This window comes from Schistocerca serialis, chromosome 5 (assembly GCF_023864345.2).
Source record: "Schistocerca serialis cubense isolate TAMUIC-IGC-003099 chromosome 5, iqSchSeri2.2, whole genome shotgun sequence".
NCBI classification, from domain to species: domain Eukaryota; kingdom Metazoa; phylum Arthropoda; class Insecta; order Orthoptera; family Acrididae; genus Schistocerca; species Schistocerca serialis.
The window spans coordinates 680544170-680795972 of NC_064642.1; the positions used below are offsets into that span (position 1 = coordinate 680544170).

At 44.3% G+C, this 251803-nt stretch overlaps 1 protein-coding gene and 1 non-coding gene across 2 annotated transcripts; one reads left to right on the top strand and one right to left on the bottom strand.

Annotated features, from left to right (window-relative positions):
* Positions 1–58435: 58435 nt before the first annotated feature.
* LOC126482175 (uncharacterized) lies at positions 58436–221843 on the bottom strand. The gene is made up of 7 exons (XM_050106154.1): positions 221605–221843; positions 193961–194188; positions 148150–148355; positions 144814–145011; positions 88287–88437; positions 71367–71645; positions 58436–58679 (listed from the first exon to the last, which is right to left on the bottom strand). Exons 1-7 carry the CDS (start codon positions 221841–221843, stop codon positions 58436–58438), a joined length of 1545 nt encoding a protein of 514 aa, XP_049962111.1.
* On the top strand, positions 122073–122147 carry Trnas-cga (transfer RNA serine (anticodon CGA)). The gene has a single exon. It is a non-coding gene; the product is annotated as a tRNA-Ser (tRNA).
* Positions 221844–251803: the final 29960 nt, after the last annotated feature.

A 251803-nucleotide genomic window follows, 5' to 3' on the forward strand; every position in this document is an offset into this window, starting at 1 on the left:
AGATGGTACGTTGGACTGATTATGAACTGATTGAAACAAGCACTGTAGCAGTGATAAACTATTATTGTTGTCTGTTGGCATTCACCACGAAACAAATCTTAATATTCTGTGGTTGGACTGCTGGAGACCCTGCGCATTCTACTGAACTTCACTTGAGATTGAAGCTTTCCGTTTACTACCATTACACAGGTAGCCACAGTAGTGATGTCCTGTGGTCATTACTATTATTGCCATTGCACAAGTGGTGGCGGCATGTAACTATGTCCTGTGGTCATTACTTTTACCAACATATCTGTAGAGATACGTGTAGTGGTGTCCTGTAGCCATAATTCTTACTACAAAATGAAATGTAATGTAATTGCTTTGTTAGTGTTTTGACAGAGATGCAGTTTTATCTATTTCAAACAATAAAACTAGTTAGAAAATGGAACTGCTTAAAATTAACCACTTATATACAAGAAAAATAGGGAAACAGAAAGACAGGAAAGGCGCTATGTTTGTAGATTACCATCGCTGATGCTGTTCCTCAGAAAGACATTTGGCCTTTAGCTCCTTGGGAGTAACCACCTAGTTTACTATTCCTGGCTACCTGACTGCAAAGACTTCAGCCAAACTTTTGAATTTTACACACTCAGAAGGTGTGGGCCTGCATCTGGGGTAGGTTCTGTTTATCCTCTACTTTACGGGGCAGTATGTTGCGTACCTTGTTTTTACATTTACCTCACACTCTAATCTTAATATGTGATGACTCTCCAGTGACAGTAAGCAATATTACTCTATTATAATCATACCAGCCTTTTACCCACAGCTTCAGATGTGTGAGCATATATTGCTCACATAACCTCCTCCCACTGGGTCTGTCTGCCTCCATCTCCTACCCCCTCTATTTCCCTCTCCTTCTCCCTGATCTCTCTTCTCAACCAAGCTCGCCCACTCATATAACCCTTGGAATGTATTCCAATACCACCTGCACAACAAATTTGTCATGCAGGGCAGCCTAGTTGTCAGCAATTGCCATCCGCTCTGATTTCCACTCCCACACTTAAGGGAGCTGTCCCCACAGTACTTCTCCCCAGACAATAAGTAGTGAGCGTACCAAATTTTGTTGGGATCGATCCTGTGGTTGAGGAAGAGATACTGCAAGCAGTGTTCCTACCATATTTGGTTGAAATAGATCCAGTAGTTTAGGAGAAGGTGTGGAACACACGCACACACAGACACAAGTATAGCTTTTGATTTATGAATATAATTTGCTCTTTACTATTGTTTGTTTGTTACACTCAAACCATGTATGTGTGTATGGGAATTTTGTGTCCTGTACGATGTAGTCAGTATTGTTTAATCCCTAGGACATAAGATTCAACATGGTTAGCAGTTAGTAACTCTAGTGTATCACTTAGCTTGCTTTAGTACTTTAAATTTAGTCCTTACTCTACACTGGTCTTTCTCTGCCTGTAACATTGTAGTCTCCTTTGCTACAATTACTTGTGCTGTCTGTCTCATTAGTATCGTTTCTGAATACGTTCGTCATGTATACTCGTTGTCGCCTGTATACTCGTCGGCATAAGTAATTCTTACGTATTCCGTTTGCACAGTCGCTTAAATCGGATCACGACGTTTTCTAAGTGATTGCGTTTTGCCGGCGTGTGTGGAAGTCGTCTTTCTTCAACCACCTATCATAGTGTAGGACTACCTCTCTTTTTATAGGTACATCGGGGGGTGCTGCCAAAATATTTTTCTCTAACGTTTTTGCAATGAAATCTATTATTATTTTTAACCTCGTGTCAGAAACAAACAGGTACATTTACATAAATTTTACACAGTTATGATTAAATTACTTTTGACTAAAACTTGACCAATTCCAGTTCATATTCTGTTGCTTGCTGAAGATCATCTTCTGTGCAGGAGACTAGACATCGAAGTATGTGCCGAACTGTCTGTTCTTCTCCACAGTCACACCGAATGTCATTTGGATCGGTGTCTCCCGTCTTGCGAAGTTAACTTTTCATCTTCCAATTCCGGATCTCAGTCTATTCAGGGATTTCCAAGCTGTCCATTCCCTGTCATGGCCTGGAGGTAAAGCTTCAACAACTATTTTCCAGCCAGGGGGAAGGCAGGTCGTATCCCTCCATAGTTGTAACCTAGCTGTTTCAGCAGTGGTTCTAAGTTCCTCTGGCGTCCTAAGGAAACTCTTCCTGACTTCAGTCGTTGCGGATGCGGTTCATGCCCATACAGAGGATTGGTAGTTTCCTGTTCCACCTCGTTTCTTTCCTTGTTCGCAGCTGTCTCTCTTCGAACCGTTAGTGGTGCTATTCCTGCGAAGTGATGAAGCCATTCGACTGGAGTGGATTTCAAGCAACCTGTAATAATTCGTTATAATTCCATATTCGTTATAATTCCATCCACCTGTTTGGCATGAGTTGAATTATACCAAACAGGGCGGGCATACTCTGCCGCAGAATAGCATAGAGCCACTGCAAATGTTCTGATTGTTTCAGGTTGACTACCCCGCTGTGATCCGGCCATTTTCCGTAGGAGATTGTTCCTGGTGGAAACTTTCGACTTGCATTTTATGCAGTGCCTTTTGAAAGTGAGAGATCTGTCAAGTGTCACTCCTAGGTATTTTGGATTCTCGTAGTGTTCCAGTTTGACGACCAACCACACTATTTTCAACTTACGAGTGGCTTGCTTGTTTCCCAAATGAAAAAGCACACACTTGGGTTTCTGAAGGGTGTGATTGTAGCTGGTTTGCGCTGTCATATCTGGATAGATCTGCAAGGGCATTTGAGAGGTTGTTCTCCACTGATTCAAAATCTGTGCTCTGGGCGACTAGAGTGAGTTCGTCAGCATGTAAGAAGCTCCTGGTATTTGGGACAATAAGTTGGCCGTTCGTGTATATATTAAACAGAATTGGAGCCAAAACACTTCCTTGCGGGAGGCCATTCTTCTGTAGTCTCCATCGACTTCGTTGCCCTTGAAAGTCGATGAAGAACTATCAATTCTGCAGAATGGAGGCGATAAGTCTGGTTAGACATAAATCTTTGGTCAGATTGTAGACCTTGTCTAGTAGTAGCTGGTGATTGACTGTATCATACGCTGTTGATAAGTCGACAAATGCCACTCCTGTCACCTTCCGATCTTCAAAGCCATCCTCTATAAACTGTGTGATATTCAACAATTGTCCAACGCAGTTTTTACCTGGACGAAATCTAGATTGCTGAGGTATAAGTGAGGGATCAATTCCAGGTGCTAGGCGATTTAAAATAGGTCTTTCCAGCAATATGTAAAGATGACAAAGTAGTGCAACTGCGAATGCGATGATCTGTGATCGGGGTGATAAAAGCAATCGGGCTTACCCTGGGCAACGTCAGAATGTGATTCAAAATAATAATTTGACGGCTGATCCTTTCACACCACCCTTTTCAGGTCCACAGTTAACGATCACCTCTAGTAACACTGAGGGCATAACATCAGCTAAGGAAGAAGTGCTACGAGAACTATGCAACGGCCACAAGTGCCCGACACCTACAACGTGCTGACACGAGGAAAGTTTCCAACCGATTTCTCATACACAAACAGCAGTTGACCAGCGTTCCCTGGTGAAACGTTGTTGTGATGCCTCGTGTAAGGAGGAGAAATGCGTACCATCATGTGTCCGACTTTGATAAAGGTCGGATGGTAGCCTATTGCGATTGCGGTTTACCGTATCGCGACATTGCTGCTCGCGTTGGTCGAGATCCAATGACTCTTAGCAGAATATCGAATCGGTGGTTTCAGGAGGGTAATACGAAACGCCATGCTGGATCCCAACGGCCTCGTGTCACTAGCAGTCGAGATGACAGCCATCTTATCCGCATGGCTGTAACGGATCGTGCAGCCACGTCACGATCCCTGAGTCAACAGATGGGGACGTTTGTAAGACAACAACCATCTGCACGAACAGTTCGACGACGTTTGCAGCAGCATGGACTATCAGCTCGGAGACCATGGCTGCGGTTACCCTCGACACTGCATCACAAACAGGAGCGCCTGCGATGGTGTACTCAACGACGAACCTGGGTGCACGAATAGTAAAACGTCATTTTTTCGGATGAATCCAGGTTCTGTTTACAGCATCATGATCGTCGCATCCGTGTTTGGCGACATCGCGGTGTATTCGTCATCGCCATACTAGTGTATCACCCGGCGTGATGGTATGGGGTGCCATTGGTTACACGTCTCGGTCACCTCTTGTTCGCATTGACGGCACTTTGAATAGTGGACGTTACATTTCAGATGTGTTACGACTCGTGGCTCTACCCTTCATTCGATCCCTGCAAAACCCTACATTTCAGCAGGATAATGCACGACCGCATGTTGCAGGTCCTGTACGGGCTGAAAATGTTCCACTATTGCCCTGGCCAGCACATTCTCCAGATCTCTCACCAATTGAAAACGTCTGGTCAATGGTGGCCGAGCAACTGGCTCGTCACAGTACGCCAGTCAATACTGTTCATGAACTGGGGTTCGTGTTGAAGCTGCATGGGCAGCTGTACCTGTACAAGCCATCCAAGCTCTGTTTGACTCAGCCGGCCGGAGGGGCCGTGCGGTTCTAGGCGCTACAGTCTGGAACCGAGTAACCGCTACGGTCGCAGGATCGAATCCTGCCTCGGGCATGGATGTGTGTGCTGTCCTTAGTTAGATTTAATTAGTTCTAAGTTCTAGGGGACTGATGACCTCAGAAGATAAGTAGCATAGTGCTCAGAGCCATTTGAACCGTTCTGTTTGGCTCAATGCCCAGGCGTATTAAGGCATTTATTACAGCGAGAGGTGGTTGTTCTGTTTACTGATTTCTCAGGATCTATGCACCCAAATTGCAGGAAAATGTAATGACATGTCAGTTCTAGTATAAGAGATTTGTCCAATGAATACCCGTTTATCATCTGCATTTCTTGTTGGTGTAGCAATTTTAATGGTTAGTTGTGTACTAAGCATACAGGAGACACATAGAAATGAAATCTATTTGGCAGTAAGACGGAACCCCCAGCCTTTTTTAGCGGCGAGAGCTAGTGTAGCGGCCTCCGCAGTGCGGCCCCACTTTGTGATTAGAGCGAAGCCGTTCGTCATTCGCGGCACGGCCCGTGCCCGGCCCCTGCCTTTGTTCTCCCTTCCCACCCTATTCTGCCCCGCCTCCCTTCCCGACGGCGGTGGCTCCTGGTGCTCAGCCCTGCTGCGTTCCGATCGCTGGCAGCAGGAGCGGCCGGGCCCCGCCTGCTCTCTGCATACTGACGAAGGCTTGGCCTCGCGTTTGTTATTAGCCCGCCCGCAAATCCGGCCCGCGCACTTTGCTCGGCTCAGCACGCCGCTAGCGTACACGACTCCTCCTTCCCGGACCACATCTCGCGGCAGAGTAGTCTCTGCTCTATGACCACAATACTTGACATCTCCCACTTCCCCTCCCCTACCTCACCTCCACCCCCAAGGGAAATATTGAAAGTAACACGTGGGGCAATACTGACCTTACGCCTTATCTTACAAGGGAACCTCCCCATCGCACCCCCCTCTGATTTAGTTATAAGTTGGCACAGTGGATAGGCCTTGAAAAACTGAACACAGATCAATCGAGAAAACAGGAAGAAGTTGTGTGGAACTATGAAAAAAATAAGCAAAATATACAAACTGAGTAGTCCATACGCAAGAAAGGCAACATCAAGGAGAGTGCGAGCTCAGGAGCTCCGTGGCCCCGTGGTTAGCGTGAGCAGCTGTGAAACGAGAGCTCCTTGGTTCAAGTCTTCCCTCGACTGAAAAGTTTACCTTCTTTATTTTCGCAATGTTATGATCTGTCCGTTCGTTCATTGACGTCTCTGTTCACTGTAATAAGTTCAGTGTGTGTGTTTTGCGACCACACCGCAAAACAGTGCGATTAGTAGACGAAAGGACGTGCTTCACCAATGGGAACCGAAAACAATTGATCGCAAGGTCATAGGTCAACCGATTCCTCCACAGGAAAACACGTCTGATATATACTATACGACACTGGTGACGGCATGTGCGTCACATGACAGGAATATGTTTCAACGTTTGTTTAGATGTAGCGTCCCCATACTACGGACCAGTTACCTCGCATCGGACGGACTGGCGGACAGATGATAATAGTCTGAAAATAAAAAATTGAACTTTTCACTCGAGGGAAGACTTGAACCAAGGACCTCTCGTTCCGCAGCTGCTCACGCTCACCACGGGACCACGGCGCTCCTCAGCTCACATCCTCCTTGATGTTGCCTATCTTGCGTATGGACTACTCAGTTTGTATATTTTGCTTATTTTTTTCATAGTTCCACACACCTTCTTCCTGTTATATCGATTGATCTGTGTTCAGTTTTTCAAGGCCTATCCACTGTGCCAACTTATAACTAAATCTAAGGGGGAGTGCGATGGGGAGGTTCCCCTGTTAGAAGAAAGATTAAGGAAAGGCAAACCTTTGTTTCTAGCATTTGTAGACTTAGAGAAAGCTTTCGACAATGTTGACAGGAATACTCTCTTTCAAATTCTAAAGGTAGCAGGGGTAAAATAAAGGGAGCGAAAGGCTATTTACAATTTGTACACAAACGAGATGGCAGATATGAGAGTCGAGGGGCATGAAAGGGAAGCAGTGGTTGGGAAGGAAGTGAGATAAGGTTGTAGCCTCTCCCAGATGTTATTCAATCTGTATATTGAGAAAGCAGTAAAGGAAACGAAAGAAAAATTCGGAGTAGGAATTAAAATCCATGGAGAAGAAATAAAAACTTCGAGGTTCGCCGATGACATTGTAATTCTGTCAGAGACAGCAAAGGACTTGGAAGAGCAGTTGAACGGAATGGACAGCGTCTTGAAAGGAGGATATAAGATGAACATCAACAAAAGCAAAACGAGGATCATGGAATGTAGTCGAATTAAGTCGGGCGATGCTGATGGAATTAGATTAGGAATTGAGGCACTTAAAGTAGTAAAGGAGTTTTGCTATTTGGGGAGCAAAATAACTGATGATGGTCGAAGTAGAGAGGATATAAAATGTAGACTGGCAATGGCAAGGAAAGCGTTTCTGAAGAAGAGAAATTTGTTATCATCGAGTATAGATATAAGCGTCAGGAAGTTGTTTCTGAAAGAATTTGTATGGAGTGTAGCCATGTACGGAAGTGAAACGTGGACGATAAATAGTTTAGACAAGAAGAGAATAGAAGCTTTTGAAATGTGGTGCTACAGAAGAATGCTGAAGATTAGATGGGTAGATCACATAACTAACGAGGAGGTATTGAATAGAATAGGGGAGAAGCGTAGTTTGTGGTACAACCTGACAAGAAGAAGGGACCGGTTGGTATGGCATGTTCTGAGGCATCAAGGGATCACAAATTTAGCATTGGAGGGCAGCGTGGAGGGTAAAAATCGTAGAGGGAGACCAAGAGATGAATACACTAAGCAGATTCAGAACGATGTAGGTTGCAGTAAGTACTGGGAGATGAATAAGCTTGCACAGGATAGGGTAGCATGGAGAGCTGCATCAAACCAGTCTCAGGACTGAAGACCATAACAACCACCACCCCACCTCTACCCCCGCCGGGAAATATTGAAAGTAACGCTTGGAAAAATTACGTGAAAAGGCGGGGTCGAAGGAACGGTGTTGAAAGACGAGCTCTTCACACAGTGTAATCATCACACCTGAAGGCAACGCCTTGTTGATGTATTCTTCACTGCCTACCCCTCTCAGTCTGTATCATTCATTTGTAGGTGCTGCAAATTATTCGACTGATAACATTGCGTAACATGGATATTCTGTACCTGCCCCTCGAACTTTTCCTGGATTTTTCCCAAGATGTTCTTTATGAAGCTCTTGGGTCGAATTAGGTGGAAAAAAAGGAAGACAGGGGTGGCGGATATGAACCGAGAGAGGAGGAGAAGGAGATTGATAGGGAGGGAGTAGGAGAGGACGAGTGTGGAAGAAAGCAGAGGTAGAGATGATCGGAGGAGATAATAAGAGTCACTCCAAAATAAATACACTATTTTTGTAAAAATACAGTTTTCATTCTGCGTGTGCGAAAGTTTTGCAATGTGTAGATACATCCTTCCCGCTTGTTTTCAAACTTAGTTCAACCTGTTCCCGTGAGTGGCGCCGTCACAGCATGTCTTCAAGATGGCTGCTACACTTGACGTTCGTCAGAAGCAACGTGCTGTTATAGAATTCCTGTGCTGTGAAAACGAGACAGCGGGAAACATCCAAGGTGTATGGAGATGCTGCTGTAGATCGTAGTACAGTTAGTCGGTGGGCAAGCAGGTTACGTGATGAAAGCGGGCACGGAAATGCTGAGGATTGTCCTCGCAGCGGCAGGCCTCGTACTACACACACTCCAGACAATGTGCATAGAGTTAACGAATTGGTGACTGCTGAGAGACGCATCACAGTAAACGATTTGTCACGCGACGTTGGGATAGGGGAAGGAAGTGTTTGCAGAATACTGAAAGTGTTGGCGTTAAAAAAGGTTTGTGCCAGTTGGATTCCCAGGATGTTGACAGTAGCTCACAATGAAATATGGCTCCATCATTTACAATAGCGACGAAGAGGCAATCAGTGGAATGGGATCCGTAAATTCACCCAAGAAAAACAAATTCAAAACCACACCTTCTGCTGGAAAAGTAATGGCTATTGTTGACATCATGCCAAGTGGAACCACCATAAATTCTGATGTATATGTGACTACACTGAAGAAACTTCAAGTTCGACTGAGTCGTGTTCGACCACATCGCAAAAGTAGGATGTTTTGCTGTTGCACGACAATGCACGGCCACGTGTCAGTCAAAAAACCATGGAAGCGATCACAAAACGAGGATGGACAACACTGAAACACCCGTGTTACAGTCCTGACCTGGCTCCATGTGACTATCATCTCTTTGGGAAACTGAAAGACTCTCTTCGTGGAACAAGGTTTGAAGATGATGACTCCCTTCTGCACGCTGCCAAACAGGTTGGTCCAGAATTTTACCGTGCGAGTATACAGGCGCTGGTTCCAAGATGGCGTAAGGCAGTTGAGAGGGATGGAAATTATATGGAGAAATGAAAATATTGTTCCTAAAGGATGTATCTACACACTGCAAAACGTTCAAACATGTAGAATAAAAGATGGATTAAAAAAAAATAGTGTCCATTTCTTTTGGAGTGACCCTCGTAGATAGGATGGTTGGTAGAACGAGATGAAATACTGTCCAATTAATGTAGTTCTTCTCCTCTGTGTCGTGTTAATCAATGCCTTTTTTTCTATAATTTCTTTTACTACTGTTTAATCCCCAGGACAAAGTTTCAACAGGGTTAACAGTTTTTAATTATAGTGTATGACTTGGCATGCTTTAATACATTAGCCGGCCGAAGTGGCCGTGCGGTTAAAGGCGCTGCAGTCTGGAACCGCAAGACCGCTACGGTCGCAGGTTCGAATCCTGCCTCGGGCATGAATGTTTGTGATGTCCTTAGGTTAGTTAGGTTTAACTAGTTCTAAGTTCTAGGGGACTAATGACCTCAGCTGTTGAGTCCCATAGTGCTCAGAGCCATTTGAACCATTTGAACCTTTAATACATTACATTTAGTCCGTACTCTACACTCGTTTGTGTCATCCTGTAACAATGTAGTCTGTTCTACTACAGTGATTACTGTTGTCTATCTCGCTAGTATTGTTTGTGAATACGTTCATCCCGTGAGCTCATTGTCGCTTGTACCCTCGTCGACGTAAGTTCTCCCTTCCACCCATCCCTTCCATCTTTTAGTATTTATTCGTTAGATTTTCTTTCAGTCTTCGATATTTATGTGGTTCTTCTCCATATCCTTATCTCTTTCGTTTCTAATATATTTTTTAAAAAATTTTGTGTCATCAGAGCCCACCCTTCACAGCCATAGCTCAAATGCTCCTAAGACACGTCTTGACTTTGTGTTTTGATTCTGTATTAAGGTGGTTGTTTGTTGATAAGCTTCTCATATTTCTGAAAGATTGTTCAGTCATTACAACTCTTCTTATAATAGTCAACAGGATTTTGTTGTCATTGTTTATTGTACTTCAAAAGCTGCAAAATGCATTTTCTTCCATTAGTATTTTATCCTATTTTAATGTTTTCTCTTACTTCGCTGCTCGATTTGTCTCTCAAGATTGCTTTAGTCTTGTTTGTGTTTATTTTTACTTTCTGGCTATCAAAGGCATCACAGTTTTTAAATAGTACATGTCCTTTTTCAGACTCTGTTGAGACTACCATATCAACGGCACATTGTATGCAATATATTTGATTACCATTACTTTTGATCCTTTTGTTTTATATTTCACTCTCTAAAAATAAATTAAATAAATGTGGGGAAAAAAGATACCCTTGTCGGAAACCTCTTCTTATCCTGGTAGAAAAATTTAACATTATTAAGCCACAGCAGTTAAGTGCAGGACGAAATCTCATTCATTGAAAAGGTGTCTTTCCATTGTAAATATTGGCAAAAAATTTAGATAGTAGTTCTTAAATATGTGTGACGAAAGAACAGGAGTAATAAGTAGGCAACTAGAAGTTGGGTACACACATTGTAATTCAAATGTCAGTCGTCTTAACAAAGGCCTAACAATTATATTTATGTATAACCATATATACAGCTGTGCATAGGGAAGTAAAGTACACTTCAGGACCGGATTAAAGTTGCAAAATATGATACGAGCCTTTATGCATACTCACAATCTTCTTTCATACAACTTTTCGCCAGCTTTACGGCCATTCGGTATGTAATAAAGGACACTCTGATAAACATACGATAATCATAACAACAGTGTGTCACTTTCAGAAGATATGAAGACATTGTATACACTGCGCTTGCAGTTTCTTTATATCTAGAATGACAGTTGTTTGATAAGAAGGGTATTAATTCAAATTTCGTCGACAGTCTGAGGCTATTTTTATAACTGGGAACAATAAATAAAAGAAATGTTAGAGTAAAATGAAATGCAACATATTTAAAACATTCTACATTCAACATACTTCAGCGGAAATTCGTGCAGAAATAAAACTATTAATGATCGACAAACTTGATGACATAAGTCAATTTCATTCTTACCCACAATCATCGTTTCAAACTTCACTGAAATTATACATTACAATAGGATTAGGCCAGATGGTCAAAATTACTTAGGTAGTAGGGCAGTGGTCTGATTGACAGGCTCAGGAGAGCGCAGGGGAATTGGCAGATATATTATACATGGGGCATAAAAGTAAAAACGACAGTAAAATGTACAAGATAATTGCTTGATTGCTCAAGTCCAAGAAATTAACGTCCAGTTATGGACCTACACGTTAAGATACTTTCAGTGGGTAGGTAAAGAATAAAAATATTTACACATTTTTATCCAAAAGAGCAATCAAATTTGCCAACAGAGAAAACATAATTCCATCACAGAGCAAATATTTGGACCGAGGGAGTTGGTACTGTTGAGGCAGGCTGGTTGGCAGGCTCGAACGACAAATGAATGTGCTCTCAGTAGAATTGGATGGCACATAAACAAAATGAAACATTCTGAGAACAGGCGAGTAAAGCGGGATCGACCAGACGACACGTATGCCTGGTCCATCGCATACACTCGTCGCGTCTGCTCTGCGCAATCGATACGCAGTGCTACAAGTGGAGCGACAGGCAGTAAAGCACATAGAATGTGACGTGTCCGAGTGATGTGTGCGCAAAACACCGATATCGCTTCGCGATGCGGGCAGATATCGTAGCGAAGCGCTGGCGTATTAAAATGTAAGAAGACCGTGCTGCAGTTCGCAGTGGGAGTTCATCATCTCATATTCTTCAGGAAACACTATTGCTTCAACTGATGAGGCTGCACCGATGCAGAATAAATATTTCAAGATTACAGGTCGCTACTAGTTTATTTTTACCCCTGTATTATCATCTTTGTTAACTAAACATGCAATATTATACAACGTATTTAGGGATCAAGGTAAAATAGGCTACGTGGCGTGTCGTGGTGAGAAGTCAAGGCAGGGCCCCTCATTTCGACCTTTGTATCTAGATGATCCTGCACCTTTATCAGAACTGCCAAACTGTGCCCCTGCCCTCCATTTATAATTTGTAAGCTAAGTTTAATAAAAATGAAACGTTACTGAAAACTACTTAATACACAAAATGAGATTTATCATTGTAATAAATAAATTATAAATTGTGTCACATCTCCAAAAATACGTAAAGTAAAACAAAATCTACCTTGTTGTTTATAGCAACAATTGTATTTTAGTATGATGTACAATAAGAACATATTTTATTTCGTCCTCATAAACTATTAGTACGCCCAAATTATCAATTCGAAATAAAAGTGTTGTAATTAAGTAACGAGAACACATTCCTTTCCAAGAATTGAGGTGATAGTATAATTTTTCTTTCCATTGAATTTGAACGATAGGAACTCATTGGTTATGCCATTAAAGTAAAAATTACCAACTGTGTCGTATTCTGTTGATAAGGCAATTGAACTGGATAGTCTGCTTCATCTAGTTTATTTTCCCCTGGGCAGCAGGTCAGGTATTGAAGTTTCTATGCATGGAGGCAAAAAAAAAAAAAATGGTTCAAATGGCTCTAAGCACTATGCGACTTAATTTCTGAGGTCATCAGTCGCCTAGAACTTAGAAGTCATTAAACCTAACTAACCTAAGGATATCACACACATCCATGGCCGAGGCAGGACTCGAACCTGCGACCGTAGCGGTCGCTCGGCTCCAGACTACAGCACCCAGAACCGCACGGCCACTCCGGCCGGCCGCATGGAGGCAAAATCATAGACTATACTGATGGGCGTAGTCGACTTGCGGTACAGTTTTGACTGTGCGATTGGTTATTGGCGTGAAGACTTTAAACACAGAGCGAGGACAACTTACACATTGAAGCTGGTACATGTTATAGTGCAGGGCCGGCCAAACGCTGCACAGTGTGCAGACGTGCGGAAGCGCTGCACACGTGCGCACGTGTGCGACAGCAAGCGACAGCGACATCTGTTATTAAACACGCGTCCTAAATGAACGGCGGAGGCTCCACTTCCCTGTTTATGTGGTAGAAACAACAGCGCAACATATCCAGTCTAGTTTATCCATGGTAATCGTAACCTTAACAGAGAAGTACTGAGAAATGGCAGGTACTGTGAAAAAGCAAAGGACGGGAGATCTATGTTCTCAGTATTTAAAAATGACTGGGAACTGCATTTCTTTTTTGTAGCCGTTTGTGAAAACTCAGTGTTTGCTGTGCCGCCGAATAATAGGCGGCCAGCGTAAGTTTTCAATTGAAAGACACTACAATACATGTCACAAAGACGAGTGTAGTGTACTCAACAGTGAAGAACGGCAAGCAAAATTAAATGTCCTTAAGAAAATGGATGAGACACATCAACTCGATTTTACTGTACGTCAAAGTAACTGACACTTCTTGAACTCTATTAGTTTCTTGTGTTACATTTATGTCTATTTTACTGTACGGTGTGCAATGTACTGTTTTCAATTTTCCAGAATGACAACCACACCAAATCTTCTTAATGTTATTTGAAATCATGAATAAGGTTCGTTGGAAGTCGCTAAGTGCTCTCTTTCTCAAATACTACTGTTGTGTGTAGACAAGACAGCCTAGACACAATGAGAGGAAGCCGAAAGGCACGCGCAAAGCTAAAGCGGGATGGCGTGAGGTCTGAAACAGGATACGTAATGAATGCTATAAAGAAAAGTACGTAGCTTCTGGAATACTTATCTTTAATCCATCCTTTTGGTACATCTGGAGATTGTGGCGATACAAGTGAGACTCTTTAGATACATGCAATGTTACTAATGGCGCCTTGCTAGGTCGTAGCCATGGACTTAGCTGAAGGCTATTCTATCTGCTCGGCAAAGGAGCGAGGCTTCGTCAGTATAATCGCTAGCTACGTCGTCCGTACAACTGGGGCGAGTGCTAGTCCGTATCTCGAGACCTGCCTTGTGGTGGCGCTCGGTCTGCGATCACACAGTGGCGACACGCGGGTCCGACATGTACTAATGGACCGCGGCCGATTTAAAGCTACCACCTAGCAAGTGTGGTGTCTGGCGGTGACACCACAACTACATCAAAAACATTACGCGTATTTAGTGCTGTCAGTCAAGCTGCCTTAATAAAAACCCATGGTTGTTAACTGTAGTACTTGTCTTACTGGGTTAAACTGCTAACATAAAAATAGATGAAACTTTCTGGCAGATTAAAACTGTGTGCCCGACCGAGACTCGAAATCGGGACCTTTGCCTTTCGCGGGCAAGTGCTCTACCATCTGAGCTACCGAAGCACGACTCACGCCCGGTACTCACAGCTTTACTTCTGCCAGTACCTCGTCTCTATAAAAGTAGAAGTCTCAATGAGTAGACTGTGACAGTATTTTAAAGGTTTAATACGTGAAATACCTTCCCATGGTTGGCTTGCAAGCTGTGGAAAGAGCACTAGAATGCGCCGGTACAGAGTATGCCAGCAAGTGGATAAAGCGACATCTGTGCGTAGAAAGATGCACTACATGAACGCTGGCGGCTGCGGCGTGCACGCTGTGACCCGGAAGTTGCACATGTGCAGGAGCACCGCACGCGTGCAGAATTTCTGGCCGGCCCTGTTATAGTGTAGGGATCACGATGTCTGCATCTATACCCGTAACACCCTGTATGTTAAATATGTGACATGTGCATATGCACGGAAAGCTGCAGGTAACAAGTTGCTACTAAATCCCTGAATCGATTTCAACCAAACTTTGTTTACATTTTACTTACTAGCTGGAAAGAAATACTGTTGGAGTAAGAGAACAGAGTTGGTGTGGGGGGTGATAACATAGAGAGAGAGAGAGAGAGAGTGGGGAGAAACAGATAAACAGAGAATAGACAGAGTAGGAGATGGACAGAGAGAGGGGGAGAAAAAGGTGGACAGAGAGTGGGAGATTTAGAAGGTAGACAGAAAACACGTGACAGAAGGAGACGGTCAGAAAGGAGGAAGGAGGAGATATACTGATGAAATTAGACTAAATTCTTACCCAGGCAACGTCAAGTACTCAGACAGTAGTGCAGGGAGGTCCCGTTGCCCCTACCACTGGGTTTTATACAACCTTCAATGCCTTAAACGTGGGGTTTCAATAGTCTCTTGTTCGCTACACACAAGCTGTTAACCCTACAGAAAAAATACAGGACCTTCTGGAGGAAATTTCAGGTAGTTAAATTCTGTAATGGGATGTGTTTTTGACACAGGCTGCAGTCCCCGAATTATTCAAGAAAATCGTACCAAACTGACCTTCAGACGCGATTTTCCTCAACAACTCTAAAAACTGTGGCATCCAGCGAAAAGTTATCCCAGTACAAAATTTAATTATATTAAATTTCCTACACAAAGGTCCAGTTCATTTTTTTTCCTACATGACTAATAGTTTGCATTTAGTGAGTGAGAGAGTGGCAACGGCCTTGCCGCAGTGGATACACCGGTTCCCGTGAGATCATCGAAGTGCTGTCGGGCGTGGTCGGCACTTGGATGGGTGACCATCCAGGCCGCCATGCGCTGTTCCCATTTCTCGGGGTGCACTCAGCCTCTTGATGCCAACTGAGGAGCTACTCGACCGAATATTAGCGGTTTCGGTCAAAGAAAACCATCATAATGACCGGGAGAGCGGTGTTCTGACCACAAGCCCCTCTATTCTCATCCTCAGCTGACGATGATACGGCGGCTCGATGGTCCCGGTGGGCCACTTGTGGCCTGAAGAGCGAGTGCTTTTTTTTTTCAGGATTAGCCCTTACAGCCATCTCAAGAGCGGAATGTTAATAATGAGTTTACGAGCATAAGAACAGCACAACGCCCAGTCCGTAAGTGGAGAAAGTCTTAAACCCGGGCAGTAATCAAACCTGGGCCCCTTCAGTTAGCAATCCGCTCAGCTACCGAAGCAGATGTTGTATCAAAATCTTGTGCTTCGTACTCGAAGGCGTTATAGGCTGCATGAAACCCAGCGGTAGGGCGTGCTGAATAAACGTGTGCTTATAAAGGAACTAACGCACGATTGAACTAATTGATGAGTCATTAAGTGCTTACTGAGAGCATATTGAAGTGGGAAATCGAGAAGGCAGGGCGTATTTGCACTCCTGAGGGACAGAAACTGCCTGTTCAACGGGGGCGCTGGACAGCGGGGGCAGTACAAGCTCTCTTTGGGTCCTGCGCGGCGCTAAAATTTTTACGCCGGCCATGAAATAAGGATGAAATACAAATGTGGGCCGCATTAGCGCACCTGTCTCGGCATTCCCTTTATCACGCGCCGGCCGCCGGCCGCCGTATGAATATTAAAGTTGGTGGCGCTCGTCAGGCGCGTAATAACGCCGTGCCCGTCCCAGCCGCCATCACGCCCGCCTAAAGTGCGCAGCGCGCGCATTCCGCAAGACGCGCCATCTTCTGCGAGGACGCTTCTTCTCCGGACCGCTGCGCTGCAAATCGAGGCTCTTCCCTTCATTACGAGACAAACAAAAAATACCTGTTTATTTACGCCGCAGAAAAAATTCCTTTCAGCCTCACTGCATCATCAGTTTCCAAACGGGGAAAGAAAAGATTTCGTCAGCTTTTAACTAAAGCATTTTGCTCTGGTTGGATGTAACCAACGTCCTCCTCTCCTCCCCTTAACTCAGGTTCCTTACAGAACTCCCATGTATAAAAGAGCTACATATTATGCTTAAAGTGTGTTGGTAGTCACTAATTGCTTACATTCTCAAACACTAGATGAGTATAGTCTGGCAATTTGCGCCGGTTTTTACGAAAAGCTAGTTCTTCCTGAAGCCAGCCGGAGTGGCCGAGCGGTTCTAGGCGCTACAGCCTCGAACCGCGTGACCGCTACGGTCGCAGGTTCGAATCCTGCATCGGGCATGGATGTGTGTGATGTCCTTAGGTTAGTTAGGTTTAAGTAGTTCAAAGTTCTAGGGGACTGATGACCTCAGATGTGAAGTCCCATAGTGCTCAGAGCCATTTGAACCATTTTTTTCCTCCCGCATCTCAAAGACTGAGACGCCACTGATGGCTACAATATCTGTGTTTACACAATGTCTGTTTATTCACATTGCACTCAGACGCTCTTCTGACCATCATAGCTGTGGCAGATATTGCGGAATGGATTTGAAAAATCCAGATTGACATCAGCTGTTTCTTGGCACACAAATGTTTACCCGACTGAGACTCAAACTCCGACTCCCCGCTTATCGCGAGCGGTCGCCTTTATCACATTTTTTCGTCTTGATCGCTCATTTTTCTTCCTTTTTACATGTTTACCATTTTATTTATTTATTCATTTTCAACAAGATGGCAAGTTAAGCAAGACATCATTATTCGTACAGCAGTAAAGTAACTAAACGACAAAACAAAATTAACGCATAGATACAACGTAAAGGTCGCAAAGTAAAGGCCACCTTTCTGGCGGAACCAACATTAGACACCTGGCACGACTTGACAATGAAAGGGTCCGTACGGTTCTGTCACCTTCTCCAGTCAGCAAAATGGTTAAATTCTCATACATGGCACACCCAACTGCGGGAAGGATACAATAAACCGCGCGACTGCTGCGGTCGCAGGTTCGAATCCTGCCTCGGGCATGGATGTGTGTGATATCCTTAGGTTAAGTTAGGTTAAGTAGTTCTACGTTCTAGGGGACTGATGACCTCAGATGTTGAGTCCCATAGTGCTCAGAGCCATTTGAACCATTTGATACAAGAAACAGATAACTACTTCGGCTGTCACAGCACGCGCTCCGGATAGATCCGAACTTCCTTATGTCACAGAGTTCACAACTCTTACATTCGCAAATTTCGTCATTCCGCCACAAGGGGAGACAAATATCTTATCAACATTTTATCCCGTCGAGGCGCGAATACATCACTGATGCTTGTAACGTGTGTTTTTATACAGCGCCTACAATTTTACATTGCAATACCACACACGCGTGCCCGTAACAATATTTACCGTCCTCTTGTCTACGAATTCGATGGCACAGCCAGCTGTTAACTTTATTTCTATTCCATGCCATTTTGTCACGTTAGAGCCTTGGGGCCTTGTCTAAGGTCGTGCCATACAGTTTATAGCGTATTCCAGGCGAAGATAAGCTTACTAGTATCAAACATAGACTTTAACTTGAGGAAAAATGTTCTGAGAATGTACGTTTTTAGCAGAGCTTTGTACGTTAGTGCAACATTGTATGTGGGGAAACCTTAACAGAAGTGAATAGAAGCATTTGAGATGTAGTGCTACAGAAGAATGTTGAAAATTGTATGGACTGATCAGGTAAAGAACGAGCAGATTCTCTGCAGAATCAGCTAGGAAAGTAATATATGGAAACCACTAACAAGAGAAAGGGACAGGGTGATATGACATCTGTTAAGACATTAAGGAATAACTTCCTTGGTTCTAAAGGCAACCGTAGAGTGTGCAATCTGTAGGGCAAGGGAGACATATTCAGCAAATAACTGACTACGTAGATTGCAAGTGATACTCTGAAATGAAAGTTTGGCATAGGAGAGGAATTCGTAGCGTGCCGCGTCAAACCAATTAGAAGGCTCATCACACAAAACGAATGTCTTTTACGCAAAGATGAAGAAACTTGCACAGGATAAATTATCGGGGAGAACTGCATCCGAATAGTCTTGGAACTGAAGGCCTTAACAACAACATATAGTTTTAGTTTACAGTTAACGTCAATGTACAAGACCGTGCCGCTGTTTCATAAGAGGCAGTCAAATGAATACGGGACAGGTGGAAGAAAAAAAGTGTGGTAAACTGCTTACTATTTCAGTAATCATCATAACTATTAACACATTTATCCCACTATCAGACAAAGCGGGCAGTGCCATCATTGAAACACGGTTGTGATTGCCTATGGAACCACGATTCGTCCTAAGAAAACAAACAGCTACGAATGCCTTTCTCCGGGGGTCTTCAAAAACATGGAAAACGTATGGACTGAGATGGGACTGTATGGAGTATACAAAAGGGCTTGCCAGCTCCTCGGACGAAGAGGTACCGCCTGGATACTATCATAGTTCCGCAGGAAAACGCAAACTTTTTTCCAAGGTGGGATTGACCATCTTGTCTGACAGTGGGGTACATGTATTTCCATTTGTCTCGTTATCATTTGAAAGCCTCGGCGATTCAGCTGCCGCTACCTTTAGATTTTATGCAACCCACAACACCCTCAAATATCACATCCAAGGTTTTCATATCCTCTTGCTCGCTACGTGCAGACTGCTAGTCCAAACGCGAAATGAACGGCAGCCTTGTGTAGGAAATGTAATGCAGTTCATTTTTGTTTTTACTGCCATACTTTTTCGATGCAGGTCGTAGTTTTCTAACTATTCAAGAAGACATACAAAACTGACCTTCAAACTCGTTTTCCTTGAATATCTCGAAAGCCGTCGTTTCCATCGCAAACGTATACTAGCACAAAATTTAACCACATTACATTTCCTACGAAGATTTTCTGTTAACTTTTATGTAGAACTAATACTGCGTACATAGTGAGTGACAGAGTATGAAAACGTAGCACGTGGTTTTTGAGAGTGTTTCAGGTTGCTTAGGAACCCGAGGTAGGGGCAGCTCTGTCACCCTGTATCTGATGATTATAAAGCAAAAAGGCAACAAGGGAAAACAATTAAGTCAGGCACAGCTCCAGGTAATAAGAAAGAGGAGGAAGAGAGAAAAAAAATGCATGAGTTTTTTGGTTTGTCCATCAAGGTTGATACAAAACATTTCTTGTCATCAAGACTTTTCTCAAAAACGTTGTACCTGACCTGTCGCACTTTAATCCGATGGACATAGGAAATATTGGTGTACACTGAAATTCAGTGGCCTTGAGTGGTATTGGTAATGATATTCTGTCGCATTTCAATACCGTATAAAATGTCGTTGTATAAAGGGAGTAGGCTGGGGCTTGCTGAAGAGACGTAAAGATAATGTAGTATTTCAGGATGTGCATTAGATGTTGGTTGGTTGGTTTGTTGATTTGGGGGAGGGGACCAAACAGAGAGGTCATCCGTCCCATTGGATCATGGAAGGATGGTGAAGGAAGTCGTCAGTGCTCCTTTAAAGGAACCATCCCGGCATTTGCCTGAAGCGGTGTAGAGTAATCACAGAAAACCTATTTCAGGATGGCCGGACGCGGGTCTGAACCGTAGTCCTCCCGAATGCGAAGCCAATGTGCTATCCACCTTGCGCCACCTCGCTCGGTATTTGATGTTGCAAAGCTGTTCTTACGGTGACACGTTGACACGTTTCAGGTTGTGATTACTATTGAGTTAATGTGTAAAACGTAGGTTGAGGTGTTTTGTCTGAAATACTGATATGGTGGGTGCCTCATGATAAGCAAAGTTTTTCCTCTACCATAGTCGTCACACATTCACCACTGCACTTGTAACTTACGCAACTGTTACGATATCTGTGTCATCTTACAGGTAAGTACCTGAGGAATTGCATTCGCACCGGAACTTCGTTATAATATAAGTAGAAATGGGTGTGCTCTTATGGCGGCCTCTGTTGAATCTACTTTATTCTTGACTTTTAGCTTCATCCTTTACTCCTTCCCCGTCCTCCTGTTAGCTCTATGGCCAGAAGCTATTGTCCCAGGCCGTAAAGAGCTTAGACTGAGGCTAGAACTCAAACGAGTCAAAAAGAAAGCAACAAGGGAAAAAAAGCGACAAACACGTCGACATTTTTTTTTCCTTTTACAGTGTTGCGATCCGCCCGTACGCCACGCCGGTCTTATTTCATGTGACGTCGACGGCGGAACTGCCGTCATAAAATGAGCCGAACTGTGGCGGCGACGGCAATAAATCTTTGTTTACAGTTGGCGGAGAATTTCGATACGGGCAGATATGTGTGGACGGCCGTATATCGCGGCAGCGCGGCGCGCAATTGCGGATGCAGCGCGATCCGTGGCCGTCCTCGTGGTCGCGGACAATGGCCACACGCGTTCGCACACCGGTCGCAACTAGGTGAGTGCTAGACCGTGCCCGGAAGTTCAGCAACACAGCTGCCGCGAGCGGTGCGCCGAAGATGTCAGAGCAACAGTCTACGAGGTCCAAGAGAAAGACACGCCGTGAACCTTACGTCACAGCGCGAGACACTGCGTGTCTTAAGACTACCAACAGCGGGGAGCGAATAGCTACATTGAAGCGCCAAAGAAACTGGTATAGGCACGCGCATTCAAATACAAAGATATGTAAACAGGCAGAATACGGCGCTGCCCTCGACAACGCCTGTATAAGACAACAAGCGTCTGGTGCACTTATTAGATCGGTTACTGCTGCTACAATGGCGCGTTATCAAGATTTGAGTGAGTTTTAACGTGGTGCTATAGTCGGCGCACGAGCGATGGGACACGGCGTTACCGAGGTAGCGATGAAGTGGGGATTTTCCCGCACGACCACTTCACTAGAGTAACGTGAATATCAGGAATCCGGTAAAACATCGAATCTCCGACATCGTAGCGGCCGGGAAAAGTTCCTGCAAGAACGGGACCAACAATAATGAAGAGAATCGTTCAACGCGACAGAAGTGCAACCCTTCCGCAAACTGCTGCTGTGATTTCAGTGCTGGGCCATAAACAAGTGTCAGCGGGCGAACCATTCAACGAAAATCATCGTTATAGGCTCTCGGAACCGAAAGCCCGATCGTGTACCCTTGATGACTGGGCGACACAAAGCTTTATGCCTCTCCTGGGCGCTTCAAAACCGACATTGGACTGCTGATGACTGGAGACATGTCGCCTGGTCGGACGAGTCGCGTTTCAAATTGTATCGAGCGGATGGACGTTTACGGGTATGGGGACAACCTCATGAATCCAGGTATCCTGCATGCCAGCAGTAGACTGTTCAAGCTGGTCCAGGCTCTGTAATGATGTGGGGCGTGTGCAGTTGGAGTGATATTGGACCCCTTATACGACTAGATACACCTCTGACAGGTGACACGTACGTAAGCATCCTGTCTGATCACCCGCATCCATTCATGTCTGTTGTGTATTCCGATGGACTTGGGCAATTACAGCAAGACAATGTGACACCCCTCACGTCCAGAATTGCTACAGAGTGGCTGCAGGAGCACACTTCTGAGTTTAAACACTTCCGCTGGCCACCAAATTCCCCAGACATGAACATTATTGAGCATATATGGGATGCCTTGGAACGTGTTCTTCAGAACAGATCTCCAGCCCCTCATACTCCTACGGATTTAGGGACAGCTCTGCAGGATTGATGATGTCAGTTTCCTCCAGCACTACTTCAGACATTAGTCGTGTCCGTTCCACGTCGAGTTGCTGCACTTCTGCGTGCTCGCGGGGGGCCTACACGATATTAGGCAGATGTACCAGTTTCTTTGGCTCTTCAGAGAATTTCAGACTTCTTTAATAGATATAAACTGCTCGTTTAAATGCATCTAAGTTCTTGATAGCACGACAAAATGCAGACCTATAGCGGGTATCTTTTCAATTTAATTTTTATATCCCGTTGACCGTGCACGGAGCCGAGTGTTCGCGAAGTGTGACGTACAAGTCTACTAATGTGACGTCACAAGTTCGTTGCCGGGTCCGTATATCTCGTTGACCCCGAACAGTCCGCTTCTCCTCGTAGTTAACAGCGCCGCTTCACGGAAATGCGTTCGTCGGGCGACAAATGTGATCCTGCTGCTGACGTAATTTCGACCAATAGAGTTTATTCATTAGCACCTGCGGGACTTCAGAAGACGACTGCGCTAATACTGATATACCTATGGAAGACACTTCACTGAACGGAGCCCCTCTCCAAGTTTTTATCCTTCATTACAAGTCCTCCATGTGGCACCTTTTGCATAATATCAAACGTCAATACATCTGTTAATCCTTTTGTGGTCGATGAGATACTATGTCCCACTATAGCGAAACGCAGTTTTGAGCGTTGGGCCGTCTATATCTCGTATCAGTCTGGTGTTACGATGCGGAACTTGGAGGAAAATACTACGGGTAACTGGATGGATATATAGAAGGTTGTGAGCGATCAACTGGGGCGGCGTGTGTTTGTAGGTGGCACAGAGCGTCTGTTTCACGAAAATCGGATCTAATCACCATCTTCTCCATTTCAACAATTCTTGAAGTAATTAATTGTGTTTTATTATACTAGATGTTTCACAATTCATGTTACACTCTTCTAGAGGCTATAGAGGGGACTTAGTAGATTAAGTTTTACGAAGGAACACATGTCATCCAACGACGCTACAGAGCTTCAGGTTTATGGTCGCCGGCGCCTGTAGATGTATGTATATACAGGGGGATTCCGTGATGATGTTACAAACTTTCTAGGATGATGTACAAAGAATAAATGTATAAATGTGATGTAAGGGTTCCTGTACCAGAAACGAACGAGTCAAGAGTTATAAGGAAAAATCGTCCTGGTACCTCTGTCAATGTGATACAGGTACTGGACTGTTGTTGCTAAGATTGTAAGGTAGAAAGCTTTCAGAGGTGCTAGTCAGCTAAAACATGGAAAAATGTCCAGTAGCCCGCATCTCGTGGTCGTGCGGTAGCGTTCTCGCTTCCCACGCTCGGGTTCCCGGGTTCGATTCCCGGCGGGGTCAGGGATTTTCTCTACCTCGTGATGGCTGGGTGTTGTGTGCTGTCCTTAGGTTAGTTAGGTTTAAGTACTTCTAACTTCTAGGGGACTGATGACCATAGATGTTAAGTCCCATAATGCTCAGAGCCAATGTCCAGTAAATATGTGCTGTAAAATGAATACCTGAGGAGCTACGAGCAATCTTTCATCCTAGCTAAAGTGAAACACATCTCCTCCGCTGAATAACTGCTCTTAGCTCATATGTACTTGACGTTTTTTCGTGATTTGGTCTTCTGAAAGTTGTCAACCCTATAATCTTAGCAACAACAGTACCAGTACTTGTATTCCTCTGTAAGAGGTATCAGAACCGCTTTCGCTTGTAACTTTTCACTCGTTAAGCACGTTTACACAGTTATATAGGGGTACGTTTTGGTTTTCGACCAATCAGGGGCCAGGAATAGGAATGGTATCAATTAAGGCCACGATCGACATTGAAACCTGAGGACTCTGTCCCCACGTGCACAGGCACGCCTTAGCTGGCGGCCAGGGCGTAATGCGCCATGCAGTAGAACGGTTTAAAACGTATAACGGCTCGCACAAGGCCATTAGCTGTTACTTACACAAACGCAGTTGAGCGAGATACGCGAAGAAAAGTCAGCAATGTCGGAATCTAGCTTGAACGAGGCCGTAATGAGTAAGAGACTCAGGGAGAAATCTGGCGACAGCGCACATTTGTTTGAACCCGCCCAAAATGAGCGATACACTCAGGATAAACGGCAAAATCGCAGTCTAGTGCGAGCCGGCTGCTGTGGTCGAGCGGTTCTAGGCGCTTCATTCCGAACCGAGCTGCTGCTACGGTCGCAGGTTCGAATCCTACCTTGGGCATGGATGTGTGTGATGTCCTTAGGTTAGTTAGGTTTAAATAGTTCTAAGTCTAGGAGACTGATGAGCTCAGATGTTAAGTCCCACAGTGCTCATAGACATTTGAACCATTTTAGTCTAGATGAACAACTAAGAGAGAAAATTGGCAACACTGAATTGCGTAATTTTTCTCTTTACAGACCTCGCCATGCACTGGCCGTAAAACGTGCCCACTGCAATGACGAAAAATATGATTATATATGCCATGAATGATTGTCAAAGCACTCCTATAACGAAGCTGTTTTTCCGCTGCGAGACGTATGCGAACCGCACGAGCAGCAATTTTCCAGAAGCACATGTAGGTTGGTCGACTCCCCCACACACATCTGCCTGGACTTCAGTGGTGGCGGAAGCGCCAGCTTGGTCCAATGATGGATTCGCGGGGAGACGGCAGCACCACCTCTAAATTCAACTGCGCCTCCCCCGGCGCGCCATGCTCTATTGAATTAACGTCGATTGTGAGAGCCAAGCAGCGGACAGGTGGGCACCTGCGCGCCAAGTTGGCGCAACTCGGCCGTCCGCTGCCCGGGACACTACCTGCCACGCAGGGCTGCCAACTGCCGCGCTCAGCGAGCTCTGCAGCAGGTCACCCGTCGGAAGCTAGTGCGTGGCTGCGGTGGAGGGTAAGGGGGTAGGCAGGCTACCCCAGTGACTCTCTGCAGTAGTAACTGAAACGAGAGCTAACTGTAGCATACAGCACTAAGCAACAACGTTTCACCTTTATATCGATGCTAGGCCTGGTGGCCTAGCCGTTGGCGACACGTTAGCTCTGCGTGTTCGGTCAGAGTGTTGAGTGTCCTCTGTATTACAAAAACTGAGTAAAACATTCAAAGCTCAACTTGAGCATATGTCATGTGACGTCCGCCCAGACCAAATGCTGAGAACAATTACGATCAAAATGTAGGGAAAAAATGGTAAAGCGCTTGATTGGAAACCAAGATTTCGCGGGCTGGAATCCTGGTCGGATCCTGCACGTTACACTCTGTGTTTTAACATAGCTTCACCGCTCAACATTGTGAGGGGTCGCCAGAAGACACGTGGTTCGGATACCACGTTAAAGTGTAGGTCCCCTTTCCTCGATTGGATAACCTGGGTAGCTTAGGGACACACAAGTCGCCGAAGTGGCATCCAATTCTGGATTGCACTAGGCTAGTGAGCCACACGAAATTTATTATTATTATTATCATTATTATTATTATTACCTTTTAACAGCTCGAACTGCTATACGGGGCCGGCCGGAGTGGCCGAGCGGTTCTAGGCGCTACAGTCTGGAACCGCGCGACCGCTACGGTCGCAGGTTCGAATCCTGCCTCGGGCATGGATGTGTGTGATGTCCTTAGGTTAGTCAGGTTTAAGTAGTTCCAAGCTCTAGGGGACTAATGACCTCAGAAGTTAAGTCCCACTGTGCTCAGAGCCATTTTGAGCCATTTTTGCTGTAGGGGTGTGACGTCCGCCACTTAGCTACAAACATTTGCCTCGAAGATGAGGCAGGAACGAAGAGAGAGACAGAGAGAGAGACGGAATGGCCCTTAAAAATAAGAGCAGAGCTGGAAAAAGTTAATAACTTGTTACATATGCAGTCACACCACTCGACTTGTTTCAACGACTATGTACCATTCTTCATCTTCTGTTTGTACCTTCGTCCCTCATCGGCGAAGGTTCAGCGTTACTATTTTTACGGATTTGGCGTAAGGGGTGGTCAGAAGGTTTTCCTGTCGCCATTGCATTACCACCTGGAACAAAATATGTGTATGCCAGCTGTGTGTAGTTTTATTCAAGTGATAGTGAGCGAAAGTTTTTTGAGTATACGCTAATCGTGTAACTTGGGAACCAGCGCGGTTTTCATATAGTGGGCGGTGGGTAACCACCTAAAAACCACATCCGGGTTGGCAGCCACACTAGCCCCGTCGTTAATCTGCCAGGCGTATTCGGTCCGGAGCCAACGCGTCTCCCCGTCCCAGAAGCGGAGTTCTAACACGTACGGCTGTCTATGTGGGTAACGAGTCTGTACCACTGTTTTTAAGGTTAACATTCTGATTAAGCCGGGCATTCCACTAACAGGAGCCTAGCATTATGGTGGCCATCAACAATGATGCGGGTATTTGCCGGCTATGAACTTTAATTTGGAATAAAATGATGTGGATGAAACTATAGAATATGCTGTGCACCAGTGGAAACCTTTAAGATTTTCTGAACTTGCAGCTTAACATTACGTCGTGGAAGTAGAAAATTTAAGTCATTCAATGACTTGAACTTCCAGGTTTACGCGAGCAGTTGCTTTTACAAATCAACCTAGCTGGTTGGAGTTACCTACCTGACCTGACTCACGCTTTTACTTTGTACTAATTAACCCTGACGGCATGTTCAGGAAGTGTAATGATAAAGGAGGCAGCTCACATTGATAATAAGTAAACGACATCGGCCGAATACCAATACTTCGGTGTCAATACAAAATTCGGTAACAGTCTAATGATGAATAGCTGTACTCGAAAGTAGTCATGTTCGAAAGCTACATCAAAGCTTTTGACCCATTTCCCAGTAAGTCGCAAGTACAGCCGGGGTTTATAGAGATTAGTGAAAATACCTTCGCAGCTGCTCCGTTAATTATAGTTAAACTGAGTATTAATGAGACATGAAAATTTGTATTGGACGGGGACATGAATCTCGGTATCCTGGTTATAGCGAGTATTCGCTTTAACCATTTCGGCTACCCATTCACGCCTCCTGGACCAACACAGACTTCCACATTTTACAAAGATTATTTCAGTCAATACTCAAATAAATCGTATAATAACTACCTTGCTTTCGAACAATTATTCACTGTCAACAGTCCAATTCGCCGATATTTATCGGCTGCTGATAATAACTAGTCACATGAAACCGGTGAAGCCGGTGAGCAATTTATGTGAGCACTACCTGAAATTAACGTTATACTTAAGAGTAAATGTATTCGCGGCTGCTGTCTGCCATTAAGATGACAAATATGGACAGTACTGGTGTTCTAAGAATAGAATTAGAAGAGCTTCGTTACTGTTTCTTGTGATGAAGATTGTGACAGCATGGTCGGCCGCAGTGGCCGTGCGGTTCTAGGCGCTGCAGTCTGGAGCCGAGCGACCGCTACGGTCGCAGGTTCGAATCCTGCCTCGGGCATGGATGTGTGTGGTGTCCTTAGTTTAGTTAGCTTTAACTAGTTCTAAGTTCCAGGGTACTGATGCCCACAGATGTTAAGTCCCATAGTGCTCAAAGCCATTTGAACCATTTTTTTTTTCTACAGGTTTACTACAATTCCCCCATATCATGGAAGTTATTCTTTGATATTTTACCACATCCTCTATCGCTCTGTCGCTGTTTAATGTCAATGTTTTCCACATGTTCTTCTCTTCTCCTATTCGCTGCGAACACATTGTTACACAGTGAAGATGTCACTCGAGAAACAACCACATGCAAATGGCATGTTACCGATATTATATTACTTTTATTTCAATTCCAATTCATTAGCAAAGTGGAAATACTACCTAATAATATTCTAAATTAAAGAACCTGCATTGTTTTTCTGTCTGTGCGTTATGGCTAATCTCACTATCTAATATTGGGATTTTTATACGTTTTTCATTAATAGACACCTTGATTCATTTGTGTATATACTCGTAATTTATTGCTTGTAGCAACGATAGTGTAATATATATACGTTTACTTGTTCTAGATGTAATTGGCTTCTGAAGTGACATCTCGTGGAAGTGATGGGAACAACTAGGTGGTCAGGTAGAGAGAGATGGCGATGTCTGGCGGGAAAAGCAGAAAGCAGCTGCCACCGCAACTCTGGAGAGCAGTGAAGCTTGATCAGAATCAGTATGTGTTAGAAATTAAAGTCCTCCCCTCGCGTTTTTCTGTGTGTGAGTGAAGCTTAATGTAGGAAATAATGCACGGGTTTTCATACGGGTTTGCTGACACACTGAGCCACGAGGAAGATTTGTGTATAGAGGGTGTTACAAAAAGGTACGGCCAAACTTTCAGGAAACATTCCTCACACACAAATAAAGAAAAGATTTTATGTGGACATGTGTCCGGAAACGCTTAGTTTCCATGTTAGAGCTCATTTTAGTTTCGTCAGTATGTACTGTACTTCCTCGATTCACCGCCAGTTGGCCCAATTGAAGGAAGGTAATGTTGTAACTGTGCAATCACGTCATCAACACGGATTTTCTTTGAACGTTTGGGCAGGCATTGTTGGTGATGTCTTAATTGGGCCCCATGTTCTTCCACCTACTCTCAGTGGAGCACGTAATCATGATTTCATACGGGATACTCTACCTGTGCTGCTAGAACATGTGCCTTTACAAGTACGACACAACATGTGGTTCATGCACGATGGAGCTCCTGCACATTTCAGTCGAAAGTGTTCATACGCTTCTCAACAACAGATTCGGTGACCGATGGATTGGTAGAGGCGGACCAATGCCATGGCCTCCACGCACTCCTGACCTCAACCCCCTTCACTTTCGTTTATGGGGGCATTTGAAAGCTCTTGTCTACGCAACCCCGGTACCAAATGTAGAGACTCTTCGTGCCCGCATTGTGGACGGCTGTGATACAATACGCCATTCTCCAGGGCTGCATCAGCGCATCAGGGATTCCATGCGACGGAGGGTGGATGCATGTATCCTCGCTAACGGAGGACATTTTGAACATTTCCTGTAACAAAGTGTTTGAAGTCACGCTGGTACGTTCTGTTGCTGTGTGTTTCCATTCCATGATTAAAGGATTTGAAGAGAAGTAATAAAATGAGCTCTAACATGGAAAGTAAGCGCTTCCGGACACATGTCCACATAACATATTTTCTTTCTTTGTGTGTGTAGAATGTTTCCTTAAAGCTTGGCCGTACCTTTTTGTAACAGCCTGTATAACTTCATATTACAAATAAGTTGTCCACCCATGCTACCCATGTGAAATGGTGGCAGCTCTCTAGGTTTCTTTTTAAAAAAATAGCACCTTTGTAACTGTAGGTGGTGTGAAAATGAACATTTCTACATTTTAATAAATATGGAACTAAAAAAAAATAATAACCAGTTGTAAAAACTAGATTCAAACCAGCAACTTGAGGGCTACAGGACTTTCACACTACGTACTCAGCTACGTCATGTTAAAAAGAAAAACTGTTTTGCAGTTGACAGAGTTTGGAACTTCTTAGTACTGCTTTCGGATACTGATTAGTAGGCAGTGAGCTTCAAGTGGTGTAAGTATGATGGCAATCGAAGACTGTCACCTTTTAACGTCCCCCTTATAAGAGTAAATGAATCCTCTGAAACAGGGGTAAGCATAAGCGTTGACTTAGAAGCGGCTGTGGGGGGGTGGGGGGTGGGGGTGGGAGGTGGAGGGGCTACTTGTGGATCAAAATACGACGCACTGCAGGCTGTGCATGACGTAACCCTGTGGTTCTTTTGTGAAGGAGCTTTTTCTCTCTCTGGTTGTCGGCTTCCGTCGCTGTGACCGTATTCAGGGCACGATCGACGCCGCCTCCTATGCCGATGCCGCCCCCGACGCCGCCCCCGAGGCCGACGACGTCCTGTGCATCACACCCCCGCGCCGCGCCGGGCTATTCCGCTTGTTAGGCGCCCGGCTCGCTGCGAGCAGGCTGCTTACTTTCGGCACAAGGACCTTTATTGGATTTTGGACGCAAGGACTTTGCCATAGATACAGCGCCCTTTTTTAAACCAATAATGTTCCATTATGTAGCAATCAAGCGGGATCCGCCGCCCCATGTTGATTGCGAGTTACTGGGGCGGCGCCAGACGTGCGGATCAGCCCAGCACGGCGCGGCCGGACGCCGGGGTCGTTCCCAAGCCCGACACTGGCGGCGCCACCTCCGCGCATTGCTGACGTGTCCCGTACAGCTGTGAGTACGTCGGAATCTCGCAGGAGCTCTATTATCTCTTAAAGGAAAAATACCACGGGTCAATTTTCTTATCAGGCATTGATAATAGTCTGAAATATGGCATTAATGCGGAGCCACGATTACTGTTACCTCTACATGGTTACTTTGCAAATTGTAGATAAGTGGCCGGCCGGTGTGGCCGAGCGGTTCTAAGCGCTACAGCCTGGAACCGCGCGACCGCTACCGTCGCAGGTTCGAATCCTGCCTCGGGCATGGATGTGTGTGATGTCCTTAGGCTAGTTAGGTTTAAGTAGTTCTAAGTTCTAGGGGACTGGTGACCTCAGATGTTAAGCCCCATAGTGCTCAGAGCCATTTTTGAACAGATAAGTGTTTGGGCAGAGGGTTCATAGAATCATTCTCAGACTCTTCCACAATAACTGTCCCTCAATAGTTCAGCTCTCAGGTAGCATGTGGGGCTGTTAAACGTTTAAATCTGTTATGCGTCTTAAAACACGAGGAAACAAATTTACACTTATCACTACTAAAGCCAATCTTAAATCAATTAAAAATATTGTGTACATTTTAAAGTTCACTCCTTGAGTGAATTTAATACATTAACACTATGTATTGGTTTACAGAGTTAAGAATGTGTAGCTGCAACTACAGTTAAACTCCACTGATCGATTGAAAATCATTACAGCTTTTCTTGTATTTACACCTGCTTAACTGCAACCTGGAGTGGCCGTGCGGTTCTAGGCGCTACAGTCTGGAATCGAGCGACCGCTACGGTCGCAGGTTCGAATCCTGCTTCGGGCATGGATGTGTGTGATATTCTTAGGTTAGTTGGGTTTAATTAGTTTTAAGTTCAAGGCGAGTGAGGACCTCAGAAGTTAAGTCGCATAGTGCTCAGAGCCATTTTCTGCTTAACTACTCCGCAGTACACACTTAAGTGTCTAGCAGAGATTCATCGAACAACTTTAACACTATTTCTCTATCGTTCCACTCTCGAAAAGCACGCGAGAAAAACGAACACTTAAATTATTCCGTGTGATGTCTGATTTCTATTATTTCATTACGGTTCCCATTTCTCCGTACGCAGCCGGCCGCGGTGGGCGAGCGGTTCTAGGCGCCTCAGTCCGGAACCGCGTGACTACTACGGTCGCAGGTTCGAATCCTGCCTCTGGCATGGATGTGTGTGATGTCCTTAGGTTAGTTAGGTTTAAGTAGTTCTAAGTTCTAGGGGACTGATGACGTCAGATGTTAAGTCCCATAGCGGTCAAGAACCATTTTTCCGTACGCAGATTGGAGTCAACAAACATGTTTTGGACTTCTGAGGGGAAAATTAGTGACAGACGTAACGAATTGCCAGTTTTCCTTAACGTCTGCCCCCTTGAGTCGCTATCATATCCGGGGCACACCCTCCCCTAGTTCGCGATATGAACAGTACTGTGTGGTAAGGATCCAATAGTGCGCAGCTATTTTGGAAAAGAGGACAGGCTGGCAGACTCTTAAGTAGATTTGTTCCACCTTCTGAGCGCTCTGGTAATGAAACGCAGTCTTTGGTTACACTTCCCACAACACTTATGTGTGATTTTTCTAATTTAAGTTGCTTCTAATAAATTTAATGGAAATTTTTTGCTACTCCTGCGCAGGTTTCAACGCTTCACAGTTTAGGGCCACTTTTCGAATCAGCCACATATCTCGTTTAAATGATATTATAATCCTTCCTGGTTGTCTCATCACTTTACATGACGGTAAACGAAATTGTCCCTGCAATCAATTTAACAGGGCCGCTCAGATTGTCCAGTAAATTATTATACAGGTTAAGACCAACACAGTGCCTATAATACTTCCTTTTGGAACCCTAGATGTCACTAGTTGTTTCCCCCTCCCAAAACTGATACGAAATGCGACCTTCTGACGGAAAATCGATGAACCCACTCGCACAGCTGAGACGTATTCGCAAAGTAAGGACCGTTTCCTTATAAGGTCATAGGACGATAAGACAGTCACCAAAAGGTAACATCAAGCTGATACCGTATACATTGCTTCCAGCTTTGACACTGCACTCCATTCGGTGCGGAAATGAATCAACAACCTTCTTCAGCAATGTAATATCTAGATGAAGTGACTCGTTTGTGATTAGTTCGTACAGAGCTACCTTAGTGCAGAGAAATTTCACCCCCTATTCCAAGTAGTCCCACACATTCTCAATGTTCGTCAGAACCGGGATCGTATGGGTGCAATCGTCTGAACAACGTTGTTGTGACATTGTAAGACGAGACTCTCCACAGCATACTCATCATGCACATGTCGAGGAAAGAGTAGCACTTGTTGCAGATAATGCTGGAGTAATAATCCGGGTTCATGTTTATGGTGACGTGACAATTGTGCTCAACCCCAAAACTCTCAGAACCAGCTACAGCCCTATTATAACTTACTCTCTCTTTACTATGCTTTGTATGCAGTTTCAGCATCAGTTGAAAACAGACAAAATCGTACCGCACTACAAACCTCCAACCAACTGCTGTCCACTTTCTTCGTCGTTTGCCCCCCTGAAATCATGCAGCCTTATGTGCTGTTGAGGACAATGACCTTTTATGAAGTATCCGATTCGAAATGTGCGTCACGGGTTGCTTCATTCATTATGTTTTCTCGGCGACTGTCTGAACTGTTCTGCATTCACTGACAGCAGCAAGTCCTATCGGGTTTGAAACCTTTTGTCATTGAAAAAGAGTGAGACTCATCTCCCGCAACCATCGGCTAGGATATTTTTACGACCACTGTTCATACACTGTGCGCCATGGCTGCAAGGGATACGCCGAGCCTTGTAAAAACCTCCCACGCTGATAAACCACAAATCGGCCAACTTCATTCACAGTATGGCCATGGAGTACGCTATCACAGCAGACAGGGGAATTAATGTTCTACATGTCGTTTGCCACAATATGTACACGGGAACGCACAGTGATGCTGCGTGTGATTTACACATGAAAGTCTAATGCCTCCAGTGGTGATCACACATCGTATTCGGAACCGTTTCTCGCCATTTGAGATGTCCAGGGGACCACCATAAATCGTGCTGACTTGATAGTAATTATTGCCTTTGAATAAAAGTGTCGGAAGTATTCGTTTAATAATTTCCTTCAGTTACCTTCTGTGTCGTATTGTACGGCACTATAGTATAGCAGCCGATTCTATGCATGGTCCAAGTTTCGTCGAGCGATGTAACTTCGCACTAACACATCGCGCGTAAGTTACTTTCCTCCTTAGGGTTTGCACACCAGCGTAGAAATAGGCTCACACCAGTGAGCAAGCACAAATGAAAGGTCAAGTCCGTACAAATGAAGCAGCGATCGAGACAAATTCTCAACCGCTCGCACATTGATTCTACGCGACCATTAGAAAATATCGATCAGTGAGACATTTATGTTTCAAGAGGACATTGTGCTGATAGATGGGTAAATTTAAGGACGCGACAGTGTCGGAAAAAGGGAGTAATCGTGTCTGGAAATTCCCATGACAATATGATGTGTGATGTTGCAAGATTTGTTGGTGTTTCGTGGCGAACGGGTCATCGTGTTGAGAAGCAGAAGTGTAACACATCTGGCCACGAAACACGACGTCACAATTGTGGGCGGAAAAAGATCCCGACTAAGGAGGGCGCACTTTACAGCTTGTAAGTCAAAATCGCTTCCAAACTCGACAGAAACTGTTGCACGCTGTGAATGAAGGTCCATTGGCATCAGTTAGCGAGACAACTTTGGGATGGGAACTGCTTGTAATGAATATCTGCAAATATGGCAAGAAGCCATTGCTCACACAGGCACATAAACCTGCACGTCTTCAGTCGAATAGAAATCATCGAACGTGGACAGCAGCTCACTGGTGGAACGTAATGCGCTCTTAGGAATCACGTCTTTGTATTCAAATGACGTACGTTGCCGTGTGCACGGAATGCCAAAGGAAGCATTTCATTCGGAATGTATGGAAGGTCTTTGATATTTTTGGGTTTTTTTCTTATCATAAATTTAGCCCGCTCAGTGAGGTGACTAATACCATGAACGTGCACGTTTATTGAATCGTTCTGAATGATCGGGTATTACCTTTCAGTTAACGTCTGCATGATGAGTTAGCCGTTGATAGCCCTGTTTTTCAAGACGACAGCAGCAGAGTTCATCGGGCTGGAAGAATATGGGACGTGTTTTAGGAACGCTTCCCGACCCTATGACATCTCGATTGACCTGAAAAATCATTTCACTTGAACCGCATAGAAAATCTGGGGAGACGTTGGAAACAGCTGGTAAAACGCCGTCATCAGTACTCGCGCAATTTGGTGGACTTGCGCGATCAAATCCTCAGCGAGTAGGTTAACCTGGATGCGACGTACCGGGTGGTTATACGAGTAACTAAAGTGCACATATTCATAGAGATCCAGTATGGGCTGAAATTATCGTATGGCAGCGAAACATGACAGGTATTCTAATATGTTAACGCGGAACCGATTGTCGCTGGGAAAAGTTTGTTCCAGTTTTGGCCACCAGTTGCAAATCTGGCGCTCTGAATGAAAGATGGACGCACAAAAATGTTTCCACATGTAATGAATTAGGAATTGAACGTAGGCAGAAAATGTCAAACAAGCGAGAAGTGTATGATGTTGATTTTATTATTAACCGCCGTTTACACAATTCGTGCAATGTGGCGCTGGAGACGTAGATGACATCTACATCCATAAAAGGACGTGATCAATAGTTTCTCGCAGCGGCTCCGATGTAATATGAACAACGTGTTCTTGTACACTGCCCTTGAGATAAAGTAGAGACCGAACGTGTCCCTGGCAAACGCGTCGTTTTAGATGGCCCCGGAGCCAACAATCACATTGATTCAGGTAAGATGATCTTGCTGGCCATCCATCTGGAAAATATCTGGAGATAACATGTTCGTGGAAGGCTGCATTAAGCAGATTTTTCGCGGAAAGAGTGACATGAGTTGTTGCCCCATCGTGCATCAAAACAGTGTTCTTCACACAGCTGCGCTCTTCCAAAGCAGAAGCCAAATGCTGTACAATGAAGGCTCGATAACGTGCTAACATCACGGTACATCTCACAGGACCTCTAGGTGTATTATCGTCGCAGGTTCGAATCCTGCCTCGGGCATGGATGTGTGTGATGTCCTTAGGTTAGTTAGGTTTAATTAGTTCTAAGTTCTAGGGGACTAATGACCACAGATGTTAAGTCCCATAGTGCTCAGAGCCATCACGTTTCCGACTCTGATAAAGGTCGGATTGTAGCCTATCGCGATTGCGATTTATCGTATCGCGACATTGCGGCTCGCGTTGGTCGAGACCCAATGACTGTTAGCAGAATATGGAGTCGGTGGCTTCAGGAGGGTAATACGGAACGCCGTGCTGGATCCCAACGGCCTCGTATCACTAGCAGTCGAGATGACAGGCATCTTATCCGCATGGCTGTAACGGATCGTGCAGCCATGTCTCGATCCCTGAGTCAACAGATGGGGACGTTTGCAAGACAACAACCATCTGCACGAAAAGTTCGACGACGTTTGCCGCAGCATGAACTATCAACTCGGAGACCATGGCTGCGGTTACCCTTGATGCTGCATCACTGACAGGAGCGCCTGCGATGGTGTACTCAACGACGAACCTGGGTGCACGAATGGCAAAACGTTATTTTTTCGGATGAATCCAGGTTCTGTTTACAGCATCATGATGATCGCATCCGTGTTTGGCGACATCGCGGTGAACGCACATGGGAAGCGTGTATTTGTCATCGCCATACTGGCGTATAACCCGGCGTGATGGTATGGAGTGCCATTGGTTACACGTCTCGGTCACCTCTTGTTCGCATTGACAGCACTTTGAACAGTGGACATTACGGTTCAGATGTGTTACGACAGGTGGCTCTACCATTCAAGCCAGCCGCGGTGGCCGTGCGGTTCTAGGTACTTCAAAAAAAATGGTTCAAATGGCTCTGAGCACTATGGGACTCAACTGCTGAGGTCATTAGTCCCCTAGAACTTAGAACTAGTTAAACCTAACTAACCTAAGGACATCACAAACATCCATGCCCGAGGCAGGATTCGAACCTGCGACCGTAGCGGTCTTGCGGTTCCAGACTGCAGCGCCTTTAACCGCACGGCCACTTCGGCCGGCTAGGTACTTCACTCTGGAACCGCGTGACTGCTACGGTCGCAGGTTCGAAACCTGCCTCGGGCGTGGATGTGTGTGATGTCGTTATGTTAGTTAGGTTTAAGTAGTTCTAAGTTCTAGGGGACTGATGACCTCAGATGTTGAGTCCCATAGTACTGAGAGCCATTCCACCATTCATTCGATCCCCACGAAACCCTACATTTCAGCAGGATAATGCACGACCGCATGTTACAGGTCCTGTACGGGCCTTTCTAGATGCAGAAAATGTTCGACTGCTGCCCTGGCCAGCACATTCTCCAGATCTCTCACCAAATGAAAACGTCTGGTCAATGGTGGCCTAGCAACTGGCTCGTCACAATACGCCAGTCACTACTCTTGATGAACTGTGGTATCGTGTTGAAGCTGCATGGTTGCTGTACCTGTACACGCCATCCAAGCTCTGTTTGACTCAATGCCCAGGCGTATCAAGGCTGATATTACGTCGAGAGATGGTACTGATTTCTCAGGATCTATGCACCCAAATTGCGTGAAAATGTAATCAGATGTCAGTTCAAGTATAATATATTTGTCCAATGAATACCCGTTTATCATCTGCATTTCTTCTGGTTCAGCAATTTTAATGGCCAATAGTGTAATTATGCTTGCAATGATTTCTCTAGAGGTGACTAACAAGCACAGAGTGCACTGCCGTGCGAAGATACCAGCAGGTCAGTAAGGCAGTCGCAGCACGGAGCGATACCTCAGGCCGTAGCGACGCGCCGCTCTAGCCCTCGCATCTTGGGCGCACACAGCTGACGACCCCCAGAGCACAGTCGGCCACGAGAGGAGACGGGCGCGCCGTGTCGCAGCGAGGCGGACGGCTGCGTCATTGTATTAGCATCATCCCTAACCGGCCCTGCCGCCGCCGCCGCCGCTTCCACAGCCGCTGCCAACCCCAACCCCTCTATCGGACCCGCTAATGGCATTGCCGGAGGGGAAGCCGAGTATAACTCTTTTAAAAATAAATCGATTACATCGGAACTTCGTCAAAGGCCTCTGCTGGCAGTGCCTGCAGTTAACACTGTCCCCGCGCCCGCGCGCCTAACAGGATTTCGCAGCGCCACCTACGAGGGTCCTTCGCGATGCGGACAGCCGCCAAAATATTGCCGAATTATTTTCCGCCGCTGCCGCTGCCGCTGCCGCTGCCTCGCACCAGCACGCCCTGCTAGAGTCTGCCTGTTTTCTTTGGTCAGTTTCAGTCCTTTGTTCCGGCGGACGGAAGCGCGAGTGCTGTTCGTCCCGCCTTTCAAACGGAGTTTTGCAGGCCGCCGTGTGCAGCCGTCTGAGCGAGTCCGTTCTCTGATAACACAGGAACACGCTCGCCTCTCATAATTTGAACCGCGGTCGCTTGCTGAAATCATTTCATCACATTACCCGTACTGCATTTCACTGAACGTGCGAACAAAGGAAAGCTTTACACTTTTCTAGTAAAGTCTTTTCTTCTCTACAGGCTTTGTCCCGTTTTCTACAACTGCACTTAATGAAGAACTTCCATACTCGATCTGACTACTGGAAATATCCTGTGACAGGTTGTCACCACATCTTCATGTAAATGGATCGGTTTCATCTACATCTACATATATACTTCGCAAGCCACCCAACGGTGTATGGCGGAGGGCACTTTATGTGCCACTGCCATTACCTTCCTTTCCTGTTCCAGTCGCGTATGGTTCGCGGGAAGAACGACTGCCGGAAAGCCTCCGTGCGCTCTCGAATCTCTCTAATTTTACATTCGTGATCTCCTCGGGCAGTATAAGTAGGGGGAAGCAATATATTCGATACCTCATCCTGAAATGCATACTCTCGAAACCTGGAGAGCAAGCTACACCGCGATGCAGAGCGCCTCTCTTGCAGAGTCTGCCACTTCAGTTTGCTAAACATCTCCGTAACGCTATCACGGTTACCAAATAACACTGTGACGAAACGCGCCGCTCTTCTCTATCTCCTCCGTCAACCCGACCTGGTACGGATCTCACACTGATGAGCAATACTCAAGTATAGTTCGAACGAGTGTTTTGTAAGCCACCTCCTTTGTTGATGGACTACATTTTCTAAGGACTCTCCCAATAAATCCCAACCTGGCACCCGTCAAACCAACAATTAACTTGATATGATCTTTCCCCTTCAAATCGTTCCGTACCCATACTCCCCGATATTTCCCAAATGTAACTGCTACCAGTGCTTGTTCCGCTATCATATAATCATACAATAAAGGATCCATCTTTCTTTGTATTCGCAATACATTACATTTGTCTATGTTAAGGGTCAGTTGCCACTCCCTGTATCAAGTGCCTATTCGCTGCAGATCGTCCTGCTTTTCGCTGCAATTTTCTAATGCTGCAACTTCTCTGTATACTACAGCATCATCCGAGAATAGCCACATGGAACTTCCGACACTATCTAAAACGCCTTTCCTCATTTTATTTAGGACAAGCGTACTATTGTGATTTTTAGGTTCTCCAGGGATTGTTAAGTATCACTAATGTTCTCAGGCCGCTCTCCGGCATTTGGTGTTGACGCAGGAAGGTAATAATAACTTCATTAGACCGTGACCACGAAACCACCTCTGCGACACGACACTAATGTTTTCATACACACTCCCCCTCTCTTGCTCTGCCTGTTTCGCTTTCTATCCAGAGAGGATGGCCCATTAAAAGTAGCCGGAAGGATTTCACCCAGTAACCCCATATTTTCAGAACGAGAGCGGGAAAAGCTCCCTTTTATAACTGAATGTGACTGCTTCGACAGTATCCTGCTAATCAGGCACAGCAGGAGGTCCTGAAGAAGATCCCAGGAGAGGAGTCGAAACGTCGATCGTGTAGATGAAACCGAAGAGGAGCACGACGCTCCTTAACAACTTTGCATGTGTAACCTTCAGTCACGAAAACGAGTCTGCAGACGTATATAATTGAGAAGGGGCAGTTCAGCAGGGAAGCGTCGTCCTTTATCGTTCCGGAAACTACAAATTTACAGTCCGCTTGGTGATCATGGAAAAAGTATAGATTTTAACAGGTGGCAGCTTAATTTCTACGAGAACTGTGGACTCTCCATTGAATCTCGAAGGAGTCGGTGACTGGTATAACCCAGCCTTGCAAGTCATTCGGGATTCTGATATGATTAAACAAAAGCCTCTTGTGTCGGCGACTATCTTTGATTTCACTGTATCACTTTAAAAGCATGCTTTCGATTTGGGATTGCCTGTGATAAAGCGTGTTACCCTTCCTCAGACACCAGTGAAGAATACAAGTGTTCTAATCAAACACACTGAAAAAAGAAGACATAAAGAAGTTTTGAAAATATGTACCTTAAAAGGATGTACAGAATTAGAAATGCACTGAGAGTCCCAACAGAAGAAGATTAGTATTATAGTCTAAAATCTATTAGAAGAACATACAAGGTCCACTTACATAACATTACACAGGATTCTAGAGGCACTGGTACCGATACTGTGATCATTGGTACCTCAATATGTACCCACTTGAGGGTGTTATCTCTGTATCTAACGGGGTTTCCACAGACATGTCACATAATTCTCTTCCTGATGTTTTCTGCTCAGTCGTAACTGCACAGCTGCGTGGACTACGCATGTCAATACAGACTATCCGTGTTGTGTTCACGCATCCAAGCTTCAATACCTGACTTGCTGCCAAGGGTAAAACAAACATCAGTGATTTGCGTACTTTGAGGTTACAACCAACCTAAAAACATACTGCACGTAATAGTCACAATTATTAGCCTAGAAATGAAGTAAATACTGATATAATGTTGTTCAGTTCATTGCAATCAGTCAAAAAAAATGGCTCTGAGCACTATGGGACTTAACATCTATGGTCATCAGTCCCCTAGAACTTAGAACTACTTAAACCTAACTAACCTAAGGACATCACACAACACCCAGTCATCACGAGGCAGAGAAAGTAATCAGTCATCAATAAAAATGTCTGCACCTACATCCCCAACATATGCTGATCGTATAGCTATTACACAGTAAATACGTCATAATATTCCTCTAAAACACTATTACCGGTAGCTGAATTTGTATAAACATGCGTATACAGTCGTACAAAAGCGTGTTACTTACAGTGCCGCTGAAATTTGCACGGCGTCCCTCAGCTGCAGATTGCTGTCTGTCACCAACGACCTAGTTGCCGACAGGACATTAAAATATTATTTTCCTTTTTCCTTCTAAGACTTAAGTTGAATGTTGTTGAAGGTTGTTTGAATACCATAGTCGATTTCTCTATTTAAATTTGGTACGCAGCAGATAACAAATAATTTTGTTCATTAAATTGCAGCTGTATATTATTGCATATCGAACTCCATTCTCCGAACATAGTATTTTGTCGTCTGGGATATGGTGGTTCTGTATTAGATACATGGAACTATTTTGCAATATAGTCAACAAGTCTCTGTAAAGAATGGTCGGAGTGTTCTAGCAGTCGTGAAATCCTCGACTATGAATTCGCGTCTTGGACACGGGCCCATTCAAGAGACGCTGTGTAAACGCCCACACGTGAAGGCAGAGAAATTGTATCAGTTAATATGTATAAGTACGTACATAGTTAGCAGTGCACATGTGACAACATACGCAAGCACTATTAGCCTGATTCGCACCGAAAAATGTAGCTGACTTTTCTTTTATTAGTTGCTGCTTCATGTGTTGTTCAGCCGAGTTACCATTTGCAGAAGAACTCTTTGCTGGATTAGCTGACAGTTGCTTGGGAAACAAATAATCAATAAATGTGAATGCGGATCTATATGAAATGAATAATACAAATCTTTCAAGTTTCTATCACAAGTCTGTCGATTCTAATTCTATCGAAGTACAATGTTTGCTTGTGCAATGATAATGAAGCCTTTGTCTTACCTGAATGTTCTTCTGTGTGCCTCTCTGTTGACCTCGACATGCTTCCAAAATTTTTTTAAAAATATGCGTAAAGTAGGAATCGGACAAATTCTCAAATGACTCTGAAGATAGCAAACACGTGCAGGGTGCAGTTGCACTGTCTTTTGCGTCGTAAGAATTGTAGATTATATTGCAGTTCGTGCTTTAAGTTCGTAGAATTTCTTTAATCTTGAAATTGATAGACGTTCGATGCAGACTTCAGGAACTTTTACAAAGGAACGATCCTTACTAATGGTTCAAATGTCTCTGAGCACTACGGGACTTAACGTCTAGGTCATCAGTCCCCTAGAACTTAGAACTACTTAAACCTAACTAACCTAAGGACATCACACACATCCATGCCCGAGGCAGGATACGAACCTGCGACCGTAGCGGTCACGCTGTTCCAGACTGAAGCGCCTAGAACCGCTCGGCCACACCGGCCGACGATCCTTACTAACTCGGACGCAATCAGCATAGGTTTTGTAAAGAAAAAGTCTTAAACACATACCTTTTGCAAAATTCTGTATTGTCCCCTGATGATACTGATGTCTGTCAGTCACTTTCAGCATTAATCTCGTCCTTATGTGAACAGAGAACAAATATTTAGCGTCTATACTCAAAATGGCTGACACACAATAACAGTTCCTTTAGAAATATCTCCATAAGTTCCTCTCGCATTAAAGTCTATAGCCCAAAAAGCTAAAAAAATTATTTTCTTTCATAGTTCGTCCCGATATAATCGAGAATAAATGTTTGGTTTTGCATAAATCGCCAAGCGCTCGCAGACATCTTACCACACAGCATCTACATTCACTGTTACTTTCCCTAATAGCTGTAGGCGTATAATTAGCTTGTGCTTTAAACAGAGTTTGGAATTCATGCTGTAGATGATTTTTTTCTCTCCCATGTCCATGCAGCCACGGTCAAGTTGATGGTACCATTTCTCTCCGGTTGCACGGTGCACACAGCTCTGTCCATTGTCCATGTAGCACCAGAATTTTGCGGTTAAGCAACCATAACTGGTCCTATCAAGCTCATGTAGGGCGGCGTGTCAATAGAATACATAGACAAATAACACGTCGATGTGCTTTTCGTGCCGCTGCTGCTTGTGCGTATGCTGCAGCGTACCCTCAAAGACGCTATCGCCATAAGAATCTTTTCCGTTGCCTGGAGCAAAGCCTTCGGGAAATCGGTAATCTTCGCCTCCACAGGTAATGGACTCAGGTCTTCCAAGGGCTACACGTACTCCACAAACAGAGGACATGAGTCTTGAAACCGTTTATCTGTCAACTCGACGTAGTAGCTCAGGTAGAGCACGTTAATTCCTGATATTTGAAAGACTGGTTATTGGATTGTCCCACTGTCCATATATCACCAGAATTTTACAGCGAATCTGTGTTAGCGTTTTAAAGTCAAGTAAAGGGTAAAGAATAGCACACGTTCTAGATGTTCTTTTTTCTCTCCCACGTCTGTGCAGCCATGGTCTATTTGATGATACCATTCCTCTCCAGCCGCACGGTGCACGCAGCGCTGCCTATTGTCCATTCACTGCCATAATTTTACGGAGAATCTGTGTGCAATTGAGATACTTCTTCCACGCACTCCAATAGTAGAGTATGTTCTCTTTTCCGCACCATTTGAATCACTCGTTACGATGCACTTGTTATCCGGAACAGCAAAACTCTGTCTATAAGAAACCTGTAACATGTACTCCCTTCCAAAGGTATGCCACCATCTTCCCGCCATAGTGAGGGATGACGTGCGTACCTTACCCTGTGAAGTCAGAACGTACTGGGTGATCAAAAAGTCACCATAAATTTGAAAACTGAATAAATCACAGAATAATGTAGATAGAGAGGTGCAAATTGACACACATGCTTGGAATGACATGGGGTTTTATTAGAACTAAAAAAATACCAAATTTCAAAAATATGTCCGACAGATGGTGCTTCATCTGATCAGAATAGCAATAATTAGCATAACAAAGTAAGACCAAGCAAAGATGATGTTCCTTACAGGAAATGCTCAATACGTCCACCATCATTCCTCAACAACAGCTGTAGTCGAGGAATAATATTATGAGCAGCACTGTAAAGCATGTCCGTAGTTATGGCGAGGCATTGGCGTCGGATGTTGTCTTTCAGCATCCCTAGGGATGTCGGTTGATCACGATACACTTGCGACTTCAGGTAGCCCCAAAGCCAATAATCGCACGGACTGAGGTCTGGGGATCTGGGAGGCCAAGCATGACGAAAGTGGCGGCTGAACACACGATCATCACCAAACGACGCGCACAAGAGATCTTTCACGCGTCTAGCAATAAGGGGTGGAGCGCCATCCTGCATAAACATCGTACGTTCCAGCAGGTGTTTAGCAGCCAGGCTGGGGATGATGCGATTCTGTAACATATCGGCGTACCTCTCCCCCGTCACGGTAGCAGTTACAAAACCAGAATCACGCATTTCCTCGAAGAAAAAAAGCCTGATAACGGTAGATGAGGTAAATCCAACCCATACCGTGACTTCCTCGTCGTGCAATGAAGTTTCCACGACAGTTCTAGGATTTTCGGTAGCCCAAATTCTGCAGCTGGGGGCGTTGGCAGACCCTCGGAGCGTGAAATCAGCTTCGTCGGTCCACAACACGTTACTCAACCAATCGTCATCTTCCGGCATCTTTTGAAACGCCCACACCGCAAATGCCCTCCGCTTCACTAAATCGGCAGGTGACAGTTCATGATGCCGATGGATTTTGTACGGATAGCATCGGAGGGTACGCCTAAGTGCCAACAAAACAGTAGTGTATATAATGCCGGTGCGACGTGCGACTGCACGAGCGCTGACTTCCCCATGCATAGATGAACCCGCTACAGTCTCCATTTCTTCCTGAACTGTCTCAGCAGCATTACGCCTTGTGCTCGGTCGGCCACTACGGGGTCTATCGTCTAAACAACCCGTGTCTTCGAACTTCGAAATCATTCTTGCCACAGCTGCATTTGTGAACGGACCTTTACTCGTTCGAATCCCCTTCCTATGGCGATAGGATCGTAACGCTGAACTAGCACATTCCCCATTCTGATAATACAGCTTCACTGAAAGCGCCTTTTCAGGTAACGTCAACATGCTCCGACTGCTGGCGCATCTGATTCTCTCTCTCATTACAGCTCCTTTTATACACGATTGTCATGCGCAGTCACTGACGTTTTGCTGTCAAGCGCCATCTGTCGGGACATTTTGTGAACTTTTTTTTTGTTCTAGTAAAACCCCCATGTCATTCCAAGCATGTGTGTCAATTTTTACCTCTCTATCTACATTATTCCGTGTTTTATTAAGTTTTCAAATTTACACTGACTTTTTGATCACCCGGTACTTCTAATAACCCCTCACCTGAGAATGGAAACTGGCACTACATTCTTCTAACATCAGTCCGTAAGAGGTACCATTTCTAATGTCTGAGACTCAAAGGCACACGGCAGAACGACCTTGTTCTATAAACAGCAGCTCGGCTCGCGAGCTACTCCCTGCCGGGGTTAGCGCAGCGACCATTTCAGAAAGCTGCGTCCGCCTCTCTGGCACAGAGCGGGGGCGTCCATGTTTTGCGCGGGCTGGCGGCGCTGCCAGACGTCAGCAGGGGCTGCGAGCTGGGGGCTGGGAGGCGGCCGCGGCGGGGGCGGAGGCGCGCCACACATACGGTATTCAAATAGCGTTTCAGCCAGCGCCACGCCTGCCAACCTTTGCGCCGGGCGTCGGCGTCGGCGTCGGCGGCGCGGGCTTGGAGGTGTGCCCCACCGGATTTGGCGACTGCACGGGACCTGGTATTGATTCCCGCCCAGTGCACGGGCCGCCGGGCCGGCAATTTGGCAACAATCGCCGCTTCCGTTCCGGGGGATCCCCTTCTCGGTGGTTCTCCCTGCCAGCCCCAGCTTCCCTGCCCCAGTCCTTCCCCTCTCCACCCCCCCCCCCCCCCCCCCGGGCACGACCGTCTCTTCTCGCATCCGAATCCTCTCTTTTCCTTTGAGTTACACCCGTCGCGCCGCCCACGTAACGTCCGCGTCCTGCCAACCCATGTTTGTCGTCGTTCGCGTTTATGTGGATGTCCGCAGATGCGAGCCACAGTGGGTCATCAGGTATAGGGGTCTCGTAAAGCGTATACTGGCCGTGTACGGGCATCTTGAGCCAGTAGAGAACTGAAGGCAGAGCCTCCTAGTCGTTTCCTCCCATCGCGGTTGGCAACACCCTCCTCCCCTCTCCCATTCCCCCACACCTCTCCAACTCCCCCTCCCCCCCTCTACTCGCTCTACACCCTATCCACCGTCAGACCCCTGCGGTGACCGGAAGTAATTCTGAGGAGATGAAAAGTGAGTTAGAGCGAGCGGACAGCGCTCATAAAAAAGGGACTGAGGAAGGATTGGGGGGTGTGGGTGAGTGGGAGAAGGGGAGACAGAGAGAGAGGGACAGAGAGACGCGAGAAAGTGACGCGATGCGGCCACGCGAGGGTGTGCCACATATTGGGTCGCCGGCGAACTCTCTAGAGACTTGTGTTTGTTCTACGACGCTCACAAAACAGGGAGGGGGAGGCGGAAGAGTTTTTCTGCGGAGGTTTCCGCTGGTCAGGCGAGGCCTTCACGGTGGAACGCCTGCAAGTTATCCTGGCCTCATCCCAGCGCAAAGATACCATTATGAGCAGCTCGTGAACCTCCAAATTAGCTTCTGACCGTCCTACCAAACAAGCGCCTTTTTTTCTTGAAGTAAGTACTTTTCTTTCGTGTAGCGGGATGTGTCGAATTTAATTTACTGGCTTTCGCTACGTGCCCATGTAGCCATATCAACACTGGAAGTATGATTCTACAGTTTGTTTTGACGATGCGTAGTGTACACGAGTTAAAGTGGTACCCTGGTAAGAAGATGTGTTGATTGACAAACGTACAACCGGCATCCGGGTTGTATCACACATACAGAGGTTGTGCTCCTACCTGTTCTTGTTGTGCTGGTTTCTTATTAGCGATACAGCGATACCATTGCATGTTGTTCTTTCCACGTTACTGTTTGAACCGTGAAACGCCGTAAGCATAATATAGTATTCGTTTGCTGTCACTTGATAATGCTAAGAGGATGAAACTAACTAGGCGCTAAGCAATTAAGTGTTCGCTTCAAACAAAAACTGTCTTTATTACTTATATGTCACATAAATTCACAGCATCTTACACATGTTTGCGTGAAAGACCAGATCTGTCGATTGAATGGAAATAAAGTTCTTCTGAAGACAAGACAAATAAGTTCTTTTTCGTTCACGGCGACCGGTTTCAAAAATGGTTCAAATGGCTCTGAGCACTATGGGACTTAACATCTGTGGTCATCAGTCCCCTAGAACTTAGAACTACTTAAACCTAACCAACCTAAGGACATCACCCACACCCATGCCCGAGGCAGGATTCGAACCTGCGACCGTAGCGGTCACGCGGTTCCAGACTGAAGCGCCTAGAACCGCACGGCCACACCGGCCGGCCGACCGGTTTCGACAGAAGCTTGCTGTCATCTACTGATCTTCAAAAATTTAAGGTGCAAACGTATGAACCACAGAGAAGGATCACATTCCACTCATGGAAATGAATGGAAATGAGCGTTTGGCGTCATTGGCCGGGAGGCCCCTCGCGGGGCAGGTCCGGCCGCCATATCGCAGGTCTTATTACAGTCGGCGCCACATTGGGCGACCTGCACGCCGGATGGGGATGAAATGATGATGAACACAACACAACACCCAGTCCCTGAGCGGAGAAAATCTCCGACCCAGCCGGGAATCGAACCCGGGCCCAGAGGACGGCAATCCGTCACGCTGACCACTCAGCTACTGGGGCGGACATTCCACTCATAATACAGCGTAAGCTTATTGGTTTCCCCGTACGAAGAAGATGAAAGTATAAAATACACATATCGCCAGTGTATTCGCTGAAGTGACATAGATTACCACGTTGCTGTTGCCAGATTACGACGTGATATATTACACCTACATCAGTTCAGCGAATGCATTGGTGCTATGTGTAATTACATTTTCATCTTCTTATCATTGATAAACCAATGCGCTTACGCTGTGTTATGAGCGGAATATGTTCCCTCTACGTGATTCATACGTATGCACTTAAGCTTATGTCGGAACAGATCATCATGAAATAAATAATATTTAACGATCTTGGCTACGGAAGAAATTTCTTTCCATTAAAATGAAGTCATTTCCCATTACGGCGCTGGCCGCTGTGGCCGAGCGGTTCTAGGCGCTTCAGTCCTGGAACCAGGTGGCTGCTACGGTCGCAGGTTCGGATCCTGCCTCGGGCATGGATGTATGTTATGTCCTTAGATTAGTTAGGTTTATTTAGTTCTAAGTGTGGGGGACTGATGACCTCAGACGTGAAGTCCCATAATGCTTAGAGCCATTTGAATCATTTTTGAACCTATTATGGCGGCTTAAGCTCCACTGGTGCTCTTTCACTGCTGTATGTGAATGTCTGTGGAGTAGTGACAGCCCATTTTCCCTCAAGAGTCGTAACCACAGCAGGTGGTGATGATGTACACTAGAGTCTGGCGCGGAGTCGACGTTCTAGCTCATTCCAAAAGTTTTCCATTGGATTTACGTCAGGAGTCCGTCCAGCCAAATCCATTTCAGGAATGGTATTGTCCACAGATCATTACCTGACACATGCTGCTGTATGACATGGTACATTGTCATGTTGATACGAAAAACCATAGTCTCTGAACTGTTCTTCTACTGCGCGCAGTATACAATGCCTCAGAATGAGTTCATATCCTTCCGTATTTAACGTTCTGTTAAACACAAATAAGGGACCATCCAACTACCACGAAAAACATCCCTAATCCGTAATACCACTCCGTTCGCACTTCACTGCCGGCACTAACCATGATGGCAGACAAGTTCTCCAGGGATTTGCAAAGCCCAAATATTGCCATCAGATATAGCGTGATTCAGCACCCCAAATCACTCTTTTCCAGTCATTCACTGTCCAGTGTCGTCGTCTTTACACCACTTCAAGCGTCACTTAGAGCTGACTAAAGAAATTTGGGGCTTATGAGAACGTGCTCGGTTAATGTACATCACTCTTTTTAACATTTCGAATAGTCATTGTGCCAGCTGACCTATAGGTAGCACTTTTGAACTCATAACTGACTCTTTCCACTGATTTCGCGCTGTGTTTTACAACCGCCCTCTGCAGTACTTGACTGTACCTCTCCGTTAGTACATGAGGTCTACCTACTCTTGGTTTAGCTTTGCTCGTTCCTGCGCCTTCCCATTTCACAGTCACATCGCCAACAGTCGATTGGAGCAGCCTTGGAGGGGCTCAAAAGTCCCTCATTGATTTATTACTCAAATGGAATTCGTGACTGCTCCACGTTCCAAGTCTCTGGCCTCTCCTGACAGATCCACTGATTGCTTACTGACAACAAAATACTCCCCACCTCCTCTTAAACTGTCATACAAGAATGCGACGATCGGCAAGAATTAATTCTTCCATATGCACCCTTGTCTCCTCAGGTCATCCTTCCCTTCGCTCGTTTTGCCTTTTTTCATACCTTTATCAAATCCCTGGCACCAATACCACAATTGTTGGCTTGACATTATAGTCACACCGTATAGCTCCACTATTTGATAATGAATTGTAGCTGATGATATCTTTTTCTTAACGCTAAAACGCTTAATGTCACTCCGCAGCAACAATCGCCAATTTGTACCCGTCAAAACCTAGATTTTGAAAATATAATTTGAGGCGCAACAGCACAGTTACCTCCATCTACTAGCGGCGTTTGAAAGCTTTCATCGTCTCTTCTGACATGGAATTTAGTGCCAAACGAGGTGTTTATACACTTGTAAGAGCTCTTGACACACTACTTACAGAACAACTCTCGTAAATACAACAACATGGGAGCCATATAAATTCTATTTCCCATATTTACTTTCGAGGTCACCGTAAATGAAGGAAGGAAGATTGGTGCTGCCAAAACGATCGGTGTTCTACATGGACCATCAGTTTTCTGTGGTGGACGTGTCGATTTCGTGCTGACTGACGTCGCTGTCGAAGTTGGTCAAGCTTGGCTGACTGTCGCTATTGTTCGCTCTCTGGCAACGAGTTTGGAGAACTTCCCACCCCATGACGTAATAACCTACCGCACCTTTATCATGTACGACTCCTGGGCTGCTACTAGGACTGACCAATCTACGAATTTCTTTATTGACAAACCTGTGTGTGGTCGTACTATATGTATGTGTAAATCGTCAAAAGATGACTCTGTATCAATATTTATATGTGGTATTCAAATAAAACTCATATTTATTGGTGATTCTACCGTGTGTATAGAATGCTAGAGCCAGCCCAGTCCCCTGACCGTTCATAGATGATGATGATGTTTGGTTTGTGGAGCGCTGAATGCGCGGTTAATAGCGTCAGTACAATTTCCCAACCTTCGCTCAGTCCAATATCGCCACTTTCATGAATGATGAGGACAACACCAACACCTAGTCATCTCGAGGCATATGAAAAAAATCCCTAACCCCTCCGGGAATCAAACCCGCGACCCCGTGCTCGGGAAGCGAGAACGCGACCGCGAGACCACGAGCTGCGGAGTACAGAATCAGGCGCTCAAGGATACAAGAGTTTCGTCAGTAATTACATTCAACCCCCGTAAAAGTATTTTACTGTCTAGTCTTATCATCACCCAGTAACCCAATGATTGACCTCGTCGTGAGTAAACATATGTTACCTAATCAATCTTCCCGTCGACATCGAGGCCATTAGAGACGGAACACAAGCTCGGATTGTGTAAAGTATGAGGAATGATATCGGCCCTGCCCTTTCAAAGAAATCGTCCCGGTATTTGACTGGAGCGATTTAGGAAAATCACGGAAAACCTAAATTTGGATGGGTGAACACGTGTTTGTACCGTCATCCTCCCGAGAGCAAGTCTTGTGTTGAAAGGTGGCTACACTGAGCCACAGCGCCAGAGATTGCGCCAAAGAGTATTATTCAGCCGCCTCCACTGGCAGTGCTGGTCGAGAACTCGTAGTAGTGCTTGCTGAGATGTCGTAGTGAAGAGTTCTTGTCGAGAAGTCGTGGTGGAGAGTGCTTGTTGAGATGTGGTAGTAGTGAGTCGGTGTTGAGATGTTGTAGTAGGGAGTGCTTGTTCCATGTTTTATGCAGTTGTTTGATGGGATAGACAGTAGATGTTGTTCTAATGGAGATACTGTAATGATTAGAGTGCTTTTCGTCAATATATACGAAGGTAAAATATTCCCTGTTTTTTTCAGTATTTCAGTGTCTTAAATAATGCGTCATTACAGGTTCAGTCAACAAAGCATCTGGCTCGTGTTCTTGTATTAGAGTGTAATTCTGGTTTCCGTAAGCAATTATAGTATTTATATTTTTTTGATTACTTCAGTATAAATGGTATTTAAAATTTCTTGTCTTATTGAAGAAGAACCGTGCCAGATGTGTACGTTGAATCACACTTCCACACACAGAACAGTTACACTTGTGCTTTGTTTTTGCGTTGGTTTTATAGCTGCTGGGGACTTAACTAATTAATTGTGTTAACGAAAAATTTCATTCCATTCTTTGTTGTTATTCTATGCAGTCAGATTACGTACTAAAACTAGTCAGGGCCAACCGTTTACGAGACTTCGTAATCGGACATTCAGCTACTAAAAATTTAAAAATTATTTTCATTATATAAATAAGCCCCCATGCACGTGGCGACCGCTGCTTCGGATCGTCCCTTGGAATTTTTCTGATTGTAAAAATAGTAGACAGTAGTATTGTTGTAGTAATTTGTAGTTTAGTAATTGTAGACTATTTTTCATGTGTAGATTTGGTAATTGGCATTCTTCTAATGGTATTTTGCAAAATTTATTTTTTGTTGTCTTGTCTACGGGTTTGATAATTTAGTGCAATTATTTCAATTGTTCGTTAATCGTGTTTGAGGGAAGCATTTCGTGTGAATGGTATTGTTGGAGATAAGGAGTCATTGTGTGTATTTCTCGTACAGTGACGAGTTTTTTATGTTTTGTAAATGATTACGCGATCGATGAAAAAGGCAAAAATGATGAATAGTCAGAATAACGAAATTGTTAACATGGCGAACTCGCCAACACAGAAGAACAGTGTTATGAATAATGAAGTGGAAAACAATTTAATAAGTCGGGAAAATAGTCCCGAACCGATTCAAAATTTTTCACAATCAAAAAATTTTCAGAATACGAGATTAACGACAGAAGATATGGAGCAGTTGATGGGTGCTATATTAAATTTGGGATCACGAATGGAAACACGGTTAGACTCACTGGGATCACAGTTAAGATCTGAATTAAAAACAGGGAAGATTTTACCTTCATATATATTGACGAAAAGCACTCTGATCATTACAGTATCTCCATTAGAACAACATCTACTGTCTATCCCATCAAACAACTGCATAAAACATGGAACAAGCACTCCCTACTACAACATCTCAACACCGACTCACTACTACCACATCTCAACAAGCACTCTCCACCACGACTTCTCGACAAGAACTCTTCACTACGACATCTCAGCAAGCACTACTACGAGTTCTCGACCAGCACTGCCAGTGGAGGCGGCTGAATAATACTCTTTGGCGCAATCTCTGGCGCTGTGGCTCAGTGTAGCCACCTTTCAGTGTGCTAACCACTGCGCCACCTCGCTCGATGACCGGAAATAGGGCCAGGAACAAAGGTAACGGTAAGTTTTGTAGCAACGTGTAGTGTGACGGCACGAAAAGTAATTTTAGACTCGCTTTATTGGCGCCAGAAGCACAGCGCAGCGAATGTGCTTAAGAATAAGCTCCACAGGCGAGCAGTTCTGTGTACGCTAGTCGCGGAGAGGAGCGTTGGAGGGGGCCAATTCAAATTTCACGCGTGAATGCCGTTCGTAATTGCAATACCGCCGCCAGATAAGTCTGTCGCGGACAACAAAGCAGTAATTGCGTTCTTTGTGCTGCCCATATTTAAAACTTCATTTTCGTGTCCATTTGCCGTTAGTAGTCCCATTTATAAACAATGATTGTTTTCGGTCTAAATAAAGCGATCCGAAATTATATTGAGTAGCGATAAATGTTGGAGTCGAAGGAAATCTGCGGGCATTGAGCTCGCGCCCGGATCAATATTTAAAGGAGATGATTCACGCGACGAGATGAGCGTCATGTTTACAACGCCGATACTTCCCCACTCAGTCTCGAGCGCCAGCGCACGCCTTGCGGACCACACACACGTCTGTACTCAGTTAGTGTACTTCGCACCCGATCCTGTGTAGACTAAGGGGCTCCGGAACGCCCTATACTTGCAATGTTAAAATAACGCTTATAAATTACATCTTTCCTCACAAAGTATTTGAGGTAGGAAGTTGAACTTTTTACAGATTATTTATTGGAATATGGGCTACAACTTAACACAGGGATTTTACAAAATTTTAGTTCAGTTATTAAAGATGATTTTTTTCAATTGTAATGAAAATTCACAACATTTTTTTGCAATTTTTTATTTATATATTCAAAAATATACAGTTTTTTGGAAAAAGGCTCTGTTAAATTATGCAGAAGGTACTGAGTAACATTTACTGAAAGTTTGAAACAAATATGTTTGGAAGATCCTTAGAAAACATGTAATTAGTATGAGAAAATAAAAGTTTTGGGAATCGAGCGACAAAGATTGGATTAACTTTTTAGTGCATTCCAGGTCCATAGGATGGATTATCTTCATCCTCTGCAAACTCCTCCTCCAGCTTCCTCTTGTTACTCCTCCTGTTTACTCTTGCTTGTATTTCTAGACTCTTTACAGCCCTGTCTGCAGCCCGAAGGCGTTCCTTGTCTAAAGCAAGCATCGCTCGTTGTTGTGTTCGTAGATTTGCTACCATTTTCTTCAGTTGCAGTTACTGCAACACTGTTCCAAAAGGTGGTCATGTATGAACACTTATCACATTTCAGTTGTATTTTACTAGCAAGTCCTACGTGCTTTATTATGGAAAGTTCCAGACCAACTTCACTACAATGAATACATCTTACACAGTTTGAAAAAATTCCTTTGAGAACCTACGTATCAAATATTTCATTCACATCCGATTCGCCCATAAAACATTCATAGTTTTCACTCATTGAACCAAGCTTCTTCTGTGAAGTATTTTCTTTCCCACTTTGACTGCTATGGGCAGGTGTACTTGAGAGGTTAGGTTCACTCACTTGGTTATCGTCTTTATTGTTTACAGTAATAACACATACCTTTGGCTTTCCAACATTTCTCCTTTTCTTAAAAGCCTTCAGAGGATTTCTAATAACTTTACTTTTACTCATTATTATACTTCAACAAAACAGAGACTCAAGAAACAGAATTAATTACGAATATTTTCGAGATAACGACAGTGTAAATAAACATGAAACAATCGACAATCGCATCAGCGATATATATTGAACCATCACAGGTTAGCCACAACACATACTTTATCTCACATCACTAAAATGTACCTGATGAACACGGACGTTAATAATAACACCATTTGACAGCAGTTTAACAGCGCCACAGTGGGTCACGCCCATGTAGAACGCATTTCAAAAAAAATTTAAAAATAGTTGTAGTCTTCGGAATTGAATAAATTATATATCATTTAAAAGGTAATAGTCTGCAGATTCAGAAAACGCAAAAAAGTAAAAATTGAACTTTTCATGATTTTGAGCCTTTCCGGAGCGGTTGGCAGCGGCGTTTAACGTCTGCCTGTGAAAGCGTACTGATCTATTTCATTTACGGAGACTATTAGAAGACATAATTACAAGTGTGGTACTGTACTACGTAACACTAATCACTTTTGTAACTATTATGGAAATATAGTTCGTGCTGGCTAAAAAGTAAGAGGAGAGGTGTAAACAACGTATTTGTACCGCGAACACATCACGTCTGTGATAATTAACAACCGAAATTAATTACGCCCTCGCTACGTGAAACCGTCTTTCACTACTGCGTACGACTAAAATTTCGCAGTGAATATTTAAAGTTTTAATACAACGCAGACAAAATGCTGGTTATCAGTCACAAGTCCTGCCTATATACTGAATATGTATTTACCTCAGACAAGCAAGTGGAGATACGCCTATCCTATTTCCAGCTGTGCAGATGTTAAACTGAAGGTGGCGTTATAATATTCAGATACATAACAAATTTTTATACTGATTTAGAGGCTTTGTCTGTGGACAGTATATAAATGCCGTTCATGTTCTCATAAGCGTTTCGCTTTAGTTTCGTTAAGGCATCGCTGAAGGTGTAAAATTTATACAGATATTCATTTACATGTAACAATTTTCACATTGATGCTCTGACACTGTACTCACAGGCTATACATAATGCTAGACCAGGCAATTTTTCCCTCACTATGTATAATTTCTTTCTCCTACTGTGGAGTGGCTGAGCGGTTCTAGGCGCTACAGTCTGGAACTGCGCGACCGCTACGGTCGTAGGTTCGAATCCTGGATGTGTGTGATGTCCTTAGGTTAGTTAGGTTTAAGTAGTTCTAAGTTCTAGGGGACTGATGATCTCAGAAGTTAAGTCCCATAGTACTCAGAGCCATTTGAACCATCTCTCCTAGTGTATGTTGATGCAGAGCTCTAAAAATAGCATAGCCACCACCACACAAGTATATAAAAATCACAAAAATATCTCAACCCAATTATGGACAACTATTGCATCCCAAAAAAACATAGCAGAGGCCAAACTATTGATAAACGCCAAGTGGAAAATCGCCTGGCCAATGACCTGAAATACGTATAAGACGACTGAGCATGGCCTACACAGATATACAGTCTCTACATGGCAGCACTACAAAAAACATAATAACATTATGTGAAAGCGTGTATGCAGTTTGGGTACTGTGCAGAAAAGTGTTTTTATTGCTGGAGTCAAAACAACATTGTGTCCATCAAGTACTGGACCTTCCAAATACGATCAAGAACTGTTTATGACTCATAAGTACAGATCCAGAATTAATCATTTAAGAGCGTTGAACTATCTGAACAAGTGGATATATATTTCCGGTCATTGAAGATGTTTCAAATAAATTAAAACGAATCGCTTATTGCAAATCAGACGTTGCGCTTACTGATACGCACACATACATAAGCGGAAAATCATTATAGTTTTACTAGCAACTGAGGATTGACAGGCAGGTAACATCACAGATGTTACAACAAACTATTTCATGTCAGTTATTTGGAGATAAGTTAAAAACTGCGCCAGTAGTTATGCGGGTGCGCTTAACATCAAGTACAGCAACTGACAAGAACATAACGCTACTAAAACACTTACAGCTACATCTTTACGTAAAAATCAATTCCTCCCAAGAAATATGCTCTGCAGTGGTACTATATTTTTACCCTCCCATGTCCAGTTGTATATTGCGGACTTCTGGCAGCAGACTTAATTACAAGGGATTTTTCAAGTTTTAAAGTAAGAGTTTACTCTGAGCTATAACGTATCCTAAATTGCATGTCAGTGTAGAATATCTTCTATCTGAGCCGTTAGAGCATTTGAAACCGAAATTAAGACTTAGTTTCTGTGGTAAAGTTCTGGGCGATGAATTAATTGTAAATAATTCCTTTTTTGCAAATTTAATCTTTGCTTTGACATATTATAAACTGAGTGATAGTATGGCTATCTGACGCGTCAGAGTACTGAAATCCGCACGTATTAACTGGGTTGTGTGGGCGAAGTTCGGGCAGCAAAATTTCAAGTACAGCGTATAGTACAAAGTACACTTTTGTTTTTAACTGTGAAAAAAATTTGTTACTATTCACGATGTAAGACTGTTTCTACCTGAAACGGATATTTTTTTTCTATTTCTGTTCCCAATAGATTGCTACTGCATGACAGCCGAAAGATGTTATAGGCGCCAATTTATTTTGAAAATACGTACTATGTTGCTGTTTAATTGCGATGGGGAACAGGGTAGTGGAGGCTTGGCGGGTAAGGGGGGGGGGGTGGAGGGGAATGCGCTCTGTCATCATCTAAATTATTCCAAAAGTCTCCTCAAATCTACGATAGTGATTGAAGCAGAAGAAACGAGTTACAATTTGTGCTGCGGCCGGGCCTCGAAACCTGGGTAGTTCGTGCAGCTATGTTATCATCCATAGTGTTGTGATGATGTAATGGTTAGCATTTCTACCTATCAAATAGAACCCCTGGGTTCGAGTCCCGGCCACAACACAAATTTTAATTTGTCTCTTCTGCTTCAATCATTATCGTAGATAAAGGAGAGACTTCAATGTCTCAGGGAAAATTATTGTAAGATCTTCTCAAATCGCTTCTAGTAGCATGCTCTCTCTGTTTATTCTTATTTTCTTCTTGTTTTGTTCCAGCTTTAATAGTGTTCCAATCTGTTCATATGATTAATTATTCTACCGAAAGTAAGCATCCTTGGACCTCCCTCAGAAATCTCTTTAGTTAAAAAAAAAATGGTTCAAATGGCTCTGAGCACTATGGGACTCAACTGCTGAGGTCATTAGTCCCCTAGAACTTAGAACTAGTTAAACCTAACTAACCTAAGGACATCACAAACATCCATGCCCGAGGCAGGAGTCGAACCTGCGACCGTAGCGGTCTTGCGGTTCCAGACTGCAGCGCCTTTAACCGCACGGCCACTTCGGCCGGCCTCTTTAGTTAAAGTTTCCCTATAAAGCCACCAACATCTCAGATCGGCATGTAACAGTTAGAGCCGCTACTTTCTTGTGAAATTTTTTATTCTTGTATGTTTCCGAGCCACTCAGTTCAGCGTTCTGCTGATTGTCTCACTTAAACGCTCAAAGGGCCGTGCCTTTGTCTCTGTATCTCAGTTCCTGTTGTAACTTACGCCAACCCCAAAGTAGCAGTAATGTGAATTTCACACAGATAGATGAAGTTTCATTACTATTGATCACGCTGTTGGTGATACATCACTGGAAACAGTAACAAGAATAAAATACCTTGGAGGAACCGACTGGAGCAGTTTAAAAGTATAAAGACGATATACAGTTACTTGTAGAAAAAAACAGACACCTGGCTGAGTTTGCATACAGGATATTTATGGTAACTGAAGCTGAAATTAACTCTCTTGCGTATATTTTAAGAAAACGTGATTCATTCACAAAAGAAGTAGATTACGAAACACTCTTTCAACAGATTTTTCAGTATTGCTAGTCAGATTGGGACAGTTAGCTAGTAGGATTAATAGCAAAGAAATAGAAGCTCCAACAAAAAGAGCGGCTTCTTTCGTCATGGGTTTCTTTAGTAAACTAAGGAGTGTTATGGAGATACTCAACAAACTACAGTCGCAAAAGCTACAAGGTGGGAGTTGTGCATCTCTGAGACATTTGCCTCTAAAATTCCGAGAACATACGTTCGACTAATACGTTCGACCAAGAGTCGAGCTATAATTGTATAATTATTACGTCGTCCTTCATATGTCTCCCTTAACCATTATGAGGAATTATGTATCCGACAGTGCCTCGAATATCCGGCATGCCTGAGTATCGATATGGAGGAAAGGTCAAAGATACTCGGCCCCATACTACAGCCGCAATTTACTTCCGCGTAGGTAGCCGTGCGCATCTCACATGGTGTTCATTGGCACGTTACTGTCTGCTCATACCTGGGCCCAGCATTTGTATGGCAGTTATTGCTATTCTGTGAAGTCTCGGATATGCGCCCTGGATAGAGAAGCGATTGCGGACCTTCCTGGTATTAACGTGTATCGATTCGGATAGCTCATTGTACTGCGCATTCTTACGACGACTTCCACTGTGTTGAGCAATTTACTTCTGGATAGCTGTCAACTTCTTGAATTCTGTTGTCATCGGCCGCAGTAACAGCTTATTTGTTCCAACGGTCTCTGCGTCATTGACAGTGCGATCGATCGTAAACTGCGTTTCACCTACGTGGAGTAGGACGGAAAAAAATTTGCAAATTCTGCTTGCGTCCTGGTGCGGCAGCGCCCATAAGCAGGCTTGTGATTCACTGCCAGCCCCGCCAGGTTGGCAGGCCTGCCGGCAGAAGCTCGTGGCGGCCGGTATGCCGCCAGTGCTGCCACCCTCAGGTAGATGACAGGTGCGTTAGGGTTCCGTATGGCGTCTCTGCCAGCAGAGCTGTCGCAGTGCGGCAGGGTCCTACGTCCGGGTCTGGCCGTGATACGCACACTGACATGAAGCGGGTAAGGCAATCACTCTGGTATAACGGGACATTCGCCAAAACTGGCACAAATTTCTATTGTTGTTCTAATACACAACCGAAGGCGGTTCATATTAGTAGCTGCGAATGCATCTTCTATGTACACCACTGGCCTATAAAATTGCTAAACCAAGAAGAAATGCAGATGATAAACGGGTATCATTGGACAAATATATTATACTAGAACTGACATGTGATTACATTTTCACGCAGTTTGGGTGCATAGATCCTGAGAAATCAGTACCCAGAATGACCACCTCTGGCCGTAATAACGGCCTTGATACGCCTGGGCATTGGGTCAAACAGAGGTTGGATGACGTGTACAGCTGCCCATGCAGCTTCAACACGATACCACATTTTATCAAGAGTAGTGACTGGCGTTTTATGACGAGCCAGTTGCTCTGCCACCATTGACCAGACGTTTTCAATTGATGAGAGATCTGGAGAAAGTGCTGGCCATTTTCTGTATCCAGAAAGGCCCGTACAGGACCTGCAACATGCGGTCGTGCGTTATCCTGCTGAAATGTAGGGTTTCGCAAGGATCGAATGAAAGGTAGAGCCACGGGTCGTAACACATCTGAAATGTAACGTCCACTGTTCAAAGTGCCGTCAATGCGAACAAGAGGTGACCGAGACTTGTAACTAATGGCACCCCACACCATCACGCCGGGTGATACGCCAGTATGGCGATGAGGAATACACGCTTCCAATGTGCGTTCCCCACGATGCCGTCAAACACGGATGCGAACACCATGATGCTATAAACAGAACCTGGATACATCCGAAAAAATGACGTTTTGCCATTCGTGCACCTAGGTTCGTCGTTGAGTACACCATCGCAGGCGCTTCCGTCTCTTATGCAGCCAGCGTCAAGGGTAACTGCAGCCATGGTCTCCGAGCTGATATTTCATGCTGCTGCAAACGTCGTCGAACTGTTAGTGCAAATGATTGTTGTCTTGCAAACGTCCCCATCTGTTGACTCAAGGATCGAGACGTGGCTGCACGATCCGTTACAGCCATGCGGATAAGACGCCTGTCATCTCGACTGCTAGTGATACGAGGCTGTTGGGATCCAGCACGGCGTTCCGTATTACCCTCCTGAACCCACCGAGTCCATATTCTGCTAACAGTCATTGGATCTCGACCAACGCGAGCAGCAATGCCGCCTTACGATAAACCGCAATCGCGATAGGCTACAATCCGACCTTTATCAAAGTCGGAAACGTGATGGTACGCATTTCTCCTCCTTACACGAGGTATCAGAACAACGTTTTACCAGGCAACGTCGGTCAGCTGCTGTTTGTGTATGAGAAATCGGTTGGAAACTCATGTCAACACGTTTTAGGTGTCGCCACCGGAGCCAACCTTGTGTGAATGCTCTGAAAAGCTAATCATTTGCGTATCACTGCATCTTCTTCCCGTCGGCTAAATTTCGCGTCTGTAGCACGTCATCTTCGTGGTGTAGCAATTTTAATGGCCAGTAGTGTCTATGATGGGGTGCGATGTTTGCTTTGAACCTCGGTTTCATGTCTCGTGGAAAATTAGACCAAGTCTTTGGCACGTACGAACGATTACTCGGAGAAATCTCGAACCACTGTTCTACATCACAACTTTTTAAGTGGTAGAGATAGGGATGCAGTTCGCGACCAGCGGTCTCCACTGCGGAAGCGGACAGGGCTCAGTCAGGTGCCCGGGACGCCCAGTGGCTGGGGCGGGGGGGCGGAGGATGCGCTTTGTGCGGCAGCTTCCCGCCGCCCCCGCCGCCCCCGCCGCCCCCGCCGCCCCCGCCGCCCCCGCCGTCTCCTCTGGGGAGAAATATCGCCGCGCGGCAGGGCCGGCAGCCAGCGCCGCCAAGGTCGGCGTCCAGTAAATCACGGCAGCGAGCCGCGGCGCGCCGCCTCGCCCCAGTATCGCGGCCACACATCTACACGGTGCTCAGCCGCCCTGATGGCTTCTGCGCCCCACTTTGTGGCTTACTTGTAGAAATACGCAGACCAGCCACGCAGCGGGCAGTGCCCGGAACTGACGAGTGAAAGCAATCGATCCGGCCGGTTGTTGGAAAACAGTCGACTCACTCAGTACTAATTACTCACTTCCAGCGTGCTGGGCGGCAATAGGCAGCACCTTACAATGATTCACTGACATTACAAAACCGTCAAACTTGCGCAGAAGTTTATTTTTATTTAAATGGCTGCCGGTTTCCAATCTTAGTCTACTTCTTTCTTTCTTTCTTTCGCTGACGCCATAGTCCCCTCAGCGATCGCAGAGTCGGCGTGGTTACAACGGATTTGGCAATGTTAGTTATAGGATGTCCGGATGCCCTTCCTGCCGCCAACACATACCCTCCCCCCACCCCTCCCCCAAGGATGGAGTGAGCGTATCCCAACTGTCTGCATCTAGTGTAAACTGTGAAAGAGTGTGGACGTGTTTCAAATGACTGCGACGCATGCAACTGAGGCGGAACGTGGGAACCATCCCGGCATTCACCTAGTGGGATGTGGAAAACCGCCTAAAAACCACATCCAGGCTGGCCGGCACACCGGTCCTCGTCGTTAATCCGCCGGGCGGATTCGATCCGGAGCCGGCGCGCCTACCCGAGTCCAGGAAGCAGCGCATTAGCGCTACCGGATACCCTGGCGGGTGCCAACCTTAGTCCATTATCAATCCATTAACATAAGTAAACTGTTGATAGTGTACAGCAACCAGCCACAAACTGGTTTCAGCTTATTTCGTTTAAAAAGTACCGCCACCGGTTTGGAATTCACACTACATAAACATGTATTAACTTGATCAGTGGTTAAGCAACTAGTTACGTTCTATTTTTTAACAAACTCCAAAGTTTCGAAGCAAATAACAACAGAATCCACACATCAGTATTTACTTTAATACGAGTAATATGATCGTGTGGTCATAGGTTTTCCTTGACGCAATGGTTTGTGCAGAAGATTCCTTGCCGCCTCCGATTATTTTGCTTTCATGATGCCAATTACAACTTTTAACGTTATTGGGAAGGCACGGAAGTCAAGCGAAACACATCAGATAAAAATAACACAACGGACGAAACAAGACTTCCTTATTAATAAATCCTCTTGCATGATTCTTACACTTTCAGCTGCTGGACAATTTTTTCCAGATGAGGAAAAGACTGGATCTTCTGCTAATAAAGCTTATTTATTTATATCAGGGGTGCCCACGTTTCTGTTCACGGACCATTCCCGGTTCCGAGTGCCAAAGCGCTCAGCCTCGCTTCACATTTCCTCCACAACCACGCCACGCTGTCTTGAGTGCGACGAGGGGGAAGAGAGGGAAATACTGAACGCACCGCATTTAAATGGGATTACAGTCGCACTGCAAAAAGAAATGGTTCTAGGACTTAACTGCTGAGGAGGTCGTCAGTCCCCTAGAACTTAGAGCTACTTAAACCGACCTAACCTAAGGACATCACACACATTCATGCCCGAGGCTGGATCCGAACCTGCGACTGTGGCGCCTAGAACCGCTCGGCCACACGAGCCGGCAGTCGCACTGCCTGCGACTTCGTTTTATATTTCACATTTCTCAATGACACAGATCACAAACAAAACCAGTTATCAGTATTAATTTTTATTTTTAGCGCACTTTAGACAAGAAAAAATTATATAAGTTTTTAGTACACCAAAAACAATTAATTAATACTGAAAATTTGCTTTGTTTGTTATCTGGTACAAGCTATTAGCATACGCACAGACACAGACAGTTTCAGCTCAAGTTGCCACGTAATCGTGACTTACCTAGTTTCATAAGGTCTTTCACACAAATATGCCGATCAAAATACTGCAGCACTTTTGAAACCTCTTTATGGAGACTCGGGACATCTACATAAGGAAAGCAACTTAGACGTTCTTGACGATTTTTATGTAAAAGGGTTTGTCATTGAAACTGCAATTACCTAATACGTCAATCAGTTACGTCTGCACATACATTGGCACTTGCAACTGAAATGGCAAATAGTCGCTCATTCCCATCAAATCAGAAAGAAGTTGCCTTGAAATGCTTTACTGTGTGCAGTGTTAAGTCTACTTAAAATGCGAAGTCTCCAATCCATTCTGGATGTTCTAATTTTCGTTCCTGCACTCCTTTTTCCTTAGTAAGTTCAACAATAGGGAGTCTTAAATCTAAACTTCGTTCCAGGTGCGCCACTAGACGTAACCAACGTACTTTGCAGTAATATAAAGTGTCCGCATTCTACATTTATTTCTATCGAAGACTGCTGCAACTGACAATAGAATAACGGACGCGACTTCAGTGGCCGGCCGGTTCTAGACCCTACAGTCTGGAGCCGAGCGACCGCTCCGGTCGCAGGTTCGAATCCTGCCTCGGGCATGGATGTGTGTGATGTCCTTAGGTTAGTTAGGTTTAATTAGTTCTAAGTTGTAGGCGACTGATGACCTCAGTAGTTAAGTCGCATAGTGCTCAGAGCCATTTGAGCGACTTCAGTACCAACAATTTCTTCAAGTGCTCCATGCCTGCAAATTTAGCATAAAGTAATTCGTCATGTAGAGAATAATGAATCCTGTCGCTCGATTGTTTTAATTTTTTGCTCCCTTATTGTCATCTGAATATGTAAATTCTCTCTGCACTGTACTGTAACGTAGTTTCATAGCAAATAAGCAACACCCGCCGCTTATGCGAATTGAGAATTCTCATCCTTCTCTTTTGTTATTCCCATTCACTTTAAATGATTGGGATGATACATCGCTGGAGTCCTCCTCTTGTGCAATCGGCCACTGGACCTGTCAACCTCCTTCACACCACGAACAAAACAGCGAAGGTTGAATAGCGCTGAAACCACGATTCTGCCGAACTCAGAGAGTTGTGCGAACCGAAAAATGCCGCAGCACAATGCTAAATGAAATCTGGTCCTTTTCCGGGTACTTCCGAGAAGGACCGAGCAAATCCGTGTTACAGGTCCGACACTGGCACAGCCGTAGTCCACACAAGCTGCACGTGTGAAGTTTTGCACACTATGGCTGGTCCTAATTTATATTCAAAACTGTTACGAGATTTCACCCTCAGTTAACGAAATGATATATTTCCAAAACTTTGGCTACGAAATATCTGGAAAATTTCGCACCTTCACAACAGGTAAGAACACTACTGGCCGTTACAATCGTTACACCACGAAGATGACGTGCTACAGACGCAAAATTTCACCGACAGGAAGAAAAAGCCGTGATATGCAAATGATTAGCTTTTCAGAGCATTCACAAAAGGTCGGCGCCAGTGGCGACACCTAAAACGTACTGATATGAGGAAAGTTTCCAACCGATTTCTCATACACAAACAGCAGTTGACCGGCATTGGCTGGTAAAACGTTGTTGTGTTGCCTCGTGCAAGGTGGAGAAATGCGTAACATCACGTTTTTGACTTTGATAAAGGTCCGATTATAGCCTATCGAGATTCCGGTTTATCGTATCGCGACATTGCTACTCGCGTTGGTCGAGATCCAATGACTGTTAGCAGAATATGGAATCGATGGGTTCAGGAGGGTAATACGGAACGCCGTGCTGGATCCCAACGGCCTCGTATCGCTAGCAGTCGAGATGATAGGCGTCTCATCCGCATGGCTGTAACGGATCGTGCAGCCACGTCTCGATCCCTGAGTGAACAGAAGGGGACGTTTGCAAGACAACAACCATCTCCACAAACAGTTCGACGACGTTTGCAGCAGCATGGACTATCAGCTCGGACACCATGGCTGCGGTTACCCTTGACAGTGCATCACAGACGGGAGCGCCTGCGATGGTGTACTCAACGACGAACCTGGGTGCACGAATGGCAAAACGTCATTTTTGCGAATGAATCCAGGTTCTGTTCACAGCATCATGATGGTCGCATCCGTGTTTGGTGACATCGCGGTGAACGCACTTTCGTCATCGCCATACTGGCGTATCACCCGGCGTATTGGTATGGGGTGCCATTGGTTACACGTCTCGGTCACCTGTTGTTCGCATTGACGGCACTTTGAACACTGGACGTTGCATTTCAGTTGTGTTACGACCCGTGGCTCTACCCTTCATTCGAACCCGGTGAAAGCGTACATTTCAGCAGGATAATGCACGACCGCTTATTGCAGGTCCTGTACAGGCCTTTCTGGATACAGAAAATGTTCGACTGCTGCCCTGGCCATCACATTCTCCAGATCTCTCACGCCTGGTCAATGGTGGCCGAGCAACTGGCTCGTCGCAGTACGCCAGTCACTACTCTGGGTGAACTATGGTATCGTGTTGAAGTTGCACGGGCAGCTGCACCTGTACACGCCATCCAAGCTCTGTTTGACTCAATGCCCAGGCGTATCAAGGCCGTTATTACGGCCAGAGGTGTTTGTTCTGGGTACTGATTTCTCAGGATCTATGCACCCTAATTGCGTGAAAATGTAATCACATGTCAATTCTAGTATAATATATTTGTCCAGAGAATACCCGTTTATCATCTGCATTTCTTCTTGGTGTATCAATTTTAATGGCCAGAAGTGTATATATTCCGGTGAAGCAAAGTGTAAAGCAAATCAATAGAACCGTTTTTGATGCTTATAATGACTGCAACTGTACGGTCGACTATCGCACTGTCAAAGGACCTACCCAAGCTGCCGGTCTATGATACATTCGTAGGTGGGTTGTGCTGAATAGCACGCTGAGTTGAGTGGCAGGCGACGGCGGGTTAGGCTGACCAGCGCAGTGTGGTCCCGCCCACCCACCGGCTGCGTCCCCCCGGCCGCAAGGGGAGCGTATTAACTGCGGCAGGGGCTCCCCCGCGCAGCAGGGAGGGTTTTAATGTGGGGGAGCACGCCGCCGATCCCGGGGGCCGCAGCGCTTCCGCTATCGCCAGCACACACCACGCACGCATATTTTCCTTTCGGATTTCATTCGTTACCTCAGCTGATTCAGTTTACTACAACTCGGGCTCGATCGCCTGTACGTGAGACATTCACTGGGAGGCAGATTCTGGAGAAATAATAAACGTTTAAGAAAATACTCTGTCGATATTGATTTTTCCAAGGCAAATGAAAGTGTCCATAAACAGAGAGCATGTGCTACATTCCGAACAACGTGGGGTACAGTTCACTCCGTCCGCAATAGCGGCTGGCCGGTGGTTCCGACCGACAACAGTGCCAACCTCCGGCAGTGGCGTCATTCATTTGGTGGGGTCAGCAAACCACTTTCTTGAAGCCGTTGTCAATTTTCGTGGCCTGCGGCCGCCACTACTCGGTCAAGTAGCTCCTTGGTTGGCGTTGCGTGGCTACGCGCATCACATTTGAGCTCTCCCGCCAAGGAATTGGAAATTTTTAGTAGGTCTTATGGGACCAAATTGCGGAAGTCATCGGTCCCTAAGCCTACACACTACTTAATCTAACTTAAACTAACTTACACTATGGACAATACACACACCCTTGCCCGAGGAAGGACTCGAACCTTCGACCGGGGGAGCAGCACGGACCGTGACAAGGCGCCAAGACCGCGCGGCTACCCCGCGCTCCCACCAAGGAAAAATCCTTAACACCGGATCCTCCACACGCTACCCAGCTGTGCTGACCAGTCAGTTGCGAAGGTGAACATCTGCAAGCGCAGGGTGAGCCGAAATTCATACACTCCGACGCCACAGCGCGATTCCTTGCATACTAACAGTACAAAAAGGCTGGAGCAAAACATCGTTCTGTACATACTTTCAAAAAAATGGTTCTAAGCACTATGGGACTTAACATCCGATGTCATCAGTCCCCTAGATTTAGAACGCCTTAAACCTGACTAACCTACAGACATCACATACATCCTTGCCCGAGGCAGGATTCGAACCTTGCGCCCGCAGCAGCAGCGCTATTCCAGACTGAAGCGCCTAGAACCGCTCGGCCACCCCGGCCGGCCTACACACTTTCGGTAGGAAGCAGACGTCACATAAAACAATCTGGTAACACTGTAATTTCTTCATTCAGTACCGTCTGTCTGTGCTGCTCAGTCAGTGCAGAGGATACGTTTTGCACTAGAATACTGGATGACAGTTCAATTGCAGGTCTACCGGTATTTTATTTTCTAATTTTGTTATGCCTACTAAAGCTGTAGTAAAAGAAACTGTCTGGCAGATTAAAACTTGATGCCGGGCGGAGAACAGAACTCAGAATCTTTGCGGATTTCGTGCAAGTACTCCACCAAATGAGGTACCGAAGCACGACTCCCGTCCCAAGGGTGCTCTGCTATATCTCATTACCGCCGCTGATCACTTGACTATTTGGTTGCTCAAGTCCATCTAATACTACAGTGTTTGCTTCCCAATAGTGACGCTGCAGCCGGCCGCGGTGGCCGTGCGGTTCTGGCGCTGCAGTCCGGAACCGCGGGACTGCTACGGTCGCAAGTTCGAATCCTGCCTCGGGCATGGGTGTGTGTGATGTCCTTAGGTTAGTTAGGTTTAAGTAGTTCTAAGTTCTAGGGGACTTATGACCTAAGATGTTGAGTCCCATAGTGCTCAGAGCCATTTGAACCATTTTTGGAAGTGACGCTGCGTTTCAACACGACAAGGCCCCTATTCACACGACTCGCATTGTCCAGGACTGGTTTTGTAAGCAGGAGGACGAGTTGCAACATCTTCCCTGGATCCCACAGTCACCAGATCTCAATATTATTGAATTTACTCTGGTGTACTTTGGAGAGAAGGATGCGTGATCTCTAACAACCTCTACCATAGTTACCTGAACTTTCCCGTGTTACACAGGAGAAAGGGTGTAAGATTCCCTTGGAAACTATGCAGGACTTGCATCTATCCATTCCAAGACGACTCGAACCTTTTTCGAATGGCATCGGTTTTCCTAGGCGTAACTGGGTATAGTAGAGGGTTGCAATTTAGGTGTTCTCATATTTTTGTGCGCCCCCTGTACCGTACAGTAGCCTTTCCAGTTACTGAAGTTACCTTTTCATTCCATTTCGTATCACTTCCGTAATAGTTAGATGATATGACTTGTTCAACATTTTCTCACTTAATCTTGTGTTAGTGGACCATCTGGCTCATTCTCTTTCTGAGCGACACTGTTTGTTGTTGTGGGCTTGATGCAGCTTTGATGCCGGTTCCTGTACAAACCTCTTGATCTCTGCACAACTAGAGTAGCCTACAACCATTTGAGCCTCTGGGCTGTGGTCCAGCGTTTTCTGCCTCTACAATTTGTACCTTACCCCTCCACCCCTCATACACATACACTACTCTCACTTATCCAATTGACGAGTTCTTGATGCCACTCGATATGTTCCAGTATCCGATTACTTGTTGTAGTCAGGTTGCCACATGAAGCTTTTTTATCAACAATTCGATTGCTTACTTCCAGATCAGTTATTCGACCTGCCGATCTGATCTTCAGTATTCCTTCTGTTGCACCACATTTCTAAAGTCTTCTATTCCCTTATTGCCAGAATAGCTTACATTCACTTTAGTATACGGCAACATTCCAGACAAGTACGCACAGAAAACACATCCCAATCCTTGATCTATACTCTATCATTTTCTGAAAAGTCTTCCATTCATAGACGTTTGAAAACTAGTAGAAACCTCGTGTGACATTTACAGAATTTTGTCACGTTAGTCGAATGACGGAACATTCCTGTGGAACTGTATTCTCAGTTTGCGGTGGAAGTTTTAGGTTGGTCCGTCTGATTGTCACTCTGAAAAACACAAGACCTCTGTGTTGGTTGGGTTAGCCTGAAGCCCTCATTCGAAAGTATTGTCCAAGAGTGTTTAAATCCTTCAGCAATACTTCCCCTATTGTTTCCATGTCCTTATGTTATATATTTATTTATCTATTTATCGTATGGCGACAACAGAAAAAAATATTAAATACATATAGGTTTTAATTATACATTTCAAGATTAAGACACAAAGCAAACATGTTCCAATTCTGAAAACTAATAATGTAATGAAACTAACAAGGGGAACATTTAAATTATAAAATTAGGAGTGCGAATTAAAAAAGATAATTTTAATCAGCGTTCAATATCCAGTGAAGAAAGCCAGTTGATAGCAAATGGGACAGCATTAATACATTTTCTCAGAGGGCAGTCTCTGACAATACGCTGAGGAGTTTGTTTTTGGGTCGCACAATAGCAGGCTGGAGAATTTCAGAGTCCCCACTTGTGCACCGTAGCATGGGTTAGTTATAAATTGCTGTCAGCCTTTATATCGGAGATGAGAGGGAGAGAATCTCCTTGGTTTGAGGCAAATAAGTATCCTGAAAATAGGTTACAGAATTGCAATAGGCAGAAAAGATTCGTTAGTTTCTATCAAGTTTATTCTCACATATACTTATGTGAGGTGTTGGACCATAAACCCCTTAGTAAGATTCAGTCTATTTATTCGTACTTGCTACTTCAAAGCTAATTGCCCGTACATACAAGAAACACGTACAAAACAATCACTTGTTCTTGGTTAGCACTGAAATCTCTCTAAGTAATTGAGACAAAGACTGACAGCCTCTGTTCAACGCTATTCCAATGAAACTCTAAAAATCCTACTTGACCTGCAGTTCCTGAGTGTCCACCAGAGTCTACCACCGTCTTCTCGAAGTTGAAGTCTTTATCAGCTGTATCGGCTGCTATGGGCCTACTCGGCCCCGCTGACGTCTCGCTGCAGAATCTCCAAACTGCCTGCACTGGCTCTGAATCTGCATCTGAATCTCTCCTTCTAGCTATTCCGCTGTCTGGCCTTTTATTTCATTTCTCATGTACTTGGGTGCACACGAGTTAATTTGTTTCACATCACCCTTTCATTTCTAAGTGATCGGATTGCACAAGAATGCCTATGGTTCCACACGACACTCTTGTTTCTAATTGGTCGGCTTGCGCAAGAATGCCTTCGTTTCCACACGACACTTTCGTTTCTAGCTGCACACAACTTAATTTGGTTCAACACGATACTTTTCCGCACGTGACTCACACTCTCTCTTGCTGTATTATCGCCTTGGTGTTTGCGTCTTCCATTGCGCAAGTTTGATTCATGCTGCTTTCTCTGGCACGAAGTCAAACACTAAGTTATTTGATCAACAAGCCACACTTAGCAGCCTTTGCCGCTTATCTTGTCCCTACGTCCTGGTGGACTATTTCTTAATGTCTGCTGGCTGTTTGCCTTTGGAACCTGGACTCTTATTATGGTCACAAAAGCAAGAATAAAAACTGAAATTTTCTAGTCACAACGCTTTTTCCTGTTCTCGAGAACAATGGCGTGGATCATTACAGATTAACAATTTTCATGAAACCACGGAGGTCTTCCTGAACGTGTAGAGTCACTAATGTCAAAACGATCCTTCTGAAAACAATACCTACGCTGCTGTCACCCCTCTACTGCACTCAGACAGGAGAATATGTCGGAAATACTTCGCTTTCCCATTCGGCACTCCATTTTCTAGCGTTCACATCTCTACTCATTATCTTCAAACAACAAAATGACAAAATGTAAACTCAAGTAGCAACAGTGAACCACAAATAAAAAGTAGCAGCCGATAAACAAATCCATATTAACCTGAATACCAATATGCGTAACAGAAACGCTACGAACTTATGCACCAACCTAATACCAGAGAACACCTGAATATTCTGAAGGCTTCCCAGCTAAATAAAAGATTCTAACTACTGAAGGCACTAACTACTGATAGGCATACTTAGCAAATGAAAGATTTCGATAGAAACAAACAATGTATTTACCTTAATAGTGTCCAAAAGTCATTATATATATATATATATATATATATATATATATGACTGGGTGTTGTGTGATGTCCTTAGGTTAGGTAGGTTTAAGTAGTTCGAAGTTCTAGGGGACTGATGACCATAGATGTTAAGTCGCACAGTGCTCAGAGCCAGCCATCCAGTCTTACAAATTTACTGTCTCTGATGGACACACGTCCAGATCATACGCTCTCAAAATTCCGCCATCTCTCTCCCCACATCCACCACTGCTGGCGGCTCACCGCCAACTGCGCAACGCTACGCGCTGTTAACAACCAACCAACTGCCCACCACTACAATAGCAAATTCCAACAATGCAAACCAGCCACAGACTGCACACAGCACAGCCAGTGATTTTCACTTAGAGCACTACGTGGCGTTACCAACATAAAAACCTAAACAGCCTACTTACAGCGTTAAATCTGCTTTCTGGGTACGTATCGAAGTTTCACGCAGTTTCGTTACTTCATGGGGAAGTGCACCGCGAGACAGATATTGTGTAAAATAATACTATATGATTTCTTCTCGAAGCGTGAACGTTGAGTTCCTGTCATGTAGCTAATAGAGCAACCGAGCTGCAGAGTGGAAGGGAATTTGGCACTTGCTGGCCACCGGTGGAGATCGTCATCAGGAGTCGCGGCCTATTAGCGAAGTGCCGTCTGGACGGGCCCCGCCAGCGCTGCTTTACGGTCGCCGCCCCCGCCGCCACCGCCGCCGCCTCCACCGCCCCCGTCGCCCGCCCCCCGCCCTCGTACGGTGCGCTAGGCCGCCCTCCCGCAATTGATTCCAGCCGCCCCCAGCCCCCGCGGCTCGCCCCCCTAGCGGCCGGCCGGCACCGGCCAGTGCCACCACCCTCAGCATTTGCACCCTCACCCTGATGGACCGGATTCAGGGCAAATTTACTCTGCATGCGCCGCCGTCGCCCCGGCGCTGCGCGGTGTGGCCCATAACTTGCGCGCGGGGTGCTCCCTCGCGGCCTTCCGGAAGGAAACATTAACAGTGGCCGCTCCGATGCCAGCTTTATTGTCTGCCACCCCTTTTGTTTCGCGCCGTCTCGCCTCTATGGCCGCGCCGCGCACTGCGATTGCAGCAGCCGCTTCGACGCTCGCTCGCGCTGCTGCTCGCGTGCGTTTTGTGCGTGCTCTTTCTGCCGGCACATAATTCCTCGCAGTTCCCGTTCGACTGCGGGTCAAACAATTGTAACCGCGATTTTTATTTCACGACATGCCTCGCGTGCGTGAAAGTTTCCGCGGCATTTATCTGTAGCACTTTTGTTTCTACTTTGCATCTGACGCTCAGTGATTCATTCTCAGATTCGCTGTTTTGTATTACGTAGCTCAACGAGTTATGCAATGTTACCATGTCCTCGCTTCTTTAGCCCCTCTTTTCCTATGCGTGCAATGCATGCTTTACACACATTACCAACATTTTATACATTTGTGCTACCATTGTTCCACAACTTTTAAATATTTGAATAACGTCATTACTGATCATTGTGGGAGGGTAAACTGTTTTCGCGCAGAGTGGAAGGAGAGAAGACTATAGTTTAAGGATCTTTTCTCCACAGTCAGCGAATAAAATGAGCGATTTTTAAGATTTTTGGAAAAAGTAATAAAGCAATCAACATAAATGGTTTTGCACATTGTTTACTGGTTCTCGAAAATTTTATGATTTTGTTAAAGAAATTCAGTCTTCATTAAGCACCCCATCCGAGAGTCCGCCCCGGTAGCTGAGTGGTCAGCGTGACAGACTGTCAATCCTAAGGGCCCGGGTTCGATTCCCGGCTGGGTCGGAGATTTTCTCCGCTCAGGGACTGGGTGTTGTGTTGTCCTAATCATCATCATTTCAACCCCATCGACGCGCAGGTCGGCGAAGTGGCATCAAATCGAAAGACCTGCAACAGGCGAACGGTCTACCCGACGGGAGGCCTTAGCCACACGACATTTCCATTTCCATACCCCATCCGAGGAGTTAAAGTTGCTCTATCCAAAATGAGGTGTGTCCATGACGGAAGTCCTGCAGTCTGAAGATCTTAATTGCAATCAAAAAACAAAACAAAAAAGTTAGACTTTACGCTATTCCGCACGGAATAATATCACAGTTTTTCGAAATTTGGAAAAAATAATAAAATGGCAGACGTCTGAAGAAAGAAGTTTTGTTGTGTGATTTTGGACACGTTATTTGTAATAAATAATTAATAAACAAAATTTTTAGAAAAATTAGCCCGTTACTTCTTACAGACATGTCGGAGGAATAATTCAGCCAAATTTCAGAAAAACATCTTTCTTTGTGTGAGCACAATCCATTCCATCAGCTTGAGAAATAATGTTCTTCCTGCTGATGGAGTCGATTGACAAGACTGTATCAGCAATTTGGCTGCATTACTAGGTGGGCATATCCGCAGAGACTACTAGGCAATGTTTTTATTTTACTTTATGCATTAGTTATAGCCTAACAGATGACCAAAACCACACGAGAAAACTATGTCTTTCTTTCAGATCTCAAAATATTTGAGCGTTTACTACGTGCACAATATCGTATAGATTAAGAAAATTGTTTGTTTTCTGACTTCAGGTAATAATCGCAAAAAAATGGCTCTGACCACTATGAGACTTAACATCTGAGGTCATCATTCCCCTAGAACTTAGAACTACTAGACGCAAATGACAGTGGGCTTCGTCACTAAACCAAACCATACAGCGCATACTAATTCCCATCATGCCCGGCGGCCATCCATGTAGTTTGAACGTTCTAACGCAAACCGTTCAGAAGTTAAGACAATGTCATTTTATATAGTTCAATAATTGTCAACCCCTATATGAAGATGACAACAAGCTGGTGAAAAATAGGATGTCAATGCTTGCAGTAATTAGACCATCTTGGAACATTACATCTACATCTACATCTTCATGGATACTCTGCAAATCACATTTAAGTGCCTGGCAGAGGGTTCATCGAGCCACCTTCACAATTCTCTATTATTCCAATCTCGTATAGCGCGCGGGAAGGATGAACACCTAAACCTTACCGTACGAGCTCTGATTTCCCTTATTTAATCTTATAGATCGTTCCTCCCTATGTAAGTCGGTGTCAACAAAATGTTTTCGCATTCGGAGGAGAAAGTTGGTGATTGGAATTTCGTGAGAAGATACCGTCGCAACGAAAAACGCCTTTCTTTTAATGATGTCCATCCCAAATCCTGTACCATTTCTGTGACACTCTCTCCCATATTTCGCGCTAATGCAAAACGTGCTGCCTTTCTTTGAACTTTCTCGATGTACTCCGTCAGTCCTATCTGGTAAGGATCCCATACCGCGCAACAGTATTCTAAAAGAGGACGGACAAGCGTAGTGTAGGCAGTCCCCTTAGTAGGTCTGTTACATTTTCTAAGTGTCCTGCCAATGAAACGCAGTCTTTGGTCAGCCTTCCCCACAAAATTTTCTATGGGTTCCTTCCAATTTAAATTGTTAGTAATTGTAATTCCTAGGTATTTTGTTGAATTTGCGGCTTTTAGATTAGACTGATTTATCGTGTAACCGAAGTTTAACGAATTCCTTTTAGCACTCATGTTGATGACCTCACACTTTTCGTTATTTAAGGTCAACTGCCACTTTACGCAGCATTCCGATATTTCTTCTAAATTGTTTTGCAGCTTGTTTTGATCTTCTGATGACTTTATTAGTCGATAAACAACAGCGTCATCTGCAAACAACCGAAAACGGCTCCTCAGATTGTCTCCCAAATCGTTTATATAGATAAGGAACAGCAAAGGGCCTATAGCACTACCTTGGGGAATGCCTGAAATCACTTCTGTTACATTAAATTATTAAATACTCCTTCGAGACAGCATCGGAAATGTGTCGTGTGAGGAATGAATGAACGGTGGTAATGATCGAAATTCTTATTAGTCCTCACAGAGTAAGCCCCTGATGTGAGGCGTTGCATTAATTTTGCGCAGACCGTGTCGCCGTGTGGGTGTCGCACGTTGTTCGCGGGCGGCCGGGCCAGCAAAGACCGGGCGACATCGACGCGGCGGTGTCGGCGGCGTGGGCGTCAAGCGACGCACGAATGAGTCGGTGCCGGCGACGGCGTAGGGGTTTCAGCTCAGAATGGAGTGGACTTCGATCTTTCCAGGGGACAATGGAGCCCCGCCGGCTGTCTGCCGGAGAAAGGCCGCCTTTTCGCCCGCACGGACTAATGTTTGTCCGGCGCGCAGCGGCGCGGCGCGCGCCCCAGCGACACGTCCGCGACCGGCCCGGGGGCTGAGTTCAACCGCCGGCCAACGCGCCGACTAAGAAAGACCGCCATAGCGGCGGCCACGGCCCCCACCCGACCACCTTCCCTGTGGAGAACTTTAATTTTACAATAGGCTTTAGGCACGTGTCTGGCGTACAAGCGTGAGAAATACCCGTCCTGGTTCAATGCCACATAGGTAGTTGCTACGAAGGCGTGTAAGGTTTCATCACAGAATTAAATGAAACCAAAATCTTGTTGACAAACAAAAGCTCGAATGAAGTGCTCGCTTCAGGAGAGGATTTTTTTTCCCTTCTGCTTTTTTCTTCATGAGCCACCTTCTGATTGCTTGTGGTGGGTCGTTATTTGTCTTACAGCCTTTAGCCGCTGTGATGGGTCGGGGGTCTGAGATGACACGTACAGATCATGTAAGCTCCTATCGGTGCCCGTGTCAGCCACGAGGACGCAGACTTCTATATTTCTTTTCTTCTTGTTTTCTTTATCTTTTTGATAACCCTTTGTTATTTGTGTCTGCAGCGGAGAGAAACATTTAGGAATTTAGCAAAATTTTGAGGAATCGAAATATAAACCTTAACCATACTTTTACGAAGAATAAAAACAGAAGATAGGAAAGATGTTACTGGGAGACTGTTCCTTCACCAAGTGTGTATGACGGTGAGTGTCTTGGAATTGTCCATCAAGCCCCCGACCGCCGATCACAGCTCTTCACCTAAATCTAACATCTACTCTAAATTCCCTATGAACTAAACCTTAACTGTAACAATTTTCCTTACAGTATGTTGCCGGCCGTGGTGGTCTAGCGGTTCTAGGCGATCAGTCCGGAGCCGCGCGACTGCTACGGTCGCAGGTTCGAATCCTGCCTCGGGCATGGATGTGTGTGATGTCCTTAGGTTAGTTAGGTTTAAGTAGTTCTAAGTTCTAGGGGACTGATGACCATAGATGTTAAGTCCCATAGTGCTCAGAGCCATTTGAACTTACAGTATGTTGGCTGTATGTTCTTCCTCGACTTGGATACAGAGTAGTTGAGACTTTTCATAATATATATAAATGACCTAATAGATAGTGTCGGAAGATCCATGCGGCTCTTCGAGGATGATGCTGTAGTATACAGAGAAGTTGCAGCATTAGAAAATTGCAGCGAAATGCAGGAAGATCTGCAGCGGATAGGCACTTGGTGCAGGGAGTGGCAACTGACCCTTAACATAGACAAATGTAATGTACTGCGAATACATAAAAAGAAGGATCCTTGTTGTATGATTATAAGATAGCGGAACAAACACTGGTAGCAGTTACTTCTGTAAAATATCTGGGAGTATGCGTGCGGAACGATTTGAAGTGGAATGATCATATAAACTTAATTGTTGGTAAGGCGGGTGCCAGGTTGAGATTCATTGGGAGAGTCCTTAGAAAATGTAGTCCATCAACAAAGGAGGTGGCTTACAAAACACTCGTTCGACCTATACTTGTGTATTGCTCATCAGTGTGGGATCCGTACCAGGTCGGGTTGGCGGAGGAGATAGAGAAGATCCAAAGAAGAGCGGCTCGTTTCGTCACAGGGTTATTTGGTAAGCGTAATACCATTACCGAGAGTCTGCAAGGGAGGCGCTCTGCATCGCGGTGTAGCTTGCTGTCCAGGTTTCGAGAGGGCGCGTTTCTGGATGAGGTATCGAGTATATTGCTTCCCCCTACTTATACCTCCCGAGGAGATCACGGATGTAAAATTAGAGAGATTCGAGCGCGCACGGAGGCTTTCCGGTAGTCGTTCTTCCCGCGAACCATACGCGACTGGAACAGGAAAAGGAGGTAATGACAGTGGCACGTAAAGTGCCCTCCGCCACACACCGTTGGGTATCTTGCGGAGTATAAATGTAGATGTAGATGTAGATTATTTTTTATTTTTTTTAATTTTTTTTTTTTTTTTTTTTTTTTTTAGCTAGTGTGTTGTCTGTTCGGGATAGTTCTTCGAATTTAATTTTTCGGTCGTGTCGGGATCAATATCATACTTGATTCCATGTCGGAATCAGCGCTGTTTTCCAGGCTGTGGCTTCCTTCCTGTCTTTAGCTCCGACGTACTCTCCATAGGTCGCTTTGGATATATCCTCAGTGAGCGTGCTTAGCGCGACCCATTGGTCTTCGTCTCTGAGTACTGCGAGTATGGTCTCTTGAATATTGTTGAGGTTTAAGTGTGATGGGTGTCTGACGTCGGCATATTGTCCGCAGAAAAATACAATGCGTTCTGCCAGAACGTTAAGAAACATTTAACTGATTCTATTATAGTTGTGTAGAACGATACTGGGTTGATCCTCCGTGACCAGTATTGAACCTATGCCTGCTTTATTTCGAGAGTGAAAACACCGGTACCGGTTTTTTATGGGTCTTTTGGTTTTGGCAGGGAAGTCCACTACTACTACTCGACTTATTCAGTTACTTCCAGGCTCGTTTCTTAACTAAGGTATATGCTAGTATTTTTTGTATGTCCAGAATGCGTAACTGCTATAGCTCCGACAAGAACAGCCAACCAGTTACTTTAATTTCATTAAGACGGATTTGAATTTTAAAAAATAGGTTCGTTTACTAGTACAGATCATATTCTGAAATAATTTATATTTTCTGTCTTCTGCTTTTGAGAAATTTATGTCTTACTTTGTAATTTCGTACCGAAGGAACTTCTTTGTAGGCTATAACGATTAGATGGTTCCTCAAGAATCGGAGAGTGATACGATAAAGACCGCAGTTTGCCACTAGTAATATTTTTTTAATAATGGCGTTAAACTCTTTGAATGAGTCCGCAATTATTATAATTGTTTAAAGGAATAGTGCTGTGTAAATCACATTACATACAGAGTGTACGAAATAAAAGCGTCCCGGATTTTGATTCACATTAAGGTGGGCAGCCCAGTTTCCATCATTTACTGTCCCGGAAAAATTTCATTCACGTTAGGGTAGGCAGCCCAATTTGCATAATCTATCCCAAATGATATGAGTTCGGTAGCCTACCTTAAGGTGCGTGAAATAATATCCGGGACAGTTTTATTTTGCTCACCCAATATTTTCATTTATTACGACTTTTACGCTACTGCCATCATCACATAGAAATTTGGAACTCATAAAACACGGTTAAGTGTCAGTTGCAATAAAACCTATACACAGGCATGTCCCACATAGGCAACGGTATTATTGTAAAAGATACAGACTTTCGTTCAGCAACTTCTAAGTTTGAATCGAGAGACGGCAGCAGATGAAATTCGTCGCAAATGAAAACAGATTAATCAGTCTAGTGGAGATTACCAAATATAGCAACTGCGCAACAGAAAAGTGCAGTATTTATTGTTCCCATTGTTCGCCTATCTCTAAAACCGGGCAAACGACACTTTGATTCACTAAAGTCTCAGTGAACTGTGTCATACAATAAGTTCAAGAATACTTTAAACACGACGTGAATGATTAAACTGAGTATCATCTCGAGAGGACTGCTATTTTGTGCCCGATAACCCGAGACACCCACCTAGATGCTTCTGCCTACCTATTGTGTCTAATTTAAATATTACGCCCGTCTCAGCCATAGCTTTCACGGCAATGATAATTCATTAAAGATTGTCAGTAGGAAAATATTGTTTTTACTGTTGGAAACAGTTAAAACAATATTCTCTGTATGCCTATCGAAAGTTCATGGCTGTATATACAGTCGCACCACAGAATGAAAAGTGTTCAAAACGAGTAAAGAGCTGCGACTTGTGTGGATATGGATCCTCATCATTAGTTAGTATCAGTTGAAAATAAATCAAATGGCGGAACTTAATAGTAACTCAAAACTAATGTTCCATTGTGTCATTACAAATCGTTTTCCTGTTTTTGCAGTTGAGACGCCAATTTCCTAGTAAAATCAAGAATAATTGGATCGTTTTAAAACAAATTCAAAAGCAGTAGTTCACCTTTTTGCCACTGCTAATAGGAATGGAAAGAAAATCTGGAGCTTGATTACGAATGTCTCAAATTATGTCGAAATTGAGTAGTTTTGGAGGGATACTTTCATGCCAGGTACCGCAAATAGGAAACATACCGTTCTATAGCGAATTTAATAACCAAGGCATGAAGCAAGAATACACTAAATGACAGCAGCACAACCAATCTGATTGTATTCTAGTAAGTTTTATTCATACTGAAACATATGAAGTATACGTAATACTGCAAAGAGATGTACTACAACCGCACCTACGAAAAGTTTGCAACATGATGCAAAAAGCAAGTCTTGCCCGCTTTGAAACTCACTAGCGAAGTTACTTGAAGTGTTTCGTATGAATCCAAAGAAAAGTTATTTTCTGTGTCACATATTTGCTTGTCCAGACGATGTGTTCGATTTCACTTTGCTCTGTCTAAGTGGCAGGAATCGATTTTACCTGCGTGCGCAAGCAAACTTTCGCACTGACCAGTGGTATAGAGTTGTTGCGCAGAGTTTTAATACTGACAGTGTCTAGCAGCTTATTGCAAGCCTTTGATACAGATAAATTGCGAGAAATGTAAGCTGATTATCCTTGCAAATAAGTAGTTACTGGAAGTTGTGAGGTAGAAATAAACTTTGTTGCAGCGCCTCGCGTCCTATAAACAAGACTTGAAAGATTTCCTTCTAGGATGTCAAGCGAAGAAGTCACAGATTAATAGGAAGAATCTTTCGCGGCAGCCTTGAATGAAGCATGACTAGTGCTAATCGACTCACACTGACAATTATCGAAGGAAAGAAGTCTCGTCGACATCGTGATTATTAGAGACGGAGCAGCAGCTTAGACTGTTTCAAGAGAGGGGAGGGGGAGGTGTGGAAATTGGTCGTGCCCTATCAAATGAACCATTTGCCTGGAGCGATTTAGAGAATTACGGGAAACGTAAATCTGGATGGCCGTACGTGGATTTGAACTGTCGTTTGCCCCGAATCCGAGTCCAGTGTGCTAACTACTGCGCAATCTCGCTACATGACAGTTACGTTGATTACTTTAAAATCACTTTATACGGACAATCAATATCTGACGACAGACCGTCGATACACTTACGCATTTTAAAAGATTACCTCACTGCTCCATACGCAATTTTATCTTAGAATCCGAAACTTCACAATGTAAACTCACTCAGAATATGCCTAAACTGAGGCTTCATTTCGTTTCTCCTTGTTTGTGTTATCTTTTCCCACTAAACATCTGTGTGCATGCGTGCATGCGTGCGTGCGTGTGTGTGTGTGTGTGTGTGTGTGTGTGTGTGTGTGTGTGTGTGTGTGTGTGTGTGTGTGTGTGTGTATGCGTGTTATCCTTCAGGTCTTTTTGTCCACTAACCTTTTGCGTCTGGTGTCAGGGTCTTCAAAGTTACTGGCAAGCATATTACTTCAGGAAGTTGCGAATCTCTTGCCGCTGCCATACGCTTCACAGAAGCACCCCAAGCTGACAGGATTGCCTTCTGGGACGAAAAGCCGTTGTCGTAGAAGGCCTAATGACGACACGCGAGGAAGCCTAATTTTTCTGTTGTTAAAACTGAATTTTCACAGTGAAACCGAAGAATGGATTCCGCGTGAACGCAACGTACTTCACCAATGTTAGTACCTTGTTCATGTTTTTAAATTTCTGAAATACCTTTGCATCTAATTTCCTGTTACAGTTCCGATGATCGGCGTAAAACTGGACAGATTATCTCCTCGAACAAATTAACTTGTGACGAACCCTCCGGCGAATTCTACAGTTTATTTTGACGTGAAGATCACGACCTCCCAAGAAGGCCAAAAGGACTTCATTTCGCGGAAAAACTTAATTCAGCCTATTTCGAAGGACGCCCACTCTTCTGCTTACTTGTTACCGTAAATAACGTGATATTCTACTGCTTCAAGAGACCAGTTCCGCGGATGGAGACGGGACTGAAATGTATTATGTTCAGAGGCTGGGAATGATGTCGGCGAATCTTAATACCGATACCCTTTCACTCTGGATTTTAATCCCACTTTTGAACTATTCTGATGATTTCGTTATTGCTTCTTTGGTACACATGGTGAACAGTAGAGATGAAGAACTGCATGCCTCCCTAACTGCCTTTGAAATCCGCCTTTCTTTTCCATTCTTATTATTTTCTCTTGATTAGTGACCCATCGTACTTCAATCATTTTTCCATAATCTTGTAGCTATTTTATCTGAGAATCTATAATACCTTGTTCAGTTTTACACAGCCGGCCGAAGTGGCCGTGCGGTTAAAGGCGCTGCAGTCTGGAACCGCAAGACCGCTACGGTCGCAGGTTCGAATCCTGCCTCGGGCATGGATGTTTGTGATGTCCTTAGGTTAAGTTAGGTTTAACTAGTTCTAAGTTCTAGGGGACTAATGACCTCAGCAGTTGAGTCCCATAGTGCTCAGAGCCATTTGAACCATTCAGTTTTACACAGCCCAACTATTTTTCTAGGTTCGTAAATACTAATGAATTGTTTTGAGTCTTCTTCAATCACGCTTCACTTACCAAGAGAAATATCATAAATACCTATTAACTTCACAAAGTTATTTAAACAAGCCGTCCCACGCTAAGACCTTTGCGCAACAGGATTCGAGCTTGTCAGAAGAGAGCACACGTTCCGGGTTCCTGCAGAGACAATTCTGCTACACTACGAATAACAGGTACAACATAATACGCGACTGAAATGGCGCGGCAGCTGCAAATTTGCTCCATCGTTAAAGTAAGCGGGACAGTATTATTAGTACGGACAAAACGTCTAAGTTGCACGCTGATCCAAAATGGTTGAAATGGCTCTGAGCACTATGGGACTTAACTTCTGAGGTCATCAGTCCCCCTAGAACTTAGAACTACTTAAACCTAATTACCCTAAGGACATCACACACATCCATGCCCGAGGCAGGATTCAAACCTGCGACCGTAGCGGTCGTGCGGTTCCAGACTACACGCTGATCCACCTTGAAATTCTGTCAGTATGTGGACCAAACCCATTGTTGCGTCCAACCGTAGTGATTTTTACCATCATTTCGGCAGCTGAAAGAACAATCGGAGACACAGCGACTTCTTAACTATAAGGACTTGCACAAAGTGATGTGTGTGAGTCACGTTGAACTGTAGTCCAGCATTCAATAAAGATTATTTCGCTTGCCATAATAATGTATAACTTAACTTTTTATGTCCCCTCAAATATTTTTCACGATTTCCACTGAATAAAGGTACCATCAATCTGTGTCTTCAGTCTGAACGTCTGTGAACTTAACTAAATACTTGAGACTTACAGTTAAAAATAAATTATATACATAATATTGTGGGGAAGGCAAACCAGAAACTGTGGTTTGTTGGCACAACAGATAATGTGGCAGGTCTACTAAAGAGACTGCTTACGTTATGCTTGTCCGCCCTCTTGTGGAGTACTGCTATGCGGTGTGGGTCCCACATCAGATAGGACTGACGGAGGACATCTAAAAAGTTCAAACAAGAACAGATCGTTTTGTATTATGGCGAAATAGGGGGGAGAGTGCGACGGATATGATACTTGAAACAGGGTGACAGTCTTTAAAACAAAGGCGTTTTTCGCTACTTCAGTCACCAACTTTCTCCTCAGAGAGTGAACATATTTTCTTGGCGCCCATCTCCGTAGGAAGAAAAGATCATAATAAAACAAAAGAAATCAGGGCTCGCGCGGAAAGATTTAATGGGTGTTTTTCCCGAGCGCTGTTAGAGAGTGGAGCAGTAGGTGAGTAGCTTAAAGGTGGTACGACTAATTATGAATTGGAGAGTTAAACATGTAGATGTAGATGTAGGTGGCTTGGTAAATTTGATGAGTTAAATATCGTACAGCATTCACCACTATTTATACTGAAAAGATTCGTTTCTGATTTCAATAATTTTTTACTTTCTCAGTGTGACCAGGAAGGCGCAGTGTAGACTACCATCAGAAGTTTCGGCTTCCAATGGCGAACGGCCAAGTTAAAGCTGGTCTGCGAATGAACAGAGCGTGCATCGATGCGCTGGCAACACCCGGAGACTGTGGGGGGACGTCAGCTGGAGAGAGGGTGAGAGAAAGAGGGAGGGAAGGAGGAAGGGGGAGAGGGGGAGAGAGAGAGAGAGAGAGAGAGAGAGAGTGAGGGGGGGGGGGGAGGGGCAGAAATGAACGACTCGAGTGGGCTTTGTGGGAAAACTAATGAGCACATCGAGGCTTCTCCGGCGGGGAATTCAGGTCGTTACACCTTGAAAGGGATCCACCCAGAAGGCCTGTAACCCACTTCGTACACAGATGCCCGATGAAGGGATTTCTCCTCCTCCTCCTCCTCCTCCCCCCCTTATCCCTGTGCAAGCCTGTCGCAGCATACGACATGTATTCAGAGTACACCACGTCTTAATTCTACAAAATGAAATAGATTTTTTTCTGCCGTAGACTCTAAGAACGTTATATGAGAAAGAAATTCATTCAAAACGGAGCACTTGCTTCAGTTGGAGAGAAATGATTAAGGAAGAGGCTGTAAACTGTCCAATGGACTATCCAAGAGTCGCATCAGCTGATGCAAAGGGAAGCAGGAAGCAGCCAAATCAGGTTATGTAGAAGTTCATGTTTAACAAAGGAGTTTGGCGTTCTGTTAGTTTAACAGAGCGCCACAAATTTATGAAATAATGGGAAAAGAAAAGCAACAGAGACACATCAGCGCACAATACCTAAGCATGAAACGACTATTAAACCAGTTGCCAGTTAATACAACGATATCTTCGTATGTTGTAAAAATGTAAAAATTGTATGCGGAATTACTGAAAGAAAGTAGAATGGCGACACTCGTGGGAAACTCTGTTTTCCAGAGATGTAGTTGTTGCAAAAAACGATTCTCTGTGCCTCCCTCATTTTGCACAGGTAAAGAGGATGTACCTGAGGTCATCCAAAGTTACATCTAAGTTCTCCAGTGTTTTCCAATACAGTACTGAAATTTCATCGAGAACAATTTTGGTCAGTGCTAATTAACTTTTGATGAGATATTAAATTTACCCTGGACTCTTCACATTTAGTTTAAGCCATCGGTTCTGCGCCTGTCCGAGCAACGAAGACAAGTCCTCTTTCATCTGGGCAATGTCAGTATAGATATCTTCTGTATTGCGATTATGTTACGCTGCGTATCATCTGCATAGAAACTATCTATACAGAAGATACCGCTGTTAATGTACATGGTTTCCTGGTTTCAGCGATTACGTTGACGACTTATAGAGATTTTCACATATTTATACGTCGTAGTCCTATCCAATCACTTACAAAACCGCATTGTAATTTACGATATTTTTCTAGTTATTCGCTATGCATTACATGTAATGCTCTACTTTCACTGGGTGCATACACTTCTCCCTGACATTCGCATACTTAGTCGCACATATTGGTGCTGTCGTACAATAATGTTAAATACTTACGTAGCTTACAGAAAGTAAACTAGTTGTCACTTGGTAGCACTGGCTCTACTGAGAATATGCTGCCTTTCATGCCCTTCAGTAAGGCTTCTGAAGTGCACAATTTATTAAAAATGCATGTGCAGCATCGTAGCAAAAGATTTCGATTGCATTAATATTTATTGTCAGTTTATCTGGACAGGATTTAGTGCTTCGATCTTCGCAGCTATAGTAAATCGAAAAACATTTCATACCGCCTTGAGGCTTTTAAAACGGACTGCTCTCCTCGATATTATCTAATCCCCCTTTGAGCTGTTTCGAAAAGAGAAAATTTGTTTCTCGTGTTAGCTTGTCCGTCGAAAATGTGAAAGCGATACATTTAAGTAAGTCTACGTAATCTCTACCGCCATAAAATACCCCGGTCTTGCTAAGAACAAAATTAAATAGGTTGATACTGGACATGTATTTACATATTGATATCTATTTAAAGGACTAGACAACAAACTCATCCTTAAGATTGTCGTACGCGTTACTGTAAGTTGCAGAATCATTGTCATTGACGCTGCAGATTAAACTGACACTGCGTAAAAGTGCATTAAAAAACTTATGTACTATTTACATTCATTCAAACTGCATAGATCCATTAAAAATGCTTTCTTTATCATTTTCCATCTACAGCCTGGTAGTTTAGTAGTAAATTACATGCCTAGAAATTAAAAGACGATGGGTTCGAATCCCAGTTGGATTTTTTTAAGGTCAAACTTTAACCTAGTCTGCAGCTCTCACTGATGAGATGATCCACTAGAAATGACAAGTGATCCGGCCTCTACGCTAGACTGTAGGTCCACTTTTCCTGGTTAGGTAACTCCGGTAGGATACTGGCGATCAGTTGAAAGACATTCGACCGGGTTATTAAGCGACACGAAATAATAATAATTATAGTACGTCGAATTACGTCGAACAAAACATATGAAGCGATATATTCGGAGGAGTTTTTCGGAGAGGAATGAAATATTGTATGATTTACATAAATTACAATAACAAACGTAAAATTTAAACCATGGACCATTAAGAGAACTCCTAACCTGAAAACATATCAAACATGTGGGTAGGCACAGATGCTTATGATGACATTATGTATTATATACCGTTCCCCACAGAATGTGCATTTTGTGCTTTGCAACTCATTAACAGCTTTTCCTAATTACGAGGTTTCTTACTGGTAAATCGTTTTTTGTAATTTATCCAAAGATGTAATACATTGAGACTTAATGCACTTAACTATTTCTGTATGTCTTCTCTATATGTCAGTGAATAAGCACACTCTAGATTTTTTTTTTACGAAATGTGTAAAAAATATTGTGACTATGTTGCATCTAATGCGTTATAGGTACTTTAAATGCCAAAACAGCAATGTAAATGGAGTTAAGGGGAGGGTAGTATTGACAGATGTCACAATTTCCGCAGTCCTCACCCGTCCCATGTTAACGTGGCGCAGGATGTCAAATGTCCTTAAATTTTGCATACTGCTAACAATCCGAAATATAACACGTATTCACTTAAAAAAAGGTCGAGTACATGAAAGTTCCGAAATGAGTTTCTGAACTCGTCGATGGAGGTGACCAACAAAGTTAGACCACGGTGTCCTAGGAGTTCGCGAGCAGGCGATGGACTAAAAAAGGGACGCCTCAGCGCATGACGGAGCTCTGCGTTACGTAAACACACATCCATGTGGCTTCCGTTGTTTCATATTACCGCCACGTCGCTTGTTTCTAAACAATGTTTCAAATTCTCCCCTTGCCCTCCCTCCACATCACACTTCCTCGATTCACCGCCAGTTGGCCCAATTGAAGGAAGGTAGTGTTGACTTCGGTGCTTGTGTTGACATGCGACTCATTGCTCTACAGTACTAGCATCAAGCACATCAGTACGTAGCATCAACAGGTTAGTGTTCATCACAAACGTGGTTTTGCAGTCAGTGCAATGTTTACAAATGCGGAGTTGGCAGATGCCCATTTGATGTATGGATTAGCACGGGGCAATAGCCGTGGCGCGGTACGTTTGTATCGAGACAGATTTCCAGAACGAAGGTGTCCCGACAGGAAGTCGTTCGAAGCAATTGATCGGCGTCTTAGGGAGCACGGAACATTCCAGCCAATGACTCGCGACTGGGGAAGACCTAGAACGACGAGGACATCTGCAATGGACGAGGCAATTCTTCGTGCAGTTGACGATAGCCCTAATGTCAGCGTCAGAGAAGTTGCTGCTGTACAAGGTAACGTTGACCACGTCAGTGTATGGAGAGTGCTACGGGAGAACCAGTTGTTTCCGAACCATGTACAGCGTGTGCAGGCACTATCAACAACGGGTACACTTCTGCGAATGGTTCATCCAACAATGTGTCAATCCTCATTTCAGTTCAAATGTTGTATTTACGGATGAGGCTTCATTCCAACGTGATCAAATTGTAAATTTTCACAATCAACATTTGTGGGCTGACGAGAATCCGCATGCAATTGTGCAATCACGTCATCAACACAGATTTTCTGTGAACGTTTGGGCAGGCATTGTTGGTGATGTCTTGATTGGGCCCCATGTTCTTCCACCTACGCTCAATGGAGCACGTTACCGTGATTTCAGACGGGATACTCTACCTGTGCTGCTAGAACATGTGCCTTTACAAGTACGACACAACATGTGGTTCATGCACGATGGAGCTCCTGCCCATTTCAGTCGCAGTGTTCGTACACTTCTCAACAACAGATTCGGTGACCGATGGATTGGTAGAGGCGGACCAATTCCATGGCCTCCACGCTCTCCTGACCTCAACCCTCTTGACTTTCATTTATGGAGGCATTTGAAGGCTCTTGTCTACGCAACCCCGGTACCAAATGTAGAGACTCTTCGTGCTTGTATTGCGGACGGCTGTGATACAATACGCCATTCTCCAGGGCTGCATCAGCACATCAGGGCTTTCATGCGACGGAGGGTGGATGCATGTATCCTCGCTAACGGAGGACATTTTGAACATTTCCTGTAGCAAAGTGTTTGAAGTCACGCTGGTACGTTCTGTTGCTGTGTGTTTCCATTCCATGATTAATGTGATTTGAAGAGAAGTAATAAAATGAGTTCTAACATGGAAAGTAAGCCTTTCCGGACACATGTCCCCATAACATATTCTCTTTCTTTGTGGGTGAGGAATGTTTCCTGAAAGTTTGGCCCGCAGGCCGAAGTGGCCGTGCGGTTAAAGGCGCTGCAGTCTGGAACCGCGAGACCGCTACGGTCGCAGGTTCGAATCCTGCCTCGGGCATGGATGTTTGTGATGTCCTTAGGTTAGTTAGGTTTAACTAGTTCTAAGTTCTAGGGGACTAATGACCTCAGCAGTTGAGTCCCATAGTGCTCAGAGCCATTTGAACCATTTTTGAAAGTTTGGCCGTACCTTTTTGTAACACCCTGTATACTGTATCTGGTAACACTAGAGGAGGAAGCCATTCTCAAAATCATCTACAAATGTAGTAGAGAGGTATATCTTACAAGCACTCGTTCGGTCCATAGCGCCTCTCGAAATGCCGCAGTGTGAACACGATTTGTCAGAAATGCTGATAAGTTAACAGCGAACGTATTGTCTACGGCGTGTACCGCTGCCCGCTCGCGTTTTCCATTTCAGGGCCTGCAGTTTGTGGAGCTGAATTAACGGTGAATAATTAATGGCTTAGAAATGAAACGTTCCATTCCTGCCGATAATTGATTAATTCATACGTCTGCCATTGGCGCTTGGTGTGCTGCGCCAAGCCGGACTGATAACTTACTGTGCACACACGCACACACACACACACGTACACGCATATGTATGAGGTACGCTTTGATGAATGCGTGTTCCACCGCACAAGGGAGTGAACAGCAAAACAATTTAAATATTTAGTGTCGTTATTCCTGCTAGTAGTGAATTTATCACAATGGATGAAACAGTTAAAAATGCCCTTTGAGGAGGCAGCAGGAGAACAAATACAACTAATGGCGTCCCAACAGAGGCGTGTTTGAGCCCCAGCGCCGGGCGGGCACACGTGTTTGCGCGCGAGCAAACAAAGCCATGCTAGATACCGCGCCGCGCGCGACCTGCACTGGCGGTGCTGTCGCGACAATGGCCGCAGCCCGGCCAACTTAACGGCCATTAACTGCCAAAAGGAATGAATTACGGAACGGCCGCCGTTCTGTTATCCCGGGCAGTCGGCGAGCGCAAGCAGGACACTGCCCACCGTCCACCACCCACGACTTCTTTTATTTCTTCCTCTCCACAGCGGATCTCCAGCTCCGCGGAGGAGCCACTGCCGTTCGATGGCTGCTGTTCTGCTAATGGGAATCAAAAATTAGAGCACTTGGTTGGAGTGTCACCACAATTTCGGCTCTATGCACAAGGGAGAGGTGAAGAGGAATTCGGGAGGGGGGGGGGGGGCGGGAGTTAGAGGGAATAAAACTGTAAAAATTACTACTGAGGAAATAGCTGAATATGCAAAAGCCGCTACAGCAGAATTCTCAGTGTGGTCAGAACTTTCTAGTTCAGGCTGTCTCTGGTTCAGCCTACGATATTGCTTGGCTGCTCCCACAACAGGTGGCGCCATATACTCGCAGCAGGCCCACTGACGTCACGTCAAGTGTCAACTGAAGTGATCCCCTTGTAACACGCCCGGGAGTACGAATGGGTGGGGTACTTTAAACTGACTTCTCGTTTCGTCACCGTGCGCTCTGTCCACACCACGTACCTCATAATCCCGCGGCGGTCGTATTGTCCTGCTCCACACTGCTGTTGGCTTGCCTGAAATTATCTATCGAAATATGCAAGCGGGTTTAGGGGAGCCACTCAACGTTAAAACACAACACTGTCCTGTCTCGAATGAACATCTATATTCTGAGACGATATGGAAACCACAGGTTGCACTGTTTACTCTCTAAGTCGTAAATGTTTATCCCAATTAACAATCTTGATGATTAACAGTCCAAAATATAATTCAGACGAGCGTACGCGTAACCGACACGACGCGGGCGATTGTTGATGATGCGGAAGCCGAATGATCGAACGTACGCTCGTCACACATACACATATCTGGTAATAGTCCTCCTTGTCACTATTGATGATATAACATTGTTCGTAAAGTTAATTTTCCAGTTCTCACTTGTACGAGCGTGCGCGTAACCGTCGCGGCGCGGCTGATTGTTGATAATGCGGAAACGCGATGATCGAACACATGTCCTCACGCTCGCTACAGGACACTGGCACTTGACTGCACTCTTTTATGGTAACTAATTTCTACTGATTCACATCAGTTCATTCTGGGAGACCGAACACGGCGCGGATGATTGATACTGTGCGACACGCAACGAGAGGATACGCAAATACGTTATCGGCGGCAGTGCTCATTTTTAATTACATCTTGACGCACTTTTCCTCTGTATTACTTCCATATTTGATCACTTTACTGTAATAGCACTTGTAGCAGCACTTCAACCTGCATACTAACAATGCTTCGCCTGCCGAAGTGGCCGTGCGGTTAAAGGCGCTGCAGTCTGGAACCGCAAGACCGCTGCGGTCGCAGGTTCGAATCCTGCCTCGGGCATGGGTGTTTGTGATGTCCTTAGGTTAGTTAGGTTTAACTAGTTCTAAGTTCTCGGGGACTAATGACCTCAGCAGTTGAGTCCCATAGTGCTCAGAGCCATTTTTTTAACAATGCTTCTACATGCAGGGCTACACACTACACAACATAACAGTACCGTGTCCCGTGCTCGACTCACTACAGACTGGGCTGCCCGCAAGGATACTCCACAAATAAGCCAGCGATATGACAATACGCTTACACCCTGTTCATGGGGCGGGATAAACTCAGCCACACAACAACAACGAGCCAGTGTCGTACTTAGTCTACATGCTTACAACATAGTCACTGGCTGCCCTCTTGTTGATGGCCTATGCTGTTAGCTTGGACTTTTTTGGGGCATTTCATTCTAGCTACGTCTTTCGTGGCAGTACGAGGGACTTGCTGCATTTGACAGTGTTCATTCTTCGTGTAACCATAGCCAACCAAAAGTCCAGCGCACGCCACCGACAAAATTTCAGAGGCTACTCAAGAGTACACTTTCAAGACGTCGTAGTCTGACTGTCCTTTAATCCCTAGAAAGAACTAGCAACAGTGGCTCCGAAACTGGAAAGTGAAAATGGTATACAGAAATGTTCCGATAAACTCATTTAATCTCATTTCAAATTAAATTTTTTAACAACTTGCAGAACATGTACATGTAAACTTAAACCTTGGAAGTTCATTAATATTATTTGGGAGGGCTAAAGCACTCATTGTGGGCGACTTGTCTTCAGAAACACTGGCTAGCTTGTCGAAAATTGAGTTCCTATGAAATGGGGCTTCTTGCTAGAGTTTTAATACACATTTATAACAAAGTAGCAAGTCACTGGTTGTCAGTGCTGAGCGGTGTAGGCAAAGAAGGAGAAGTCGAGTTTTCGATAATGATTTGAAACTGGACGAGAACGGGTGAATGCAACACACCAAAAAACTTAAAATCGGTGCTGAAAGAAGAATGGTGGAACCGGATCGAGAGCAATGATCGAAACGACAACGAGGAACGGCAGAGCTGGAACGAGGAACAAGTGACCATCTGGTCATCCGTACAAGAACGAGACCGACCGAACCAGACTGAGGCGGGAACGAGACCGATCTGAAGAGAACGGTGAGCGACCGAATTTTGTAGGTTACGTACTTCGAGTAAGGTTTGATGACCGAGAACAAAAAAGTACTGGTGGTTTTATAGAATCATGGTTCCAGTTTCCTGTTGAGCCAGTGCCCCATACTCTGGTTATAGCACCAGTAAAAGCGCGGATGAGCTGGCGGTATCGTTCCTGACCTTCCCGTAATGTAAGGCAGCGGTGAGGTTCCCCTACAGTTGGCAAGACGTTGGCAGGTAGTGCAGAAGACAGCTGAGGCATATAGCGTGCACGGCTTTGGTGTTAGGCTGTCGTGACTGGGTCTTTGTACTCGTATGTCCATCATTTCAAAGACGGTTGCGAGACTCGACTGCTCGATCTAGAATGTGGAGGAGGACGAGATTAGTGTTTAACGTCCCGTCGACAACGAGGTCATTAGAGACGGAGCGCAAGCTCGGGTGAGGGATGGATGGGGAAGGAAATCGGCCGTGCCCTTTCAAAGGAACCATCCCGGCATTTGCCTGAAGCGATTTAGGGAAATCACGGAAAACCTAAATCAGGATGGCCGGAGACGGGATTGAACAGTCGTCCTCCCGAATGCGAGTCCAGTGTGCTAACCACTGCGCATCTAGGATGTCATCACATGACAGATGACGATTAAAGTGATTGCTACAGAAAGCGGAAATCTACTGGTAGCAGTATTCGAATTCTGACCCCTGTTTTGACCAGAATGAGGTGTAATATTCCCACAGGTCCGTTAGGGGCCTGAAGATGGCGTAGTAAATCGCAGAAACTGGTAGCCAAATACAATAAGTTTGTAAACTAGACGGCTGAAAGGTGTTTGATTTGACATGATGACTGTAGGGTATCTCTCGGCCCAAAGCCCAAAATTGGCACCCCTTTTGTCGGCCTTAGGCTTCTGAGGCATCTTTGCCGCCCTAATTTGCGTCATTACAGTTTACTCAAATAAATAGTATATTAACGCCTCATTACACCCAAACGTTGCAGGAATGGCACCGAGTTTAGTGTGGTGACCAGTTGCTCTCGCAGTATACAATTAATATACTGAGTGGACCGATTAATTTCGATATTTATACAATATCTTTTCAAAAATAGGACGGCTAGCTCCTCTTTTGCATTGTTTTAGGAACCAAGTAGTACAATTGTAAAACTGCAGGGGGTGGACAAATATATCGAAACACCCGAAAAATGCGTGCTTGAATGTAAATGCAGAGGCTAGCCAGGCCTGCAGGTTGTGCTGTAGTACGAAGGTTGTCCAGAAAGTAAGTTCCGATCGGTCGCGAAAAGGAAACCACTAGGAAAAGCCGGTAAAGCTTCGCACAGATGTGTTGGGCAGTGTCTCTAGTATGTCCGTCGATCGTGTAGCGCCGCTCTTTTCAGTTTTGAGTAAACAGTGAGCACGTTAAGATGCAAAGGTAATAGCGTCTCCGCCAAGTATGAGGATAGATTTCGCCTGTGTCATGCAGTCCACATAACACAACTGTCGAGCCAATTCTCGGCCGCACAGTGGAGGGGCAATGAAGATGTTCCTGCAGCGTTTCCGATGAGAAGTGTCTGACCACCCACGATACAGTCAGTAATTGGCTCCCCATGAGTCTCATCTCTGCTCACAAGAACAGTTGGCTCTGAAGACAAAGTTTTTCCACAGACAACGAGCTGCAGCCCATTGCAGATAACTTGCGGAAAGCACTGGCGGCTGCTTTCTATGGTTCAAATGGCTCTGAACACTATGGGACTTAACATCTGAGGTCATCAGTCCACTAGAACTTAGAACTAACTAACTAACCTAAGGACATCACACACATCCATGCCCGAGGCAGGATTCGAACCTGCGACCGTAGCAGTCGCGCGGTTCCAGACAGTAGCGCCTAGAACCGCTGGTCCACCGTGGCCGGCGCTGCTTTCTATGACGAGGATATTGGTAAGTTGATACAACACTACGACAAAAGTCGAAGTAGGTAAAAGGTGTACCTAACTGTTGCAAATAAAACGTTTCTGGTTTTCACTTTAGTTTTCATTTCGCGAACGATCGGAAATTACTTTTTGGACAATCTTCGTATTTGATTACAAACGGCAGCTGTACAGTGTACTCAATACATGCAACTGTCAGTCGTGGGGAGGTGTTCTCTGCAGTCGTGGTTGCATTGTGTATGTGGCAGCTAAGTGGGCAAATAGCTGGTGCACGTGTAGGAAGTGCTTCCTTAACCAAGACAGGTCAAGTGTCAGGTGTTTCAAGAGGCACCAAACCGAAGATCTGTCTTCAGGGAACGTGGAAGAACCCCGGCTGCTAAGTTACAACGCGGACGAAAATATGTGTCGGTTTTATAGTGCCGGACGATCGTGCATGAGAATTGTGACTAAAACTAAGATCAGTACAGTTGCAAAGTACACTGCAGTATTTTACGAAACCTGTTATCGCTCAAACAACAGGAAGAGAACATCTTAAGCACAGTAGATGCAGAGCTGGTTGGAATTTCCAAAACCGTTCGTCAGTGACGCAAATCCCCTTAACAGTAAACTTGGCGTCTAAGGCGTAAAAACGTGACTATGCAGCTACAGAAGAATGTCATTTGCTCGGATGAACCATGCTTCACACTGTTTCCAATTTCTGGCTGACCTTACGTCACAAGATTGGACCATGAAGGGGATTCTGCCATGATTTGGTCAGCCATATCGTGACAGTTCATGGCCCCCGCGGTTACCCTGCAACTTCGCATTACTGCCTAGGATTAGATGATCATTTTGGCTCTCCATGTCCATCACATGGTGCAAAGTTTTTTTACCTAAAGGTGGAGCTGTGTTCCAAGACACCAGGGCCTGTGTTCACAGAGCTCGCATTGTTCATGAACAGTTTTCTGAACACGATAATAAACTGTCGCGATCCCTCTGCCCACACCAGCCATCAGTTTTATTGAGTTTTTTCTGGTGTACCTTGGAGAGATGTTTGGCTGATCGCTAAGCACCTCCATCACAGTCACCTCAACTTGACCCTACTTTGTAGGAGAATTGTATAAGATTTCCTTGAAAACTTTGCAGGAACTGTAGTTATCCATTCGGAAATGACTGGAAGCTGTTCTAAATGCAATAATTTTCCTGCATCATTAGGCATGCTAATGGGTTGTGTTTCTACATTGACTTCACAGACGTTATCGAATAGAGATATGCACATGTGCAAGGAGCTGTCGTTTGTTCTCAGATGATTCCGACATAATACGAGGTGCATTCAAGTTCTAAGGTCTCCGATTTTTTTTCTCCGGACTGGAAAGAGATAGAGATATGCACATGTGCAAGGAGCTGTCGTTTGTTCTCAGATGATTCCGACATAATACGAGGTGCATTCAAGTTCTAAGGTCTCCGATTTTTTTTCTCCGGACTGGAAAGAGATAGAAACATGCGCATTGTTTTAAAATGAGGCCGCGTTCATTGTCAATACGTCCCAGAGATGGCAGCACCGTACGGCCGATGGAATTTTACCGCCAGCGGCGAGAATGAGAACTGTTTTAAATACTTAAAATGGCGACGTTTTCCTTACTTGAACAGCGTGCAATCATTCGTTTTCTGAATTTGCGTGGTGTGAAACCAACTGAAATTCATCGACAGTTGAAGGAGACATGTGGTGATGGAGTTATGGATGTGTCGAAAGTGCGTTCGTGGCTGCGACAGTTTAATAAAGGCAGAACATCGTATGACAACAAACCGAAACAACCTCGGGCTCGCACAAGCTGGTCTGACGACATGATCGTGAAAGTGGAGAGAATTGTTTTGGGGGATCGCCGAATGACTGTTGAACAGATCTCCTCAAGAGTTGGCATTTCTGTGGGTTCTGTGCACACAATCCTGCATGACGACCTGAAAATGCGAAAAGTGTCATCCAGATGGGTGTCACGAATGCTGACAGACGACCACACAGCTGCCCGTGTGGCATGTTGCCAAGCAATGTTGACGCGCAACGACAGCACGAATGGGACTTTCTTTTCGTCGGTTGTGACAATGGATGAGACGTGGATGCCATTTTTCAATTCAGAAACAAAGCGCCAATCAGCTCAATGGAAGCACGCAGATTCACCGCCACCAAAACAATTTCGAGTAACCGCCAGTGCTGAAAAAATGATGGTGTCCATGTTCTGGGACAGCGAGGGCGTAATCCTTACCCATTGCGTTCCGAAGGGCACTACGGTAACCGGTGCATCCTACGAAAATGTTTTGAAGAACAAATTCCTTCCTGCACTGCAACAAAAACGTCCGGGAAGGGCTGCGCGTGTGCTGTTTCACCAAGACAACGCACCCGCACATCGAGCTAACGTTACGCAACAGTTTCTTCGTGATAACAACTTTGAAGTGATTCCTCATGCTCCCTACTCACATGACCTGGCTCCTAGTGACTTTTGGCTTTTTCCAACAATGAAAGACACTCTCCGTGGCCGCACATTCACCAGCCGTGCTGCTATTGCCTCAGCGATTTTCCAGTGGTCAAAACAGACTCCTAAAGAAGCCTTCGCCGCTACCATGGAATCATGGCGTCAGCGTTGTGAAAAATGTGTACATCTGCAGGGCGATTACGTCGAGAAGTAACGCCAGTTTCATCGATTTCGGGTGAGTAGTTAATTAGAAAAAAAATCGGAGGCCTTAGAACTTGAATGCACCTCGTAGTGGTCGCAATATGGGAATAAACAGACTCGTAACACGGAATGGTAGTTGGAGCTAAACGCATGGGACATTCCATTTTTAAAATTCGTAAAGAATTCAATATTCGTGAATCCACAGTGTCAAGAGTGAGCGCAGAGTACCAAATTTCAGGCATTACCTCTCACCAGGACAACGCACTGAGCAGCGGCCTTCACTTAACGACCGAGAGCAGCGGCGTTTGCATTGGGGTGTCATTGCTAACAAAGATGCAGCACTGCGTGAAATAACCGCAGGAATCAAAGTGCGACGTATTACGAACGTATCCGTTAGGATAGTGCGGCGAGATCTGGCGTTAATGGGCTATGGTGGCAGGCGACCGACGCGAGTGGTTTTGCTAACAGTACGACATCGTCTGCAGCGCCTCTGCTCTACTCGAGACCATATCGTTTGAACCCTAGACGGTTGGAAAAACATGGTGTGGTCAGATGAGTCCAAGTTTCAGTCGGTAACAGCTGATACTACGCCGAGTGGGGCGCAGACCCTACGAAGTCGTGGACCCATGTTGTCAAAATGTTCAGATGTGTGTGAAATCTTATGGGACTTAACTGCTGAGGTCATCAGTCCTTAAGCTTACACGCTACTTAACCTAAATTATCCTAAATACGAACACACACACATAGCCATACCCGACGGAGGACTCGAACCACCGCCGGGACCAGCCGCACAGTCCATCCATGTTCTCAATAAGGCACTGTACAAGTTGGTGGTGCCTCCATAATCGTGTGTGTTGTGTTTACATGGAATGGACTGGGTCTTCTGGTCCAATTGGACCGATCATTGAACGGAAACGGCTGTCTTCAGCTACTTGGAGACCACCTGCAGCCATTCATTGACTTCATGTTCCCAAACAACGACGGAATTTTTATGGAAGACAAATACCGTGTCATCGGGCCACAGTTGTTGGCGATAGATTTGAAGGACATTCTGGACAATTCGATCAAATTATTGGCCACTCATATCGACCGACACGAATCCCGTCGAACATTTATCGGACATATCCAATAAGTCAGTTCGTGCATAAACTTCTGCACCGGCAACACCGTCGCAATAATGGACGGCTATAGAGACAACACAGCTCAGGGGACTCCGTCTACTTGTTGAGTCCCTGCCATGTCGAGTTGCTGCAATACGCCGGGAAAAAGGAGGCCAGTCACGATATTGGTTGAAATGGCTCTGAGCACTGTGGGACTTAACATCTGAGGTCATCAGTCCCCTAGAACTGAGAACTACTTAAACCTAAATAACCTAAGGACATCACACACATCCATGCCCGAGGCTGGATTCGAACCTGCGACCGTAGCAGTCGCGTGGTTCCAGACTATATCGCCTATAACCTCTCGGCCACTCCCGCCGGCCGGCACGATATTACGAGCTATCCCATGACTTTTGTCACTTTAGTGTACAATGGAGAGAAGAGTGCCTGATCGAAATCTACCTCCATCGTCACCTGAATTAGCACCTATACTCCAGGAAGAATGGTATAAGATTTCCTGAGCTATGTTTTTACATTCTGAGATGACTGGAAGCTGTTTTAAATAACAAAGGTTTTCCTATACTGTTGGGCACGGTAATATGTTTTAGATGTTCCTATTTTTGTCCATTCCCTGCATTGTAGCAGCAGATGAGGAGGAAGTAACCTTTCATTAGCAGAAAACGACAGGGATTACCGAAACAGAGCCAGTGGGAGGCGCGGAGTCAACTTTTTGTGCGTCTAGTTTGGTTATTCACCTGGATCGCTGCGATGTGGAGGTGCGTTCGCTATGAAATTGGCAACGTCCGCGTCGACGCCGGCTGCAGCTCCGGCGCGGCCAGCAGCGAATTACCTGTCAGTGGCGGCTGATGTATCGGCCAGGGCTGCGATGTTCCCCGAGATAATTCCGGGCGCCGCGGCCGGGTGGTCGGTGGCCGGTAGCTGGTGGCCGCATCCCACTTGCAAACCGCGCCCGTCACTCACCTAAATCCCCGCCTAATGACCTGCGCTGCAGCTGACTCGCTATTGGCGGCTGTCCGCTCCAAAACACCTCTCCCTGTTGGCCGCGCCTCAGCTGCGTTGTGGACGGCACACTCGCGCGGACACACATGTGAAGTGGTCGAAGGTGCACGTACACGCTAGGAAATTATGGGCAGCACGTTTATTGCAACACGGTGCCTCTCAGGATGTAATACCCGAGATCCCCTGCTTACATGGCAGACGCTCTATCCATTTCCTTTTTTTTTTTTTTTTTTTTTTTTTTTTTTGTGGTTGTGGATGGTCGTTGCTGTTGTGGGTTGGCAGGAGAGCCAACACCGTGTTATTAGAGGAAGCCGAAAGGCACGCGTTTTAGCTCACGCAGGCTGGCGTGAGGTCTGGAACAGGACAAGGAAATTAGAATTTAGAAAAACGGACGTAGCTGGTGGAAAACTTAACTTTAATCCATAACTGGTGAACGTCGCTCTTGACTGTACATTTTTCACAATATCAATAGTAACTGAACATGGCGCCTTGCTAGGTCGTAGCAAATGACGTAGCTGAAGGCTATGCTAACTATCGTCTCGGCAAATGAGAGCGTATTTTGTCAGTGAACCATCGCTAGCAAAGTCGGTTGTACAACTGGGGCGAGTGCTAGGAAGTCTCTCTAGACCTGCCTTGTGGCGGCGCTCGGTCTGCAATCAGTGATAGTGGCGACACGCGGGTCCGACGTATACTAACGGACTGAGGCCGATTTAAAGGCTACCACCAAGCAGGTGTGGTGTCTGGCGGTGACACCACAGTTGCGGACGTCGCAAGATATCCTGTTCAAGTTCAGTGGTTGATCCTTCCACTCAGTTTTTTATTACAGAGGCCAACCGGCTCTCTGACCGAACACGCTGAACTACCGTGCCGGCATCCATCTGAGCCACCGAGGACACAGAGGAGAGCGCGACTGCAGGGATTTATCTGTGGCACGCCTCCCGCGAGACCCACATTCTTAACGTATTGTCTCGCACTACATTCGTAGTGCCCCCGCCCATTATACTCATTACTCGCGGCGCGTTGCCGATTCCCGTAAGAGTTCGGGCACTGTTTGTCCATTCGCACAGAAGAAGAAGATGGTCAAGTGGCCGGTGAGCCTTAACTATATATTTACATGTCCGAAAGAGCAGATATCATCTTAGTAAATAAAAAAAATTATGGAGGTGTGTTGGAGTGTTTCTACATGTCTATTTTTTTCGCACCACTTACGTAATAGAGGTGCTAGGAACGACACTACGAGGATGCAAATTAGGTTTGCTTTCAATGCACTCCGTAACGGTCGTGAGCGTTAGTACCTTTTCAGACTGGAAGTGGTAAGTTGAAATTTGTCAAGAATGTTTTTAAGGCGACGCAGTTATCAGCACCTCACTGAGCTCGAACGAGTCTGTGTAATAGGGTTACTAGAAGCTGGATGTTCCTTCTGCGATATTGCAGAAAGACTTGGCAGGAATGTAGCCACTGCACAAGACTGCTGGTAGTGGTGGTCACGAAAATGTACGGGTGCAAACGACCGGCCTCCTTACGGCCACGTGGTACTATCGAGAGAAAAGACCACTGTGTACGGTTGGATAGAAAATGTTTCTTGACTTCCGCAAGGCGTTCGATACATTTCCCCACAGTCGTTTAATGAACAGAGTAAGAGCATATAGGCTATCAGACCAGTTGTGTGATTGGATTGAAGAGTTCCTAGATAACAGAACGCAGCATGTCATTCTCAATGGAGAGAATTCCGAAGTAAGAGTGATTTCAGGTGTGCCGCAGGGGAGTGTCGTAGGACCGTTGCTATTTACAATATACATAAATGACCTTGTGGATGACATCGGAGGTTCACTGAGGCTTTTTGCGGATGATGCTGTGGTATATCGAGAGGTTGTAACATTGGAAAATTGTACTGAAATGCAGGAGGATCTGCAGCGAATTGACGCATGGTGCAGGGAACGGCAATTGAATCTCAATGCACACAAGCGTAATGTCCTGCGATTACATAGAAAGAAAGATCCTTTATCATTTAGCTACCATATAACAGGTCAGCAACTGGAAGCAGTAAATTCCATAAATTATCTGGGAGTAGGCATTAGGAGTGATTTAAAATGGAATGATCATATAAAGTTGATCGTTGGTAAAGCAGGTGCCAGACTGAGATTCATTCGAAGAATCCTAAGGAAATGCAATCCGAAAACAAAGGAAGTAGGTTACAGTACGCTTGTTCGCCCACTGCTTGAATACTGCTCAGCAGTGTGGGATCCGTACCAGATAGGGTTGATAGAAGAGATAGAGAAGATCCAACGGAGAGCAGCGCACTTCGTTACAGGATCATTTAGTAATCGCGAAAGCGTTACGGAGATGATAGATAAACTCCAGTGGAAGACTCTGCAGGAGAGACGCTCAGTAGCTCGGTACGGGCTTTTGTTGAAGTTTCGGAAACATACCTTCACCGAAGAGTCAAACAGTATATTGCTCCCTCCTACGTATATCTCGCGAAGAGACCATGAGGATAAAATCAGAGAGATTAGAGCCCACACAGAAGCATACCGACAATCCTTCTTTCCACGAACAATACGAGACTGGAATAGAAGGGAGAACCGATAGAGATACTCAAGGTACCCTCCGCCACACACCGTCAGGTGGCTTTCGGAGTATGGATGTAGATGTAGATGTAGATATAGACAGGGAGAAGTATGTCGTCCTGAAAGGGGTGACTTCAACAGAAACAAGCGTAACTTCAGGTGTGCCCCAGGGCAGCGTAATAGGTCCTCTGCTTTTTACGATTTACATAAACGATCTGGTTGATGCTATTGACAGCGGCCTGAGACTGTTTGCCGATATTGCTGTAGTCTACAGGAAAGTAGTATCACACGAAAGTTGTGAACAAATCAATGAGGATTTGCAGAAAATAAATGTGTAGTGTAATGGCTGGCAGTTATCTCTCAATATTAGTAAGTGCAACCTACTGCGTATAACAAGGCGAAAATCCCCATTGATGTACGAATACAAAATAAATGCCCCGTCTTTGGAAGCGGTAATGTCCGACAAGTATCTGGCTGTGGCTATTCGAAATGATCTCAAATGGAATGATCAGATTACACAAGTAACGGGTAGAGCGAACTCTTACATTGTGATTTATTGGTAGAATCCTGAAGCGATGCAGTCCTTCAACAAAGGAAATAGCTTGCAATACGTTAGCTCGTCCGTCTTGGAGTATTGTTCGTCTGCATGGGACCCTTACCAGTTGGGTCTGATTCAAGAGATTGAGAAGGTCCAAAGAAGAGCGGCAAGATTCGTGACTGGTAAATTTAGCCATCGCGAGAGCATTACAAATCTCATAGAAAGTTTGAAGTGGGACATACTTGCAGATAGACGGAGCGCTAAACAGATGGGGCTGCTCACTAAATTCCGAAGTCCGATATTCACCGAGGATGTAGAGCATATATTATTACCACCAACTTTCAAATCGCGCAATGATGACCATCAAAGATAAGGGAAATAAGAGCTCGTACTGAGGCGTTCAGACAGTCGTTTTGCCCTCGCGCGATCCGCGAGTGGAACAGGGGGGAAGGGGGGGGGGGAAATATGATTTTGGCGTGAATTGTGCCCTCCGCCACACACCGCTTGGTGGCTAGCGGAGTATATATGTAGATGTAGATCCGGCGGATGGCTCTGGCACATCGTACATCATCTGCAGCAGCAATCTGACCTGACACAACTAATTGCTATGAAACTTCAAGGACAGGTCCGAGCTAGATGCCCTGCAGCGTGCATTCCATTCACCCCAAACCACTGCCATTTGCGACTTCAGTGGTGTCAAGCGACAGCTTGTTTGAGGGCAGGATGGAGGTCTGTTGTGTTTTCTAATGAAACCTGGTTCTAATTCGGTGCCGGTGATATCCGTGTGTTGGCTAGGAAGAGGTCAGTTGAGAGCCTGCAGCCAACTGTCTGCGCGCTACACGCATTCGACCTACATCTGAAGTTTCGGTCTGGGGCACGATTTCAGATGGCAGTAGGAACACTGTCGTGGGTATCACACGCATCCTGACCGCAGATTTGTACATCAATTTGTTGATTCGACCTACTGTGTTGCCTTCATGAAAAGCATTCTTGGGGGTGTTTCGCAACAGGATCACGCTCGCTCACACACCGCTGTTGTAACCTAACGTGCTCTACGGCTGTCGAAATGTTGCCTCGGCCTGCTCGACCACCAGATCTGTCTCCAGCCCAGCACATATGGCACATCATCAGACAGCATTAATAGTTCCGGTACTGGCGAACCAAATGCACCAGGTATAAAATTCCATTCCACAATCTGACTTCCAGAATAAGTACAACACAATTTATGTACGTTTGGGTGCTTGCATTCAACATTCTGACTGTTGAACCGGTTATCACTGTACGAGCATTTCTCATGCGCAATGGCTTATCTCGCGCTTACATTAATGTGTCATCTTGCAATGTCAATCACTTAAATATGTTACCTAGACAAATGTATTTCTTGAATTTTGTTATTATAAATCAATTATTTCTTGGTATTGCGATTTTTTCCCGTCATTGTATATGGCTAAACGGTTACAATGGTCACACTGCAGATTGTCTGTTTAACGGCTTCCAGGAGCAAAAAAAGAAAAAATAAGGAAAAAGAAAAAAAAGAAAATTGATATTCAGTGTCTAGCGACCCCGTTTCCTCACTCCAGTAAACTCGAATATAATTAATTGAACAGAACAAAGTGATTACTGGACATTGCTGTTGTGGAAGTGTATAATACTGCAATCTGAGAAACAGAATTTTAGAGAGGCAGAATCTATGTTGTCTGTCGTGATAAGCAGAAGTCCAAAAGTACGCTCATCTTGATTTCCTGAATTCTCGTTGTTCTTGTTGGCTTGACTCGTCGTCTTGTAAAAATTCGGGATATGATTCTCTAGAGGCCCCCACCTTTTCCATGTTAAGAATAATTCATTACATTGTTAGCGCAGAATCATCAGAGATTATTCCGGAAAACACTTCTATCAATAATGTGATTATACTCAGCTGCGTACAAATGTGACTGGATAAAATTGTAGGCTCCTGACATAAACATTGTCTCAAGATTGAATTTTTGTGTATTTCACCGTAAACACTTGCAGAACAATTCTTGAATATAAATGTTTTTGATCATAGTCGAATTCCATCAAGCATACATTACATATTAAGACACAAAGGAATTACAGACGTTAGCTCCAAGCTGGCACTGATTTAAATCAACGGGAAAAGTTGAAAACTAGTCCCTCATTATCCTTATTACTCGCGGTATTTGGCCGATTCACATAGGATTTCGAATTTAATGTTCATCTCCACTGGAGGAATCATTGGCGATCCTCGTCCGTGGAGGTAAGCCCCAGAGTTGACTTCCAGCGTCCAATCTCCACCAAGTCTCACGGATTCTCCAAGACTTATTTCACAGTCAGTAAAGATATTGCATTTCGTAAGTAAAACAGTTCGTCAGATGAGATGGCAGCAAGTCTGCGATAACTTTATACAGAAAATGTTATTCGGAACACAAACATACTTCGTAGAGAATGAATGCTGACGCATTCTTAGATATAGTTTCTATAACGGCTTTTTAGAAATTTGTATATTGTCAAAAGTAAGATTATCTGCTGGTAACTGGTAAAAGACACAAATCTGCTAGCACAGGATAATCAAAGTTTTCAGAGACAAAGCGAAAATGTAATAAAATGGATTTTTAACATCGAAAATATGAAAAGATTCTTAAATATATCCTTAAGATGGCGAAATAGCATAATGATGCCAAATGTTTTCCTTTAAAACATAAGATGTGCAAATTTCAAAGAAATATCATCAAAATATGAATGATATCGAAAGGTTCATTTGAGATAGATGTGTCGTCGTCTACTAGTGAACAGGCTTCACAAAGACACAGCGTCGTTTCCTTGTATTCATGCAATTATATACTGAATTTCAAAATTTAAAATGCCGTAATAATCTGATCACGAAGTTGTGTTATCTTACATTAAATGCACACTGCAGTAAGTCATTGCAGTTAGAAACAGTACATATGACTTCAAGATGCTTAACTCTCTCCGAGCCAACTACTCAGAGTACATTCATCCAGTATTTGAGAAAGCGACCCCGTAGCAGATTATAACAAATCTGCTCATAATTTCAGACATTTTCTAAACTTTTTCTGACTGTTGCCACCCTCCATCCCTCCCCCCCCCCCCCCCCCCCCCCCCGCCGCTGTCACTACACTCACTAAACAATAAGAGGAGAAAAATTATTCTCTCTGATTAAAGTAATTCTGCCCCGAGATTTATATAGACGGCGAAGTGCAAAATTTACGAAGTCGTCTCACCTGTTTCTAATTCGGTGCTCAATTATATGAGACGAATCTCAGTAATTGCGCACCACAGCAAGCGAATGTATAAACAACACAGCAGTTTCATATGTTTAACTCTATCCCGCCTCAGGTCTTCGTGAAACATTGCAAGGTGCCTGTCGCAACAAATTTTGGTTCATTTCTGCTTTCGAAACGAATACTGTAAGAGACTACAAATACAGCGCATAAAAGTGTCAGCCGGATAACGACAAATATCAGCGTTGAGCGAGAACAGTAGTAAAAATGAACACCTTTTTTTTCTTTGGCCTTGTACTCTAAAAAGTTTTTACTGGACATAAACTTTCAGCGTGACACAAGTCATAAAGATAAAAACGAAAAAGAAACATTTAATAAATGTTAAGTCAACGGCCTGAGTATCTTGCTTCAATTAAATATTCCATTTTAACGTACAAAGTTGTTACAGCCCTGCAATAACGCATTTTTAATGTGCAAATCCGCCAGATTTCATAAATGGCTCGCAGGGCTAAGTTTTTATCTGGTATAAAATTTTACTCTCTTCCTTTTAGGGATTCCGAGAAAAACAGATATTGCTGTCGTTGCTTCCTGGTGTAGAATCTCCATTAGATTCTGCTCTCTTTACCTCCAGATTTCTATACGAACAATACGGTATTCCTCCGCGGCACTAGTTGTCAAAAGTTCCTCCAGCGTTAATGTGAGGCTAAATAATTTATTGGTGATTCACATTCGAACACAATATTTTCTTTGTGTAATAACTATTTGTTGTGCTTTAAGTAACATTTTTTTTAAATGAATACGTGTAATTTTCTTCATACGATTTGTTCCAATACCTTCCCATAAAAAGCGTAGCTTTATACCACAGATCATAGTTATTCGGTTAGTTTACATCACAAAAAAGTGCTCTCAAAGATGTGACAACGAACTCAAGTATCTGTTTCATTAGGTAGAATTTGTTTATGTATCTAGAGCCGTGTGTGAACGACAGCTAGTACGACATTTAGTGATGAGAAGCCATATTGAAATCTATACCTGGAATCTTTCTAAACCTTTCTAAATCTGGGCGTCGTTCTTCCAGAAAGATCTGTTATTCCCGTTCATGCGTAATCTAATATCGAAAATTCCCCCACAAGTCAGTTACAGTTTTCTTTTCTTTTATAGGAATAAACATTGAACAATAATTTCCATGAACCATCCACCAATAATTGATGGAAAATTTTGTCGAAACAACATCCACAGTGGCGTCATTCTTCCTCTGTTTCATAGACAGTGATACGAAAACTGAGATAAATTAGTACTCCTTACCAAATGCATTTTAATTCCACTTTCCAGAAGCATTCTCGCAATCACTGATGACTTCACATGGGCAAAATGTTGTTCTTGTTTATAGTCCCACTATTGGCTTCCTAGTGACTATCAGTTCCGTTACCAAGTACTGTTATCATATGATTATATGATCAAAAAGTCACAGTACGTGTGTAAAATGTTCCTTTAAAATACACCGAACAGCCAAAGAATCTGGTACGCCTGCCTAATATCGCGAAGGGCCCCCGCGAGCACGCAGAAGTGCCGAAACATAACGTGTCATGGACTCGACCATTGTCTGAAGAAGTGCTGGAGGGAATTGACACCATGAATCCTGCATGGATGTCCACAAATCCGTAAGAGTACGAGTGGGTGGAGATCTCTTCTGAACAGCACATTGCAAGACTTCCCAGATATGCTCAATAATTTTCATCTCTGGGTAGTTTTGTGGCCAGCGGAAGTGTTGAAACTCAGATTGAGTGTTCGTAGCGCCCCTCTGTAGCAATTCTCGACGTATGGCGTGTCGCATTGTTCTGCTGGAATTGCCCAAGTCCGTCGGAATGCACAGTGGACATGAATGGATGCATGTGATTACACAGGAGGCCTACGTACGTGTCACCTGTCAGAGTCGTATCTAGACGCATCAGGCGTCCCATATCACTCCAACTACATACGCCCCACACCACTACAGAGCCTCCACCAGCGTGAGCAGCCCCTTGCTGATATTCAGGATCAGTGGATAAATGAGGTCGTCCCCACACCCGTACATGTACATCAGCTCGATGCAATTTGAAACGAGAAGACTCGTCCGATTAGGCTCCGAAGCCCATATCGATGATGTTTCCTTGAATGGATCTTGCAAGGATCTTTTTTCGGCCGCAGTGATATCGGAGATTTGATTTTTTACCAGATTCCTGATATTCACGGTGCACTCGTGAAATAGTCGTACGGGAAAATCCCCACTTCATCGCTACCTCGGAGATGCTGTGTCTCATCGCTCGTGCGCGGACTGTAATACCACGTTCAAACTCACTTAAATCTTGATAACTTGCCATTGTAGCAGCAGTAACCGATGTAACAACTGCACCGGACACTTGTCTTACATAGGCGTCGCAGACCACAACACCGTATTCTGCCTGTTTACATATCTCTGTATTTGAATACCCATGTCTGTACCAGTTTCTTTGGCGCTTCAGTGTATATTCTCTATGGTAAGTGACAAACGATCTTAAATATTCCTTAAAAAAGTATTGCAAAATCCTTCTCTATGATAGCTAACGCATGTGATAAAGAGCAGCCTTAAAAGTGCAGGCAGCAACTTACCTCTGGTGCGCAATCGCCATGTTCTCTTACCCAAATAGCCGGCCGCCGTGGCCGAGCGGTTCTAGGCGCTTCAGTCCGGAACCGCACTGGTGCTACGCTCGCGTGTTCGAATCCGGCCTCGGGCATGGAAGTGTGTGATGTCCTTAGGTTTAAGTAGTTCTCAGTCTAGGAGACTGATGACATCAGATGTTAAGTCCCATAGTACTTAGAGCCTTTTCTTACCCAAATAAATGTGTCGTATAACATTGAAAGTGAAGGTCTTTGCTATGTTTTAAATAGATGCAGACTGGAACTACCGTACAGAAGACCTTTTTATTTCTTAAAAAACAGGAGTCAGATTTGTAAGGTATCTAAAAAATAATAAATCGTGCCAAACATGAAACGGGAGAATGAAAATAAATAATGAAACAACACCACTGTTATTAAAGGAGAAGACCAGAATGAACCACAACACTAGTCACAACCGTTTTGTGATATGAATGTTAACTTCTTATGGCTTCCAAAATTAACGCCCATCGACACAGCCATTCATAACTGCACCTAGCATATTTACACGATAGGTACATATAGAGCACACAAGCCTTTATGTATTCCTTGTCAAAGTTAGCACTCAACATTATTATTACAAATTACTTGTACGATTAACCTAATTTCTCCAAAATTATCGTTAGTAATATAATATTTATCGTTTTTGTATTTGAGAAAGTGAAGCGATAACACATAGTTTGGAACACTGTATTGAGAGCTCTTTCTTTTGACAAACAACAGAATAACATTATGTCTGTGATTTCGTGAATTTTACTTCCGCAAGACTATTTCACTCAAACTAAGAGTTTGTTTTGTGACTTTTGCCTTATTTCGTACAGAATAATAATTTTGTGTCGTCTAAAAACTTCATCATTCATCGAGTTTTTGACCTGAGCACCAACATATTTTTACGAGATAGATACGTAACGACTCGTCTCAGTCAGTTTGCAACGTTGATTCACAATCTGCTTGGCCACGGCATCACTCCTTCAGTCTGTAAATTCAGTGATTTTCTCTCGAACGATCGCAGTTTTTTCACGTTTTTTAAACAACTACCAGCAACCAAACACTTCATAAAATTTCAGCACTGTGATAAAGAAATCCTTACTGCAAATATTACACAGGAGTACGACAAGGGGATGTACTGTCGCCAGTGCTCTTCAATTGTGCTCTTGAAAAAGTTGTTAGAGAATGGAAAAAAGCAGGTGCACCAGCACACAGACTGGGACCAAGACATAAGGGCATAGAATTACACTGTTTAGCATTTGCTGATGACATGGCACTGATCGCACAAGACATTACCGATGCACGGAAACGTCTAGAATTAGTACAAGAACAGGCAGCTAAAATAGGATTACAAATTTCATTTGAAAAAACAAAATTTATGACTGACGTCAAAGATGCACCTTCTGATCTCAAAATTGGTAATAACTGCATCTCTCGAGTAAAAGAATTTAAATATTTTGGTGAATGGATTGCAGAAAATTGTAATGAAAAGAAATCTGTCAGATCAAGAGTCCAGAAAATGGAGACGGCGTTTCAGTTAACAAAAAAACTTTTACAACAAAAAGAGTCTCTCGTGGAACTGCAAAATACGACACTACACAACAGTAATTAGACCCGAAGCTCTTTACGCATCTGAGACACTAAACCTTCAACACAGAACACTAAAAGAGGAATTAGAAGTGAAAGACCGTAAGATAATGAGGAAAATCCTAGGACCAAGAACTATAGATGGGGTACATTATCCAAAACCCAATGCAGAAATATATAAAAAGATCTCCAAAATAACAGACACAATGTGCATGAGAATAATCCAATTCATGGGGCACTTAGAAAGAATGGACTCAAGCAGGTTAACGCACAAAATCCATACATTTTTAAAGAACAAAACTACAAGACCGAAATGGTACAGACAGACGGAAAAAGACCTGAGAGAATTAGGGTCTCCAAATCTACATGATAGAAATGAAATCAGAAAAATCACAAACACACGGGGTTTTGAGGAAGAAGAGAGAAAAACTAACCGACATACATGGTCTACGCAACGAAAGCTAGCCCATTAGTTGTTTATGAAGGAATACTGGGCGAAAAGGAAGGCCAACAAATGTTGATTACGCGTGGTCCTAAGTGATCCATCCGCGAAGAAGAAAAGAAGAAACAGTTAAGATAAAATGAACTGTAGTCCAGAAGTTTCCTGCAAATGGCTACTGCCAGGACTCAGTTCATCGAGATTCTGGTTTCGATACAATCACGACGTGCGCGGCCTGTGTGAGCTATGGTCTAAGGATGTATGCCATCATTGGTTATGACTCTCAAGGCTTGTTGTTGTACCGGGGCACGGTGATGTGACGACGAGAGCTGTGTCGCACTCTGTACACCGCTGGGATACACACAAATTGAAAATCGGTCAAAGGTCAACTGGTATGCACAGAGTGATATGTAACCATACTGCGCCATTGTTCTCTCTGGATACTGGACATCTTTTCAGCATAAATAATTTAGATTTACAGAAGCTATTTCTATTACTGTGAACACATTCCTGATTACGATATTCTTAGTCAGATCGACGCACAGTATACAAACGATTGATGGAAACATAGCAACATACGAGGGCTCTTCGGAAAGTAAGGTCCGATCGATCGCGGAATGGAAACAACAGCCAAAATATTATGAAGTTTTGCCCAGATGGCAGTGTCTCTAGTATACCCGTCGATAGCGTCACGTCCGTCTTTTCAGTACTGAGCGCAAAGTGAGCACTTAAATATGCACAAAATAAAGTGTCTCCAGGCAAGTATGAGAGCCTATTGAGTAATTTCGCCTGATGTCAGGCGATAACTTAACTGTTAGTTTTCTTCTTCGTGACAATTCCCGGGCGCACTCCGCACAGGCAACGAAAACGCTCCTGCAACGTTTCTAATGGTCCTACACAGTACTCGCCCTGTATTTCATCTCTGTTCGCTTGAACCGCGGGCTCTGAAGACAACATTTCCGCACACACAATGAGCTGTAGAGAGCTGCCTATTGAGAGACTATTGAGAGATTTCGCCCGATGTCATGCAGCCCACATAACATAACTGTCGGGAGTTTCCTTCTTCGTGACAATTCTCGGGCGCACTCTGCACAGGGAATGATGACGCTCCTGCAACGTTTCTAATGGAACGTGTTTGATCCTACACAGTACTCACCCTGTGTTTCATCTCTGTTCGCATGAACCGTGGGCTATGAAGACCACATTTCGGCACACACAATGAACTGTAGACAGGCGGCTGCTTGCTCTGACAAGGATAATGCAGTTTTGGCATACCGCTGATTGGTAGCTGAAAGGTGTAACTAACTGTTGAAGATAAAACATTTTTGATTGTCAAAGTAGTTTCTATTTCGTGACGGACAGGGCCTTATTTTCCCTCGGAGCTGCCTTTAGTGTTGATTGGGTGGTTAATAGAGGTGAGACGTACCTTTCCGCACACACACACACACACACACACACACACACACACACACACACACACACACACACACACGTAAGGTGGTTTGCTGGGTGGGGGCGTAGTAGACTAAGCGTATCGCTACCTTAACACCTCAGCTATACTCGTAGAAGCTCTCGGTTCTCTGACGTTTATTCTACTGCTTCTGGTTCCCGAAAACTGTGTTGCGGATTCATCGAATATCTCGTATCCGCACGTCGCCAGCTAGCGTGTAAACTGCGATTCGACGCAGTGTGTGCGCTGAGAGTGAATCTTTCGTCGATTATGTTGTGAGAGACTCAGCCGCGAAGGGCACACCGCACACGCCTCTGGCGCGGCACACGCCTCTGGCGCGGCACGCGCCGCTCGTTAACACGGTTGGGAAGGCTGGGTTGTCCACGGGGCTCCATCCTGGTACCGGCGCTAGTCTAGGAGACGCCCGCCGCCGCTGCCGCCCCCGCCGGTGATTCACGACGCGATAATTAGGCGTTCCGTCTGGGGTGGCGTAATGCAGCGCCACGCCACGCGGCGGGATTTGCCGGAATTAGTAGGCGCGCGCAAAGGCAATTAGCCGGCGCCAGAGACACAGTCGCGGCCCGCCCGCGCATCGACCCGCGATCCCGACTCCGGGTGCCCGCCCGCCTCTCATCACAGGCTTCCTCACGCTGGTACTCCCACATCCGTAATGCAAATCCCAGGACCACGCTGAGACCTCATCTCCGTTTCTTGACATGTATCCAACCATGCTCCATGTAGCTCCTGCTATCCATCCCTCCCATCAGATGTATCTATGTAACTTGTCCTTCCCTATCCACTTTGCATTGTAGTGCTCCCCTCCATCCTTTTTATTTCTTCTTTTGAACCTCGGCCTGATCCCCCAACCTAACCCCATGGTTTCCTGCTGTAGAGGCCTCGGATGCGTGGTGACCCCTATGGTGTTTTGTGGAGGAGCCATTTTTCTGATCTGTCAAGATTGCATTCGGATCACCTGTTACGTCTGCCACAGACGTCCCCTGCCAGGCAGACTAAACTCAAGACACCCCTGTGTACCGCTCCCCTCCCTCCTTTTTATTTCTTCTTTTGAACCTCAGCCTGACCCCCCAACCTAACCCCATGGTTTCCTGCTGTAGAGGCCTCGGATGCGTGGTGACCCCTATGGTGTTTTCTGGAGGAGCCTTTATTCTGATTGCATTCGGATCACCTGTTACATCTGCCACAGGCAGCCCCTGCCAGGCAGACTACACTCAAGACACCCCTGTGTACCATATAACATACACAAGCACTTGTAGGTGCAACCAAGAGGAAAACAATTCTTCAAAACAAACAGAACTTGCTAGAGACTAATGCGAGCCTTTTTCTGCAGAGGTCGCCTCACAGATACAGGGAAAGTTGGAGTACTCCGCCGGCCTCCTCCGGCTTTATAAGGCCAGTGCAGCAGCAGTACAGCCAGTTCCTCGTCGAGCTAGGACCAGCTCCTACGGACCTCACCGACGTTCTTGATGAATGGTCGTCGACAAGTTATTTGTTTTTGTGTGTATATAGTGATTGTTCGAGAAGTGTAGTTCAGTTTCAATAAACGCCATTATACTGAGTGTTCTACAATCCTGAGTGTTCTTCATCACCCACCTGGACTTCATAGGTTCCACAGGTTGATATGGAATGTAGGAAACTGTCAGACATGAAGCCGCGTGCAGCAAGATGGACGCCTTTCGCAAAATTTCTTTAATACACTTCAGATAGATCACAGCTGCGAACCCACGTTCACCGGCCGCTGTGGCCGAACGATGCTAGGCACTTCATTCCGGAACTGCGCTGCTGCTACAGTTACAGGTTCGAATCCTGCCTCGGGCATGGATGTGTGTGATGTCCTTAGGTTAGTTAGGTTTAAGTAGTTCTAAGTTCTAGGGGACTAATGAGCACAGCCATTTGAACCATTTTGCGTGTCTTCAGGACAGTAACTGGCACATCGTGTCTTGTATTTCCTTGGTGTCGCAGTATCCCATCCGTACTCCAACACTACCGACTGCACCTCCACATCGCACCTAACCCCATAATCACCCAACCTGAAACAAGCAGTTCCTTCAACACTTAAGCTACACCAGAAGACCAACTTACCTCCGCTCTTACCATTGTCTCTCCTAAATGCAGATCTATCAAGTGTTGGGAAAGCCTAGTACAGTTTGTTTTTACTTTCCTGCCATGCTATTCAAGTTATTCAGCAACTCCGTGGCGTTCTCCAGTAGGACAAATAAATCTGTAACTATTCGTGTTGCCCTCATTTTTACATCTTCACAATCCCGCATTGATTATAATTTGGGTCCCACAAAGCCGAGTGATATTATAGCACAAGGCGCACTTGTATCTTGTATACAGTCTCCTTTGTAGACAGACTTTCCCGGGTATCTCCTCAGCGGACGGAAGTACAAGACTGCTTTATCTACAATTCAGCATTTGTGATCAGTCCATTTCCCATTCCCACAAATCGTTTAAAACAAGTACTTGTGCGAAGAGACTGGACAACTCTACGTTTTTGGACATATAGCACAACTACCATATCTTTACGCGACTTTGAAATCTCCTGGGAATCTGACTAGATTCTTTGCATTGCATTTGCATCTCTTGTAAGATATGTTTGAGGGTTACGAAGCTGAAGGCGACTTACGCGTACTCTTTGCTAGTGTATAGGCCGAACTTTGGCTTTCCGCGTTTTTTGCAGCGAGAGAAATGGATCGGCTGACATCCGTAACTGCTCGATAAAATCTCTTCGCCGCGGCCAGCACCATTACCACTTCTGAGAGCGGCCGTACAAGGGGGAGGCACTTCTTTGCCGACGACAGGCGGCGCTACACTCGCGGGCCAAGACTCGCCGAACGCAGCCAAGAGCCCAGTACAAAACGCAATAAATACAGCGGCAGAAATACATCCGCAGGCAGTGTCACATTTTCGCCCGTATTTTTGCCGTGTTTTAAGAGGGAAGAGCAGGACGCGTGTGTGCCCCTAAGTGGCGTCGCGCCAGCCTCTTTTCATTTGCAGCACTTTGCAGTGGCGCAACATTTCTGGCGCCACTGTCTCCAGCCAACACTTTTACGATGTGACCCGCCAAGCCGAGGAGTCAGCGGCCGTGCCGCTCGTTAACGAAAAATGGCAGCGCCTACCCTGCATCCCGCGAGGCTACACTCCTATGATTAAAGAGCTCCTTAAGTGGGCCTGCAAAAAAAAAAAGAAGAGAAAATCTAACGTACGCGACGTCTGTTCAAAGAAAAACAGAACCGTCGTTCTAACAACGTTTTCATTCAACTTACTGATGTCTATCTATTGTTTCCTCTCCTCTATTCGCAGCACTATCCCACGCGCGATCCGAGGGGTGAGTAGATGTTGTAGCATTCATAACCCATACTCCCTATTTAATTATCTTCTCTTTGCTAAAATCGTTTGCGTTTTTACGGTTATCAGTTTCCAGATTTCGTTGCTACTTTTCAGTTGCTCCTTCTAGGGTGTGCTTACGCGAATGGTCTTGCGGCTTGACCGGTAACATACCAACCAGGTACGGTCGCAAAGGCACGGGCTTGCATACCCGCAGTTATCAATAATTCTGACACAATTCGTGAATCCAGAGGCAGCACCAGAGAACCTCAGGAAGATGAATAAGGAAAGACACAAGGGAAAAGACCCTCCAGTAACGAAAAAGAAAAAGCGGAGTAACTGACTTATCGAATTTAGGTGGAAACGACGGAAACAAGCTGCAGTTTCCTTGTTGATACCCTCCTGCAGCGACAATTTGCAGACCAGTGTTTGTACTACATAACATGAGACTTTACCAAAGTTGTGGGAATTGATTGCTTCCTCCTCTTCTTCTTCCTTGTATTGTTCTTTTTCCTACTTTTCGGCCAATTACGGACCACTTCATTTCCGAGATTTAGCTGCCGCCCAATGTTCCTGCATTCGTTTATCGTGGAGTTGTTTTATCTCTTGGGTCCACGCCTTTCCATGTCTCCAGATTTTGCTTTTCCTGCAAACCTCTGTGTGTTCGTAGCTTTTTCTTAAACTCGGGTTCTCATTGAAATAAGCAAAAAATAGGCAAAGTATCGAAATTTTTTTGAGACAATGAAAACACATACAAATGATCTGTTTGGAATTATGACTGATCATACTTTCAACTTTATTTTAGATTTTCGATACAAAAAAAATGGCGCCCGTAATTATGGACTGCTCAAGGACCTGTGAATTTGAAGTACGCAGAATGCGTGCAGTGTAGCCCCTCAAGAGTTATCTGAAATCAAAAGTGGATACCATCAGTCGATACCACGTTAATTTTATGGGAGCTTATATTTAACCAAAAAGAAATAACCTTAAATTTAGAGATATGGTGATAACTCGAACTCTGAGTTGGATTTTTGAGGGTTTGTTTCTCTGTTAACGACTTCACAAAAAATAGTTAATAGTAACAGGTTTCATATGTTATAGGTATAATCTCCCAAGAAATGTGTTTACTTTTCGCGGGTCAGAGGTAGACGTTAATAAGTTGAAACATTTTTATTTTATGCTGCACGCAGGTCTGACAAATCGTTTCTAGATAAAAACCTGTTTAAAGTTTGGGGAAACTTTTATACATATTATTAGTTCAGTTTCCATAAAAACTATATGTTGTTATGTATTTTTGATGTCGCTGAACACGAATCTGAAGTTACATATTCAAAATGGCTAATACAATATGGCGGACCAAAAATTATGCTTTGACAGATTATGACCAAATTTGACAAAAGAGCGTTTTTGTTACTTACTTTTATTCTGTAATTCCAGGACCCTGTATCAACCCTTCCTCTAACTCGAATTGTTCCTGGGGAGCAATTCCCTTGTTGTTCTTGGAGAGAGAAGCCGATCTGGCTGAGCTGGATGTTCTGCGTTCGGAAGCCTGCACACGTTTTTCGTCAACTTTTACGGCGAGTATGTTTGCATGCGTACTGCAATATAAATCATTTTGAGAACATGTGTCACGGCATGGCAAGTTTTCTACCTGAGCCGTGCGTGTCCGGCTGAGACCGTCTCACCGCCGCCGTCACACTGTTTCGAAAAATGGGCTGTAGAAGGTTTTGTAATTCACGGATCAAAAAAAACTTTTCCTCCCAACATTCTAAAAAATGCAATAAAAATAGAATTTTTGACCGTTTTGAATCAGAACCTGGCCTTAAACGGATTACGCTTCTGGATATCTACAGAAGGAATTCTGAATCCTCATACACAGGGTGATTCCGTGATGATATTACGGATTTTCACGGATAAGGGTAAGTATATCAGGTTCAGGTAAGGGACACTGGTCCGAAAATGGCTGAGTCGAAAGATAGGCGAAAACCGTTTTGATACCTGTTGCAATGGAAGACTTGTATGGATGCTGTTTTTGGTAAGATTATAGAGGAGCCAATTTTCAGAGGTGGTAGCGTGGTCCAAAACAAGAAAAAAATTTCCAGCAAACAAGGGCTCTAAAGTGCATTTCTTCAGAGTACTGAACACTTGTTCATTTTCGCTACTGTGAAATACATTAGCTTTGCAGTCTTAGACACTTTTTGATGCTACACAGCCCTTAATTAATGCCAAATAGGAATGATACTTGCAGAATTATGCCATCTACTGTAGACAATATATTTGTTTGCTATCATACTGACTTGCACAAGTAAATTGTCTCTTCTGCATGCCTATAAAAGCCAACGGATATTCTTCTTAAATTAAATTGTCATTTAAAAACATTTCACATCTTTCTTATACTAAATTAATTTATATTTTCGACTTTTTAACATAACACTGAAGGTTCCTACTGTGGGTGAAGCATTAAATCGTACCAGTAGTCGCCACATGAAAGACGGTTGTATGTATTTTGTCTTCGATTATCGGGGATAGTAATAAGCTGAACACGGGCTCTGAACGATGGGGTTTCGTTTGTACGCAAGTTGAGACGTAGACCTCCCAGAGAATAACGTATCGTAATGCGTGCCGGATTATATCATGCTGCACAATCCTCATTTTTCTCATTATTTCCATTAAATATGTCTTGGCATTGGAATGGGTGATGGTACGGATGATAACAAAATCACTTATGTAATCAATAAGATTCATTTTATCACGAATAGCGACCATTTATTCGCTTAAAGACAGCGGCCTGCCACCAAGAGTTCTTGCGAGTACATGTAGTATACAATATCCATGGTGCAGGCAGAAACACTTCATCATTGCTAATTACTGAATAGGCGTTCCTTCAACTTATCATGTAGGTGGTATCGTTTCGATACACATTCCATTGGTAGCGGATACAGCCTCAGGTTGGAGATATCAAGGTTCACTACTGGAGAGTAAAATGAATAACTCACGTTTGCACTCAATAAAATTAAAAATAGTGGGCAGCGATTTATCCTGCGCTCTGCTGTCAGCGAGACAATCAGAGATCAAACGCAGTGAGTGGATGCTGAAGCCATATCAGACACACACGATGGCCAACATTTTTGAAAAAAATTGATATAGATGTTCATAGAAGAATAATATGGATCGCATGTAGGTATTCTTTCGGCACGAGTTTTTACGTACTACACAATGCAAGATAACACAGTTTAGCAGCTGTCGGATTATGAACACGTGGGGTTACTCAGACAATGACCGTCCTACTGGGCACGAAGAATCGATAATTGAAAAGGTATTAAACCTCGCATGAAATGCTCCGCTCGCTTGGTGAGTTAATGCCAGCCAGAATTTAATAAAAGGTAAGCCCATAATGCTTAGGGCAAGAGAGTGTGTGAACGCGGAACGATGGTTCCATTTCGAAAAAATCATTGCCCGTTAATCTACTCATTAGCGCGAGTTCTAATAAAATAATCAGAAATAGGGTACCTCGGCTCGTTTCCCTAACATAAACCAATTTGAAAGAGCACATGCTAAACAGGTTGAAATATTTGTTTCCTCTATTAAATTGGACTGCTCTGCAGAACATATCCATCCAGTTACCCAGATTCAGCCTAAATGAGGACCATGGCGATCGCCAAAAAACCATTCCACTTTCAAACTGGTGGTGGGGAGAAGAGGTCCCGTTACGCATGATCAACTACAGCACACAAAGTTTTAGTCTAATGTATATTTTTGACCCATTTATCAGCCTTCGTTCTTCGCTAAAACTGGATCTACTCTGCGTATGTTACTCCATCTACCTGTGTAAGCATCCACATACAGGGACTAGGAAGGATGTGTATCAATAAATAAGCGAACGAGTCAGACCATGTCTTCTCCTGAGGTTGCTGAGTAATTTAATGTGCAAAAGACAATCACTGTTACAAGTGCGCAAACTGCGTCGAAAAGCGAGCCTAATGGAACATCTCTGATTGACCCGTTTCAACATCTAACAAGGTTGCTAGCAAAACAGACACGTTGTTGAATTTTACCTTAACCTTTACGCAACACCTTTAAAATATTAAGTTGGAAACATTAGTGCCCCACAAGCGCTCAGGTGTAGACAATGCTGCCCGCAGATACTACAGTGTTATCAACCTCTCGCCAAGCACACTCCTTTCAAAACAGTCGCACAGCAATAACGGCTGATAGTTTGAAATGCAGCCAAAAAAGCGAAATGCGTAATTCCAAGAACAGCAAAACAAAAACTGTGAGTATAACTTTTAGATTGGGTGAAATGTTCTGATTAGAAATATTAAAAATTATTAATAATGATTGCCTGTGGCTCAAAGGCCTGGTGCATTCTTTCAATTTGACGCTGCATCAGCGACTTCCGTGTCCTTAATCTACCCCTCTTATCCAACTGGGGAAAGAGGAACGACGTATCCTTCCTGGTAAACCTTCACGCCATAGAGAAGTGAACGCTAGCTTAAAGGCAGACTGAACTATTCCGTGGGTCGACTGGGATTCGAATGTCGGGTATGCAGTTTATCACTAGACTAACAGTCCCGACTTCCTCACCATCGAAACACAAGACGTCAGGAACGTTACATCCGTCAAAACAGTCTTGTACATCATAAAATTAATCGTTTTGACAAACATCTTTGTTCCAATTTCAGCTTACTGTGAACCATTGGCGCCACATCTGAAACCTAACACGGTTTCTCCGCAAAGGCCCACGGGTGAAACCATGTCTGTTTATCTGCAGACATTCTATCGTTTCTGAGAAAACGGCAGACAATGTTTTCAGCATAGCTTATTTGCCTTTTAGTCCGTAAAGAGTTCATTCGTACCTGAGGCACAACGGCTCAAGACGCGGATTCACAGTTACTGCACCTCGTGTTTGAAACCCACTATATTTTTACTTTTGTTTTTATCTATCCATGTTTGTATAAGTGTACTACCTGAATGTTTTACAAAGTATATTGAAATAAAGGTGTCCTTACTAGTCTACTACCTGTATGTCGAATTAATTTTAAAAAGGGCAATAAATGCACAAGAAAATTATTTGAAACTGTTTTCACAGAAATTGCTGTAGTGTATCTTAATCCATAATCAACTGGAAGTGCCACTTTTCGGTAAAGTGATCCATTACGCGTAGTTTGCCGCCAAATTATAGCCAACTTGTGAAATCTTCAGTAGAGTTAATACGTTTTTCTCCAGAGTGAGATACATGTGAATAAATGTCACTACGGTCCTTCCACCGCGCGTTGTTCATGCTGTTACGAATCTCTTTGTTTCGAATGCTACTGTGTCACCATTTCTCCTAAAGTCGTCGCGCGTGAAAACTTTGACTGTCGTTTTCTCAGAAATGGTCGAGTATCTACAGATAAGCCAAGACAGGGGTCCGCTTAGTTTCACTCCTCTTACACTCGGCGAAGTCTCTGCAAAATTGTGTTATGGCACTTGTCGTGTTCTCCTCGTCAATAGTTACACGGAATTTTAGAACACCTTGAACTTTTTGAATTATTGTCGAATTTATAGATAGGTGATTTAGATTTATCATTTGATGATGACGAACATGAAAAATACCACTCTTTTATTTCACATCAGTAATTTCTACTGTATTCTTTGAGTAGTGCCAGCCTGCTTTACCGTTCGCCAGTTTTTTTCGATTTTTTTCGTTGCATTTTGCGCGGCATCTGATCCCATTTCACTCTAGGCAATTTGATGTTTAATGCACAATACACGGAAGGCCAGACGCGAGCTACGCAGAATTTCAGCCCAGGTAGCGATATCGCGACCCTGCGTGACTGATATCTAGAGAACTGCCTCTACCCAGCCTCGCGAGGGGAATTTTCCGCACGGAACCACACAGTCTAATTTATACAGCGACAAGAGGAAAGTTTAAAGTCACAGCAAACAGAACGTGTCTCTGTGTCTCTACTAATGTAGCACTGGTGCAGAAATCATCTACTGGTGTGGTTCGTAATCAATAAGAAGTAAGATTTCTCTTAAAGCAGTGACCTCTTACGTCTTGTTTCAAAACTGTTGCTGGGTTTTCTATACTTCATAACATATTTATCGAGCTAGTGTTTTATATGAGTTATTCAGACCCATCGGATGTACGCACATTAAAACAAATTTTGCATTACCTCGGTTCCGAGAGTTCCGGAACCTGTACAGAAAATTTGAATAGAGATCAATATTAACATAATTTCCGCCCTTTTTATTGCTCATGAAAACCACACATTGCATGTTGTACCACCATACAGCGAGACCGTCAGAGGTGGTGGTCCAGATTGCTGTACACACCGGTTCCTCTAATACCCAGTAGCACGTCCTCTTGCATTGATGCTTGCCTGTATTCGTCGTGGCATACTGCCACAAGTTCATCAAGGCACTGTTGGTCCAGATTGTCCCACTTCTCCACGGCGATTCGGCGTAGATCCCTCAGAGTGGTTGGTGGGTCAAGTCTTCCATAAACAGCCCTTTTAAATCTATCCCAGGCATGTTCGATGGGGTTCATATCTGGAGAAGATTCTTGCCACTCTACTCGAGCGACGTCGTTATCCTGGACGGGAATTGCCGTTCATGAAGACGAATGCCTCGCCAATATGCTGCCGATGTGGTTGCACTATCGGTCGGAGGATGGCATTCACGTATCTTATAGCTGTTACGGCGCCTTCCATGACCACCAGAACGTGTCCGCAGCTCGTGGTCGTGCGGTAGCGTTCTCGCTTCCCACGCCCGGGTTCCCGGGTTCGATTCCCGGCGGGGTCAGGGATTTTCTCTGCCTCGTGATGACTGGGTGTTGTGTGATGTCCTTAGGTTAGTTAGGGTTAAGTAGTTCTAAGTTCTAGGGGACTGATGACCATAGATGTTAAGTCCCATAGTGCTCAGAGCCACCAGAACGTACGTCGGCCCCACATAACGCCACCCCAAAGCAGCAGGGAACCTCCACCTTGACGCAGTCGCTGGATAGTGTATCCGAGGTGTTCAGCCTGACCGGGTTGCATCCAAATACGTCTCCGACGATTGTCTGGTTGAAGGTATATGCGACACTCAACGGTGAAGGGAACTTGATGCCAATCCTGAGCGTCCTATTCGGCATGTTGCTGGGCCCATCTGTATCGCGTTGCATAGTGTCATTGTTGCAAAGATGGAATTCGCCATGGACGTCGGGAGTGAAGTTGGGCACGATGCAACCTATTGTGCACAGTTTGAGTCGTAGCTCGACGCCCTGTGGCGGTACGAAAAGCATTATTCAACATGGTGGCGTTGCTGTTAGGGTTCCTCCGAGCTATAACCCGTAGGTAGCGGTCATCCACTGGAATAGTAGCCCTTGTTCTGTCCAATTGGCGCTTTTGGTAGGCAAAGTCCCGTTGTGCCGTAATGGTGCGGCGATGACTAAAAAAGGGGTTCTGCTGTGAAAAGAAATGACACCTCAGAGCGTCATTCTTGTTGTCTGGCAGTATGGTGGGCGACAATCAGCTTGGTATCCCACTGCTGTCTGGGGGCGTCTCCAGACACGACTTCGGATTGGAATACCGTTGACTGAGGTAGAATTTTCTTCAGTGATGAGTGGCAATATAGAACTGAGACCAAAGAATGGTTCAAATGGCTCTGAGCACCATGGGACTTAATTTCTGAGGTCATCAGTCCTCTAGAACTTAGAACTACTTAAACCTAACTAACCTAAGGATATCACACACATCCATGCCCGAGGCAGGATTCGAACCTGCAACCGTAGCGGTCGCGCGGCTCCAGACTGCAGCACCTAGAACCGCTCGGCCATTCCGGCCGGCAAATGAGACCAGATGACCAGCAAAGTCGTGTCTGGCGGCAATCCAGATAGCTATGGGATAACAACCTGTTACCCGCCGTCTCTCTACAAAACGGAATCCGATACTGATGCTCTGGTGGACTATTTATTTTCATAGCAGAACCCATATGGTTGTAATCCTTACCCTTATAGTACAGTGTACTTCGACGATATTCTACGCTGCCGGCGGAAGTGGCCGTGCGGTTAAAGGCGCTGCAGTCTGGAACCGCAAGACCGCTACGGTCGCAGGTTCGAATCCTGTCTCGGGCATGGATGTTTGTGATGTCCTTAGGTTAGTTAGGTTTAACTATTTCTAAGTTCTAGGGGACTAATGACCTCAGTAGTTGAGTCCCATAGTGCTCAGAGCCATTTGAACCATTTTTTTTTCTACCCTGCGTTTTGTTTCCCTTCATCTCAAGTTATCCTGGGCTTACATTTCAAAAAGACAATTCCCGCCTTCACACGGCGAGGGTTTCTGCTGTTTGCCTTCGTGCTTGCCAAAACCTACCTTGGTCAGTAAGGCCGCCAGATGTCTCCCCAATTGAAAACGTGTGGAGCATTATGGGCAAATCCCACCAACCAGCTCCGGATTTTGTCCCTCAAATGCGACATCTCGATAGAATTTGGCACGAAATCACTCAGAAGGACGTCCAACAACACTACCAATTAATGCCAATCCGGACAGCTGCTAGAATAATGACCAGAAGTGGACCGACCCGTTTGTGACTTGCTCAGTTTATGAAACTATTTCTTTCGAAAAAATCGTGCAGTTTTTCTAAAACTATAAACATTTGAAACTTCCTGGCAGATTAAAACTGTGTGCCGGGCCGAGACTCAAACTCGGGACCTTTGCCTTTCGCGGGCAAGGTAGCAGACGAGGTACTGGCAGAAGTAAAGCTGTGAGCACGGCGCGTAGTCGTGCTTGGGTAGCTCAGTTGGTAGAGCACTTGCCCGCGAAAGGCAAAGGTCCCGAGTTCGAGTCTCGGCCCGGCACACAGTTTTAAACTGCCAGGAAGTTTCATATCAGCGCACACTCCTCTACAGAGTGAAAATCTCATTCTGGAAACACCCCTCAGGGTGTGGCTAAGCCATGTCTACGCAATATCCTTTCTTTCAGGAGTGCTAGTTCTGCAAGGTTCGCAGGAGAGCTTCTGTAAAGTCTGGAAGGTAGGAGACGAGGTACTGGCAGAAGTAAAGCTGTGAGGACGGGGCGTGAGTCGTGCTTGGGCAGCTCAGTTGGTGCCGGCACGGTAACTCAGCGTGTTCGGTCAGAGGGTTAGCTGTAATAAAAAAAAACTGAATTAATGGATCCATAACGAACTGAAACGGGTGTCTTGCGACGTCCGCACCGAGCAGATGAATCGAACGAAAACGAACAAAAAGAGATTAAAAAAAAGTTGGTAGAGCACTTGCCCGCGAAAGGCAAAGGTCCCGAGTTCGAGTCCCGACCCCGCACAGTTTTAATCTGCCAGGAAGTTTCATATCAGCGCACACTCCGCTGCTGAGTGAAAATCTCATTCTATAATCATTTGTTTGCCCTTACATGTGCATCACATCTACCGATTACCATCCCATTCGCATAATTCGTTCGTGGTGTGCCTTTTTTTTATTTTAGAGTTTATTCTCAACAATTTCCAGACACTTTAAACTGCTGTAAGGCTAAATTTGCACAACAGTACAACAAATAAAGTAAAATTGAGACTCGTGGTGACATGTAATAATTTAAAGAAATGACAAAATATCGCAAAAGTTTTAAACCATATTTTTGAACGCACCTCAAATCCAATGAAACAATCGTACATTTTTTCTTGTGTGCCCAATGATAGAAATGTTAGAGCATCACTGTAAGCATTGTGTGCATTAAAATTTGACACCAAGAAGCATTGCTTATGCCAACATCGGAAGCCGCGTGTAATCGTCGACGTTCCAGTGCAAAGGGGGTTGGGGGTAAAGCTACCAAGTGTATTTCGAGCGTGCTGTGGATACTGCCCCACTACCAGCCCGCCCCGTCACAGCAAAATAACGTTTGCCGATGCCGTAGCCAAACAATGACTTAAAATTAATGTCGGATAACTTTTGTGTTCCCAGCTGCGAGTTTGTTAATGAATTTTAAACAGTGTCCAATACCGCGATAAATAATACATGCGTGGTACGGGGAGGGGGTGCGACGCGTGTCGGGGCTCCCACGCCGCGGGGGGCAGCCAATCCGCCCGGTTCCCCTCCACCGACGCTCTCCACTACCAATACGCGCGCTATTGACTCAGGCGCACAGCTGAACAATAGTCCACTCCTTACTGCAAACATTACTTTTTTATTATTACCCCTGTACGATGGCACTCAACTTGGAAGTACTCGGTTCGAGTCCTGGTAGGAGTTTTACCCACTATTCCACTATTATTTGGCCCAAGAGGGTAGGAGGGGTGGTTGCGCATTGCCCCTTACCAGCAGACTTTGTGCCAGTACCTCGGATAAATCTGAAGAGAGATGGACGTCATAGCTTGTAGTATTCACTAGAATTTCGAAAATTAATATCACAAAAACTTTAATAGTTACTATAAGGAAACCTTAACCAAATAAGTAATATATTGTGATTTCCTCGTAAAAATATTTAAAAACTGTGGAGTACCTACTTGAGTGAATATCGATTTATATGTTACTTACTGAATTATGTACAATTGTTATTTTCTGAACACTACACTTCCACGCTATTCGAAATAAGAGGTCAAAACCAATTTTATTTTTTTACTTATTAGCTTGTTGAAACAGTGAACCAGGAAAATTTACAAATTCGTTTTTCTGGATGCTTTGAAAAACAATATTTTTAGAAGTCAATTTTTTATCTGAGTAATTTAAAAATACATAACACAGTCCAGCTTAAAATATTTAATACATTGTTGAATAATATGGTTTGCTGTGAAGGCAAGGACTACATTACTTTTTATTCAACATTTTGGTTTCGTATTTTTAATACTGGATGAGACAATGACAGCTAAGTATGGGAAAAAGTTTATTACGGGAAATTGAAACTAAATATTTGCGTGTCATTTTCTTGTCAACGATAACAAGCAAAATCTTAATCATTCTTACTGTCCTTTTCATCGTTTTTAGTTTTCTTTCTTTTCTTTGTAATTCTGGCGTCCTTTGTTATGCTTTCAGCAGCTTTTTCAGCTTCAGAGACACGTTGCCTGTCAGTCGTAGCAGTCCTCTTCTCATGTTGCCCACACTTGTGATGCCTAGTCTGCTCACGGTTACCGTAAAATTTATGGCTGAAATTAATTTTTTTTTTCATTTATGGCACTTTATGATGTAAAAGGGTTGAAATACGTAGTCACAACAACAAGTTTACAACACGAACGCTCGCGAATAACGTAAGCAAACTCAAGGAATCTACTTGTATCGTCAGAAATACCTAGTGCACTACATTCTTGCTCGTAGTACAGTTGATATGTTCTTCGAGGCTGCTACACAAAACGAGTTGTTGTGAAAAGAGAGGCGTCAAAATCATGTAACGAGACGTTGTAGGCAAGATTTTGTGATTGACAGTAGTGTGAAGCGGCGCATCTGCTTTGGTAAGGCGTTAAAACAAGAAAATAATGACGTATTCTGCAAAAGTTATGTATTTTTAGAATCAGGAAGAGTCACAGAATTTATGCTATAAAGGAAACAAACAACATGCCAGGCTGGCACTATGAACCACATCACAACAGCAATATGCTGCATTCATCTCATTGTTGACACTCACATCTTATTAATAAGTGCAGACATCATGCCAGACTAAGTCCATCTTTATACAGATGGTTGCCAGACCTCAGTTGTTCAGTATAAAATGTCGACGCAAAACACATTCAGATATCTAAATTTCCATTTATTATTTTGTATGAGCAACCAGTTTCAGTTCTACATTACGCCATATTCAGGCCGCCCTACCGACGTGCAGGAAGAATCCCGCCTCTGTTCGAGTCAAAATAGAGGTCAGCATTCACTAACTGGTACCCATATGTTTGTTATTAACACACGATCCCTTCGATCGTCACAGTCGGCAAATGATGATCGAAGGGATCGCTGTATCAAGAACGAATATAGGGATACCAGTCAGTGAATGCCACCCCCTATTTTTAATGGACCAGAGGTGGGGTATTTCCCCACACGTCATTCACGGGGTCTAAAGATGACGTAATGTAACACTGAAACTGGTTGCTCAAATACAGTAACAAATGGAAATTAAGAAGTCTGAAGATTCCAGAATGAGATTTTCACTCTGCAGCGGAGTGTGCGCTGATATGAAACTTCCTGGAAGATTAAAATTGTGTGCCCGACCGAGACTCGAACTCGGGACCTTTGCCTTTCGCGGGCAAGTGCTCCACCATCTGAGCTACCGAAGCACGACTCCAGCCCGGTCCTCACAGCTCTACTTCTGCCAGTATCGCGTCTCCTACCTTCCAAACTTTACAGAAACTCTCCTACAAACCTTGTAGAACTAGCACTCCTGAAAGAAAGGATACTGCGAAGACATGGCTTAGCCACAGCCTGGGGGATGTTTTCAGAATGAGATTTTCAGAGTACTTACCTGCGAAAGGCAAAGGTCCCGAGTTCGAGTCTCGGTCGGGCACACAGTTTTAATCTGACAGGAAGTTTCACGTCTGAAGATGTTTTGCACCTACGTTTCATACTAGACATGCATATGACAACAGCAATACGCTGTATGAATCCTATTGTTGGCTCTTGCAAGTATTACCATAGTTCTAGCCTTCTGAAGAAGGGCACTAGGTGACTGAAATCGGTTAAGAAATTAAATTTCATTAATGCAGCTGGTTGCGGATTAGTTCCATACTTACAACTACAGTTGCTGAAGATGAACAAAATACTAAAACAGATTACATAATTTTCGGACGCCCTTGTCTCGGAGTGAGATATAACGCGAGTATCCGTCAGATACGACAGTGACGCAGTTCTACAGCAGATGCGCCTCCAGCCTCGGAGTCAGAGCGGTGGTCCCGAACCAGAGGGGCAGCGAAGCGACGTGCTAAACGGCGATCTGGAGCAGGTGGTGGGTGGCGGTGGGGGTGGGAGCCGGTCAGTTAGCTAACGAGCGGGCGTTAGGCTAACGGGTGGTGGGGGCGGGTGGGGCGGCGGGGGCGGCGAGTGGCTGTTAAGGCCCGTGTCCACCTGGCGCGGCGGCGGCGGCGGTAGCTGCTAATCGGCCGGAGCGGAGCAGTCGGCGAGAAGCGGGAGCCGCTGCGACCTGCTCGACTCGGCGCTGACCGGCGCCGCCGGCGACGAGTGCGCGACTCACTCCATTTGCCACTTGCTGACGACGTCCGCTGTTATTACTCCTCCCCTTTTGTGCGCCGTCTCCGCCCTGAAATAAAAAGAGCACGCCGGAGAGGCCGGCGGAGAGTGGGAAAAAGAAAAAGCGCGGGCTCTGACGGCGAAAGGGGAAACGGAAGGCGAGGAAGGAAGGTACACCCGCGGACTACCTCTCCTCTGTGTTGACGAACGAGCCAACTGCAAGACAATGGGAGGGGTTACCCCGTGTGTGAATACGGCCGCGCCCCTAACTGATGGTCCACATTACACTGTCGACAGTGAGGCATCGCCACATCGAGCAATATCGGTGGCTGGCCCACTGCCTTCTTATCCGCGTCTCCAGGCATTGTCTCATTGTGAGCGATGGCGACCGCGACAGGAGTCCCTCTTCGGAGGCTGCATTCCACGCCTGAGGCTTTCCGGGCATTGCAGTACCTATGCGGCATTCGTTACGTTTCGAATAATAACAGCAACCTCAGACTTGTCGCAGATGGTGTGGTTATCAATAGCGAAGCAGTGTACCGTAAAGGAACATGCGCAGGTATTCAGTCCGATCATGGACAGATTTGCGAAAAGGTTGACCACTTGCCGTAAATGTTCAGGAATGGAAAGTTTTGCAGGCGAAATAACAAAAAAAAAAAAAAAATTACTGTCCATGGACCACAACAGTAACAACAATTTTGAATTCTTCAACTCATATACAGGGTGGTTATAATTATACTGTCGCTGTTTGAGCCTGCGTAGTCAGAAAAAAATTTACCGCATGGGTAAGCAACTTTATAGAATCGATGTTCAGAATGTGCGCTGTAGTATTTGCGTTGTTAGTAGTGTTAGTGTTATGATTTGCCGTTAGGCTCAGGTACAGGTACAGCGATATACGTCTGAAACACAAGCGTCAGTGGTGCACTACAGTTTGTAGACAGTCAACATGGGTCTGGACAAAGTGAGCAGGGCTTTACTCGCAGAGTTTTACCAAAACAACAGCAATAATGCTGAGTATCGACGAGTTAAAGGAATACGGAGAGGATCTCTTTCTACACTGGGGTTGAAGAACGTGATGTGGAAGTTCTAATAAAACGGCGATTTGGGAATTGCTCCTGGGAGAATCCGGCAGCCAATTGAATTTTTGAAGAAGTTACTGTTGCCATGGCTGAAAATGTTGGACGCAATGTGCTATCTCCAAGCAGTGTCACGACACCTGAACTTTACGTGGTCGACCAACCGAAAACTGCTGCGAACATTTGTGAAATGATACCTCCAGCGCGGTTCCCCGCTGTTGTTGATGCAGATGGTCAACACATTTAGTAACTTCTGCAACCTGAATCGTAAACATGTTGGGCAGCTAACAAAAGTTACCCTCAAATTGAGAAATTAAAATGAGTTTATTTCAATTGTTTATTGTTTATTTGTTATTTTCGTTGAAAACGTTTCCAATGTTTCATTGTCCTACGATTACTCGTTTCCCATAGGAGCCTTCTCAAGTGCCGAAGCTTAATTATAACCACACTGTATATAGCTCAGTATAGCAATTATTAGCGTTATGAAATAGAACGATCACATATCAGTCGTAGGTATAGCAGACTGCCCAATGCGGTTCATTGGTAGTACACTAAAAAATGTGTCAGTCTACAAAGAAGACTGCATACAAACATTCCTGTGACCAATCCCAGAACACTGCTCAAGGGTGTGGGGTCTATATCAAATAGGATTAACAGGACATATTGAACGTACAGGGAGACAGTTAGTACGAATGGGCACAGGTTTATTCGATTGATGCAAGAGCGTCACGGACATGTTAAAGCAGCTGAAACATACACCCCTTGAAAGCCTACTTACAAAGAAAAAGAGACTACAGTGTTATTACAAATGATTGAAGCGATTTCACAGCTCTACAATAACTTTATTATTTGAGGTATTTTCACAATGCTTTGCACACACATACAAAACCTCAAAAAGTTTTTTTAGGCATTCACAAATGTTCGATATGTGCCCCTTTAGTGATTCGGCAGACATCAAGCCGATAATCAAGTTCCTCCCACACTCGGCGCAGCATGTCCCCATCAATGAGTTCGAAAGCATCGTTGATGCCAGCTCGCAGTTCTGGCACGTTTCCTGGTAGAGGAGGTTTAAACACTGAATCTTTCAAATAACCCCACAGAAAGAAATCGCATGGAGTTAAGTCAGGAGAGCGTGGAGGCCATGACATGAATTGCTGATCATGATCTCCACCACGACCGATCCATCGGTTTTCCAATCTCGTGTTTAAGAAATGCCGAACATCATGATGGAAGTGCGGTGGAGCACCATCCTGTTGAAAGATGAAGTCGGCGCTGTCGGTCTCCAGTTGTGGCATGAGCCAATTTTCCAGCATGTTCAGATACACGTGTCCTGTAACGTTTTTTTCGCAGAAGAAAAAGGGGCCGTAAACTTTAAACTGTGAGATTGCACAAAACACGTAAACTTTTGGTGAATTGCGAATTTGCTGCACGAATGCGTGAGGATTCTCTACCGCCCAGATTCGCATATTGTGTCTGTTCACTTCACCATTAAGAAAAAATGTTGCTTCATCACTCATCCTCTTCCATGAGCTGTTGCGACCGCGCCGAAAATTCAAAGCGTTTGACTTTGTCATCGGGTGTCAGGGCTTGTAGCAATTGTAAACGGTAAGGCTTCTGCTTTAGCCTTTTCCGTAAGATTTTCCAAACCGTCGGCTGTGGTACGTTTAGCTCCCTGCTTGCTTTATTCGTCGACTTCCGCGGGCTGCGCGTGAAACTTGCCCGTACGCGTTCAACAGTTTCTTCGCTCACTGCAGGCCGACCCGTTGATTTCCCCTTACAGAGACATCCAGAAGCTTTAAACTACGCATACCATCGCCGAATGGAGTTAGCAGTTGGTGGATCTTTGTTGAACTTCGCCCTGAAGTGTCGTTGCACTGTTATGACTGACTGATGTGAGTGCATTTCAAGCACGACATACGCTTTCTCGGCTCCTGTCGCCATTTTGTCTCACTGCACTCTCGAGCGCTCTGGCGGCAGAAACCTGAAGTGCGGCCTCAGCCGAACAAAACTTTATGAGTTTTTCTACGTATCTGTAGTGTGTCATGACCATATGTCAATGAATGGAGCTACAGTGAATTTATGAAATCGCTTCAATCATTTGTAATAGCCCTGTATTTTAAGTGATCAGTCTAGGAATATGTTACAACCTCGTACACATGGGTAACGTAGGTAGAGAGAAGGCAGGATCAAACTAAATACAGCACACACAGAGGTGTTTAATCAGCTACTCTACCGACGATCCATACGTGAATGGGACGTGGCGAAGCCGTAATAGCTGGTAGAATGAGAAGCACTCTCCACAATGAAATGCGCAGAGGTTTGCCAAGTACTGGTGTACGCACACTGAGTAACCCCGTGGTTAGAGGCGCCATGTCACGGACTGCACAGCCCCTCCCGCCGGAGGTTCGAGTCCTCCCTCGGGCATGGGTGTGTGTGTTGTTCTTAACATAAGTTAAAGTTAGTTTAGCCAGTGTGTAATTCTAGGGACCGATGACCTCAGCGCCGGCCGCGGTGATCTAGCGGTTCTAGGCGCTCAGTCCGGAACCGCAGGACTGCTACGGTCGCAGGTTCGAATCCTGCCTCCGGCATGGATGTGTGTGCTGTCCTTAGGTTAGTTAGGTTTAATTAGTTCTAAGTTCTAGGCGACTGATGACCTCAGAAGTTAAGTCGCATAGTGCTCAGAGTGATTTTTGAAGACCTCAGCAGTTTAGTCCCTTAGGAAATCACACACTTTCTAAGCACTGGTGTAGATGTAGATGTTTGGGACGTTGTGGTGCTACTAATACTTACAATATACATTGACGTCATAAGCGACATTCACAGCTTGTAGACAGATGCTGAACAGGAACACTTCGCCGGTAAACTCTGACGCACGATGAGTCACACACGTATCATCTTCTTTTTATTAAGAAACGTATCCTTTTGTAGTACATGTCCGAAGTGTTTTCGTTACCAAAACTGCTTGTTTGTCCTTGAATATTTATGGCGGGTTGTCCTAATAATGTCCAAAAAATTCAATATTCATACATCAGAATGCAGCTTATTTTCTAAGCTAAATACTGCCGCATGTCCTCACTACTTCTCCCGAGATGAGTTGAGCATCTTGGATTGCAAAACGATATGCATCACTTCCGTTGCTGTTCCGAACCAACGCTTTAACCAGTTAGGAAAACGTTCACATTGTAATATTTAAAAACACTTATACTCTATTAATTTATGCCATACGATTAAAATACAATACGAAGGAGAACGTTGTCTAGGGAAACATGGAAAAAGACAAGAATAAAATTTTCTGAAGTTATGCCTATATCAAATTTGCTCCACTGCTCGAAGAGGAGAATAGCGAGTAAAAACCATTTTATTCCGGTACAGACATCGAAAACGACGTTTCTGAGATCCGTTAAAAGCTACAGTGGTGTGCACATTTAGTATCAACGATGCGCGAAAGGAACTGAATATTTTTGAAATACGAGAAAGTTAATCCTACAGCACAAACCACCTTGTGGTCAACTAAAACGAAAACTACTAAGTTATGCGTCTGAGGAGCCTTTTGTGGTTTTAAAATGACAGTATTTTGTGAAAACCAATTACTATACCTTGTCAGACACGAAAAAAATAAGAAAATGGAATAAATAATATTGGTCCTCCTTAATAAGACATAAAAATCCTATAGCCTCAACGTATCATGGGGTCTGCAGTTGCAGATGAAGATTTCACAGCTGAATTATACCGATAAATCTAAGTACATTTAATCATTTACATATTTAGCGATTGTAGTGGAAGCCAAGACGACAAGGCAAATGGAAAACTTAGACTAGTTGAAAGGGTTCACGAAATTGTAACCCTCCGTAAATGAAACTGCATACAAAATATTAGAGCAGCAACAGTAAGAGTATTGCTCAAACGAATGGAGTTCTTATTAAGTAAGCGCGGTAGCACACTTAGAATGATTTTTAAAAGATACTTCTAAGGCCGTAACGAGACGTCGTAATCCATATAATAACTTATCAGAAATACTCAAAAATGGTTCAAATGGATCTGAGCAGTATAGGACTTAACATCTGTGGTCATCAGTCCCCTAGAACTTGGAACTACTTAAACCTAACCAACCTAAGGACATCACATCCAGGCTGTAGCGCTAGAACCGCTCGGTCACTTCGGCTGGCATCAGAAATACTCGGTTAATTTAAATGGATATATCTATAAGCAAAGGTACCTAGGCATTCAAAACCATGCTGGACCAATTTAGCTGTCCCCTATTTATTTCTCGTGTAGTACCCTCGATTAGATACACTGACGTAGACTTAGACGCACGCAGTAGATGGACTATTTTTACTATCTTGAAAGGAAATAGTAACTACTGAATCATCTGCAAAGTGTGACACAGTCATAACTTTATGTTGTGGGATCTGAATACTTGCTGCAGATACTGCTTCGAAGACGTGCAGGTAAACAAAGAATAGATGACTAAGAGGAACAAATATTAAATTAAAGTGAGTGAAATCTTAAAGATTTTGTAACGTGTAAGACTTTCACAGAAGTTAAAGTAATGTGAGGAAGTGGAAAACCATCACTGTCGTGAGTCTCCCATCATTCTGCGTCATTCCACTAAGCAACCGCCAGTCGATATGTAACACAAGATAGATTTGTTTCTGTCCAGGTTCCCGCAACAATTAGACAGCAGGCGACTATCTAGTACTGAGAAATGAGGGAGAGCAGACGAATAGGTAGGCAGGATGGGTTGGGGCGCCAGCTGAACTTCGCGTCGCTGCACATCTGCATGCAGCGTCTCGGCGCCGATGAGGAAATCTGGTCCCGGTATCAGGCCGTGGGGAAATAACGGGGACCGACTGCGTGCCCGCGCCTGCGTGATAGGCTGCCCTGCGCTGCACGCCTCTGGCTTCCCGCAGCCGTGGTCACTTTCCCTCCGCTAGTTAACTGACTTTTACTATGCACGATTAAGCACCCAGTTGATATGCCACCGAAGACTAAAGGTTGTCGATCGTTATATACTATTCCGTAATACCAGGTGTAGCGGTATGAAATGAGCGTTAAGATACAAATGTGTCGATAGGGAACATTTGTTGTGAACGAGCCTTAATTTTTTTTTGTTTGGTTGGCACGACATCTGTCAAAGGTATTTAGTATACATCAAGTCACGGAAAAAACGACATCATATGTTTTCATCGCGTTAACAATGACAAATTTCGCACCAGAAAGTGATGATTTGCGGAAAGCATTAATTTTTTGTTTTCATTTGAAAAAAAGTGCTGCAGAGTCGCATCAAATGCTTGTCGAGGCATATGGTGATCGTGCTCTATCAGAAGCAACATGCAAAAGATGGTTTCAACGGTTCATAAATAATGATTTTGATGTAAGAAATGAAGAACGTGGAAGATCACCAAAAAAGTTCGAAAACGCCGAATTGCAAGCAATACTGGATGAAGATGATACTTTGAGTCAGAAGCAAATGGCAGCAATGCTAAATGTTGCACAACAAACAATTTCTGACCGTTTGAAAGCTATGGGAAAGATCCAAAAGTGTGGAAAATGGGTGCCACACGAATTGAATGAAAGATGGAAAACCGAAAAACCATTTGTCAAATTTTGCTTCAAAGACATGAAAGAAAATCGGTTGCCATCGAATTGTTACTGGCGATGAAAAATGGATTTATTTTAAGAATCCTAAACGGGAAAAATCATGGGTTAATCCGGAACAGCCATCAACATCGACTGCAAAACCAGATCGATTCGGCAAGAAGATAATACTCTGTGTTTCGTGGGATCAGAAAGGTGTGGTGTATCGTGAGCTTCTAAAACCCGATGAAACTGTGAATACTAATCGCTACAGACAACAAATGAACGATTTGAACTATGTATTGATCGAAAAAAGACCAGAATGGGCCAGAAGACATGCCAAATTAATTTTTTTACACGACAATGAACCTGCACACAAAGTAAAACTGGTTCAGGATACAATCAAAACACTTGGCTGGGAGCTGCTACCCCACCCACCATATTCACCAGACTTGGCCCCTTCCGACTACCATTTGTTGTCATCAATGGGACACGCATTGGCTGAGGAACACCTCTATTCCTACGAAGAAGTCGAAAATTGGGTGTCTGATTGGTTTGCTTCAAAAGACGAACATTTCTATTGCGTGGTGTCCACAAATTTCCAGAAAGGTGGTCAAAATATAGAGAAAGCAATGGTCAGTACTTCGAATAAAATGTTTTTACTTTTCAATTGTAAATTAGTGTTTCATTTTGACAAAAAAACGCTCATTTCATACCGGTACACCTGGTATATACGAAGTTCGAATATAGCAAATTTCTTTGAAACAAGTAAGTTTCTAACCAAAAATCAACGCAGATTTAGAAAGGATCGCTCATGCGGAACGCAACATTCATTTTCATTGTAGGATACCCCGCGAACTGTGGATAAAGGGTAAGAGGGAGGTTCCATATTCTAGATTTCGGGAAAGCATTCCACAGAGCCACGCTGCAGACTGCTAAAGAAGTCCCGAACATATCGAATAGATTCTCTCGTATGCGAGTGGCGCGCGGAATTTATACGTAATAGAACCCAGTACGTTGTCCTGGACGGCGAGTGTTCATCAGCGACGAGGGTTTTGCCACGAGTGCTCAAGTAAAGCGTGGTATGACCGCTCCTTTAACTACATATATGATCTGGTGAGCAGGAGGACACAGGATGACTTGGATATAATTTCCATTTTGTCTGACGAATCGCAGCTGGCTCCAAATGTACAAGAAAGTAGTTTAATGCTGATGAGTAGGAAAAACTGTCCGTGGAATCACCACAATGTCGGATTAAAGGAAGATATCGAAGCAGTTTAGAGACATAGTGCTATATATGTTACGGGTAGTTTCGAACAGTACCCAAGTACAACCTAAATGCTCCGTAAACTCGAATGTGAATCACTGGAGGGAAGTAGACGTTCTTTTCGCGAAACACTACAAAGAAATTTTAGAGAAATTGCGTTTGCGACAAACTGCAGAACGGTCCTACGGCCACCAACGTGGATCCTGTCTAAGTGCCCCGAGGACAAGAGAAATTAGGGCTCGTAGAGAAGCGTATAGACAGTCGCTCTTCCCTCGCTCCATTTTTGAGTGTAACTGGAAAAAGGGAGGACTAACGGTAGTAGGCTACAAGATACTTTCCGTTATGTAAATGTCGGGTGACTAGGGCCTCCCGTCTTGTAGACCGTTCGCCAGGTGCAAGTCTCTCGATTTGACGCCACTTCGGCGACTTGCGCGTCATGGGGATTAAATGATGATGATTAGGACAACACACACCCAGTCTCTGAGTGTAGAAAATCTCCGACCCAGCCGGGAATCGAACCCGGACCGTAAGGATTGACGTTTTATCGCGCTGACCACTGAACTACAGGTGGCGAACACTCTCCGCTATGCAGGAGTATGTATGTGGAAGTACAGTGTTTGATGTCGTGTCGTTTCACGACTTGCGGAGGCCAAACATTTATTGAGAGGCATTACCAATGCGCTTCCACTGCACTTCATTTATTTTTACAGGACATGTTCCAGATTTTGCGTCAGCATCCCTCACATAAAGTTGCCAAAACTAATATGTGTTCAGAGCATAATAGTTTTTGAAGCGCATCACCTCGAAAAAATAAAATTACGTAAAATGAAGGATAGTCAATAGCAGACAGCTGCGCTATCTTGTATTGGTTCCTTTAGAGGAGGGGCGTGATTATTTGTAAGTCTATCAGGAATGTAAACATGTACCTGAAAACAAAAATTAAAGTATGCCACTTTTATTTTTCGGGGTGATGTAACGAAACATACCAACAACAGCTTTTTCTTAAATTGCAACCAAAACAAATACCCAAAGAATGTGTGAAGTATCGCAAACGATCAAAGTTGATTTCGCCTTCAAACCATCCCCACTGGAAAAATGATATGGACCAGGGACTTTGGTGCCCAATAAACGTCACTATTTCTGCCGACCCATCCTCCGGGAATGTTAAGTTTAGAAAATGTCACCAGAGGACTAGAATGTGCTGGACCCCGTCACGTTGCAAAAATATACCAATCTTTGTAGCAAAAAAGCCTCTTCGACTTATGCTAGAAACTAATTATCAAGGAAGTACAGATAATGTGGTCCCTTGCGACGACGTGGTAACACTACAACTGACAGCCTATCATACTATACTACACTTCTACAGAGAAGAGTTCTCCAAACTGTGTCTCCAGAAAGGCACGTGGATCCTTGTCAGACCACCGATGTGAGTTAGGGGCGTTAATGACACAGTCACGAGTGAAAGTTCCTGCATCACTACCTATTATTAATGGGCGATTGGCAATCAGCCAAGGACAAAATACCGTCGATCAACTTCATCTCCTTTCCGAAGGTGTTGAATCCGCAGTACATGATAAAGTCAGTGCATACTTAATGTTGTATCAGGAAATATGCGTATGATTGCTAATGCATTACGTTCTATCTATTGGATAATGTAGTCTGCTTCTTTCAAACTCTGTTCATTTGCAAGTTCACATGCAATATGACACCTGGCTGTTGCAGCAGTCTCGCCCAGTTTAGCAAAAACACACGTAAATCCTCTTGAACCAGGTACCCTGCAGATATTGAATCGTCTACCGTGTTATCTACAAGCACCAACAGCGTTTCCATTACAAAATCCGTATGCAATTACTGTATAGACATTGCCAGCATTTGTAAACACGTGCTGCATGAATATACGGTACAGTAGAAAAGGCCAGAACTCATAACCACGAAAAACTCAAACATGTAAACTAAAACAAAAATTGCTGTCCATAAATAAACCTATCGCAACTGGACTTCCAACACGTGAAATACACTCACGTTAAAAATCGCAGCACCAATGATCTGTGCGACATAAAGGAAAGTTGGTAGGCGTGTCTCTAGATCTGAAAGTTAATGTGTATTGAAATTTCGCGCCAGTCTCGTAAGAGTGGAGCTAGTAGCGGCACTAAGAGGATGCAGATCAAATGGTTCAAATGGCTCTGAGCACTATGGGACTCAACTGCTGAGGTCATTAGTCCCCTAGAACTTAGAACTAGTTAAACCTAACTAACCTAAGGATTGGGCGTTCCCCAAGGGTCGGTGCTGGGGCCACTGCTGTTTCTTATTTATATAAATGATATGCCTTCTAGTATTACAGGTGATTCAAAAATATTTCTGTTTGTTAATGACACCAGCTTGATAGTGAAGGATCTTGTGTGTAATATTGAAACAGTAACAGATAATGTAGTTCATGAAATAAGATCGTGGCTTGTGGAAAATAATTTGATGCTAAATCACAGTAAGAATCAGTTTTTACAGTTTCTAACTCACAATTCAACAAGAACCGATATTTTCATCAGACAGAATAGGCATATTATAAGCGAGACGGAACAGTTGAAGTTCCTAGGCGTTTGGATAGATAGTAACCTGTTGTGGAAAGCCCATGTCTAGGATCTTGTTCAGAAGCTAAATGCTGCTTTATTTACCATTAGAACAGTATCTGAAATAAGTGACACTTCAACACGAAAAGTAGTCTACTTCGCATACTTTCATACGCTTATGTCGTATAGTATTATTTTTTGGTGTAATTTTTCTGATTCAAAAAGGGTATTTTTGGCTCAAAAACGGGCTGTTTGAGCTATATGTGGTGTAAGTTCGAGAACGTCTTGTCGACCCCTATTCAAAAATCTGGGAATTCTGATATTGTCCTCACAGTGTATATTTTCTTTAATGTCGTTTGTTGTTAGCAATATTAGCCTATTCCCAAGAGTTAGCAGCTTTCACTCAGTTAATACTAGGCATAAATCAAATCTGCATGTAGAATGCACTTCCTTGACTCTTGTGCAGAAAGGAGTGCAGTATTCTGCTGCATCCACTTTCAATAAGCTACCACAAGAACTCAAAAGTCTTAGCAGTAGCCCAAACTCTTTTAAGTCTACACTGAAGAGTTTCCTCATGGCTCACTCCTATTATTCTCTCGAGGAGCTCCTAGAAGAGCTAAGGAATTAAGCAAATTCCAGTGTTACATTGTTGATTTTCTTCATTTAAACTTACGACTTATCACCTGAATATGTTTTTTTTTTATATTTCATTTTATCTGTTTCTAATATCGTGTTATAATTTCAGGTATTGACTCGTTCCATGACCATGGAGACTTCTCCTTAATTTGGTCCCACGGAACAATAAATAAATAAATAAATAAAAATAAACATCCATGTCCGAGGCGGATGCAGATCAGGTTTTCTTTCAATACACGCTGCAAATGCTGTGAGCTTTAGTTTTCTTTCAGAGTGGACGTGTTGAATTGATGTTGCCTTTAAGGCGACAAAGACGCCATGACCAACACCTCACTGAGTATCAACGAGGTCATGTATTAGGGCTACAAGAATCTGATTGTTCCTTCGGCTGCAGAAAGGCTTGGCATGAGTGCAGCCGCTGTAAATGATTTGTGGCAGCGGTGGTCACGAGAACACACGGTCGCAAAAGGACGGGACTGTGGGCGAGCGTGTGACCCTACACACAGGGAAGACCATCGCGTTCAGCGTCTGGCTCTGGTGCATCGTACTGCATCTGCAGCAGCAATTTGAGCAGCGAGCTGGCACCATAGTGAAACAACGAACTATTACAAACCAGTTACTTCACGTACAGCTCCGAGCCAGACACGCTGTAGCGTCCGTTCCACTGACCGCAAACATCAGGCGTTAGAAACTTCAGTTGTGTCGAGCGACAGCTCATTGAAGGGCAGCGTGGACGTATGTACTGCTTTTCCGATGAAAGCTGGTTCTGCCTTGATGTCAGTGGTGGCCGTGTGTTGGTTATAAGGTGGCTAGTTGAGGACCTGCAGTCAAACTGTCTATGTGCTGTACACACTGGCCCTATACCTGGAGTTATGGCCTCGGATGAAATTTCGTATAACAGCAGGATCACTCTCGTGGTTATCCCATGCAACCTGACTGAAAAACTGTTCGTCAATTGGTGATTAAACCTATTGTGCTGCCATTCATGAACAGCATTACAAGGGGTGCTTTCCAACAGAATAATGCTCGTCCACGTACCGCTGTTGTAACTCAAGATGCTCTATAGAGTGTCGACTTGTTTTTTTTGGCCTGCTCGGTCACCGTATCTGCCTCCACCCTAGTACTCACATCGGACGACAATTCCAGCCTCGTATACAAACAGCATTAACTGTCTCCGTACTGACCGAAAAAGTGCAAAAGAACTGGAATTCCACTCCACAAACTGACATCCGACACCTATACAAGGCAATGCATGCACGATTGTATGCTAGCACTCAACATTCTAGCGGTTACACCGCTCGTTAATTTACCGGCAGTTCACATTTGCAATGGCTTAACTGGTGCTTACTTTAACCTGTGATATTGCGATATTAACCCCTTAAATATGTTACCTAGACAAATACAGGGTGTTACTAAAAGGTACGGCCAAAGTTTCAGGAAACATTCCTCATACACAAATAAAGAAAAGATGTTATGTGGACATGTGTCCGGAAACGCTTAATTTCCATGTTAGAGCTCACTTTAGTTTCGTCAGTATGTACTGTACTTCCTCGATTCGCCGCCAGTTGGCCCAGTTGAAGGAAGGTTATGTTGACTTCGGTGCTTGTGTTGACATGCGACTCATTGTTCTACAGTACTAGCATCAAGCACATCAGTACGTAGCATCAACAGGTTAGTGTTCATCACGAACGTGGTTTTGCAGTCAGTGCAATGTTTACAAATGCGGAGTTGGCAGATGCCCATTTGATGTATGGATTAGCACGGGGCAATAGCCGTGGCGCGGTACGTTTGTATCGAGACAGATTTCCAGAACGAAGGTGTCCCGACAGGAAGACGTTCGAAGCAAATGATCGGCGTCTTAGGGAGCACGGAACATTCCAGCCAATGACTCGCGACTGGGGAAGACCTAGAACGACGAGGACATCTGCAATGGACGAGACAATTCTTCCTGCAGTTGACGATAACCCTAATGTCAGCGTCAGAGAAGTTGCTGTTCTACAACGTAACGTTGACCACGTCACTGTATGGAGAGTGCAACGGGAGAACCAGTTGCTTCCGTACCATGTACAGCGTGTGCAGGCACTATCAGCAGCTGATTGGCCTCCACGGCTACACTTCTTCGAATGATTCATCCAACAATGTACGTTCTGTTGCTGTGTGTTTCCATTCCTTGATTAATGTGATTTGAAGAGAAGTAATAAAATGAGCTCTAACATGGAAAGTAAGCGTTTCCGGACACATGTCCACATAACTTTTTTTTTTATTTGTGTGTGAGGAATGTTTCCTGAAAGTTTGGCCGTACCTTTTTGTAACACCCTGTATATTCCCGAAATTTCATTACTCTTCATTAACTACTTATTGATATTGCGATTTTTGTACCTCTGCAACCATCTGTACGTCTGTAACCTAAAAACATTGGACTCTTGTTATATGACATGGCTTAACAGAGTTATTCCAAACCGCTATCTCCTAAATTATTTTCTATGTCGTCTGAAGCTCACAGTACATACTGGGTGATCAAAAAGCCAGTATAAATTTGAAACTTTAATAAACCACGGAATAATGTAGATAGAGAGGTGAAAATTGACACACACACTTGGAATGACATGGGGTTTTATTAGAACCATCCCATATTGCTAGACGCGTGAAAGATCTCTTGCGCCCGTCGATTGGTGATGATCGTGTGCTTAGCCACCACTTTCGTCATGCTTGGCTTCCCAGGTCCGCAGACCTCAGTCAGTGCGGTTATTGGCTTTGGGGTTACCTGAAGTCGCAAGTGTATCGTGATCGACCGACATCTTTAGGGACGCTGAAAGACAACATCCGACGCCAATGCCTCACCATAAGTCCGGACATGCTTTACAGTGCTGTTCACAACATTGTTCCTCAACTACATCTATTGTTGAAGAATGATGGTGGGCATATTGAGCATTTCCTGTAAAGAACATCGTCTTGCTTTGTCTTACTTTGTTATGCTAATTATTGCGATTCTGATCAGATGAAGCGCTATCTGCCGGACATTTTTTGAACTTTTTTTTCGGTTATAATAAAACCCCATGTCCTTCCAAGCATGTGTATCAATTTGTACCTCTCTATCTACATCATTCCGTGATTTAATCAGTTTTCAAATTTATGCTGACTTTTTGATCACCTGGTACATGATGAAAAGACCCTTATTTTTGGAATACTCGTGGCAATTGCAGTTTCTCGCGAACCAATTTACACTGAATTGTTTGCTCAGTGACTCGTGGGCGAAGCGTCTGCCTCCCGCGCGCATCCGACATCCATCGCGACGCGGGCTGTGGAAACGGCCGTAGCAGAATTTCGCGAACTGTTAAGTGTGTGGCGGCTCACATATCCCGGGCGAGGAGGCGACCCCGTAAAGTGGCGTATCTGGTGCTCTGGCAGCCGGCCACCGGCGGCGCTCGCACCATTGCGGACGCATCGCTATCGCCACCTTGTTTACGGCGACACGGACCAACAATCTTGCCTGCCGGCGCCTCCACATCCCGCTAACGCAAGGCCGCACAGTTGGCAGCCGTCTTTCCGCGTGCAAAAAAAGAAAAGGCCGCTCTCTCCAGCGTTCCGTTATGCCGCTGCGCCGTTGCGACGGTAAGCGGAATGTGATTGGAGCGGAAGAGTCTAAGTGCCGGCCGCTGATAAACATCTCGCAGGACAAGGCGATATCGCGACACACATCGGCCACTGTGCCGAAGCACATCCCGTAAAACAGAGTGCACGTATGGATTTTATGACATTGTTAAACCCCTCCCTAAGAAATAATTACCGACTTCTTTCATCTCTGACATTTCCCACAATTCTGAGAGGATTATGTGTTCCAGAATAGTATACTACCTGAGCTACAATAAAATCATCAGTAAATAAGAGAACGACATTTACAAGTTCACTCAGGACATTCTACAAGTACTGAAAAACAAAATATCAGTGGCCTAAGGCATTTGACTGAACTAACAATATTCTCCTAGATGAACTCTGATTTTATGGAACTGACGGTATAGCCAACCAATGGTTTAAATTGTATCGAGCCAAAAGACTGGCTCAAAATGGCTCTGAGCACTATGGGACTCAACTGCTGAGGTCATTAGTCCCCTAGAACTTAGAACTAGTTAAACCTAACTAACCTAAGGACATCACAAACATCCATGCCCGAGGCAGGATTCGAACCTGCGACCGTAGCGGTCTTGCGGTTCCAGACTGCAGCGCCTTTAACCGCACGGCCACTTCGGCCGGCGAGCCAAAAGATTGCAGAATGGTGTATTTAGTAAACTAGCTAATGTAATCAGGGAAGATTCTTCGGAAGGCGGAGAAATCAGATGTGGTGTCCCCCAAGGCTCAGTCTTAGGTCCAAAAAATGTGTGTGAAATCTTATGGGACTTTGCTAAGGTCATCAGTCCCTAAACTTACACACTACTTAACCTAAATTATCCTAACGACAAACATACACACCCATCCCCGACGGAGGACTCGAACCTCCGCTAGGACCAGCCGCACAGTCCATGACTGCAGCGCCCCAGACCGCTCGGCTAATCCCGCGCGGCTCTTAGGACCACTATTGTTCCTCATACAAGTAAACCACCTTCCATCTAATATACAACTAGCAGAAACATTTATTTTTTAAAGATGGCACTAGTATTGTAATCAATTCATGCAAACAGACAACAAAAGAAATGGCAAACGTGTTCTAAAATGTATCGTTGATTGGTTTTCTACAAATGGTCTCACTCTCAATTTTATAAAGACCCAACATAGAGAGTTCTGCGAAGGTAGAAGTACTCAAATACAGATTCAGCAGATGCCCATTTGTTGTATAGATTAGCAGATGTTAATGGCCATGGAGCTCAAGATTTGAATCGAGAGAGATTTCCAGAACGACAGCGCAACTGATTGGCTTCTTAGGGAGCACGGTATGCTTCGGCCTAGTATTGGCGATTTGCGGAGGACACCTCAGCTGGAGCAGTGAGTTCTACGTGCAGTTGATGGCAGTCCTAGTTTTAGCGTAAGACAGTTAACTTCAACAAATAGTGTTGACTACATGATAGTCTGGACAGTTCTATATGAGAACGCGCTGTATCCGTACAGCGTGTATAGTCACTATCAGCTGCTTGCCCTGCAGGGGTGTACTTTTGTACATGGTTCACTTACTAATGTTTCAACCATCACGCCAGCTGGAGTGGCCGAGCGGTTCTAGGCGATACAGTCTGGAACCGCGCGACCGCTACGGTCCAAGGTTCGAATCTTGCCTCGGGCATGGATGTGTGTGATGTCCTTAGGTTCGTTAGGTTTAAGTAGTTCTAAGTTCTAGGGGACTGATGACCTCAGGTGTTAAGTCCCATAGTGCTCAGAGCCATTTGAACCATTTTTCAACCCACACGTTGGTGCCAATGGGTGGTTCACGGATGCGACTCCATTTCAAAGTAGGCGACTAATGTATTGAAGAGTTGTAGGAACTGGGCCCTAACATGGAATTAAACAGTTTTCAGATGTATTTCCATGCAACATATTTTCTTCCCTGAGCTGCCGACAGGTGTTGTTGATATACCTCGATGGGGACAGCTGAAAATGTGTACCCCGACCGGGAATCGAACCCGAGATGTCCTGCTTACATGGCAGACGCTCTATCTATGTATCTGAGCTACCGAGGACACAGATGAATAGCGCCACTGCAGGAACTTATCCCTTGCACGCTTCCCGTGAGACTCACATTCCCAACTGTCCACAATCTACATACATAGTGACCTCAGGTGTTAAGTCCCATAGTGCTCAGAGCCATTTGAACCATTTTTCAACCCACACGTTGGTGCCAATGGGTGGTTCACGGATGCGACTCCATTTCAAAGTAGGCGACTAATGTATTGAAGAGTTGTAGGAACTGGGCCCTAACATGGAATTAAACAGTTTTCAGATGTATTTCCATGCAACATATTTTCTTCCCTGAGCTGCCGACAGGTGTTGTTGATATACCTCGATGGGGACAGCTGAAAATGTGTACCCCGACCGGGAATCGAACCCGAGATGTCCTGCTTACATGGCAGACGCTCTATCTATGTATCTGAGCTACCGAGGACACAGATGAATAGCGCCACTGCAGGAACTTATCCCTTGCACTCTTCCCGTGAGACTCACATTCCCAACTGTCCACAATCTACATACATAGTGTTGCTAATAGATATGTAAATTGTGGACAGTTGGGAATGTGGGTCTCAGGGTAAGCGTGCAAGGGATAAGTTCCTGCAGTCACACTTTTCATCTATGTCCTCGGTGGCTCAGATGGTTAGAGCGTCTGCCGTGTATGCAGGAGATGCCGGTTCGAGTCCCGGTCGGGGCACACATTTTCAGCTGTCTCCATCGAGGTATATCAACAACACCTGTCGGCAGCTGAGGGTTGCAATTAATTATCATTTATTCTAGAGAAGCTGCACGGTCATCAGTGGTATCTCTCCTTTTGATAACAGTTACTATCTTCATATATTTTCTTCCTCTGCGTGGGAGGAATGTTTCCTGACAGTTAGGCCACATCTTCTTGCTATAACCTGTATGATTCAACAGCTTCTCGAACGCTTATGATTCTTGTAAGTTTTATTTTGTTTGTTATTAAATTTTATTGTTGAATTTCATGTAGTGATTCGTTCTACGAACCTTGGAAATTTCCTCCCCAATTTGATCCTAAGGAAATAGAAAACTGGAAGTATGAAACAAAATAAAAATAGCGAGCAGTTTTTAGTTTGGTTAGTAGTACGGCGGCTATGTTTAATACATCAGAAAACGAAATTTTATAACGAATTTTCGACCAGTGCCAAAGACACGATCCATAGCACGTTATAGTAAAGTTTCAGCACCATCTGATGGTTAAATTTAAGTTCGGTGTTAACACATTTCTCGATAAATCGACAATACCAGTGCGCAATTTCAATCCAGGTAACGTGGCGTATCAAATTCCAAAGGTTTTTCCTGCTATGTGTGCATTCGGGAGCCGCAGCCGTCTGTGTTTGCAGCAGAGCTCCAGAGCCCCAATGTGGAGCGAGAGACGGCCACACAGTAGCGCGAGTAATATGCGAACGGTTTGGGTGAGGCCGCTGCGGGGTCGGTATGTCGACAAGCGCTCCTCTCTCTCTGGGGCAGCGCGAGCGACGCCGGGCACGGCCGGAAGATAGCGACGAGCTGATAAATTAGCGCCGACCTGGTGCAGGGCCGCACACACTGTATGGAAAACCTATAAATTGGCACCGCGACTGGCGGAGCCGGCCGTGCCTACAGATTTCCAATAGCGCGGCGCCCTGGCGCGCTTCCACGGCGGGGGTGGGACCCTGGGGGCGGAGAGCCGGGGGCGGGGTAACGAGCCACGCTTGCCAGCGTCACCCAACGGCGCGGCGCCGCGAGTTATGGCAGCCAGCGCCCCCGCCGCCGCCGCCGCCGTCGCCGCCGCCGCCGCTTTTCACTTTACCAACAAATACAGTACACGTTCCAGGCGTTATTTATTGCGTCAAGCAGAGACCCCGCCGGGCATCTGGGCGCACAAGCTGCTCCCGATGCTCTTCCCCGCTACCTGCCCCCTGGACACCACCGGTATCGGACACAGGCCAGCGCCGGAACAGGGGTGTCCATTCTGCAGATACCCCTCTGTTCTGTCTGCCGCGTGCTCCATCAGTGGGTACTAAGGGTCGTAACTGCTTAACCCCTACGTCAATCGACTAACTGCATTTCTCTTCTTATTATTCACTTCATTAGTCTGCCCCGCTACCTACCCACAGGACACCCGCGGTATAGACAAGGGCTAACGCCACGACAGGGGTGTCCATTCTGCAGGCACAATCTTATTCTGTCTCCTCTGTCGACTTACTGCATTTGTCACCTATCATTCACGACATCACTCTTTCGTCATTATTCTGATTACTTGCGTCCTCAGGTCTGCAATACCTTAGGAAGGTCGACACGTTACATCTGGACTATTATTAAGGGTCGATCACGATTTCAGCTGTTACACCATCAAATGACATATCACTGTGAATTGCTTCATTGCTTATCGTTCCTTTTAAGAAAACACTGTCCTGTGTCAAATTTGTTTATAAATTGTATGCACATAAAAAGAGACGAGCAATTACCACATGAGGAGTTATGTTCTTTTATACAGGGTGTTTCACTGTTCCCATTAAGTGCAGTTCTCACTGAGACCATACGTTGCAGTAAAGGTCACACGATGTAACGCTTATTTTTGATGGACTCGTGTTCACAGAGGAGCGATATAACGAGCAACAAGACATAGCAGGTGGCAATAGCTTCATCTGTGGTGCATCTCTGCCAGCTTTGCCGTGGACAACCACCAAATACACAGTGTATCAAAGGATATGTTACGTATTTGATGGTTGGTAGAAGAATACCATGTGAGCATATTTTGTTAGTAAACGTATTTTCGAAAACGTTTCATTTGCTTGCTAGTGAAGTTTCGAGGAGGACAACGGCAGTTTGCTGGCCGGGGTGGCCGAGCGGTTCTAGGCGCTACAGTCTGGGACCGCGCGACCGCTACGGTCGCAGGTTCGACTCCTGCCTCGGGCATGGATGTTTGTGATGTCCTTAGGTTAGTTAGGTTTAAGTAATTCTAAGTTCTAGGGGACTGATGACCTTAGAAGTAAAGTCCAATAGTGCTCAGGGCCGTTTGAACCACTTGAACAACGGCAGTTAGGGACACACAAGTTTGGCAAGGAGTAAAGCAGACAACGTGCATTACTGTCGGTAAACAACAGTTTAATTCTCTTATAAAAGGTATTGAATGCAACCGCCTTCAACCCCAAAACATTTTATGTACCACTGATGATGACTTGTCGAACCCTTGGAAGAATTCTTGTCATCTCACGGATGACTCCAACTACTTGTATTTGTCTTGCGGTGACTCCAGTGGTGCCTTGTAAACCAGGATTTTCATGTACCCCCAGAAATGAAAATCCATTTGCGTCTGGTCTAGTGAGCGAGGAGATCAAGGGCTCGGAAAGACATCATCAGGCGATGCACAAAATGTATCGAAGTTGCTGGTAGCCATATTGACTATCTGTAAGTAGATTAAACTGGTGTTTGCTCACAGTAATATACATTCTCTCCATTACTCATTGCCTAGCTTGTGTTGTGCACACTGCATACGTCCTCCTTCACATTTCAGAGACACTAGGACGCAAAAGAAGAACTTTTGAACAAACACCTATTAGGAAAATATGCCCACATGGGGGGACTGATGACATCAGAAGTTAAGTCCCATAGTGTTCAGAGCCATTTGAACCATTTTTTTGCCCACATGGTCGCCATCTATCAACGACCACGCCTTGGAACATACATTTCCATAAACACCATGTGTATCAAAACTGGAATGAATTTATTGCACTCCTTCCAGCCTTAAAACCAGTTTCGATATGTGAGCTACATTTGGTACACAGCATTCTATGACCTAAAGTGCATCAAACGATAACTGACCAGCAACAGCATTTCTTTACATTTTTGCCATGTGGAGCAGCTCAAGTACACAGGTCAGGTCTCATTGTCTCCATTCTTCAAACTAATTTTACATCCAAATCATACATTTCCAGGCATAGATTCCTGATAAAAAATTATCTATTAATTCCGTACAGCCACTAGAAATCTGTAATATAAATTATTTTATTACTTGGATTTCGCAGGGTTTGTGTGCAAGAATTAACACTAGCCTTTTCTGATACGCCTGCCAACAACGACATAAAACATTTAACAAGTTTCTTTATCAAAAATTAATAGCATATCTACTAGGACATAGTCTGAAACAAAAGATAAAATAAGTCACTTCTTGAGAGAGAAAACTAACACTTCTGGTGGCTGAAAGCTGATTAAATTATCAGTGAGTCCAAATTCAATAAACACACACTTTGTGAAAGTCAAAGTTCCATTGGGAGCAAACCTGTCCAGCGGGTAGCCATCTGAAACTTAAAGAGGAATAAATTTACAAGTCCACAAGTCGTCCATGGTGACAGCTTCTCTGTCTTTTTTGACATGGAGACCACAAACACTAAACCCATGGCTGACAGCTTCTAGGGATCATGAGGTCACATGTGTATGGCAGTAATGTCATAGAGGCGGGTCTCAAGAGAGTATCTTGATTGATGGAATCCTTGCAGAAACGGCACTTGCCCCAGAAAACCTCACTCAGAACAAACTGGTCTGTTCTGGCCCAAATTCGGCCCTATATACTCCTCGGTGCGAGAATACGCTCAGGCCTATAATCGATCACATGCCTTGTAGAAGACAATAGGTCTGTATGGTTCATGGCCTCTAGCAGTGCATGGGTCACTTCATCGTCGATGGTTAGAGCATTGCTGTCCCCTGTATGTTAGCCGTCTTTTCAGTACTGAAGTGGTGTTGATTGCTAACATCGTAGGCGTTAAGACACGGTACACTATCTCCCACTTCTACCCTTACTACTCCCCTGCCGCCCCCGCCCCCCCCCCTTTCCCATTCTATCCTTCACAGAAGTCCTCCAAAGTGACGACAGGAGTCAGCGTGGAGGGCGAACCAATAGACGTTAGTAGTAGGGCAGGGAGATGACTCGATTACCGAGGAAATGTCCACTGAAGTTGTGCTCTGCGCCCACGTCGTGGCAGGCCTGGTCATTAGGAGGCGACGGCAGCGCCGCCACGCGGATATGGCCGGCGCCGCGTCCACTGGCCGAGACAAAAGCCGGCGACAGTAAACAGCGGACGCCCTGTGTCCCTCTGTCTGTGTAGACGCCGCTACGCCGGACCAATATTTGCGCCGCCCTCCTGCGGCACAATTGGGACCGCCCCGGCGACGCCTTTCTTCTCCCATTTCCACCATTCCAGTCACTTTTGTCTGCCCGCTTTACGGCCCCGCGAGTGCGATGCGCGACGACGTCGACGAAAATACTTTGCCGGCATCATTACTGGCGCTCTCTCGCTTATCTCTCCGCGCCCTTTTGCACGCCCTCCGAATGAAATGAGAACTCGGGAGGAGTGCCCGGCTAGGGGCCTTTTACATTTTCGTTTGAAACAGATGTAGAACACTGTGCAGCTATTTGTAAATTATGAACAATCGTGTCTCTTGTGCATGTAGGAGTGAGAGTCGGCGTTTCTAAGTCGTTCGTGGAGGACCGTGTGTGATCTAGGTCAGGAAAAGTAAATTTCTTTCGTGGCAGGCCTGGAAAGGGGGGGGGGGGGGTTCGCTAGGCATCGAGAGGGAACTGACGGCTACTCGGAGCAACAGCAGTGGGAGAAGTTCCTGGTACAAAGTAATGGAGATATGTATTGAGACGAAGTTGTCAGAAAATCAATATGAAGGATGTAAGTTTCCCTATAACCAATATTGTAACCCAATGTCCAGATTATTAATAACTCGTCGCCCATACGTATAGAAAAGTGCTGCGTGATAGATGTTTGCCGGCCGCGGTGGCCGAGCGGTTCTAGGCGCTTCAGTCCAGAACCGCGCGACTGCTACGGTCGCAGGTTCGAATCCTGCCTCGGGCATGTATGTGTGTGATGTCCTTAGATTGGTTAAGTTTAAGTAGTTCTAAGTTCTACGGGACTGATGACCTCAGATATTAAGTCCCATAGCGCTCAGAGCCATTTGAACCATTTTATTTTATTTTATTTTTTAGATGTTTAAAGTCACAGAAGGAAGTCAGAAATTTCACACCCCGTGAGTTCACTACAATATGAGAGACCTTTGTTGTTGTACACGAAAAGGAACTACTTACCAATTCGGAATATATAATCATACTGACTTCCCTTAGGAGTATCACCATCAGTCATTTCACCTTGTCCGATAAATACTTGTACATTTTGGCCGTCTTCGGCTAAATCCATCGCAGTTGTCTTGGAATCTTTTCTGTTGTTACCTATCCAGCGAACATTGTGTCATTATGCGCCTTTCTTGTGGAGAGGGAAAGACGGAGTTAATGACGTAATGGAAGATCGGCTGATCAATGAGTAGATGACATTGTAAGTCATGGACTGTGTGGCTTATCCCGGCGGAGGTTCGAGTCCTCCCTCTGGCATGGGTGTGTGTGTTTGTCCTTCGGATAATTTAGGTCACATAGTGTGTAAGCTTACGGACTGATGACCTTAGCAGTTAAGTCCCATAAGATTTCACACACATTTGAACATTTTTGAACATTGTAAGTCACGTATGTGCGCTTCGACAAATATTTGCAAATTTTTGAAGTGTGGCACTACAGAAGAACACTGTCGATCAGGTGGGTAAAAGGGATAGCTAATGAAGTAGAGAATGGAGCAATGGATTTATGGTACAACATGGGTAAAAGAGGGAATCGGTTGTTGGTACACAGCCTAAGTCAAAAAGCAATCACCAGCCCGGTAACGAAGGGAACTGCGGGAGGTCCATATTATTGGTAGAGTCCATTGTTTGATTGAGCAAATCAAAATGGATGCAATTGCAGCAGTTACGCGAGGATAAAGAGTCTTGCACACGTTGCTAAAGAACTCATTCAAACCAATCGTCCCAAGTGTATAGAGCCCACGAAATTAATAGTCACACAAGAACGTGTGGGAAACGGAAAGCTATCTGAAAACGGAAATTTTATTCACACACCACAGCGACTACTGGGACTAATACTGTGGGACGTGGAATCTTGCCTTACCTGTGAACTGACCTACTCAGCCATCAAAGAGCTACACGTTGAACTTGAACTATGGTTGGGATTGGCAGTTTCGAAATTCATAACTTATGCCACGTATAAATGTCTTTCTGTGCATTTATTGCGTTCTGCTGGGGTACAAGTTTCAGATTTCAAGAATTCTTTTAATTGCTTTCGCCAGAAACATAACTGTCACAGAGGTAACTTGAATCCATAGACGTGAAAGCTCAAATGATGACCAAGTATGCAAAGATTCGGATACTGCCAACAATGATACACTGCCATGTATGTGTTGCACGACACACCTTTCTATATGAGTGCGTAGCTCGTAATTCTACTAAAGTCATAAACATATCACTAGTTTCAGTACGTTAGGTTCCCAGTCGCGACTTATTTTTTGAAGTATAATATCATTTACCGGCAATGGTTCAAGCTTTCTTTATCAAAACTTCTAATTTGATTATATCGAAACTGGATACTGAGATGACAAAAATGGTTCAAATGGCTCTAAGCACTGTGGGACTTAACTTCTGAGGTCATCGGTCCCCTAGACTTAGAACGACTTTAACCTAACTAACCTAAGGACATCACACACTTGCATACCCCAGGCAGGATTCGAACCTGCGACCGTAGCAAATAGCTCTGAGCACTACGCGACTTAACTTCTGAGGTCATCAGTCGCCTAGAACTTGGAACTAATTAAACCTAACGAACCTAAGGACATGACACACATCAATGCCCGAGGCAGGATTCGAGCCTGCGACCGTAGCGGTCGCTCGGCTCCAGACTGTAGCGCCTAGAACCGCACGGCCACTCCGGCCGGCGTGAGATGGCATGCATAGGTCATTAGAACGGCTTCTAAGTCTGATATCGGCCAGCTTTGATGCAACAAAATTTTATGGCCTTGTCTGAGAAACAACGTTGCGTTCCAATCACTTAACTGGCGTTCTAAGTTCTGCGGCCTCTTTAAAGTTTTAGTTCCAGGAATTTGAAGCATATATAACAAATTGACAGAATTTACAATTTTTCCCCAATTTGATGGCGCGAGATCACTGAGAACATTTAACATAAAAAATTAATACAGAAATATTACGTGGTTGCGGCGAGGAATTAGACTGTCAGCCATTTCTCTGTGTCATTTCAGGAGAGTTCCTGTCCCATCCTCGTCATATTCATACGAACTTATGCTCAATCTCAGTTAACCCTCCACCAACCGTTTGGCTTTCTTCGTTGTTGCGGTACAGATGTCTAGTTGCTGCCGTAGTATTTTGTAGCTATCTTTGTGCTCTCGCGTCCGATCTATATACCTGTCTTGTAAACTGCTTCTGTTGTTTTCTTTTAATAATCCTTAGGTTTCTACGTCTGTTCCTCGGGAAAGCCTGACTGCTACAGAAATCCTTGTTCTGTCACGATCCGAATTAAACAAGAGAGCTGTTAAAGTTTTTCACCTCTCTGAGTGCTAGCCAGCTTGTTGTTGAGAGGCTTTCCACCTGCACTTAAGACGTCTTCCTTAAGCTGACGGCGCTGGAGCTCTTCACTTAACGGATCTTATTCACCCACCTGACGCAGCTTCACTGCCACGACCTTGTAAAACGGAGAGAAACTGATTTGTAAGTCATATAACACCTGTCAGTAGCTCCTGCAGAACATAAATACATTTCTACAGTTAACAAATGGTAGTCTGACACTTTACATGTTGTCAAGTGGCGTAAAACTGCAAGGGGATGTGTTAAGTCAGAAGTACAGTTCTTACGAAGAACACACTGGTGGCTCTTTTTTTTGTGTTCTCTCGGTTGTCGATTAATGCCGAATAGGTTCTCAGGCATGTAATCGGCTCCAATACTTCTTAAGTAACAGAACCCAGTATGTTGTCCTCGACGGTGAGCGATCATCGACACAAGGGTACCGTCAGAAGTACCCCAGGGAAGTGTGATACAACCGCTGTTATTTTCTGTACACAAACATGACCTAGCGGACATGGTAAACAGCACTCTGCGGCTCTTTGCTGAAGATGCTGTGGTATGTCGGTAGACGTCATAGTTGAGTGATTGAAGGAGTTGGTGTAATGAATAGTAGCTATCTCCAAATGCAGCACAAATGTAAGTGAATGCAAATGAGTAGGAAACACAAACCCAAATATTCGAATACTGTGTAACCTCCCCACACAAAATTAAAAATTGAAATTATAATAATTATTATGGAGCCAAGTGTAAACCCCCACAGAAATATTTAAATTACAAACCAAGAACCATGAACCAAGAACCAAGTGTAACCTCCACACAAAAATATAATAATGAAAATGGACCAAGCGTAAACTCCCCACAGAATAATAATAATTAATTTAAATGAACCTATGTAAACTCCCACAAAAATAATAATTAAATGAATTTTTAAAGTATTGTAACCTTTGAACAAAATTAATTTGAATGTAACCTCTGAACAAAATTGGCTCCCATTTATAATCTGTGTGCAGAAATGCATTCACATTTAATGTTCCCACAAAATTATTTTCTCATTTAATGTTAAGTTCGAAACAGAAAAATTCCTAAACACCACAATAATAAAAAAAAATTAGTAACCTGGTAAATTTTATGAGGACAGCAACGCTGCCCTTCGGCCCTGTATTCTGAATAAAAAACAGCAAAAAATCTTACCTCAATACGAACTGCAAATATATCTGCTCTTACATAAAAATTTTCGGCACAGCTTCGTGCAATGCTGGCGTATATTTTTTTTTATTCTTGGAAGGAATGATCATGCATTGGAAATATTCTTTAAATTGAAATGAATGCTTTTCTTTAAAAAAGTTACTTTATATTATATAAATTATTATTGGGGCATTTCTTGAAAGAAATCAAACGACAATTAATATACATTACTAGATATGCGCAAGGCTGCTTCTTTACCTTCTACAACAATACTCATCTTCCAGAGTCCTGACCAGAGTCCCGAGCAGACCAGACAGCCGACACGCGCCGACTACCTCCGACTCACGCAGACTACTCAAGACTAGCGCAGACTGAAGACTAAAGCCGACTGACGCCGACTCGCGACAAGCAACAACTAAATACATACTACTCTCTGGTCAGAGATTCTGCCATGCCTCGCCCATCGCCGGCAACACATACGTCTTACAACTGTATTGGTAGTCTGCTGCTTAACGTAGTCAGTTGATTAATAACCTAGGCGTAAGGTTTCAAAACAATATGAAACGGAGTGAGTGTGTAAGGACTGTAGTAGGGAAAGCGAATAGTCGACTTCGGTATATTGTTACAATTTTAGGGAAGTGTGGTTCATCTGCAAAGGAGAGCGCATATACGACATTAGTGCGACCCATCTTTGAGACATTTTCTGGTTCCGGACCCTACTTACGGCCGGCCGAAGTGGCCGTGCGGTTAAAGGCGCTGCAGTCTGGAACCGCAAGACCGCTACGGTCGCAGGTTCGAATCCTGCCTCGGGCATGGATGTTTGTGATGTCCTTAGGTTAGTTAGGTTTAACTAGTTCTAAGTTCTAGGGGACTAATGACCTCAGCAGTTGAGTCCCATAGTGCTCAGAGCCATTTGAACCCTACTTACGCATCAGAAGCATTTTTTCGGTGGATGTAAAGTGTTAAGGATCATCAAATATTTTCATCGGTAGTTTTATGCTATCCAACCTGTACCTGCGGATTCCGTCCCATAAAGGATAACAAATTCAGTACGTTCTACAAAAAGTCCTGCCTCCAGTCACAAATCTGATACAACGCTCGGTAAGTTGTTACTTGCCTCACTATCACTCTACCCCAGTTTTCTACAATGTTTCCCTAACTTATGGAAATAAATGAGGTGAAACTACATGCCGACAATAGTGGCCGAGCGGTTCTAGGTGCTACAGTCTGGAACCGCGCAACCGCTACGGTCGCAGGTTCGAATCCTGCCTCGGGCATGGTTGTGTGTGATGTCCTTAGTGAGATTTAAGTGGTTCTAAGTTTTAGGGGACTGATGACCTCAGAAGTTAATTCCCATAGTGCTCAGAGCTATTTTTTTTTTTTTAGTTTTTTTGAAACTACATGATTCCAGAGACTTTTTCATGTCTCAAACACTTGTGATATATATATTTATAATGTGTGTGTGTGTGTGTGTGAGTGTGTGTGTGTGTGTGTGTGTGTGTGTGTGTGTGTGTGTGTGTCTGTCTGTATGTGTGTGTGTGGACTGTTGTTCGAGTTTAGGAGGATAAAAATGTTCAAATGTATGTGAAATCTTATGGGACTTAACTGCTAAGGTCATCAGTCCCTAAGCTTACACACTACTTAACCTAAAGTAGCCTAAAGGCAAACATACACATCCATGCCCGAAGGAGGACTCGAACCTCTGCCGGGACCAACCACACAGTCCATGACTGCAGCGCCTTAGACCGCTCGGCTAATCCCCCGTGGCTTAGGAGGATTCCAAGTAGCCTGAGGCGTAAACGGGAATTTGGATTGAGGACGGACGCGTGGTAGGGTAGTCAGTGGTGCAGGTGTGGAAAGCCACTGTGGCCCAGTGGTTAGCGCATCTGCCTAGGGCGATGGGGTCCCGGGTTTGTGTCCCGATCTTGGTACAAAGTTTCATTCGTCATTTCACTTTGCATGAATGCACCATAAATAAGTGAGAGCACCGCGGATAGTACCTGGAGGACATTGGTTGCTGCCGCGGAGTATTTGCACGGTGCGGGCGCGGCGTTCTTTTTGCGTCACCATGTGAGCGGGGTGCGAGTGGCGGGCAGGGTGTGGGGGTGTGCGGGGTGCGCGTAATGCGCATTCTTCACGAGCACGCGGCCAGCCGCCAGCGCGCGCCCGCCTGATCAAAGGCCTGGCCGCCGCAATTAGGCGGCCACCTTTTATAAACAACAAACAGCCACGCAGGTCACGCGTGGCCGCGGATCACGGCTCACCGCTGCCGGCACTGCGTTTCCTGTCCGCTGCCCCCTGCCCGCTGCCCGCCAACTTAGTTTTGGGACAGGTCGCACGAGTCTGTCATCACACACGCCGCAACACATTCTCATTCTGCACTGTGTCTCAACTGCTTCCCAGTCCAAATGTTCTATGCCAGGAACTGCAATCTTACGGTCAGCCGTCGCTGATGATTAGGATGGGCCGCTTTGTAGATCAGTGAGGGGTCTTCGTGTACGGCTTCCTGACAAGATCCGCAGCTAGTTGTCTAATGCTTAGCGTTGTTCTTTCTAAATCGCTAAGGACCGGGTTCGATTCTCGGCCAAGTCAGAGACTTTCTTCGTTCAGCGACTGTGTATTTGTTGTCACTTGATCGTTATTGACGCCCAAATCGCTGAAGTGGTGTCCGTACAACGACTATCACCAGAGTGCTAAACAACCCTCCACATATACAGGGTGGCGCACGAAACGTGTTACCATTTTGTTTCTTAATATAAACTTTATTGCCAATAAAATCTGAAAGGAACATATACTACAATGAAGAGCCGTCCAGGAAGATTTGTTCTAACTCAGCACATGCTCAATATGTCCACCATTTCGTTTGCTAACTTCTTTCAAACGAACACTGAAGTTAGTGATTACCCTACGGCACATACCTTCCGTAATTTCACTGCAAGCTTGAAGAATAAGTCCTCTGAGCTCCATTAAATCACGTGGACGTTTCGGGAAAATTTTTTCCTTTAGGTACCCCCCCAAAGAAAAAAGTCACATAGATTGAGGTCTGGACTATTGGGGGGCCAATTTTATCCGTCATTGAAGCGACCTGGAAACCTGAGTGAAATGATCCGCATGTCGAAATGGTCGTGTAAAAACTCCAACACAGTCATTGCAGTTCAAATGGTTCAAATGGCTCTGAGCACTATGGGACTCAACTGCTGAGGTCATAAGTCCCCTAGAACTTAGACCTACTTAAACCTAACTAACCTAAGGACAACACACACATCCATGCCCGAGGCAGGATTCGAACCTGCGACCGTAGCGGTCGCGCGGTTCCAGACTGTAGCGCCAGAACCGCTCGGCCACCAGCGGCCGGCAGTCATTGCAGTATGTGGCCTTGCTCCATCTTGCATGAACCACTGCCTGTTGAAGGGCAAGGCAGTAGCAATAAGCTGTGGAATGAAGCTATTGCGAAGCATGCACAAATAACGCTCGCTGTTCACAGTTTCTTACAAGAGAAAGGTTACAATAAGTCCGTGATTGGTAATTGCTGCCCACGGAGTATACTGATGTCTTTCATGAAGCACTTGTGGGTTTTAAGTGGCCCAAAAGCGTACATTTTGTTTGTTAACCACGTCTAAATGAAAATGCGCCTCGTCTGAAAACCAAACGTTGTTGACAGTTTCTTCCCTATCCTCCGCCCACTGAGTAAACAGTAGTCTCACCTGCATTTGTTCTTCAGTGAGCTTCTGTGGACAGGTCATCTTGTATGGGTATATATGGAGGTCACTTTTAAGAATGCGTTGAACGGAGCGTCTGGATATTCCCAGTTGCACTGCTGCCTTTCTACACGATTTCCCGGGACTTCTCTGTACAGCAACTCGTGCCGCTTCAGTATTCTCCGGCGAACAAACAGGCTTAGGACGAGGTCGCTTCGCTTCCAATATTGTTCTTTCCTGTACAAATTTATCGTACAACCTGTAGATGGTGTTCTTGCAAGGGAGCCATCGTGTGTTAAACTGTTGTCGAAAACGCCTCTGAATCACAACAAGGCTTTTCGTTTCGTGAAAAAGTAACACAATTGCCGATCGTTGCTGTGTCGTCAGTCTTCCATTGTCAGCCATTGCTGCTTACTAGCCTCCTAGCGGCAGTATCGTGAATTACACGTCATTTCGTAAGTCATTTGTTGTTCCAAGCTCTTCTGGTATTTCTGTAGAAATCCCAGCGGGATATCTAACGTGCGTCGTAAATTCTGAACGAAACAATTGGTAACACATTTCGTGCGCCACCCTGTACATCGTCACCCACATTCGGTAAACAGCTGAGAAATGCATGCGAGAAGGTACCTCCCAGCACACCTGTTACACTGACCAGTCACATTAATGTGACAACGTTATCAAAAACCTTAATAACCACTTCTTGCATTGCGGACCGCTGCGGGACATGAACAAAGAGAGTCATTGTGGTTATTGGATGTGGAGCTATTTGACACCAGTACCGTTGCCATCTTTACTAGGTTTCTCGGATGAAGATCCACGGCGCGAACAGCCCAACTGAGCTGGTGCCACAGATTCTGGATTGGGTTTAGATTCCAGTCACGCACGTACACAGCGAGCTGTGTGATACGCAACATTGTCCTGTTGGTAGATGCCTTCATGCTGAGAAAACCAAGCTCCATTTAGGGCTGGACAAGGTCCACAACGATAGATGCATAACTATGTTGATCCATTGTGCCTTACAGAATGACGAGATCACCCAGGGAGAGCTACTAAAACATACCAAGACCAAAATGCTCCTTCCTCAGGCCTTGACTCTTCCGACGTTTGTTGCAGGCTGTTTTCTTTCAGACGTTACACGCCGTTGACCTCCCATCTGTGAGTGGTTATTCCACGTTGACTTCGAACCTCACATTATCATGACTGGACTATATGCTCGGGCTTCTTTTCGTTCCAGTCTCATATGGAGTGCGTGAATAATGATCGCTTAAAAACTTCTGTGCGCGCTTTAATTACTCTAACCTTCACGACTATTTCGTAAGCAGGCTTTCACACAATAGTTTCCATCTGTCTTTGACCGTTTTTAACAACTCTCTGACTCTCTCCCATGGATCGAACAAGCTTCGTGTAGGTTTAATATGTCCCAATATTCTTATATGGTACAGGTCCCATACACTTCAACAATATCGTCTACAATGGGTGGGGTGAGTGTTTTGTAAGTATTCCACGCTGTGAACTGATTTCATTTGCCACGCGAACCTATGTGGTCATTCCTTTTTGTCCCCCTAAAATCATTTATACCCTTGTATTTTGTACGAGTTGACCAATTCGAACTGTAATTCACTGATATTGTAGTCACAGGATACCACTTTTTTCATCTAGCTAAGCGCACAATTTTACAGCCGGCCGGGGTGGCCGAGCGGTTCTAGGCGCTACAGTCTGGAACCCAATCCTGCCTCGGGCATGGATGTGTGTGATGTCCTTAGGTTAGTTAGGTTTAAGTAGTTCTAAGTTCTAGGGGACTGATGACCACATAAGTTAAGTCCCATAGTGCTCAGAGCCATGTGAACCATTTTTTGAACAATTTTACATTTCTGAACATTAAAAACAAACTTTGCACCACTTTCATATTTTATCAAGATCTGACTGAACGTTGTGCAGCCTTTTCCACGCAATGCTTCGCTGCATAATTTGCATAATTTGAGGATAGTCTGAGATAATTATTAATGTTTTTCGCAAAGTCATTAATTAACAACATGAGTAGTAAGAGTCCCAACATACTTCTTCGGTCACACCTGAATTTACTTGTGCATGTGTCAACGACTTCCCATCCAAGACCACATGATATGTGCTCCCTACAAATGAACGACTCAGTCGATTTGCTTCCCTAAAAGTGGCAGACTTCGAGTGATCGGTAGGATACAGATAAAGTGTAGCAGTCAGTCGGCAAATGAGATTTTCCACAGAACACTCGTGCAACACACCCATAATCTGTGGCTGTGAAAGCCAGGGTCGCTTTATTGTAAGACCTTTATTCCAAGTACTGGTTTCGACAGAATCGTGCTGTCATCTTCGGATTGGCATTACACTTTGTTTTATGCTCACATATATGTGTTGTCGACATTTAGAGAATAAAGTGTAAATACATGTAGTCTTTATTTACTGTATTTACTTTTTTCTCAAAATGTCGATGACACATGTGTGTGATGAACATATATGCAAAGTGTAACGTCAATCTGAAATTAACAGCACGATTCTTTCGAGACTAGTAACTGGAATAAAGGTCTCAAAATCAAGCGATATTGACTTTCACAAATAATATATGTACACCTATAAAGAATTGCTCACGTGTGTGGAAGATATCACGGATTATCAAATGGTTCAAATGGCTCTGAGCACTATGGGACTTAACATCGGAGGTCATCAGGCCCCTAGAACTTAGAACTACTTAAACCTAACTAACCTAAGGACATCACACACATCCATGCCCGAGGCAGGATTCGAACCTGCGACCGCAGCGATCGCGCGGTTCCAGACTGAAGCGCCTAGAGCCGCTCGACCACACCAGCCGGCACGGCATATCCAACGTACAACTAGTACCAGCACAAATCGTCTAAAATTTTTAGTAATTCTGTTTCAAGGACACTTGACTGTAGTCCAAGTCATATTTATAAGCATAACGTTTCCTCTCCTTTAACTAGAGCTGTCATGAGACGCCATAAATACTCAGATAGCAGTTTATAGTCTCTAATAATTTCTCCAGAACTAGGGGGCGAGCGTTAGGCATAGGAATATACCACGGGCCACCGCCTAATGCCCGTAAAACCAAATTCACCAAGGATACAAATATCGGCCGCGAAAGACTGCACTGTATAATCTATTGTTTGTTTAAATTAACGATGTGCGTCGACAAAACGCTGAAAATCTCAACTGCCACATGCTTTCCTGCGAAATCCTGCTTACATAGTTTCAAAGACCAGTATAAGTGATGAATTCAGAAGTATGTTTCGGTCACCATGATTACGACTCCCGAAAAGACCTCGACCAGCAGTTACAGCTGGCGCAGAGACATTTAAGGTGTCACACACAAGCGGGCCATATGCAACTGGACGGGAAGAAAACGTAATATGTAGTACAATGAATTATGCCCCCTTCTACTGAATTCTCAGTGTTTTGTAGGATAAAGGTTTAGCTAATCCTCTATCTGACTAGCAAAATGTTTCATACCACAAAACTTTATTTCCCACGGTCTGTATATCGTGGAAGAGAGGTCGTGGACAGGTTTCCTCAAATGAATTAAATTCGTTGAAATGAAACGAATAGGCGCCAGCATGAAACCAGTGTAGGAGCAATAACATAATATTAGCGGTAACGTGTCAGATTTCTTTTTATCCAGTAGTTCGCTCGACGTGTTTTGCTCGAAATAGGAGGGACACAGAGACGATAGCTGGAGACGTGTGGGCGGTTCACGCAGCGCCTCTGCGCTAAGCGTTTTATTTCCTCAAGACACCTGTTGTGTCGCCTGCCATCCCTCACCGCAGCCCCTCTGTCACTTTCTGTTGACACGCCGTTCCCCGGAGCCTCTGACACCAAATCTCGGCCCAGGCTGATTTTCTCCAGGGACAAGGAACTCGTGACGTCAGACTTCCATGCCACTAGCGGGCTATTAAAGATTGTCGCTGGCATCCATACACAGACTCTCTCTCAGACTGCGAGTTACAGTAAGTTATATGCACAACACCAGCAGTTACTAAAAATTATTATGGTTCAAGTTAGAAGCGGCCATATGACACAGATTGTCTAAACTTCTGTCATTTTTTATCTTACCCGTCGTTCCTTAGTTGCTTCTACATCTCTGGATTTTTTGATATGTAATCCATCTATGAAAATGAAAGTCTGGTTTGTTCTGTGCCATACGTAGTTCGCTTTCTTTCTTTTTTCTCCAGTGGCCTGTAACGTACGTTTCTTTTATGTAGAAAATAACTGCGTTACCTAATGATTCAAAATGTATGTTAAAATATTACAGTTTTTTTTAATTCTCCTATTATTAGATAAGAAACATCTCTTTGGAGCGCAAGTTTCGTAACGCTAATTTACTATTTAGTCTTCTTACGATTTTGTGACATTATTGCTCCATATGTATCGGCCTAGGGTCTTACATAGGTGGTTTATGTACAACCTGATGTCCGACTTCCGGCGTTTCAGAACACAATTCACTAGAACACAACTGACTCTGCATGTTTTTTGTATGTGCTTACTGTATATCGTGCTGCCAATTGTCGTTCTGTGTGTTCTTTTTTTATGTTGTGGTTTCTCTACGTATTTTGATACTTGTATGTGTGTGCGTCTGTTATTGAGTGCGTTTTGAGGCCTTCTCTGGGAAAAGGGTGAAAACTGAGTGGATATAATATTTTTAAGTGTCTGTGGTTGGGTCAAATAGTTATTATTCAGTCTGGGTAGGTTATACAGCCGGCCAGGGTGGCCGAGCGGTTCTAGGCGCTACAGTCTGGAACCGCGCGGCCGCTACGGTCGCAGGTTCGAATCCTGCCTCGGGCATGGATGTGTGTGATGTCCTTAGGTTAGTTAGGTATAATTAGTTCTTAGTTCTAGGGGACTGATGACCGCAGAAGTTAAGTCCCATTGTGCTCGGAGCCATTTGAACCATTTTAGGTTATACATCTCAGTTTGTTATTGTTTTAGTGGTTAACATGATCAGTGAGTTGGTTTGGTCAAAATGGCTCTGAGCACTATGGGACTTAACATCTATGGTCATCAGTCCCCTAGAACTTAGAACTACTTAAACCTAACTAACCTAAGGACAGCACACAACACCCAGCCATCACGAGGCAGAGAAAATCCCTGACCCCGCCGGGAATCGAACCCGGGAACCCGGGCGTGGGAAGCGAGAACGCTACCGCACGTGGTTTGGTCATCTATTACTTTTTTGTTCATTGCTAGAGCGCTATATTCGTAGAAGTTTTTCTACAATGTTGCGAGGTTTTTGTTGTAACTGCCCATCCTGGAAATTTTAATATCCTATTCCACGTTATATTTTCTGCTCCTATGCTTTACTTAGATTGTTTAGAAAACGTAGAATGGCTGTTTTCATACTTCCAGCTTATGATTTGTATTTTGTATCTAGTTTTGAATCGTCCGCCTGACGTCCACAGATACAGTCTAACTGGTATACATCAGCACCTTTGTATTTATATGGTTCTTCTGTTGGTCTTTGTAAATGTGACTGGAGTGTGTTTCTTTTTGTGCGTGCTTTGTTTAACTCTTGTTTCTTCAATATCTTTACTACTGTATGTCTTGATTTGTGTTTGTATGTTAAAGACTATCATTTCTTTTTGTTAGTTATGATAAGGCTGTTCCTGTTCTCTGTGTTTCTGCGTACTGCTTGTGCATTTTTCTGGAGCTTGTGTCCACTGTTAATTTTCAATTCTATTTATTTTTGTTTTGGTTTTGTGGTTCCGTCTTTGTACTATGTGGCTATTATGTCCGTTGTTTGTTACTATGAACTGTGCTGTTTTCAAATCTTTTTCATACATTTCTCTTCCCAGTCGGATTTTATTGTCTGTGTATCACATGCTGGTGGTTTTGTGGGACGTTTGATGTGAGAGTATAAAGTAGTTGCCGCACTGGTTTATAGCTTTTAGTGGTGTACAGTTTATCAGAGTTGATGAGCACAGCCTAACGAATTGAGTATCGCTGTGCCAATCTCTTCATATAGCAGTGGCAAGGTAATGAATTACTTTTTATATGTAGCCCCATCTCTGTCATCCTGAATAATTTTCGTCTTCTACGGCTCCTTCTGCTACCGTGAAATTATTTCCTGATGTCATAACAGATGACCTAGCACCCTGTTCAGTATTCTTAATAGCTTTTCCATCGTATTTCTTTCCTCTGTCTTATTCGGTGGTATGCATAACGTTTTAATTATCTCCTTTTCGAAAAAACTCAAGCTGCGACCAAAATCCTGAAGTTAATCCTCTACGTTATGTATTCTGCAATGTGACAAAATTTTGTCCACGATGGATTACTTTATGCAGACCTTGGTTGTAAATTTCTGCACTTTGTGATACGTTCCACCTCGAAAGTCATCTCGAAGTCGTTCTTGAAATCTCTGCCACGCAATGAAAGAAGGGTAATATTAGGGAGGGGGATAGTTTAAGGGAAAACTGCAAAATCTGATAGCTTAAAGTAGCAGCATGTTTGATTATGACTAAGGAGGAATGAGCTGGGGCGTTGTTGTGGAGCAAACAACACGCATTAGAGGGGTTTTCTGCGACGTTCCGTCTTCTGTAAATTCAAGAGATTTCGATAGTAAGTTCCTAAACGAGTACACTCTGTTAGCCCAAAAAGATTGCGGACGCCAACAAACACTCACATCAACTTCTTAGGAGTAAATGGAGTGGTGTCAAAATCATTAATAATCGACAACACCAATTATTCGAGTTCATGAAGTGTTTTAACGAAAGTGGAGATTAATCTGACAACTGATATGGCTGAAAGATTCATGCTAAAAAAATTAATCTTATGGAAAAATCAGCTCATGCCATTGAACACTTCCAGAAATGAAGGCACCAATGTGTGGACCAGACATGATTGTTTGTCAGTCCAGGTATTTACAAGACTTTTGTAAAATGTTGTCCAAAGAGCAATATGTTTGACTATACAAATAATTCCATTAAATTATTTCGGTTTCTGGTTTAACACGTGTGTGCGAACGTTTTTTGTAAATTTTTTTTATGTAACGAAATTGACAAAATCCTGTTAATGGTCAGGTTTAAGACGGTAGACCAGGGTAAAATATTTGTTTCAGTCTAACTTTGTAATTGGCTTACAGTATTCATTAGAGAGAGTATTTCTGAGAGTCATTCGTATATAGTGTACCATAAACGTTAAAATGTGTTAATAACGCGATTTACTGATTGGGGGTCTGGCACTCCGAGCGCTTGAATGCAACCAATGTAATACTATGATAGTTACCGATGAAGCATGGGTCGTCCTAGTTTCGAACAGTATCACAGACGACAAGAGTATCAACGAAATACTATTCACAGCAAGATTTCTCTTCGTAACACGATTCGTTTATCGTAAACAGTCTGAACGCACGTCCTTGTCTCGTGTCGGCTTAACTTGTTATTTCGCTTGTTTTTATACGAATTAAAATGAGAATTGTTGGAAATGACAGACGTATTTATACGGACAGAAAAGGTTCAAAAAATAATCCCATTCGTGGAAAAAATTCTTCCATTGGTAAGCGGAAGCCAGTTAATCGATATAAGTTCATAAAAATGAATGTCTCGACATCGGGGAAAAACAGGTCATGTACATATAGTCTGCGGCCGCGAGTTCGGCTCTGGGTCACCACCGGCAATAGAGGGTGAAGCTTTGAAAATGCCAGCCACTCGTGCTGGCGAAGCGTCAGTAAAATCATTAGATGAACGTCAGCCGAAGAACCCGAGACAGAAGCCAATAGGCAGTTTGTCAACAAGTGACCACGAAAGCCTTAACAATTTTGTATTAGAAAATATCATCAGTTCGAAGCAGTTTTCGAAACATGGATTCGAACCTGCGACCGTAGCGGTCGCGCGGTTCCAGACTGAAGCGCCTAGAAACGCTCGGCCACACAGGCCGGCTTAAAGGTATACAGTATAGGTCTAAAGTCAGTTTTGTAATGTGTTTCTTATTTTATTTTTGAAAAGAAGATCATGAATATCGATTCCAAAATTGATCATCATCTTGGGCTACACCTCCCCCGCCATCCCCACCGCTAACAGATTTTAATCTGCGTAACTCACTGTGTATCATGAGACATAGTTCTACATATATTACATTTTCTAAGGTACAAACTTATAATGTACTTATTCATTTAAATAATAAAACTTATTGCTTCTGAATAAAAGTAAGAAGTTAATTAAAAGACGTGATACAATACTGGTTATAAAAGTATGATGTGACATTCGCCTCTTAGAAGCAGATATACAGTGTTTCAAAAACGTCTTCCCAAGTTTACCGCATGTTCACTCTTCGGCATACAGCCGTCTCGCTCACACACCTTTTCGGAATACCGCAGTGGTGGGGGAAGCCGCAACGATGAGCAAGCAGCCGGCCGGAGTGGCCGAGCGGTTCTAGGCGCTACAGTCTGGAACCGCTCGACTGCTACGGTCGCAGGTTCGAATCCTGCCTCGGGCATGGATGTGTGTGATGTCCTTAGGTTAGTTAGGTTTAAGTAGTTCTAAGTTCTAGGGGACTGATGACCTTAGCAGTTAAGTCCCATAGTGCTCAGAGCCATTTTTTGAACCATGAGCAAGCAGACTATGTGGCGCTCGCGCAGCACTAGCACGGTCCGGGAAGCACAAACCTTGGCCAGCCCTGTTCTGACACATTACCTCTGAGACGCCTCGATTCTTACATTCCTTGTTGTTTCCACAAATTCCATGTCACGCTTTGATACTGCACGGTGTTCCAGGCGTATATTCCCGGAAATTTCGTTCTCAAATTGAGACTTGTCCTTCCTACCACGCCTCATCGATTACATACTGTAGCGTAGTATAGATTCGCAAAGTGGAGAAAAAAAAAGATCCTACTCCTCTGATTAGCGCTAAATGCTTTGCCGGTGAGTCGCACCTGTCGTGGTCATTATGCTGATGGGGCAATCGCGGTATGCTGGGCCCGCCATGCGCTCATTGTGACATGCGGGCTGCCGTACAAAGGCCGTGTGGACACTGGGAGAAACGCCCGCAGTCAGGGGGTGTGCAAATAAAGGGCGTAGTGGGGCCTACACCTACCTGCCGGAACCACGGGATGTGTCGAACGTCAGCTGTTTCCACAAGCCTCTTCTACCGCTATGGAACGTCATAACCCTGGAAATGTGCATAAAAATGAAGAACAGCTTAATGAGTGAGCAATACAAAATCAACGATATCTACAAGAAATGAGATTAGAGATACAGGGGTTGGACAAGAATATGGAAGCACAGCGGTAAACGCATGCTTGAACACAAATGCAGACGCTAGCCAAGTGTGCAGGTAGCGCTGTACTATTCGACAACAAACGGTAAATGTTCAACTTGCGTGAAATCTTATGGGACTTAACTGCTAAGGTCATCATTCCCTAAGCTTACACACTACTTAACCTAAATTATCCTAAAGACAAACACATACACCCATGTCCGAAGGAGGACACGAACCTCCGCCGAGACCAGCCGCACAGCCCATGACTTCAGCATCAGACCGCTCGACAAATGCCGCGCGGCACGACAAACGGCGCCTGTGCGACGTTCTCAATACGTTTAAAGTTTCATTCGTGGTCACAACAATGTTCTGTGTAGTTGTGAGTTCATTGTAACGGAGCTACGTGAAGTCGAACTTGAGAAAATGGTTGTTGCTCGTATTGTGGGTGTTTCCGTAGCCGAGTGTTTGGTGTTTCAAGGGGCATTGTGCTGAAGATTTTGTACCTCATACGGGGAAAGCGGGAATCATAGCCCGCTGTGTAACAACGTGAACGAAAGTGTGTATTGAATGACTGTGATAGACGGTCATCAAACGGCGTTGTAATGAAAAGTAAGAGGGCGACACCTGCAAAAGTCATTCCAGAAATGTACGTTGCACTCCGAAGCCTGTCAGCACAACACAACACGAAGAGACATCTTGGGTTGTCGGGTGTTCTGCCGGATATCAGCGTCGTACTTGCACGATATTTCGGTCACGTAGCTCGGGACCTTCATCAGGTCGCACCTGATGAAGGTCCCGAGCTACGTGACCGAAATATCGTGCAAGTACGACGCTGATATCCGGCAGAACACCCGACAACCCAAGATGTCATTAGATCGCCGGGAAAGCCTGAAGAGTTACAACACGAAGAGAGTTTCCTATCCAGGGAATTACAATGCGAGATGAAAATGGAAATGCAGTGTGGCTAGGGCCTCCCGTCGGGTAGACCGTTCTCCTGGTGCAAGTCTTTCGAGTTGACGCTACTTCGGTGTCGATGGGGATGAAATGATGATGAGAGGGACAACACAACACCCAGTCCCTGAGCGAAGAAAATCTCCGGCACAGCCGGGAGTCGAACCCGGGGCGTTAGGTATGACATTCCGTCGTGCTGATCACTCAGCCACGAGGGGCGGACAGTGCGAGATAGTATTCCAAAACCAATCATCCGTGATGCAATTGCCCGTAACAGGAAAACGTGGTGCCAAAGCCGTGAAACCTGGACTATGAAGCAATGGAAGAAAGTCATTTGGAAAGATGAGTTTTGCTGCACACTGGATCCAGTTTCTGGCCGAGTTTACATTCCAGCAGTGAAACATTGCTGGGGTCTGGTGACTGTTTGGGCATGCGTTGCATGCAAGATCGCATTACTGCCCAGGATTACGTGACCATTTTGGCCAACCGGTTCCATCCCATGGTACAATGTTTGATCCACATGGTGATGCGGTGTTCCAGGATGACAAGGCTCCTGTTCACATAGCTCGCGTCGTCCAGGAATGGTTCTGTCAGCACGAAGATGAATTTTCTGATCTCTCCTGGCCACCACGGTCACCAGATTCAGTACTATTGAGCCGTGTCGTCTATTCTGGAGATAACAATGAGTAATCGTTGCCCAACTTGATCATAATTTCCTGAACACGTACACATTTTGCAGAAAGAAAGGTGTACGACTCCCTTGAAAACCATACAGGATCTGTATTTAGCGATTCCGAAACAAATGGAATCTGTTTTGAATGCCAATAGTTTTTACATTCCTTATTAGGCTTAGTAATGTGTAGTATTTTTGCTGTTTCCATATTTTTTCCACTCGCTGTAAATACCTTGACAGAATTCGGGACCACATAGTGGAAAAAGTGAAGGAATTCTGCTTCTCTGGAAGCAAAATTATATTGAGTTACAATCGTATGAATTGTTGGATGTGAGGTCCGCCAGTTATGCAAAACACCGTTTTTTCTCAGTACCCAAACATGTTTCAGCAGTGGGTTTTCGGTTTTATTTTTTCTGTAATGTGAACATTTTTGTTAAGTGATTATAAAATTATGTGCATCTTTAGTTTAAACAAAAGATCGTTTCCATTTGTAAACAGCTTTACATTTGGTGTGCATGAATTTTCTGGATCACTTGCGTGTTAATTACTACAGGTAGCTTTTCATCTGCATCCAAACGATGTGGATGAGAAAGTTTTTGCTGGGAGTTAACCTATCTTCTAGAATGTAATTTAGTTTGTCGCGATGTTTTCGCCTGCTTATATACGCGCATCAGAGACGAGCTACGGTGCACGTACGTTGCAGCAATACTCTCAAATAGAAACTCTCTGGCCGCCCGTTATACAATAGGACTGAAATGTCAACCGCGCGCTACAATGACCTATTGCGTGACCCAGCAATGAATACAGTGACGGGTCAGTACGTAGTGCAGCACTTACAAAAATAATTCGACGCCACTGCTTCCTTTCCCGCTGCTTACTGCTACCCGCGTCGCGTCACGCGATATTGGAATCACCGGCGCGACGTGTCGTGTGTCTGGTTGCATTTCCAGAAGGCGACCTCGCAGTGCAGCGCAGCTCCGGACATAATAGGACAAAAGCTCGGCCGGCTTTTTGCACTGCGACGCGTCGCGTGCCGGCCGTGTCGTGGCCAGGTAGCCGGTAGCGGGAAGCGGGTGGCCAGTCGCCAGCCGCGGCCGCCTGATTGATGGCGACGTCAAGATTTTGTCTCGGGATTCTATTACGGCCATAATTGCGTTCCTGGCCTGTCGATGTATTGCCTCGCTGTCCAGGGTATACGGCAAGCCGCCGTATAACGGGATGGCCCGGCGATGTGGCTGGGCAGATCCGCCCTTCTGCGGCAAAGAGCTGCCACAGGGGCGGCCTCATCCAGGCCTACTGCAAGACGTGTAAGAACACCGTGATAAGAGATGAAATTGCAGTAGGCAAGCTATAAATGTTTATGGCATATTTATTTGTTGTTTCAATAGTTACAACATTAAAATATAGAGATAACGAGAACCCTCACACGCGCTGCAGGTGGAACATTCGTTGAAATGAGGCGCTTATTTGTTCATTCCGTAGGTACACAGTACCGATAGTAATGCTCAAAACGGGGAAAGAAGTCATGCAAACCTTTTTTTCTGAAAAGGAAAGTTAACACACGGTACTGTAGGACGTCTTGCTTATTTACACTACTGGCCATTAAAATTGCTACACCACGTAGATGACGTGCTACAGACGCAAAATTTAACCGACAGGAAGAAGATGTGATATGCAAACGATTAGCTTTTCAGACCATTCACACAAGGTTGGCGCCGGTGGCGACATCTACAACGTGCTGACATGAGGAAAGTTTCCAACCGATTTCTCATACGTAAACAGCAGTTGACTGGCGTTGCCTGGTGAACCGTTGTTGTGACGCCTCGCGTAAGGAGGAGAAATGCGTACCATCACGTTTCCGGCTTTCATAAAGGTCGGATTATAGCCTATCGCGGTTTGTCGTATAACAACATTGCTGCTCGCGTTGGTCGAGATCCAATGACAGTTATCAGAATATGGAATCTGTGGGTTCAGGAGGGTAATACGGAACGCCGTGCTGGACCCCGACGGCCTCGTATCACTAGCAATCGAGATGACAGGCATCTTATCCGCACGGCTGTAACGGATCGTGCAGCCACGTCTCGATCCCTGAGTCAACAGATGGGGACGTTTGCAAGACAACAACCATCTGCACGAACAGTTTGACGACGTTCGCAGCAGCATGGACTATCAGCTCGGAGACCATGGCTGCGGTTACCCTTGACGCTGCGATGGTGTACCCAACGACGAACCTGAGTGCACGAATGGCAAAACGTCATATTTTCGGATGAATCCAGGTTCTGTTTACAGCATCATGATGGCCGCATCCGTGTTTGGCGACATCGCGGTGAACGCACATTGGAAGCGTGTATTCGTCATAGCCATACTGGCGTATCACCCGGCGTGATGATATGGGGTGCCATTGATTCCACGTCTCGGTCACCTCTTGTTCGCATTGACGGCACTCTGAACAGTGGACGTTACATTTCAGATGTGTTACGACCCGTGGCTCTACCCTTCATTCGATCCCTGTGAAACGCTACATTTCAGCAGGATAATGCACGACCGCATGTTGCAGTTCCTGTACGGGCCATTCTGGATTCAGAAAATGTTCGACTGCTGCTCTGGCCAGCACATTCTCCAGATCTCTCACCAATTGAAACGTCTGGTCAATGGTGGCAGAGCAACTGGCTCGTCACAATACGCCAGTCCCTACTCTTGATGAACTGTGGTATCGTGTTGAAGCTGCATGGGCAGCTGTACCTGTACACGCCATTCAAGCTCTGTTTGACTCAATGCCCAGGCGTATCAAGGCCGTTATTACTGCGAGAGGTGGTTGTTCTGGGTACTGATTTCTCAGGATCTATGCACCCAAATTGCGGGAAAATGTAATCACATGTCAGTTCTAGTATAATATATTTGTCCAATGAATACCCGTTTATCATCTGCATTTGTTCTTGGTGTAGCAATTTTAATGGCCAGTAGTGTATATCTTGCTACTTTTGTTTCTCTCGGTAATTAGTGCTTTGACCATCCATACCTTCTTCATCACTTTTGAAACAAAATTTTCCGATGGGTCCTTAGTTGACAGAGTGTTTCTTTTCTAAATAGACGCTCCTCAGTAATTTATCAGTCTTCTGAGTGATTACACGCGGCCCCATGCGAATTTCTCTCGTGGGCCAATCTCTTCATCTCTAGCACTTGCTGCCTACGTCCTCAGTTATTTGCTGGAGGAACTCAAATCTCTGCCTTCACATGCAGTTTATGCCATCTACAGCTCTCGGATATATATACATGTTATTCCCTGATATCTATTCCCACATGTCATATCATCCTGCCTCTTCTCCTTGTCAGTGTTTAATATGTGTTCCTGCGTTCACTGCTTCCGCAGATAACTTGCCCATTGCTTATCTTATTAGTCCACCTGTTTTTGAACGTTCTTCTGTAGAACCACGTCTCAAACTCTTCGATTCCTTTCTGTTGCGACTTTCCACAGTCTACGATTCGCTATCATACAATGCCGTGCTCCAAACGTACAGTCTCAATAGTTTCTTCCTTAGATTAAGAGCTATGCTTGGTATCACTAGACTTCTATTGCAAAAAATGTCCTCTTTACCTATGCTACTCTGCTTTTTTATATCCTCCTTGCTTCGTCCGCCACAGGTTATTTCACTTCAAATACGCAGAATTTCTTAACTTCGTCTTCTTCGTAATCACCATATTTCACGTTAAGTTTCTCAGCACTAGATTTCTGTGGCTTCTCATTACTTTGGTCTCTTTTTATTTATTTTCAATCCATATTCTGTATAATTTAGCATGCCCATTCCATTCAATAGATCTTGAAAATCTTCTTCACCTTCAATTGTGGGTACCAATGCCATTAGCGAATCTTCTGATTGATAACCTTTCACCCTGAACTTTAACCCAACTCTTGAGCCTTTCTTTTACTTCCGCCACTGCTTCTTTAATGTACAGACTGAGCAGTACAGATGAAAGACGGCATTCTTGTCTTACGCCATTTTTAATCTGATCACTGCGTTCTTGGTCTTCGACTCTTATTGTTCCCTCTCGCTTCTTGTACATATTGTGTACTACCCCGGTTTCTCTATAGCTTATTCCTATTTTCCTCAGAATCAGAACATCTTGCACCTTTTTACATTGTCGAGCACTTTCTCTAGATCTACAGATCTTACGAGTACGTCTTGACTTTTCTTCAGTCTCGTTTCTATCATCAAACCCAACGCCAGAACCTCCTCCCTGCTGCCTTTCGCTTTCCTATAGCCAAAGTGATCGTCATCTAGTAGATTCTCAATTTTCTTTTCCATTTCTTTAATTTTTACAAGACTCGCGGTTAAATACCTTTCATTTATCTTTCTTTCTTTCTCGGGGCCTTTGTCCCACTCCAACGCGGGGTCGGCTGTGTTATTACGGATTTGGCAGTGTTAATTGCAGAGGGTGGCCGGATGCCCTTCCTGCCGCCATCCCGAACCCCCCAGGACGGAAGTAATGTACCCCAGCTGTCTGCGTCTAGTGTAAGTCATGAAATAGTGCGAACGTTTTCAAATGTCTGTGAGTCGTGTAACTGAGGCGGAACTAGGGGACCAGCCCGGTATTCACCTAGCGGGATGTGGAAAACCGCCTAAAAACCACATCCAGGCTCGTCGGCATACCGGCCCTCGTCGTTAATCCGCCGGGCTGATTCGATCCGGGGACGGCGCGCCTACCCGATTCCAGGAAGCAGAGTATTAAGCGCTCTCGGCTACCATGGCGGGTTAAATATCTTTTATTTGTCTGAATAGGGCTGGATGTAATGTTTGACTGTCAGTAACTTCAGGTAATTATACCACATATGATGAGATATAATACTTTTCGAATATTAAAGCCTTACCCATGAACCCACTGTCGTTTTTTATGCTCTTATACGGCAGTACGTTTATCTCGTAGACGATGTAAGTAGGCTGTTTAGGTTTTTTTATTGGTAACGCTACGTAGCGCTCAGTATGCAAATCACTGGCTGTGCTGCGTGCAGTCTGTAGCTGATTGGCATTGTAGTGTTGGACAGTTGGAGGTGAGCCGCTAGCAGTGGTGTATGTGGGGAGAGAAATGGCAGAATTTTGAGAACGGACGATCTGGACGTGTGTCCATCAGAAAGAGTGAATTTGTGATATTGGATATCATGAACTGATACATATATATGATGACTTTGGAACATTATTAAGGTAAATACATTGTTTCTTGTCTATCAAAATCTTTCATTTGCTGACTATGCCTATCAGTAGTTACTGCCTCCAGTAGTTAGAATCTTTTATTTAGCTGGCAGTAGTGGCGCTCGCTGTATTGCAGTAGTTCGAGTAACGAAGATTTTTGTGAGGTAAGTGATTCATGAAAGGTATAGGTTATTATTAGTCAGGGCCATTCTTTTGTAGGGATTTTTGAAAGTCAGATTGCGTTTCGCTAAAAATATTGTGTGTCAGTTTAGTGTTGATCAGAATAGGTAAAGAGCGAAATGTCTGAGTACGTTCAGCTCTTCTCAGCTGTTTGAAAATCAAATAATGTAAGAGGTTTGTCAGCACAGTCATTCATTAATTTTTCTATGGGGACGTTTCAACGAAATGCAGTCGATAAAATGACTGAGTGGTCTCGAACACTATTAGTATGTATTTTAAATGCAGCTTAAAGGAACCTTCTACAAACTAAGGCTCCACTCATTATTGACTACCTATTAAGCTTTGACTGTTTTCTTTTTCTTCGGAACCTTTTGGAGTATTAATATTTGTTCCTGTGTGCCTTTTGTAGCTTCCATAAGTGTATATCAGGTATCGTGAAACGTGAAGTCGTAGGTAAATCCCGTGCCGCCGCGTGCTGTACAGTCTTGCTACACGGTCTCTTTGACTGTGAATGCAGGCGGTTCAGAGTGCAGTTGTTGGCCTCTGCGCAAGGTTTTAGTATCGGACACGCTCTGTCAGCCGTGGTCGTGTAGAGGCGACGTCAGCTCGGGGCAGAGGCAGATGGGAACGCGAGCGACAGGCAACACGCTCGCCGCTGACCGGCAGTTAAAGCTCACGCCGGGGATGAAAAGGGGGGAGGGGGGGGTCTGGCCTGGGGATCTCGGCTAACAGGTTGCGGCAGCCGACCGGGCCCATAAAAATTCATGACGGCCCTGTGACACGGCGGCCGCTGCCTGCGTTTAACATTCTGCCGCGAAACGGACACCGAAGGACGCGCAGCTCGTGCCGGAACCGATTCATGGCCGCCGACATGATGGACCCACCGATGGACACGGCGGCGCTTAGCCCGGCCAGGCTGTAAGACTGACGTGACACGAGAGAGACCAGACTTGATGCGCGTGCCAAAATGCGATCTCTCTACGCCTCTGATTTAACTGGTGTATTGCAAGATAGCAGCTCTTTTATGAAACGTGTTACCTTTCTTTATCTCTCTTACTTCTGCTATTCCTGTTAGTTTTTTCCCCTGTTCTCGTTTTTCCCTTTTAGTGTGATACCCTTTTTTCCGTGAAGCAGATGTAATTTGAATGCTACATCTATACATATTATAAAGGCAAGTTGTAACCTCCCCCTTACTAATCGCCCTATCCTGCTTGCGATATAAAATATGAACGTGGATCGCGTGTATGCCTAATGGAATTTTTCTGATTGGATAAGGCTTTCTTTCCCGAAGAAGTAATACCGATAAGTAGGGGGAAAGTGTACAGAAAAAATGGTTCAAATGGCTCTGAGCATTATGGGACTTAATTTCTAAGGTCATCAGTCCCCTTGAACTCAGAACTACTTAAACCTAACCAACCTAAGGTCATCACACACATCCAATGGCCGAGGCAGGATTCGAACCTGCGACCGTAGCAGTCGCGCGGTTCCAGACTGTAGCGCCTAGAACCGCTCGGCCACCCTGGCCGACGGAAAGTGTACAACCGATATTTATATTAAAAAAAACTAAAGACCCACCTCGATTGCGAAAAAAGCACCTAGCGTTAAGTGTTAACCCAGGTTTCGGCCTAGATAACTACACCTTCTTCAGAAAAACAATATTCGTATGCGCATGCGCATTCTAGTAACTTCCCTTGTCTTGCGCATGTGCATAGATAGCGGGTCAGGCTTGTAAGTGAGCGACCATTTGTAGTTGCAGTTTATGGCGGGTCATGGCCCATCGAACATAGGCCGGTGTGAGGTGGAATGTACACCATTAAGTTAAGTAGTGGTTTTGACTTTGTACATACGTACTGTTTGTGTTTTCCTTTTCTTTTTCGTTTATAAATGTATAGCTACGGTGTTCTTTTAATCACTGACGAAGGACTTCTTAGGCACTTGTGGATTTTAGTGCTGTTCTGAAGAAGGTGTAGTTATCTACGCCGAAACTTGGGTTAACACTTAACACTAGGTGCTATTTTCGCAATCGAGGCGCGTTTTTAGTTTTTTAATATATTAACCAACGATTGCTGACACGCTGCGATGTTGAAGGTTCTTACAACCGATCTTTCTGATCGGAAAGTCTGCTAAAAATAGAAAAGTAATTAAATCGAACAGGGCTACTATTTGGAAAAATGAAAGTTATTGTGTGCATTCACTCACGAACAACACCGGACAGAAAAGGGGTACCACTGATCATGAATCCAAAAGTTACACTAATGAACGGAAAGGAAATAATTATGGTCGCCAGCCCACTAGGGCGATTTACATCCAAAATCCTGTACAAGATGATGGGAAAGAAAAACATTTATTATTAAACACTGACGTGGGAACGGAAGGTTGTCGCGTTTTTTGACACTAATTTTAAATGAGAATGTAATGATAAAGAAAACTGAGAAGTCACTTTTACATTAAGTTCGTCATTAAATTTCGAACAAGACAATCGAGTAATGATTTGAAAATATCCACTTAAACTGTATGTTAGTATTGAACTTCGTTACGTGAACAGTGACTTTCAGAGACCTCAACATAACATCATCAAAGTAATTTAGAGAAAGGAAAATACTTTTTAATTTGCAGTTATATAATTTTCAAATTAGATTTCGTATTATTGACTGAACAACTGAGCCTTTTTTACTGACATGAACAGAATTAAACACTAGAATACGTACCAAACCAAACAGCCATGTGCTCCAAGCTGTATGTAAGATAAATAAAGCACCCGCAATCTTAATTTGTGCATTTTCTTTAGATTTGGATTTTTTTCCAGTGATAGATTCTCAAACTTCCGTTAGCATATAAGGAAAAAAAGGAACGAGGACTCTGCTTGGTAACAATGTCCGGGGGCAATGAGGACACAATCGCCCTGAATTTAACTGATTATTATTTAAATAAAGTTAATTAATCAAAACACATTCAGTTGTGCTACTGGGTTAGCCGTTAATACTTTCTACCAATTAACACTCTTACTTCAGTGCTGTACGTGCGACAAAACTCGGAGCCGACGACGAATCTGTGTTGCTGGAACTGCTGCTGTTGTTGAAGACGGTAGCATCTTGTGGGGCCACGGCTAGTTACAGGAACGGGCAATCGTAATTAATACAGCTTCTTCCGCCCGTCCATTGTCCTTCCTCCTGCTACTAGTCATCTGGCCGGCGCGCGTACATGATGCCGCCGAAATGGTACTCTTTACTGCGAGAGCGTTAACACCACACTTCCGCATACCACAAGCGTTGGAACCCGTCTCTCCCGCTCTCTCCCCGAGCTCTGCTCAACAACCCGCTACCCATAGAATTTACAAGCACAAGCACTGCTATTATCATTGCTAGTCGATGCAAATAACAATTCCTTTGGCTTTTCTCAAGGCTTACAATTTTCACGGTAAAACACAGATAAATACAATGAAACGTCAACAGACTTTTATCTAAATGTGCACATACAGTGAAGCAATGTTCTTACTTACTAGAAGAAAGCATTTAAATTACAAATATTTACATACAATTCAAAAATAATTATTATCGGTAGCAGGTGCCATGCATCCTGCGTTTTCGGTGTTACAAAGTCCCCTGACACGTTTTCTGTCTACATGTGAAGGCTACTCTCGGGGACTACTGTAGCGATTTTGATATTGTTTCACTAAAAGGTAGACTGACTGTAAATAATTTTTACTGCTGCATCACACAAGTCGTCTACCTTTAGATACTTAGTTACACCCGTGCGAAGCCGAAACGTATCACTATTAATGAATAACGGTAACTTGCCGTAGCACGATACCAGGCCTATTCGGAAAGTAAGGTCCGATCGGCCACAAAATGGAAACCACAGTGAAAATCAAAAATGTTTTAGTTGCAACAGTTATCTGTACCTTTCAGCTACTTCTCTACGTAGTCGCTGCTCCGATTTAGACATTTGTCGTAGCGTTGTACCAACTTTCTAATAGCCTCGTCACAAAAGGAAGCCATCTGTGCTTCCTGCCAATTCTCTACGCTGGTCTGCAACTCTTTGTCTGCGCCAGAACGTTGTCTTCATAGTTAGCAGTTTGTGTGAGCAGAGCTGAAACTCAGGGAGAGTCAATTACGGGCTCTATTGTGGGTGATCAAACACCTCCCATCGAAGACGCTGCAGGAGCATCTTCATTCCCTCTTCAGAGTCCGGCCGAGAATTGTCATGTAGAAGGAAACGTGTGACAGGTATGTTTTGTTGGCTGCATGAATTTAGGCGAAATCTCACACCAGGCCCTGATACTTGGCGGGAGACGCTGTTCTTCTAAACGTTTTTACGTGCTCACTGTGGCCTCAGAACTGAACGCGATCCACGGGCAAACTAGAGACACTGCCCAACACATCTGTGCAAAGCTTCATCGGATTTTCACTGTCGTTTCCATTTCGCACTCCACTGGATCTTACTTTGTGGATATTCCTAGTAAATACCATACGAAATACAGCAGACGAGTTCAAATCTTCTCATGTATTAGACTGGTTCACACGTTAATAGCGCGTTTCCATAACTACAGTAAGCGCAACAGATAAACATACTAGAGGCTTTACTTATCAATAGTATATTCCTCTTCACTATTTACAGCAGTCTGCCAACGCTGGGGTAACTTTTCGATTCCGCGACTGTAGAAATCACATGGTTTTGAGGAGTGTATGTAAGCATGCCCAAGCATTCTCCTAACTTATTCAGAATACAAATGAAAATCGCGTTCGTGATTTGCGCACGGCGTATTGAATACCATTTTTTTGTGATAACTGGAATGCCAGTTCACTACACAGTAAACGTTAAGAGTAATACAGGGTGGCCAAAGTAAAAGTGACACGGAAAATATTTCATGCGCTTGAAGATAGACTACCCGACCGACATCATGTGCCCAAAGTGTGGATTAGTTGTGTTGCCTATGTTAACGTGGATGAGATATTTTCGGCGCCAGTTTTATATTGCCCATCTCTTCAGTATCAAAAAGAAAACAACTACCGAAAGTGCAGGAGGAAAATTTCTGAGCTCATTATTCGAATAAGCAAACACTTGATGACAGACCTAACAAAAAAATATTTAAAGATCAGGGTGCATTGGAGAAAGTACGTTTAGCATGTAGTAATAAGTTAGGTCCATTTAGTTTAAGGCCTGATAAATCAGCCGGTGTTCCTTGGAGAAAATATAGTAGACGTAATCGATTTAAATTTGTTACGTATTGCAAGCCAGAGACAAGTGCTGATATAAGTAAAGTAAAGGGATGGCCGGATTTAGAAAATCTTTGTAAATGTAAGAATAAACTTTTCCAAGGTGTTAATCCTTTTTATATCGGTTTGGAAACAGCTGGTGATGAACCTCCAAAGAATGATGTTGTACAGAGTGAGGTTAAATATGTTACATTTGTAGTTCGCAACAGAGTGTATATGACCTTCTGTAAAGGAAAGGTACAGTTACTTTCTAAATAAAGTTTGTTATTTACAGCTAATGTCTGCGTTGGAATTTTTTTATGGAAACTGGGACCATATCAAGCTATCCAGACGACCTTCGCCTCGCCTTCCTTGTTCCTACTACGCAGCAACGAATCGACGATTTGGCATTAACATTTTACGGAAATAAAATTAATTATTCTGCTGCTGTTATTGTGTTGGAGGAGCTTTGGTTTTATAAACCTAATTTGGAACAATTGATAGAGCAATTTAGAGAAGCGTACAGAGAATTTGAATTTATGCCAAATGGAGTAAGATGTGCGCATCGGTAGAATAAGCACAAAAGGAACGCTCGTATCGTCACGCGTCATGGATTTGATAATATATCTACACAACCGAATCACTAATACAAAGGAGACGACTGAGGAACGAATATAATACGTTACTCTCCAGCCCAACGTCTGACTACTGTGACGTCTCACCAGCGAGTCCTGCAAGCGTGTTCCTCTTCACTCTTTGTTCGACGGACGGAGGTAGCATGATGTCTTGTTCCATGGTCAAAGCATTTACAGTGCATTGTTTGCAATACGATCTTCGCAAAGATGTCTTAGTTGACAGAGGGATGACAAAGATATACTCGTAATTGCAGTAGGGCAGCGAACAATCTGATGCTGCGCAGCAAACGAGACGGTGACAGGTGCTGCGGGGTATACGGCCACCATTCAAGGTTTTCGTACGGGCAGTGGAGCAGCTCATTTGCGACTAAGCGAGAATTGGGTTGAAGTAACTGTGCCGTCACGAGCGCTGAAGGAGCTCATCAGCGACACGGGGCGTCCGCTCAGGCGGAGAGCCAATCAGCGAGCTCGTACAGGTAATGGCTGCGGTCAGCCGGCAGCCGCCCACCTGTTCATTAGCCGGCGGCGGCACGGTGCGGGACAGCCTGAATGAGGGGAGTCCCACCACTCGCGACGATAACTGCGTTGCCCGCAAGTTCGTAAGAAGGTGCCGGCCCTTGTCCAGCACTCGTACAAAACTTAACCTGCAAACACTGGACCCCTCCACTGAAACTGCCATAACAAGCTCATGATAATTTAGGTCAGGGTCTCGGTGTACACATGGTGACCAAGAGTAGCGGGAAATTTTGAAATCTGAGTTGGTAACCCTGGTCGACTGTCAACGCTGAGCAACATTTAGGAACCATCGTACGTCATTGCCACTTTATTAACGTGGATACTTGGAGTAGAGCGAGATGTGCTTTTGCCACCAACTCTTTTCAGAAAAACAACCGTGTGGAGACAGCTTACAGAGAATTTCTCCGTAACTTCTATTTAAGAAGCCACGATCACGTTCCATCAGCACATCCAGTTAACACATGAATACATAACTTTGAGGAATCAGGTTCAGCCAGTGGGGAAGAAAACTCCAGGCCGTGTGTGAAGCGTTTGAACATCAGACAATATCGACGATGATGTCGCAACAAGCCTACGTTGTACAATTCGTTGTCATACACTGTCATTACAGATTCATAGTTCAAGTGTCCGAAGAATAATGGTACAGGATTTATCAAAAATTCGTGTCACTTCGATGTGCGTGAGGTAAACGCGGAAACTATGGCGACATTGTTACCAAACGAATCAGTCAGGGCCAACTTGCTGTTATTGTGTTTTTTCCGAAGGAAAAACACCGGTACACATACACCGAAGGACGAAAACTGCACCGAGCGAGGTGGCGCAGTGATTAGCACAGTGGACTCGCATTCGGAAGGACGACGGTTCAATCTCGCGTCCGGCCATCCTGATTTAGGTTTTCCGTGATTTCCCTAAATCGCTCCAGGCATATGCCGGGATGGTTCCTTTGAAATGGCACGGCCGACTTCCTTCCCTAATCCAATGAGACCGATGTCCTCGCAGTTTGGTCTCTTCCCACAAACAACCCAACCCAACGAAAACTGTCTGTCGAAGACCAGCGTTGTGAAATGGCTCCCATTTGACACAAGAAGACGAGCGATCTGGGAGTCCAGTTTCTAACTGATCTAAGGAACCTGGTGTCTTCATCACTGGGGAACTGTATTACGCAAAGCCGGAGAAATCAAGGCGTGCAATTAAGGTGAACAATTCGGGAAACTACAACAAGGAGTGCTGCTGGTTCATGATAACGGACGTTCCCATATCGTTAATGTCGTAACGCAGAAGTTACAGAAACGCAAGTAGGAGACACTGGAGCACCCGCCCTATAGTCCTGATCTCTCGCCATGCAATTGTCACACCTTCAATTCCTGTCGGGCGACAATGTACAGAAGGCAGTGACGAACTTCTTCAAGCAGGAGAACACAGTGTTTTACCAAACGGGTGTCTTCAGCCTGATAAGTTGATGGGATGATTGCGTCTATGCTTGGGGCGATTTTGCGTGATTAGCATACCGATTCTAGGCTGTACAATGTTCGAAGGAAACTTTTTAATAGAGCCTCATACATTACCATCCATGGAATTTGCAGACCGTCCAGGCCCTCAACCCCAATGATCAGCTAATGCAGCGACATTTCTGTAAAGAAAGCTTGATAGGGTAAACGGTGACTATGCGCTTGTTACAGCCTTTGGATGCCAGATGACACCCATTTCTATCATACTGGAGATAATAAAAATTTTCGAAATTGGGCGCAAGAAAATTCTACTCAGATTCAAAAAAACCCATTGCACGGCAACAATGTTACCATGTGGTGAGAAGTACCATCATATGCGATAACGGGCCCTTATCTTTTCGAGGACGATCAAAGCCCTGCGATTGATGCCACATCGGATCGGTAGGTCGTCACCATGCTCAAAAACGTTCTTACGCAAAAACTACAGATACATATTCAAACTACTGACAACGCCTGGCTTCAACAAGTCTCATCATTGCCATAAACAAGACGAACGTGTAGCGTCGGGAAACAGCGTCATTCGATGCCGTCCATGATCAGGTGATGTACCAGCCTGCGATTTCTTCTTTTGGGGCATTCTTAAATGCCATTTGTTGGTTACGTATCGTCTTAATCTTACTTTTAACTATACGTTTCTGTTTCCGAATAGATACCTACGGACACAGGTTATCTTACTGCGGCTCCTACAGTGACTACACGCAACTAGATTTTATCCAATCTACTTTTATCAAGGAAGCTGATGTGTAATGTAATGTAACATCGAAACCGGTAGGGTAACAGAGAGCTCCAAATTTAGGGTGGAAAGTGTACTGCTGTATACTTCAAACTGGCCAACCGACGTCCCAGCCGTTTCCTTCTACAAAGGACATACCAAGAATAAATAAAAAGATTTTTAACCTACAAGAAGTCATTTTTAAGAAATAAATATACTTAATGTATTCTTAAATTATATGTTTCTTACCATTAAATAACACAAACTACTGTATTTAAAACATTTTTTTTAAACATTAAGTTATAGTGTAGTCTTCTTGTGAGGGCCTTTATTTATTTGACATGATCGCTGTGTTAAGGAATTAGTGGACTACTACCTTCGGCAACGGTTTAACATAGCAATCTTTGGAAATTAATACAATTTTCCATAATAAGACTGTGGTACAAATTTATAGATAGCGTCGTGCACCTATTGATAATTTCAGGTAATCACAAAATTTAATTGCTTGAATTTCCGGTTTCTCTGAATCATTCTGTAGATCTACGGCTTAATTTCGCATTTTAGTCTGTACGGTACGTGTACGTTGTATATTCGGATCACCTGCTGTTGCCGTTTCCCGCTTATTACCGTGTCAGAAAGGTAAATATTACAAGTTAACGAATATTTCTTCCGTCTGTCTAATGTATTTTGTCCTGTTCTGTTGTCTACATGTGACACATACTGGAAATTTAACCATCCCTGTTGCATACTTCCACAATTTATCGTGTCAAAGTGGTCTATAAAATTTTTACCTGGCAACACAAGTCTATAAATAGTTCTCACGTTATGCATGAGGGATAGGCATAAATCTATAATTAATAAAGCTATATAACTTTTTAGCTATATATTTACAGTCGTAATGCACATTGAAATATCATTGCTACAGTACATCAGTACCGCAACTCGTCGTTAGAGGACCAAAAACCCAACGCCATAACCCACTGGTACGAGGGCTGTTCGGAGAGTAAGGCCCGATCGGTCCCGAAATGAAAAGCAGAGTGAACATAAAAATTTTTTTATTCGCAACAGTTAGCCACACCTTCCAGCTACCTCTCTAAATAGTCGCCGATCCGACTTAGACATTTGTCTTGGTGTTGTACAAACTTTCAAGTAACCGCTTGCGCTTCCCACCAATTCTCTACGCTGGGCTGCCTTTCGTTGTTTGTGCCAAAATGTTGTCTCTCACCAGATCCACATTCTTGGTGGGATTGCTATGTTGTTTTAGGAATTTCTACGTGATCACTTTGCGCTCTGAACTGAAAAGAGCGACGTGAAGCGATCGACAAGCACACTAAAGACATTGCCCAACACATCTGTCCAAAGTTCCATAGGATTTTCACAGTGGTTTCCATTTTGGGCCTAATCGGACCTTACTTTCCGAATACGCCTCGTAAAATATAGTGCGGTAATTCTATCTCGACAGCAGCTGCCGAAAACGAGTTACCGCATGATAATATTCCCAAATTTTCTGTTGTTTGCGCTCCTCTACCGGTATGCTACCGTACTGAGGTACTGTAGAGAGAGAATTTCAACGTGTAGCAGAATTTGGGGTAAGTTCCTGCAAAAGAATCGAAAAATTAATTTCATCGTATCCCTATTGGCTATTCTTGGCAAGCCTAGACAGTCATACAATGGATAACCGAATAACCAATTCCATCTACTTCCTTTATCGTATTTTTATTATTCCAATGTACGTTTCGAAGTCACAGCTTTATCGGCAAGTCTTCTTATTGTTATGCAAGTATATTCATTGCAATGTCAGCACCACAAGCACTCGATTCTGTGAATGCTGTTGACCTTTTTTGTGAATGACATACCTCTGGAGCATCTCCCTTATGTTCAACGTACAGTTTTCAAAGACGTCCCTACAAGTTTCTAAGAAAAGTTAATACTGTACATAAATTTCAATTCTTTTTCATCTAAAATGCAGAAAATGCCCACTGTTAAATGTATTGACTCTTTCGTGTCAGTATGTAAAATCCAGTTAGTTAAAAAAGGTTGCTGCGGACACTACAAAAGTAATGGTCCGCTCACAGTAGAAGTGGGAACACGTTAGCGGAAGAGGGAGGGAGAGTATAGAAGGAAGGAGTATTTCCACTTTTTAAATCTGTTCAGGTTGAGTTCCTTTTTTCGAAATTAGCTCTTGGAATATGATTCAGAACCAGTTATTTGGCTTTATTGCTCTATTTCTTTCATATCTATTTTATTGTGAACTTCGAGGAAAATCGGAAGGAAATTTCATCGTCGGCAAAGTATGGCTGGTAAACAGCGGTGACATTGCTTTTTAGAATGTGTGACGTTGTGAAACAGTCTTTATATGGTAAAGTGGAGTATATTCAAACGGATCAATGCCCTTTGTACCAACTGAGTAACAGGCAAACCACTATTGTTACACCAGTCCCGTTATTTAATTGCCGGAATTGTACTCCGCTTTGTACGAGTACACGTAACGGGCACTCTTTCGATACGGCCGCTGATAATCTCAACGAATATTGCGGGCCGTGGGATTGAGTGCCGCGTGGTTACCGAGCCGATCAGGAACGCCGGGCGGCGCGCTTTTGAAATAACACGCGGCATTCTGCTGTGGCGTAATGGGGTCCGCCTGCCGCGCTCTGAATAGGCAACCCACACAACGCAACCGTCTATCGCAAAGCATACCGCAGGTAGTGCAGGCGCAAGCGGCGACGCCGGGCCAGGCGCTTTGAAAGCATAGTGGCGGCACGCTCCAGGGGAAACCGTTCCATTACAATCCCGCTGCCGCACCGCGTTCCGAAATGCCCTCGTGCGTCCCCTGCTTCCCGACGAGCGTCCGCCGAAAAACGGAGAGGACCGATCTGATCGGAAAAGTTCCTGTTTCAAGAGCAGATTAATGTGCTAATTGTGCGTGGCGTTCAACATTGAATTATTCTTGTTTAGTAGATCACGCGTGAGAAACTAGATCTGGCCTCATTATTTCGGACAAGAAATGTGAATTGATTCGCCACGTACGTGCATATGGACCACAACACATTTTCAACGGAACAATGTCTATAGATGAAAAACTGGTTATATTGAGATAAATGTACTACCCGGTCTAGGATCATACAATGGTATGACAGACAATTAATTCTATTTTATTTATGAAATGTGTTCCCAAAGATTATTTTGCATATATACATCGATATATGATAGTAAATTCTCTGCTAGACGTTGTTAGAGGAAAATCTCTGTTCATTTGGGCATTTGGTTGTGCGAGTCGGAAGTTCAAGGATGGAGAAAGAGCTATGTGCGATTTTTATTGGTTTGTATTGTGAAGTGAAATGACTGAAAATATGTGTGAGATCCTGCAGAAAGTCCATCAGATCTCAAATTGCTATTGAAGCAGTATCCCTATCGTCTTCTAGACAGTTGTAGAAAGATGAACTGCAGAAAGGAACAGAACAACGAGACAACTACATACAACAAAGAAGAACAACAAAAAAGACGAGTATTTTTTATTATTAACAAAACGGTCCCTGTCACTCGCTGTAGTGTGTCACTATCTCAGTGTGGGAACTGCTGTGAAAATGTGACCAGCCACCCAAATTACTGACTCCAAATATCATTAAGTTCAACACTGGGAAAGAAGAGGGTGTGGACGGTCACAGGGCCCGAATAAAATCCAAAGAAAAATAAGAACTATATCAAAAAAAAAAAAAAAAAAAGGCTGGAACTAATCATCATAAGTGTCTCTCCTCTACCTTTCTTCATTATACAGACAAGAGCGGCAGCGCATCTTTTAACATGGTATTCTAATTTTTTAGCCTTTAATGCACTTCCTCTCCTTAGTACCTGTTCAAAAACGTATCTTAGTTCACATTCCCGGTAACATGACGTTGTTAAAAACGTAACACAACACCGACTTTGACTTTCCTATTCTAGCCGACAGTTAAACTACCCGGTATAATGTAACTTATCTGTTTACTATAGTTGACAGTAAAACAATGGAAACACAATGAAAGTACGCACCTGTTGTTCAGTCTGTCATTAGAGCTCCGCTGCTCCGAGACATACCGACGAATTGAGGAGACAAGACAGTGAAAAGTTTGCACGAGCCCCAACCTAAGCAGCAATCAACTTTCTGGGCATTGAAAGATGATTCGAGTACAACGAAAGCGGTTCTACAGCAAAGTCCTTCCAAGAAAATGATGGGTTTTTTCTTTGACTGCGCAGGATTTGGCACGACTATTGCTTTAGTTTTTTTGTTGTTTTGTTTTTTGTTGAGGAGTAGGGATAGGACGAAATATCCAACTTAGTACACTACTCCCTCGTTAGCAAATAACAGATAGTTAGTATTTTCAGAACCTTAAGAGGATTTATTCTGCCTTTCTTCAATCCGTTCATCCGCCGCCACCCCCCTCCCCCGCATCTCCCCCCCCCCCACCCGCCACCACCCCGCGCCCATTTCCCTGCCCTACACTCACACGTACAACCCTGTCGAGTTATTCGAGAATAACCAACAATGTAGTCGGAAATATAAATTGTTACGTCTTAAGCTTCCCGATTGAACGTTTGTAAACTGATGCTACTGTATTTCTGTACGTGAGGGACATGTTGATACCAGTTGCAGCCTTACGAGAGATTATTTTTGATATTTTCATTACAGAGGAGAGCCATTACTACACGTGGAAAGAACTATCACTATGCTATGGCTACAAGGTGTGTTTAAAATTGCTGGAATTTTCCAGTGGAGATCGCAAAAGTGGAAGCCCAGAGGACGTGCTCGCGCTTAACGACTTTGAAGGTCAAATTACTGCAATATACTGAGAGACAGTTTCTATGTTCCCAGATTGACACACGGTCGCACTGCCGACTATTAACCAGGGTACGAGTATATGCAACAGGTTCCCCGATATGCGAATGGTTTGAGGACTTCCTAAGTAAATGCACTCAGTACGTTGGCGACAACGGAGGGAATTCACCAGAGAGAAGGATATCGTCGGGGGTGCCGCAGGGAAGTGTGATGGGGCCGCTCATATTCTCTGCATAGGTAAATGATCTGGCGGACCGGGTGAGCAGCAGTCTCCGGCTGTGCGCTGACGACACTGCCGAATAAGGGAAAGTGTCGTCGTTGAGTGATTGTAGGTGGATACAAGATCACTTAGGCAAAATTTTCAGTTCGTGTCATGAACGTCCACATGTAGAAAAATGTAACTTATTGCAGATGACTAGGAAAAGCAGTCTCTTAATGTTCGAATACAGCATCAGTTGAGTACTGCTTGATACGTCCATTAAATGTCTGAGAGAAAGGTGGCAACAAAAAAAAATGGAATGAGAACGTAAGGATTGTAGTACGGAAGTTGAACAGTCGATTTAGGTTCACTGGAAGAATTTTAGTAAATATAGAAAACTAGTGCCACCCACTCTTAAGTATAGCTTGAGTGTTTGGCATCCGCACCTGGTCACATTAGGGGTAGACATCGAAGCAGTTCAGAGGCTGGATATTGGATACCAGTTGGTTCGATCAACATTCGAGTATTACAGAGACACTTCGTGAATTCAAATCGGATTCCCTGGAGCGAAGACGACGTTCTTTCCACGGAACACTATTGAGACAATATAGAGATTCGCCATTTGAAACTGACTGCAGAACGATTTTATTGCCGCCAATGTACATTTCACGTAAGGACCACGAAGCTAGTATACGAGAAAATATTGTTCGTACGGAGGTATATAGACAGTCGTTTTACCCTCGCGCCATTTGCGAGTGGAACAGGAAGGGATGAGAAACGGTACCTGGTAGCCTCTGCCACGCACTACACGGTGGCTTGTGGAGGATGTATGTGGATGTAGATTACACAAACAGCTGGTCTTAGCGCAATGACTGATGAACGAGTGGCACGAGATGGACTCAGAACAACAGTGTGGTAAAAGAGTTAGCAACTGTCCTTCTAGAAGGATTATATCACGACAAGATCGTAGCATTGTTCACTTGGTTCTGACAACAAGGTGGTTGAGAAAAACTGAAGTCCAGACATAGGTTACACAGAGAACGAAATACGAACCGTGATTTACAGATCACTTAAAGCTGGGTTGAAATCTCGAGTTTCCACGTATGTCTAACGTTGACATCATGACACAGACAACAGAATCTTGCATGGTGTAGAGCCAGGTTCAATTGGGATATGAGGTGGCATTTTGTAGTGTCCAGAAATGAGCCTCGCTTCTATTTGTGGCGCTCAAATCTACCCCACCGTATCTGTAGACGACCCTATCAAAGGCTAGATGAAGCATCTATTCGTGTTAATTAGGTCACACATTATACGGATATCGATGATGAATATCAGAATGAATGAAACTTGAATCATTTAATCACGTTATGTGGTGAACACCTTGGAAAATGAAAGTCTAATCAATTAATCCCTTTATGTGATGAACGCTTAACATTTTCCTCACTATACATATACTTAGCGATTTATTAACATAATGGAGGCGGGCAAAGTTAAATAATATTCCTTGGTCCATTTCATCTTCTACATAACAGTATTTCGTGGTTCTCATATTGCCTTCAAATCTCATTAATCAGTACAGCCTTTCAAGTCTTGCTGCCTTTTCAGAGAAAGACTACCATATATAAAATTCCATCGTATATTCATTCAGGTTCCCCCTCTGATTCGGCTCATCACGGCGTGATTATGAACCTTAGACGAAATGAACAATACATCATTGCTCCGAGAGCGGACTCACCTAATGAAATACAACCTGCTCATCTGTTTCATATGTTTCGCGGCGAGCTCCGGACGGACGCGTACAGAAGCCAGCGAGTCGGTGTATCGCGGGGCTTGCAAATAATCCCATTTCGTGGCAGTCCACCTCGCAGGGAACAAATTAAATATGAAATGTCGGCCCGTGGCGCCGCGTCACGGCCGAGAGGGGCGGTGTAGCAGAATAGAAAAAGCCTCCATGGCAACCACATCTCTACCGGCACAAAAAAAAATCTAAAGAAAAATATCCGCTCTCGCAAAAGTAATAATGGGACAGGAAGCTGCTCTGGTTGGCAGGACAGTGGGAGAGAGGGAGAGGGCCTGCAGAGAGGGTGGGAAGAGGGAATGGGAGGGGGAGGTTGCCAAAGGAGGGAAAAAGGGAAGGGCAGAGGTATCGTTAGCGACTAAACGATATCCAATTAGCAGCACGATAGGTTTCCGCTGACAGGTAGTAACCAGTTCTGTGTCCCAAAATTAGTCAAATGCGCCACGAAAAATGTGGTTCCAAATGCGATCAGTGAAGTGGCTTCTTTTCGTTGTTGTCTGCTCCTTCTGGGAAAGTTTTGCTGTCCCAAAGAATTGACAGCGCGCGAAAACTGAAACTGATGTGGAAGTAAATTTCGAAAATATCGATGAGCTTCAGTTTATTCAGAGGTACACAAAAGCCAGTTCTGGTAATCAGTTGGATGAAATACGGACTTTCTAGTGGAAAACAGTAGTTGAATACCATAGTCTAACGACAACAAAACTTTGTTAATGGAAGTGTCTCATTCGTGCGGTGTTTATAGTCGCATCACTGAACAATAAAAAATTAACACTCAGTTTTCAAAAACAGATTTATTTTTGAAGTTTTGATACATATTCCACATATTATTTTAATACATAATAAAAATATAACGTTGGAAGTTTGGTGCCACTGGTTCCACAAGCTACTACGGGTGTATATCGTGACAACTATAAAAATTATACAAGTTTTGCAAAAATAATTCTGCCTTGCGCAAACACAATTCTCCTACTGACATGTTTCTACGCAGGTTCACCACTGCCAGTGGGTCTATTTTTATTTTTTTAATCGCACATGTTGATGTTCTGTCGTATGCGAATAGCTGGTATTTTCCTACAGTCTGTCATATGCAGTTTTTACGGTTGCCTTGTATCTCTGAAACCGTACTCGCAGACGTACACTATATCACTTTACGAATTATTTAACTGTTCCATTATCTTTACGTTTGATAAATAAGAAAATTGTACTTGTTCAAGGCACAATCTTTTCTCTACAAAAAATTATTCAAAAGAAATACGTGGACAAAAAGTGAACTTAAACCTCAAAACGAACGAACTTTCACTTAAAAACGACTGTTAGTGATCTAATACTATAATTTATCTCGACCAAACCTTTCGTAATTAATTTTCCACTGCGCACCTTCTACGATCACAGTACTCGACAATTCATTTCCAATGGTATTATATTTTTACAACAGGGGCTAAAACTTTCATGTAGGCGGCCGGAGATGAATCGTTTCATCTTGGCCGCATATTTTTTGTTATCTTATACAAAATTTTCACACACGATGTATTTCTGTACCTCCGTCGTAAGATCATTACAAAATTTTTTAAAAAATGTCCTAGATATGCAACACCCTCTCAGCGGTTCTGAAAATCTGACACAACATTGTCATTTTTGTTTTAATTTTTGTATAATCTGACGATGCATTCACCGAAACACGACGTATGTATATTAATGAGTATAAAAACGTTCTAGGCGCTTCAGTCTGGAACCGCGCGCCCGCTCGGCCGCATGTTCGAATCCTGCCTCGGGCATGGATGTGTGTGATGTCCTTAGGTTTAAGTAGTTCTAAGTTGTAGGGGACTGATGACCTCAGAAGTTAAGTCCCATAGTGCTCAGAGCCATTTGAACCATTTTTATAAAAAACGTCGTGATCAAGACGTATGTAGTCGCTATACTTGATTGTTCATTCTAGAACGTTTCCTAGCATCCACCCCTTCCTTCCCAAGCTGTGTGTTTATATACTTGCAGAGGACAATCTAGCTTGTCCCTCATGGGTTACACTTCTTTCTCCCCCTGTACTTCAAAACGTACCGCCTCATTTCATACATTAACAGGTTCATTTGTTGTTCGATACTATATCGTATTATTGTATTCCAAACACTTCTCGAATGCACCTTTTTCAACAATATTAGTATTTGATGATCGACCCATTTCATATCGCTCTTAGATTTTTATCTACTCTTTCAAATATATGGTCGCCAATCGCTTAATCGAACGGTAATGGGTCTTTCCGCAAGTTTATACGCCACAGTTACTTAATATATTATGTTAACTTGCTGTCTGTTTATTAGTGTCCACATTCCAATTGAGTTTTAGAAATGACAATATCTTTTCCTTGGAGTCTTACTAAATGTATTTACTTGTGATCGTCGTTTGACTGTCGCGTCATTCTCAAATAATAGCTCGCTTCGATTTCAGATGTCACATATGGGGTAGCCGTACTGCTAGATAAAATGGCAGTATTGAAATGGATTGCTCATTGGATAAAATACTACGTCTGTTCACACAGATGACCTAAATCCTGCTTTATTATGCAGGCGACACGTAATATTTAAAAAATGACAGGATAATAATGTCCTCTTCAGAGGAATAAATATACATTGACACACTTCGGAGTTAGCTATTACATGAGAATGACAAAATTTGCGTTTCAGCTTTAAATTTGTGCCTGCAAGAACTTTTGTGTCACAGTCAGTTGGGTTATCGCATATGTGATTTTTAGGGCGGCAGCCTTGTTTTGTAATATCGTGCCATGCATGCGAACGAAGTTAAACATTACTGTGAGCGTGCCACGACCGTCACGAAAACGAGTGGACGCCATGACAACAAGTAGATGGCTTCATCGATTGGTGCTCATTTTTTCCATACTGTCGCTCCTTCTATTAGTACCTAGTTATTGACCGGTAATTAATCCACCATCTTCCTTTCGTCATTCAGACCTGCATATCGTCATCTCGACTTTCGTATCATGTACTTTTCACGTCGGGCGAATATGTGCATAGTTCCCGCGTAACCGAATTGTCTCCCTTTTCATATTCTGTTAATGATCCGTTAACCCATGAACCACAAGCTTGATAATAACCTGATACCAGTGCCTATCAGTTTAATCTGTACACCACAGCACTGAAGATGATCACTATGTCATTGAAAATTGATTTTGCTATCAATAAACCATCAATATTACGGCCGACGCTGACGTTCCTTCTAATTTCACGTATATGGTCGTCGTGCACACAGCACTCCATGGAGTCGCCAATCAATAAACTTAGTTGAAGAAGCGATCCATTTCTAGGTGCAGTCTGTTACAGGCAATTCTGAGACTGAAATTTTGGATTTATTTTTGTACTCCCATCAAACCACACTCCTTAAAGTATTATTAGAAGCTAATTCAGCAATTATTATGATCTGTATACCATCATCGCAGTAAGTAGCAAGTTACAGCTTGCATCAGGAAAGGCGATATTCCTTATAGTTCTTAGATGAAAATTGGATATCACATGGTGCACATATAACTTCTATACTGCGTTTGGAAATTCCCGTTACAAACGCCTAGAACTTGTGCAGTGGAGTAGTTATACAATATTTCGAATGGGCACACGTGTTCAGAAACGGGAAAACATGATTGCTCGGTAGGTATGCAACAGGGCAGTCATAGTAGGGGGTGCTTACGTCAGATCAGCTGATGTCATTTGACGTCCATCCTACCTGTGTGACCTGGTTCGAGTCTCATTCACGTAACTGTGAGCGTTAAAGCAACATGATTGCTTACGCGTTTACAGAGGACACCAACGCGATCCTTTTGAATGGTGAATCTCACAGTAATGGAAAAGCTGCTTGTTACCTTTATCAAGATCGTTCTCCACAACGTCCGAAACCATCGCATACCCTTTTTGCCACAATTACGCAACGGCTTCGAGAAAGGTTGCCTTTACCCCTCCACCGTCAGCAGTCGTGATTGTGATCATCCAAGGAGACGCAGCACAGCCGAATTACTGCATCATGTAGAAGAGAACCCGTCAGCGAGAAAACGAGCAATTTCTTTGGCTATTAATGAGCTGAACTTCGAAGCAAATGATGTACTGCGTCACACCTAATCAATTAGTTGTAGAAGCAATCGCGTTACCAGCATGTTTTCAAGTGGTTTTAGTACGGAAACGGTACGTCTCCAGCCAGCCTCTGTGGCCTGGCGGTTCTAGGCGCTTCAGTCCCGAACCGCACTGCTGCTGCGGTCGCAGGTTCGAATCCTGCCTCGGCCATGAATGTGCGTGATGTCCTTAGGTTAGTTAGGTTTAAGTACACTACTGGCCATTAAAATTGCTACACCACGAAGATGACGTGCTAGAAACGCGAAATTTAACCGACAGGGAGAAGAGCGCCTGCGATGGTGTATCCAACGGCGAAACTGGGTGCACGAATGGCAAAACGCCATTTTTTTCGGATGAATCCAGATTCTGTTTACATCAGCATGATGGTCGCATCCGTGTTTGGCGACATCGCGGTGAACGCACATTGGATTCGTGTATTCGTCACCCGGCGTGATGGTATGGGGTGCCATTGGTTACACGCCTCGGTCACCCCTTGTTCACATTGACGGCACTTTGAACGGTGGACGTTAAATTTCAGATGTGTTACAACCCCGTGGCTCTACCCTTCATTCGACCCCTGCGAAACCCTACATTTCAGGAGGATAATGTACGACCGCATGTTGCAGGTCCATTACGGGCCATTCTGATACAGAAAATTTTCGACTGTTGCCCTGGTCAGCACATTCTCCAGATGTCTCACGAATTGAAAACGTCTGGTCAATGGTGGCCGAGCAACTGGCTCGTCACAATACGCCAGTCACTGCTCTTGGTGAACTGTGGTATCGTGTTGAAGCTGCATGGGCAGCTGTACCTGTACACGCCATCCAAGCTCTGTTTGACTAAATGCCCAGGCATATCAAGGCCGTTATTACGGCCAGAGGTGGTTGTTCTGGGTACTGATTTCTTAGGATCTATGCACCCAATTTGCGTGAAAATGTAATCACATGTTAGTTCTAGTATAATATATTCGTCCAATCAATACCCATTTATCATCTGCATTTTTTCTTAGTGTAGCAATATTAACTGCCAGTAGTGTAGTTCTAAGTCTAGGGGACTGATGACCTCAGATGTAAACTCACATAGTGCTTAGAGCCATTTTAAACAATTTTTGGTACGTCTCCGGACGTGGGTTCAAATGCAAAATACTATCCACACAGTCCCCCCCACCCTTTTACATGTCCTACAAGTTTGTAATGCGAATTTGTGAACACCCTGTATAGTCTGTTTTCATGAAATATTGTTGAGGTGGCACCTCGTCAAGCATTTCATTGGACTATTCCTTGTGAAAAAAAAAAAAAAAAAAAAAAAAAAGCAATTTTACCCTCTCACTCCAAAAAGTAGTGCGCTCTCGTGTGTGTGTGTGTGTGTGTGTGTGTGTGTGTGTGTGTGTGTGTGTGAGTGTGTGTGTGTATGAATGTGTGTGTACTCGCATGTGAAAAGAACACACAATCCGGCAAATGGAAATGAATTACTGCAGATGGTGAACCGATGTTGGAACTAGGCGCCACTATTAGTCGGCCAGCGGCAGTGCGGCGCGGTCTGGCAAAACCGGAGGGAGGAAGATGTTATCGACACTTGAAGCCGCTCCGATCTAACGCGCGGATATCGCGCACATAAATACTGGTAACGGAAATTGGTCGCAATTTGCTAAAAAGTGCGGGAATGAAGGGCCGGTCCGGGCGCTATCTGCACGCGCGCCACTCAATCCATTTGTGCGGCGGCGGTGGGTGGCTGGGGGCGGCGCGCTGGCAGCTGATTTCGCATCCCGCGGCGCCGGATGGTGGCGGCGGCTCGTCATATCCTGGAGGCGCACCTGCAGCCGGGCCCTCCCCCGCAAACCTCTGGCACTCGGACGTGACCTCCCACGGCGGCAGATGAAAACGCTTGGAAACACCCAGCTTTCGCGAATTTCTCCTTTCTCTTCGCCTTGAAAAAAGATAGTTACCTTTGTACACGACATAATTCCTGTACGCAGCGTCAGACACTGATTTCAATCTCAGGATATTCTTGTCAGACAGGAAAAATCATATACTTGGAAAACTTAAAAATAAAAAAAATAAAAAATGACTCTGGGCACTATCGGACTTAACTGCTGAGGTCATCAGTCCCCTAGAACTTAGAACTACTTAAACCTAACTAACCTAAGGACATCACACACACCCATACCCGAGGCAGGATTCGAACCTGCGACCGTAGCAGTCGCGCGGTCCCAGGCTGTAGCGCCTAGAACCGCTCGGCCACTCCGGCCGGCTTAAAAATAAAATTCGTGTGCTGTGTGTATTGCATTTTTATCGTGCTACTTTACATTTCGAAGCCAGGCCTTTGTGTTGTCTTACAAAAAATGGTTCAAATGGCTCTGAGGACTATGGAACTTAACATCTGAGGTCATCAGTCCCTTAGAACTTAGAACTACTTAAACCTAACTAACCTGTCATCACAAACATCCATACATGAGGCAGGATTCGAACCTGCGACCGTAACAGTTGCGCGGTTCCGGACTGAAGCGCGGAGAAACGCTCGGCCACCGCGGTCGGCTAGTTGTCTTACAATTATCAACATTACTGTCTGTAATTTTGCTGTCAATGTGTTGGCAACTCGTTTCGACTGTACACTTCGTCATCATCAAGCCCTCTAAATATACAGTGGTTGAATTTTCACGAAAGATATAATGTAGGAAGTCCCACATGAAAACAACCGGTATTGGCACTGCTCTTCTAGTAAGCATCCGCACATAGTGCAGACGGCAGCTGTGGCAGAGCGGTTCTAGGCGCTTCAGTCCGGAACCGCGCTGGTGCTACTGTCGCAGGTTGGAATCCTGATTCGGGCTTGGATGTATGTGATGTCGTTAGGTTAGTTAAGATTAAGTAGTTCTAAGTCTAGGGGACTGATGACGTCAGATGTTAAGTCCCATGGTGCTTAGAGCCACTTGAACCATTTTTTCGCACATGATGAGACATTAAACATAAGTCAGTGTAATGAAATTATAGCTGACGGTGGTGTTGAAAATTGTAGTACTGCTGTCGGCTGTGGTCCTCTCCTCCTACTTCACAAGGACGGATATGCCTTGAATGCGAAATCACCACTCCAGAAACGTGTAGCTCTGAATTTTGTTGATACTTTCTCAAAACAAATTTGCAAAGGAGCATGTTTCAGGTACAGCATTTGATCAAAAGTTCAAAATGGCTGTGAACACTATGGGACTTAATATCTGAGGTCATCAGTCACCTAGAACTTAGAACTACTTGAACCTAACTAAACCAAGGACATCACACAGATCCATGTCCGAGGCAGGATTCGAACCTGCGACCGTAGCAGTCGCGCGGTTCCAGGCTGAAGCGCCTAGAACCGCTCACCCAAACCGTCCGGCAATGTGATCAAAAGTAACCGGACACGCACTAATGGACATTTATGTGCTGTCTGTCCACCTTTCGCCTTTCTGACGTCTTGAACTCTGCTGAGGACACTTCCAGTGACGTGTCTGTGGTGTGGTGCCCACTCGTCTAATAGAGGGTGCCTAGGAAACTTGCTTTCTCGGATCGCAAGACAACAATTCAAGCAAATCGCATTAATACATTTTTAGTATAGTAAGATAAATGACAGTACTTTGTGAAATCTACAATGGGATGTCGCAAGCAAAGGGTGACATGAAACATAAGCAATTCTTAGTACAAGTGAAACAATAATGTCCGTAAGTCACTGCAGCAGCGTTCGTAGAACGGATCGTCTTCGACTGAACCAGGGCCCTGCGGCGCGGAGCTTAGCATCTCTTCGTGTCGATGGCGCTACCGTATCTTTGTAGCCCTAGAGAGGGGTCAGTCATCGTAATATTGGCTGACGTCTTCTCAAAGCCCTCTCTGCTGTAACGTTCCTGGTCAACGTGCCGGCCCTTGACATTACGCCGGAACAGTGTCTGAATGCCTGTTGAGGAACTGCAGCTGTTCTTCCTCACGATCCAAAACGAGAGACAGTAGTGATGCTGGAGTCTGAGCTCTGGAGGGAAGACGACTTTCCAATTCATCCAAAATATGTTCCGTTGGGTTCAGGTTACAAATCTGGGCACTCTAGTCCAATTCAAGAATGTTTATTGTCCACAAACCACTGTTTTACAGACGCTGCTTCATGACTGGGGCATTGTCATGCCAATAAAAACAGTCATTGTCTTCGAAATGTTCCTGTACCGCACTCAGACAACAATAAAGCAAAATGTGTTCATATCCAACCACATGCATTGTTTTCTTAATCACAGTAAGGGGTTTATGCTCTAACCGAGAAAAAAATATCCCTACCATGACACTTCATGTTCTTAAGATTATCGTCAAAGGTTCAATCTGGTTACTATGAATACAATATTTCACTGTCAGGACTGATTACTTTATTAATTCTCTGCAGCCACTACGCACTATGGTAAGTAACATGCTCCAGGTATTCACCAGACCAAAGCCATTTCATCGCACTGTAATTCATCACTCAACATCACTCGTTTCCGGCTATCCGCTGTTCAGTAGGGCCGCTCCATACACCATCTCAGAAGTCACTCGGGATAGACTAAAGCAATGTGCGACTTGAGGATCTACTCGACTATTGCCCTCCCTTCTTTTTAAGCGCAGTGATCGTGCTAGGTGGGCTGCTGGTACCTCTTTGGATCTAACGAGTCACACTGCTGATTTCGTAAGAAAAGCTACCATCCCCCACAATGGTCCCTGTTCACCAATACATGACGTCTTACCTGTCCTAGTTTTAAGGGTGGTTGTTCTGTAGTGTCCTGCGATCGGCAGGAAAGAACTAACGATCAAGTTTGAACAAATTTTATTTAACTAAACCGCCTTCTTGGCTTGCTCTAATTTTGAAACTCAAGAACAACAAGAAACACAATAATTCTTGTGGGGGCAAAAGCCAGATAAAAGTTACAAGACGATGAAACGAAGTAGTCTGGTCACCTTGATTTAGATTTTCCGTGATTTCCCTAAATCGCTCAAGGGAAATGACGGGATGGTCCCTTTGAAAGGGCATGACCAACTTCCTTCCCCATCCTTCCCTAAACCGATGAGACCGATGACCTCGCTGTTTGGTCTCCTCCCCCGTATAACCCTTACGCGGTTGGAAAGAAATAATAACAACAAAAATACTACACTACACAATTCCAAAGTGACGTTACGCCCAACAAGATTCAAATTTCTACAGAAGACTACGGCGAGTGTCTACAGGGCTAGAGCTGGCGTAGGTATGGCTGGAGCTGTCCTAGCTGTAGGTACATCCGACCAGTCTGACTCTGCTAGCGTGCTTACAACACCGATTCTGTGGAGTGCTACCTTTAGTAACGTTAGTTCCAATTGGTGGATCTCTGTCACTTGGCTTTTCACGAAGTATTGCCTTGTTTATACGGATAGCCTGTTGATGTTTACATTCACTGGCGATGTTTTGATACGAGCCCTTGAAGGGAGGTCGGCAGCCCACCTTGCTTGTCTGTCGTGCGGGCCCTCTAACTGATAAGGGGCCGCTGCGACATGTTCCTTCACATTTCCTCTTCGCAGTCACACCACCAACCAGTTTAGAATGTGTGAAACGTCCGTAATGGATCTGTTACTGAGATAATATGCTATGGCATGTTCAATATCATGGAGCTCTCTTGACGGACTGCCCTGTTGTTACTGCTTCTCTTCTGACAACACAACACTCCATGCCTCCGTTTATGCTGGTAGGTCCACTTCTCATGGTATCTAATGGTCAATTTTAATAAATAATCAGTCCTGATCGCAAAATATTTTATTCGTGGTAGCCAGTTCCAAACATTGTGGTCATCTCTGGACTGTGAAGTATCTGCCTTAGCTTGCTGTGGGGACAGTGAGTGGAGCTAAACACATGCCAAAATCTGTAGTCGTCGACAGCTCGCAGAAGCAGCAAACGGCAAGGCTCACCGAGGAGTCAAGCAGTATATTGCTCCCTCCTACGTACATCTCGCGAAGAGACCATAACATCAGAGAGATTAGAGCCCACACAGAGGCATACAGACAATCTTTCTTTCCACGAACAATACGAGACTGGAATAGAAGGGAGAACCGATAGGGGTACTCGAAGTACCCTCCGCCATACACCGTCAGGTGGCTTGCGGAGTATGGATGTAGATATAAAGCCATGAGTACCACTGTAGATGTTAATCTAAAGAATAAACGTTGAAACCGAATGAAAATTCCACCACTTGCTGGATTCGCACGACTGGTGTACGTGGTAATGCCGCTATTGTTGAAAAACACGGGCGGGCGACCTTCTACTTGGGTCTCTCAGCGCTGAAGTGGGTCGGACGGGGCAGCACGTCGGCGCAAAGCTGAAGCGTGTTGGGCTGGCCTACACGGAGGGCACGCCACGCTGCGCCGCATCTTGCCTGCTGTACCTGGGAAAGCAAATTCTGCACGGGAGGCGGATGTGCCAGCGTCGAGGCTGGAGCCGTAATTAAATTGTGCCGGCTGTGATGTAGCAGAGCCGGCAGGCTTACGGCGCCGCTGCAACTGCATCAAACACCGCCTACCTGCACACACAGCAGCTGCCTCCGCACCTGTGTCTACAAACGACAAGGAAGACCGTCACGCATATTAGTATTTGGCGGTTATACTGGGAAGTGATTCGAAATGGGACTGTCACTCATGGAAAATTAATATACGGGGAAGGCGAATGAAAGACTTTAGTTAGTTGCGCAAGATGACCAGTATTTAAATAAACCGTAAGCCTGTCAGGGGGTCACAAAAATTTGAGTGCTCTCCTAAACAATGAATGGAAAAACTTATAACTACTAAATGAGATACGAATCACAATTACTTTCATTTATGAAACTTCCTGGCAGATTAAAACTGTGTGCCGGACCGAGACTCGAACTCGGGACCTATTGCCTTTGGCGGGCAAGTGCTCCACCACCTGAGCTACCCAAGCACGACTCACGCCCCGTCCACACAGCTTGGTAGAGCACTTGCCCGCGAAAGGAAAAGGTCCAGAGTTCGAGTCTCGGTCCGGCACACAGTTTTAATCTGCCAGGAAGTTTCATATCAGCGCACACTCCGCTGCAGAATCAAAATCTCATTCTGGACTTCCATTTATTCTGATAAGATTATTGACCCTACAGCTCGTGGTCTTGCGGTAGCGTTCTCGCTTCCCGCACACGGGGTCCCAGGTTCGATTCCCGGCGGAGTCATGGATTTTTCCTGCCTCGAGATGACTGGGTGTTGTTGCGTCGTCTTCATCATCATCATTCATCCCCATTACGGTCGGAGGAAAGCAATGGCAAACCACGTCCACTAGGACCTTCCCTAGTACACCGGTGTGGGTCTCCCACATCGTCCCCTACGCTCCTCGGAGTATGGGACCTCATCATTGACAAAACAAATGAGTAACAGCAGTAACATTAATATCATGAGACGTTGGCATATCTGACGTGGCATTTGGGGGAAAATACTAAAATCACACAGGGAAAAATACTAAAATCACACAGGGAAAAATACTAAAATCACACCGGTGAATTAATCGCAGTCGGAAAGTGCCCAGTGACTGTCATGATGTTAATTGAAAACGCATAGTATTACAGGAGGGAATACATCACACCAGTCTTTGGTGTTGAAAGCAGATTGTTTTGAGATGCCAGTCTTCAAAATGAAACTTGAAGTGACCGAAGTGTTATAAACCGACTTTCTTTTCTTGCGGTCTCACATAGTGTTGTAGGTGGAGGCTTAAATGGCTGCAAAATCAGTCATTGGCGGCACCGACGACCCTCGCCAACGGCCAAGTACAAATCAAGCCGTATTACTGACAGTTCTGACTGCTGCAGGCCGTAGCTCTGAGTGGCCCGGCGTTGTAGTTGAAGATGAAGTTCAAGATGAAGTTCCAACTGGAGTGAAATGTGCTGGAATGTTTGCAAGTAAACCTCGCACTGCCACCTTTTGCGTTTCTTACTGAATTCAGATTGGCTGGATTCCAGATCTTCTGAGCTGCAACCGATAAAAATACTCCTTGGAACAGCGTAGCCCCCTTCCCTCGTCTCTCCCCTATTTGGTTAACCAATAACATTCGTGATACCATCTTATACAGAGATAAATCGTTTCACTCTGTGACCAATGAAGTGATTCATTAGCACAGCAGAAATTCTCTTTATGTATATATTAATTCACCGGTGTGATTTTAGTATATGTATATAATTTTTTTTATTTTATATATATATATATATATATATATATATATATATATAAATTTTTTTTTTTTTTTTTTTTTTTTTTTTTTTTTTTTTTTTTTTTTGCAGAGTCAACACAACATGTATAGTGGTGTCTCCTGTTTTCAAGGGCCCAAAACTATGGGTCCCCATTCCTTTCTCGAGATGTTTGTCTATGGAGTCCAGTGTTTTCTGGACAAAAACTCAGCTTTCTACTTTTTTGCACAATAGTGTGTTCTGCTAAACTGTGTTCCTTCTCACTCCACTTCCTGGTTGTAAAATGTTTCAGCCAGGGAAATACAACACATTAGTTTCTATCTGTGTTTGTTCATGAAGCTAGGCGCCTCAGGGTAGCGTCACGAAGAACTTGGGATATTGACTCTCACTTCTCCCTTTGGAGGTCTTCTTCGAAATAGCTTGTCATGTGGATTAAAATCATGTGTTGATTTTTATCCACATGACAACATGGCGTGGGGTCCAGCGTAAAATGAACACTTTTCATAGCAAAAGATGTTTTAAGACCTGTAGGTGACAGCAAAGTCTGACGAAACAGCTTGTTCTAAATGAAGAATTATTTATGCAATCTTGGCTGTTGAATGTTTTTAGTAACAGTGAAACACAAAGGCTCGGAGACTTTCAGTGGGAATCCTTGGAAGAAACACTACCTAGTTCTCGTAAAGCCATGATGGATTGGTTTAAAGAACCTGTATTCCTACCATAGTAAGCGACCACTGTGTTTCCGCCAACATACATCTCACATAGGGACGTGACAAAGGCATATGCAGTGTGTAATTGATGGCGAAAACCCATGCACGTTCAATAAATAATGGGAACCATTGAAAAGGAACAATATGCACTCCAAAGCACAATTAATGAGAGACTGTCGTACCCTCAGTACTTCAGCGGCTCTCAGTGTCCCTAAACAGCGATTGTTCCCCGACGCAGAATTGTTGCCATATCGGACTCAGACCGTTAGAGGAAGATCTTATTTAGCGGAATCCGAGGCAGCTTGCGACGGCCGGCCAAACCGCATTAGCCGCGTACTAAATATAGACGGCGGTTGCTGCGGCGGCACCGGCAGGTTTAGAGGGCGCAGGCCCTCAGAAGCGGCCGCCCACTACTTTAATCAAGGCCCGGCGCCGCCCACGCGCAGCCCCACCCTCCGGCCGATGCCGCTCATCTCTTGAAGGTATGCCGCCGTACTTCCTGTGAAACCGTCCAGCAGTCGCTGCCGACACGGAGCAGACACCATTCTATACATAGTGTTCAGGCAGACGCAGATTGCATTCGTCACCGTGAGGCTGAGAGGCAATTAATTCCCCTACGTCTTGTGTCAATACCTCCCACTGCCATTACATGAAGAATCATACATGATATTATGCATAAAAGAGAAACGGCAGAACACAAAGATACGATCTTTCTACACTGTTTGTCACATACAACGCAACACCGAGAAGGACAAGTGATATTGATTTGGGAGGTAACACGTTGTACAAAGATCACATAACTGAAAATACATATCCATGTGAAGTGAGGCAGATGATGATATCAGTGTAGAGTGTTGTCGCCATTGCTAGCTTTAACCGCTGCTACACGCCTCGGCATTGAATCAAAAAGGCTCTGGATGTGTTGCTGGGGCACAGCAGTCCATGCTGCTGCCACATATAGCCAAATGTGATTTCGTGTATCAGCAGGTAGTGTATCCCGGGCCAGTCGTCCCGCAATCATCGACCAGATGTTTTCGATGGGTGAAAGATCGGGAGATCAGGGACGCCAAGGCAGCAATGAAATCCGGTAGGCGACGCAGAAGTCTTGAACTTTGCGTGCCACAGGTGGTCGAGCAATATCCTGTTGAAATGTGGCCGTCGGAAAGTTCCGACGATACGGGAGAACAACAGGGATTAAACGCTGGTTGGTTAGTGTACCGGAAATGCGTACTACGTATGGTGTGGGAGTGGAATCCAATATCACCCCAAATCATAACAGCAGGTGCAGTACCAGTGTGGCGATGCATAAGCCAACAGATCAGTAGTCTCTTACTACGATATCTCCAGACTCTAAACCCAACCATCGTAGTGGTGCAGGGAGAATCGGGATTCGTCGCTCCCATTCGGTTGTCCACGTCCATCATTCATGGCGCAAAAGGCTGTATCATTGACTCAGTAGCAAAGCAGCGATGGACGCCTTGAGAACACTCCACTCTGCTGCAAACGAAGTCGAATGCTACGCACGGATACTGCTTGTTGAGCAAGTTACCGAGTTGGCTGCGATATGGTTCGTGATGTGGCAAAGAAATCCATCACTGCCATGAGCGCAATATGCCTGTTATCACTAGTGGTGCAACAAGGCGGGTGAATTCGGTCCCGTCGGTCCGTCGTTACCTCATGCACACCGCGATTACAGGTCCGCATCACAGTTGCTTGGTTCTGTCCAACACGATTTCTCTGAAGGTTAATCCGCAATATCTATAGGCAACTACTCTTCCTCGGTCGAACTCCGAAACGTCCTCGAAAGACGTTCGGTGTCTTCTACGAGGTATACTGAAATCTCCTAAGCACGGAAGAACAATTCCAGTACGTCCACACGGCCTTCTGTTAACTCGTTATACAGAGCTTGCAGATAGTGTTACTGGCGCCCATGATGTGCACCTGCGCTGAAATGCTGATCAAGTGCATCTCCCACTGCCGCAAATGCATTCTGCAAATTTCACCTGATCCGGATGCTTCCTTCGGGATGATACATTTCGGGTGACCAGCAGTGTAGATTTCCGAAAGGAGTTCGACATTGTACCATATTATAGAGGGAGTAAATTTTAACTTGACAAACCAGAATAACTCGAAAAATAAGCTTCACGAAAAAATGTGTAGAATCCAAAGTTGACTATTTTCGAGCGGGACATCTGCTGGTGCTAAAATTAGCCCGCCACCCCAGCCCCCCGGGTGTGGGGTGCGAGGCAACAAAAATTTCAAATGGGAACCCACGTTTTTATTGCAGAATCAGATTCTACATACAAAACTATGTACATTTTGTCTTAAACATTTGTTTTGTTTCTTGGTAGTTGGCGCTGTAATTCAAGAAAATCCATGTTCTCATTTTTGCGTGGAAAATGATTACGGATAAGTAAAAAATACTTATTTCCTTAGTAAATTTTGATTTGCTAAAACTAAAACTCTCCCTCTCTCCCCATAGGGTTGGGTTTGAGAGAGAGGAATTAGAGTTTTACAAATGTCGACCCAAATATTAATTTAATATTTAATAACTTAATATTTAATCAATTAATATTAATAAATTAATATTAAATTAGAGTTTTACAAATGTTGAACCAAATATTAAATTAATATTTGGGTCAACATTTGTAAAACTCTAATTCCTCTCTCTCAGACCCCACCCTATGGGAAGAGAGGGAGAGTTTTAGTTTTAGCGAATCAAAATTTACTTATCCCTAACCATTTTCCACGCAACATGAGAACATGAATTTTCATGAATTACAGCGCCAACTACCAAGAATCAAAAAAAGTGTTTAAGACAAAATGTACGTAGTTTTTTACGTAGAATCTGATTTTACAATAAAAAATGGGGCTCCCCATTTGAAATTTTAAAGTTGCCTCCCGCCCCATCCCCAGGGGGCTGGGGTGGCGAGCTAATTTTAGCACCAGCAGATGTCGCCCTCGAAAATAATCAACTTTGGATTCTACACATTTTTTCGTGGGAAGTTTACTTTTTCGAGTTATTCTGGTTTGTCAACATAAAATTTACAATCTGTATACCACTAAGCACGACACTACCGTATGGAACAGCAACGAAAATACGTGATTCGCTCGATGAATGTGTGACTAACAGAACCCAGTACGTTTTACTGTGCGCTGTGTGTTCTACAGAAGCGAAAGGAAAATTAGGTGGACACCATGGAAGCATAATAGGACCTCTATTGGTTTCAGTATACATTGACGGTTTACCAAACAGGGTCAGCAGCACTGTAAGATCGTTCGCTGACATTAATGTTGGGTACAAGAAAGTGTTGTCTTTTGACAAGCGTCCCGTATTACAGAAAGATTTGGGAAAAATTTCCGCTGTGTAAAATTGACGGCAGTGGATTAATATGAGACGTCTGTTACAAACAGAAACGTCATGATAGTAGGCCTATATCACTACAAGATTGGTAGCGAACATGTTGAGCACACCACTTTCCATTAGTTTTTGGGGGTAATAGTCATCATCATCAGTGTTCTGCCTAAAGGCAGGTTTTCACATGGTAGATCTCAAGGCTGTCCGGTCTTCTGCCATCCTCTTCAGGTCTGCATAATTTTCTCCTCCCTTTATGTCGTCTATCACCTTGTATCTCCTTCTTCCTCTCAGTTTTCTCCCACAAACCAATCCTTCCAAAGCATCTGCTAGCAAGCACTCCCTTCTCAATGAATGTCCCAACCAGTTCTTTTTCCTTTCTCTTACAACCTTCAGCAGACATTTTCCCTCACCAACCCTTTCCAATACTCTTTCATTACTCATTCTTTCCATCCAGTTTATTCTCTCCATTCTCCTCCACATCCACATCTCAAATGCTTCTAACCTTTTTTCATCCTCTCGTCTCTATGTACATATTTCTGCCTCATATAGTGCCACACTCCAGACAAAACATTTGCCAAGCCTTTCCCTTAGTCCTTTATCTAATTTGCCACATAAGTGTCTCCTCTTTCTGTTGAATACCTCCTTCGCTATGGCAATTCGAGTTTTCACCTCCTGGTGACATCTCAAGTCTTCAGTTATTGTGCTTCCGAGATATTTAAATTCACTTACTTGGCTAATGGTAGATTGTCCTATTTTAATATTGGACAGTCTGCGTCTTGTACTGATGACCATACTCTTTGTTTTTGCTGTGTAATAGAAGCGACAGGAAGTATGAAGCTGTCATGAAATCAATGCTAGGAAAGGTCTAGGGAGAATTTACATTTGTTGGAAGGGTTCTGCAAAGCGCAGTACACCTTTTACGGAAATCACGTACTTAATGAACTAGTGGTCCGCTGTTTGTAGCCCTCACCAAGTATGATGTATCGACCGACCAAGTGCAACAGGCATTGAACTCCATCCCACAAACTGACATCCGGCACATTAAAACACAATGCATGCACGCCTGCATGCCTGCATTCAACATTCTGGCCGTTACACCGGTTATTAATGTACTAGCGTTTCAAATTTGCGATGGCTTAGTTCACGCTTACATTAACGTATGATCTTGCAGTGTTAATCACTTAAATGTGTTACCTAGACAAATGCATTTCCGAAATTTTATATATATTCGACAGGACGTGTGATGGGATACGTCGTAGGCGCTTTGCGTCCGCGGCGGAGCGCAGATCTGGAGCGAGAGTGCGGCATCGACCCAGACGGATCCGCGGAGTTGGGATTCGGCCGGCCGCAATCTGTTACCGCTCGCCGCCCTGCCGCCATCTTGAGTGGCGGGCCGGGCTATAAAGTGCGGCTGGCTCCCGGGGCCGCCCAATAGCCATATATATTCCCGCAGGAGCAGGAGTTCTAACCCACCTGGTGTGAATGTACTCGTAAATCCCGCACCCGAATTACGCAGAATGATCCCCCAAATTTGCTTTTAAAGAGGCCGCACAGCCGCGCCTTGCTGGCCGATATCGCAGCTCCGCTCGAGCCGGCGTATTTGCCACAGGTCACCTGGTCGTCGCACCCTTCCTGAACTAGAAGTTGTTCACTCGGTTCCACAGCGTTGTACGTATGTCTAGTAAGTCTTTCATCTGCAGCGTCGCGTGCACTGTTTGGAGACTTCCTGGCAGGTCGAAATTGTGTAGCGGAAGTGGTCTCATACCGGGAGTGTTGCCATTAGCGGGAAATATATACTACTGGCCATTAAAATGGCTGCAACACGAAGATGACGTGCTACAGACGCGAAATTTAAGCGGCAGGAAGAAGATGCTGTGATATGCAAATAATTAGCTATTCAGAGCATTCACACAAGGTTGGCGCCGGTGGCGACACCTACAACGTGCTGACATGAGGAAAGTTTCCAACCGATTTCTCATACACAAACAGCAGTTGACCGGCGTTGCCTGGTGAAACGTTGTTGTGATGCCTCATGTAAGAAGGAGAAATGCGTACCATCACGTTTCCGACTTTGATAAAGGCCTATCGCGCCTGCGGTTTATCGTATCGCGACATTGCTACTCGCGTTGGTCGGGATCCAATGACTCAAAGCAGAATATGGAATCGGTGGGTTCAGGAGAGTAATACGGAACGCCGTGCTGGAACCCAACGGCCTCGTATCACTAGCAGTCGAGATGATAGGCATCTTATCCGAATGGCTGTAACGGATCGTGCAGCCACGTCTCGATCCCTGAGTCAACAGATGGGGACGTCTGCAACACAACAACCATGTACACGAACAGTTCGACGACGTTTGCAGCAGCATGGACTATCAGCTCGCAGACCATGGCTGCGGTTACCCTTGACGCTGCATCATAGACAGGAGCGTCTGCGATGGTGTACTCAACTACGAATCTGGGTTGCAGAAATGGCAAAACGCCATTTTTTTCCGATGAATCGAGGTTCTGTTTTCAGCATCATGATGGTCACATCTATGTTTGGCGACATCGCGGTGAACGCACATTGGAAGCGTGCGTTCGTCATCGCCAAACTGACGTATCATCCGGCGCGATGGTATGGGGTGCCATTGGTTACACGTCTCAGTCACCTCTCGTTCGCATTGACGGCACTTCGAACAGTGGACGTTACATTTCAGATGTGTTACCACCGGTGGCTCTACCCTTCATTCGACCCCTCCCAAACCCTACATTTCAGCAGGATAATGCACGACTGCATGTTGCAGGTCCTGTACGGGCCTTTCTGGATACAGAAAATGTTCGACTGCTGCCCTGGCCAGCGCATTCTCCAGATGTCTCACAAATTGAAAACGTCTGGTCAATGGTGGCCGAGCAACTGGCTCGTCACATAATTCCAGTCACTACTTTTGATGAAATGTGGTATCGTGTTGAAGCTGCATTGGCAGCTGTACCTGTACACGCCATCCAAGCTCTGTTTGACTCAGTACCCAGGCGTATCAAGGCAGTAATTACGGTCAGAAGTGTTGTTCTGGGTACTGATTTCTCAGGACATATGCACCCAAACTGCGTGAAATGCGATCACATGTCAGTTCTAGTATAATATATTTGTACAATGAATACCCGTTTATCAACTGCATTTCTTCTTGGTGTAGCAATTTTAATGGCCAGTAGTGTATTTCAATGTTCTCTCTTCCCCTTTCTTCCTTCTGCTAGTTTTATACACCATGTGGCCTCTTCGCATTGAACTTCCCCTCTCCTTGCGTCCTCTTCTTGCTTGGCCCTGTCCTGCACCGCACGCCGCACTCCGTCAATCCAACGTAGCCGCGTCTTCCTCTTTTTCTGTGTCGTGGAGCTCTCCATTCCATAATTTAGAAGACTGTCTACTCTCTGGGATTATTCTAAGATGTCCATACCAAGTTTGCCGCTTATTTTTCAATTGTGTCAAAAAAATCCTTTGCAAAAAATGGTTCAAATGGCTCTGAGCACTATGGGACTTTCAAGCCCCTAGAACTTAGAACTAGTTAAACCTAACTAACCTACATCACAAACATCCATGCCCGATGCAGGATTCGAACCTGCGAACGTAGCTCTCGCGCGGTGCCAGACTGTAGCGCCTAGAACCGATCGGCCACCCGGGCCGGCAAAATCCTTTGCAGCCCCCATCTGTTCTCGAAGGACTTCGTTTATTATTTTGTCTCTTCTTGTTACTTCGCAGCCTGGTCTCCAACACTCCATTTCCATTGTCTTTGAATTCTTCTCTTTGATCTTGGATACTTCCCACAGTTCAGCACCATACAGAGCAATGGTCCCATGCATTTCGCATATTCTACTTTTTATGTTTTTTAGAGTACTTTTATTAATCAATTAATTGCCACCTTTCCCTTTCCTATTCTGCAATCTATTTCCTCGTTGTTTCCGCCTTTATCCGAAATGATTGTCCAAATGGGGCAAATGGCTCTAAGCACTATGGGACTTAACATCTGAGGCCATCAGTCCCCTACACTTAGAACTACTTAAACCTAACTAATCTAAGGACATCACACACATCAATGGCCGAGGCGGGATTCGAACCTGCGACTGTAGCAGCAGCGCGGTTCCGCGCTGAAGTGCCTAGAACCGCTCGGCCACAGCGGCCGGGCCCGCATCTCGTGGTCGTGCAGTAGCGTTCTCGCTTCCCACGCCCGGGTTCCCGGGTTCGATTCCCGGCGGGGCCAGGGATTTTCTCTGCCTCGTGATGGCTGGGTGTTGTGTGATGTCCTTAGGTTAGTTAGGTTTAAGTAGTTCTAAGTTCTAGGGGACTGATGACCATAGATGTTAAGTCCCATAGTGCTCAGAGCCATTTGAACCATTTGAACCACAGCGGCCGGCGAAAGAGATTGCCTCTACATATTTATATGATAGACTACCAATTCCCATAGATCCAGCACCTACAACATGAACTCTTCCTATACCTCAGCAGCCAAGTTTTCAGCCTTTGTAAAGTTAATTTTCAAGCCTCACTGCAAGTATTCTTCTTTAAGCTTTTTTAACAGGTAACACGCATCCTCTTCTTCCCCGGCGAAATTAACTGAGCGTCGGTGAAATTTAGGGAGAACAGAATGTCACTACCTACTCCATCTTCTATGTTTTTGCCACTTGCTTTTTCCAACTTTTCAGTGGTTCGTTCAAAACTATTTTAAAGAGGGTAGGCTTTGAGCAGCATACTTGTCTCAGTCTTCGCTACTTTTAACTTTCTGTCATAGCAATTCCTCAACTTTAAAACTACTTGTGTCAGTGTTCTACCAGATACTTATTAGTACGTTCTCTACTTCACAGTGGAATTGGCACTCCTGTAAGAAAATATATAGCGACTGATTTGCAGATCGGTGCTGCTACATCTTCGAACTGCTCTTCATACAATTACGTAATTTTTTTATATTTATTACTAAAAATTGTATTTATTGAGGATTTCTGCAGCACTGTGGTGTTACTACTATTCGGTCTTTCACTGCAACCTGTTTTTAAAACATAAAAAGCCAAACACCACCTACATCACATTCTTGTTTTATTAAGTAACGGTTTTTGATTCTTTTTGGTGCTCATTATCAGATCCATTAATACTAATTTTTAGTAACTAATGGATTTCAGGACGGCATAAAAAAGTTTTAATCGGTTATCCAATAAAAAAACTTAGACGGTGTTTGCCTTTACATAGATTGCAATTGATCACAGTGCGCTGTGGTCATTATGTGTTCGATTAGGTTTTTAATGTACGAGGGCGTGCTGAAACTTTCTATGTAAGAACTCTTAAAGCTTTGAAAACAGACATTATTAACATTTTACATTTTTATTCTTCATTTTTATCCATTTGGAGCCCTGTGCTACTAGAGAGCTCGAAATTGTAACGTGTACCAGGGGGTATGTAACGTAACATGGCGGTGCTTGAGAAACAGCGTGCTGTAACCTAGTTTCGAATACGAAGAGTTCGACCACACACGAAGCCCCCTCTACTTCAGCATGACAATTCCAGACCACACTCGAGAGTTGTGACATCAGCAATAATCTGACGCCTTGAGTACACCGTCATCGACCATCCTCCATATAGTCCCGACTTGGCACCATCCGATTTTCAGTTTTTTCCAATGTGTAAAGAACGCCTTCGAAGACTTCACTTTGATAGAGATGCAAACAGAGGTGAGGTTATGGCTCCACCAACAAACTCATTCTAAAGCGACGCTATCAACAAACTCGTCTCTCGTTGGAAGAAACGTGTTCGTGGCCATGGTGAATATGTTGAGAAATAAATATGTAGACACGAAGAACGAAGCTGTAGGAAATTTAATTCTAAAAGTTTTCAGAGTTTTCACATAAAACCATCGGAGCCATTATTAATCACCACACCACCGTAGTTATATTTATGGTAGTTGGTTGTTCAAAGACTGCGGAGACCTTAATGACCAGCCATGTTCCTCTCAACGAAGATTCCAGTGGTGGCCAACTGTCGCTTTAGCACCTTCTGCATATGACGATAGCATCATTGGCAGTTCGTCCTATGTAACCTAGCTTATAAATGACTTGCGTTGAAATAACCTTTAATAAAAACAACCGGATAGGTAAGCGTCGCTTTTAATGGAAAAGTAACAATAGCCGCCCTATGAACGTCTACCTACCACTCCCGGCTTAACGGTGCCCTGTTGATTTATCATCTTAGGTGGCTTTCGACGGTCATACATGCTGTTATCAATGGATACCAGGAATAACACGGACTCACGAGTACAGGTGATATGGGTCCGAAAAGCAAATTACAGTCATCCAGCGGCGATATTAAAATACAAGCCGTGTGACTTGTGGCGATCGCCGGTACTCATGTGGATTTACTGCACCCCTCAGCGAAGAGGGGAGTTGGGGGGGGGGGGGTCAAAAAATGGTTCAAATGGCTCTGAGCACTATGGGACTTAACAGCTGAGGTCATCAGTCCCCTAGAACTTAGAACTACTTAAACCTAACTAACCTAAGGACATCACACACATCCATGCCCGAGGCAGAATTCGAACCTGCGACCGCAGTGGTCGTGCGGTTCCAGACTGAAGCGCCTAGAACCGATCGGCCACTCCGGCCGGCGTGGGAGAAGGGGGGGGGGGGGTTGGGCTGTTCTTGTTCTCAAATATTAAATTCGCAACCGAGATATTGCACTGCATCCCATTTTTCCGTTGTTACAATTCGTGGTAATCAAACACCTTGTTTCACTTAGCACGTAGCACGTAGCGTTGGTTTTGTTCAAGTTGAAGTACTCACGGTACACTCATGGTACATGAGAAAGTGTAGCACATCACAATATTTGATATGCATCGGACGCCCACTACCTTGTTCCACGTAAGAGACGTGTTTCACAATATCGAAGATAAACAGGTGCTTGGCCGGGCGGTTCTAGGCGCTACAGTCTGGAACCGCGCTATCGCTACGGTCGCAGGTTCGAATCCTGCCTCGGGTATGGATGTGTGCGACGTCCTTAGGTTAGTTAGGTTTAAGTAGTTCTAAGTTCTAGGGGACTGCTGACCTCAGAAGTTAAGTCCCATAGTGCTCAGAGCCATTTGAAACATTTTTTGAAACAGGTGCTCGAAGCTCTTAAGGTATGCATTTTAGAGCCCATGTTTACTGGACATTCATTTCTTATTTTGGTGTAAGGAACGTGTCGTCAGTCTCTTAACACCTTACAATAGTTATGCAGAGATTACACATGCACACAACAGAGCTGCTTCTAACCAGACTGAAGACCACAACAGTGCACTTCTCTGAGAGTCTAACAAGCCCAAAAACCATTAGTTGTTACGTCACTTTTCGTTACAGCATAATTCTGAAGTGCAAGGCGTTAGAGGTATAAGTGCGGATACTTTTATTGGCGACTGAGGACAATTCTGCTGAACAACATTACATCACTATTTATATCACTTGCTATTAGGAGTAGTATGTTTTTAGTTTGGTTGGTACCTACGAGTACATGTTGCATTTTCCCCAGGGCAGCGGGTTAGGTGCTGTAGTGTGGATATGTGAGTGCAAAATCGTATTCCATTTAGTGGTGCAGCTACGACCGTGCAGAAAACATCAGGTAGTAAATTGTGTGTCTGCTGGAAGACGATCAGATGCAGAGGAAAAACAACTATCACACTTAAGTGGGTACATATTAAGTTGCCAATGAACACAATGTCTGCATTTATACCGCTAATACACTGCATATAAGCCGCAGATCTCCTACGCATGAGCGCCATAAGTGAAACGAAACGCGCTTCCCCACCAAAACTGCGTTCCTCAGATCGTTGGGAAACGGCTTTGACTGCTGAATTGAGGATGGTGGATTTTTCATTCATAACCAGACTCTGCGAGCTGACACTCCGCGAGCAGGCCGGCGCCGCAGATCTCAGGAAGGAGATAGCTCCGCGGAAAAATCCGGCTGAGAATCCGAGATGAATCCCTTACCTCTAGCGCCTTTTTAAGCCGAACGTCTGGAGAATATCCGAGGGGCGTCTCGGCTTCGTCTGTCTGACAGTCGCCACCCTTTAATATTTAAACACTCCTTGTCACTCGCCGACTTACCCCTTGAATAACACTCGTCGCCACATCAAAAGACTTCTGTGATGACGGTCTCGTAAATTGGAAATCGCACTAGGTCACGTTCTTTACATGTGTCCCGCGCGACCCACAAATGTCTTCAGAAGTTGAGATGTACAACAGACATAAAACAGCCAAAAAATGTTATATTAATACGCTTTACTGTTTACAACCAGTTCCGTTCCTAAGTCATCGTCAGGCAACAAACATTATTAGCATAACAAAGGAGGACGGTTCGTTGACATTGAAAGTTCGGGCGAACAGAAGAGACAACTGCATCAAGTGTTACGAAGATTCAACGTCATTCAGTTTGTTGACGCCAACTGTAAGCTTCTCAAAGTCTTCTTGACGATGGTGAAACTCACTTAGTGTATTTTAATGGATGTTATTTTATTTTCTTCTTTTTTCGTGGATTACGAAACTACTGAAACAAGGGTGTTAACTGTAAGTTACTTCGTATATATTGTACTTTCCCACCAGTAAAAAAATAAGATTATTATACCATTCACCCATCACTTCTGCTACTCAACTACTATTTTGATGGTATAACCTTCATCGTCAGATCTAAATATTTTCCTAACAACAAAACACACGCCGCAAACTGCACGTTCCTGCCAACGCCGTAGCCACTCGTGAAGTTGTACTCGCTGAAAATACAGAGTTGCTACATGTTTTCACTGTCAGGAAAAGCTGTGGTGTATTAATTTTTCATTATAACTATTTCATCTTTAATTTATAACAGTCAATATACTATCTGAAGTGCGGAAATGACTACGATATCCTCACAGTATGAACAAGCTGGGAAAGCTCCGGATAAATGGTTTCTAACATACATTCAGAGTCACGTTTGCGCCACCCAATGGGTCATTAATAATATGTTCATTGCATGTCAACAAACGGAATTTTATTGTAGAGCCTCAGTGATAGGAACAGTCGACTCCTGTGTTCTGTCAGTACGTTTACTGTCAAAAGAACGTCGTCTCATGTTGTGTTGATAATATTTATCAACTTGGTGATGACCTGAGACCGAAACTATTCGAAAATAATAAAAATTATCAGTATAAAATTTTTTGTCGAAGATGGAATTTCTGACTCATTTATGAGCTGTGAAGCAGTGCTAACGGAAAGTAATCTGGACACTCATTCGTACCGTCATCCTAAGATTTCTAACTGAAGTATTTCTATTGTAGTTATTGTAGATTATGTACTTTGACCACTGGACTGGACACAAAGGTTTTCAGTTAAATCTCTTGCTTCCTTACGATGTGAGTGGTTGGGGTACGTTTTAATTTTTGAAATGTGTCATTACATCCTGGCTTAACCTCACCTTACGTTCAGTTACATGTGATATTATCGAACATAAACGCTCATTTGACCTTATAGTAATTAATTTGGAATTTGAATGATCAGTTGTGATGACACGAATACTTACGGAAGGAGGGTTAAGGTGGTGGTTCTAGCGACTGTAGATGATCAGCTATGACCGAAACTGGCAAAATAAGTCGACTGATCAGGGCAGCTGTCGGCGTTTTGAACGTGACTGTAAATATATTAATGTTTATCTGTCCATCATTTGAGATATAGCATTGGATCAGATTAGCAAGGACCGGATAAAAAATTATCCGTAGCTTGAGATTTGCCAGTAATATTAAGTGGAACACTGGTTTTAACTGAAGAGACCCTTATGCAAACGAAGCCTTTCCTTGAATTCATTGAAATTTTGGTTCCCAATCAGACGATATCGATTGTCTTAATCTCCTCTTCATTTGCTATTTACGTTACCGATTTTCATTGACCTTGCCACAGCGTAAGGAGATATTTGATGATCGTAGAGAATTTGTGCAGTTATTTACTTTTTTACCATGCTCAACTGTAAACAGTTAGGAAATCTACTTGATCATGAAACACGTCAGTGTACTTTCTACGTTGATGAGATTAGATTTGCAAACAAATGCTACAGAAGTAATAAACCGCGAAAAAAAGTTCTGAGAGTATATACGAATACTGAAAGCACCACAGGGAAGAGTAATGTATGGTTGTATTTGCCCCTTTTTACGTACGCGTTTCATGTGTGAGATAATGGTTCCCGTAACTGCAATGGTTATGCGAAACTGTTACTAAGGGTGCCTTGACATGTTGCTTCCTCCATAAATGTGTGGAATATGTGACGCGAATGCTTATTTACTTTTTCTTTCTTTATGATGCAAGTAAAAGAGGTAGCTTGATAACGCCCAAAGGGACGAGATTGGCTGACAGATAAATCATGAACCAAATGAATATTTCATAGATAGAACAGCCTACGCAAGAAAATGATTTCTCTTAAGAAATTCACTACGGCTGTCGACCCATATGAACAATAAACAACTGAAAAGTACTACCCTACTGTAACTCCTCTGTAGCACTTGAGTGTACCAGTAGGAAATCGTTCAACTCAAATTTGAACAGTTGGCGTTTATCAGTAGTTTTTTTTTCAGATTTCCAGGAAGCATAACGAAAATGAAACATTCAGAATTGTGCACACTTCTTTATGTAATGGTCGACCAAAAAGTTTCTATTAGAAATCGTGCAGTTCAGAATCAGTATGCCTATCAGGCAAAATCATCATGAGCATTAATGTAATCATCCCACCGAAGCACGAGGTTGAACATATCCTTTTAATAGAAAATGTCCGTAAGAGCGTGCTACTCATCTTCGTCCGACGGGAAACCTCGACGTTTCAAGGCATTTTTAGTAAAGCGCGGGTGCCCAAGTGTGTCCTTCTTCAGTTGGCATAACTTCTACATTTCGACGTTAGCTATAAAGGGACGTGCGTTATCATGAAGCATGGAACCCGGTACACCATTCTACAACGGTGGTTTTCGACAGACGTGCTGCCGTATGTATATTCTTCATTCTCCGATGGGTGTCTACCGGTGCTTGTCCCTTGGCAGCAAAGAAAAAGAGTAACAGCGCCTTGGTCCTGTTTGGACGAGTTTGGTAATAACATCGCCTTATTCACGCTTCCGCATTTAGCGCACGCTCTTCGGAAAGACACGGATGTCAGAATAATACCTTGCCTACGCGTCTTTGCTTATATATCGGAGACGCACTACGTTTCATATATACTGAAGTAACACCATCGAACTGAAAGTTTTTGGTCGTCTCTTATACTTCACATAGGATAGTGTCACACAAGCGTATTAGTAATACGACACCTCGTGTCAACAAAGAAAAACTGACACTCATTCGTTGTCGTGTTAATGCTGACGTCGACGGCGCAAAGTGGCATCCGGACTGAGCCGGTCCCAGAGATTCCGTGCATGGCGCCGTTCGCCGAACGGAGACTGGACACGCGAAGAATAGGCGCGGCGATTACTGTGCCTAAATGGAATGACGCTGGGCTTCTTGCAAGGAGGCCGTTCACCCGGGCTAAATAGAGTTTTGATTGGCCATCGATTAGGGGGAATTTGCGGTCCGGAATTGGCACCGCTCCGGGAGGCGCATCGGTGGCGAGCGGTTCGCTCGCTGGGCCGTTCCCTGGGACAGCCTCCGCCGCTGGTGGCCATCACTCATATTAGCGTAATAACGCCGGCACACGCCACGCCTCTGGGGAGCCGAAGTCGGCAGGGGAAGCCGGAAACGCAGGCCAGTGAGGAACACAGCACCTGCTGTCAACAGTAGCTACTGGAAACAGGTAGCACACGAACCGCAGGATCGCAGAGCCTACATCACTTGTTTTGCCATGACTATATGGCGTTTCAACTGCGTTGGGACAAGTGTTTGCAAGTTTTATCTATTCTCTTGTTTGGTTGGTCCGTATGTGCGAAATTCGATGTACTGTTGCATTGTGGTCTTCGACACCACAGCAGCTTTATTGCCGTTCTCCACACCAGACCATCCCGTGCAAGACTTTTCGCCTTCCCTAAATACTACAGTCTACATCTATTTTGTCCTGCCTTCATGTCCATCTACAGATTTTACCCCCAATACTTCCTTCCACTAGGAGTTTGAAGATATCCTGATTCTTCAGGATGTAATCCAAACCTCCTTTCTGTCACGTACTACCGTAATTATTCCATCTGCCCATCTAATTTTCAAAATTCTTCTGTAGCACCACACTTCAAAAACTCCTCTTCTTATCTGCATTGCTTATCGAGACCATTCCACATCCGCACAGGAATGCACTCGAGGCAGACATCTTCAGAAAAGATTACCTAACTTAAATTTATACTCCTTGACACCAATTTCATCTTTTCCAGATCTACACATATATCATTTATAAGACACACACACACACACACACACACACACACACACACACACACACACACACACAGGGGATGGACAAAGAGACGATACATCGCTAGAAATGGATGTCTGAACATAAATGCAGATGCTAGGCAAGTCTGCAGGTTGCGCCGTCTTATTTGACATCTCTACTATGCCCTCGTCCGCAGCTAGTGGTCTTGCGGTAGCGTTCTCGCTTCCCGCGCAAGTGGTCCCGGGTTCGATTCCCGGCGGGACCACGGATTTTTTCTGCCTCGAGATGACTGGGTGTTGTTGTGTCGTCTTCATCATCATCATTCAACCCCATTACGGTCGGAGCAAGGCAATGGCAAACCACCTTCGTTAGGACCTTGCCGGTACGGCGGTGCGGTTCTCCCGAATCGTCCCCTAAGCTCCTTGGAGTGTGGGACATCATCATCACCAAGCCCTCAGTATGTTGCAAGTGTCATTCGTGGTGGGAACAGTGTTTGCTGTAGTAACGAGTGTTTTGTGTCGGAGCTAAGAGAATTCGACAGTGGGCAAATTCTTGGTTGTTGTATGGTAGGTTGTTCCGTAACCAACGTAGCGGGTGCGTTCGTGTTTCAGGGGGCACCATGTCAAAGATTTGTACTGCAAGCAGCGGAAGCGGATAAACATCACCCGCTTCGTCAAAACGCGAACGAAGATGTGTGTTGAATGATGGTGACAGTGATTGTGACGGAAAACTATAGAACGACGGCTGCAAAATAACTGCAGAACTGAATGTCGCACTCGCGAGCTGTGTCAGCACCAAAACAACACGAAGGAAGCTCCGTGAAGTGCGAAGCGCAGGGCGAGCTGGAATTCCAGCACATTACTGATGCTAACGCCCGCAACGGGAAAACGTGGTGGTGATTGGTTCAAATGGCTCTGAGCACTATGGGACTTAACTTCTGAGGTCATCAGTACCCTACAACTTAGAACTACTTAAACCTAACTAACCTAAGGACATCACACACAGCCATGCCGGAGGCAGGATTGGAACCTGCGACCGCAGCGGTCGCGCGGTTCCAGACTGAAGAGCCTAGAATCGCTCGGCCACTTCGGCTGGCCTATCCTTAAATATACTCCAGACTCGGTTAACCATTGGAAAACAACACAAATCTGGTGTATTTCGTCACGGAAGGATTTGTCCCCACGAAGTTGCAGCGGTCAGAGGTCTTCACGGGTGCGTCCCTCGCGGTGCCGATCGCCGGCAAAGAATCGGTCCTCCGGGTCCGGTTGTGGCGGCTGGCCGCGGCGGCATCGCCCGGGGCTCAGACAGTGACACGTGTCGCCTAGCCGCGGCTCTCACAGCGCACATCGATCTGGCCGCCACGTCCGGCCGCTGCCCACGCGTCGCAGATTGCGCGCCGCCAAACAACGCCGCCGGTTAATACCCGCCACCATCGGCAGCGGTGCTTAGTGGCCAGTGCTGTCCGACAGCTGCCGCTTTTCAGAACGTCTCTACCCGCTGTCGCAAACTTATCCCGTCCCACACGATCCTGGGCGTTCGGTTTTTCTTATTTTTGTTCCTGCCGGACTGAGTCTCTTCCCTCGTTTCCAACCGACCTGCTACGACTGTGCACATTCTGCGTTATTTAATTCTCCTTTTTATGCTGCTACTTGTCGCCAGTACATCGTAGTACTTGGTTTTGGCAAGACACAAATACCTTGTCGTCCCCTTGTCAATAGCTGGCAATTAGGATAAACACAGGGGGACACAGTCACTATGAAAGGGAGTGCGAGACAATGTTATGAAATTTTGTATATAACACAACAGTCTGTGATTGCAAATATTTCTTTATTCAATTATCGGTGTCAGGCATTATGATCATTGATTGATCTAAAAAGAGAAAAGTGCATGGTTATGAAAAATTGTACGTAATTGTAGGCTATTTACTGTTGTAAGCAGTATCGTGTTATACATAGTCTGGAAGGTTAGCAGTATATATATATACTTACTTACTTACTTATCGCGAATGGACCCAGAAGGATCACGCAAAGCTTTCTGACGTCGTTTCTTCCATATATATATATATATATATATATATATATATATATATATATATATATATATATATATATATAGAGAGAGAGAGAGAGAGAGAGAGAGAGAGATGGTAAGCCTGCATGACTCAAAATATCGAATCGTCTCAGGCGTACGGTGCTTAAAACTACGATACAACAGCAGAGCATGGTCGCTAGATGTCGCTGTCCCAAGGCAGTTTGAAACCAGGGGATAAAGAGTCAGAGCATAATCTTATAAGTTTTGCATAAAAGAAGATCGGATAAATTAATGTTTCTGGCAGAATGTTGTAAACAAATGAACATAAAGACTAAACAACATGATGATGTCGCTGTCCCAAGGCAGTTTGAATCGAGGTGATAAAGAGTCACAGCATAAATCTTGTACGTTCTGCATAAAAGTAGATCGTATTCATTAATTTTCCTCGCAGAATTTTGTAAAAAAATGAACATAAAAACTAAACAAGATATTATTTTTAACTTCTTTTTAGTTCCGTATGTGTTGAATCATATTCTTGGCACGCTGTAAAAATTTCATGTTTCTACCTTCAGAACTTTTTGAGATAATAGGACATTTCAGCAAAAAATTACTGCCGATATGCTAAGATTCGAAGTTTATTTAATACTAACGTGTAGACACGCTCACAGTTCTGACTCTTTCGTGCAATAGAATTGTCCTGCCCATCACCTGTGTTCTCTTTAGTCTCAGAATCGTCCAATGCTCGCCTTGTTCTTTTCTTTCTTGCTTCTTTTGTCACTTGTCGTGCAGCAAACTCTACTTGGCCCACACGAAGCACATTCATTTCTCGCAGACTTCTAGCTGTATTTTGCCTAATCTCATCCCTACCTTCTCCATAACCTCCAGTTTTTTATAGTCCCCACCACAAACATTTATTACAGCAACAGACACTGCTAACTTTAGAGTCATATGGCTAGCAAAAACCTTTTTATGGCAGGCGGCACCACCCAAGAGTTTTGAAGGGTTATTTCACACTCTGGATCTTTCCATACAAACATTTCTTTACTAGCTCTGGATCTAACAGATTTTTGAATACGGGCATGACTGTCGCCGTTACTGTTTTAAGTTACCAGAAAATTCACCTTGCCTGTACTTACACCAAGCACTGTGGGCATGGTCGCTTCAGAAATGTTATTCTGGTTATTTACAATCTCTTCACTTCTTGTACACTCGTTTTCTGCTACTTCAGACGCAAATTCGGATCTGACCTTTATGTTGCCCGCAAATTTCCTCTTCTTAAACATACTTCTACTCTTAGTCCTTTTGTATACGTATAATATAGCAATATATGCACCGTTGGGTAGCACACTGTTTACATACAAACTAGCACCAGAGAAAATAACTTCTAATGACAATTTCTGATACGTAACATTGGCATCAAAACAAGGCAATTCACAGTCTTCTATACTCAAGGTTTCCCAAGATGTGACTCTTCTTCAATTCTGTCAACTACACGAGATGCCACACGTCAAATTTAAAACCGTGTTTTTAATCTGAAAATTCCTAAAGCATTTTAAGTTTAAAAAAAAACATTCCGTCTTCAGGCCACGAATGGCCTACCGGGACCATCCGACCGCCGTGTCATCCTCAATGGAGGATGAGGGTAGGAGGGGCGTGGGGTCAGCACACCGCTCTCCCTGTCGTTATGATGGTTTTCTTGACCGAAGCCGCTACTATTCGGTCGAGTAGCTCCTCAATTGGCATGACGATGCTGAGTGCACCCAGAAAAATCACAACAGCGCACGGCGGCCTGGATGGTCACCCATCCAAGTGCCGACCACGCCCGACAGCGCTTAGCTTCAGTGATCTCACGGGAACCGGTGTATCCACTGCGGCAAGGCCGTTGCCTATTTTAAGTAAAAGCTCTCTTTGACTCAATTCCCAGGTGTATCAATTGCCGTTATTGCGGCCAGAGGTGGTGGTTCTGGGCACTGATTTCTCAGGGTCTATGCACCTAAACTGCGTGAAAATGCAATCACATGTTGGTTCTAGTATAATATATTTGTCCAATGAATACCCGTTATCAACTGCATTTCTTCTTGGTGTAGCAATTTTAAAGGCCGGTAGTGTAGGTTACACATCGCCATGTTCATGCCACAATTCGGAGACCTCTAGGGGCAAAGAGTTTTAACTTGCGTTACCGAAGCGAGCAAGTCTACCGACTTACAAGCATGATATGTAATATCCTGACCGATACTGAGAACAGAATAAATATTTGAAGGAACTACTTTTCAGTTCGCCTTCATGCAGCATCACCTTTAATTTCAAGACCGACTACATGTTGAAAAAAAAAAAGAAAAGTTCTCGTCCTACACATCTCCCCACTTGTCCACTGAACCGTATTAACGCAGCCATCCATTTAAAAATTTTAGGTCCCTGTTGCAGCCGGATCGGCAACGTACCGGATTTTCTATAATATTGTAGTCTCGTACGGTAACTTTCGTTCGAATTTTGAGCAGAACAGTTCAGCCGTCTGGATTCGATTGAAATTCTGACGACCATTGTTGTCTGTTGTTACTTTTGAGCCTCTTTGCAGCAGACGTTGACGGACACTGCGCCGGCGCTGCTGCCGACCGCAGCAGTGCGTTGTTGCGAAGCACTTGCGTCCGGCTGCCGGTGGCCGGCTCATCTGTTTTTGTTTAACTCCGCGAGAGTTTCGTCTGGAGCCGAAAGGCACCCGCCCGGCAGATAACGCGGCGAGCGGGGCTTCCGGCGTCCGCCGCCATTCAGATAGCGCGCCTCCGCCGCCCCCACCGCCCAGCCGCCCCCGCAGCTGATATTCAGCCGGCGCGGCTCGGCGTGGCGGCGGCGACGGCGGCGGCGGAGGCAGACTCTGCAGTCCATCAGGCGGCGGATGCGGACGTGCCGGAACTCGGCGATTGTATTCGGCCGGCCGCCTCTGCAGGGCCCCGCCATCGATTCACTTTATGTCCGGACTGGGTAGTTTTCCGCGCGGCCGCCCACATTCTTCTTGCTCCTGAGATGTGCCCGGCACACCAGAGCGCTGTTGTTCCCGACACCCGCCGGGATAACCTTCCCGCGGCAGCTCCGTAACCACTGGCCTCCCTCCGGTTGCTTCGAAATCACTACCGCTTCGTCGTCTCGATTCGGGAGGTCCGTATTGACTACGGTGTTTCTCCGTCCTTGGGCAGATGTCCTCATTTCCCCAACCATTGCCTGCGGTAGAACAATGCATTATATACGATGTTCCTAAGGCTCTTAGTAGCTACCCTTACTTCCGCAAAGGCTGTCTAAGGTAAGAGGTCTGCATAAATCGATACCTCTGCGTCTATGAACAGGTATTACCATATCCTCAACTGTAGCCTACAGTAGAGCATTGCAAGTGCGTGATCTCCACTTGAATGTGGCGGGACACAGAGAGAGAGGGAGAGAGAGAGAGAGAGAGAGAGAGAGAGAGAGAGAGAGAGAGAGAGAGAGAGAGAGAGAGAGGGAGGGAGAGGGTGAGAATTTTTGAAAATTTCCAATGGGACCAAACTGCTGAGGTCATCGGTCCCTAGCCTTACACACTACTTAATCTAAGTTAAACTAAGGACAACAAATACACCTATGCCCGAGGGAGGACTCGAACCTCTGACGGGAGGAGCCGCGCCCACGGTGGCGAGGCGCCCTAGACCGCGTAGATCTCCCATGCGGCAGAGAGAGAGAAACAGACAGACAAGGAAAAAATGCGAAACGTCGCGTACAATGTAAGCACGCAGGCTTTGCAGTGCCGTAGCCTCTGAACGCAAAGATCATCTTCTATATTACTCTTCATCGTTTTCCCCTTCAGCTTCGCCTACTCGAGTGACGTGTCGACCCCTCTGCTCAGATCTTCTTCGTGATCTTGTTGTGTTCACGGCTGCCCTCAATACATAACTAGCTTTTATTTTTTATTTTTTTTAATGCTTTCGTTTAAGTAACAGTAGAAGTGGGCTAGAAGAAATGATTTTCGATTATATTTGCTTTGCTACGTATCAGGATTTATTTTATTAGGTAAATGATCCAAAATGTTTGTTAATGCATACTGAACCATTTCTGAGCAACTGAGAGCCTTAATAATGGGTAAAATAAGTAACTTTTTGCTGTAGTGTTGAAGGTATGTACATCATGGACATCATTACTCTACTGAAATTGTAATGTATTATTTACTAAGAACTTCGTTAGTGTGTAGATGTATTGTGAAGATGTACTTAAGGCGCCCAGATCCTTGAAGAAGTACCTACAAGATGAATGTAGGTCAAAATTTGTAAACTGCATATTACTTTTACTGTTCACTTTCATGCAATCAGTTTTGTGTTTCTAATTGATGGCTTACCTCAGATAATTGTTTCATAAGATATTGTTGACTTGAAGTATATAAAATATTCTATGAAGCTGATTCACATGGTTCAAATGGCTCTGAGGACTATGGGACATAACTGCTGAGGTCGTCAGTCCCCTAGAACTTAGAACTACTTAAACCTAACTAACCTAAGGACGTCACACACATCCATGCCCGAGGCAGGATTCGAACCTGCGACCGTAGCGGTCTCACGGTTCCAGTCTGTAGCGCCTAGAACCGCTCGGCCATTCCGGCCGGCGAAGCTGATTTGTTTATCTCCAAGACTGGCAATTATAAGAAGAGCGAAAATATCTGAACGTAACTGTTTGAACATTTCAGTAACATGCTATTTATACTTGAAGTTTTACTCAGTTTGGAGCAGTGTATTATATATTTTGACACTTGCTCATTTGCTCATGTGCTATAATAGCTGTTGGTATGACTATTTCTTGTATGGAACCTAATGTGCAGAGTCAGCGAGAATCGATTTTCAGAGAAATAGTTTATAACTCTTTTAGAAGTTCATGTACTTTAAGATTGAATGCACTGCTCAGCAAGAACATTACGACTACCACCTGCTATCTATATGGGGAAGGTGCATGATATATCTGAATTTGACAGAGGGCAGATTTTGACGGCCTCGAGGCTAGGCACGTGCTTTTCGGAAACTGTACGATTTGTCGGGTGTTCGAGGTGTGCTGTGGTGAGTGTCGTCAACTCTAATCGAAATCAAGGTGAAACCAAGTCCCGACGTCGTGGGGTTGTGGTGCCATTCCTCATTAGCGATGTCGGACATTGTAAGCTGGGCAGACCGGCAAAACGGGACAGGCGGTGAACTGTCGCAGAACTGACATTGTACTTTAATGCTGTGCAGAGTGACTGAACACACGTGCACCAAACACTTCTAACAATGGGCCTCTGCCCTTTCATTCGCCCATGTTGACACCTCGACATCGGTTGCTACGACTAAAATGGGCAAGTAACCACGGGCACTGGTCGTTGGCGTAGTGGCAGAGCGTTGCATGATCTGATGAATCCCGATACCTTTTTCATCACGCCGTTGGGAGGGGGCGAATACGTCGTCTTCCAGACGAACGGATGTGCTGTGTGGGCGGAGACTAAACTGGCGTCTGCTCCATCATCTCAGTGGAACATTCGCGTGTGCATCCATGGTTCCAGTGGAGCTCGTGTAACGCACCACGACGGCCAAAGAGCACACTGGCTGTAGACCACGTATACCTCTTCATGACGATCATCTTACCCGACGGCAGTCTCATTTTTCAACAAGATAATGAGCCATATCACGAGGCCAAAAGTGTGATGGAGTGGTTCGAGGTACACAGTGGCGAGTTCCAACTAATGCGCTGGTCCTCCAACTCTCCAGATCTAAAACCGATCGAACACATCCGGGATGTGAGTGAACGTGGAGTCAGAGCTCATCGTCCTCCTCTGTGGAATGTACGGGAATTAAATGACTTGTGGTTGCAGATGTGGTGTCAATTCCCTCCAGAGACTTTCCAAGACCTCACTGCGTCCACGCCACTTCGCATCGCTGCCGCTGTTATCCGTGCCAAACGTTGACCTACTGGCTATTAGGCAGGTGGTCATAATGCTCTGACTGATCATTGTATGTCGTGCAGCCGTGGTGTGGAAACTACGGTGTTGACCGAAATGGCACAGTGGTCAGACGTAAGACTCGTACACTGGAGGACTGACGCTAAAATCACCCATTTCCATCCAGGCCCAAGTTTTCCATTATTTCCCTAAATTACTTAAGCGAATGTCGGGATGGTTCCTTTTAAAGAGCAAGCAAATTTCCCTCTCCAATCTGAGCTTCTGCTCTTCCTCGGTATTGTCGTTGAGTGAATGTCACATCCCATCTTTTTTTTTTTTTCGTCTATAGAAACTGGAATCAATGTACCCGTCAGGATAGCCGAGAGTGCTAACGCGCTGCTTCCTGGACTCACGTAGGTGCGCCGGCCCCGGATCGAATCCGCCTGGCGGATTAACGACGATAGCCGGTGTGCCAGCCAGCCTGGATGTGCTTTTTAGGCGGTTTTCCACATCCTACTAGGTGAATACCGGGCTGGTCCCGCCAGCCTCAGTTCCACGACTGGCAGACATTTGAAACACTTTCACACTATTTCACGATTTACACTGGACGCAGACAGCAGGGGTACACTAATTCCATCCTGGGGGTTATGGGGTGGAGGCAGGAAGAGCATACGGGCACCCCTTAAACTTAATCATGCCAAATCCGTCCTTAACCCTGGCTACCCTGCGCACAATGCGGGATAAAGGCAGTAGCAAAAGAAAGAAAAGGAAGAAAGAAACTGGAACCAATGTACAAGTAAATGTGGCATTTATGATAAACTAGGGGCTGCAGACGACTATCCTAGGGGAGCGCTCTCAGTAACGCGGGTGGACAGTGCAGTTCTTTGCGTCTGGCGGCCTAAGAGGAAAAGACGTCACAGGAGGTGTCCTTAATCCGCGCGCCGGAAGTCGCTGGGGAAGAAGAAAAATCGCCCGCAGGGAAGTTCGGACGACTACGACTTGCAAATTAGCCGGCGAGCCGCAGCGCCGCACAACTTTTATATGAAAGGCCGGAGCAGCTGGACCGCCCCCAGACGGTTCCCACGCTACGCTCTGCCCCAGACCGACCCCAGGCCGCCCCCGTGTGTGTGATTGTCGCCAGGTATGCGACTACGCGACCTGACTGCGGACGATCGCGTAGCGCGCTCTATCAGCACGCCGTCCGATTATCTCGCGGTGGCTCATTTCCGCCCCCGTCAGCCCCCGCTATTTCAGATCCGCGGCCCAGTTACACGGCGCATCCCATAACCCAACCCCCGCCGTAACCCTTCCGCGCCGGCAGAGACCGCCCCCTCTTTCCGCCTCTCCGGGTTTGGCGCTAATTCCGGAAAGTTTCTCTCCCTCGTCGTCCCATCCAACCTCCACCCCGATACCCACCCCCGTATCCCTCCCCCTCCTCCTTCCTGCGGCTTAATTACAGTGTTTTCTTCTTCGTTGTTTTCTTACCCTGAATACCCATTTAGTTATAAAATTTGCATTTCTGATTCCTGATACGACGTAACCACGTGAATATTAATACGTAAATGGTCGGCGGCAGGGAAACAACGCGTTAGTTCACCCGTATAATTACTCCGAGTGCAACTTCGACGCACATTTCCTTTTTTTTTTCGAGTGCAACGAATGCTCCCTCTGCTCAACTCTACAGCATCCGTACTGTAATTATCGTAATCTGGAGAGCAGTGTGGCTTATTCATTAAAGCAGAGAAAGCGTGTGTATGTGATTTGAGCGAATAATCACACAGGAAACAACCGAAATATTCCAACAGCGTCAACCACAAAGAGAGTACTCGATTACTTCTCCCTCGCAAGCAAGGGAAGGAGTAATGAATGTAAAGTACAAGACGAAGGCACTTGTTCAGCACACACAAAGTGCGGAATAATATAATAAAAGATATAACAAGGGACATATACCCAGACATAGACAGCCGGCCGAAGTGGCCGTGCGGTTAAAGGCGCTGCAGTCTGGAACCGCAAGACCGCTACGGTCGCAGGTTCGAATCCTGCCTCGGGCATGGATGTTTGTGATGTCCTTAGGTTAGTTAGGTTTAACTAGTTCTAAGTTCTAGGGGACTAATGACCTCAGCAGTTGAGTCCCATAGTGCTCAGAGCCATTTTGAACCCAGACATAGACGATCTCAGGCACCATCAGGATAATGACCACGCTCTTCGGACACGTCTTTGTGGATAAAGAACCACATTAAGCTAGATCGAACACGTACAAAGGAAACTGATTGTCATAGGTTACCAGCATAAGACCAAAATATGGACACTGGAGTCAAGAATGTTGCTAATCCTGATAATGGTTCAAATGGCTCTGAGCCCTATGGGACTCAACTGCTGAGATCATAAGTCCCCTAGAACTTAGAACTAGTTAAACCTAACTAACCTAAGGACATCACAAACATCCATGCCCGAGGCAGGATTCGAACCTGCGACCGTAGCGGTCTTGCGGTTCCAGACTGCAGCGCCTTTAACCGCACGGCCACTTCGGCCGGCAATCCTGATAATGAAAGAAGAATACTGGACAAGGGTAAATACTAAGAGAGAAGAAGTTTGTCTCAATTAACTTTGACCTCAGACGGCCACACACAAATACAAGAAGGAAAGAAGTAATGCTTCCTTTTTTTATAAGGGTTATTGCACCACACATTTGATGCAGCTGCCCTCTCCGTACAGTGATTGAAGCCCTGTGGCTGGAAATTAATTTCCATAAGCATACACCGACACACTACCGCGATGCTATAGAAACAAGGCCGCTACCACATAAACGCATTTTTGTATAATTTTACTGATGGTCGGTGTTGTATTACACTTCCAGCAACACATAATAGTAATACATCATCTAATCATATGCTGATTACAACAATTTTTGTTAGTACATACGGAGTATATTGCAGCTGATGATTACATATGTAGGTTATAATACGTTAAAATTTTCGTGATTATTCTTCTAGAGCTTATGCGTTTTCAGACCCGAGGATAATGGTTATATTACCGGATAATAGATGTTCCAGTTTTGCTTGGTTTCTGGCACAAAGTTTATTCTTCTACCCAGTGAGATGGTGCAGCAGTAAGACATTCGACTAGTAACTGAGAAGACGACGATTTATATCCCAGTTCGGTAATTCAGATTTAAATTTGCGTGATTTCTCTACATCGTACAAGGCGAATGCTGGAACGCCTCCTTGGAAACGATGCGGCAAATATTCCTCACTATCCTTCTCTAGTCTGGGCCTGGGTTGCACGTCTAAAGACCTAGCTGTCGACGGGACATTAAACGCTAACTTTTATTCCTTTCCCCAAGAAAGAGTGGAAACGTCGAGTTTGGATACGCAGCCTAATCAGCCAGAAAATATGACGTCTTTTTAGTCTTTCGTTTTACATCTTCCAGGTAAGTGTCTCGTGTGGGACATAATGATAACCCAGGTGCCTGTCTACAGACATCATCGAGACATCCACATTTATCAGTTTCGTTTCGTAATACGCAACTTTCTCCTGATTTGGAGATTAGAAGACAAAAAAGTTTCTATATCGGCATTTTCTGGTGATTTGCTCATCACTACGATTGGAAAATCAAGAACGAAGTGCTAGTATCAAAAAGTCTGTAAGACAGGGATGCAGCCTTTCGCCTCTACTGTTCAATTTATACGCCGAAGAAGCACTAGCGGAAATACAAGGAAGTTTCGATACTGGACATCAACGACATGATTCGCTGATGACATTGCTATCATCGCTGAAGGTGAGGAAGAATTACAAGATCTGTTGAATGGAATGAACAATGTAATGGGAGCGAAATATGGATTCAGAGCAAACCGAAGAAAGACTAAAGTAATGAGAAGTAGTAGAAATGAGAATAATTAGAAGCTTAACATCAAAATTGGTGATTGAAAACTAGATAATGTTGCAGAGTTCTGCTGCCTTTAAAGCAGAATAACCCAACACGGAGGAAGCAAGGGGGCATGTAAAGCAAGTTATCACGGAAAAAGAGGGCATTACTGGCCAAAAAAAGTTTACTAGTATCAATCGTAGGCGTTAATTCGAGGTAGAAGTGTCTCAGAACGTAGGGTTGGAGCACACCACGGCATGGTTGTGAATCGTGGGCAATCGAAGACAAAGCGTTTGAGATACTATGTTACGGAAGAATGGTGAACGTAGATAGCCTCGACAGTTAAGAAGTCAGGAAGTTTCCTCAGAATCGGGAACAAAGGATCATACGGGTAACCTTGACAAGGAGGAGGGATAGGTTGACTGGCAATGTGTTAAGGTATCAGACAGTGACTCCCACGGTATTAAAGGGAGCTGTAGAGTTTAAAAAGTGAAGAGGAAGACAGAGATTGGAATATACCCCACAAATAGTTGAGGACGTAAGGTAAAAGTGCTACTCTGAGATGAAGAGGTTAGCAGGGGACATCAGTTCGTGACGGGTCGCATCAATTTAGCTAGAAAACTAAAAAAAGAAAAATATCTCACCACCTAACTCCCTGTGGGTGTTCCACCTCTCCACATTCTATTCATATTCCTGCAGAATTCTATTCTAGGTAGTCTGCTCTTCCTCGTATGTAACTTCCTTCGCCGTTCCTGTGGAGAATCTCCTCATACCCGATCAGTCTGTATAATTTTCAACATTCTTTTGTAGCATCACTAATCAAACGCTTCGATTGTCTTCTATTTCTTCTCTACCAGTGTTCATGATTCACTACAATACAATGCTGTGTTCCAAACGTACAGCCGGCAGGAGTGGCCGTGCGGTTCTAGGCGCTACAGTCTGGAACCGAGCGACCGCTACGGTCGCAGGTTCGAATCCTGCCTCGGGCATGTATGTGTGGGATGTCCTTAGGTTAGGTTTAATTAGTGCTAAGTTCTAGGCGACTGATGACCTCACAAGTTAAGTCGCATAGTGCTCAGAGCCATTTGAGCCATTTGAATCATCCAAACGTACATTCTCAAAAATTTCAACCTCAAGTAAAGGCCTATATTTAATGCCAGTAGACTTCTCTTGCCCAGGAATGCCCTCTTTCTCTGCTTTATATGTCCTTCTTGCTTCGTCTATCCAGTGCCATTTTGCTTCTGAAGTTGTAAAATTGCTGAACTTTGTCTACTTACTGACCGACTTTAATGTTAAGTTTCTCGCTAGTCCCATTCCTGCGACATCTCAATACCTTTGTCTTTTTAACGTTTACTCTCAGTCCACATTCTGTAATCATTAGTCGATTCAGTTCAACAGTTCATGTAGTTCTTCCTTTACTTCACCGGGAACAGCAATGTCATCAGTAAATCTTATCACGGATATCCTTTAACCCTGAATATTAATCTCACTCTTGAATATTTCTTTTATTTCAGCCGTTATTTCTTCGCTATGTAATTTGAACAGCAGGTCCCAAAGAATGCGTTGTTTCTTACACCCATTTTAATCCGAGCACTTCGTTCTTAATCTTCAGTTTTACGTTTTCCTCTTGGTTCTTGTACGTATTGTATACCATCCTCCTTTCCTCCCAGATTACCCCTACTTTTCTCAGAATGTCGAAAAACGTGCACCTTTTACATTGTAGAACCCTTTCTCTAGATCGACAGATATTATGAGCGTATATTGATTTTTCATGAGTCTTGCCTTCATTATCAAGTGCAAAGACGGATCTGCCTTACTGGTGCCTTTACCTCTCCTAAAGTCAAACTGTTCGTCATGTAACTGATCCTCAATTTTCTTTTCCATTTTTCTGTGTATTACTCTTGTCATTAACATGGATGCATGAGTTGTTAAGTTGATTATGCTATAGTTCTCGCACTTACCGGCTCTTGCTTGCTTAGGAACTGTGTGGGTGATATTTTTCCGAAAGTCTTATTTACGTCGCCAGTCTCATGCATTCTGGTTCAAATGGCTCTGAGCACTATGGGACTTAACATCTGTGGTCATCAGTCCCCTAGAACTTAGAACTACTTAAACCTAACTAACCTAAGGTCATCACACACATCCATGCCCGAGGCAGGATTCGAACCTGCGACCGTAGCGGTCACGCGGTTCCAGACTGTAGCGCCTAGAACCGCACGGCCACTCCGGCCGGCTCATGCATTCTACACACCAGTTCGAATAGTCGTTTGGTTGCGACTTCCCCTAATATTTTAGAAATTCCGATAGAATGTTGGTCATCTCCTCAGCCTTATTTGATTGCAAGTTTTCAACTGCTGTATTAAATTCTGACTCTAATACTGGATGCCCTGTGTCATATATATAGACTTCTATTTCTTCCTCTGTCACGGCATCAGACAAGTCGTCCCTCATATAGTGGTCTTAAAAGTAACCTACCCACGTATTCGCTCTCTCCATTGCGTATAATACCGGAATTTACATTGTACGCTTACTGTTACAATCCTTAGATTTTATTGCCTTTTTAAGGGGAAAATCGATGCGATTTATGAATGACAGCCAGTAAAACAGTTCCTCTGTAGTAGTCGCGTCTCAGGGAGCCTTTTTTGTTAAGTATCCTTCCTAGATTTATCATATTTATTTGTCGTATTAACATCTAGTGTCAGATACGTAATGTATCGGTAGTTACAAAATCCGTCTCTTCTCAAATTACACTACTGGCCATTAAAATTGCTACACCAAGAAGAAATACAGATGATAAACAGGTATTCATTGGACAAATATTTTATACTAGAACTAACATGTGATTACATTTTCACGCAATTTGGGTGCATAGATCCTGAGAAATAAGTACCCAGAACAACCACCTCTGGCCGTAATTACGGCCTTGATTCGCCTGGGCATTGAATCAAACAGAGCTTGGATGGCGTGTACCGGTACATCTGCCCATGCAGCTTCAACACGATACCACAGTTCATCAAGAGTAGTGACTGGCGTATTGTGACGAGCCAGTTGCTAGGCCACCATTGACCAGACGATTTCCATTGGTGAGAGATCTGGAGAATGTGCTGGCCAGGGAAGCAGTCGAACGTATTCTGTATCCAAAAAGGCCCGTACAGGACCTGCAACATGCGGTCGTGCATTATCCTGCTGAAATGTAGGGTTTCGCAGGGATTGAATGAAGGGTAGAGCCACGGGTCGTAACACATCTGAAATGTAACGCCCACTGTTCAAAGTGCCGCCAATGCGAACAAGAGGTGACCAAGACGTGTAACCAATGGCACCCCATCATTATGCTGTAAACAGAACCTGGATTCATCCGAATAAATGACGTTTTGCCATTCCTGCACCCAGGTTCGTCGTTTAGTAGACCATCGCAGGCGCTCTTTGTGATGCAGCGTCAATGGTAACCGCAGCGATAGTCTCTGAGCTGATAGTCCATGCTGCTGCAAACGTCGTCGAACTGTTCGTGCAGATGGTTGTTGTCTTGCAAACGTATCCATCTGTTTACTCAGGGATCGAGACGTTACAGCCATGCGGATAAGATGCCTGTCATCTCGACTGTTTGTGATACGAGGCTGTTGGGATCCAGCACGGCGTTCCGTATTACCCTCCTGAACCCACCCATTCCATACTCTGCTAACAGTCATTGGTACGCATTTCTCCTCCCTACTCGAGCCATCACAACAACGTTTCACCAGGCAACGCCGGTCAACTGCTGTTTGTGTATGAGAAATCGGTTGGACATTTTCCTCATGTCAGCACGTTGCAGGTGTCGCCACCGGCGCCAACCTTTTATGAATGCTCTGAAAAGATAATCATTTGCATATCACAGCATCTTCTTCCTGTCGGTTAAATTTCGCTTCTGTAGCACGTCATCTTCGTGGTGTAGTAGTTTTAATAGCCAGTAGTGTAAATGGCAGTGAGCTAACGTGAGTGTCATCTACAGCTTGTTTGGAATTCCGGAATCCGAGCAATCAAAATAAGAAATTCTTTGGTCGCCTCAGAATTAAATTAAACTCGAGTGTTGCCACGAAAGTTTTGAGTGTAGTATGTGATACTTGCTGGCGAAACCTCACGGCTGCTGGTACTTCACTTGATTTCCAAAACCGAGGAAGCTCCCAGCTACCATAGCTATCGGCGTAGCGTCGGCCTCTGGCGCCGGAACCTAATTCACTCGTGCCGGGCTCTGGCCAGTGTAAGCGTTTCATCGCCACCGCTCCAGAAGGGAGAGCCAGCGCCAGGGGATGCGGGCCTCGGCCGGCAGGCCCTTGGCCGGGCGAAGAATTTGATTGGGCGAATCCTCTCGCAGCTAACACGCCGGCCGGTAATTGGAGCGCACCGCGAGATTGCAGGCCAGCTCTGGACCCGGCTGCCGGCTCCCTGCTCCGTGGCCCACGCCGCCTCTTCCTATTTATTGCCCCCGCCGGCTGTGGCTGCCCCTTCAGCCCGCAAGTAGGCTGCCCGCAGCGCGTGTTCTGCCATCGGGCCTACTGTGCACCTTCAATTTCTGTACCCGTTTTTGACGCGAGAAGTACGCAGCACAGTCTATTTTAAATTCCTTTTAATCTGAACTTTAACGAACGAAATTACGACGTGGCTTGCAGGGAGGCGTGTTGTTAAATCCAGTTTGCAGAAAATCGTAAGCTACGAACTATGGATAGAAAATTTTGTCGAGATAAGCACCTAATAGATGGTATGCAAAACAACGATTTAAATTTTAGGTCATTAGGTAATTACCGAACTATCAGTATAATAAGTCACAGCTGCAAAATATTAACGCGAATTCTTTATAGACGAATGGAAAAACTGATAGAAGCCGACCTCGTTGAAGATCAGTTTGGATTCCGTAGAAATGTTGGAACACGTGAGGCAATACTGACCCTACGACTTATCTTACAACAAAGATTAAGGAAATGCAAACCTATGTTTCTAGCATTTGTAGACTTAGAAAAATCTTTTGACAATGTTGACTGGAATACTCTCTTTCAAATTCTGAAGGTGGCAGGGGTAAAATACAGAGAGCGAAAGGCTATTAACAATTTGTAGAGAAAGTAGATGGCAGTTATAAGAGTCAAGGGATATGAAAGGGAAGCAGTGGTTGGGAAGGGAGTGAGACAGGGTTGAAGCCTATCCCCGACGTTACTCAATCTGTATATTGAGCAAGCAATAAAGGAAACAACAGAAATTTCGGAGTAGGTATTAAAATCTATGGAGAAGAAATAAAAACTTTGAGGTTCGCCGATGACATTGTAATTCAGCCAGAGACAGCAAAGGACTTGGAAGAGCATTTGAACGGAATGGACAGTGTCTTGAAAGGAGGGTATAATATGAACATCAACAAAAGCAAAACGAGGATAAGGAAATGTAGTCGAATTAAGTCGGATGATGCAGAGGAAATTAGATTAGGAAATGAGACACTTAAATTAGTAAACGAGTTTTGCTATTTGGGGAGCAAAATAACTGATGATGGTCGATGTAGAGAGGATATAAAATGTAGACCGGCAATGGCAAGGAAAGAGTTTCTGAAGAAGAAAAATTTGTTAACATCGAGAATAGATTTAAATGTCAGGAAGTCGTTTCTGAAAGTATTTGTATGGAGTGTAGCCATGTATGGAAGTGAAACATGGACGATAACTAGTTTGGGCAAGAAGAGAATAGAAGCTTTCGAAATGTGGTGCTACAGAAGAATGCTGAAGATTAGATGGGTAGATCACATAACTAATGAGGAGGTATTGAATAGAATTGGGGAGAAGAGGAGCTTGTGGCACAACTTGACTAGAAGAAAGGATCGGTTGGTAGGACATGTTCTGAGACATCGTGGGATCACCAATTTAGTATTGGAGGGCAGCGTGGAGGGTAAAAATCGTAGAGCGAGACCAAGAGATGAATACACTAAGCAGATTCAGAAGGATGTAGGCTGCAGTAGGTACTGGGAGATGAAGAAGCTTGCACAGTATAGAGTATCATGGAGAGCTGCATCAAACCCGTCTCAGGACTGAAGACCACAACAACAACAACAACAGCTAACGGTGTAGAGGGTAGGAAAGTTGAACATGGCCCGGAAAATACGTATATCATGCACTTTAAGACAGGCAATCCACCTCATCTGCCACAAGTATGGATGATGTAAGTTGTGTTGCTTCTTAAGGTGCGTGAAATATTCTCCGGGCCAGTTTCATTTTTGCCAACTGGGATTACACTGCTCAAAATAAAAAAGGTTGTCAGTTTTGCAAAACCCTTTATTTCTCTCCCACTGCAGAATATAAGTTCAAAATTTGACTCTAAGGTACCTAGAAGCGTCCTCTGTAACGGCGAGAATGCGTGGCCCCTTGCAAAGTCACCTCTGAATGGTCCTTAGTCGTTCCATCCCGTATACCGGAGCAAACAACTGCGGCGTAGCGGTAATAAAAGGGCAATGGGAGCTACATGCTTGAGTCTTTTCTAACTGTATGGTTCCTTTATGCTCTGAGACTAGCTTTTGATTCGTCTGCTGATCACGACGTCCTGACACACCGTAATCTTTCTTGGTTACCGCTAACGAAGCTTTTCTTCCGGAAGTTTCATAAACTCGATCATTTCCGAAGTGAATACGTTTCACATTTCGAGTTGTTAGAAGTGCTTAATAGAAGAGCTGTATCAAGTAAGACTCACTCGGGAAGGGCCACGACACGCGACGCTAAAAACTTGAACACCCCGCGGAAATTGGTACTTGTGGTAACATCAGCAGACAGCCATTACATCACTCCGCAGCCAGATTTGTACTAAAATCGCTTGAAAGCTTCTGTCTCCTACGCAAAACACGTACAAAATCTTAAATTTACGTACGGTATGCGAGGTGATTCCGCCATGATGTTACAAACTTTCAGGGATGATGAAGAAGGGTAAATGTTTCAATTTGAGTTAAAGGACCCTGGTCTGGAAACGGCTGAGTCGGATGTTACAAGTGAATATCGTTCTGATACCACTGTCAGTGGAATACATGCACCGGTAAGATTGTATGGTAGGTAACTTCCAGAACAATAAAAAAAAAAAACGCCCACTTAATATGATCTCTAAAATGATTACCTTAAGAGCTAACGGCCCTTTTTCAGTGGGAGTGATGTATTTCCAACCAGCTACTACCTCTTAAAGTGGTCTACCCAACAATCATAGCAACAACAGTACCATTACAAGTAACTCACTATCAGAAGTATCAGAATGAGTTTCGCTTTTAAGTTTCGACTCGGTAGTTTCAGAACCAGGTTCGCTTACCTCCAAAATTGATACATTTACCCTCCTAGATAAGCCTTGAACGTTTGTAACATCATCACGTAATCATTCTTCGTATCACTAATAGTGTCTTTAAGAATGTGAAAAATCTGTTCCTCATTGTATTTTGAGGCCGAGATATGCTAACTTTTCTTGAAAAAGAGATGGAATTTTCCCGTCCGGTAAATAATTTCAAATTTATAGTACCCCTGAATAATTTCGCAGCGAAAACGGTCGAAACATCTACTTGAAAAGTGCTTCTTGCATGAAAATGACGCGATCTAATCTAATCTATCACTAATAGTGTCTTTAAGAATGTGAAAAATCTGTTTCTCATTGTATTTTGAGGCCGAGATATGCTAACTTTTCTTGAAAAAGAGATGGAATTTTCCCGTCCGGTAAATAATTTCAAATTTATAGTACCCCTGAATAATTTCGCAGCGAAAACGGTCGAAACATCTACTTGAAAAGTGCTTCTTGCATGAAAATGACGCGATCTAATCCACAAAAGGTTTTAGTCAAATTTAACCAGGTATGTTGGTTAGCAAATACGTTGCGCGGCAATGGATCTCTCCGAAGTTCCCTGTCGCTATGCGTTTCGAATAATGGCGTTCATTTGTTCTGCATTTTTCAGTGTATTACTCGTAGCAAGTATGACATTTTAAGACGTTGTATCATACAAAAAATTCGTGTAAAAATTTTTAAAATCACATATGCTATAGAATCTCTGTAATGACTCTATGTATGTCGAAAGATCATTAGAATGCATTCTACAAGAGCAGAATATTCACAATGTTACTGTTGCTGCTGCTGTTGTTGTAATTGACGTTGTGGCCGTCATTCCATAGCTGCTTTGATGCACTTCTCCACACAAGATTGTCCTCTCCTAGCCTCTTCATCTCTGTCTAGCTACTTCTTCCAACCCTTTGTGCCAGCTTATTGTATTGAAGCCTTCGTTTCACTCTACAATTTATATCCACCCCCTCGTCTCTTTTCTTTTTCCTCTAATGCTTTGTGGGTGCATTGTGTATACATATGAAGGGGACACTGATGCAGAGTCCACTCAACATAGCAAGAGGGGATAGAAATGGTTAGTGAACTAAGATTTTCCTTACGTGTAAATGCATATTGTTCTTGACGACAGTGACACAGAATTTAAATTATAGTTGTTAGTGAGAAAAGTCTTATTGCATGCTGCACACGTATCAGGTATTTCCTTGCACCTACAATTTGTATATAGCTGCTCTCAAAAACAGCCGCCGGCCGCGGTGGCCGTGCGGTTCTAGGCGCTTCAGTCCGGAACCGCGAGACTGCTACGGTCGCGGGTTCGAATCCTGCCTCGGGCATGGATGTGTGTCATGTCCTTAGGTTAGTTAGGTTTAAGTAGTTCTAAGTTCTAGGGGACTGATGACCTTAGATGTTAAGTCCCATAGTGCTCAGAGCCATTTGAACCATTTGAAAAATAGCTAGTCCAAGAAACTTGTTCATTATTGACGGTACAATTTGACTAATACTTCAGCAAATTTTATGTTACCTGATAGCAAATTACAGCAAATAAAGGTTTATTTCATCAATAGCACTTAATTTTAGATCACAGCGATTTCTTTTTTTTTAATTGTAGGAAGTATAGGCAACATTTCATGTCTTCACCACATATATAAACTATTGTCATTTAATCATGAATGTGTCTTTACTGTAGCAGCAAAGTATATGTCGACATTGCGAAAAAAGGGAAAAATGTGTGTCAACAAACAGCTATTTTTAACCGGAATGGAAGAGAAATCAAAGAGAGGAAATTCTCTCATGTAGACTCGGAACGAAATTAAACGCCTGACAGCCGTGATTTATGCAGACTTTGACAAGTACGAAAATATAATTCCCTACACATTAAAGGCCGAGAAGCCGAAATCACGCGAGCTATCATTCCCGGCACCCGTCACGCCAGCGAGAAGAAACGGTGTGCCGTCGAAAAGAAGCGGAAAGATATACTGCGCCGCCCTTTAACCGCATTTTTAAAGCCGAGAGCCGAGTCTTTCAAATGGTTAAACGCTGAACTCTGTCACCGCCTCATTCCGTTACGTGTCTCTGCTCGTATAGAGTCGCAATACTTGAGTGATGTGTGTTACAAAACACGGCTGAGGTCTGAAAGTAACTTCTCTGTCAGTAACCGTACATTATTTTCGAGAACCCGTGTTCCGGTGTAGCGAGTGAAGGGCTCCATTTTCATGCAGAATTTCATTTTTAGGTTGTTTTCCTTAGTCAGCTACATAACGAAATACCTGAAGTAGGCGGCCCGGCATCAGGCATCGTAGCTTATTTTTAAAACAGAGAAGTTCAAAATTGCACATTGATTTTGAGGTATCAACTTCATACTACTTTAGTAAGTTTCTGGAATCGAATGCCAATACAAAGTGAAGTGACGGGGAAGACCAAATCTCAGTCTGGTTCTCATAGTAAAGTTATTCCTCTGTTTCCCAGTACAACCACTGGCACGTCTCATGGCTATTTCTATAACTGAATTATGTCCAGTGTATTTCTCACATTGGTTGTAACTCCATTTCAGATCTGCTGAATATTCCGATGTTAATAGGACTGACGTTCAGTGCTACTTTCAGTCTTTCTGCATTAGGCTGTGCCATTCATTACTCGATTGAATCAGTAGTAAAGTGTCAACAGTAAAACTGGAGCGGTCGAATTATTTTCGTCGACACCTACCCCTTCTTCTTCGCTTTCGTGGTTCATAGATCTGAAAACATCATCTAGCACAATTTACAAGCACGTAATAATTTTGAGCAATTATACCTTTGAGAGTTGAGCAGTTTAAATACCTTGGATCGGTAGCCACCCACGAAAAATAGATCTTTTGTGAAATGAAACAGAAATTAATAGCAAGCAAAAGAACCTATTTTGCATTTTAAAAAACTATTTTCATCGAGACTCTTAATTCGGATCGATAAATTATTTATAAACCACTCTTGAAGACCAGTGTTAACATATGCAGAAACTTGGCCATTAAAATTAAAAGATACTGGAAATCTAGATCTCTTTTGGAGAAAGGTACTTCGATGAATAGTTGGTCTAAACTGTGAAAGAGGAAAATGGAGAAGGAGTTGTATACAGTCATGAGCTGTACATTATATATAAAGATCCAGGTATCAGAAGAATACTGAAATAAGCCATATTGAGATATGCATGTGGTACCGGTGCGATATTACGTAGCTAATCGGATATTAAAAGGAAATCCAGGGTAAAGGATGGGGCATGGAAAGGTCGAGCATTGGTTTGTAACAAGAACTGCTGAAGAAGCCAAGGTCCAAAATGAACTGTAGAGCTACAGACGAAGAAGAAGAAGAAGAAGAAGAAGAAGGAACACTGTCGAGAATATTTTTTAGTGATATGGAATCTCCCTGCATGGCCCAATTTCAATTTTAAATTTATCGGCAACGTTGCCCTGCTTTTATACAAAGGATGTTAAAAAATGTTTCCGATATTCTTACAGGAGATGGCAAGAAAAAAATGTAGACTGAAATATATCCGGAAACAAATATTTGTGGAGGTATAAGGCGACTTACTTTGTGCCACGAACGGTCAGCACGTTCAATGGCGTGCCTATCTTACTGTTGACAATCATTGATCGTTCCTCATTGGTTGTGTTTGCGTCCGTAATTAGTCCTCTGACTGGTGCTGTTTTCAGACATAACACAACTGTGGGCAGAAATTGTGGCTGACCGACTCATATCGCCACTCCCTTTACCAGATAAATTAGCAGGTGTTGTGTATCGCTAAGTACTATGCGACAAATTACTCTGGCTGTTGGAGATCGTCACTCTTGCATGAGGACAAAGGTAGCAATTTGTGCCTGGCAGCGCACGAAGCTCAATTTCAGCGCTGCGAATAACTGACCTTAACACAAACGTATAACGAGAAATGGACTAATGTAGATGGTCCAGTAGCATCACCAATTCATTCACCTGACCTTCCCTTCATCAAATTTCTGGCTACCGGAACATTTAAATACGTCGCTGTATTTTGCATTCATCGACGACCTGTATCTATTCAAGGACTCTCAGTCTTTCGTATGTAACCGACTAAGAACACTAGGAGTTTGCACGAGTTTGTGTTTCTTTAGGAAGGAGAGCTAAAGGATGTGTAAGGAGTGGTAACGAAACTGCACCTGCTGTGGTGTCAGCAGGCAGTTGGCTGTAACAGGGAGCAATGGTAAATATCTTAACAAGTATTTGTTTGCTGACATATGTTTATAGGATTTTTTTTAGTTTTGACCAGTATGACCACTTCACACTTCTAATGGTATGCTTTCGGTTGTTCAACCGAGGTATTGATTCCATTTTTCTGCTCGATATTTTGACGACCGACTAATTTACCTTTTTTTTTCGCATCTTGAAGTCCCATCGCCTTCGGACGAGCTTCAGTTCTTGTCTACGTGTGAGGTGACGGTTTGGTGGCAATTTATTTATTGGAGGATTGGAAGACCCACGGGGAGTGTTCATAAGCATATCTTCGATCGTATTATTCTAGAAGATTCTATTCACACCGTCTGAGCTTAAGCCTTTGGAACTCTATGCCAGTGATGGCAGGGGCGTGGATTTGTTGTTCCGAATTGTTCCAGTTGTCTAACAGTTCTACGTATCTGGCAGATCGTGTTGTGTAGAGCTGTTGACCATTTCTGTATTGTTATGTTCAGCAAATCCCTGCGAGAGCCTAAAACTAGTTCCCTTAAAAATCCGTTGAAAGCATTTGTTCTGGACTAGTTGGATTTCATGGACTCTAGTTGTAGTCATTAGGCCTCAAATGGTAATTTCGGTTACTCCGAACCCTTACACAGGGTGTCCCAGGAGGAAAGGTCAATATTCAGGGATATGACAGGAATGATTGTTCGAGGCAAGGAATCCTTGTAGACATTAGCTTTAATATGCACACCTTAAGAAATATGACCACTTCTTCAACTTCACTACTGTGAAACACGTCTCTTCTAGTTAGCAAACGTTCATAGCTCTTGATATACTGATCTTATAGCCCATATTTACTCGACGATTTTTTCTTGTTTTGTCGCGTACTACCTCCTCCCAAAATATGAAAAGCAATGAGCACGCATTAGAAGATGAAAAACTGTCCATGGCTCTTAACATATCCATTTTAGAGCCAATGTTTACTGGAAGTTGTTGCTTTCAATTATTGTTCCTGTCATGTGCCGGAATGCCGATCTTTCTCCTGAGACAGTCTGTATAGTCGGATATTCGTTGCCATTCTTACTTCGTCTTTGCTCTTTCCAACGGTTTCATTCCACGAGTTTATTTAAAAACAAGTGCTAGTCCAGAATTGCCCCCACATGCCGAACTGTTGGACTCCATACTATGTTACTATTTGCGTTTTAAAATTGTCTGATAAAGTTGGTGGCTTTTCACTGAAGTAGAAAACAGTCGTCTACACTGTGTTTAACCTTACTTTGTGTTTTCAACACTATTCGCTGGCCAGATAGAGTTATCGTTGGATCAGCGGAAGTCGATCATGTGGATTCGCTGTATCGTCCGCGAATTTGGCTACCTACTGTCTGGTCCACACTGCACTTAAACGATCAGCGAAGCGAAGGTTAGAAATTATATGTAAAATTTGTTGGAAGTGTTTCAATCACAAATACTGGATGAATACTGTGCTGATAATTTGCGCGTCATGATTTATGCTGCTCAAGTCATACACACCATCTTAGCTTTAATACCTGACTTACGATATTCTGTTAAACACAAAATTACACCTTTTAATGAGTAGATTATGCAGAAATTTAAATTTATTTTGCGAATAAGGTTGCTGAAAATCACATTTTTGCTGCCCATGTAAGCCTTCAGACTGGAAATTTGCAACTGCTATCAGATTTCCTGGTGACAGCTTTGGTCGTTTAATAATATACTGGGTGATCAAAAAGTCAGTATAAATTTGAAAATTGAATAAATCACAGAATAATGTAAATTGAGACGTACAAATTGACACACATGCTTGGTATGACATGGGGTTTTATAAGAACCAAAAAAAATACAAAAGTTCAAAAACTGTCCGACAGTTGGCGCTTCATCTGATCAAAATAGCAATAATTAGCATAACAAAGTACGACAAATCAAAGATGATGTTCTTTACAGGATATGCTCAATATGTCCACCATCATTCCTCAACAATAGCTGTAGTCGAGGAATAATGTTGTGAACAGCACTGTAAAGCATGTCTGGAGTTATGGTGAGGCATTGGCGTCGGATGTTGCCTTTCAGCATCCCTAGAGATGTCGGTCGATCAGGATACACTTGCGACTTCAGGTAACCCTAAAGCCAATAATCGCACGGACTGAGGTCTCGGGACCTGGGAGGCCAAGCATGACGGAAGTGGCGGCTGAGCATACGATCATCACCAAACGACGTGGCCAAGAGATCTTTCACGCGTCTAGGAATATGAGGTGGAGCGCCATCCGGCACAAACATCGTACGTTCCAGCAAGTGTTTATCCGCCAGGCTGGGGATGATGCGATTCTGTAACATATCTTTATTAGGGATGATAATATACAGTAATATCTCCTTGTACTTTAATATAATTTCTCAACACTCCATCAATCTTAGCCCAAATGTTAACTCTCTCATTAGAATTCACACGTCTCCTGTTTCTTGCATATAAAGAGAATGGTTTATCAGTAAGTACAACAGCTGTGCCATAATTTCTATCACCTTTTACACCAATAGAAAAGGTACGATAGGCGATAATGTCTCTGTCATAGTAGGACTCCAATCCTAATAATGGCTTATCAGCACCTCGAACAATAGCAACTGTTAACCAAGAATTGCCAGTAACAACCTCGGTAGTAGTACAAGAAAAATTAATCTTGCATCCCACAAATGTGATAGGACCACTCAGAAGCTCTTCTTGAACAACATTATCTGGAACAAAACCGAAAGTGTCCACGGTTTTATATATTGGCATCCTTTGCCTCTTGTAATATCTTCTCCGACGGTAAGGCATGGCTGTGTGCTCCGTGCGGCTGCCACGGTACCAGACATCTGTCGGACATTTTGTGAAATATGTTTTTTTTTGTTTTATTAAAACTCCATGTCATTCCAAGCATGTGTGTCAATTTTTACCTCTCTATCTACATTATTCTGTGGTTTATTAAGTTTCCAAATTTATACTGACTTTTTGATCACCCGGTATATGGTAATACGTGAATATTAGAATATGTGACATCTTACAGACTTAAGTAGATAACTCTAGTCGACGCCTTCCTTTATTTTTAAAGGTGCGACTGTGCACAAAGTGACAACCATTCGCCCACGCCAGGGAATTTTCACATACGACTACAGCGAGTTCCGAGCATTGGTGTCGAGTCCTTTCTAGTAAGAACTGTTTTTAGTCTCGACAGCGGCGCAACAAAGCTTCGCGGAAAATTCGACCGCCAACGAATTGCCGGGAAAGCGTCATTTGTGCGGGAGCCAGAACACAAGCGGCAGGGGGCCCTTCTCCTTTTATTTCGCCTCTCCCCGGTTCCTGAGGGGATCGCGCAGACGGCGGAGGCTTAATTCCATCCCAGCAGCTCCCCACAGGTTCATGTGGGACGGCAGCGACGCGGACGCAGACGTAGACGCGCGAATTGAAAAGGAGGCCGCAATCTGGCGGTCGGAGCATTGTGGCGCGTGTTTCCTTTGAGAGCATTGTGGGCGGTCGTGGGCGGCACCTGGCCGGGTCCTCGCTGGCTCGAGCCTCACCTCCCCTCCCCCACCCCCTCCCACCAGCCCCACTCCCAGGAATCGCCTCTCGTCCGGTGGCCCCCCCTAGCTGCCGACCGCAACCTTCCGCTTGTTTCAGGAAGCTCTCCACACCCTTTTCTTCTTCATCGTTTTTGTTCACTCGTCTCACTATGCCATTCTTTCCGCTCTCATTATCCCACTGCAGCAGCACACCTGCTCCTGGGAAGCCATAGTGGACTAGGGATATTCGATAATCATCGAGATTTACGTAGTGTGTGGGTGTGTAGATACAGATATTTCAGTTTCGATATTGAGAATTCAATAATGATTTAAACAAAAATAGAGCACTTTTTAAATTGGAAAAAGTGTAACATAATTGCATGTTCAGAAAAATCTGCAATAGATGTAAGAATTAACAAAATGGAAAGAGCATATGGTTTAACCAAAAATATTTACAACAAGAAATGTATATCTAGAAAAACAAAACTAAAACATTACACCACAGTGGTACGACCAGAATGTTTATATGTATCTGAATGCCTAACGATGAACTATAAGATTGACAAAATAGAGGTACTGGAAAGAAGGATTATTAGAAAAATAATGGGTGCAATGAAAACTGCAGATGGTTGGAAAATAAGAAGTAATGAGGAGATCTACAAAAATATAGAGAAAATATCTGAAGTAATGGCCAAACGAAGATTAACCTTTTTTGGACATCTCTACCGAATGGATGGAAATAGACTAACAAAACAAATACTCCTATATTTCTGGAAGAAGAAATCGACAATAACATGGATTACAGAAGTAAGAAAAGATCTTGAAAGAAACAGCATCAAAGAATCAGAAATAGCAGAAAGAAACCGTTTTAAATACAAAATAATAAATTTGGAAGGCTTTCAAAGCAAAAGAAATAAAAAATCGGGAACAACATGGACAGAAGAAAGGAAGAGACTTCATGGGGAGAAAATGAGGAAATACTGGTAAAATAGGAAACAACAACAAAGGAAGAAGAGGAACTGAAGTTTTAACGTGATCCTAGTTGGTCAATACGATTTTTTAAAAAAAATGCGTGTTCCATACAGATCCCTAAGTCCATACAGATAATTCAGCATATTTGTGACTGTGAATTTTTCATAGGTATGGTAATGCTTGTAAGATTTGAAACGAAATCATGCAGTTAAGAACATCAGCTACTTACGCATCAGTCAGTAAGTTATGTAATACTAAGGAAGGGAATTATTCATGCACCAATTATCTATTGATTATGACCCTTGCATATCGTTTTAAACTTCACTTGTGTTTTTGTAGATACCGATGATTCTCAGTTACAATTTTCAGAACCTTCTGTATGTGCTTAGGTATCTTTATGGGGATAGGACATAATCTTTTAGGCTTTTTCCTCCAATGACTGGAACACTCTCTTTCAAATTCTGAAGGTGGCAGCGGTAAAATACAGGGAGCGAAAGGCTATTTACAATTTGTACAGAATGCAGATGGCAGTTATAAGAGTCGAGGGACATGAAAGGGAAGCACTGGTTGGGAAGGGAGTGAGACAGGATTGTAGCCTCTCCCCGATGTTATTCAATCTGTATATTAAGCAAGCAGTAAAGGAAATAAAAGAAAAATTTGGAGTAGGTATTAAAAACCATGGAGAAGAAATAAAAACATTGAGGTTCGCTGATGACATTGTAATTCTGTCAGAGACAGCAAAGGACTTGGAAGAGCAGTTGAACTGTATGGACAGGGTCTTGAAAGGAGGGTATAAGATGAACATCAACAAAAGCAAAACGAGGATAATGGAATGTAGTCGAATCAAGTCGGGTGATGCTGAGGAAATTAGATTAGGAAATGAGACACTTAAAGTAGTAAAGGAGTTTTGCTATTTGGGGAGCAAAATAAGTGATGATGGTCGAAGTAGAGAGGATATAAAATGTAGACTGGCAATGGTAAGGAAAGCGTTTCTGAAGAAGAGAAATTTGTTAACATCGAGTATAGATTTAAGTGTCAGGAAGTCGTTTCTGAAAGTATTTGTATGGAGTGTAGCGAAACATGGACGATAAATAGTTTAGACAAGAAGAGAATAGAAGCTTTCGAAATGTGGTGCTACTGAAGAATACTGAAGATAAGATGGGTAGATCACATAACCAATGAGGAGATATTGAATAGAATTGGGGAGAAGAGGAGTTTGTGGCACAACTTGACTAGAAGAAAGGATCGGTTGGTAGGACATGTTCTGAGGCATCAAGGGATCACCAATTTACTACTGGAGGGCAGCGTGGAGGGTAAAAATCATAGAGGGAGACCAAGAGATGAATACACTAAGCAGATTCAGAAGGATGTAGGCTGCAGTAGGTACTGGGAGATGATGAAGCTTGCACAGGATAGAGTAGCATGGAGAGCTGCATCAAACTAGTCTCAGGACTGAAGACCACAACAACAACAACTCGAATTTAGAAACACGGTATACAAAAAATTTTTTCACCATTTAAACGATTTTTTCTGAATATTTCTCTTAAAGATTCCAGTACAACACATTTGCAATTTGCAGAACATGGCTATGGGGGGGGGGGGGGGGCAGTGGAGTGGAGGGTAGGAGCAAACATTTGAACTAATAGAGCCAGTAACATTGGCTATTGTTGCAGCTAGGTGTGGACTTACTGCCATTAATTGTTCAATCAGGTCATACTTTCGTGATGTCAAGTAATTTATGCAAAACGTTGATACGTTACGGGGAAACGGAGAAAACAACTCTGATTTATGCAGTGATCATGTAAAATAACATAAGAAAAGAATGGTTTCCAAACTGCAACAAATACGGACCTTTCATTGCTGCTGAGTTATTATCTGAGTCATCCTATAGATCTTAATGAAGGTCCATTAGAAGTCTGGAACTCTATCATTACAATTACGTATCCAAAGCTGCAAAAAACTACTCTCAAGTATTTAAGCTTTATAACATTATCATCATCAGCACCTTCTGAAAGACCGATCTCAAGAGTAGGATACATTCTGTGTCGACAACGCAGGAAACTGAAGGACAAACTTTTCTCTAAAATGTCATTTATTCAGATTCTTGACAAAAATTGTGGAATATATAGGGTTAATAACTCCGTATTTATTGAATAATTAATGTAATGTTAGATGTATTTGTATGTTGCCTTTTACGTCACTCCACAGAATTATCATTTAACGTCTGTACTGAAAATATCGATGTTTTAGATTATCGATGTTAAGGTGTCTATGATGAAACCCAATTAGGAATCGATAATTCACCAACATCACAGACAGAGGACTGACAAACCTGTACAATTTCTACAAAGTAAAGAGAATGTTTTTACTCTCGTAAGGGCTCAGTTGTAACTTTCAGACATAAAACACAGTGGGCTATTTTTAAGGAGAACTGCTTTCCACATTTACATTTGTATCTATATCTATACTACACAAGCCACCTTTCGGTGTGTGACGGAGGGTACTTAAGGTACCATTGTTCCCTGTTCAATTTGCGTGTTATTCGTGGGAAAACCCACGTGAATAAACATCGGCATGAGGTGTAATTTCTCACATTTTCTCATCTTTATCATTTCGTGGCACGTACGTGGCGGGAAATAATTGATTGCCCGACTCTTGTTTGAACGTTAGTGTAGCGGAACTAGGATTTGGAGTGGTGCTGCTGGTTTTGGGGTTCGAAGGAACATACAGCTACAAATTCCAGTGGACAAGACCACCCCGCAAAAGGTATGCTCCCAATTCTCGTTCACAATAAAATCAAAGATTTAATGAAATACAAGGTACAGTCCACCCACAATTAAAACACCAGCACTGTGTTACAAAATATAACCTCCAACAATGATTCTCGCTGCTGAACCTTGTGGTTGAATAACTATTTCAAGACTGACAGATTTATATCTTTAATTATTTTTCTAAAAGGAATTACCAGTCCTTGAACTATCTCAGAAGCACTTATAACAATCAGTATCACGCTTTGACGTGTGCCTACTAGTGTCTCCAGCACAAAATACCAAAAGCTCTCAAATTGGTCACACCTTAATAATTATTAGCTGTCTAAGTGTGAAAAAACATACAGTAACTAACGTTAACGTTATCACCCTCTGTCCAACAATCCAATAGTCAATTCACATAAATCTCCTATATGCTGACCGACAGCGAATAGCAAACATTTGAATAAATCTTAAGCCCACTGGCAAGCGGCGAATTAAACACAGCTGCACAAATTGCGTGAGCGCTGGCTCACGAGGAAATCAAGAGAATTTATACCAATTCCAGATCGTGATTGACATAGGAATAATCACCTTCGCAAACAAATCAGCAACCGAATAAGAACATGCGGCCACAAGACACAAGAGCGTTCTCTCGTTATACAAAGCAATCGGTACAGACGCAAAACAGTTCGTTGGTGACAAATCCAGACGGTGGGTCCGACTCGGCTGCTGCCCGGCACGTGACAGACTCCTCACGTGCCACCTGCGTCACTCTAGGCGATGCGTGAGTGCTTGTTTCCTGCTGATCCAAGGAGGGCTTACCGCATCGACGGTCGCGTAGCGCACGCAGCTTTTGCGGCGCACCGTGCACAGTCAGTCAGCTGTGACTCCAGCAGAAGAAGGATAGTACCGTCACAATAAGCTTTCGATATCTCCACAGTAAACCTCTCTTCTGACTTTTGCTACTGGAATCTTTAGCCATCCTCGTCATACTCTCGCACCGACTAGAAGAGTCGCTCCTAACCTTTCTTCTTTCTTAGCCCGTTACCCCCTGAGTGCAATCAGACATTAGTTACCATCCCCGTTACCTCACCCCCCCCCCCTCGTTGGCTTCTTTTGCCCCCCTCATTCCCCACATTATCACCAACTGTAGCATTAAATACTTTTCTTAGAACACTTTTATTTTTAAAATGATGGAAGGTGAATGATATTTAGTTTGTGTGTGTGTGTGTGTGTGTGTGTGTGTGTGTGTGTGTGTGTGTGTGTGTGTGTGGGTGGGTGGGTGGGTGGGTGGGTAGTTGGGTGGGTGTATTAAAACGAATGAGGAATTTTGTACATCGCTAGTGCTATCCACAACTCCTCAGAAAAGCAATCTAGCTATCCACATGAAGAGTACACACTTGTTTAAAAAAACACGCTTCATATGCATTACTCCTACGATAGTACCATGCTATCAATTAATTCATTTCCCTGTTTCAAAGCTAGTAATGAGGCAATTTCTGGACTACCACAGGTACAGTCTAAAACTTGGAGAAGACATTTTCTTGAGATATTTAGTATTTGTTACGTATATGTCTCTTTTTTATCGCCAGCGATTTACGGGACAAAGTACGACATACATTTGTAATGGGTGGACTATGTGAGGAGCCTCTAACCTCCACCGCATTAATTATTGATAACGTATATAATCAACATCAAAGTCTTACGAAATTGTGATAATAGTAATTAACTGATGATCTGTCGAAAAATTTGGCCCCTCAGAAAATTTCATTTTACCCCCCCAGGGAGTAATTTGCCTCAGTTTGGGAACTGCTGGGCTATTCGTTGCCGTCTTCCCTGCATCTTTTATTAGTTTAGCACCGTAAGAGCGATACTGAAGAACATCTGTGGCCCAGTTGCTCTAGGCGCTTCCGTCCGGAATCACGCGACCGCTACGTCGCAGGTTCGAATCCTGCCTTGGGCATGGATGTGTGTGACGTCCTTAGGTTGGTTAGGTCTACTTAGTTCTAAGCCTACGGGACTAATGACCTCAGATGTTAAGTCCCATAGTGCTTAGAGCCATCTGAACCATTTGAAGAACATCCTAAGTTTGGTAGTCCATATCTTTCGTGGATGAATTACGCTTCGTTACGATTCTTCCAATGAATCTTTGCCTGTCCTCTGCTCTTCCTGTGTTCATACAAGTTACTCTGGACGCGATTGATGTTGTCTCCAGTACCTTGCCGCAAATAACGAAGTAAAGAATTAATGAAGTTTTTCGACTATTTATATGTAATGTGTTACATGTATTTACCTTCAGGATCAACTGCGAAACTCTGCACGACTCATAGATCCTCCACAGGCCTTTCTGCGTTCCGCTACGGGTTTCTGGTGTTGCAACCTTCCTATACATTAGGACAACGTCAGCGGACAGATCGGAGTTTTCTACATTGTCCACGTCAGCGGACAGCTCGAAGTTTCCTACTTTGTCCACATCAGCGGACAGATCGGAGTTTCCTACTTTGTCCATGTCAGTGGACAGATCGGAGTTTCCTACATTGTCCATGTCAGCAGACAGATCAGAGTTTCCTACATTGTCCACGTCAGCGGACAGATCGGAGTTTCCTACATTGTCCATATCAGCGGACAGATCGGAGTTTCCTACATTGTCCACGTCAGTGGACAGATCGGAGTTTCCTACATTGTCCACATCAGCCGACAGATCGGAGTTTCCTACTTTGTCCATGTCAGTGGAGAAATCGGAGTTTCCTACATTGTCAATGTCAGCAGACAGATCGGAGTTTCCTACATTGTCCACGTCAGCGGACAGATCGGAGTTTCCTACATTGTCCACGTCAGCGGACAGATCGGAGTTTCCTACATTGTCCACATCAGCGGACAGATCGGAGTTTCCTATAGTGTCCACGTCAGCGAACAGCTCGGAGTTTCCTACATTGTCCACTAGACCATTTATACAGGGTGATTTAGCTGCCCTTACGTATTGATGTTACACAAGCCGCAAGGCCTACAAATATCACTTGCATGATTTTCATATTCCGTCATTCACTACGCGCAAACTGTTACCGTACAGAAAAAATGAACAGGATCCTTGTCTAGGAAATTTAATGTAGTTAAATTTTGTAGCGGGACACGTTTTCGCTAGAGGGCATATTTTTCGAATTATTCAGGAAAAACGCACAAAAGTGACCTTCAAACGCATTTTTCTTTAATAACCTAAAAATTGTAGTCTCCAGCGAAAATATATACCAGTACACACTCTAACTACCTTAAATTTCGTACGAAGAGGCTCTTTCCACTTTTTATGCAGGACATAGTGAGCGAGAGAGTATTAAAATCTCGCACACGATTTTTGAAGGAGTTGCAGGTTGCATAAAATCAATAGGGACAGCTGAATCGCCTGTATACATTGCAAACATTGTAATGGTCTTGTATCATCCCCAGTTCCGAAATTACCTTTACAATTGCCGATTTCGCCCATTAAGAGCAATGGTTTGATTTGTGTTAGAAAGTCCTGAATACTGAGATGTTACCTTCATTCTCCATAAAACGAACTTCCAGGTTTTCTCGCTTTAACGTACGAGTATTTCTATATTACAACTACGCTTCACTTTCGTACAGTGATAAATTTCATCACGTTTTGCCCAAATGTAATGCGATTTATGTAATGCCTTATTTACAATGATACCAGCAAATGATGCACAGATAATTTCAATATTTGCTTACGTGATGAGTGTCATGTTTTAAGATTGAAAGTGGTTGTAATACAAACGTACGTTATACAGCTGAACGACTGCACATCTTGAAATTCAGAAAATTCTTGACAGCTGTCGATTGTCGCCTTCGACTACTAGCTTTATTTCAAATCAACGCGACCATGATGTCGGCTGAAGGGTTATTTTCCAGCGAAAAGTATTGCACTCAAGCACAGGTTTAAAATAGTAAGCGTGCTCTACTACATATAAATTTGACCATATGTTGGCAAGAAATGACAAGTGTTTTTGTAGCCGTATAGCGTGTCTTACAGATTGAAGTAAGTGTAAAACAATGACTGAATAGTTCCGTGGTCGAGAGGAAAATTCTGGAGGGCATCGTTGAAACCTGTGAATCCAGAACAAGTTAATTCCAGGAAAAGAGATGATATTTAATGCTATTCTTTATGTCAGACACTCACCATAATTAACGCTTCCCCAATAGTTGTTCGCTCGGCTATTTTTTTTTTTTTCAGCTATTCCACAGTTTCGCTTCTTAAAACTGCTAATTACTTTTCCATTTGTACGATCAGAACTGTTCACATCAATCGAGAAACAAATTTATCCACGCCATAACTAATACACTTCCACCGGCAAGCCGGAGTGCGAGTTTTATCTGGTTTTCCAAGCTCGTATAAGAAA

Excerpts from the sequence above, each read along its gene's own strand:
- LOC126482175 (XM_050106154.1), bottom strand. The coding sequence starts at position 221,843 with ATGGCGGGGCCCTGCAGAGGCGGCCGGCCGAATACAATCGCCGAGTTC. Across the intron at positions 148,356-193,960 it reads CCGCACAAATGGATTGAGTG|GAGGGCGGCGCAAATATTGG; the intron begins GCGCGCGTGCAG and ends ATTGTGCCGCAG. Across the intron at positions 145,012-148,149 it reads CTTCAGTGGACATTTCCTCG|CGGCGGCGGCGGCGACGGCG; the intron begins GTAATCGAGTCA and ends TAAAGTGAAAAG.